Source organism: Perca flavescens, chromosome 4 (genome assembly GCF_004354835.1).
Source record: "Perca flavescens isolate YP-PL-M2 chromosome 4, PFLA_1.0, whole genome shotgun sequence".
NCBI classification, from domain to species: Eukaryota; Metazoa; Chordata; class Actinopteri; order Perciformes; family Percidae; genus Perca; species Perca flavescens.
The window spans coordinates 14,322,869-14,611,226 of NC_041334.1; the positions used below are offsets into that span (position 1 = coordinate 14,322,869).

Here is a 288,358-nt window from a genome sequence, read left to right on the forward strand (position 1 = left end):
AAATCTTTGTGCTTTTATTGATGCTAATGCAAATGAAAAAATAACAAAAATTAATAACTAAGGCTATATTTATTTATTTTCATCGTTGCAAAAATGTGCTTACCAATGCTGCACATTCAGGGTTATGACTTGTTCTTAAGGGACACAGGTATTTGCCATTCTTTTTTCTTTCATTAACCACACAGAAATTATAACTATTTGCTCATGTCTTTTTGTCTATCCTCTGCTTGTTTGCATTTAAAAGCTTGACATTTTTTTCTGGTTCATATCTCAATTTCGCTGCATTATTCATGCCTTACAAGAATGTGAGAAGCAAAGCAACATACCTTAGCGCTGGGGAAAATACAAATATATTTTTTTATAATAATAATACTCCAGTTTTGAGCATTCCAAATCATAATGGAAGATTTAAACATACAGGATTTAAATAACAAACAGAAACCCAAAATATTCAGGGTGCTACTTTATTAAATTTGGATTTGACTGTACTGTCGCTCTTGTGAATGCAGATGCTGTTGATACAATACGTTTTGATGTGAGACTTTTCCAGGATATTAAATCAGCAGCTTTACTATAATACATCGGAAAATGTCTCGTAAAAGAAAAATAAGCTGACTGAGAGTCCATGATGTATAAATTCTGGTTATCTTAAACACAAAAAAAAACATCTATTTATTCCTAAAGAGACAAACCTCTTGGACAGTGAATACCTTTTTGTTCTGAAGTGACTGTGATAACAGAGGTTGAAGACTGCTATGTATGAAGCAATGTAAGACAGCTGGTTCTAGAGGAAAATGATAATCTTTGGAGACCGTAACTGTTTAAGTATAGTATACAAAGAGTGATTTGGCTATAGTGCTGCCTGCTTTTAAGGAGCTATCCCTACCTCACTAAGTAACACATCATCCACAACAAAGTCCATATGCAATCTCTCCTTCACCTAATCTTTGGCAGATGAAGACAAAACCAGTCTACATAGTATAATTAGGGGCTTGCCAAAATTAGCTTCACCATATAAAGTGCGTTATTTGACACAATAGTTCTACGTAGATTCTATTTTAATACCGTATTTGTCATAATTTTCAAGAGTATACTGTTATTTTATCTTTCTACACAGGTCACAGTTATCAATTCTAAGGAGCATACAGTACATCCTCTTGATTTATATTTGGTTGACTGTACATTGTTTTCTACTGTACATCAATTTGTGATTATATAATGAATATACTGCTAGAAGAATGTGTAGACCTACTGGAAATTGTTCCTGCCTACAACACATCAGCTACCTACAGAAACACCTCGCCATTGTCCAAATCCTTCCTGTTTGACTGACACCCTTTGCCACTGTCTAATTTTACATGCAGAAGGAACAACAGTATTCGCCAACAGTAGTTGTGAGCCACTTTTGAATGTGAGTGAGGCTGTCCAAAAAAAAAAAGACATTGTAAATGGCAGGATATGCCAGCATATCATGGTATAGGCAGTTAATTACTGAGGTCATTGGTCGGTATGACATCCTTTCTTTATGGGATCCCAGATTCTGCTCTACACAGATAAACTCCATGAAAATCATCTAAAAGTTTGCCCTAACTTTACAGGATTTCAGGCTGATGTGATTACATGTTGCGAAGTTATCGCCTTGTCTACTACTAATGTGACAGCGCTGCAGCAACACTTTTTTCTTTTAAATCTTTTACTCTCTTTTTACATACATAAATAAAATGAGGCTAACACCTTTATGGTGTTAGTCTCACTTTATTTATGTAGGCCTACTACAACATTGAGCCAAGAGCCAGCAGCCATAAAAGATGACCACAGGCTCTCACAGGCAAAAATACGATCTCTATAATATAATTTTGCAAGTGGAGCAGGGCACACACTAATTTTTATTGGGACTCATTCCTTGGGAATGTCCTTTGTTACCATATTTCATGTGCAAAGAAAACAACTACAACTGTACCAGGGCAAGATCCTACCGTTTAAACAGTTGGATTTTCTCCAGGGAGGAGGCAGCATGAAATTTTGTCACATGTAGCACACACTGTCTGTGGTGTCCTCTCATTGTTTGAAGTACCAGGACCACACAGGGTCCTTAAAATGAAACCCTTCTCACTCCTCACTCTCCTCCTCATCCCCCTTGGTGCCTTTACTCCAGCGCTGGAAGCAATGAACAGTTGAAGCCAGGAAGAAGCTTGTCATAATGGCCACCACAGACACTGAGATGCCGGAGAAAATGATGATGAGCAGGTCTGTTAGAGTCAGGGTGGCCTGGCACTCACGGAAACTGTCCTTGGAGAGCTGGGTCAGGGACACACGTCTGCCGTCCATGGGGATGGAGCACTCCATGCCTTCCACCCCTGCATTAAAACAGAAAATAAGATTAGACAGATTTACTAGGCATGCTGCCGAACCTGCTGTTGCAGTGAATGATGTCATATTTATGGACTTTTAGATACATGTATTCACATGGCAGCCACTCAGAACAGCTACGTCTGTGCTTGCTGTACAGCACAAATGTAAGAACGCATTTACGGTGTATCCCCAAAGATTTTTAATTTAAGGTGATGCATAGTTGCTCATTAGAGACATAGCTCACACAGCCCACACCTGGTCAGGGGTCTGAAGTGATCTGACTGCATATTTTACAAGTTGTCTTGTTTGTATGTTGCAGGTATTTAATTCAGAAAGTTCATTCAATTTAATAGAGCAATGCAGTTCCTTTTCCTTAGAGTGGGAACTGATTTAATAACTAGAAGGTCAATAAGAAGTCTTCACTTAAGAGATGAAGTTGCACTGTGTATACAGTACACCCACCCACAGCAGGACTGCAGGTTCTGTGGAAATGAAGTCGGAATACTAAGAAACTGTAAATCACAGTGATACTGTGAATGTATATTCTAGTGTTAACTATATATATATTCACTACTGTATAGAACATTTAAAATTATTTGTATTTGTACTGTTAAGAGAGGCTTTATTTTTGCCCTATAGTGTCTGTAGTGCTGTGTTAGCTGCTCTGGATGGTAGCCTCTGACAACAAGACAAAGTAATTTGCATCTTTAGTAGATGGCTTAGAGAATGAAATAAACATCCATTTAAATCATTTTAATTTCAGCTGCCAGCTGCACCAGGCAAATCTCTAAGAATACACGTCCTCACATCTTAAAATTTTACTGATGTATCAGTAAAAGGCAGCGTCCAAAACAGGGGCACCTTGACCAAACTCATCTCACGATGAAAGTATGATAAATCAGTTCGTGCTGCTCTCCGTGTCTCTGTCCCTTTCACGTTTATTGTTCAGACATGATGTAAATGGAAAAGGACAGTGACTGTGGCTTATTGTGCTTCAAGGGTACAAGTCTTGCAGTGAGCCTACTTTTCCAACTCATGACTACAAATGAGATTGAGACTGGAACATAAGGTTAGGTCTTACCACTTATAAACACTGGTCACTGATACTACAGCTTACTCTACATTATAGTGAGTTCACTTGCACATGCTCACAGACTCATTGATTAAACTTGAGTCACTGCCAACTTTGGTAACCTTTGAGTTTAATTTGAAGTGCTAATTAGACACTTACATTGCTGTTCCACATCAATGAATGAAACAATATCTCATAGAACATAATCTACACAGTAACAACCTTAATATTTGCAATGTACTGTATGGAAAAACATATTGATGTGAATGTTAGGTTATAGGTGGGTAGAGATGAAGCCTTGCGATGTGGGAGGCTACTGATACTGCACATCCAAATGCACACACTTGGCAGTACATCAATTTTGGGTCTTTGCTCAACAGTCAGCACATTTGCAGCATGCTTTGTTATAATTCAAATGTAAAACAATATTTTTTTATGATTAGATACAATTATGTTCATTCATCAAACTACCCTAATTCTGAATCTAAATCTGTTTAAATGTGTTGTCAGTTATTACAGCAAAGTGAAAAATAAAAATGTAAGTATGAAAATCGTATTACAATAAAATAATTAAATAATGTGCTTGTTTAAGTTGATATGTAAAACCTTCTTGTACATGTACAAGTATGTGTAAAAAATAGCTTGAAAAAGCTTCAAAAGTGATTAGGAGCAATGGAAAAAGAAATAATGTAAGTTAGTGATGGCATGGAATTGGTTTACATGCTCCTCCGATTGACTCTACACTATTAATTAGGTTTGTAACTGAACTCTCTAAGAGCTTGATAAAACTTAGTGACACTAATCCCTTAATACAAGATACAGATTCTCACATTTCCTCTAACATTTAATTAGTAGACCCACACATACACACACACACACACACACACACACACACACACACACATCAAAATGCCAAACTCACAGGGAAGCTAATACATTACAGCTGTGCTTTTATTATATATCAAATGTGTGCTTTTTGTTGTTAACATTTTTTTTAAGAGTCTGGTTGTATTGTTTAGCATTTCTAATGAAGGTCTCTGCGACCAAAAGCTTTGACAATAAACTCAGTACTTTGCAATGGTGATAAGCGTGCAGATGTTTTGATCTCTTTTGATTTACAATTTGCTTTTGCATCCATAATAATAATTTGAAAAAAATATCTGGCCTTTCCCTTCTATCAAGCTTATACAAAAACTAGTAAAATACAAATACAATTAGTCTATTACAAGCATACATGAAGAAAGTATAACTACAAACAGTGATAGATGGTGCTCACCATTGTACACATTTCCCTTAAACTCAAACTCTGTAAGGCCAAATAATATCCTTAAATGTCTGGGCACTGTAGTTGTCAGCAAACATTACTGAAAAATAATAAACTGTGCATTAGCTGGGGGACTATTTTCAGCTGCAAATGAATACACATTTAGATTATTCATGAAAATGCCATGTCAAAGTCCTACTTTGGTCATTTTGTTTGGAAGTATAATTCACACCTCATTAATATATATGTAACTTTTGTACCCTAATTTGTGTTCTTATGTATGTATATATATAAATAAAAATAAATATATGTGTATATAAATATATATATATGTGTATATAAAATAAATGACTTCCGTTGTTCCTGTCTTGGCATACACACAGGCGGTAACCAGGCTTGCAAGAACCATAGCACATACTGTAACAAAAGCATTGCTGGAGAAGCTCTACAGAAAACTCAAATAGCTTGAATCAATCACATCAAGTGAGTCAGCATCAAGAATGAGGCTCTAAACTGATTAAGAGCCAATACCAACAATCCTGGTGGAGCCAAAGAAGAGCACACTGGTTTCTGGTGTGATTCATTGTAAGGCATGTCTACCATATGTTGTGGGAATCAGAGATCAGTACAAATTCATAGCCTATGAAAACTGCTCATTCAAACTGTCTGGATACCCTGCAAGTCTAAGGGACTTACAAACAAGTGCACAATACATAGAGATGGCTAATCTCGTCATCTTGTTTTGTTGTAAATCTAATATTCTCAGAGTTGTGTTGCATAAGTAAATATGGCTCACACTTTAAAAGAATTGATTCAGTTTTAAAATCACAGTTTGACTCAACAGAGCTTTTAGGGAACATTTCCAACTTCTCTGACAGCATTTGTGAATGACAGTGGTTGGACCTTGGACTTTTAGACTAAACATGCAGTGTGTGATTATTTTTCTTCATAGTCATAACGTCTGGTGAAGTTAGTAATGATTTATTCTCATGTCATATAAAGTGGCTCCAGTGACGTACTTTCGATTGTGTACAAAATAAATCCCTGCTAATAAATTGCTGACAGTTACGACGGAATGCACTGACCTTGTTGTAATGAATTTTCAATCAGCAGTTTAAAAAGAAAAACACACAACATTCTCATTTGTGTCATTGCCACACATCATACTAAAGACAAAGAAAACTTTCAAAACATCTGAAAATCCAATACATTGGATCGTCTGTCCTGTCTGCTTGTGATGAGATAAATATTCACAGTGCACTTATTGCATGGCAAAGTAACCCATCACCTCAGAGGCTTGGCCTTTGCCTTTGGAACTGTCCTGTCTGGTCTCGCCTGTCCTAAATGCTTGATTAATAACATCTGAGACTGAAATGATCCTGGTGAAGACATGGCCTCTGCCGGAGCTACAGGATAATTACATATATTGTGATCAGTACAGAGTTAGTGAACAGGACAATGGAGAGATAGTGGCTTTCCACTGGAGCTGCACTGCTGCAGTTAAGAACTAGCATGACACAATAGGGCACACAGGCTTATTACACTGCCTGACAAAAGGGGGAATTACTGAACAGCTGTGCTATTTGGCCAAAAGTGGAATCTTCTGGAACAAACACCATAATTATAGTTTCTCAGCATTACAAGCTTGTCTGTGACAAAATGTGCACTTCTCTCACTAAGGGAGGAGGTCCAGACGTGACTGTGGCCTCAGATTAGAGATGTAGGAAACTTGAGTCTTATAAGGAAATACTGCTTTATTTCAACAAACGTACTACAGTTTGAAAACAGATTTGAAAGTGCATAGGCCAAGTCAACGTAATATTTTTTACACAAATATATCCTGCTTAGCAAAGAAAATGATCAGAATGTCAACAAACCAGCAGCAAAATGACTACAGGGAAAATCCTTTATCATACAATCACTTCAGCTGATTGAAAATGAGCTATTCTGTTTGCTGGTATTGGGTTTTACTAGGCTAGAAATCTAGACTCCCCCTAGTGGCAGCAAATTTATTTGGCAGCCAGGGGGGGGTCTAGGCACTCTCCGTTAACTTTCAAGCTGCAAAAACCAAATTTTGGTCAGGCCAATCACATTGTGTATAGAGTCGGTGGGCGGGGCTTATGGCTGCTGCTGCTGGGAACAGCGGACTTCTGGAAGACTTGGAGTTAAGCTTTTCTTTGATAAAAGAACAAAGAACGGCACAAAAATCATTCTTAAAAAAGGAAGATGTGTTCGGAGTTTTGCCGACCGGATACGGCAAAAGTTTAATCTATCAACTAGCTCCGCTACTTTCTTTGTTGCTCTGCCTGGTTGTAGCGCTATCCTATTACGTGCAGAGGGAATTTGAAAGACAACCGTTTATCCCGCCCCTCGGATTGAGCTCCGTCAATGGTGAGTTCCCAGACCCAACATCTGGATGTGGGTCTGGCTTGTCAGGCTAGGGTTTTACAGTACTTGGTAACAAACCACTACAAATATGTCACACAATAAAAATAGCTCATTTAGGCACAATTTCCAATTACCTTGTGTAACTACAAGGCTAGCAATGAAGGTAACTGCTACTGTAATTTTACATATGATTTTGATATATTCTGATATATATCTTATCAGATTTTTTTTAAAACACTTTTTTAAGACAATGTTATCCTCACTTCACAACTGACGTTAGCAGTTCAGATAAAAGACACTCATATGTCCTGCTGTTATTACAGACATGTGAAATCAGCACAGACACTCAACTGCCCAGCTGTTATTACAGACGCGAAGTAATCACAGACTTTTGCCTAATTAATGCTGCTACAGAATGAAACACTGATGTAGGAAACGGCCAACGAAGGTGCCGTAGCAGTTCCAGTTCGTTCAGCTTCTACTTTATCCCCTAGGTTGAATGACTTAGAATGCAGCTTTGCAGTTATTACGAGTCAGTGTTTCAGTCATACCCATCCGACCTGTCATGAGAGCCAATCCGCAAAAAGGAGCATTAATCAACCACCCGAAATGGACCAAATACAGAGCCAGCTGCCAGTGGTGTGAGTGTATAAGTGTGTCTGGGCTTGAGAGAGAGATAGAGAGAGAGAGACAGAGAGGGGAAGAAAAGGGGGAAGAAAAGGGGGAAGGCAACGGAAATAAAGAGTTTTTAAACTACATTTTAGTCTTGTGTTTTTCGTCAACGATATTGCATGTTGATAATGCCACAGATCCGTGAACATGAACTGTGTTTGGTTATTATATCTATAACTTTATTTTATTCAATGTAATTCTGTTTCGCAATGATGTGTATGGAACTACAGTTGCAGACTTGAGTCTCTGTGATTTGATTTCCGAGTATTATATGAATAGGTCAAATGCAGGTTGAACATGTGCTTGTGGTTTTCCTGCAAGTCTAAATCTCCTCACCAAAACCTACAGTGAAAGCTGTTCATTTTAATTAATTGAGATCTTATCTGTGGCAGATAAAACATTGATACGTAAACAATTACTTAAATAAAACATAACAAAAAGATTAGTAAAGAAAAAATCATTCATTATTTAGGATTTAAAGAGACATAGTTTCTTGCTCAGAAAGTGTTGCAGTACATGACAGTTTCTAATAAAAGCTACATGTACAGAGGGTCAATACCAGCTTTATAAATGGGTAAGCTAATACAGTACAAATTCTGTCACCACTATTTTCACAAAACGTGTGGCTGGAGTAGGCTACCAGACCATAATGTAACAAAATTCATGCCCCAACACTATGAGGTATGTCAGCCCACACAGCTATGTTACATTCCTGGCGCGGACAATTGATGGATTACATTTAGGATTACAGCCAGCCGAGGGGAGACGCTATCTGCCGTCTCAGCTGTGATTGATCTACCTGGCTGTCACAGACTGATATTGGAGGCTTGTTTCTCCTCCCTCCCTCAACACCTGTCTGTCCAGATTGATCTCTGCACCATTTGCAAAGGCATTCATGCTTAAGTCTTCACTTGTTCCTGAACCACTAGTGTCTAGACACTCTACCTAAATAATCAAGTTGTGATAATGACTCACAAAACCATCCCCGCCCTACTAATGAATAGCTGCAACACATTTTCATACCTAAACAACATTATAGGACGATTTCCAAAGACTCAAAAAAATTACACATACGACCGTTCTATTTACTGCCGCCATCATGTGACCATAGTCCTTAGTCATGTGACCATTTTAATGTTTTTACCTATTTAAGTATTAAACACATAGTAAACATGTCAAACGAAAGTAGTTAAGTTTGACAATAAAAATACTTAGGGTTAGTAAAACATCAGGGATTGCCTTTAAATGAGTACCGTAAAATAAGGACGTAACATGACGTCATGGACATTATTGCGTCACAGACTAAGGTCCGTAAAAGTTATAGGTAAATCGGTTCATTTTAAAATGGCTTTCAGTTTCACAAACCCTGGTCTCCTGAGTGAAAGTCCTGTGTTTGTTAAACATATCCACCAATCCAACCTGACTCATTATGTGGATTTTTGCGGTCTTATACTTTGTCACCTCACTTCCTTGTTTGCTCTTGCGATAATTAGTACAGCCACGAGAGGTTGTCGTGGTCATTATGAGCTGCTTGCACAGTCGACCCATATGGTCGTTTTCTGGGCGAGGATGAGCTGGATGAATGTGCCGCAAAAGTCCAATACTCAGTAGATGTCAAAAGAACCAGGCAGACATAATTACAGAGAAACAGGAGAATTATTCAATTGCAATCGCAGGAAGAAAGAGTGAAGGAAATCTGAAGGGAAAATGAGAGATTCAGTGAAGAGGAGGGCAAGAGTAGGAGTTGGGAGGAACAGAATGTGTGTTATGGATGCACAAAATGACAAGCATTCATGTGACAGTGGGGCGAGGGTGACTCATTCAGGAGGGAATTCCTCCCGCGTGGAGACTCACTGACATCACTGTACCGTATTCAAAATATCTCATCACAAAAGCACACATTCACACACAAAAAAAATTGCTAATTCCCAAATACAAGAGACCAAATAAAGCAAATACTATGAGTCGATTCCTTTTCACGTTTTCACCATGACAGAAAGCGTTTTGCCTACTGTCACAATTCATTATGACCAAACAGCTAAATATGCAGTTCTAAGCCATTTATGCTTCACACTCGACCACACACAGGCAGAAAGGAAAGCATCCATCATCCAAAATGGTGCACACTGCCTGTGAAATAAACCTTTTGGCTTTTCACCTTTTATTTCTGACACCGGCACATTATCTCAATCTGCTCCTGTGCGTGCAGCAGCCGATGCTATAACACTAATTCTGTCCACCTATTCTCTCTCGCTTTCTCTCTCTCGCTTTTTTTCTCTCTCTCTTTCATCCCAACTTTAAATAAACATTAAATAGGCCAGGATAAAATAAGCTGTCAGCCTGTGTTAATGGAATAGATATTTTCTCATCACATGGGTAGCAAAGATAGCAAGTACTGTAATGTTGCATCGGGCAGTATGGTATGGCATTGTTGTGCTGGTCATATTTTCAATGCTGCTCCCGCTGAGTGGTAACTGGTCTCTGGGGGGAGTAACTTGATGGACTGTGAAGGAAAATTCAGACTTTGACCCTGTCACACAAACTGCTACTTTGTAGTGAAACTGTTGGAAACAGGTCATGCCTAGTGTTGATAGCAATGCCACGATGGGCTTCAGCCTCAATCTCTCATGGGAGTTGGCCCGCCCTGCCCTGTAGGCAGCTCTGGCTCCAATTACCCGGGCCAATGTGCCGTAGAACTGTGTCACCCTGAATTATATACATGGCCTTTGTTCATCCTTAACCCAAGAGCACTGGAGATAGCAGTGGATCATGTTGACACTCATGCCTTCGTTAAAACATTAATGAACCCAATTGGTGGCTTAAAAACCTACAAACAACAAAAAGGAAAAGAAGACAGACAGTTAGATGTGTGTCTTTCTGGTCGTTTGCAGCTCAAAATGAATACCTGCGCATAGGAGACAAAATACGATTATGTGGAAAGTAATCTGTGTTTTCTATCCCAAAATAAGTCCAGAATTTTAACGTTCTTCCACCCACTGCTGACCTGCAGTAATCAAACTTAGGCAAACAGAAGAGCATGCTGCTCTGTGAACTTGAAATCACAGGGGAAATCAGGATGTGAAAAATGGAATGGGAATTGGGTTTACAGCATAGGCTCTGCAGCTGCTACATTATGCAGGCCATCGCAGACGGAACCATATCTCAGGATGACTTCTAAAATAGCAACACAGTTTGTCATGTTTTATTGACAATCTTTCAATTGAGATTTTGTTTAATTATTCTGCTGGTGCTGTACAGTTTTCTGAAAGTTATGCTATGACCTGATCAGCCTAATTAATGCTAATGGGGAATCTATGGACACACATTACATTTACATTACATTTAATTTAGCTGAAGCTTTTATTCAAAGCGACTTCCAATAAGTGCACTCAACCATGAAGGTACAAACTCAGAGCAGCAAAAAACTCACATAAACCTACATAAACTTCAAATTAGCCACACTACAAAGATCCACATGTAAGTGGAACATGTAATTGCAATATTGTTATTTTTTTTTTTAGTATCATCGTCTAAGCTAAGGTGCAGTTGGAAGAGATGTGTCTATAGCATACGGTGGAAGACCATGTTTCAGCTGATTCCCAACATCTATACTTTGTGTTTTAAAAGTAAAAACCAAAATCTTGAAAAAGCAAACATGCCCATCATACTGTGTCCCATTCCATTTTTACATAACAATGCTTTATAGTAAGTACTACATCTTTGCTGAAGACAGTATATTAATGTATTATTTTTTAATGTAACAACTGAGCCCTTGATCACGATATTGCGATGACCTATACCCTTGAACGCTGTGTTGGAAATGGATACAAAATAACAGATGGACGCTCATTAGTAAATGAGGTTGACTCGATAAGCTTTTCAATATGTATGAACTCTACCAACCATCATGAGTGTGAGCGTTTCAACTTAATATCTTGTTCATCATAGAGAAAAAAAAATTCAATTACATAGACGGGAATTACTCTTTAAATTGCACATCAGTGTCCTTTTTCCATCTGCGTGGGTGTTGTATCCTGATGTCTGATTCATCCAAAAACCAATTAGTAATCTGACTAGAAAATTACTGTTTAATGTGAGTATAGTCTCTCTTAAAACTAAGAGCTCCACTGATATTCAAAGCACAAAATGTTGAAGCTACTACAAACGATCTCTGCAACCCAACCCCACACTCCATACTTTTTTAAATACTTGTTCTGTATGCAGTGTGTTCAAACTGACATGACAATCTATGTTAAAAGAATGGTAAAAAGTAAGGAAAAATATTGTCATTTTAAATAATAGTTACAAATATAGTTAATATATAAATCCAGAAGCAATTTAGAAAACAAAAGTGTAATGTAAGAGTATCACATTTTTAAAAACATTGTATTGTGTCCTTAATGGCAGCTGTGTTGCAATCTTTTATCAATTCCTGTTTGTAATTAGGTCTGGTAGTATGATGACTGCATGTGTGAACCAGCCGTTCTTTCCAACTTGATTACCGGTAGTCTGTACAACGCTACACATTTTCATGTAGTACTCATAAAAGAAGTAGACAGTCTGGAGGAAATAATGGTCAGAAATGGTAATTCAGGGGTTGTGTGTTTAATACTTTTTTTTTTTTAATACTAATTTTTATAACCTGGTCTAAAACTCAGGAGTTACATTAAACGTCTGCTGGTGCTGACAGATTATCAGTTTAAATGGACAAACATGTACAAATATAAGCACAAAAACTATATTCCGTTGTCAGTACTACGGGCTAGTTGTGTCGCAGTTTTGAAGTAAAGTAAGAAAAATAAAGCAACTCTTCTATAAATTATGCACACAAACTTGTTTTAGAAGATATTTTATTTCGCTGAAAGATCTTTTTGTCCTCTCTGACCTGTTACAGAACCAATTTGCATTGCCTTAGAAGAGAAAAATGAGCCTAAGATGAAAAATTATTATTATTCCTTTTGCAAAAATGTTATTTGTCATCCAATCCCTCTGCATCATTAGCATTGCAAAGTACATTCCAGACACCTTTTTTGGCCAAATAAAATGATAAAATTATACAAAAGACCAAATGTAGACCATATATAGAGACATATATACAGTTTGTATGCTCTGTCTGAGCAGGTGGACTCATCTCTTGGGTCAAACACTCCATGATGGGGATGTAAGAGCTGCATATGAGGTGAGATACGCATTACTAACTCAATTTGAGTGTGTATATAGACTGAGGCCAGTTGGCAGCCATAGTCGCAGCTTGGCCAGGCCTTTGGCTTCTTCTTTGTTGTTGATGTCTGCCTGGCCAGCACTACTAATTCAATTCATTATGCCTAGCAGTTGACATCAGTTAGAAGCCGTGATTAATGTATTTGCAGCCGGTTTCTAAGGGGAATTAGGTATTCTTGCCAGTTTATCAACTTTTCTTCCTCACAGGCCCAAACTTATCTGTTTTTTGGGGCAAATGCTGATCCCTTAGAGGAAAGCGAGAGAAGTATCAATAGCACGGCACACCGTGGCCTAAATGCATATAAGGAGTACAACTTCTGTTGGTTGTCAGCAGTTTGCAACAGCCAGACAGTTTTTTAGGGGAGTCGAGTAAAAGCCTCTGCGAGCCAGAACAAGATTTTCATTTTAATTTGCAAATTACCATTTTTGTTATGAAATATCTTGCCAAATTACAATATGAGAATATGAACCCCCACCTCTCTCTCTCTCTCTCTCTCTCTCTCTATAAAAGGAGGGAAAATGTATGTATGCATATATAAGAGATATACTGTATGTATATATCTTGTATGACCACTTAGCCTGATTCAACGCACCCCAACCCTACAAACACAAACATTCCAACAAATCCTCATACCTATACAACACTATACGTCGATTTCCAAAGACTCCCAAAACCGTTCTATTTACAGTGGCGGGAGTGATGAGAAACCGGTGGCACAAAAAAGGGAGAAGGGGGGTTCTATTTACTGCCGCATGGTGGAGGTTTAATCATGTGACCGTAGTTATGTGACCTTTCTATTTAACGTAACGGTCACAGTTTTAAACACGTAGTAAACATTGTGAAACAAAACTAGTTGAGTTTAGGTAACAAAAACTTAGTTAAGGTTAGTAAAATCTCAGGGAGTAGCTTAAAATTAGTTACGTAAAACTACTAAAATGAGGAGGTAAAGTGACATCACAGACTAAGGTCTGAAAAGTCATAGGTAAAACTCAATTTCAAAAGGACAGTTGTCTTTTGGTTTCCAACGGGACACAAACCCCAGTCTCCTAAATGAGTCCTGTGTTTGTTTCACCCATCAATCACCCAACTTGCTCCTAGTTTGCTCTTGTGACAATTAGTACAGCCCCGAGTGGTCGCCTCCTCACAAGAAACGTAATTGTTGGTCGTTATGAGCTGCTTGCATTGACCCATATGGCTGTTTTTTTGGGTGAGGACAGGCTGATCATCCTGTACACACATCATGCATCCAAAGTTTTGCTGGACCTCCATTTTTGCCTCATTTCTTACCCACCAGTTTTAACTTGTTCCTTGTGTTAAAATTCCTTGTTTATTTGTTGTGGGTTGTTTTTGTAGTTTATTTTTGTCACCTTTTGTTTTTGTCTTACTCTATGTCACCGTCTTACTTTATATTATCTATTTTGGCTGTTTATGTGTCCCTGTATGCGTCTTAACTTGTTCTGCCATCACTTTATTACACATTAAAAACAAATAAAAAAAATCACATCTTGAGTCAGACGATTTAGTCCACGGTTATTCATGCTTTGGACAAAAAAAACTGTTCTTTGTACATACAGGTCAACATTTCACACACCAAACAACCTTGGAACATTGACAGAAATGTTGCCACTCCTTATCTGGACACATTAATATATAACACCCTGTACGTGGACATTGTGTACTCTATTTAAATACACCTTGAAATATCCATGGACATATGTCACAACACTACGAGCCACATTTATATTAAATTCTCTAAATATAAGTCAAAATACATCAAATCTGCACTTTGATCTGAATACGATAACAGCATGAGCTACTAGTCATGTGTGGCTGAACTGTCAGATCTGTTTATTTTTGCCTCCTCTGCTCCCACGTGCCAGCTTGCAGTTGAGATAACTGCTGTCTGTGTCCTCTGTAAGGGCATTAATATTGATATACATAAGGCTGACCTTCAGTAAATACATGTATGGTTCTCTCTCAACAAAACATAATAATTATTTAGGAATAGATTGCTTCTCACAGGTGTTTTTGATATTCTATACAATATATTTAGAAATGAATAATATTAACACAGATTTGACCAATTGTGATGTTTTTTTTGTGATGCTTTTTGTGAGGGTTTTTATCCAGGACATATCTTTCAGCCCCTTATAACCATGTAGCTTTGGATGTTGAGACCAATCAGCTCAATGTAAACGGATCTTACCCACATGTGATATTTCAAAAGGGACATGGTTCATCCCCTTTGTCTTTTGTTGTTCCTCAGATATGCATCCACACATTCAGATTGGTTTGCACACTGAAGCACACCAAAACTTCAGCCCTGTTATCTAATTCCACCCTCCAGGCTGAATCACAGTGGTAGACATAGTCTATAGTGTGGGCCTAAAAATGCACATGGATTGAGCGGAGAAGATAATAGGAGAAGATGTTTGACTTTCATTGGTGTAGGACAAACATAATTGATAATATTGCTGAATTTCAATGTACACCAAATGGCAGGTATTATATAAATAAGTATTATATAAAAGAAGCTGCAAATTGATCGATTTGACTACCACGCAGGATGAAGGTTAATGTTTATATGCATGGTGAAATGTGGAATCAGAGAAACTGCAAGCTAAAATTCTTAATATTGTTTAATATTGAACAAAGCATCCTTGTAGCTTTCACTTTCAAAGAAGTGCTATTGTCTCATATTACATACCCAGTCTCACGCATTATATGCTATGGGAGTGGAGGAAGAAAGAGACAAAATTAGAACACGGGAGAGGGAGGGGGGGTTCCCTCTCCTACAAGGAAAACATAAATAGACCAGAGCAGTGTCATGGCAATGGATTTGCAATAATACTGTTGTATGTTGTGCTCAGATATGCTATATTTAGGTCAAGCACATGGAAAGCAAGTGTTTCTTAGATGTCGCTACTTACCGTTTGGAAGCTTGTGGCTGTTCTCCATCAGCCATGCAAACAGGCTGGCAAAGTTGCAGTTGCACACCCAGGGGTTGCCCTCTAGCCTCACCGCCCGCAGGGAGGGCAACTGACTCAGTGCCCCCACATGTAGAGTAGACAGTGCATTACGCTCCAGTTCCAGTTCTCTCAGAGACGTGAGGCCAAGGAAGGCATCCTCATTCACCAAGCTCAGATATGGGTTGTTGCCCAGTCGTAGCTTGATCAGGCTCCGAGACTCCCCAAAAGTCCCCTTAGGGATTTCAGTCAGATTGTTGCTGCCTAGGTCCAAGAAGACCAGCCTGGAAGAGGTGCTGAGAGTCCCCGGTTCAATGTGGGAGAGGGAGTTGTTCCGGAGGTCCAGGTACACCAAGTCACTGTATAGAACCAGGAAGTCCGAGGGGATGCGGGGTATCAAGTTGTCAGCCAGCAACAGCCTGCGCACATCCAAGGGGATCTCATTGGGTAGACGGGTTAGCCCACGGCCACTGCAGTCCACAGTGTGAGGATCTGGGCACATGCAGGTTGCTGGGCAGTTTTCCCCCCGGGTCCATAAGACAGAGGACAGCAAGATGAGGATACGTTGGAGCCAGCAGACGCATGGCAACATGGTCAAGGGGTGAAATAAATTACGGGGGAAAGAGGCTCGGGGTAATTGCGAATAGAAGAGGAAGGGTGGGGGCAGAGAACAAGAGGGTGAGGGTCAGAGGGCAGGAGATCAGGACAAGGGAGGGGAAGGGGAAAGTGAAAGGGGGTGAATGGGGATCAATCCTCGTGAAGGAACATCCTGCCGTTGTAGAGATGGAAATCTGAAAGGGCGAAGGAATTGTGAGGCGGCAGAGCAGTGGTGAAAACGGTTTTCCACGAGATCATGTAGCAAGCTGCTTGGATAGAATAGCACACTGTCTGCTTTGAAGGAGTAAAGAGAGGAAGATAGTAAGCAGTAGGGAGCGGGAGAGCAAGAAAGACGGAGCTTAACAGAGAGGGGAGGGCAGCTTAAGAGAGGTAAATAGACACGAGCGAGCCGGGAGTGATGAGAAGCCGGGGGCACAGACAAGGGAGAGGGGGGTTGAGGAGGGGGCTCTGTCCGCCACGCTACCCCACGGTTGATCTGGCGGCAGTGACAGACGAAGACAATACGGTCTCTGACACAAAAGGATATATGAAGCTGTGATTCAAGCATGACAAGCAAAGAGCAACATCATGGCATCCCTCCATTAGTCCCAGGTCTCTGTGTAGAAAAGCCTGACGGTCTGAAACGAGACAGAGAGAGAGAGGCTCACAGAACATCGCTCAAGTGTGTGGTAAGGTTGTCCCCCGTTATTACCTCTATCTCCCAATGCCCTGCAACATGCTGTGAAAACACAGCACAGCTGACTGTTACGCTGTCCAGCACCGTATCAAGGCTGTGTTGCTGTGCAGAGAGAATCCAAATGTCCAGGTTGGAGCCTCATGGATGTAGATGGCAGTGCTGAGCTGCACACAGCCATGCCAATCCAACAACTGCCTCTGAATCTACCACGGTTTATCTCATGCCCTCTCCCCTCTCCTTATTTCTAGGGAGGCGTGCCTGAGCCACGCTGTCAACATGTGATGTCACTTCCTATATTGTGAACAAATGACGATCAGTTGTATCTAAAAAAAAAAGAAAAGAAATCAGATGATGTAGAAGGAAAGATGTATTTAAACAGAATATTAACAAATATTAGGGCAAACTATTTTTTAAATATTTTACATTCTCCTTGCCTTCCACACAATTATATTTAATCTTTTCACCTGCTTTACAATTCATTGACAAAAGCAAGCTGTTACTTGGCCTCACTGGTTTGACAATTATAGGGAATGTTTTGTTAAACACAGCCAGACATTTGGACAGGCTTCATTAGTTGTTTAAGTGGAAAACTGTGACCTGTTAAAATATACAGCATTGGCCTTTATCCTTGTTTATTTACCTAATTATTGGCAATTTCAGCCTTAGAACACTAAGTTTTCGTGAAGGGTAAAAAGCCATAACAGACCACCAGTCCGCTTGAAAACTATCTTAATATTAATTAATCTGCCTTTCCATGATGTATTTTTAGGACCTCAATATTTTGGATAGTAAAATAGAGGTGCCATGAGACTCAAACATTCATATTGGAGACAATTCAGACTGTGAATTGAATTTCCCAGATGGGATTTGCTCCAACAAGTAAATGCAATTAGACCAAGGTTGTTGCGGGCGGACAGCGATTAGACCTGTAAAGACGACGGTAGCGTGAAATGTCTAAGAAAGTGGTGCTGTCATGGATGGTAATTGTGGATTTCCAAGAAGATAACATATTCACAATGCAAATGTAATACATTAAAAAGTTTACGCACTTATTATTTTATATATTTTACTTATTAAGTGAACACATAGATTGAATTGAACGTACGCACAACTGCATCTCATAACAACAGGGCACATGGGAATAGCATCTAACTAACTTCATCACAGGTAATATGATAATACCACTTCTTCCTTGAGGCGTCCACTCAAGTCAGATGAGTCTGCAGCTCTGCCGGTGAGGTTTACTTCATTGCACAGAGAAGAGAGCTGCTCTTTCATCAAAGTCAGCACATATTGATATGAAAAACACTCAAAGCTGAGGTGGAGTCATTTGTTTCCTGTAAACACATTTCAACTTACTATGATTTAGTGGCGCTATATAATGCTTAAATATTTGCAGACTTATGGACAGTTTGATGAAAAATCCTTTTCATGTAGTTATTTACAAAGAATTATGTAACTAATCTCTAGAGAATTCTTTCTGATGTGTTACTGTGAAGTAGAGCCTCTTACTATATCAAACTGAACTTAGAACTCCATTTTGTAATTTTTTGAGTTGATTCTTAGCAAAAAAACCTTTGTTCTTTCACATATGTGCTCATTCATGTGTAATTACTTCCACCAACTAATCAAAGTATTCTCGTAAGCGGAGAATCTTCCATTTAGAATCATTCAGAATACATACAGGCAAATCGCTCGAATGGCGGCAGCCATGTAGCGCCTCCATCTTTAAAATACATTAGCCAAAGAGGAACATAACTCCGCCTTTCGTGCTTTTACACTCAATGGCACCGTGATGAATGCCAGCAGGGAGATTACTCACAACTGCCGGCAGATTTGAAAGCCTGTTGAAGATGGAGGATCAAGCCTATTCTCGAGGACATGTAACAAAGTCGCCAAGGAACTTAAAAAGAGAATTAAAACGACAACGCAACAGGCAAAGCAACAAGACCAAAGTTAATATTGGAGTGGCTTTTCCAAGCTGGAAATAGCTTATAAGGAGCTAGGATTTTAAAAGGGACGCCAAAGTTGCCTGCTTTCTTCTCAAAAGGTAATTTGTGTAATTTCAAAGTTTTATAGTTGCTTGACTAACTATAGCATGGTTGTGCATAGCGCTGTAATGACGTCTAGGATACTTTTCCTCGCGTCGATGATGGAAAAGGATTGTCTACCTTGTAACATAAATGTAATCATATGTGTCGTGATTTCCCTGGCAGACAACTCACGTAATGGAGTTGTAACACAGACTAGCTACAGCTGGAACAGCTGCGCGTACACAATGGTTTCCTTGACATGATTGTTCATACTGCTCAGAGAAATATATTAAAAACACAAACCTCCGTTGCTTCTCTCCTACACTATAAACACTGCCTTACACTATTAATATACAGAATAACTATAGAACTGATGCTTTACTAACAGTAGCTTGCATATGTTTGGGAACCTGATAGCTGATGTTAGCAATGAAATGGTACCACAATAACATAAAACTAGTATACTGGAAGGAACGCTCACGGACGAAATTGTACTTCTTGGAATATTACGGCCACTGTACACATAGGTAGTTTGTTCCTACTCTACAGCAACCCACAGGCATTTGTAATACATGAGCACCCTTAGCAGTGGCAGGAAATATGACCCACAGGAGCGTTTTCCGTCCTCATATCTAAACGCAACGATTGCAGTTTCAAAATTGACATTAACGTTGTGATACGGTTGCAGTTTGGTTAGGTTCAGGAAAAAAAAAAGATTGTGGTTTGGGTTAATATCAGTAGTAGCATACATTCGTTATGTTACATTACTTATGTGCATATTGATATGACATAATGACGCACGTGACAGAACGTGGCGTAGTTGAGTAAAGTAAAAAGAAAAAAATTATCATTACTTTTATTTTCAAACAGGACACGAACTCCGGTCTCCTGGGTAAGAGTCCTGTGTTTGTTTGACCCATTAAACACCACAAGCTCCCTCCTTACATGTAGTTTGGCGCTCACATACTTCGTCACCTTACTTCCTGTTTCGCTCTCGTCATAAGTACTACGGCCACTAGAGTGGTACTGCCTGTAAAAACAAACAATCTATAGGGTCGTTTTTCAGGGAAGGACAGTAGTAGTAGTAGTAGCAGCAGCAGCAGCATTAAGGCCCGAGGACGTCCAGTTAGAGCGGGCGGGAGTGGCTGGTGATGGGTAAAAAAAAATAAAAAAAACAGGACTTTTTTTTTTTCTTCTGCCTTCTGTGAAGTAAGTACTGTGCAGCTGTACCATGGATGTATTAGCTGTACACATTCCTCCACAGACTCCATGTTTGTTCACTACCGTGGTCATGGAAACACTCTGATTAGGTCTATATCGTCCCCCTGTAGACTGACGTTTGTTACCTCCACCAGTGTGTATGAGAGGCATTGGCATTTGCATACTTGCATGGGCCATGTTTCTGCCTTTACAACGCTATAGGATGAGTGTCCATCCTACTTCACCTGAGGTATGTTAAGGTGTAGACAAAACTGTTACACTACACAACAATGTCGATCATTGATTTTATAATACCTGACTCCTAAATGAAATAAGGGACATGAAGGTGGGCATGCAATATTTACAGTTATGAGATTTGTTCAGGTCCTGTTGTCATTGTAGATCTGACTAATGCCTGAACCAATATTAGTCACAGATGTAGTAGAGGTTTTTTTCATTGTTGTATTTTTACCTTGCAGTTGCAAGGACAGAACAGAAAAAGCTTTTCTTAGAAAAAAGAAAAAAGTACATATTCTACACATTTCCTCTGCCCTGTTTCTGTCAGCTGATTAACTGCTAAGCAGCTCAGATGAAATTGACTTAGAGATACTTAAAATGGAGATGCCTCACATTGAAATGCAACTCGAGCACTGCCTCAGGCAGAAATGGCTACTCGTTTCACATAGCACTCGCATGCATTTTTTTAAGGAGTAGTACAGGGTCAGCCACAGCGATGTTCACAAGTCATTTTTTGGAAGTCCTCAAGTCTTTGAGGGGCAAGTTCAAGTCTCAAGTCTTTTTACCACGAGTCCAAGTCAAGTCTCAAGTCTGGCCATCTGATCTGTCCCTAACACTGTATTGTTAAATCTTATGAATTCAAAGCATGTCCTGTAGCTACCATCCATACAGTATCAAAATCAGTTGTAGGATAACACTATAGGGTCTACTGCAATGCAATCTGAAGAAACATTTTGAAGATACATTTCAACATTTTGGTATCTGCATCACAGAATACATGTTTGTGTTACCAACTGGCTGTAAAGCCCAACCTCATCATGCATTACATTTTTCAGTGTTCAAAGTTTGAGGGAAACATCTGTATTGAAAGTCAATACACCAACCATGCTGCAAACATGTGAGAACGGATACTTTCCGTATTGCTATTTAACAACAAGAAAAATTTAAGAAATTTAAATCAAACAATTACCACATACTGAAATAAGAAGACCATTTGATCTTCTAAATTAGCTCTCAAAACTCTGGATATGGGCCAGATGACCTTTCTGGCAACACACTTTAGTGGCTTTAAATCCTGGGAAGTCTTTAAACAACAGACTGGTTACATTTCAAAAAGACCAAGTGTGACAGCGTCTTTGCCGAAAGCCTGGCATGGTGAGAACGCATGATAAGCCCTCTCCACTGGTGCACTGGTAGCCGGGACAGGAAGCACTCTCATAGCCACAAGATAAGAGTCACGGGAATGCCTTTGACTGTATTTTCCAGAACTCAAGACAGTCCACTTCATCAGATGCTACCTGGATATAGCCGATGATCTCAGCCTGGACAGATGAGCCATGATCCACACTTTTCTTGCTGCTTTTCTTCCGGTAGCCAGAGAAAAGACGTGGAGTTTTAGCAGGTGGTGACTCCTCCCGATCATCGTCTCCACTGCTGCTTTCAGGTACAGTCAGTTTTCGAGCCTCCGCCAAGACCAGGTCTGTAAGTTTATCAAAAACCATGTTGAGTTACAGCATCATGGGACTAGGGTTGGGTATCGTTTGGTTTTTTTTCGATTCCGGTGCTAAATCGATACTTTTAAAACTGTGCCGGTGCCTAAACGGTGCCTGAACCGGTACTTTTCAATAAAGTTAAAAAAAAAAAAAAAAAAAAAAAAAGAAAAAAAAATAAGGGTAGTAAACAACAGTCAGTGACTTGTTTATTGCTAAGGCCATGGTCAAAATTAAAGATTTAATAATAATGTAATAACTATAACAATAACTTATTTCACCAGTAAATTGCTATTGAACCCCAGATGGGAAAAGGGTATTTTACAATTACTGTGAATGCACCACGAGGCTACCCGTTTTAAGTGAATCTGTGTTTAATTCCGACAACGGCAGCTGCAAGTGAACGCACCGTCTGTGTAGTTTAATTCCGACAACGGCAGCTGCGAGTGAACGCATCGTCTGTGTTGTTTAATTCCGACCATATAAACATACTGTATATCTATGAATTGCGACAACGGCAGCTGCTGCGCTGCAGACTGTTACATCCCGCTGTAGAAGTCCTCCACAGTAAAATACAGTCACACTTTACACTGTTTAACGTTAGCTGTCAGCATTTTAACCGTGATTAATCCAGCTGCTAGCTAAAGGTAGGCTAACGTTACATGCTGTCAGGTGTAGTGTAAAGTCGAGCACCGAAATGAGGCACCGAAACTTTCGTTCTTATTCGGTCTCGTTACTACCGTTTACGTCAGCACCGGTTCACTATTGGCACCGAGTTTCGGTACCCAACCCTACATGGGACTGATATACACAGTGTCAAGGTTGTGAATCAATCTAGGAAGACAATTTACAACATAATTGGCATTTTTAATATGTATAATGTGATGTGTGTGATAGTTTGTGTTTGGAAATGGTGGGTACACCTACCTATCATCATCTCCTTGACTTCACTTCATCTGGTACTTGGACATCTTGCTCTAGCCAAAAGAGGCAGAATGATGGATTGAGTAATGTTGACATCATGTAGACAATGTCCCCAAATGGAAGATCTACTGCCGCGTCATTCAAAATCAACATCCTGATGAGATGGCAGTTAAGTGACAGTATACAAGTGAGGGCTGCTCTAAGGGTCACAACTTTCTTCCCTTGAGTGAAGTCCATTGCTTGAAGAAATGGGGCCAGCATTTCCACAAGTTCTTTCAACTGACCCCATTCTCTGGCTGATAAATGCATATCTTTATAACCTTGGGTGTCCAGGAGTGTATTCAGGCTTTGAAGATCCAAGTCAGTGACTGTTCCAACAAGGCGCAGAGTGCTGTCAAATATTGTCACCTTTGCCATTGCACTGTTCAGAACTTGTATATCTTTAAGTCCATCTCGCACAACTAGCTGCAGCGAATGTGCAAAGCACTGAAGTCGTTTTTGCCAGCAGCTGCTGTGGATGGATTCCACATCATTCTGGTTATCCTCATTTGCGTCCTCCCACAGGTCACCATTTTCCAGGTCATCATCTTCGCTACTTGTAGCAGAGAGAAAACAAACCATAAAGGCTTTCTTCATGTTCGAAGCATTGTCAGAGATAATGTAATCTAATTTGTGCTTTATGTTGAAGTTATCACATACTTGCTCAACTTTTTCAACTAATCCTCTCACCAGTGCGAGACCCTGTGACTGGAGTCTTGGGTTGCTTCTGTCTAGCTCCATGAAGTGGGCAGTAATTCCTAAAAAGCCATGCATGGTCCTGTCAGTCCAGATGTCCACAGTAACAGACCCAAGGTCTGTTTTCTCTAATTTTGATTTGATCTTGGCCTCTTTGTCTGTTGCAAGATCATTTAGTCTTGTTACGGTGCTCCGACTTACTGGACAATATTTTTCATCTACCACTGACAAAAACTTTCTGAAGCTGGGCTGGTCAATTGATGACAGTGGCAGGTTGCATGAAATGAGTTCATTAATGATTGATTCAGAGATGGCCTTCTGCCTAGAATGTCCCTGATGGTACAGTTGCACACCTCTTTGCTGAATAATGAATGACTCAATACTGCTCTGTCCCTTCCCAATAGTACCTTTCTTAGCATTGGGGAATTCTGTAAACCTGTAGATTGACATGGGAAATTGTTTTGCTTGCCACTAATAAAATCTGCATAAAACTGTGTAGTGTTCTGTGGGGGGAATGGCTAAAGTAATACTAAACGTTTCTATCATGTTTTTTTTCTGAAATAAAATGTGGGCACTGCAGCCAAGAGTGGTTGTGAACTTGTGACGGGAAAAATATCACTTATGCTTTAATGGAGCTGGCTTAATTTTGTTACATCCAGAACTTACATTGGGTCTCCAACTTAGGACATTGTATAGTCTAATCTTCTGCTACTGGTGAAATATTGACCCAAGTCTGTCACATCATATGGATACAACTATAAAGATACAATTTGCCTGTTCCAAGCATTAGCACAACACTTTGCGATGGTTAGCTTGTTACCTGTGACGATATATGCTAAATGTAACGTCTCTTTCACATTAGCAAGGGACTGACCTATCTGGGTGCGTTTTGAGATGCCTGATGAAGTTCGACGTTGTTGATCCGGCATCATTTATCTTGGTGCCACACACTTTGCATATAGCTGTTCGCTTACTGCCACTGTTTACGAATTTATTGAAAGCAAAACTATTGACAAAAGGCACAACTGCGGGAGGACTTGGTGTCACCATTGTTAATGCATTTTTTGATATGCACGCACACAGGGATTGCGCATGCATTACATTGCACATTACGGCAAAGGGCAAGGGACATGCTTTTCCCCAGCGTATATGCGCCAATAAAAGAAAATAGAAATACATTAATCAATTTATAATAAATAATTGCATGAAGACAGGTTGTTGACGAGTCTCAAAGCTGGAGTCCGAGTTAAGTCTGAAATCAGCCATTTGTGCGACTTAAGTGTGACTCAAGTCAGAGTCTCAGACTCGAGTCCCCATCTCTGGTCAGCCATAATACAGCATCCCTGGAGAAGTTTGAGGGTTAGGTGCCTTGCTCAAGGGCACCACGGCAGTGAGCAGGAGGCGAGCTGGCATCTTCTCCTGCTGTCAGTCCACACTACTTGATCCATACAGGTACCAAGCAAAGTCCCCACGGACGGAGCTACTGCTTCCCCCTAATAATTATGGTTACTGGTTTAGCCAACTTTTTTCACAAAATCCCAAATAAATGGTCATGGTTGGATGGCTGGCATGGTTTAAAAGAAACCAACGTTGACTGTTGGAAGGAGATAGGATGCAGCCTTGAGTACCAAAATCAGATGCTTTGTACACCCAACCTCCTGAGTTTTTCCTGTTTGGCTAAAGTGAACAAACATTGTCATTTTTCTTGTGAGGTCACTGGTAGTAAGTATTGTTTAAAGAATGAGTAGGCCTACTTTTTATTTTAAAATTGTCATTATTTAAAAACAGGATTTTAGTGTTTTAGTTCTGTCTTTGAATATTAATATAGGTTGTTTTGGGGATTTTTGGCCAGAGCCCAAATTACTTTGACTTTGCAATCAATTGTGCTTCCATGCATGGTTGATCATGGTGGGTGTTAAAACTACATATGCCTCATTAATATTGATTGCCACTGACTTTCACCTGGGACACAGCTGACAATAAAGCAGCAGCAATGTGATTCTTCTGGGGTAAACTTTATTAATCAAATTTACCGATCAAATTTACAGGGGTTTTATGATTGTTTGTTTAAAAGCAGTGATCAATGTGTGATAACCTTTAGCTCAGGTAGTGATTATACCAGACTTGCTGCTTTAGGTTACTCATACCTTCACTCAAATGTACTCAGTAGGCTAAGGGAGAGTTAATCACACCACTCCAGGCAGGGGAGCTTGGAATCCAGGCCCAGGCAGACAACAGTCAGGCAGGCAGCAGACTGCTGCAAAATATTCAACTCAGTATGGACCGTTTTCACAGCAGACATTTTGACTTGTCACAGTAGGAAAAGCACAGCTGAAATTGATAACCTTAACGATGGCTCAATTCGATCAAGTGTCCCAGTAAGTTATTTCAGTGAGTCAGCATGCACAATACCAGGGCCTCTCCTAAGTGGAATGCAGCCATCATTACTGGTTTTGAATACACCTGTGCTTTTCCTACTATGACATGTCAACACGTCTGCCGTGAAAAAGGTATATTTGAAAACACCTTGAAAGCATAAACAGACTTAACACAATTACCTACCTAAAAGTCAAAGAGATGGTCCTATGTGGCAACCAACAGGCAGCAACAAAGCTAAGAGGCAGCCATGATGATACAGGTCCTTTATATAAGCTCCACTAACGAGGGGGTTTGGTCTGGGTGGAGCTAATTTGGTCTAACCGAGGTGCGTTCAAGAGCCAACAGGGTGCAAAGCTTACTGCCCACACCACTACACTTGTTTTCCTTCAGTTTGTTCTCTACCAACCTTGAAAGCCTGGAGAAAACAATTGTATGTTGAGTGTCCACAACAGGAACAGACAGATTATTGCTTTTTCAACAGCTTCTTGCACAAATTGATATTCTAGTCTTTGAAGCAATGGCACGTCACTGAAGTGTTAAAAGTAGTATAAATGTAACATGAGGGGGGAACAAACCAGTGCTTGAGGGTTTAGTGACCTTGTCAGTGGAGACAGCATTAATCCAGGTTTGCCCTACTGATGTGTCCTCAGTCAGTGGAGCCACGCCCTATGTTGCTGCATGATTTATTACTTAAAATAAAATCATGGTTTACTTTGCAAACACATAAAAATATGAATATATTTTTTTTTAATTACATTTTTATTTTGTCTTCTTTGACGCCAAGAAACAGAGAGTAGGTTTTAGACAGTTTGACAGCTCATAGATACAGAGAAGAAATCCAATAAAAGCAAAAATGTCCTTGTTTTCTGCAGTTTTAATATAACCATGACACGGACATATATATTCCATGACTATACTCAACATACATCGGGTTCTACAGAATCTACTTGATATATTTCTTGGCTAAAGTTGTGCAAAATCAGTTACAATCCCTTGACATACAGTACAGCATTATTATGCAGATTTACAAGTGAGATTCCATCACAATAATGGCAACATGTTTCTGTTACTGTTACTACCAAAGCTTAGTGTATATAATAAGTTGAACACAAGTGGACAGCCGAGACATTTTGCCCTTACCACCTGTGTCTATCATCGTCTCCAGCTGACCACTTGGGTTCAGATTTCGTTACTGGATATGTCTGCGAGAAGGTCAAAGGGCCCCGCACACAGTTATTATGTCCACCAAGTCGCGTTTGCGGTTGTGTTAGTACAGCGGGAGTACACATCTCCTTACGTAGGAGCAAAACGATGGACGATCACGCAACACTTTGTCCAACTCATCGTAAAATAACTTTTAAAATAATTTGTCAAATACTGACGCTTGGTCAGTGGCTCTCAGCGTCAGATACCGATGCAGAAATCCCCATTTAGTGTCTGTATGCGATGCACCTGGCATAGCAGCAGCTAGACCGTGATGCTGTAAGATGACTTAGTATTAAGAGCAACAATGGTAGCAAGCAGTATAAAAGACCAAAAATCTTAGGTCGCATAAAGACGCAGGTTGGGGGTAGTGGCTGAGTAAAACAACCAGGAGACCGGGGTTTGTTTCCTATTCTTGTTCTGTGTGTCACTGAAACATACATTTTGTAACCCCAACCACGATCTTTTCCTAATCCTAAGTGGTTTTACCTTGCACGTTGAAAAATGACGCCAAACCGGTCCCAACCCAAAATTTCAAAAAGTGACAGCAAGAGTCCCGACCAAGCGCGTCCAAAAATGACGTCAGAGGGGTACCCAGAGCGGCATATGACTGAGACGCTATAGGAGAAAGGCACCCGACCAAGCGTTGTTTTTTTGTGCGCTGAGAGTGAGAATCTGTCGGGATGGGTCCCAAACCACAGGGATTTCAAGCTGGGAAGTGTAGTGCTTGTCCTGGAAGAAGTTAAGGGGTAAACACAATACTTTCACCAAGGAAATGGGTGTTCATGTCCCAGAAGTACTACTTAGTGTTTTACCCCAAACCACAAACTTTTATCAAATCTAGTCATTTTGGTGCCTAAACTTAACTGTCAGGTCGTGGTTTTACAGTCACCTTTTTGTGGCTAAATTTAATTGTCACATGACCGGTTGGCCTAAAGGTCACGTGACCAGTCACCGTAATTTTATAAGATATCCTATGTCCACTTGTGATCCAGTCGCCCAAGACGCATTTTAAAACCAAGTGGAAACAGATGTGGCCTTTCACATGTACCATGGCATGTATCACCATAAAACTATAAATGCCCTTAAAGGACAATTCAGGCGCAAAATGAACCTAGGGGTTAATAACATATGTGTACCGAGTCAAACGTTCTCTGGGATCTTTTTTCATGCTAATCGAATGCGTCTCTAGCTTTAAACAAGTTAACGCAAACCGGTGATGAAAAGATAGATTATAAAGACAGTAGCGTTCATGTTTACATGAGGGCGCCATCTTGGAAAACAGTCATGAGCAGTCAAACAACGAACGCCGTGCAACCAGTAACCATTAATATAGCTCAAACACAGCATTCGTGATTCGACTGCTCATGACTGTTTTCCAAGATGGCGCCCTCATGTAAACATGAACGCTACTGTCTTTATAATCTCTCTTTTTAATAAACTGTCTGTACACTTACAAAGTTCTCAATGCTTCGGTTTATATGTAGGGACCCTCATTATAATACAGTTGAAGTGTAGTGCTATTGTGAGCCTTGTTAGCAGTATAAAATAGCGATTTACCATCTGCCCCGAAAGCTAGCATTAGCAGCTAACCACCGGTTTGCGTTAGCTTGTTTAAAGCTAGAGACGCATTTGATGAGCATGAAAACAGATCCCATAGAACGTTCGTTCATTTTGCGCTGGAATTGTCCTTTAATTGCCATCACAGTAAAATGTTAGATTTTCATACAGAATAGTGACCATCACAGTTCAGTCACTTTCCTCTTACAATTAAAATTAACCAACTGCAGCTGCAGATGGAGGCAAATTAATCCAATGCCAAATACAGATTAGATGAGAAAGGAGATAGGGTTGTGTGAGTGGTCGTTAATAAGGGCACCATGGTTGCAGGAAAAAACACATGGAGGGATTAGTTTAAATTTACAAGGAAGGGTTCAGAGCACTAATCTCCACAGAACTTTTGATGAGTGAAAAGTTATGTTTAATTGCATAACACGTGGGTAAATAGGCTGTGGTTTTCTTATTGAATTCAAATGGGATTTTCCTTCCCATTTAACATCTTTTTAGTGGATTTGTTACAGTTATCTGTATATTTAGGTTAGGAGGCCCCTGATAAGTCTCAAATGCCAATCCAATCCCTCTTTTACTCTGCTTCCATTCAGTTGTTAATTATTCTGCTTTAACCCACCTATTTTGTCAGCTAGAGCAAGAATGGAAGAATTGTAAGCAGAGAGTGAAATGCTGTAGAAAAGAGGGAAAAGAACAACCCTGCAGGTTATTTTGTGTGTGTCACAACCATTATAAGTCAACAGTGGTGCTCCCAGGGCGTTGAGTAAATGTGGGCCCTCAGTAGGAGGGCATTCCCCATGGATCAGCCAGTGTGAGAGCAGAGAAGCCAAGCACTCTCCTGCTGCAATTAAAGAACAGCCCATCAATAAATGATGAATGCCAAACACAGCATGATGTTTGGCTTTGTAGGCAGACTACTATCCTATGTAGATTCATGGTCACAGCAGGGCAGAAAAAAGGGGTGGCATGGTGGAAACACAGAGAGAGGAGACAAGAGGATGTTGAGAGAACCCTACTGCAAATGTCATTTTGTCCTTTTCAACACTTCTCGGAATGTGGCGATGGACATTCAAGATGCAGCGGCAGCTGTCATTTCTTAAGCCATCCGCTGACATTTGAGATTCTGGGCAGCTTGCCCCGCGCCGGCACAGGAAGCGGGATGGAGGACAGGGGCTGTTTTTTTATTAGCCAAGGGCACAGTGGAAGGGATGGTTTCAAGACGATCCCTGTTGCCACATCATAACAGTAACACCAGACAGTATTACTGTAACTTGACAGTGTTTTCTACTTTAGTATAGGACTCTTGCAACCCTTTCATGACCTAACCTTACAAAGATTAAGTGAAAGGGCAGAACACCTGAGAACAGTTTGACATGTCCCACCGTGTCACCAACAAAACTGTGTTCTAGCTCTGCTTACTAGGGGTGTAAATCACACACGTTTTTTTAATACATTAAATGGTATTATGCTGATTCTTTGGACGATACAATAGTTAGTGATATCACAAAGTCTGTCAAGGTGGCATTTAAAATCGATCCAATTCAGGGGCCTGCCACCGATACGAGACGATACATAAGCTAATTTAACACAATCAGTTACATTTATATATATACAAAAAGCAACTAAAATAAGATTTGACAACTGTATTACTGCTGGAGCTGCTCCCCCCGCGACCCGACACCGGATAAGCGGACGAAGATGGATGGATGGATGGAACTGTATTACTGTGCACTTCCAGACATTTAAATTAAAACCAAACTACTCTTTTTTAGAGAAAGAATAAATATAATGTGATAATTTTAAAATAAAAGGTGCATCTTGCAGATCCAGATCTACGTATCGTTACACCACTACTGATTTATGTATCATTATACCCCTACTGTTTACGTGGTACACTGCCAAAATCAGCAACATTGCTATCACTATTGCATGAATAACTGGCCTTTTTAAGGCTGTGGAGAGGATTCCTTCTGCCAATTTTATCAGCTGAAGCTGAGTAAGAGTGACTCAGAGTTAGTATTGTTTTAGAAGCTCTCTGAGTGTAGTCAAAGCCCACAATGGTCCACACTCAATGGGTAGTGTTATTTCCTGCTTGGTCCAACAATAAAAACATTCTGTCCACTTAGATTACACAGTCAGTGTGCAAAACACTGCTGACATGCAGTCTTTAATATCAGCTTTTCACAGTTACATGAGCCTCCAGCCACACGGAGAGGATGTGGGGCTACCTAGGTTCATTATGAGGACATTTTCATTACCTTTTTTAATGTTGAGTAAAAGCTATGTCCACATTGCTTCTGCAAAGATTTACATAGTCTCCTGGCTTAATAAAGTGCTGATTTTCTTGGGAAATTAAACCCTTTTTGGAATCCAGAGATTAATCAAAAATGCAATAACCTAAGATATCAAGGCAGACATTTTAAAGACACATATTTCATATATTTTCAGTTTAGAGTTCAGTTTTGTCAGTAAAGAGCTCTCTTGTCAAAGTGGTTGGTTTTTAATGCTGTGATTAGAAGGATAAATAGGTGGTTGTGCAGAAAACTAAGTGGGCATTAGGGAGGTGGATGTGTTTTCCACTCTGGTTGCAGATAAATTTAATGAGAATATGCACAGAAACGCTCACCATCTGGTTCATCTTGTTGCTTTCCACTTTGAAGTTAAAGCACCAGCGGCTGTAAATGACCGTCAGATAAACTTTGACATTATTATTTTCTGATGTCTCCGTAATATTTTAAACTTAAGAGTGACATGATCTCATTCCCGTTTAGGAAAGCCATTAGGCTCCAGCTCATACTTTGCCACTGTATATGAGTGAAATCCATCAGAGCCACATATCAAGTGATTCTCTCATCTAGATAGAAGTGATTATCTGCAGAAACGGCGGACATACTCTCCCAGAGATACAAAACTATTCCTGCGTCTAGCCCCGCATCTGGTGTTTGTCAATTCCATGGTCAATCACAAAGTTATTAGTCATTAGAAAGTTTCTAACTTGTAAAATAAAACTATTGTCCTGAAAGAAAAACAAAGTCATTCACAAACAGCTGAGGGGACATAAGTACAAAAACAATGTTCACCCCACTGGACATCATGTATGATGTCATTCTTTGTTTGTCCCAAAGTCCAAAGCACATAACATCCAGCGTCATAGGTCCAGAATATTTCAAGACACTGCCAGCTGTCAAGCTTCTGGGCCATTCAAAACATAAAAAAATAGAGTCATACATATAATAGTACAACGTGGCAGTGTAAACTATTGTGGCTAGTAAATAAAGGAAAATTACATATCACAATACATATAGGAAATTGCTTTTTTTTTTAGCCACTAGAATAAAACAAATCTATATGTTATGGTATGCTAGATCCCAGAAAAGCTTGTTTCTCATTTACAAGTAGGTCAACTTTTTCATTTCACAGACACACTTCTCACTTATCTGGACCGCAAACGCCTCATCAGCCCCATTTGATGCCATTATGTTCCCAGTAAAGTATTCTGTTTATTTAGTATTGAATTAAAAACCATCTACTTTGGGAGTGGAGATTTTGACCGTGATGAACGCTATACAGTGTGGAATATCTTGTCAATGTGGGCAATGCAACAAACAAGGCTGAATGATAACTTTCTTGACAAAAAAACTCCTCAGGGTACATTTAAATTCCCCCATGTCTGACCTAAAGTGTATTTTTGGTATATCAATAAGAATACCAAATACTTCCTCATTTTGCAGTAGAGACCCTGCAGAGCCCCTTCAATGACCTCTGTTGGTCCCCAGCCCAAAACTTAAGAATCAGCTGTTTCGATGTGTGCCTGTGGGTCTGTTGACAGCGATGTTATGAAATGGCACTGTGAGATTTAAGCTGTCACTGGCCATTGTTGCTTCAGCCACTGTGTTCCTGTCAGCTGTCAGGGGTTTCTGGGCATCAGGGGGAACAGAACGATGACTGAAGCCTCGCAAACTGAATCAAAGCTCTGGATTCACTGGACTGACAGACAGCTGTAAACACACTTGAGCAATAGTACTGGGGAATGACGTGCATACAAAAACACACAGACTCACAGTCCACTGTCAGTTATCAGTGAAGTGTGGTGTTTTGGGACACTAGATTTCACATCTCATAATATGACACCCTATTGATTTCTTTACAAATGCATAAATTGGCTGCGGAAACTTTTAACAATTCTTAGCTTGTGCAATTCAAGCATATAAAATCTTTGGTGTGAAATGTCATATGGTGAGGAATGACTGAATCTGTGGAAAGTTAATTGAACCCAACCCTGGTGGCTCACATAATGCCCTAAATTACTCTCCATGCATTAATCAAAAGGTCTCGATCCCTCATTCTTGGCCAGCTGGCTATTACAGAGCAAGGCCAACGCTGCAGAAATCAAGACAGTGTGAAAAGAAACCATATAATCCAAGCAGCTACTTCCTTCCACCTCGAGGATGAGCTCTAATTAACCACGGCCTCCTAACTGTGTCATTTCTCAGTATGAGGAAAAAGCAGGTGAGAAAAAGAGGAAACAAGGCAGAAAGACAGACAGAGACACAGAGAGAGCAAAAAGCAGAAGAGTAAATGTGAAAATAAAGAGGATTGAGAATGAGAAAGTGAAATGGAATCCTAAATATGGCAGTGGCTCCATAGACTGGAGAATAAAACCATAGACGCACAAATTAGTGACAAATTCCCCTCGCTTTTTTTCAAGTGGCAAACAACTCACGTTGTTTGCCACTTGACGAGGAGTGTGTCCTGTCGACCCAGGACTCTCCCCTGACTCGTCAAGCGCCAACACAAACCTCCCTAGCCTTGTCAACTGCCAGGGCAAATGAGATGGTCGGTTAATCTAATGGACGGTTTGTATTACCCTCATGCAACCGAGAAGCTCCACTGCTCTCTCTCAGCTGTGCTATTGAGGGAAGTGTTTATGTGGCAATCAGGGTTTAACTATGCCCTCAGATGCCTGAATTAATGTAGCTCTCTTGCCACCAGATGTAGCTGCCATCTGTATGGTGACGGCCAGCTCAGTCTGAACATGTTCTGCCATATCATTGTTGACAGTGGCAGCCTAGCAAGTTTGTCCCTTGGGACATAATTTGAAAATGTGTTGTGTTCCAAACATTATATGTTATGAATGCTAAGCCATGCTGGTGGCTCTGTCGGGCTGTAGTTAGGCAACACTAGCTAGCTAGCATTAGAATGCTAACATGCTCAAAGAGACAATGTCAACATGCAGGTCTGGCTCTGCAGGTTTTAGTTTGGATTAGGACTTATCTGTCTGATAGAGACTATTTTATCTCCCTTGGTAAAGACTCCTCGGCTTACACTAACATAACATGTGGTGTTCCTCAAGGTTCCATTTTTGGACCTGTGTTGTTTAGTCTTTATATGCTGTTACTGGGAAATATCATCAGAGAACATGGGATTAATTTTCATAGCTATGTTTATAATAACCACAACTGTACATTTATTTATCACCCAATGGCAGAGGTCCTCTTGTTAAACTGGTTTAATGCATTGATCAACTTTTGGATGTCACATAACTTTTCACAATTGAACAATTGATAGATTTTGGAGAAAAAGACCAGAGAGAGATACTGTGCAATAACTTTAAATCCTTGGCAGAATTTGTCAACCCAAAGCAACAAATCTTGGCATGCTTCTAGACACCGATTTGAATGAATTGGGAATCTCACTCAATGGAATCACTCAATGGACTAGCGCCTAATTACCTGTTAGACATACTCTAAACATATGCTCCCCCAGATGACTCAGGTCCTCTGACACTGGCCTTTTATTATGTTCCCTAGGTGAGGACAAATAATTACGGGGAGCAACACTAATCTGTAAATACCTTTAAAAGGGACCTTAAAACAACTTTTCAGTTTAGCATTCTTTTAAATATCCAGTAATGTAATATATTTACTGTAATAAATCCAAAAATGACCAACAATGCATCATCAGATATTAAGGAAACATGCTAAGTTGAAATACTATCTTTTCTGACAACAATGCTAATGCCAGTATTTTCTCCTTTTGAAATTTCTGTTCCGTGACTGAATTTCTGTTTGTGTTTTGGCCTGTGTGTTGTTATCAACTGACCAGTTTGACAGCCAGGCCGGGTTGCCAGATATACCTGTAAAAATGTAAACCCAGCGCGCTGTAACATTAGTACAGGTATGAAAGCAGCAAGCAGGAACAGGATCAACGAAGATGAATTCGACCCGACCTAAAAAACCTTGGCATGTTTCCAACAGTTGCGTGACCAGAGACGTTACAAACCCCGGGTAAATATTGGAGATGTATTTGAAAGATGGAGACAGCTTAGAGCCCAAAGTTGGCTAATTTCCTCATGAACAGGTAAGCATTAGCTTCAGGCTAATTTATCACAACTACAAGGGACGAGCATTTTATGTCATTTCAATATTTGTGTACTTACACTGAATTATATAGCTAGAGTACCCGAGTTGGTTAGTTGCTAAAAACAAATTGAGACACAGCCAATAAAGTGATCCCGACTGGTCCTGGCTAACGCCGCCATGCTAACCCTGTTAACTTTACCGGAGAACCAGGCAAGCGGGCCATGGCTGTTTACAATGTGTAGCCTGTTCAGCGGTCGTAGCCGACAACTGTGAGTCAATGACAATCAATGTCAATATAGCCAGCATCTAACGTTAGCTACAGTAATGTCTGGCTATGCGAGACAAGCGTCTAGCAACATTGTTGTAAATGCTCCTTCAGCGCGCTTTGGAGGAGGGTCTGGCAAAGCGAGACTATGGATGATGCTGTCTCAGCCTGGCAACCTCCGTGAACTTCAAATCTGGGGAGGAGGGGGCGAGGGAGATGACTCTCTCCTGTATTTTTGAAATTGTACTGCAGTAACTACTTTAAACACTAGCTGTCAGTATTACATATTGCACTTTTAATCTTTTTTAAAATTAATTTTCATTTATTGCTGTATTTTATTTGTATTGTTGTATTGTTGTATTGTATTGTTGTATTGTATTGTTAAGACAATTGTGAGACAATTTTGCACAAAAGGCGCTATATAAATAAGTATAGCTAAAGCTATAGTGCGTAGTTTCTGTAGCCCCCATGAGGAATTCTAAGTAACGACATCAACAATGTCGGCGCGTCCACATGATACAAGCCTCAATGCGCCCCCACCCCTCTTCAATGCACTTGCTAGCAGCTAAGGAGGACAAGAGGATTAAAAAAAACATGATGGACTCTTCAGAAGAGATAATTATCTTCACTCAAAAGTCACCAGACAACACAATCTTCTGAACATAGTGATACTGAGAAATACAGACGGAGTTGTGTGGAGCTGATAGTCTTAATTAGCTTTGTAGTAGCTTATTTGGCAATAGCTTGAATGTAACAGACGTTTATTAATATCAAAAATGTACGCACCAAAGCTTTAAAGTTTTAACTCTCTGCCGACACACAAGCTTTCCTCAGACTCATCTAATCTCATTTATCACTGATGCAATCCCTTTCATTTAGGGACACAAAGATGAGAGACCACAGTGTTAGATCTCTCTCTCTCTCTCTCTCTCTCTCTCTCTCTCTCTCTCTCTCTCTCTCTCTCTCTCTCTATCTATATCTATATATATATATATATATATATATATATATATATATATATATATATATATATATATATATATATATATATATATATATATACACACACACATGCTCTCACAGAGATAGACACTAACAAATGCACAAAAACACAATAGATGTGCAGATGAACAGAAACCAAGGACAGCCTCTTGCAGCCCTCAGGCTGCGAGTGGAAAGGGCAATATGACTGGCTTTCCAAGTGAGTTTTTGCTCTCAGTGTGGCTAGTGTGAGCACATTAGAGACAAGAAAAATATATAAAAGTGCTGCGCATGACCGCAGACAATACTACAGGTGGCACAGATGGACCTGTGATGCTAAAATTTAGTGAACATCTGTTTCTCATGTAACTCTGGCTAGAAAAAAACAAGACTACTGCACTGCTGTTATAGCAAGACTCATGCCTTCAAATATTATGTAGACCATGGTTGTACATTTTACAGGAGTACAGGCAATCAGCAAAAGTGAACAAGTGTATAATATAGGCAGTAATATATAGTTTTCTCATTCATTTAACTGCTTTAAAGGAAATGTGTTTAAGTCCAAAATTAAGTATTTCATTTTGGTCTAATGTCTCTCACTCTCTCTCATGCTTATCCATACATTGTTGTACATCCAATCATTATGACAGCACTCAAATCAAATAAAGTTCTTATGCTGCTGCAAAAAGTCAAATGTCAGAGGTTATTTCCAATTGCTTTGAGTATAAGGATTTATTGTGCTACTGCAAAACAATTAGTTTTCAAATATACAAATCAAACTGTCAGATGGTGTTTTTGAGTGTGTGTGAATTTAATCTAACTGGAAATGCTGCCTTGCTGTGTGTGTTAAAAGAGCTAAATCTGTACAGGATTGACATGCATTTTGAAAATGGTCCACTGGTTAAATTATTTGAAAGCATAGCATATCTCTATTATAAATAATAAAGTAACCTCTTACATGAATGTATTGAGAACTTTAACACAATGTTCTGTTTTACTTCCACCTGCTGGGAAAGTGGGTCTAATATCCTCGGACAAAGCGCCGCAGAGACCCCATTGTGAAGATGTCACACATTGGGTGCGCTCGGTGACAGCAGAAGTCCCGGGTGTTCAGGCACATACAAAAATAGATCTGCTTTGATTGACGGGCTGAAATACAACCAAGGATTTCCATTGAGAGCTGTAATTCACATATTTAAGGAAGAGATCACCCTGTGAATGTGTGTGAATGCTCCTGGAGTATACAGTGCAGTAATATGTATGTTGCAGCACAGTCAGTACAGCTAGCTGTATCACATGTAGCTTTCAGAGATGACGAGGACACGTAAACATAAGTTGCAATCTGCTGATGCAGGGATGTGGAAGTCACATGAAGCCTAATGACCTTGTCAGCTGCCACAGGGACGGGTTGATTGACAGGCCTTTCTCTCCGACAGCTGCCTCCCAAACCCCAGCAGCCAAAGCACAAATAATGGCTCTCCTGGATTGGAACAAGAAATGTCCCGGCATATTTCTTCAGCGGAGAGAGTTTCAAGGATATTAGGACAGTCTACAAATTGTTGCCGTGGACCAGTCACCACGCCAAAGACAAATCACAGCTATTATATCAGTCAACGGTCAGCTCCTCCTAGCTACATCTGAGGTCAGGGAGTAAGTTATGTTTTAACCCAGCCATTCATCATCAACTATGTTTTGATTTTGGTCTAAGGCAGTAAATATGATGCCACTTCCTCTGAGCTTGGGGCAGGCCAAACCCTAAGTGTTTCAGGCCTGTAGACACAAATTGGCTAGATAACAGCAGTGTTTTCAATCAGTTCAAACGTCAATCATGAAGATTTCTCAAATTGCATTTTGCAGCGCTTAGGCATTCTCAAACATCTTGGCATGATACTGTTTTGTCATGTCCACAGCTGCACATCACACATCATCACTAATGTGTCCTTGGCCCAAGCTGGCCCAAGGGTCAAGAGGTCCAGCTGAGAGATGGCTTGAAAGGATGACATCATTAGATCAGTGCCACTGGGCAGCGTGATGGCAGTCAGAGGGCATGCAGGGTGGCAGCGCAGGGTGGAGGGCCAAAAATAACACAAGTGTAAATTTCTTCCTTCTCTCGGCCAATGGAAACACGCTACACTCTCTCGATCCAACACTTCGCTATCACGTTGTGTCTGGCAACGGACACCCGGCCTGATCTCACCAAATAAATGTGGTTGTGTCCAAGAGGGATGTTGAAATGCAAGGTTAACACTGTTTGTGTTGGCAGCTTAATACAAATATTTGCTTCTGTTTCAAGTCTGTCCAAAGTAAAGATGAAATTAGACGAGGTACTCTGCGTCAGGGCACTCAGACGGAATGCGTAATTTCATTCAAAGGCACATTAACTTTGAGACGGCTAATGAAAGAGATGGAAACAGAGACAGAGACAATTTCAATTGGTGCGAGTTGAAGCGGGCGGAGATAGTTGCTAAGGAGATAAGTCCTGTGAGCACGAGGTGTGACTTCTGCGTCACTGACTGTTTTTCTGTTTTTTTCATTTAGTATTCCTCCCTCCTCTCCTCCGTTTATCTCTGTCTTTTTGTTCCTGCAACGTCAGACATCATGTTTCAGCACCTCCCACCGTCACTGAGGAGACGGAGGTGGGGGCCTTGCCTGTTTCGATTTTTCCAAGATCACCGTCAAAGTCATGGCCTCACATGTGATGAGCGGAGGGAAATATTCCTGACTGTCACCAAAGACATCTCTCTCCTGTTCACAGCTAGTCAGCAAGTGTAAGGATGTTCTGTCAGCACATGCCACTCTGAGCACGCACGCACACACACACACACACACACAGAGTGATGTGACATTTAAACTTTGTGTGGCATGTCACTATTTCCCTAAATCTGCCATGGAAGCCATATTTTGTGGTGATGGATGGATTCGGGGTGACATTTAGAGATACCACTTCAATTAGTCGATGGGTCTTACACACACACACACACACACACACACACACACACACACACACACACACACACAAATGACATGCATCAATACATATATCTGTGTGTGTCTTCCCCCGATATTTTGTGCCGCAAAAGTTATGCCAGAAAGGACACAAACTCTTTTGGCCCTAGTTCATTGACAATACTTATTAAATGTATTTCATTTTAAATTTACTGTTAATTAATGGATAAATTCTAGCAATAAAGCAACCTGAAAATGAATGTGAGATTCGTATCTAAGCAGGTCCACCACATTATAATTCTGCCACATGACCCTGTAGGTTTTAATTCAAATGCTTACAAATAGTAGTATAATGTAGATAATCTTTTAATAATTTGGGGATCAAAATGCATTGGACTGTAAGCTGTCATTTAATGTTTTGTCAAACTGCATGTATGTTTGCACAGTTTGCTTTATAGACAGCTAAAGTTTACAGGGATGCACTTATCTGAACTGTTGGATAGGTAGGTAGTTGCCGATATTGACCTTATTAAGGAGATTGTATAAATAAAGTAACTGATCCACATTCTAGTTGTCTATTATTCTCTGTTCATTTGCTGTTTTCGCCCAGCATGTTTCCTTGGATTAGGGTGTCCCCTAAACAGAGGTGTATAAAGTACTAGAGACCCATACTTGAGTAAAAGTACAAGTGCTATATCAAAAAAGTGACTTGAGTAGAAGTTGAAGTGCTCTTTAAGCACCCCACTTAAGTGGAAGTACTAAAGTATTGCAAGTAGTTTATTTTAAAATGTACTACTCAAGTACTAAAAGTAAAAGTACAAGTATTGTTTTATGTAGTTATTAAAGAAAGCATTATTGTATTATAAGCATATTGTTGGAGTTCAACTTTTACTTGGCACTAAGGCAGTCACAAGCTGTGCATTGCTGGATATGAAGGAAGTTTCTGAAATAAACCCCAAAAGGTACATTAATGTCACAGCTGTTATAACTACTATTATCTGATATAACAGTGGGTTATTAATCACTTATTAACAAATACTGAAATAAAATGTGTGATGTACAGGAAAGTTAGCAAGCTAGCAAAATCCAGATAAACTAGCAGCTTCACATCACAGGGTCAAACGGTTAACATTCAGTACTCACTGCAGACTGAAACAACTCAGGAATAGATTCATCTGCTGCAACAATGGCTAAATAGAAAGAGTACAAACTGACATCGTCTCTGACTTCTGAACAGGCGATCGCCATAATGAAAAGAAACACGACGCGATCTCTGGGATTCATTAATTATCGTACGTAACTAACATAGCCGTAACTACACACATCTGTAACCTACACAGTATCCGTAGCATGAGGATTTCACAACAGTAACAAGTAACTATGCAATACATAAAAAATGTATCGGAGTAAAAGTATTAAACTCATCGAAAATATGTACTCAAGTAAAAGTGGAAGTAGGAGAAAAACATAATACTCCAGTAGAGTACAGATACAGCCTTTTAGTACTTAAGTACAGTACTGAAGTAGTTCTACTTCGTTACTATACAGCTCTGCCCCTAAATCATGGTTGTAGCCTGTCGCCGTGGTCCTGCTGTGCGCCCTGTTACAACTGCTACGCTCTGCAGTGCTCTGCTACGTCCTGTGACACCCTGCAGTGCCCTGCTATGCCATGAACTACTACAACTATTCTAGTCACTGATCCATTATCTTTATTGTGACTATTATTGCCACTGTTCATCACACCACCAACCGGGACCGTCAGACCAAGAGCCTGGGTCTGTCCGAGGTTTCTTCCTGAGAGGGAGTTTTTCCTCGCTACTGTTGCACTGAATGCTTGCTCTTGGGGGAATTACTGGAATTGTTGGGTCTTTGTAAATTATAGTGTGTGGTCTAGACCTACTCTATCTGTAAAGTGTCTTGAGATAACTCTTGTTATGAATTGATACTATAAATAAAATTGAATTGAATTGAATTGGAGCTAATGTTGATGCGTAAAGCTGATACTTGGCTTCGATACTTTCGTGGTGGCAGTGGGCTTTAGTTGTGAAATAGAAATTGTTGACAGTGCCATTCACAAAAATGTACAGTATGTTACCAAAGATTTACTCCATTTTGTTTTTCTAAATATATATTTTGTCATTTCTGCATTTCTGAGACCATTTTAAAACATAAACTAAACAGATTTGACATGGTTAACAAAGCTTGACAAAGCAGAACAACATCGACTAACATTACATCATATTAATGACAAAGTTTTAGCAACTAGAGTTGAAAGATACTGCACAGAGCTACATTGCTTAGCCGGTCAATTTTGATTTGTGAAGAAAAAGATGGAGCCATGCATGGGGAAGTGGGTTGGTAAAGAAATGCATAAGCATACAGTGTTGAACTAGTTGAATATGGCAGTGTCACTGTTGTTACGGGATCTGCACAAGCCCCTCTGGGAGCGATGGCGTTGACGTCAAAGCCAAAACTATGTTTTATGTAATATATAATATCTCCAGATCAATTCAGTGCAGATACTTACTTTTTGTTGTTTAGAAGCAGATAAATGTGCCATTTCAACAAGGTCCTCCATCGATTGTAGGCCACAATCCATCATGGAAGTACAGTGTATTTATTTATTTAGTTTACTAAATAAATAATTATGAATACAGGCTGTCACTGTAGGGCAGTTCCTCTCGACAACGCTTACTGGCAGTTACCTGTATGATGCATGAGACCACTTGGCGGACTTCCTGGACACCCAGAACAGCAGCTGCAGTGCTTCTGAGGTTGTGAGAGTGGAGCAGCTAGTACACCCATCACCACCTGACTTGACAAAGACCAAGTCCTGTGTCCTCTACCACCTGGCAGGATACATAATAAAGAGGGTCATCGGCTTCTCACTCTGTAAGGAATGCCAGTGTGCACTGGTTGAAAAAGTTACCAACACCGCAAGTGAGAGAGCAGTTTTACTACAGTTTTACTACAGTTAAAAGAATTTAAAGGGGTGTATTATACCAGCCATTCGATCAGGTGTTCACTTTCCTGCAGGACGTGGAGCAGCTGTTCTGTTTGCAGACGAGTGATTCCCTCATGGAATCCTCCAATGCAGTGGCACAGTTGGAAAGAGAGGCCACGAGTCTGGACAGCAACCTTCCCTCATGCCATGAGCTGAAAAAAAAATCCTGACGACATATATCAGGCTGAGGTTAAGGATTCAATCAAAGTGCGTCAAGGCTGAAAGGAAGGTAAACAACCGTGATAAGGGGTACCTTGGCAGCAAGAGTCAGACTAAGAAGGCAATTTAAACACAGCAGACTTCCGCACCTAAGGTCATAACATCTAGGCCACTGCCAAACATCTTACAGGTTGCCATGGATGTATTTGGCTCTCCATTCCCACCACACCATCTGCAGCGTCCAGACGCTTCTTATTTCAGCAGCTAGCAGTCGCCACCAGCAGCCACCAGCAGCCACTACCAGCACCAGCAGCCACTACCAGCACCAGCAGCCACTACCAGCAGCCACTACCAGCAGTCACCACCAGCAGTCACCACCAGCACCAGCAGCCACTACCAGCAGTCACCACCAGCCACTACCAGCCACCACCAGCAGTCACCACCCACCACCAGCAGCCACTACCAGCAGTCACCACCAGCAGCCACTACCAGCACCAGCAGCAGCCACTACCAGCAGTCACCACCAGCAGCCACTACCAGCAGTCACCACCAGCAGCCACTACCAGCACCAGTCACCACCAGCAGCCCACCAGCAGCCACTACCAGCAGTCACCACCAGCCCACCAGCACCACCAGCAGCCACTACCAGCAGCCCAGCAGCCACTACCAGCACACCAGCCCACCAGCAGTCACCAGCAGCCACCACCAGCAGCCACTACCAGCAGTCACCACCAGCAGCCACTACCAGCAGTCACCAGCAGCAGCCACCAGCAGCCACTACCAGCACCAGCAGCCACCAGCAGCCACCAGCAGCTACTACCAGCAGCCAGTACCAGCAGTCACCACCAGCAGTAGCCTTTGCCAGCACCAGCTAGGGCTGCTTGAATATGGAAAGAAATATGATCATAATTATTTTGGTCAATATTGAAATCATGATATTTTAACAATTACTTGTTGACTTTTGGAAATATGTTGCAATTATTGAACTTAAAAAAACAGTGGAAAAAGTTAAATAAATCAACACAACGGTGAAATTTGTCTTAATAATTTTTAAAATGTAAACATATGTCAGTGTCTTACGTCACTTACTGATATTTTTTGTGTGGAATAATTTGTATTCATACATGTAATCCAACAGCCCTTTCAAGGGTATATCAAACGCAACCTTATTTCTACTAGCTAGCGATAGCATCAGACACACAGTACTCAGATGACTAGCTAACACTGTCAGGTTTAGCAGAACCTAAAACCTAAATATAAATAAAAACCGTCCTTAATCAACCTTAATGATCCTAGTAATCCAACATCAATAACTAACTAAATAAAAGTTGTCTTAGATTCACTACTGAACTTCGTAAGTCGAGCTAACAAACTAGCAAACGAGTTAACAAACTAGCAGGCAATCGGTCATATATAGCTAATAACGCTGTACACATACAAATAAAGATCGGTATATGTATCATAAAGGGCCTCTGATAAAATACAGACAGTTGACAATTCAAAAGAGGTAGCTATTTAATCAACTTACCAATGGGAGTGTCGCCACTCTGTGTTTCTCGATCACTCTGGTAGCAGCCAAATGGGGGTTTACGAGTAGCTTAGAATATACAAAACCGAGGTTGCTGAGGTGAAAACTGGTAAATATAAGGTAGCACATGTACAATAAATGACTAGAATCTGGAAAACATAACTAATGCAATGACTCTGGTTTACCATGGAATCATGCATAGATTTGCTACCAACCTTGGAGGTTTGCAAACAAGAATGTTAACAGACTGTTCTCAGACTAGCTAGTGTTTGCTAATACTAGCAGCTAAAGTGGGGTTTACGGCTAGCTTAATGCTAGTTAAGGTTAGTTGCGCCCCTGGATAAAAGCATATGGACTTTTCTGGTAATAATCTAAATAGTTTTATATTTGTTTTAGTTAGAGAGTTTATTTTTGATTCCCTTATTGCCAAAACTTGGGATAACAATTTTCATCAGCCAAAAGTCTTACCTATTATTGTTCTCTGTGTGGTTTCAATACATTTCTGTGAGATTCAATTTCCGTTTAGTCTTTTCTTTTGTCATTATACAGTAGTTATATTACAATTTATACATTCATGTGACATCCCTGCAGCATGCATATCCCGATAGCCCAGGTTGTCTTGAAAACAATGAAGTCTGTAACTTGATTGTGCATCACAGGGTTGAAGTTACACAAGCATTATTACACAAGGAGACCAGGCGAACCAACCATTGGGGGAGGGGGGATGGCTTAGACATGAGTTAAAAGGAATTTTAATGTATAAACATCTCAACTTATACTTCCAGATCAACTAGTTCCACAAAAAAAGGGTTTACAGATTTTAGGTTTAGGGGGAAAAAAAACAAACTATCCCTGATATTGGACTGGTACTGGGCGGACTGAGAAACTTTGCAATGCTGCATTTTCCCATCTAAACATGTAAAATTATTTTTGCCATCCACAAAAAGTGTGGATTGCAACTGCCTAAACATGCAACGCAAGAGAAAATGTCAAGCCACACATTACTAGGACAGGACAGGATACAAAGGACACAGGAGAGGAAGGGATGCAGCAGCGTGCCTCATTAAGCGATGAGTGAACTACACAGGCTGAGATGCTGCACAAACACCAGGCAGGAAATGTCTAACCCCCAGCTGCTCCGTCCTCTAATAGTCCCCATGATTTGAAGTCCGATGGAGAAAAAACTCAGTTCAGAGACACAAATGTCCCCATCAATTCTCCTCCAATCTAAGGGATGTCTCCGAAGGAGCCACAGCAGGGACTTTCGCAATCACTCATGCCTCTCTCCCTTATCATTCACACCACCTTCCCGCCTGGCAAATATCAGCGTGTCAATGCCTAACCAGACTCTGCTGTGCATGTGTGTTATGTGTGTTGTGTGTGTGAGTGAGTGAGTAGGGGGCATTGAGACATCTGAGTGTGAGATGGATTGAAGCGGTGATGTGGAGGCAGCAGGATAGCGAGGGTAGAAAGGACAGCTACCGTGAAACGTCTCCCTGTGCCCGTATTAGTCAAAGCAATTCAATCTATCATCCTCCTCTCCACTCCTCGCAAACCTCGACTCCGTTGTCATTCTGCCCCGAAGAGTGTGATGGATGGACTCCACTTGCTGTTCATCCCAACTCCAACAACTCGAAAGAAACAGTCCTGGGTAGAAAACGCCTTGGACCAGGTGGGCGGGGTTTAGCGCAACAGCACATTTCAGAAAGCCACATTTAAAAAGTGGATATTCCTGGTTTCCCTATAAGTAGATAGAAAACAATAAGGTTGTGTGCATGTTTTCGTGAGCACATTATCAAGTTATCACAAACAGAAATATAAAAAAAAAAAACTTAACTTTAAAATGTGGATGTATGAATAAATGTTGAAGTGGTTACAATCAATGTTTTTATATTAACAATGGGGCACATTACTGTATTTGAAAGAGGTCACTTATAGTGACAACCCCACAGAAAATGATCACCCGACTCTGCACTTACTATCAGCTCGTGTTAGCTTTTATTGTTTTTACTTTACTGTTTTTGTTCACTCTCGTAGGGTCATTTTCGGTCGCAGCAGGCAACAGTTACAAAAAAAAAAGAGGCCACTGTACACTACCTGCTAGGCACCAAACAGCAGACAGACACAGATAGGGACTAGCTGGTGAACATAGTGGAGCATTCAGCCAATAGAGAGCCAGAGGAGGACTTACATTCATCAGGTGGACACAAACACGACAAAAGAATGCTAACATTGCTCTGTACCTGCTGGATGTGTAGAGAGCCAACTGTTTGCTAACAAGTTCTCTATATCAACATAGACGGTGATTGATTCTCAGTGTTCACAGCTTGATTCCGTTGCGACCAAAGTGGCCAAAAAGTTTGCAATTGAGGGTTTCAATAAAAATAAATCAATAACCAGTAAGTACCGATTTGGTAAGTTACAGGTCATTTAGTCCAGGTTACCATATTATAAAGTGTATGTTACCCCTATACGGAGTATCCATTTGCACCCCCAGTACGAATAGCCTCGGCCACACAGCTGAGCTATTCACATCCTGTGACGTAACAACAAAAACACGTTGCTCGCATGCTTGAAGTGGTAAATAGTTGAACAACATTCTGTAAGAACTGCTAGGTGAGTGGTTAGAACACTGAGTTTTAGTTGGGAGTCTGGAGTTTGATTCCCCAGTGAAGTAATCTTGTTTTTTTCATTTTGGATTAGATAATTTGCATGCAATTGCGCATGTCAGGGCCCGCGAACGCAAATTTCTTTTTGCAGGGTGGTAGGGGAAGACTCATGAATATGCCTGCTCTGGTTGGGTTGGTTAGGTTTAGGCAAGAGAAGTGGGATTGGTTACGGTTAGGGTAAGAATGTCAGGGCGATAATATTCCAAAAAGGTGTAATACATGAATAGTATGGATAACTGTGTGTAAATATATGCCAAGGTACTGTACATGCACAGGGGTGCAAATAGCATACATTGATATTTGTACCAGACAGGGTATTAATAGAACACATTGCTGTGTGCACCGGCGGGGTACGAATAGCATTCATTTCTAATTGCACCAGGGTACGAATAACTCTTTAATTGCACCAGGGTACAAATAGCATACACTGCTAATTGTACCAGGGGTGCAAATGGCCTCACCCTTCTATATATTAAAGGAAAATAGGGCTTAACTGTACACATTGAAATATACAGTAATCACATATAAATATTTTTGTTATATTGAATTTTCAGCTATAGCTTCAACTTTACAACGAATTGTGGCACAGTTTTAAGTAAAATATGAAGGCAGCCAGTAATGAATATCCTAAACATCATGACATGATGTCACTAGTCAATCCTGAACAGATGGGACGTTGTGATTGCCCCGTTAATAATGTCCTCCAATCAATCATTTGAGGAAGTGTAGTGATAACGGCTCATGTGATGTCACATGGGAGAAGATTAATGGTGAGCTATGACCTTTCCTGGACTACAGACAGATCCAATAATCTGCTGAGACTGGAGGAAACGCCTCGCTGCATCTTAAATATTCCTTTAGTGTCTCCACCTGACCGAGAGAAGCCTGAGAGGATAGTACCTCGCTGCTGCTGCTGCTGACATTTATCAGCCAGCTTTGACTGATATCCCATATGCCACTTGTTACTCCTTGAAGCCCAATTTCAGTTTCATTTTGTTTGTTGACAAATTTCATCAGCTCAGACAAGACAACAGCGGAGAGGCTGTGAAGTTGTCTGTTTCAACCATTCAGGTAGAAGTGTTGCGCGCTCTCACAAAATAGTGGAAAATTGCAAGTTGTCTAGACAGGCGGAGACCTTGAAGGGGAGTTTGTCCTCTGGCGCAGGACATTGGTTGACAAGTTGTCAAACACTGCCCCCCAGTGGTGAAATGTGTAGTCTGTGCAGCAGAATGGCCTTTGTTGATGCCAGTTTAATAGCCTTTAACATACAGTTTCCCCCTTTGTTTCCTCTTAAGTAGCTTAGTTATTTTCTAGTTAAATCCTTGTAATTAAAATGTATATGTATATATATTCTGTGTTGTTCCAACTCTTAATAAAATATTCAAACCCAAGACTTATGCTTTTTATGGCTGCATCATCCCATCAAATGGAAATATTCTTGATGTTTTTGGCGTCATTTTCTACACATTCACCCAAATTTGATCTGACGTTTGGTATCTTTAGAAAGTTTCTTATGTCTAGAATTTTAAATAAAGTTCTATGAATCATGTTTGGCTGCACAGCATAAAACAAACACTTTGTCTACCTGTCGAGACAACATTTACAAAGCATATCAGATGTGGGATTTCTGCCATTAGACTAAAGTCATTTTTTAAACGGCTACCATGAAACTATGACACACACTTGCTTCCATATTCGTAGAGTATGTTTACTGGGTCAACAACAATCCCAAAGCAGGTGTTTTCACGTGATTGTGGCCTGAAGGGCATCATACTTTTAGTCGACACATTTAGCCCACAGATAGCACAGTAAATATAATTTCTGGCCTGATAGAAATTATGCGTTCCAGGCGTAAAAACGTATTGTTTGCGTAGCTTTGGCAAAGGTTTAGCATCTCCGACTGCTTTCTAGATCTTTGTTGAAATCAAGCCACTTTGTGAGCCACAAGAACGAGCTGGTCTTCCTTATGGTTTCAGCAAGGAACGCAAACAATGCTCCAAGGTTTGCTTAAAGAGGACTGATGACAGATGTGTCTTTGTTTTTTCATGAATCTGGTGAGTGTCCAGTAAGGAAAAACAACTACGTCGATTTCCAACTCTTGTCTATATTTCCAGGAGAGCAGCAGAAAGAGCGAGTTAAGAGAAAAGCCTTGAGGCGCTTATGTAAATCATCCGCCCTGCTGGATTTCCTTCAACAAGACACGGGCTGCATTTGATGGCGGGGAATCCCCAGAAACACCAGAATGGAAGATGGCTGCCAAACAAAGTGAAATTTGGTTCCAGTTTATATGAATCAAGGAAAAGAACTATACGCCTTTGTTATTCCTCCTTTCACGCAACTGAACAAAATACTTACTTCCACCCTGAAGGAGCATGTTGTCATGTGTGGATTGACTTTTGACCGAAAAACTGTATTATCAGGTTTACCATTTGCTGACTGCTTCTTAAACAAGAGTGAACTTGTTGTTACTTTTAAATTTAAAGTTTTTAAAATCTTTACTTTATTTGTGTTCTCGTACAAGGCTGCAATGTGAAAAGGTTGTACAGAAGAAAGGCATTTTTTAAGGGACAGTTTGTTATGGCGACACTTCTATAAGATTGTGAGGGTCACTTGATTTAAACTCTGTCCTACTTCCCAAAGGCTAGTGTAAATCCAGGGAATCTCACATCTCGTATGTAACAAATGTTGTCACCAGGGGGCTCACCGCACAACCAGGGACAGAAATGTGCAACTGACCAGCACCACTCTGAAAAGATAACCTTACATTAGTTTTATGGGTTGGTGGTATAGGGACCCATTAGAAACGTTTCCACCCCTTTTCTGTATCTTTCTTCTTCCCTGGCTCCTCCTCTTTTTCATTTCCTCTTATTTATTTGTTTTTGGAGTAGCATTTCAGTTCAGAGTGCCACTTTCTGCTATCATTTGTGTTAATGTGAACATATTTTGCTTACTTGAAGGTGTGTGTGTGGTGTGCAGATGTCATTTTGTAGTTGCTTCAGGAGTTGTATCTGAGCACTTTTAATTTTTTTATTTATATAAGTAATTAACAAAAATGTTTCAGTCATTTTCTTTAGCCTCCCTAAATTCGCACCATGTTTTTCTACCTACATGATGATGGCTATTTGCTACAGTAGTATATTTCTTGTATTTCTACTATGGCTGTCATTTGATAAAAATATTTACTCGTGATTATTTGCATGATGATGGGGGCTTTAGCCATCATCTTGTTCCAGGCACAAGCAAAACACACGGCGGCCCTGCCATTCAGTCTGACCTTAATTTGCCTCTTCCACTGCACTAGATTTGCATTTTCTTACTATCTATCAGAAAGGATCTAGGTGCATCTCTTTAGGAACTGATTGTTTAAATTGATTTACAAACGGCATCACACTTTTCCTCAGTAAAAATCCATTAAGTGAAACCTGTGCTAGAGCTTTTGTGTTGATTACATTTCATCTTTTCCCTCCAACCACTTCTCTCATCAACCCGCCGAGGCCTGGGAGGTTGCAGTTCTTCATTCCAGCAGCTGATTTCACTTGCACACATTCCCAGCCACAGAGGAACGTGCAATCACTGAAATCTTCTCTTGCTGTGATTGGATGGAATGAAAACCTGTTGATTCCCAGGTCTCAGTGACACATGGTGATGAACAACTGCAGAAAAAAGAAAGAAAAATCTACCTTTGCATTTCTACTTCTTGATTTTTGCTATATACAGTTTTGTTTACCGAATAGGGATAAATACATCTCATTTGTCTTGGAGTTGAATGAGGGAGATTGCAAACGTGTCAAATCTGGCAACGATACCTCAATGTCTTTCCAAATCCATATTGTTTCTATGTCTGTCTTTTCAAACCAATCACAATCGTTTTGGGCGGCACTAAGTTTCAGACACAGCAACTGTGGCTCTGCAAAATAGTCTTGGGAAGGAACTTGTTTTGTCGGAACATTTGCAACCCGCAATATTAAATGTTAACTGTTCACACAATACAGTAACATGAATTATTTAAATTGGCTGGATACATGGTTAAACATCATGTGCTCGGCAACGCAGCTGATGTTCTGGAAATGTCGTTGATCCAGACTATCCCTCTGTTAATCCATCTCTACAGTCGCCTCTCGGTCAGCTCCGCAAAGTTTATGCTGAATTGTCTATTTTACAAATATTAGTTGTGCTTTATGTGGATGACCCAATGACGTTGGACAGTGTGGCAATGAAATGCTCATCAGCATGGGAAATTAACTTGCCAGTCTGTTACTGACTCTGCTAACATACTGCTAACCACCTGCCGACTGTGCTAGCCTGGGCTAGCTAGCCAGACCGAGGAAAAGGTGAAGGAGATGAGTTCCAGCTAGCAAGACCATTTCTACAGTAAATATTGTATTTTTAACTCCACTACATTTTGACTAGTTGACACTTATAATGACTTTTTTACATAAAAAACACATGCTTTGTTTATGTGATATAATGCAGTAGCCTACTACTATCTACCCAGTAGTATACAAAGTATCTAAAAATGGCTCCACATTGACGAACTACAACTTTAAAATGCTCTTACATGTATGTGTTAGTGATAAAAACAGAATAGTATATTGTTCTATAATGTTACACTTTGAAAGGAGCAATTTATAATGAGTATGTTTAATTCAGATACTTTAGGTCAATTTTGCTGATAATACTTCTGCACTTTTACTAAGGTAAGATGTACAGATGGTAAAGCCTTTTGTGAATTATGATTTTAAATAAAACTGACTTGACTTGAAGAGCAAAAGACAAGAGACATAGCCTACTGTAATAATGCGTCTCTACCACTAGATGGCGATCAAGATTTATCCTTTTTAAAAGCATCCAAGAGTCGCTCAGATGTTTTCAACCGCACAAACTCAAACATTGTGTAAAACATAAACTTATTGAAAATCAATTATTGACATGGTGTTTTGGATATTGTCGTGCAGATTATGTTTTTTTTTTCTCCCAGATAATACCAAGTTTGTTTTAATTAATGGAAAATAACAAAAAATGTTGATTGCTTCCATGTTATGTTAGATTACACTAACACTTGTACTAAATTTCAGAGGGGAATATTGTACGTTATACTGCACTACATTTATTTTTGACAGCATTAGTTACTAGTCACTTAAGGCAGATCATGTATACATAATATAGTCAACTAATAAATGATGTATTTTTATGGATTAGTCCACCCGGCACTATATAAAGTAGTTAAAAGTAGCATGAACACATTAATGCATCAATACATATAATCTAATATATATTATTCTGAAATGGGACATTCTGCATAATGAGTACATTTGGGACTTTAAGCACATTATAATACTTTTGTACTTTTACTTAAGTTTTGAATGGAGGACTTTTACTTACACTGAGAATAGGATTACTTCTTCCCCCGCTATATTGATACAGTCAGATGCCTCCATTTCCATTCCACTGCCCTCTCGCTGCGTCTTGCCTCTATGTTTTGTACCCTCCTGCTGCTGGAGGCAAAGATGGAGCTCTGCCTAAAACCCAGTGAGCGTTTGACTGCGAGAGGGGAAAGATATCCTCTTTGGTTCTGCCCGACATGATGTGGCATCTGTGGGTTGTGTAACTCAAGTGGAAGGGAATTAAGAAGAAAATAGGTTCAGGGGCTCTAAAAGCAGTCACAGAGAGTTCACATGTCTCTCTGTATCGCAGTGAAAATGTTCAATCTGCACTTTGATGTTTGTGCTCTGCGGCCAGATTACTTTCATGGCAATACAGTAGTCACTGTCTAGAAAATCTACACGTGTAGCACAAATGTCACTTGTTTTATGGACAGGATATTTTTACAGTCTTTTTACAGATGAATATTTATATTACTCAATAATTAAAAGCGTTAAAATAATTTTCTTTAAACACTCCTCACCTGCGGTGCAACATCAGGGAGGTTTTGGGGGAAATTATTCATCACCAACACCGATAACTAAGCTGCTGTCTGTCCTTGAATAATGTTTTCTGTTTAAAAAAATCTTCAAGTACCCTGCCAAGCCAAAACATGTGGATCAAACTTGGTTATTATTTACAACCAAGGTCCCTGCAAGGCCCACATTGCCCTCTCTGTCTTATTTACTGTACCTGCTGGGCTGTATTAGACAGCGTCTGAGTCCAGTTAGAGTTGGATGTAATTCCCCATACCCCGAGCCCAGATGTCCAGATTTCTTGGACGCATTAATTCATCAATGCAGGGTAAGGGTCTTTTAGGAGTCTGTGCTGCATTAGCCACTGTCTCGTAACTCTCTTAAAATCTGGCTCCTGGGGTCAAACGTTTGAGCTTCTTGCCAATTAAGGGCGGTTGTATGGTAAGCAGATCCATTCCTCCTGTGCCCGGAGGAATCACTATGTCTTATTTCATTCTAATTCCACTCTCCATCATGTTTCGGGAGCGGGACATGATGTGAATGGCTTGTGACAGTTCTGACCCATTTGGAGGTCTTTCCACACAGCATGAGCGGGTGCACACATTGGCCTAAATGTCTTTGTGGGCCACATACAGTTTCTCATCTCGCAGCTACCATTTTGGAAACTTTGCAGTGACCTCCTGCCTCCCAGACTGAAAGGTGAAGGCGGACATTTGCTGTAACGCGTTCAGACAGAGCAGCAGCTAGCAACCTGATGGCTGGTGGTCACACCTGGAAAACACACCATGCTGTAGGCTGGACATGTACTCATTAGTATGCTTTACCAGTTTATAATAAGGCATGCTTGTTTATTTTCATGTCTATATTTTTACAGTTTTCAGCAGTGATCCAGAACAAAAATCTGCAGAATTTAGTGGACTGTTTTTCTCCTCAGCATGGAGATGTGTTAACAGTCTGAGTTTTATTTTATTTCTTTTTAAATCAGCGGAAAATCTGCAGAAAATTCTGCATTTGCAGATTCCATGTGGCTCTGCTTATAATAGTTGTAACAGCTTTATTACCTTTTTTATTTTTATTAATGTTAATAAGCATTTATTAATGCTTCAAAAATCCTTAATTAGGCTTTTATATGGACAACATTTTTGGCCTGCTAGAAACAAACAAATCATGGTGCTTGGTTTTCATCCTCCTCCAGCATTACTTTTTAGGATCTTTTTAGCAGCTTTTTAACCATCCAACAGACCATTCGACCACTTAAAGGGGAACTACGCCCATTTTTCAAAATTCATACATGTTTATTCCTAACGTCTAAGACAGTTAAAAAATATTAGTAAACATGAACAACTCTCTCCTAAATCTAAAAACCAGAGTGCTAAAACTCTACAGGGAACTGGGAAAGATGTTGTAGATGACACTGAGTGCACCCAGGGGAAAGGGAAATGTTCTGAGTTCATGGGTACATTCTCTCTTTCAGAACTACTAGAAGACTACAATAGAATAAAGCTCATTTAGGTATAAAAAAAGGAAATAAAATCCGTCTCCATTTCACTGTCCATACAGCAGTTCCAGACTTTATACTTGATGACATCACACGTTTAAGACTTACTTCTCTGGTTTCTGACTTTGAGAGGGAGTAAAGTAGTAGAGTGTTAACAAATATTGATTGAACTTTCCTAGGCCATGGAAATAACACATTGGAATTCTTAATTAAGGCGGTGTTCCCCTGTAACTTCTGGAAAAAAAGCCTGCCGAACATCTGCACAAAAATCCACCTATTAACAATGTATTAACATTTCCAACTGCTGACTGGATAGTTTAATAGAAAGTGAGAAACCTATAACTCTTTGTTATTATTGAATTACTCATTTCAGGCTTGTTTTGGGCCAGATGCTCTGCAGCCGCTTTTTATTAGTGGTAAAACTGATGGTAAATGAATAATTGGTTAACCGCCAATTACTGCTATTTCACTTCAAACGGTATTTTAACAGTGTTGCTAAAGCATTTCTATATAGTCCCTCCAGCTCAGGGTTTTGCTGATTTTGAAGTTTAATTTGCTTTAAAGGATTACTTAGTTCTTCACAAGTGATGGGTGGACATGTTTAAGTCTTTTTTTTAACAAATTAATAATATATAAATAATCAACACATTTTTTAAATCAAGGACTGTATATGTCTCTCAGCTATGCATATGTAACTGCACATCTAAAATAACATTACCATATACTATATATATATATATATATATATATATATATATATACAGTATATGGTAGTGTTATGTATATATGTGTCTTTTTTCAATGTATATACATAATTAATACTTTTAAATAATTACTTTTAAAGAATGTTCTAGGTGGCAGTCAAACATAAATAATAATAATACGTTTTTTAATTTATTTAGCACTTTTCAAGGATTAAGCACAAAATGCTTTCCAGATTTAAATATTTACAAAATACAATTAAAGAATCAGAAACCCATGTATGCATCTAAACATTAAAATGCTGACACAAATTCAGCATGATTTAAATATTGATTGTAATGATGATGGAGGTTAAAAATAAAACATATACAATAGTAATAAAAAGAGGAAATATGAAGTGACACAATAATGGAAAAGAAAACCTGATTAAGTGTAGGTCATCTTGTAAAATTGAATGAAATTGAATGCTTTTGAAGTTTAATTTGCTTTAAAGGATTACTTAGTTCTTCACAGGTGATGGGTGGACATGTTTAAGTCTTTTTTTAACAAATTAATAATATATAAATAATAAAACACATTTTTTAAATCAAGGACTGTATATGTCTCTCAGCTATGCATATGTAACTGCACATCTAAAATAACATTACCATATACTGTATATATATATATATATATATATATATATATATATATATATATATATATATATATACACAGTATATGGTAGTGTTATGTATATATGTGTCTTTTTTCAATGTATATACATAATTAATACTTTTAAATAATTACTTTTAAAGAATGTTCTAGGTGGCAGTCAAACATAAATAATAATAATACGTTTTTTAATTTATTTAGCACTTTTCAAGGATTAAGCACAAAATGCTTTCCAGATTTAAATATTTACAAAATACAATTAAAGAATCAGAAACCCATGTATGCATCTAAACATTAAAATGCTGACACAAATTCAGCATGATTTAAATATTGATTGTAATGATGATGGAGGTTAAAAATAAAACATATAAAATAGTAATAAAAAGAGGAAATATGAAGTGACACAATAATGGAAAAGAAAACCTGATGACCTGTGTAGGTCATCTTGTAAAATTGAATGAAATCAACAGCTGATAACGTTTTTGAAAGGAAACAACAACAGCACTTTTTATTCAACCATGAGTAAAGCCGGCCACTGTTTAGTGCGTGTGTATAACCAAATACATATGTGCATGACAGAACATACACCCACACATATGAGTCATTTCTTCACCAAATGAGCATCAGCATAAGCTGCTCTAAAAATCTGTTTTATTCTTAAATGAATTACAATAAATAAACAAAAAGTGGGCGGTTGAAGCCATGCTGTAAGCCACCAGGATGCCCCAATCAATGAAACTATCTTCATAAAGAGTTTGATCACAGCCTGTTTGACATTGACTGCATTCTGTATTTGTTTCTACTCTTCGGGCTCAAAGGAGGGCAGAATGAGATGGACACAGGGCCGTAGCTATGAATCATGGGCCGTATACACAGGAGATGACTGCAGGCACATCTACACTTCCATCTAATCGCCACAACATTACCATTAAACCACAACAACCGGTCTTTGTCTGCCTGCCAACACACTTTCCATCACACATGATGAGCTCTGTGCTCTACTAAAGCTGGGCGATATGAAAAAAAAAAAAATCAAATATCACGATATTTTTGACCAAATGCATCAACGTCGATATTGCGTCGACATTGTAGGGTTGACTATTGATGCTTTTACAAAATATTTACACAATGAATGTTTGGAAATAATTACCAATAATGTGGATACAATGACTAAGTGGGTAAAGGCAAACAATAGAACAGCTAGAACAGTCACCTTACTGCAATGCAGCCATTAAAACCAGGAAAAGACAACACTTGTAATGTAAGACGATATCTAGCCCCATGTATCGATGTTGATATTATATTGATATGCTGCCCAGACCTATGCTCTAGCTGGTTGCTGCAACAACAAAAAAACACTTCCTGAAAAGAGTGCCACTGTCTGGCATTTAATCAGTCACATAACACTGTGTAATCTCCCTGTGGCGTACATTAAGGCCCTCAGAGCTCAGATGACAGGCCTCTCCCAGTTGATTCCCGTGCTGGGCCGTGCCGGGCCCAGAGTCACCAAGGTGTAAGGACTTACGGGTGGCCGAGACTGGAAGTAGAAATGGTTTGGTGTGCCAGCGGGGGGTGGGACCCCCACCCCTCTCCTCTGAACTCCTGAACCCCTACTCTCCTGCTTCACGGGGTAAACCTTTTAACACACGCGCCATTCTCCGCCGGGTCAGGCCCAGGTCTCCAGCCTTTCACACGTCGGCCGCTAATGAGGTTTCAAAATCTCAGAGCAAGGTGAAGGGAGTCTGACCTCCACTCACCAATCTGAGCTGTGGGGAGACGGCAGCACTGTTGCTCAAATTACTTCTGACATAAAACCACAGAACAATGTGCAGTAGTCTGGCTCTGGGAATACACTGAAAGAAATGATGCTCGCTCAAAGGTTCAGTTTGATTTAAAAAAAAATATATATATATATATATATCTACGCTGCTTTTTGTTAAGTCCAATAAGATGTGTAATGTATGCTATGAGGCTTTTGTGGATTGTGATCAAATTCATGCATGCAAATGTGTTAAATAATTACTCTATAAATGTGTAGCCTACATTTAGCTACTCGTAGCATTGGTTTACCAGCATGTGAATCAAAACCGTAGTTGTTATGGTGCTATAGCCAAAGACCTGTGCAGCACCTTTTAATATTTTTCACTTGTTTACTTACAGAGCTACAGCAAGTTTGGCTTATTGAGTCATATTTAGAAGTTTAATGTGAGCTGGAAACAAATGGCCTGTGTGTAAGAGCTTTAAAAACCCGTCCTTTTAATTTTTTTTAATTCAAAATCTCTTAAAACATACAATAGACTTCAAATTACATATTTTGGAATGACAGAAATCTCTACCAGAATACAGTATTCTGCGAGAGAGCAATAACTACAGAAGCAGGGAGCATCACGTTTCAAAGTTGCCAGGTTGTCCATCAAACTGTCACAGATAGACAACTTGCATTCATTTTAGGCTTTTAATAACTGATTATTTTACCCCCAAAATCACTACCATTGAGTATAGATATTAACTGAAAAATGCAGATGCTGCACTCTCTTTAGGTAATCCTTCAGGGGGAAATACATTACAAATAAAATGTGTTTGTTCAGTTTTCTTGTATGTCTCTCTATTAATATTACTATAACAATTAGATACATTCATTTACAATTTAATACATTCACATATGTGAAATAAAGGTAGCTTTAACCACGGCAAGTTTTATGAATTCACTCGAGTCAAAAGCTGAGATGGCAGCTACTGTCACTAGCTCAGTAGTCTGTTAGCTTTAGCAGGAGCTAAGCTGGTTTCTCTCGCCTCATCTTGATTTGATTTAGCCACCGCTTCATTTAGTTATCATCTGGAATGACTTTTTACCAGGGTGCCAGTTCATCAAAAATGATATCATTTACAGATAACTACAGGGAAAACAACGAGATGGACAAATCTAGTTTTAGAAACCCAAAATACAATTATGAACCTGATAGTATATGTTTCCTTTCACTAAGGCTAACCATGGCTATCTCAGAATAGTAGTTAGGCTATACAGTAGGTGATATTCTTCTAGCTCTGTTTTTCAGTTACTGCAAATTGCAAAAAAAGCTATTTTCACAGTAATTGTACATTTCCAAGGCATCATATTTTAATATAGTACAATAAAAACTGATTCTGGGCTTAACACAATTTAAAAAAGACCAAATAAGCAGTTTGGCTATTAGTAATGTTTTGTAAATGTCAATACCAATATTAATAATAACTTAAAAAAAACATTAGTAATCATTATCATCTTCAGGGAATTTAAAATGAAATCACAATTTCTTTTAAACTATTTCAACAGTTATTTACAGCATTTATTTATACTTGCCTTTTATGTGATATTAAAATTAGGCTTTATTACATTTAAGCTCAACAACTGTAATGTAGACATGTTTTTGGTTCTAGTCTACAACCACCGATCATACAGAAAAATCTGTAGTCACCAGTTGTTTGTTTTACAATTAGCAGTGGCTACATTTTGCTCATTTGTGATACCACAGATTACTTCCATTGTAAAATATATATAAAAAAAAAAAACATTAACATAATTCTATGCTTTAAACTAGAAGAGCAGTCGGAGATCGCAGACCTCCACCAGGGCATGCCATACCTGACATGCAGTGTAAAGTTTCCCAGTGGGGAACTCATTTTTGGATTATTCTGACACATGACACATGAATGCAGCATAAACGCCCCTATCTCGCAATGTAAATAAAAGGGAAAAAGACTTTGTGTATCTGCCCCGCGATTCGAATCCGCTCAAAAATGTAACAGGTTCTTGTTTGGCCCATGCTACACGCTTCCACAAAGTTTCATGAAAATCGGGCCGGTAGTTTATTCCTAATCTTGCTGCCAGACAAACCAACATACAAACCAAACGGAAAACATAACCTCCTGAGTGGAGGTGATAGATAATTAACACACTACTCATCACGGTTTTATAACAGATCTTATTTTTTATTGAGGAGAGTCAAGCTGGGCTTTCCATTTTTAGAAAATAAACCAATGACAATATTACAAATAAGGAAATTGTTACATCATTCACAGGGTTACAGTCAATATACATTTATACAGAAATACAGGATCTCCCACATCAGTCACAGTGGTCTGAACCGGCACTGGTCTACAATGTGGGCTTTAGAGGACCGGGGGAACACGTGGAGACCCCCTGTCTGTACTAGCCAACAGCCAGAGTGGTAGTGGGAGGAGGCAAGGGGGAGGGGGAACAGAGAGGGAACACAGGGTCATGTAGGGGGACACAGGTGGCAGGGTGGCGTAGTGTTACGAACGTTTGTCCAACAGTGGGAAAGACACAGACTTGTTGTGAGCAGCAGCCAGCGTTTGTCCATCAGCAGCACGCTGAAGTGTCCCGAACACTGGAGCTCTCCCTGCTGCAGCATTCACAGACTCTATATCTGCACCTGAAAATATCAATCCAACAAGCTACATCTGACCAGCACAGCAGTAGAGGGCGCTCTGGTGCTTCGTGCTGCATCCATTGAACAGGAGCCATTTTCTGTCCGCCACAACAGGAGGCAGTTAATACATCCATGAGGCAGATCTCTCGCTCCGACCATGCCGTAGCAGTGGGTACAGCCTGGCACAGCTCGTGTTTATGCACACTATCATGTAACAGTAACACCGAGAGTTAACGGTTTTCCTCCGTCCTTCAAAAATTGGCACACGGTGAGGGCAGGACTGAGTGGTTTTTACTTTGCTTCACAGATGTAAGAGGAGAGAGTACAGTATGTTTTGGTAAAAAAAAATAATTGCTGTAGGCAAATGTGTGAAACCATCACGAGAGCCAGGACCACGCTGCGTCTACTTCAATTTCCAGAGGAAAACAGTAAAAAAAGGATTTTAAACTAGAGAAGCTGGAGTGTGCGTGTGTAGATGGCCGATTGTTGGTGCTGTAAAACTTAACAATAAATCTGAAAAGTAACGCAAGTGAATGTAACATAAAGGGCACAGATACCTTTCTGTATATACAAATTTCCCAGTCATTCAATGTTCAACTCTGTACCATTTACATTAATGGACAATAATTTTACTTGAATGAAATATTTTGTCTGATTTCAGGGAGGCGATAAAAGAATAATCGCCACACCTCCATAAAAACTGTACCAGGTGAACTAGTAATTTGGTTTCTATACATTTTCCAATAGTCTTGTATTTGGGCTTTGTCAGAGCGTGGGCTTTGGTGTAAAGGAAGCCGCCGGCCTGCTGTTGAAAAGCAAGTCAAAAACACTTGAAACACTTGACTTAAGTGTGTCAATTAATTCTCCCGCTACGTCTCTTTTGTGCCATCAAAATCACAAGATACATAAATACTAATGTACTACTAATGTAGTGCTTTCAAACACTCATTCAATCAAAAAAAGGTTTTCTTAAAACTCCTTCAGATAAAATGTAAATCAACAAACTAACCATTTAGAAGGAGTTCAACAAAGAGTATCCTCTTAGCGGCAAGAAAATCCTGACAGTATGCAACACAAAGTCAACTTCAGCACTATTTTATGACCAGCAATACGCATGCCTGCCCACCATGTTTAAGGTAATTCCTTGAAGCCAAGTTCAAGGATAATTGCTTGATTAATAACTCAAAGTCTTGGCAGCGTCCATGGACAAGCATCTGAATGAGCTTTAATGGGACCGCAGCACAAAACTCACCAGCCTTGTGTATACTTTAGATTCATTTCTTGCTTTGGCCTTTCTCACCCATTAAAGCGCTTTTCCTGACGGTGGAATATTTGCCGTACCATGAGGGTGCGTACAGCCTCACAAAATAAAACTGATGAGCTGTCAAGTATTGAAGAAATGGAAAGGGATGACAGTCTATAACACACCCCAAAAAAAGCAGTCTGCATGTTGGCATTAGCGGCATTTAGGTCACTTCTCATCACCTCTCGGCTATGACTAATAGCTCATGATTGTCCTCCCAGTTTCATATGATATAAAAGCTTGCAGGGAAATATTTGTTCTGATGTGTTGCACTGCAGATGAAAAACCATGGAGAGGATTATGGAGCAGAAAGGGAATACAAATCCCTCCACCCATGTCCTTGAATTCTCCAAGGATAAGGAGAGCCAGTGTAATGAAAGGTAAGACGACAGGGGTTTGCAGTAACTGAGGTTTCTCACTTTTTTTCCAACCAGGGCTTTGGTGCTAAAGCTGCCTGTAGGAATGCCACAAAAACCCCAGGTCAAGCCTGAGAATGTGGTTTCAAGCCAACGTGGAAGCATTGTCCGATCTTTTTTGTCCTACGTGCTCAGTGGCATGCAGCGTCCAGATAAGACAAGACACAACTGCCCTGCTGATGAGTGTCAGTCTGCCGCTTATAAAGTCGCGGAGACGAAACCAGACAACTGCTGGAAGCCGACTGTGTGGAGATCAGTGGGAGCGGCAGACAGGTGGCCGACAGGCATGCGTGCGATCAAGGGGCAGAGAGGGAGAATCAGTGCCTGGACAGAGCGGCTGGGATCGGGGTGCGGCCGCCCCGCTGTGACTGGACACATCTGACCGATGGTTCACAGCTGGACGTCCATGTCTGGCTGTCAGGTCTCAGAGCGGAGCCCGGTAGGAACACTGCACCGCCGATATCATTCGCTGGCTGTATACAAAATACCCGCCTGCGTCACCGTCTCCAGGGAATCATTGCATTGCTACGAACGCCATCTTTTCCCACGCATAACCATTTACGCCAGGTTACCGGTGGCAACGCAACCAATGATTGACAGCTCTGTACGCATGAGACAGGAGGCCATACAACAAATGCATATACGGTCTGTGAAATCAAAACCAGTCACAGGGAAGTGCTGTTTATCTACATGGTTTTGTGCACCAACATGATCCAAAATAAATTTCTAAGCATTGATGGAAGATCCGGACTTTGTTGGAGTCAAACAATAGACTCAGTGCAGAAAACAAAACAAAAAACTAAAAGTAATAATAACAATTCAATAATCCATAGAGAAATTGCAAAAATATAGCACGTTGCATTCTTGTTTTTAATTCAACAAACGCCTGATTGCAAAGTCTATTCATGACTGCGTGTGTGTGTGTGTGTGTTTGTGTGTGTGTGTAAAATAACCATGTGTGGTATCAAAACTTTAATACTTTAAACATAAGTCTTTTCAAAGGGAAAACTGGAAGAAGAAGAAGAAGAAGAAGAAGAAGAAAAACACTGAATATAATGCAGTCACATTATACTCTGTAAAGTGTGTCAAATCCAAGCTCTTACCAAACAGAGTTCTAGTAATTGCAGCAAATCAAAGCACTGTTAAATGAACCACTCACTCAGCATGCTATCAAACACGAGTCCCGACGCTTCGGGAGCTACTGCTTTCTTTGTGCACGTGGTATATGTGTGTGTGTGTGCGACGTGTGCACATGCTGTGTGCACAGACGACACTGGAGAGGAAGGAGGATGCTATTACAGGACATACTGCATGTATGTATGGACTCCGATGTAAACAGCAGAACCTGTTTCTTTTTGTGTGAATCTATGTAGGACGTTGGTTTGTTATTGTTGTTTTTTTTTTTTCTTCACAAGATATTTTTTTTTTTTCTTCTTTTTTTTTGTCAAGTGACGGCGACAAACAACTTAAATGTTCCCTGTGGTCAGTTCTTTCTGCTTCTAAACTGATCCGTTAACAACTGTCTGTTTCTGAGTCCTCGCGTTACGGCAGGTCAAGTGCATCAGATATGTACAGTACAGGATCATGATTGGGGTGCAAAAAGGGAAGAGTTCTATTTGGCAGGCTGTGAATATTTCACTGTGGAAGAAAAAAAAATTGTCATTTTGTCTATAGTGAGAGGAAGCATGGTGAGACGGAATTCTTCATCACAAAATGTCACACGATATAGAAAATTACTTGCAATGAGAAAAAAACTATGTATTTTTTTTTCTTTTTCTTTAGTGTTGATTTCACTGTGTGAATTGTCAGTCTGAATGAATGCGTTTTTGACATCAGTCACGTGTTGTCAAATGTTGTCCATTTCATGGTTTTCTTTTGAATTTATTTTCTCTCCAGGGGAAATAGTTGGGAGTGCGCCTCGGGTCCCTCAGTCTCCTCTGCGGTTTGCCTTTCAGAAGGCCACAGAGAACTCTGTGACTCCTCACGATGTCCAAAATTAAGAAGATGCAAGGACAATATCCACACCTTGCTGAGGATAGCCTCGTCTCCTTAACTCTTCTTATTTTTTTTTATTTTGTTTGTTGCCCCTTTTAAAGGGTAGCTTTCCTACTCAGTTTGTCTAGTGTACACTCTTATATCATCTATAAATTTAGATAAACTCCTTGCCTTTTCTCGGGTTTTCTTTTTTTTTTTTTGTCCTTTAAAAAATTCTTTACAAAATGATCCGAAGAAACAAACCTAAAAAAAAAAAGAAGTCCAACATCAAATTAAAAAATTGGTGGAAGATTGAAAAAACATGTTGCTGGTCACCATGTGTCTGGCTCCAAAGACAGGTTGGCTGTGGGCCCTCTGATGCCTCATCACATGGACCTTTGTTTTCCTCACCTCTCCACAGCTGATCCCGGAGATGGATGGAGAGTCAGGGTCAGGAGATAAGAGGGAACTGGAGAGGGGAACGGGGGATGAATGGGAGCCTGGTGGGAAGACCAGACACACTGTAACGCGAAAAAAACATCCACTCCATCCTCCGCACCCAGAGCCGCATCCCAACCGCCTTTTCCCCCCCCTCTCTGCTCCACTCGGGAGGGGTCAAACCTCCACCGACTGGATCTGGTTCATCTGTGCTCGCATCATCTGGACGCTGTTGAGGATCTTCTTTTGATGGCCTGCTAACGTCACGCCAACCCTCAGGATGTCACTGTGCCGAGAGACAGATGTCAGGATTATGTTACCACAGACTATAAACACTGCAGAATCTATCTGCTGTACATTATCTGCTGTACATTATCTACTCTATCTATCTATCTATCAATCAATCAATCAATCAATCAATCAGTCAATCTATCTATCTATCTATCTATCTATCTATCTATCTATCAATCAATCAATCAATCAATCAATCAATCAATCTATCTATCTACCTAACTATCTATCTATGAATCTATGAATCTATGAATCTATCTATCTATCTCTATCAACAACATAACATAATGGAGGCATGACAGAAAGGCTAGCAGAGAACAGCTGAAAAAAAACAGGCATGAAACAGCTGCGTGTTCATCCATCGTTGAGGCTAGAAAGCTTATATAATCACAGAAAAATGTTTCGGATGCCAGTTTAGTATATTTGTCTGTCTACTGCCTCATGCGGTAAACCCCAGCTTTCTCATACCACCAAAACAAATGCTAAGAATTACACATTCACAACATCTCATGGACTCCAGTCTATTGTAAACACAATATTCATTGTATTCATTTGTATCATATGTTATATTAAAAAAAATACCAAAATAAACAACAGCAAAATCCACTCTGTATGCAGTGGCATCAGCTCCAAACATAACAGTTGAACAGTTTCTTATCCTTTAGAAAATGTAATTCCTCTCTCCTAATTCTGAACCATGAAAGTAATCACGCTTATTGGATTACACATTTCCATCTGTTGTCTTCAAAAGAATTGAAGCTTGACATCTCGGTGGGTTAATCTTGTGGCTCGTGATACTGTTAACCGTCAAGAGGAAATTATTTTTATCTGTTTTTTCCTACAGGTGGCATTCTTAACATGATTATATCTTGTGTGAAAGGAGGATTTCTCTCCCAATACTTTGGCCAACTAACCCCACATTATGACGTTTCCTCTCAATCCTCAAACTAAGGTCAAAGAGAGGCCTGCTAGACACATGGTAGGGAACATAGGGCGTTGTTATGGCTTCTGAGCTATTGTACCCACTGTTCAGCCTTGCAACTGCAGTATTACGATCTGCTAATTACATGCAGTGCAGCAAGCGTATTTTATGACAGGCCAGAGGCAGAGTCTGGTGCTGGTTCAGGTTTTAAGCATATATGAGACTAGGTAAACCCGTTTTATGCGCTCGTTTTCCTTATGCTTCTCAGACCCAGAACGGCAGGAATCATCAGCACTTACTCCATGGTCATCTGGGACACCACATCAAATGTAGAAAAGTCAGCGCTGGCAAAATTGTCTTTGTATTGGCCCATCTTGATGGCATCCAGCCACTCGTCCACAGTGCTGAAGCTGGAGAAGTCTGGGATGCTGCGGTCCAGGAGAGGGAGATGAACACTGAGGACACACAAGCAGGAGCTGTTAAGAATAATGATAATACAAACTGGCACTTCTAAAATCATAGACAGCGCAGACCACCTGCACATGATTCAAATGTGAATTATTACATTACATTTTCAAAAGGCTAGACAGAACTTAAGAGGATCCCAATGGCCTTATCCATGAACCAATATTTTCCAAACTGATTCCTCATGAAGTGTATTTCCAAATGAAGTGATAGGCTTCAAGGAGCCAATAGATCCCCTCAGTATCTGTGGAAAATCTGGTCCTCGGTTCTGCACGCCACCACAAATGAATGTACAGACAGGGATAATGGAAATCAGAAAAAAACCTTTCGTTCTCAGAGGAAACTAACACCCAGAGCAGAAACGCTTCGAAATGTTTTGTTTTGAAAAATGCAAAAGTGCTTCAATCCAGGTTTCGCCTGAAGCCTTCGTGGGTAGGATTTGATCAAACCGAAAGGCTTTAATTTACATAACTGCTCGGCGCCAGGAGAAACAAGAGACACTGTGTGTGGAAAAAAAAAAAATAAGTCAACTGTGCCATTGATGGCACTTTGGCAGAAGCATGAATTTCCTGTCAGGAAGAGAAAAGCCTTTACATTTAGAGAATATCAGAAGCATTACATTGTTCAAGATATTATCCACATAAATTGGAAATGATGCTTAAACCAGAGGCCTGTCTTGTGGGATGCCTACAAAGACGAGAAAAAACACACATGCAGATCCCGCACAGAGATTGAAGGGCCAAGCAGAGAAAAAGAGACAAAAACCCATTTAAACACTAGTCTGCACCATTATGTTATGACTATGAGTATTACTGACAGACAACGCGGACACAAGTAAATCTCACCCTGAAGATAACGGGGTCGTGGCCTTCAGCGTGTTGGGATTGCGGATCATCTTGTCGAGGTTGTTGACGATCTGACTGAACTTAGGCCGGTTGTTTCGGTCCTTCTGCCAGCAGTCTAGCATGAGCTGGTGCAGCGCGCTGGGACAGTCCATGGGTGGGGGCAGCCGGTAGTCCTGCTCTATGGCATTGATGACCTGCAGGGGGAGACAGAGATCTCTAAGGGTTGCTATGAGGCTCTACAAAGAGGAGACCGATTGATGGAGAGGAGAGAGTGGACGATCCAGTGGCGGAAGTAGTACTCATATCCTTTACTTTTACCTGGAAGTAAAAGTTTTGCACTCAAAATCCTACTTAAGTAAAAGTACAAAAGCTTTTACAGCATTTATGTTGAAATGTTAACTTTTTGTTGAATTGTAAATGTTATACTTGTACCCTATATGTACATATTGTGATTTGTGTCAGCACTAGGAAAGTTTTTATTTAAAATATGTCTGAATAATCCTATAATGGATGGGCCGTATCAGCAGGCAGACACAAAAATAAACCATTCATTTATTCATACAGCATGTACTTAAAATATCAAAAGTAAAAGTACTTGTTATGCCCAAAAATGGCCCTTGTGGTTGATATATTATTAAAATCACATTATTAGATTGTTAATAATTTAGTATCAATTTGTAAGTAGCATTTTGCTGTTGTAGCTGGTAGAGGTGGCACTAGTAAAGCTTTAGTGCATAACTTTTTGTCACACACTTATTTATGTAGGTCCGTTACATTCAAGCCATTGCCAAATTAGTTGCTACAAAGCTAAATAAGACTATCAGCTCCACACATCTCTCTCTGTGTATGGCTATGTTCAGAAGATTGTGGCGTCCGATGACTTTCGCGCGCAGAAACTCAAGTGAAGATAATTCCCTCTTCTGAAGAGTCCATCATGCCCCATCATATGAAGGAAACATTGGCACTGATGCTCTCTTTTAATTTTAATTTGATGATTTAAAAAAGAACCACATATAACACATGAATGACATAAAAAAATCATTGAGGTTAAAATACACAATGAAGTCCGAAGGCTGATTTCCATTGTGGTCCTCTCTCTTCTGAGGAGCATAAAACAAGAGCATCTGTGCCTCTCACCATGTGGTAAAAACAACTGCTGCAGTCATTAACTGTGTGTTACTGCCACCAAGTCCAAACTGTTCAATTCAGTTATTACTTAAGCACATGTAAATGTATATATATATACATTATATATATACAAATCACCACATTAGTTCTCCATGTGAAGAGTTGTTAAACACCAGTTAGGTCATTAAGAACATAAACCTTATTCCACCAACTTCACATTTCTGCCAGCAGTGACCCCATGTCTGGCCTTTACAAAGTATTTAATGCTCCCCCCCACCTCTCTCTCTCTCTGCAAAGCCACATTAAAGATTCATCTGGCTTGGGCCGGTGAAGTTATTGGTCGGGGGGGCACACAGAGGTGGTGCACGGTTAACAGAGTGAAACAACCCGGAGGACACTTGTGACGAGGACACACAATCCCCTGCTCATTACCAGGGCCATTAAAGGAGCTGCAGTTCAGACTCAGATTAATCTCATTCGTAAGACCTCCAAATGAGGACCCCGATGGAGCAGAAACACTATCTGGAGCTGCTAATAAGATAACCGTTGAGGTCCTCAGTCCCTCTTAGCACATTAGTGTTCTCACTTTCAATTTGAAACTATTTTCATTATCTCTCTCCCCATAATTTGCTCTCTCCTCCGCTACCCAGGGGGAGATAGGAAATGGAGGCTCCAGTCAAGAGCAGAAATTGTCCACTGAGCACTGCCGTGCATTTCAAATGATCTGATTATGCCTCTGTGGTGAGTGTGGGGGAATTTTCATATAAAACCCATGAGTGAAAGCTGCTGTTTAGCTGTGGGAAAGCAGATATAATGACAAAATGTATCTCTGAGGGGTCTGAGGCTGTAATGAAAGGAAGCAGATACATGTATGTGTGTAGTAACAAATGTTTAAGGGGGAAATTTGACTAAAGTATTAACAGCATATAAAAAACGACCATGGGGAAGTTAAATACATACATCTTGATTGGTCATGTCCCAGTAAGGCCTCTCTCCGTAGGACATGACTTCCCACATGACGATCCCGTAGCTCCACACATCACTGGCAGAGGTGAACTTCCTGTATTGGATAGCTTCGGGTGCAGTCCATCGGATAGGAATCTTCCCTCCCTGCAAACACAAAGAGCACAACCTCAGCGACCGAAACCCAACCGTCACAGTGTCCTGGCTCCGGAGAGAGACACCGTTCACGGCAACAATGCTGACGGTAATCCAAACTGGGACGTGGATATAACAAAACCCCTGGGAGTAAAGTGTGCTACATTAAATACTGGGGAAGGAGAAAGGAAAGGACAGGTGAAGGGATGATGTTTTGTATCGGTAGGGAGGGCAGTGTGGGAGTGCAGTGCGGTGCGGTGTTATGTCAGACCTGGGTTAAATAAAACCAAATGGCGGCGCTGGATGAATAGGATTCTCAATCAGGGCAGGTAATAGAACTTCTCATTCACAACATAATTAGAAAAGCGTATCTGAGAAGGCTGTTTGAGCCTGGTTTAATCACGAGGGGAAGGCAAGGATACTTCTTACCAGAGCACTAGTGTAGGTGGGGTCTGATGTATCATCCTCCAGGAAGCGCGAAAGGCCGAAGTCCGACACCTTGCACACAAGGTTGCTGTTGACCAGGATGTTCCGGGCAGCGAGGTCGCGGTGCACATAGTTCATGTCGGCCAGGTATTTCATGCCTGAGGCGATGCCGCGTAGCATACCAACCAGCTGGATCACAGTAAACTGCCCATCGTTTTGCTGTAAAAACAGAAATATGTAATGTGATGTCATTTTATTTAAACAGGGACAATGCACAATTAAACGTTAACCTTGTATAAGAACAAGGAGAGATGCATTGTACCAGGTTGTAGCACAATTGCTATTTTCTGCCTTTAGTCCCTGGGCAGGTAGGTAAAACAATAAATATTCAAAGCAAGTGACGTGCAAAACATCTGAATATACAATTTTACAAACACATTCACACCTAATTTACAATAATACAAATGTGCAAAGTTGCATCAATACAACTATCATGGGCTCAATCATTCCCACATCCCTAAAACCAGTCCACCCCCCACCTCTTCCCAACAATGCTATGCAATCAAAAACGCCTCCTATTACACACACACACACACACACACACACACACACACACACACACATACACATACACACTTCATAAATGTGTACAAGTTTGTTGTGACAATATCCAGCTTTTTGTCAAGCATGAAAAGGTTTGAGGATGTGTGCATTTAATAAGGTGTGTTGGGAGAGTATTCCACTGACTTAAGGCCATAAAAGAAAAGGATAATTTGCCAAACGAAATCTTGCGATTGGGAAAACAGCACTCTCCTCTAGTGGCTGACCGATGAGCGTAATACATTTTCTTTTAAAGAAGAAGCATCAGCCTTATGAATGATTTTAAAGCGTAAGCAAACATTCAAATGCATCATTACATTTTTAAACTTTTAAAATATTGCACTTGGTGAGTATTTACAGTTTTTGCCGATTGCTTGCACTCTGAAATCAAAAGTATTACACTATAATTTTTCTATCACTTTTCATTATCAAAACCTTACACTCAAAGAGCAAAACATTGGCCCAGATGTGCACCACTAAAAGCACAACGTCACCCTCACACTTTTTGCAAAACAATACACACAGTGATTTGCAAAACATTAAACACACGTATACATTAGACACAGAAGTATATCATGATGTCACTTCCTGGCAATTCCAAAGCACTGACTGTCAAATGACCACACCTATAAGCCAATCTGTGAAACACAGCCATCAGGTGCGCAAACACATGATTGCTTAACTGTAGACACACCAATCAGGTTTAGGCACTACAAAAATGCAGCAAGTCAATCTTCTGTACTTTTTTGTTTGTTTGTTGTTGTTTGTCTGTTGTTTGCTGAGCTAACTGTGTTATGCACACTACTGTAGTAGCATTAAAACTGGGACATGTTTTGTTGTTGATTCTCCATGTTGACTGATTTGGATATATGGAGAGAAATACATTATATTTTCCTCAGTCTGCAGCATTGGTCTTGTGTAGTGTTTGGTGAACTTCTTGTATATTTGCACTTTCTCTGTGTACTTCATTTACAGTACTCTAATCACTGAGAAGTAGAATTGCTAAAAGTGTTTTAGGTTAGCAACAGCAGTGTGTAACTGGTTCAAACTGAATTAAGTCATATAAAATGTGTGCGTTTCATATGGGATCAAAATATGTTGTTTTTTTTATAAATGAGTGTATATAAGAGTGTTTCATGTTGCAAAGGGTCTAGAGATAAGAAGAGATGTTCTGCTGATTGGGTGTTTGGTTGTGCTAATTGTGTGTAGTGTTTTGAAAAAACGGTCCTGGTTTTCAAAATAGTGCTTAAGCAATCGAAAAAAAAGAAAACTGTAAAGTAGTGATATTGTGTTACAGTACCTTAAAGAGGAGGTGCTACTGGAAATTCAGGGGTGCCTGACAATACTGTATGTGCATATACAATTCAATACTCACAGTCAAAGACACAAAAACATATAGTGGACTTGTTAGTCTGCTGCATTCGTGTTGGGGCTGAAAGCAACACAGATGGGGGATTGTCTCCTTTTTGTACCAGCAAAAGATTATGCCATCAGAATTTGAACAATGCCATAATCACATTTAAAACTCTTCACACAGTGGCTTTGAGATACAATATTAAATTGATAATACATTTGATGACTTTCTCTCTGGGCCACGAATAATACAAAACGACTCCCACTTCACTCCTTTTAGTGAAATTATAATCATTTAATTTTATCATGTCTACTTGTAACCCAACCCACATGTGGCTCAAGTAGAAAGGCTACTTTGCAGTATTAGTTTCTGTGAAGAGGCCCTGCAGGACACTACCAGCCAGATTTGGGTTGGGCTCATCTGGCCTCGGCAGGGCTAAGCTGGGGCTGGCTGGCTGTCTACAGCTGTTCCCCTCCACGGTTTGGTGAGGGCTTTGGCTTCATGCATGTGGAGCGTCTGGAGCAGTGGTGCAGCTGTGCTTTCCAACTGTGCACACCTGCACTCTCCCCACCACCCACCACGACACCCGGAGAACAGAGGATTCCAGAGAATGGAGCATGGGAGCTCAGGGACGGGTGTGGGGCAGACAGAAAAGGCCAAGAAAGGGAAGTGGAAGGGGCCGGCGAGCAGGGCCCCGAGCACAGCCACGTTAATAGTCTGCATGACCGCTAGCTCCACTAGCCTATTTCTCTTTCAAACACTCTGCTGCTCATTAGCTGAGCGGATGCTTCTCCTCACGTCAAGCTGATCTTCCTCGCGTACCACAGCAATTAAGCTGAATGCATTATTCATGAAAGCTTTTCTCACAAATACACATTGCTACCTAGAGTAATCTATGTGCTGTGTTTGCATATACTTTAATTGGAAAGATTCCTCCAAAGTCTTTGGCTTCAGGTTAGGTAGAATAAATAACCAGGAATTTGTGTGAATCACGGTCTAGCATTATTTATGTGTGTAAACACGTTTTATATCAAAGACCGACTTTCATTCTCTATATTTTTCTCTGCTTATTGTTGCTTCCAGATACCAGTCCAGCTCTGATCGATCTATTTCCTTTTTTCTTTTTTTTTCTGTCTCTACCCTGCAGGTTTTTCTGCAGGAGGCAGGAGACAATCCTTCAGAGCAGGCAGCTCAGTACAGACTTCACTGACCATTTTAAACAACCGCCCACCAATCACCTCAGAGAAGACACAAACCATGCTCAGAGGCTTTGACACTGTCAGCAATTGTTGTCATAAACTGTCACTGTGAGGTGCCACAGCGCAGAGGTTCCCTGGTGTTTTGAATACAACGCGCTGTCAAATATGTTTAGCAAACATCTACATATACACAAACACCCTTCACCGTGAGATCAAATTTCAAAAAAGAGCTGATGCTTTGTGTCTCCTAGATCGGAGGCAGAATGCAAATATAGACTCTAATCTGAGCAGTGTGCTGACAGGAGTATGCATGTCTTCTTCTTGAGGATGGTTTGATGTAGGCTTGCAGCGCAGGGCTTAAACTGACTATCAGGGCAGGTATTAAACCGGAGGAAAATCGTTTCAAGAGGTAGAGACTGTTTTTTTTTTTACTTCAGGAAATGCAACGGCATAAGTTCATTTAAAATGTGGCATTCTAACTGCACTTACACTGGCATACTTTCTGTGTCGCATTAAATCGGGAGTTCACATTACATCATTTGAAATGAAACTAAAAATAAAGCTTTTTTTTGGCAGAGATAATATATCCCCAATTTCCATAAATCAGAGGCCCTTTAATGCTCATTCCAAAAATGTGGAGAGAGCAATTAGCGAGGATGAAAGCATGCAAAAAAAAAAGTCATATTAGAAAATAAATGAAGTTTTTATTTCTCAAACATCTCAAGAGAGATGGTGAAAGGCCGTGTGACATCTCATCTCATGGCCAGCTTCATTTTTAAACATCTGACATCTCATTTTAAGTCTTGCAAAGTATCTGAATTATTGATTGGGGTCGCAGATGTAAAAATCCCATGAACTTTTGCGCTCTTCATATTTCCTGTCAAGGAGTCGGGGGGGGAAATAAGTATGTGATTCCTGTAAGCATCCATATACAGTGCTGCATAATAAGCAGTGGACTAAGTGTGCGGTGAATGCAAAGCATAAATAAGGTGGGACCCTGTTATTTTGTGGTTCATGGTGAAGATTCACGGAGAAAATATTAAATATATAGAAACAAATCAATACTAGGGGCATGTGGATACTCTGTGAGTGTTAATAGTAATGTGTGAATGCATAGAGCAGAGAATACCTCTAAGGAACACATGGTTGACAAGTTTCTGTGAATAATAATGTTTACTTGAAGTCGGATTATTGTGCGTGAGTTTATAAACAATATGAAATTATTGGACAGATATGGGTGTACTGGAAAGAGTGTGTCTGTGTGCATAAAGGATATGTATCCTATCAGCTGTCTTTATAAAAAAAAATGTTAAGTTCTACTTTTTCATATCAAACTCACACTGTGAAAGAGTGCAATTTTCAATTATAACTTAACAATTAACAGTGTTATAACAATCTGTAGACTGAAAACTATTAATTTCACTGGCTATAATGGCAATTTACTGTCAGCTGTACATTTACTCAGCTGTAGTGGATTAACAATAATTCTGCGAGTTGGCGAAACAATATGCTCTTTATATGGAGAGGGGGGAGGGGGGTTTGTCTCTCATCAATATCTGACTGGTAGCTTGTCAGTTGTAGAGTGTGACAGACAAGAGTTGTCAAAAACTTGCATTAAACCTTTAAGATCATCATATCATTTTTCTAAGCGGATCATAATAAAAAGCTCTGAATTGGGATCTCTGGGATTCAAAGCAGTGAAGCAGCTCATCCTGTCAGTCTGTGAAGCCAACCTTAGCGTTAGCTCAAGCAGCTCCAGTGCAGAACTTGCAGTCAGGCTGACATCAAAACATTGTCTTGAGTTTGCATCGGTTTGTCATGATCACAGTACCATATGACCAACTAATCAGCTTTTTTCAGTGAATATTGTCACGCCATAATCCGGTCTGTTAGTTGCCATTGGCCGCCTGGCTGGGCTGGTTGGTGGCTTAGCTTAGCGTCAGAGAGTGAAAAGCGGAGGCATGTGACTGTGGAAACATGCTGCATGAGAGGATCAGCAATTCCAGAGCTAATTGACGTTTCCCTCTATCAAGTTATGTTATTGTAATGTCCGCGTCTTTAATGTTTACCAAATTAACTGTCAAGTGAGTGGCAACGCCGTCGGACGCTACGCCGTCGGACGCTAGAGCGACTGACGCTGCACCGAGAACGAGGAGTGTGCTGGAGTCGGGAAGCGGGTCGGCCCAAATTCTTAACTCCAGTCTGGCGGTCTAGCGAGTCAAATTGGTCAGTTTTCCAGCAGAACACTGGGCCAGTTTACTGAGAAGTTGACGTTTTTCTGACTGACTAGACAGATTTAATAAGTGCCCTGGGAGGACAAGCAATATTGTTAATGAAGAGTATCAGATTCTATCAAAGAAATCAAATAAGTTTATGCTTGGCATAATCATATCATGTTTAACACAATTCATACCAGAGGCCTGTAATTTAATTTGTAGAAATCAGAACATTGGCAAAAAAAAGTAAATGACTGCGTTCTAGGTTGGACACAGAAACAACAAAAAATCATTATGGTGGCTTACTCTGAGGAAGGAGTCCAGAGACCCATTCTCCATGAACTCAGTGATGATCATGACAGGACTGCTCTTGGTGACCACGCCCTCCAGGTGAATGACGTTGGGATGGTCGAACTGGCCCATGATGCTGGCCTCGCTGAGGAAGTCTCGCCTTTGCTTTTCAGTGTAGCCAGACTTCAGAGTTTTTATGGCCACAAACATCTCCCTTTTGCCTGGGAGCCTCAGGTTACCACTGCACACCTCTCCAAACTCTCCTGTAAAGGTGTAACATAGGAAAAAAGCAATGGTTCTATTCAACTCAGAGCGATATGAGCGAGTAACCGTACGCAGTTTTTGGTGCATCCATTTGTATTTAGAAATCAAGTTAGACCCAAGATATTTCACAGTGTTATATTCCATCCATGTTTCAGTCATATTTTTCCATTACCTGCACCAATGACCTGCTCAATCTTCACACAGGATATATCAATCTCCTTGGCAAACTCCCTCACAGCCTCGTTGGGGTCCTCATATGTGAACGGATCAATATAAATCTTCATTCCTGGAGTCACTTGGAAAAAAGGGAAAAGCCTCTATAATATTTGATTCTGAACTCTACATTCAAGCACATTAACAGTCAATTCACCTTGCATTCACACATTACAATATAATTCTGTGATTTGTTGTGGCACATAAGGGTGATGAAGGCTGAAAGATGGAGGAGGTGGTGTAGTGTAGAAGTGGTGGTTATGACTAGTGCCTCATGGCTACTGTGTGTAGCTATTCAGCCAGCAAGGACATGGTAGTGGCAGTATTTTTAGCTGTGATAAGGCAGGTTAATATGTAAATATATATATATATATATATATATATATATATATATATATATATATATATATATATATATATCATCTCCTGTGAGTCATAGTGCCATTAACACACAGGAGAGAAACCTGGGCCCTATATCGCCATCACTCAGCTCCACTCCAAGAAATAAATTGGCTCTCCTAAGCCCCGATGCCAGGTAAATTGGCTTAAGGTGGCCATTAAATGTTCAGGGACTTAAGTGTCCTGAGTTTTAAATCCGATTATTTGGCTCTCACCTCCACATCAGGCCTGAGGCTATTTGAATGGAAACTGAACTCATGCCTTGGCTTGCTGCAGAGCTAGAAGCGCATGTATACTGCCTCAAAACCTGGCACACTACGCTAAGGAAACGTGCTGCAGAGATGAACAGATGGAGAGGATCTGACCAGGCAAAACCCCCCATTACTAAAACCCGACAATCTCTTCCCGACCTGAAGCACTGTTCAACAGACCACCCTCCACTGATGGCAAAGACCACCGAAAACAGGGGCAGAAGCCTGAACTGTGACGGGGGTGAGGACAGGATGCACACAGGACACATTGGCTTCTGCTAATAGCTGTGAAATACCAGAGTGTCTTACTGGCACACTTCGCACTGAATCACAGACTGGACTTCTTTGCACAGCGTGATCGGATTATATTGGGGAAAGCTGTTACCTTTAGAGTGGAATTAACATAAAAAGGATGAAGCAGGGTGGTAATTACACAATCAAATAAACAAATTAAGATGGGGTCATAAACTTGAGGTGGGAACGGATCTGCAGGTTTTTTTTTCCAATTATGCATGAGAAAGATGGATTAGCTTTAATTTCTTAGGCGGAGCCATGGTGAAATTACTTCTCTGCTATTTCTCCCAGATTTATTTCTGTATTATTGTCATTTAAGCGCTCTGCTACTGTACTGTATGAGGACGGAAAAGCATTGAGAAATTCCATTCATTCACCAAGTCTTTTGAATTTTTATAACAATGGCAAATGGCTCATGTGGCATTAGCATGCTAATGGCGTTAACGTGAGTGAAGACTGACCTATTTCCACCACAATGGATAGTTAGTTAACTATGAAATGCGATGATGCACCGAACACACACTTGAACATTGAGTTTTTGATGTGGTTAAATCCAGACTCCGACCGAGTGAACACAGTCAAACAACAGGCAGGATTACCCGCGAGTGGGGGACGGGCAAATGAAGCGGTGCTGTGCTGGGCCGTAGCCAAGGACACCAGCATGCAAGGTGGTAGCCATGGAGACAGGTGTGTGAGGGAGCGAAGGGCTGAATGACGGCCATGGAGATGAGTGTGTGAGATGGTAGTCATGGAGACAGGTGTGATTGGTGCTGAAGGAGGTACAAGCTGTATGCAGGCAGAGAGGAGCGTTTTTTTTATTTTTGGTTTTTTTACTCACTGTGGCCGCTGGTGTAGTGCTGCAGTTTGTCCGTGTATTCTGAATCAGGCCTGTCAAAGCCACGCCTCCTGAGGGAAAGACAAAGAACTCTAGCTCCGGTTCAAAAAGAGAGAGCAGGGAGGGGGCAGAAACATGGATCCAACACCCCCAGGTCTACCTACACTAAGGATCTAGGAGAGCTAGGAAAAGCATTTGTTGTTTTGCTAAACTGGAAAAGTAAGCCAGGCACACTACACCAAAGTGTGGTTTTCCTTTCCAGTGCACTCCATTCATGCAGCTACATGAATTGTTTAGAATTATGGGTACATCTCACAAATGTATACTATGGGGCGGAATATGTGATTTTATTCAATGGTAGGTAAACATGATTATCACCATTTTTTATTTAGACAAGCTAATGACATGGGTTGTGTGATGCTGGTGGTTGTGGAAAAGTTTGGTTACTTTACTGCCAAAAAAAGTGAGTGAGAGTACAATTTAATAGTTCTGAAGTGAAAAGAAGGTGGGGGGGCTGACATTGACTTTATTAAGCAGATTGGATATGGTGCAGGTTCTTTTTCTATCATTATGAAATTCATTATTACATTTTTTCCCGCCAACTCAGTTTTTCATTCCACAGCAGTCCCTGGCCTTTTACACTCCATCTTTTTTATTCAACACCAGCTTCACCACACTATGTCCTTCAACTTTGTTACAATTTAAGTTTTAACAGCTTGACAAGGACCTATAAGTTCTGTGATAGGACCATCACAGTGCATTAAAACTTTTTTGGACTGTTTGACAGTTCAAAATACTCTCAAAAACACACTCATTGATGTTGTCCTGGCGATGTTCCTAAAGTATCCCACAATGCAGCACACAACCCTATAGTTATTAGGCCGCCATTTTTAAGACACAAATATATTGTGGGAAATCTACAAACGGAATGCATACTCAGAAATTTATCTTGTACAATTTCTTCTGTGAATCAAGACACTGTACAGGAGCTGAGCTACAGTTTTAATATGAGTGGACACAGTGGGAACTGAAATCCTAACCTTGGCATAGTTACAAACATTTGATACCCACTGAGCAGAAGCACCTACATAACTTTAATGTTAGCAATGTTGACTTTTATATATTATTTCTGCTGTTGAAAGACTGGAATTTATTAAAAAGTAATATCTTTAAAACCAGATGGTTCTCTACAACTCACATTCATAGTTTTAATCAGAATCAGCTTTAAAAGCCAAGTATGTGTGTACACAGAAGAAAATTCCATGAGTCTGTTTTTTTCATTGCTTTCAATGTACTTACACACAGTGAGCAATTTTCAGAAAATAGATAAAAAATAGACTTGCAGCTACAAACAAGAACAACAAAACTGAATGATAGGAGATAGGTAAACATAATCATTGAACTATTATGTTCATACAAGCGGGTAAAAACTGTGTCTGTAAATTGTAAACAAGAATACAACAGTGCAAGCGAACAGACCCCATGCAAACCTACTGAATAAAAGCACAACAACTACAGTAAAAAGGAGAGAAATCCACTTTACCAGCTAGTGTAAGCTGTGTTTATTGGCTCACAGGCTTGCTTAAGAAGACTGGGACAGGACTGACTCACCGGTTACAGACGATGATGATGACGACAACAGCAATGAGGAAGACCAAGCCAGCAGCTGCCGAGCCGATGATGAGAGGTAGCTTCTCCTGAATACTGGTGTTGTACTCCTCTATAGAAATAAGAAACACATGCATACAGTAAACATACAGTAGTGCCACACACACACACACACACACACACACAGACACACAGAAACACACACACACACACACACACACACACACACACACACACACACACACACAAACACAAGATGAAAACATATGGGTAAGCATCTGAGCCACTGCATATGGAGCGAGCAATGGGTGACAGACAGACATATGGCTGGGTGAACCAATGAGCATCTTTGCATCTTGACCGCATGGACCATTTTCCAAAGCACAGCGAATGTGCTCAGATGCTGGGGATATGGACAAATTATCTGGCAGAAAGTGTGTGAAGTGAGGAGAGAGAGCATGTTTGGGTGAGGCCCAGGCTGCTCAGACAGCCAAGAGCAGGAATCCAGCTACTGAATGGGCACACAGAGGCATAGCCAAGCCCTTCTCTTGTGCACTGTAAATGACACATCACTTCACAATTTCAGCCAGATACATGGGTAAGTGAATCCCCATAGTTTCATGTGCTTCTGGATAGCGTAGATATTGTTTTCAATATTGTAGAACACATAGTGGTAACACTTTACTTTAATCTCTATTCATAAGCACTGTTTGACCATTTACGAAGTAAGATATAATGTAGAGCAAGTGGGTCACTATTGCAAATTAAAGCCAAACAGGGTGACAAGGCAGCATACTATTACACGGTATCTTACTAAATAAATCAATAATTTGACAACAAATGTTGATTTATAAATTAGTTTATCGATTTAAAAGTGTGTGATCAGAGCTGCGTCCATTGCGAAATCTTTAATTCTCTGTGTATCCGCTTATAGGTGCTCACAGGAAGAGTTATAGTATTTGACAAATACATACATAAGCACATATATCTTCTTATAACTACATTATATTGTGGTACTATTTATTATTGAAATGTTTAAATAGTGCTTATGAATGCTAAAAAGGGGGGATTAAAGTAAAGCGTTACCCACATCTTTAACCAGAGAGGGGGAACTCTGCTGAGGACTGCTGGTTTATTATATGCCAAACCCCAAAATACAGCAGGCATTACATTTGAGGTACCAATGGCATTGAAAAAAAAAAAAAAAAAAAGATAATTTATACAAGTGTTTACTTTGAATATTGAATAACAGCGGATCTGTAACACAAAAATCCAGTTGATACAGTAATCATATTTTAAAAATGCAATTTATAGAAAGCAAACACTGTAGTTTAACCTTGGTTTACTTTCTGAATGGGACTCATTTTCACTTTCTGCTCATTTTTTTCCTTTCTTCACTTCAGCATTTTCAGAGCTGTACTTATCACATAAGCACATTGTTTACTTTTAACTGGTAATCAGTGTCTTCTTGCAGCAGGAAACAACTTTTTGGTTGCATGTTTTTGTCTTTAAAAAAAACAAACATTTTTCTGGTAAAAACTAAAAACACTGAGCCTTATATATTTTCTGTTTACTCAATATTTACAGTTATGAGTCAGTTTTGATATATCTATAGTGCTGGGATCTGTGCGTGTGGCAGCATCAAGGATGTTCCTATGAACGTTGAGGCTAATGATGGCCCTGGGCACTGCAGGCTGAAGGAAATGAGATGTTCAGAGGGGAAGAAGCCTGGGCTTGGCTCTAACATTAACCTCCATGACTGATGTTTACTGAACGTTCCTTCTTCTCCCAGTGTCACAGTTCAACGATAAGACAACTTTAACCTCAGCCTTGACTTAAAGGCTTATTGTGGAAAGGAAAAAAGCTATCTTTGGCAAAAACATGATATTTTTTTGTACCACATAAAGGAAAGGATTCTTGAATGCTGGAATATGAATAATGAAAAAAATTATATAAGTATAATCTGTGGGATGTTTCTCAATACTGAAAAAAGACTTGAAGTACTTGAACTGTTTACTTCACAACATGATTCCCTTTCATTCCCGCAGCTGTCTGTGTCCAGGCTGTACGACATGGTGGGCCACGCATGAGAGGCGATAACAGCTCTGCGTGCTTTGGGGAACATTAGCTGAATTCTCACCCTCAGTCATGGTCTGGAAGTACAGTTTGCCACTGTAACGTCCGAAGCCAGCTACGGTTCGGGCCCGGACCTGGAACACGTAGATGCTTCCTGGTTTGAGGCCACGTATGACCACTGTGTTGGTCTGGCTCCTGATGGCGGTAGCGTTATATTCTGATTGATCCTAGGAGGAAAAAAAAAAAAAAAAAAAACATGTTAAGTTTATGCACATTAGTAATTACAGTCCAATTGCGAAGTCAATTATGAAATGCCACGTGAATAAATGATATACTAGGTTAAGATCTGCACTCAGGAGGAACAAATGATCATGATGAACAGTATGAGCAAGCACAGCACTGGATTTTAGTATAATCATTTTCAATGTAATTGATTTACTATTACATATTATAGCCATTTGTAGGTACAATTTACAGATTCAAGGTCCCATATTGTAAAAAGTGAGATTTCCATGTCTTCTTTTATTATAAAGCAGGTCCTGGTGCCATATAAATACTGTGAAAAATGCTCAATCCACAGAGAAATGCACACAGCCGTATTCAGAATCCGTTCCTTTAAACGAGCCATCAGGACTTCCGTATAGTTGTGATGTCACAACTATACTATATATAGATGGAAAGTGCCGCTACAGTTAGTCCCCGGCTGCAATGACAATACAGTCTTTTTTTTTAACATTACACCATATAAACCTGTTCTAGTAGAAACCTAAAATACAAGTATGAACCTGAAAATGATCATAATATGGGACCTTTAAGTCTTATACTGTAATCTTATTTTGCACTAACTGAAATATTGGGAGCAGAAACCGTACAGAAAAAAGCAGTGATACTAATCTCAACATTTATTTTACATCCACAGGAACCATAGCACTAATCTGAATCCTTTGCTACCACAAAAAGCATCATTTGTGATAAAGTAGCAGGACTGAAAGAGGCACACACCCAGCAGATGCATCTACAGTAAGAAGGTAGATTTGGTGGCAGTTTCAGGTCAGGCGGCATTTCTGAGCCGTGCCTTCTGATAATCAGAGCTGTATTTCACTGCCGTACTCCTCCTCTCCAGAATGCTGACGAGTCTGAAAGCCGAGGCTGAGACTCTTTTTAGCTGCTCCCTTCAACCCACTGCTCTGTGCACACTTCTGAGCCACAGCAGGGGCCGAGACAATTGTTTTGACAGCTCTCTCCAGCAGTGTCAGAAAAAGGGAAATATACTCAAAAGCGGAACGGCTCAGCATGTAGACGAAAGCTCGACAAACGCTGCGTGTATGTGCGTGTGCACACATGTACAATACATGTGTGCGATTGTGTTTGTAAGTCTGTGAAATGCTGTATGCATTTTAGTGATCACTTTTTTTTTTACTGTGAGTGTTCTTGTGAGAAAGTATGCTGATTCGGTGGAGCTTGCCCCTTAAATACTATTTTTAAATCAGTCAGCGCACCATTGTTTCAACCACAAGTCTCTGCGCATCAATCCCCAGTGGCCCTACTCCAGGGCTGAGAGCGGTTTCCTTTTCCAGTGACTGACCGTGATTGTAATTGAAAGAGAATGAGCAGAAGTTCTAAGCAATGTTCAGAAGCTCTGACTACATCATGCCTCCTCGGATGTGCTGTTATGCAAACGAGCATGGGGGGGATAATCTGAATATAAATGTACAACTACATAAAAGAGTCAGTTTTTCTTTTTACCATGAGCATCTTGAGTTGGATAGGGAGAAAAAGAAATTGAAACTTATGTTTATATGATGAGGGCTTGGAGGAAGAATGTGTTGCTGCATCACTGATACCTTTTCATAATAATGTAGCTCATAGTCCAGGATGACTCCGTTAGGCTGGTCAGGCTGGGACCAGGAGAGGGTGATGCTGTCCACGGTGCGACTGACCTGGTGCATTATGGATACAGTAGATGGAGCTGTGAGGAGACATAGACAGTGTGTTAAGAATGAGACAAATCAGTCACTACAGACTTCAGAGTCACGCACAGAGAGTTTTACAGCATCTTTAATCTCACAGCCAAACACCGGGTTCTGCAAAGGTGTAATACGTAATGCCATAAAGTCTTTGTAATATACTGCCTGTCCTTTTAGAGAGTCTCGCGGCTAGACATGCACTGCAGGTTGGCAAGTTACAACACTGGCCAAACCACATAAGCAGCCTCATGGGACTTCCCAGTGTCAACTGTGATTTTCATGTGATTAATTTACACTTGTCAAACTGCAGATAACGGACCACCTTGTCAAAATAAATCATTTTAAAATCACCAGACCACCATGCCATACATGTAGGAAGAACACTTTTTCAGCCCCATAAACTAAACAAACAAATAGTGTAAATCACAAACCACAAAAATGCTACACATCATCTTTTTCGTGCAATGTTTTTGTACACTTTTTAATTGTATTTATTTAGTTGTTTATGCATACTTCCTTGTAGATGACAGCTTAAAAGGACCAAAGCAGAGGTTTTCCATGCTACAAATTGCATGTGTTTTAAATTACTGCTAACAATTGTTCCAATTTCAATTTTTTTTTTTACCTTTCAGGCACACGTTGGTTTCTTGTGCCTTTTAGAATGGTATGAAAATTGACATTTAGAAACATTGAAACTTGCTCTATATGGGTAGGCCATGACAAAGACTACTTCATCACTCCTATTTATTTCACCAGGTCACATAATCATTGATGTAGGCTTTGAAAACTATGTTAACTATGCTGTGACATTTTAAGGTTCGCGAGACAACTGGTGAACAGCAACGTTTTATATGGAATTTACAGTCTCTGTCAAAAAAGGGATATCAAACGAAAGACAAAAAAGTTACAAAAAGTGTTTGTTTTTTTACGTTTGTGTCACAAAACTTTTTTTCTTTTTTTGCATTGGAACAAGTACAATAATTGCACCAAAATCCTTGATTTTATTCACATATTTTCAAGTAAACACAGTGTTGTTAAGACTCACTAGTAGCCTATTAGAGAACGTGTTACATCATGGGTGGCCTCTTGCATAGCCCAGTGACTTAAAACTTTTTTTTTTAGTACAACTATAAGGTCAGGGGAGCGTGTTCCCCTCACATCCTCCAACAACCATTAAGATTCGTTCAGGGTGCTGTGGGTCAGTGTAAAGCTAAGAGAAGCTGAAGATAGAGAGCTCTGTCTGGGGGAGCCTGGCAAGGCCTGCAGGCCTCTATGTCTGAGCCTCTGTTTGTATGTGAAAGGATCGGGTGGGTTGGGGAGTCAGAGAAGGAGGTGTGCTGGGCAAGATTTATGGACACCAAGCCCCGCGCTCATCCCCTACAGGCCCGTGCTGCGCACACACACACACACACACACACACACACACACACACACACACACACACACACACACACACACACACACACACACACACACACCCCAGCCAGCAGCACAGCGGCTCCCCTGAGTCCCAGCAATAAAGAAAGTCTCTCCACCGACACACGTCCTCTATGGAAAATCCACTGACTGGGAAATTACAACGGCCACGCCTCTATAATGAAAGATTCCAAGGCTGCATGTGTGTGGTTTTTAAATCTTCTGTATATAATATTTATTTTGTTGATGTTCATGTAAAGAGTATCAAGTATCTTTTGCAACTACTGTCCTAAAGAAGGGGAGAAAATATAGAATGTAAAGGACAACATGAGTCAGTAGTAATGATAAAAGGTCCCTTTTATAACCTTACTCATTCTCATCAGCTAATCAGCCCCGGCTTGCATGCCCTCTGACCCAGACAAAAGCATCCATCTAAGGTAACAAATTATGATGTCTCATATAAACTGTGATGGTCAAGGGACTGAGCACGTCCTCATGTGCTGCTGCCAGCAGATAATAAATAGATGTTCTGTATTTCATCTCCGCAAAGCACTTACACCATGATGGCCTGTGACACTGCAGCGTACATACATCATGCCTCTTTCCTGGAGCCGGAGGTACAATAATGTATACAGTATCCAGTCAGGACACCAGTCTCAAGAATCTCTTCCATCTCACTGTACTCGCCAGTTTGTTTGCAGTCACAAGACGACAGCCTAATAAGGCAAACAGTTACTCTAAGAGGAACTCACGAGTATCCCATTACGGATGTACATATATTCAAGACTGCCACATGGCCTTTTCCTGCATAGCATTTCCATTAAACACACGGCACAGCCATGCCTAGTAACCTGATACAGAGCCAGAGAAACAAAGGCAGCTCATGTATTCATGTACAGAGGATGGATACATGCCAACATAAAAAGCTGTTGGATGAGAACACTGTGGTTTTCTTGTGCTAAAGGACAACTTCCAGACAGCGGGGTGGCAGTCGCCATGTCTGAGCTCGAGAAACTGATAACAAAAAATAAACTTGAATTAAATTAAATCAATGATTTTTTTTAGTGCAAAGTAAATACTGAGTAAAAAAACCAAAAACATGAAGTGTTGAAACATTCGGCTTGTAGAGAAAATAGCAATCCAGCTGTGTTGTGCATTTCAAGTCAATTCAGTCCACGCATTTCAAGCTAAGCTGACATTCCACCAATTGACCGTGGAATGTAGTGGTACGCCAAGTCGACGTTTCACTGCAGCAAGGCCTACAGCACTGGTCCACATATGAAAACCATTTCGTACATCTAATTTATGTACTCCAAATCTACAAGTCTCCATTGTATTCCAAGTCTTCAAGTGTACCTAGAATTCTTTTCCCCCAACTTAATCTATAATTTACAGGGTTGAGTAAATACTTGGTTTTTACTGAGTCAACATCATATTCCGAGTTATGCCACTAAATACATGTTTTAGTTGTTTCAAGCCATTTTCTTTGTTGTTACAATGATTATTTTGAAATCATGTCGATTGCACCCCATTAAAGACAATTAGAAATTAAAAACAAAGATGTAGGAAAGTTTCTCAGTCACTTCTATGCCGGAGACAAACTAATCATGAACTCTGTCAAGTCAGATACATTTCTTCAAAGAGGGTAAGCTCCAGTTTTCACTGGACACTTTATTTATAGGCTTTCTCAATGAATGCTCTGTTCATGTTCCCAAAACTAATGAAGCGGTTATAATGACAAAGACAGGGATTGTACGTTTATGTAATTAAATTAGATGGCTGAATTGGAAAGATAAATGAATATGTCTCCAAACAGGAGTTTCCCATATACCACAGAGGAGTGGGAGAGTGGACAAAGGAGTCCTAACCAAAGCTTGAGATGCATTACTGATGATTATTAATGATACACGCAAGGTGTTTTATTTCCAGTGTTGGTCAGACACACAGTGCTCAACGTTGGATTGTGTGTTTAAAATCAGTTAAATTATGAAAAGATTGTGTTTAATCCTCAACCCCTCCCCAATTTATCCAAGTCTGTAAAAAGCTCAAAGAGACAATAAAGAGTTTAATATGCTGGGGCCAGGAGGGGGCCTGGGTGTCCATTTGAAACTTTCAAGGTTGTATATCGCATTGCTTAATTGTGAGAGGATGGGAGGCCCCAGCTGTTGTCAAAGAATTAGGTTTCAGACCCCACATCATTACCCAGCCTGGGATCTGATATGAAAGACAGTGCTTTGGAGTCTATTCTAGCGTGACGCTCTGGCCTTGGCCCAACAACACAGAACACAAAGGCTCTGTTTTGCTCAACATCTCTAATAGATGTTTTAGTGTAATGTTTGAACACATAGTGACTTCCCTAATCAATTAAAGATGGAGTTTACAGGGATATTTCCACTCATCTAAATCCAAGCCGATTTATTGGGGCATGCTTCTGCTAACACGCATCCAGACGTGGCTTTCATCCATCCCATTAATTTAGGTCTTTTATCTTTTATTATACTAGACTCTTTTGGTGGGCTTTTCCACTCTCTCTCTCTGACCATTTCCTTGTTTAGCTGGAGTTCTACTGTTAAGCCTCATTACTAAGTACTACTATGGACATGATGGGCATGTTCATTAAGCGAGGTTGGTGAAGTGAAACCATTGTGCACGGATGGCAGCAGAGGGAGCTCAGTCATGGGTCCCCATGTCCAAAAACACCCACCTCTTTGGACAGTCTTCCACGAGTGGAGGGGTCTTTGGGTGCTTCAGGACCTGAAGACACCCGCAGCAACAGTTACATCGAGCCATGCTTGGAACAGCACGGTTGGCAAAATTACAGCAATTTATATAGTGGCTTTTATTTCCTGCAGCTGACTTATTTTATTGACAGCAGGAGATATTACACCACCCAACCTCTGATTCCTTTTGCTTTGTTTCAGATGTAGCACAGAAAGAAATAAAGGAATAAGCTCCAACATTTGCTGGCACATGAATCATATGCTTCTGAGAGAATGTATATGTTTAAGGCCTTTTATCTGCATCTTTCTAACATCCTAATGTGTCTACAACCATGTGGTTCTGATATGATTAGACGTTCTGGTGCAGAGAGCAATGCTATGATTTGGGGAAGATGGGGGAGGTAGCGAGAACAGGTCAGGGCTCGTAAATCCCTTTTCCTTTTCATTGTAAAAAAAAATGGTTTCCCCACAGCGCAATCTCTCCCAAAGGGCCCAAACCAGCTGGTCCTCTAGCAGGCAGCCTCCCAAACAGGCTGCCACTGCTCCACTCTCTCCGACTGCCGTCCATTTATGAGCACCGCACCGAGCCGTCTTAAAGGGAGAGGCCCATATTTGCATGTACTTTTAGCATGCTGGCAGTCTGCCCTGTTTCCCCAGCTGCAAAGGATTGTGGGTTTTACATCTATAAAGATTTTCCAGTGCAGTAACGCTGAAAGTGAGATTTCAGTTCATCAAGCTTTAAACCATCTGCACTGGAAAAGATTGGGGACTATAATACACTCATATACACACCATAAGCTAATTCAAAAATAGGCACTTCAGGGGCTTGAAGAGTTTTCAGATGCTTGCAGGGGTTAGGGTTTAAATCTAAGCCACCCCAAATCTGCCGACGGAGGAGATACAACCCAGATAAGTATGTATGGAGACAACGCTGCAGAGGAAATGAGAGACAATTCTTTTGCAGCAACTGAGCGGACCGTCATATAATCAACAAAAAAAATTGGTTCTGTCGTTGGATGGTGCTGAATACAATCATCAGTATTTAAATGATCTTTGAATAATTGAATTGCACTTGTAGTTCTTTACTACAGTGGTCAACAGGGGCAAACACCCTGCAACTTAAGAAAACACATGCAAATAGATAAAACACAAGCAAATTAAGAAAACATCTTCATTAATTTGACAACACATGCGCAGCATTTAGCAAACGTGCTGCAAATTAATACCCACAACACAGCCAAATACAGAAACGCGCTGCAAATACAGAAACAAAGCAAAAAGAAATGTAACAGAAAAATGCTGCATCCAGTTTAAACGCATAATATATATGTTGTCAAAAACCAAACAAACCAAAAACAGGTGTGAGGGCTAACAGTGCCAATTCATGGTTCTTGAAAAGGTTATTTTAATACAACAAACTTCTCAAATCTTCAAAAAAGCTAATATAAAGTAAAAGGCCAAAAGAGCAATTTCTTGTGCTATCAACATTTTAGATTGTAATAATACAAATTCAAAAGTCTGTGTTTACAAAGACACACAGATCGGCTGTGGTCTTTTAGTCTCGGGGCGATTTGGGCTGAACAGACACAATGTTTGAGCTGTTTGCCACAGCGATGTGGAATGAGGATTTTGAGTCACACAGCTCTGGGGGAAACTGGACTTAATCAGGAAGCTGTTTTTCTGCATTTAAACAACTTCCAAACTGGCATCTGCTAGGAGAAAAACTCCACAAATCACTGAATGCATGTCAATATTTTACAATGTTGGAAAAAGCGAGTGTGGGCTACAGCTTTCTTTATACTCTGATTTGGTCAGTGGCATGCAAAAATGTTTTGTTTTATCGAGTTAATAGCTTTCTTCGAAGAGCAAAATGGTAGTATGCTGACATGAGCAGAACAGAGCTTAAAAGCGGTTTCAAAAAGGTGTTATGTGGATCGACATGATTCAGTCCATGTTGACACAACAATAGCCATTGCAACTAAATGAACCAGAATATATGCTACTAGATAAAGAGTATGGCGTGTCCTTCATTTAGTAACTCTATAAAAGGTACATCTCAAATCTTCTAATGTGAACAGTTGCTGTGGGGTTGCTGATTTATGCTCATTCACAACAAACAAAACAACAAAGAACCATATCTGGGAGGCAGTCCGACCACATCCTACTATTGGTGTCGAGCAGCTGCAAACATTTACCATGTAACATTTTTCCAACATAAACAAGGCATGTAAATTACATGTAGCACATCTGCTCCAGTTCCATTTTAATGCACAGCGATGACGTCTGACTTAACGTTGAAGTCATGCTTATCTACACACACTGTGAGGTTGCTGCACTGACTGGCACACAATAGCAAGGATTATAAAAAGATCATCTCCTCTTATAAAGTTCCTGACCCCAATTTACACATTAAACCTCTGAGAGGATAAGGGTGGATGCAGATCGCATGATCTATGTGAGTGAATCGAGGCCACATAAAAAAAATGAGAGGCATTAGCGACATCCGAGTAGGATGTTGACGAGTTCAAACCAGAAAACTCCAGTCAATGGCACTCCTGTTTTGCATCCGCCTTAAAAGGAATACGTAATCTATATGTCACCACTGGAAGTTGAACTTCAGAGTCTGTTTGGCAAAGAGAAAGAAAAGAGAGAGGAGAAAGGTTTAATGAGACAGAAAGGGGAGTGCCATTTTGTTTATCACAGATCCATTTTCTTAATTGGTGAAGTTAACTCCATAAAGTTTATATAAAAATCAATAAATTCAAAACCACGGTGCTGATTGGGTTATGACCCCTTTTTGTTTCATCACCTTTATTTTTTTAATTTATTTTTATTATAACCATCGTCATGCTCTTGCATGTAAAGAGTAAATAAATGACTGCATTAAAGCATGGTCAATTATTCAGGCATTTACAACTAGTGCACTTAACAATAATACATTATATTCACATGATGTTCCCTGTTTACAGCCCACTGGGCCAAAAGATCATGGCCTTTTAACCTAGATTTGTATGCAGGCAATGTGCATACTCTATTCCTCTCTTCCCTGCACAGGCTTAATCCTGCAGATCACATCCTGAAGGAAGAGATCCATATAATGTACCCAGAAAAAAAAACAAAAAAAACATTGGCTACTGAATGATTTATGAACAAGATCAATTAGTTAACTAATTTCGACAATCCGTGCGCTAATTCTCTTCTGGGGAGTCATAATTAAATTCATATTGCATGCATAGGTTATTTAAAGTCATCTGATGAAACGCACTGCCAACCCTGCAGGCTGCTTACCACACACTTTATCGCTAAGCTTATCTCGCTCTCTCTGCTGTTGTGCTCGTCTCGAGTCCGTCTTTGCAAACAGGTTGCTCGGTATCAACAGTAGTATAAATGCGGTGTATGTGTGGCTGGCTGGCTGGCTGACTACCAGCACAGCCTTCTCTCAAGGCTCTGTCAGTAGTGGGCTCCAGGTGCACGCTGAGGCCTCCTGTCTGTCTGCCTGGCTGACCTACTGGCACCCACCATATGTGCCCTTCTTAACACCTTCTGTCACTGTCACACAGCACGCCATGTATACTGGTGGTCCCTGTCTGACTCTCTGTCTCTCAACCTCTTTATCGTTCAGCCCACGTCTCTGTATCGCTCTCATGCATTCATAGCTGCATTTTGCTGCCTTGTTTTATTTTCAATGTGTGTGTATGTATGTATGTATGTATATGTGTGTGTGTGTGTGTGTGTGTGTGTGTGTGTGTGTGTGTGTGTGTGTGTGTGTGTGTGTGTTAGGAGCCTGTCGAGATATATACTTACTAAAAGTAAAATGTAAACTTTGCCATAATTATCCTTTACATGCTAATGACTTCATGCAATAAGAGAATGTACTAGTTTTAAATGGAATTATTGGTCTTTTATATACCAGAACTGTACCTATAATGATATATAATAGCTGCATGTAAGAAACTGTGAAAAAAAGAAATCTCTAGCAGTTTCTAATAGAGCACACAATGAACTAGCTCTATTCTAGTTCTGTAACAATAAGTCACATACATCAAAATGACCCTGCACGAGGTAAAGGCAGATAATCTATCAATCATTGCCATGAATGTGCCAATGCCCCACATATAATCTGTAGTTTTTTCACTGGTGACACCGTCCTAAAGTCAACAGTGTAGTAGCAACATTTGGCTGGCTGCTGCATTAACACGTTCTGGCAGTCCCACCTGGCTCTGCACCATGGCTTTTCACACCACGGCCCAGTGGAGCGGCAAAGACCCTGGTAGCCTGGTTACAGTGGACCTGGGCAATTTGGACAATAATTAAGTCATAAATCTTCACTGGACCATAATGAAAAGGCTGCACCTGATTACAACACACACACTTGGAATAATGTGGTTCACTTCCACAATCAGCCAGTTCACCTGATAAGGAACCCATTCAGTCCCTCTGCTTCTCGATAACATTAGCAGGCTCACCTTGAGTTAATGAAATGCCTAAACAAATATGTCCTCTGGAATCTAATATACCCAACCACTATACAAACCAATACAGCATACACACAGAGTATATGGAGATCGAATTCATCTGTTGTGCAATGCTGAATTCTCTCATAGAATACTGATAGTTTGCATTCAGGTTGGAGACAATCTGCCTTCTATGTACTGAAACTGATGATACAGCAGCTCTACAGTTAAGATAGCAAATAACTGGCAGTCACATTATTAGTTAGCTATTATGTGTTTGGGAACCACATCATCTATATACACAGGTGGACGTGGAGACTGTTCGTAAGTTCATGCTTAGCTTGTTCCATCATTAGTGTTTATTAATTGTTTTACGAATGGCCAAATTAAAACAGGTTGCACCACCCAAATTGGTTCTTATGTAGAGATTAGTTTTTAGTATATATTTACACTCCGTAACTGCCAGGTGTAAGAGTAACATATCTAACTGAACCAACTTATGATGACTACTACTTGGAACACACATTTATCCATGTACTTAACTGTATGCAGTTAAGTACACTGATAATATATATACGTTTAAACTCAGTAATGGATTTATGAATAGCTGGTGCAACCCCATGCGGAAATCAAACACTTGCTGAAGTGTGTGTGTGTGCAATATGTGGATACTTAAGAATATATACTGTGTGTGTTCTTGTGTGTGTTTGTAGCCTGCCTATTAGGGGTGGGGAAAAAAAACTCGATACAGCATAGTATCACATTATTTCTGTGGAATATATGTATATATATGTATATGTATGTATATATATATATATATATTCGTTTAACTTGTTGGCATGGTTTGGTTCCCTGACTGAGTTGAACAAATGTCCCCTCAACAGAATCATAAAGATGAGCGGGAAGATCATTGGACAACCCCAGACCACTCTCACAACCATATTTGATAAACAGGCCATCAGGAAAAGTAAACTCATCATATCGGACCCCACCCATAATCTCAATAACCAGTACCATCTGTTACCTTCAGGGAGGAGATTCCGTTCCCTTCCCCTACGATCCAAAAAAGCCATGTCCACCGTTGTGCCAGCATCCATCAGACTGTTGAACAAACAATAACCACCCCCCATCGTTCAATCCAGACTTCGACCTATTCTCCCTACCCACCCCTCTACTCCTACCCTCAGGGTTTTTAAGTTTCTTTTAGTATTTTAGTATTCAGCATTTATTTATTCTCTGGTGTGATTAATACGGACTATGTATTGTTGTATGTTGTGTTTGAATGTGCCTGACCACAAACAAAGTTATTTTGATTTGATTTGAATACTGTATCGATACACACACGCCGAGTATTGATCTAGTATCATGTTTTGGTCAGTTTGTCGGCTTGACAATCCCATTTTGCAGCAATAAAATTGAAGTGAGATAAACAAACAGAGATTTTTTTTCTTTTTAGATAAAACAGAAAAGAATTGGGAAAAATTTGAAGTTGGAACAAAGGTAATAAATTGCAATATATCGCAGAATATTGCAATATCTTTAAAATCGCAATAATATCGTATTGTGACATAAGTATCGTGGCGATATCGTATCGTGAGGGCTCTGGTGATTCCGACCCCTAGTGTCTATGTGTTTCGGACTGTGTGAAGACAAAATGGCAGGAAGTAGTACTGTAAAGTCTATTATGACAAAATGACATACTGCCACTCAACTGTCAGAAACGTTTGATTAAACTTCAGGGTGGGAATGTGGTTTCAGAAACAATTTTCACTTCATACAATAATAATGAATATAGGCCAACTAGAAAAGGTGGGAAAGGAGGGGGACAAGTGGGAATTGGTCTGAAATGGTAGAGTGGTTTCAAAGGGTAAATGTGTGCTCTCAGATGATGTAGGCACTTCAGTGTCTTCTTCAAGCCCAGAGGGTTATTTCAGTGAACACACTGAAACCTGTGAACTAACTGTTACTATACAATAGTCTCACTAACCAGTCAGTCACCTTGCCAGCAGTTTCTAAGCTGCAAAGTAATGTAGTGACGCCACGTCATCTAAAGGGCAGAGGGCCTAACGGTGCACACCTGTTTTCACTCTTTCTGATTGAGATGTGTGTGAGAGGTGATCTGCACCAACATCACAAACAGAACATCACCAAAATAACATAACACATCGGCACATTAAAATGCAACACGAGTACACAACTTAAACAAGCCTATGTTCTTTTGTTTATATAACCTGACTTAAAAAGTAACTATATGTGACTTTTAAATGTTTCTGAAGCTGTGTAATGTTCCATCTGATGATCATAAATGACCTGTAACAGCAATCAAGACTAATACCCCGTTTACACGTACATGGTTATTCTGAAAAACTGAGACGTTTCCCTTCGTTTGTGCCCTTCGTTTTACACGCAAACGGAGAATTCGCTTCTGAAAATGATTCTTTCTAAAAACTCCGGCCAGAGTGGAGATTTTGGAAAACTTCGTTTGCACGTTTGCATGTAAACTGAGACAAACGGAGGTTTAGGCAGCTGAGGAAGTGAGGAAGAGAAGAGAGAGGAAGTGATTCGTTGCTGTTGTTGCTATTTTCGGGATTCTGATTGGCTAACGTGGACTGGAGCTTGCTGTTACACTGCCACCTACAGGTTTGGCATGCTCTTTATGGCATTGACAGCATTTATACATGGTACATGTAAACGAACACTTTTCTGAAAACTGACAGCTGTGCACGATGCTATTTTTGAAAACAGAGAGGTTGAAATGTCCGTTTATGAAAATAGCCGGCCACGTGTAAACGTAGCATAACAGTGAAAAGAACGCTATTTTTATATAGTTTTTATTAATACCTCTGCCCAGGTCTGCAAAGCCACAAAATGATTTACGGCAGGTAGACGGCGCTACAGAGCACACTGGTCACAGATTTCGGCTGAACACCGGAAAAGCCTGTGTTAGTGTATCCAGCAAGTAAAAGCAGGGGATTTCTTTATATTGGCGTAATTGTATTTTAATTTTATTTTTTATTTATTTTTATTTTATACTGCTGTTGATTTAATATGAATTTAATAAAATTTGTAATGCGTCAGTGCAATAATACATTTAAACTCGCCCCCCCATAGTGTTACCATACAGTACAGCTATGACAGTGGTTTTGTGTCACCACTAGAGATGGCCCGATACCATTTTTTGCTTCCCGATACCGATTCCGATACCTGAACTTGTGTATCGCCCGATACCGAGTACCGATCCGATACCAGTGTGTCATATATTTGATTATGTTTTAACAGCTGTATACTACTATCCCTGTATGGATGTGATATTATTTCTATCTTTGTGAAACATGAACAAACACAAACCATGAACGCCACAGAACTTTCTTTTATTCATTTAGTCAGTTATAACAGAAAAAGAACATAAATAATCTATTTTAACATAGATTTTCTTTAGGGCTTTATTACGTGGTATTGGATCGGTGCATTAACTCCAGTACTTCCCGATACCGATACCAGCGTTTTAGGCAGTATCGGAGCCGATACCGATACTGGTATCGGAACATCTCTAGTCACCACCCTTTCACCTGTCAGACAGGTTTTGCACTTATTCTGAAAAAGACAATATTCCTACTAAGCGGTTTACTAGTTTACATGCAGCCAGGGATACTCTGATTCACGTACTATGTTGTTTATCATATAAAAATATGGACAAGTAGAAGCGGTGGTGGACTTGTTGGACCGTGCGAACACAGCCTTCCTCTTTCATTACTTGAAACAACTTTTTGAAAAGGTCGGCATTGTGATATTTGCACAAATCCAAAAACCTGTTTGATATCAGGTGATGTCTCAGAAATGATGTTGGGAGACTTCAAAGATGACGACCAGTCCGACGAATTCAAATCAAATGCAGCTTTATTTACAGAGTGAACAAACTCTCATGACAATGAGACAACCGTGAGCATACAGACGTGTCAGCCCAAGGGTGACCAACATGTACATCAAAATGGATCCCTTTTAAACTCCTTTTGTGCTCACACACCCTAAGATATCTATGTCAGCGCACAAGTTTACTCTTAAATTGCACCTTTTATGGCAGATGCTCCTAATAGATTCACACATTCCAATCATAATTGGAATAATAGTGTAATATTAAGGTGCATGAAAGCATAGTCGTCACTACACACCCTATGGTTTTCACCTTCAGTCCCTGACAGAAAGCCCCTGATTTGCAGCTCTCTGTCTCACTCCCTCCGTTCATTTAATGCCATCCAAAGAGTAACATTTTATAGACAGCTCGAAGCCAAAGTAGATGGCTTACTTGTGACTCATTATTATAAAAACGCTTGGAGGGCATTTCAAGGCTTCTGCGTATTCAATACAATAAGTTTTGGGGAATTAGTCATATGCTTATAAAAGGGGCTCATGCTCCATTCAGCACGGCATCTCCTTTTTGTGTGGCATTACAGTGTGTAATCAAGCGCTACACTTTCCAGGGCAATCACGTCCTTTATCGCAGAGGAACTGTCACCAACCACCTACGAAGTGGGAGGATATGCCCTGTGGGTAATAGAGTGTGGTGGGTGCTTGATTGGGTATGGTGAGTGAAACGTTTTGCTCACATCTCACACTCCTCTCCTCCCCTGCACTTTACACCAACAAGTCATAGCTGAGGACAGCCATCTACACAAGAAATAGGACACATGTTCACGCCACTTACTTTCCATTTAATTATTTATTCTTTCTTTCATAGAAGGCTTCAGCCTCTGGCCCAATGCAAGCTTACCGAGGGACTGATTAACACACAAAATATCATACACTATTTTTTTTTGTTTGTTTTTCCTCACCTAACTCATTCTGAGTGTAAAAGAGAGGCACAGAACTGCCTGAGGTAATTAGGGGTGACACGATGTTTATGTAACCTCCAAGCCTCACAAAGCAGATGCAATTATGGGCTCCTGGTCCCTGTGACCCAAGCCCCGTAGTGTTGCACCGCAAAACTGCAATCCCGAGTCCCAGGGGTGAGCCTGGTTTGCAGAGTGATGGGGGAAGTTGGGAGGGTGGAGTGGGGGAGCAAGCAAGAGTTGAGTTCTTTTCACAGCTCCCTCTGACGGGAGCTCTTGCTGCCTAATCCAAAGTGACGGGCACTTTAGCGGAGAGGGCGCAGAGCCCCCCAATTTCCGCCAGGACCCCACGGCACGGGAAGCAGAGAAGCCAAGAGTTGGGGTGGCAGACTTATTGTGGCCCGGTGAGAAAGAGTGGGGCAGGGGCCTCATTACAACGCTTAACTGCACTCACAGGCCCTCATTAACCCACCACACCAGTGACTCAAATTAAAACAGACAATAGAAAGAGGTTCGCCGTTTGAATAAAGGCCTCCATTTTAGTTTGACTTGGAGTTTCAGAATTGTAACTGAGTACTTTATGGAGCTTTTGACACAAACAGATTTCCACAAACACCGAAGTTTGCTTCAATGGGTCAATTGTGTAGAAATCTCTTCTTAAATGTGGTCATTCAACTTGCTATTTGACTGCTTCCATGCAGGCATCTGGACATCTGGGAATTCCAGAGGAAAGTAATGAGAGAGTGAGAGTGAAGTTAAACAAAACCCAATATGTCGGCTGTAATAAAAGCACAGTAACACAGTGCTTTAGGTAGCTCAGTCATAGCAGACGGCCCCCTCAGTGCATAGGAATGGATGATGAGAGATGACAGGCACTTATGTATGTTGCTAATGGGATGCAAAGCCAGTGCAAAGATAAGGCCCGGCCTGTATTTCCCGCCCCCCTCTCATCAGTGCTTGGGGGAGAAAAGCTTGGCACACCAAATGATGCGTTTCAGAGAGAGACAATTAAAGAGCAAATCAATGCTGCTGCCTCTGTGAAATAATTAGAGATGCGGCCAACTTCAACTGCAACCACACAGCGGAAAGCATGCAAAGCTCCGATAGCTGCAGGATAGATATTGAATGAGATTTTGAGGTATCTTTCTAGAAGATCCTGCAGATTAAAAAGTTACCCCAGTCACCATGGAAACCTGTTTTTCATTAGGCCTCACAACTGACTGGAATACTGGCTTCTTTGAAGTATTGTTTTACTTTACTTTACAAGGTAGCTCATACTAAGGGTGGGAATCACCAGAGGCCCCACAATATGATATTATCACGATGCTTATGTCCCGATACGATATTATTGAGATTTTAAACAGATTATAATATTCTGCAATATATTGTAATGTATTACCTTTTTTCCATCATCAAATTATGTCCCTAAAGGAAACCTTTGTCAACATCTGTTTTATTTTTCATTATTTTACAGATGATCTTATTATTCCAGTACCAAAACATTTTATTCTCATGTGCAATTTATATAATAAAAGGTCAATACTTTGTGTCTGTGTATCGATACAGTGTTGCCACGGAAAATATTGCAATACTATGCTATAGGGGTGTGCAAAAAATTCACATTCATATTCAAGCTCTACCAATTCAAAATCGATTCACAGAATTCCAAAAATCGATTCATATATATTTTTTTATTCTATGTCTACTGTAATCACATGGGAAAAGTAACTACATTTACATACTGTGAATCGTTTTTTGAATCGATATTGAACATTTTTCTGAATCGTGCACCCCTACTATGCTGTATCGATTCCCTCCCCCATCCCTATCTTATACTATTGTGTGTATATACCTATATACTGTGCTTACAATATATTATGCATATACTATGTATTATTAATTTGCTTTAATGTAGCACTCCAAAAAAGTAGGTGGATAAAAATAGAGCTGTAGTCACTGAACAGTAGATGAAGTGGAGAGACAGTACCTAGCCTGCTCTCAGCTCCATAGTTTAAAAAACATGGCACACACAGGTCACACTGTAAAGACCAGTAGGCCAACACACTCTGTCTGTCACATCATCAACGGCACTCTTCTTCCCATTTTAGAGCCCTTCATCTGCATACATCACCATACAGGAGAGGGAAGGAACTGAGTTAGTGGAGGTCTATGCACTGTGCATTATGTGCTTGTAGAGGAAAGAGTGTGATGAAGAGGTACTGTACAGGGCATGAGCGCCAGAAGAGCAACACGGATATCGACATTGAAAAAACAAAAAAGATGGGGAGGAGAGAAGAGGAGAGAAGAGAAGAGAAGAGAAGAGAAGAGAAGAGAAGAGAGAACCACATAGGGAATATAAAGTGTAGAAAAAGACAGATGGGCCCACTTACCAGCCTGGTTAGTGGTAATGTTGACGGAGGCGTACTGAGGGGAGTAGGGGCTCTGATCTGACACCCCGTTGACAGCCTGCACCTCAAACGTGTACTGCGTGTGGGCCAACAGGTCACTGATGTAGACCCGGGGTTCTGTCAGGCCCAGCTGACGGGGCAAAAACTGAACGTTGTCCCCGCAGCGGGTGCAGCCTCCCCGGCCTCCGCCGCAGCTCTTGCAGATGATGTTGAAGACTACGTCCTCGCGGCCCCCCGAATCCCGGGGAGGCATCCACTCCAGCATCACAGAGGTTTCATTCACGCTGGAGATAACAGTCTGTGGAGCTGAGGGGACAGCTGGGAAATGGAAGAGAGAGATTATGCAATTTAATCCATACACAGGTACTTTGGGAAGTAAGCTCTTTTGATCAATACGTTGTGTCCATTGGTCCACTGCAGAGTTTGTCACTACAAGTGACCCCATTCACATAGTCACAGTCATGTGATCCATTGTTAATAACATTCTTTGACAATAGCTGCTGTAAGATGTCTTGCTAAATGGACAAAAAGGCCCGAAAACAGTGTTAAGAGTTACAATCTATTGTAAAGATTGGTAAATTATGTAAATGATCTAAATTCCATTTAAAGTAGCATTGTGTCTTTGGAATGTTTTGCTAAAAATATGAAAAAAAAGGAAAGATAGGAAAAACATATGACAAAAATGGTTGTTACTCATATGAGCCACGACTGCAAGGACTATATTCCACAGCATTGTTCTAATTTTGTGATGGAAGCAGCGTTGTGTGCCTGATGGCGCAGAGGGCATAATTACCAACTGTACTTAAATAACACAGGACAAGAGAAAAATCCACAAGCTCACTGAGATACTATAGCGTCGTATAGATGTCTGAGCTGACTGCGTTCCAAGCTGGCAGCACCTCTTCCCTCGGGAAGCCCATTTACACTCTCTCATTTTCCACGCTGGTGTCCACTCTGTCAAGTGTTTTCTTAACATCTATTCTTGACAAGTTTCTCATGGAGCATCGTATAGAGTTACTGCAGTGGAGAGAGAAACCTACTGTTTCTCCCGTTGAGACATTCTTAGCAGCCAGGCATTACAGGGTGGAAACTTTCCACATGTTGCTACATGTTGACTGACAGGCCAAACAAACAAACAATGAGAACTGTTTATCTTTTACAGCCATGTGCACCTAATTATGGAAGTCGTACCCTTCAGGACTAATGAGTTAAACCGCTCCACCCCGCCCACAACATCCTAAATCTGAATCGATCACTTCTTACATTATTTAACCTCCTTTTAATTGGCATCAATTAGCAGATCTCCGGCTCTGGAAGGAAGCCCGTTGGAGTGCCCTTCTTGGTGTCTCTCATACATGGAAACATAACTCCTCCTTGGCATCTCCTTCCTGGTGGAGGGGGGGGGACTAATACCCATCCACCCCCCCCGTTAGCTGGCGGGCCGTTCTGATGGTCCCATTCCCTCGCTTTAATCAGGTCGGGCCCTGCTGCGCTTTATACGGGTGATGTGACGCTGCCGCTTTCTCATTCACAACAGCTGCTCGACTCCCAGAGCTGGGCTTATGCAAATCTTCTTTGTTGGAGACCATCAAATATTTTCCCTCCTCTGTCCCTTTCAACAGGCAGAGAGGGAGAGCGAGAGTGAGGAAAAAAAAAAAAACACTACCGCAACGTTGAAACAAGCTTTTTTTTTTTTTTCTCACTCACCCCAGTTTTGTTTTAGTTAGACCACACTCTATGCACTGATTCTCTGTCTTTCTCACATGCACACAACCCCTTCTCAATCTCGCTCAAATTGCCTCTCCTTGTTCATTCCCTTCCCTCACACTTTACCCCTCCCTCACTCACTTTTGCTTTGGTCTATCCTTCCGCCTCTTCCTGTCTCTCGCAACCTCGGTGTCAGCCTCAAATTCAAATTCAAATTCAAACAGCTTCATTGGCATGACAAGAGAGAGTCTCGCCTCGGCTCATTCTCCGTGCCTGCCCCTTCACAAAGCTGCGCGCCCCGGCCCAGTAACCTCTGGTCTGGCTTGGAGTACGGGCTGTGTGATGTTGAGGAGGGGCAGCCGAGCGTTGTTTGTCGGGTCAGATCTGTGGACAGCCACACTATGGGCATGTCAGCGTCGTGTTCGTGTGAGGGACAGCTCTGACAGGGTTTCTCTGTTTGGAGTTACACAGACTACCACTGTCCTTTGCTCCCTGGGCTCTTCTGCTTGCGGGTGTGAAATGTGTATGTGTCAAAGATTTCACATTTGAAATCAAAGACTTTGGGGGGTATGTATTCATGTCTGTGTATGCTTTGTGTGTTTGTGCAGAATGCAAGTTAAAGTTCACATATAACAACCTCGGAACTATATACGTACTTGTGCACGGCATCTGGAGAGGATCGGAGTCGGTGCGGTAGTATCCGTTGCGGCAAACGCAGTTCATGGCGCCTTCATTGGTGGTACGGCTGTTGATGGGACACTGCATACAAGGCTCATCTTTTTGAGTCGGCTTGAAAAATCCAGACGGACAGGCTGAAAGACAGTGGAGGGTGCGTTTAGAATACAAAGCCACTTTAATTTCAAATAGCACAGAGAATGTAAATTCATTTTCTTGTATGAAAAACACTCATACTGTGATAGCAGCATGGCAATTGAGTCTAAAATACAATGTCTTTTTTTTTTATTAATCACTTAATCATTTAATTCAGAACATGTCAGAAATGTTTTATCACAATTAGTCAGAACCCAAATTAAATAAAAAAGTTTTTTTTTTTAGACACGTCACCACGTGTGTCAGACACGTTTCTTGTTTTTGGAAAACCCAAAGATATTGAATTTATGCAACTGAGAAATGTTCTGTTTAACCCTCGGTCAATCAACTAATACATTAATAATTGTTATCTATCTTTTCTGCACTGAAGGTGTGTTAACCTTACAATAGGCAGCAGATTAAATGTAGTAGCATTACAAGAGAAGAATCAAGTGACCAGAATTCAAAACAACACAACACAGACCACGAGTCCAACATGTAAATATAAATTAGCGCAACCCGACATATAAATACACACCAGTGAAGTCTTGCATGTGAGGCAACTCTCTGCAGATATGGCAACATTGCAACACGTTGTAAGTTTGCTTTGAATTATTCACCATGATCTATTTGCCTGAGAAATCTCCCAAGTGCCCATGCTTTCTGTTAAGAGCTCTTTTAAGGGCCTCTCTGTGGAAACCTGGGAGGAAAGTTACATTCATGATAGAGACGATGATGAACTCGCACACCGCAGCTGCCGTTAAATTCGGTGTTTGTGCATCTGCCTGTGTGCTGTGCGGGTAAATCGCAGGCTGTACATGGGGTGAATCTGTTTGTGCGTTGCCATAAGCATCAGTCATTGCAGCGATAAACAAACTAACTTAGCTGTCTGTGAAATCCCCTTATCCTCTCCTGAGTCACATACCACCTAAACCTTTGCTGCTAAAAAATATATATATCTGGGGCCAAAGCAGCTACGGTTTGGCTTGAGGTAATCCAGCTCCCACCTGCTCCACCGATAAAGAAGAAAATACAGAGGTGTTGAGACAGAGGATGTCGGATGTACAGTAACATGAAAAATTCACACACGGGACACACGGGATATCTGAAGTTAAAACCCCTCAGGTCTGTCAGTGCTGTTGTTTTTCTTTAGTAACAGTGTAAAAGGCAATAGAATGTACTGAGTCCGATGAAAGGAAACTAAATATAGCAATGCATGGTTCTTCTCCTTCTCTCTCATTTTCGAGTTAAAGCCTGGTAGGTTCAAAGAAATATTTTTCAAAGACTACAGTTAAAACTGATTTTGACCATTTGTTTCACTTGCCATGGGAACAGTCACCCACCCCCCATTTTCTGTACTGTATATTTCTAAAAACTTACCATAACAGGACTGCAGTTTTAATACAAATACAGACTCTATTTCATTCTGAGGCTGTACAGGCAATTACAACTCAACTGTAGCATCTGGAATATGGAAACATCTGCAGCTGCAACTCCCATTTAAAGGAGGGCCAAATCACAAATTAGTCCGGGTCCAATCCCAATGTTTATATTAGACAGACACATCACTGTATTCAGAGAGCCTACAGGCCAGGGATTAATGCTAGTTTCCCCCCTTGTAACTCAAAGTACATTACTCAGCGCCATCACCTTATAAATCTTGCCATTACAACAGTGATTCAAAAATTGTGCAGACACTTTTTTGTTTTTTTAAGAAAGCAATGGACCGATCTAGCTCTCTCTCTCTGTGATCGACCAAACCATATTGCTTGAGAGCAGACAGACCCAAAACAGCTTCACTACTACAGTTTGCTTAAAAGAAAGGCTGTTTTCATTAAATGCACATTATGTCAAACATCTTTGATTTCAGCACAAGAAAACAAAAGAGATGACATTTAAGCAAATGTGTGCTTTGAAATGAGAACACATTTTAAATGTTACTTCTATTCATGCAAAACGTAACAGTGTGCCTTAAAGTTACAACGCAGTGTGTTATCTTGCGTTATATTATCACAAACGTCAGTGGCAGAAAGAGTTACTCCAAAATAAAAACTAAACTAAAACTAAGTAATCGTAAAGATCTCCTCACTATGTATTAGCTTTGACATGTTTTTCTTCTTCCATGATTGATGGGGGAAAAGGGTTTTGGGTACAGAGCGAAACATGAGGCCTAGACATTCACACTGCCAGTCAACAGGCTCCTGTGAATGAGGCCCAGGCAACAGCTATGTGGGGAATTGGGATTGAACCTCTGCGGCACAGTGAGGTGGTCGATGGGAGTGCGGCGCTCCGAGGAGCAACACTAAAGGAAAGTGAAAGTGAAGGGGGGCAGGAGAGAGGGAAGATGGGAACAAAGAGACGGGAGGGGGAGAGGTAGGGAATGGCTGTGTTTAAGAGTTTCTTAGCCAAAGAATTCAGCGTATTACTGTGCACACAGTGAATGTAGGGGCTACAACAGTATGCAGACTGTGCACGGCAATCAGAACAATGACTTTAAAATCTGCATGGCAATCAAAATGAATGAATATATTTGATTAGCACTTATAAAGCCCCATGATGCCTTGCTGCCACAGTGGTTGTATTTAAATATGCTGTGGTAATTGTTGGGTATTTAAATATGCTGTGGTAATTGTTGGGTGGCACACTGGTGGGTAATGCAATTTTTTTAGCACCACGCACCACAAGAAAAAACAAGACACAATTTAATTTCCATTTGATGTTAAAAAAAAAAAAAAAGATTCATGAAATAGTAATATGTATGTTTTTTTAGGTCAAAATGTTGAATAGTTTACTCCATATCTTGCCAAATTTGGACAACCTTAACTACACCTTGTGAAAAAAAACATGCTGTTAAAACATTGTTCAATCGTATACAGGGTCAAATCTAGGGCTGAATGATTAATTGTTTTCAAATTAAAATCGCGATTTGAAAGAATGCGATTAGCTAATTGCGAAGACCGCGATTAATCAAATGTGAAATATTTAGGTGAATGTTTGGTGTAACATTTGGTGTAACATTTGATTAAACAAACATTTGATTGTTTTTTTATTCCTTCGTTTTTTTTTTCATAGGATGAATGCTGGAATAATGTCACAGATTGTTTACAGAAATGTCCTATTTTCACTGGATCTTTCAATTAATTTGTATTACTTTATTTAACATGATCATAGAAGGTGCAATATGTAGCATAAAAAAAAAAATCTATGAAAAAAGTATTTGAAAAAACCATCCTATCCAGTTCAAGAGGACACAGTATTATGTGTCTTGGCATGCCTCTCTGCCCTGCCACGGTCATTACTTTGGGGAAATATTTGGGGAATTTCCACTTTATACCCAGATGACAGATTTTAAGAGTTGCAACGTTGTCTGGTGTCGGATGTAGAGAAGCAGAGACGTGGAGAGCAGTGATTAAAAAACAGATCAGAGCTGTAATTCCCTACCTCCCTGCCTGCCCAGATTGCTGCTGTTGAGCTGTTTGATCACCATCCTGGCAGTCTTGCTCAACATGCGTTTTTTTGGGATGTTTCCTCTAACTTTAGATATCCTTCTGGCAAGAAGAGTTAATTACTGCAAGAATATTCATTGACAACAGCTCCTCTGTTGTTCCCGCTTTCTACACTTAAAAACAAAAAAGCAGACACCCAGCTATTAATATCATAAATATCATCAAGTAAACATGGCACGTTTTGCTGTCAGATCTCTGGGGGACTGCGAACGTGGATGTTGGAACTGGGACAAACAATGAAATGTGGCAATAAGTCAAGAATAAAGGGCCAAACAGAAAAGCTTAAGAGAATTTATAAACACTTCAGACTCAATCTAGTGGTAGTCGTGTCAAAAGGTCCAGATCATCTCAAATTGGTTCCAGAGACACAGCAGGCACATTCACTCTTAAATCTAATATTTGAAAAAAAGAAAAAAAAGACAACTTCTGCCAGCGGGATGAGATAGTTTTGTTTCCCTATGTAGTTTGATCGTCTAAAAATCAAGTATTACATTACTTTAATCTCCCACTTAAAACTCAATCTGAATATTACCTCCCCCCACCCACACACACATACATTCCAAACACCCAGCTGCTTGTGTCTGTCTGTGTTTATGACTTTTAATAATATATAGTGACATAAAGGCTTTAATTAGAGGTTTAGCGAGACTCACTGTGTAAAAATAGTACTGCGAGAGCTTTGAGAGGCAAGTCGCTGTGCAACGGGTGCTAATCAGTTTTTACAGCAGGTAATTTGCTGGTTGTTTCAAAGGTTTCCCGAATGTTACATCCGGAGAGATTTATAGCACATTGACGACAAGACCTGCAGCTGAAAGCATCTGAATCCTGCAAAGCATGTGCGATGGTTTGTGACTATTTATGTGTGTGAGAAGAGAAGAGAGAAACACACAAACAGAGAGAAGAAAAACACTACCAGGCAGAAGGACAGAGAGAGGCAGGGAGTGTTGTTTTCCGTGGCGATGCCGACGTGACCAGCGATACTAGAAACACTCCCTGTGATTCTGGCTCCTCTTACAAAATCAGCAATCACACGCATACAGCACATAGAGAGAGGCCAAACAAAGACTGGGCATTTGACATTTCCATCATGGCCGCCTGGGCAGTGTTGGACACTATGCGATCACAACCAGACAATTAGCTGGCTGATTCTAGGTTACACACCTTTTGAGGTAAAGACGGAAGAAAATAAAACCATAAAAAGAACCCATCCAGTCTCTTTCACCCACCATCTCTCATCTACACACCACCCGACAGAGACTGACGACTCTTTGTCCAGCAGCATGGGACTTTACAGCAACAACAGCACACCCCTCCCGTCGCCTCTTCCCTGTTTCCCCCTGTTCTATCTTTTTAGGATTGAATCTGCCCTCCCCCAAAACTGTTTTATTTAATGATCACACAATTAAAGAAGATACAAGGGAGACAAAGACTGGCAAGGTGTGTGCGTGTGTGTGTGTGTGTGTGTGTGTGTGTGGCTGTGTGTGTGTGTGGCTGTGTGTTTGTGACGTTCAGGGTGTGAAAGAGAAAAGGCTGGAAGCTGGAAAAATCAGAGGTGCTAGGTTTTGTGAGCACAGCAGGAAAAAGTGCTGAAAGCGGTGAAAATGGCCAGCATCAGAGGGATTGTGTGTGTGTGTGTGTGTGTGTGTGTGTGCTGGGTATTTCCCTGTATTCCATTGTGACCAAAGAGGCCGCTACAGTGTACAAGTATGGGCCTCTATTTGCTTTGGTGACGCCTGTAAAAAACTATTTATACGAACCACTGCAGGGATAGTTCAGAGGCTATCGTAAAGAGATGTGTTTCTTTTTACAAGATAGACCGCTGTTCCTTTAGAGGAGAAAAATTAGATTAAGACAACCTGTTAGCTTTTGCAGTTGCTTTCTCATTACCTCTACCATCCTGCAACCACAACTACAGACCGTCAGCCTTTGAACTGGTCACATCTAAGTGGAGCATAACCTTGTGAAACGGCAGTCATGGCCACCGAGAGGAGAGCAGCCACGAGTTGTGTGTCTGTTCCTGTAAGGGAGGACAAGCCAGCCCACCCCCACACACACACACACCCCCCCGCCTCAGCACTTCCATGGGGAACACAAGCTAGCACTGTTTGCAACACAGGGTGCCCGCAATTCAATTAGGACCGCAGTCCTCATTGCCGTCTAATTCAATCAGGCTTGTGTGAACGCTATTAGACAACTGGCATTTGCTTCACCCCACACACACACTGGCACACAAATGAGATATTAATTTCTCCCTCTAGGTTTCCATGTCTGGTGCAATTAACAGGTCTGGGACTCTGCGTGGCTCCTCACACTATAAGCCAGGACAGTGCCAGTGAGTGAGGGTGACCACTGATGACCTACAAGGTGTAAATCAGGCTACTCTCAAACTCAAGGAGAGCACAGGGTCATTTCAATGAGTTACTTTCTAGAAAATGTTCAACATTTATAACTAAGTATTGAGAGCAGCACCACTGCAATACCAAATCACTGTAATAAGTAACTAAAAAAAGGACAGGCACTTTCATGGTCTTACCCAATGAAAGGAAAAACATTGCGACCAGTTATTTTAATGATTAGGTTCCATTTTTTCCTCCATTAACTTTAGGGACAAATCTCAGACTTCAGGTTAGGGGGAAAATGCCCAAAATCAACTCACAGACTCACCCAGAATGTGTGAATGTGATCGTTGAGTGCCTCAAACACTTCAAACACATGCTTACTGATCCAGCCATCTTATATAGAAACATATGTGCAAAGGTGCGCATCACGGTGTGCTCATGTACAGCAAGGGACTGGTGTGTCATGGGGTATGGGAGGACAGGGAGATGATTGGGAAGAGACTTTTCCCTCGGTGTCTCTCAGCATTTTTGCTCTAAGCTGCATCTCCTCTGCAGTTGTCACAGTGCTCACTCCCCCCCAAAGAGGAGACAAATTAGGAGCCAAAGTGAGCAGCAGATTAGCTGGAAATGTGGGACACCTGGGAAATGAGCTCTGAGGGCGAAGGACCCTTTCGAGAGGGCTCGGCCTCAAAGCACGCACAGAAACGAGACACACTCCCGAAACACACTCATGTCATACACACACACACACACACACATACCCAGAGCTCATTTAATTCCATCTTCTTCCGATACATATATACATCAACACATAAATAAGCAGCAACCATAAAGAACAAAGCTGCTAATAAACCCCATCTGGCTACTAGCCAGAGGACAATTTCAGCTCATACAGCGGGGGCTTAACCTCATATATGTGGCACATACACAAGGCTCACCAGCACAAGGTTTGGTATTTACAAGGACAAAAAGAAGCGGGCAGCACTGTTCAGAATGTCAGTAGCAGCTAGAAATACTCTGTAAGGGAAATATTAGTCACGTAACAACTGGTGTAAATTAATTTCCCAATAACTGACCTTATTTTTCATTATCTCCTTAACGTTAGCCATGAATAGCACGAGCACGAGAAACAGGGCATGGATATACTGTGAAATTGTAGCCTATTTTCCATCATCAATTATTCTGACAATTATTTTTCGAATCATTTTGAATAATGTTATTAGAGAAAAATACCCATCACAGTTTCCCAAAACTCAACATGACGTCTTCAAGCTTTTTTTGTCCGACCAACAGTCCAAACCCCAAAGAGATTCAGTTTACCATGATTTAAAACGGAGAAAAGCTGCACATTTTCACCTTTGAGAAGCTGGAAGTGGTGTACGTATGGCATTTTTTGATATTGTTTTGATATTGTTGATAGAGGACTAATCAATGAATTGCTTCAGTCGTATATCAGCACTTTGGTGTGTTATAGTACACTGAAGTACGTAGTATACACCCAGTGCACTTCCCCACTTCCCCAACACTCAGGCTGCCTGGAGATAGTGCGTCATTCCCATGTGGCAAACGTTAGTTTCTTGATTCAAACAACGCTGGCAGAGTGGCCCTCTGTTCGAGACCACAACGCTCTCATGATGATCATCAGGTCATAAATACCAAAGGGGAAAAAAAAAAAGTCAGTGAAAACTATCTTAACCACAGTATTTCCATACGGTCTGATAACTACCATCTGTCAATAGAGGAGGAAACAGAGATGAAAGGAGAGTATCACTGGAGCCATGCATGCAGCACAGTAATAACGTCTGGAATTTTCACTGCGCTGCCTTTTTTTCCCCCCACTTTAAAAAAAAAAAAAAAAAAAAAAAAAGAGGCACAAACGTGGAATGGTGAAATTACAGGCATCTGAGCCAACATACACGCACGGGGTAGGAATATGAACAAGGCTGGAGGGTGGGCGGTTGTGGGGAATAAAGCGGAAAGGGTCATTTCATGCAGGCAGATCATTTGACAGCTTGCTCTCCAGAGGATGTAGGGGGTCCGCTCAGGTTCGCTGGTGGATCCCTTCGGTACACTGGGCTGCAGATGGCTGGGGTGTGGCAGGAGGCAGGTCTCTTTTTGTCGCCATTAATCTGCATTTAAGATGGCTTGTCAACCTTCAGGATCCACGTCACATTGGGACTAGCCACATTGTATTCCATTACTTGTAATGACCGATCATTACCAGAGCTGGGAAAATGTCACGTAATGCAGATAATGGTACATCAGATGAAATTATGGCGAGGTCTTCTGGTAAAAATCTGGCCACCAAATGAGCCTCTGTGCTCAGAAGGGGGTAATTAATTCTGTCAAATTCTGTAGCTGCTTGCATGAGGGTGGGAATTACCAGATTTATGCATGGTTACAAAATAGCCTAATTCAAATTCATTCAGCTCAATAATTTTGTTTAACAATAAATAATTAATTGCCCTCCGGCCCTTATTTAGGATGGCTTGATTAAACCACATCGCATCGCATGTTGTGTTTTAAGATCTGAAATCTGTTTACACAAAAACAGCCTCAGCCTCTGTTTAACCTCCCACCATCCACCATCAGCCCAGTGATGTGCTATCTTTCTGGGAGTTTGTACTGTTGCATTGAAACGTTCTTCTCCACCAAACAAAGGCAGCTTGGCCTTATTGCATGCAAGCTGAAAGCAGAGACACTGAACTTTCACTGTCATGTGTTATTGTGCTTGTAGGGCTACAATGTTCCTCATGGTGGGAAGGGGGGCGGGGGGGGACATACACCTGTCCTTTCATGAACAGCAGTGCCTGAATGGGCGTACACTGTTTCATATTTATATCAGGTAGGAAATGAGACTTAGGAGCGATCACATGTCAGAGTGTAAAGCTGTCATTGTTGAGGCAAACAAAAGAATGTGGGCAGCCTCCACCCACCCCCAGGCTCATGGGAACTGATCACCTGCTGCACAGGATGCACTGAATAGCACAGCATCCCCTGGAACCACCCGCCCGCCTACAAGATTGTACAGCGGGTGCAATGATGAGTTCTTCCCTTGAAAGGCATCTTATTTCCCCCCCTGTGGACAGTCGGTCAAATACATTCCCCATCACTCATACTCTATACTACAGATCTCTAAGCCTATGGTTCATACATTTATTTGAAGGCGTTTGCACAGGACTGTGTTTACTGTACCGTTTGTCCTCTCCTAGACACACAGATCAATGTGTGTGAACTCTTCTGACTGGGGCTGTCAGTGCCTGGGCCTCCCAAACCCCCAAATGTGCCCTTTTCTCAAGGACAGCTAGTTGCTAGGGCAACAGGAGCCATTGCGATGTAAGGCAGCTTCCACACTCCTCCGTTCCGCAGGCTACACCCGAACCTTACAGCCCTGATCATAGCCTCAGACTGCTGATGACAGTGGGACTGGGTGGAAGAAGCAGGATGAGTGGAGATGGAGGGTAAGGGGTGGAAAAGTAGAGGAAGGAGAGAAGCGGGACGAATGGAGAGGAAATAACCTCAGTGACCTGCTGAAGACATACAGTGGATTGGTCTAGAATTCACATAATTGTCTTGGCAGAGATAAGAAGCAATACGGGATGAATTACGCTGCCCGGTCCGTGAAATAAACAACCTGTTAAAGTTGCCTCACTGTTTTGGAGCTTGTCGGAATTTGTAAAATATCATCATATCATACTGATTTCAATCTGCCCTATCTGGTTCAACAGCCAGCCTTTTCTGCACAGCACAACAGCCCCTGTAGCTGGCATCCAATACAGGTAAGAGGCGAGCAGGGAGAGGGGTGATGGTACTAGTGGCGGTGGTGCTGGTAATGTGTGTGTGCGGGGGGGGGGGGGGTCTTTTGTGCCTGGAGGCAGATCTAGGAAATAGCTGACAGAGGCAATCACTAGTCTGTATGTGTGTGTCTTTCTGTGTGTCTGTATTTGTAAAGGACAGCACCGAGAGCAAGACAGAGTGAGAGAGAAAGAGGGGAGAGAGGGGGAAGGAGGGGGGACTTTACCAGAGTCCAAACAAAGGCAGCAAGCGGCAGCTCCGAGTTCGGTGACAGAGGCTCCCTAAGGTGCAGTCTAGCTGATGGACAGGTGGCATAAAGGGGCTGCGTGTTGTCCAGTCAGTAGGGACAAGAGGGGTGTCACAGGAAAAGGGCTGTAAGAGGGGAGGAAGCAAGGGAGAAGTGGGGGTGGCATTGCAAGGAGCAGCAGGTGCTGAATCCTGTCACTGTCCCTGTGTAACCCTCCAATGCACATATACAAACACACAAAACACACACACACACACACACACACACACACACACATACAGGACACAAACACACACACACACACACACACATACCTCAAACAAAGCACAGATGATAGACAGTACCATGAGCTGGACTGTGAGTATCATGTTCATAGGATGGATTTCATATCGCCAGCCATCTATCCCTGGAGTGTATTTGTTAAAGATTATATCAATTCTTATGACCACAAGCATTTAATGAGGCAGCACGGAGTGTGAATTGCATTATCTATTATCTGATCTACAAGAGAACAAAAAATCAACAGCTGTAATGCGCCTATTTCTCACACACACACACACACACACACACACACACACACACACACACACACACACACACACACACACACACACACACACACACACACACACTCACACACACACTTAACTTTAAAACCACTTCATTTAAGTATGAAACAAAGAAGAAACTTATTTCTCAACGGATAGTATTATTGTGTCCTGTTCTTTCAATGGCCATTAGGCAACAGGACACATTTTAAAATGTTCTACTGACTGCATAAGTTTTTGTGGGAAAAAAAAAACAACAACAAAAAAAAGACTTGCAAAGTGCTCTGAATAAAACTAGGTGAACGTGTGACACTCAGGCAGTGGTACATTCTCTGAACTGAGTCAGGCTCGCTTGTCAGATGCATATTAAGCTCATTCAAGCCATGACATGCCAAGGAAGCATTAAACCACCAAAACAGGATTTCACCTGATATCAAGACTCAAAGGTACAACCAAGGGATTCAATCACACACACACACACACACACACACACACACACACACACACACACACACACAAAAAACCACTTCCTTGCACCATTACACCTGCGCCTAAAAAAGGCTGGTATTGCTGGGAGGAGAATCATCTGAAAGCTTTAGTGGCTGCTATTTAAAGGTGGGATACATTGATAAGCCCAATAGTGGCTGCAGAGTGAGGTGGTGGCCCCAGCAAATTCATAATGAGTGAATAGATTGACTAATTAGCCTTTAAATATGTCATTGATTCATCCAAAACAAGGGATCCCTGAGCTATTCATCAGCCTGCTCTGCGTCTTCTCCTCCTCGATGACTACATCCTTAACCCTGATAAAGGAGGGGCTTGGCTGGCTGGTCTCCCTTCCATTTGTCCTAATCAATGGAGGCTGTTCAGCCCAGACCCAGGGGGTCAGTGAAATTAAGTACCCAGCTCACACAGAGAGGGATCGAGCCAATGCTGGGGCAGGGGCAGGGGCGGGGGGGGGATGGGACATGGGCAAAGCCCTCTGTTACCTTGGCAACTCTGCTACGGCTTAGTTTTGCCCAATATATTCCTTCAGTCCAACTCTTCTCCCCTTGGTTCAGATGGTTTGCCCCAAAATGGCTGCTCTCTAGGAATACTGCTTTGTGTGCAGTGCAGTTATTTCTCTTCATGGACGCTCCTTGCAAACAAATTCCAAGTATTGATTTAGACAAACAAAGCACTGACATGACTAATACATCATTCTCAACTACTGAAGACACTTCTTTGCCATAATAAAGTTTCAAAGGCTTTATAGAATTGCAAATGAATGTTTTTTTTTAATTCAGTTTCTATTTCACAGAATAATAAAACTACAGAGGAAGTAGGGTGTGTAATTTTTTACAATGTAATGTTGAAGGCCCAAAAGGATACAGATGCTCTTGGGCGTTGGATCTGGCAGCTACATTACTCTTAAAGTGTCTGGTGGTGCAAGTGTTAATACCTTACTAAAGAAGTAATATTTACAAAAGGAGTAAATGCGTAGGAATGTTCTTTCATGCTCTACTAGGTGTTGGCAATCTGGACCTCACCAACTGAGATTTGAGGGACGGAGGGAGGAAGCACCGGTTTATTTTTCTGTATATTTTGGATTTTTCTTTTTTTTTTTCTGCCAGGCCTACAAAACGATTAGCGTTGGCCCTAATGTGATGCTGTGAAGTTATTCTACAGTTAAAGCCTGAATGATTAACTTCATGTAGTAAACTGGCTTGACAGTTTGAATTGTTTGTTTTGTCACACCACTGCTAATAGCTTGGTGGTTTTAACTAGAGTATATTTAGACCTGTTGTTTAATTCACTAACTTTTTAGGAAACTGCTCTTTGCTTAATTTGCGTGAAATAATCGTGCTGGATGGGGTTTTTAGACTCATACTTAATAACGTGGTGGAGAGTCTCTGGTGAGGCCTACATGTCAATCATTCTCAGTTAGACAGGATTAGTCGTATGACTAAAACTCACGAGTCATACATGTCACACACATATGCATAACCTTAATGCAACCTACCTAGGCTGAAGGCAGAGCTTTCCCCTTGGCACATTCCAGAACTGCATATCTGACATATCCATACAGCACGGCACATATTATCTTTGACGTTAATGCTGAGGTGCTGAAAAGGTCATTGTAAAAATATAATGGTTGAATAGATACCTTCTGGGGATAGCTCCTGTATTTACTCGTAAAATGACATGTCATTTGAGTCATCACAACTATATCTGTTTCTGCCCTCTGTACAGTAAACCAGCAATTTACAACAGAGGAGGACAGAACTATTCAACGCACATATGCATTCACCTATATTGTAAGCACACACTAAATCAGTTTAATGGCAATGATGGTTGCCAAATGTAAGTGAAGGTATAACAAAAGTTGAGGCAGCTTGAAATGAGGGAGGGCTTGCAAAAGGGAGACTGGCAGATTACTCTTGAGTTCCTGAAGGCAGCAGGATTATCCCAGGGAGGCTAGTGGGGGTCATGTCAGTTGCACTCAAACTAAAATCCCTATCCATAGCAGACCTGGATGAAATGCCATGTGCAAAAAATCTTTACATGTTTTAACCTGGCTGCAATACCAGATTGGTTGGTTTCCACAAAAAAAAAGAAAGCCAGACAGGATAAAAGATAATTTGTGTAACATGTGTGTCTTAATGGTTCGGGTTTCCTAAACCCTGATCATCTCTTGCTCCACACAGATTATAACAAATGGGGGAAAATTATGTGCAAAAACTTTTTCAGCAGCTCTGGCACAGACAATGAGAAAAGAGGACAAGCACAGACACGGTTAGTCTTGCTTCGCTCTTTGAAAGTTTGATGAGGAGATGGGAAGGGCATCCATCCAAGACCTTCGATTTGTGGACCTCTGCCAATTCCCTTAACCAGAGACATAAGCAGTTGATTAAAGAATAAGGAAAGTCTTTCTTGCAGTCCTGTGTGGTGATTGTTATGGGCTTGTTCCTTAAACTGCATCAACAGCCTATGATAAGTGATATCAGACTCTAAATGTCCGATCTAGCGGGCATGATAAGAATCTCCCCACACTTCCCTCACGTTTGCTGTCAATATGGTGCCTGTGTGCTGGATTAACATGTGCAACTCGCTGTTACAGTGTCAACAGACACAAGTTTGATCTAAGGCTATGAAAAATCAAGTATTGACAGAGAAATTCTTTTTGGAATCTACGCTTTGGCTGCTTTTTGTGGATAGAGGACCTATCAAGAATATGTTCTGTAGGGAACCACCAGGGGCCTCCGAAGAGGTCAAATACCTTCTTATCAGCACACTAACAGGTTCTGGTTTGACAAGCTCAATTAGCCAGCGCTTGGTGCTGTGTATGAGGAGACCACGCTCTCAGCACGAGGCCCATATCAACAGAACCAGGGAGATGACAGAGAAGCCGAGCCCACAAAGGCCTGATTGTGGCGGTGACTGGAAGGTCGGTGAATGGGTAGAGAGGGAGGAAGGACTTATGTTCTCAGGGGCTTTGTGATGTGGCTGATAAGAATCTCCCAGCTGAATGACAATGCCACTGCATAAAGTACTCCGGATAGATTACTTCCATTGAGGTCAAAATCCTTAAATCAGCATAATAGAAGAGATAAATGAGTTTGAAATGAAAGATTGTTCTATATCTGTATCCAATACATTGTTTCCTTTTCCATACTCTTAGCATTGACTGACAAGGCCAGACAGCTCGCAGCGCACCTTTGACAGGGCAACTGTATGTTTTTGGGAAAGGGCAAAAAGATAAACGGTGTAGTGTTAAGGCAAGTCACCAGACTGTTTTCATAACAGTGGCAGTATTTCTGGATCTCCGTTGAATAGCAGAACAGTGATCCTGTTGATGCCCATGCCTCTTGCAACACTATTCTGACAGATAACGAAACGCATTAGAGCTATGATTTCAATCATTGCCAGTCAATCCATAATGGGAAGCCTGCCTGCTGGCATGGTGTACACACAGATGGAATTTTAGCCATCTTTTGCCAAGCTTTCATTGGCCCTTTACCCCACTGCCACACTTAATAGCAGTAAGGTACAACACTGTGAATAATCCGTACTTAATCATGCAGGCCCAGTTGATTCTTGTAATCTCACAACGTTGCACTGTGTTTGGATAAAACATCTCCTGGATGCCACAAACATTTATTTATTTAAATAAAATAAAACTTTTTTTAAAATGTTAAGGATTCCTGAATAGAAGATACACGTGTACTCATGTTGCCAAGAGGCCAACATGAGTACATGATGGTTTCTTGGCCTATGCAACACACCTTAGATATGTTGTGTCTACCTCCGCTCAGAACATGTGTCTGTGTCTTCTTCCTCCTGCAGCCTCGAGACAAAGAGCGCACAAAGAAAAGAAGAAAAAAAAACGACTTAACTACAAGCAATCTGTTGAAATAGGTCATTATGGTGGAGGCATGCTGTGAATGCACCGCGTCCCCAAATCAATACGTGAATTGCTATATTTAGTAAGAAGGTCGCAAGGAGGAGTTATCAAGGCTGTACAAGGAATGAGAGACATCAACGAATCAGCTCTGTGCTTGAGTCGGGCCTGCTTATTTTAGATGCAGATGTGCTCCAAAATGTCTTCTCTAGTGAGGATTTCTCTCTGTGGAGAGTTGAGATATCCCTCATGGTGGCTGAAAATCTCATATTCTCCGCAGTGTCAATGTCATAACATTACCTACCAAGGTGCTACACTGAGACAAAGTAATCTGAAATGTCTGCTGTTGGGGGGGGCATTGTTATTCTAATTCAGGGATCTGCAACAGGGGGTCCGGGACCCCTAGGGGATCCTCAGAGTTAATGCAGGGGGGCCTCCAAATTATTGTTAATTTTTGAAAGTTTTTTCAAATTTTCAAGTCTTAACATAAATCCAACATATTATTAGCAAATATAAATCCCCACTGCTAAATAAAAAAAAATAAAACTACTAAATCTGCAATGGAAACTGGAGGACGGGACACCGCGGGCGAGTCTAGTCGAGCCGAGTAGAGTGGAGCTGGTACTAGCAGTGGGTAAGCGCCACAAGGCCATCCACAGATGTGTGCCACATGTATGTTTAACATTAAAACATGATTTATAAAATCATGCAAACAGTTATTAGGCTATTTTAATAGCTTAGTATTCTATGCAAAAAAGGTATGTATAAAGGCTTTAGGCCGCCCTACAAGTTATTGTAGGCCCAGTTTATTATGCAACTTCATTTTATACAATATACTGTATGTAGTAGGGGGTCCCTGCTCCATCTATCTTTCAGTTAAGGGGTCCTTGGCTTAAACAAGGTTCAAGACCCCTGTTATAATTGATTCAATGGTATGGTTAAAAGTATTGGCACAGTGGTGAATACCTTTTTGTGTCTCATATTTAGAGTCACTAGACCATTGATAACCTCAATACCAGATTGATATCGGATATTCACAGATATATTTCCCCAAGTAATGAGCAACTAATATTTGCCTTATCTCTTAAAAGTTAAATCCTGTTTATTAAAAACAGCTCTGAGTCATACTGTACTTCTGCACTAACAAACAAAATCCACAAGTTTTAGTGACACCTGCCAGTGACAGCCCTGAACTGAGCCAACTCATATACATCATACTGAAAGGGGAGAGGAACCCTCTTCTTTGCCAAGTGCATAACATCATGTAGTGTGGTTATGAGAGACATAGTATAGGTCTACACTGTGCCAATTCCTTTAAGACTCTTTCTCTCCTTTCTATCTCGCTTTAACTTAACTTTAACTTTGTCTCCCTGTGAGCTGACAAGCTCTGTCTTTTTGTGTCAGACAAAATCCTCAACATTGTCATGACTTTGCACCGTGAAAAAAAAAAACTAAGACAAGGGGAGAGCAGAATCAAAACAACCTCATTAATAACTGTGACTAATGTATTCCAGACGGTTCTTTAAGCCTGTTACTTCTCAGAGAAGAGACGCCCGCACTGGGAAGGGAGGCAGCGGTGGCCCTGGTGTGTCGAGGCGGTGCCATACTGGGTCGGTTGGCAAGGGGGGAGTGAATAAAAAACACCCCGCACATGAAAATGCGCCGATTTCTCCCCCACCTAAAGTGCCAAAATAACTCTGTGGAGACCACACAGCCCTGATATGACCACAACACTGGTCCCAGCACAAAGTGAGCATTTCCCAAGCATCAGTGCGCTGCAAGGCCAATCCTGACTTTGTAGTAGACACTGGCGGGTGGTTAATGTCCGGTCCGGAAGAGTTGGGTACGTGATTTTTCTATTTGCAGTAGTATGTTGACTCCGTCTCTCTGTTTCACTGCCTGTCTTCCTTATCTCAGTCTCTCTTTGAGTCCTATACATTTCCTCTACAGCGTTTTGCAGTGCAGCGAGTCCATGTTTTCAGTAAATAGGGAAATCAAATCTTGGCCTTAAGTACATCTTACGTCTCTCTTTTTCAAGAAAATTTACTTAAAACCCATTACTTGGAGCTGATGGATCTTTAACAACCTGCATAATCAGCTTTGCCTTGTTATGAACTATAGTTTGAGATACTGGACTGGAATATAGAACCATGAAAAGTTCTGTGTTCTCTAATTTACCAACAATGAGAGATATTAATCTATTCTTCAGGTAAAGAAAGTGTATCTGCTTAGTTTTCCTCTAGAAATCATTTTGCAACTGACCACTCTAAGTGCACAGAAAAATTTTTACAATTCACAGAGCAAATTTTATGGTGTCTAGAATTACAAAGAATTGAAAGAATAGACTTCAGCCTATTAAAAAGTAATTACGCAGTAATTACTGTCTAATTTCCAAACATGATGGGGACATAAAAACATTATGATATCCCAGCACTGTACTTTAACTCATGCTGTGAGGTGCACAGGAAGCGATTGTTATTTTTCCCCACCAGGCTAAACAGAGCAGCCTTCTCATTAGCTTGTTGTTTACAGTCTCACCTCCTCCTCTTTCTCCTCTATATAAACCCAGTATAAACAGGAGAATCCCCAAAAGACTTTCGAGTATAAAATGTGGGAAAATATTGTGTGAAAGATGTGAAAGAGAAGCACAGGGAGCAGAGGAGTAACGTGGTGAGATATTCGCACCCATAAACTACTGGTACATATTATTATGTACCGGTAGGAATATTCTAACTGACTAGATAAGGATTAGCCTGGCGGATTGTGCTATGTCTTTCATCTTCCACGGCGTGGGTAAAAAAAAAAAAAAAAAAAAAAAAACCTGTATCCTTTAGATGAACCCGGTTCTTTACAAGACTTATAAGAATGTGAAAAAGCGTGTCGAACTGTACCTTTCAGCCGAAAGCTTGGGAATTTGAACAGCTCATTATATTAAGTAATGTATTTGCTTAGCAACTGCCCAAGGGGAAGTGAAAAGTTTTAACATCCAGAAAATTCTGTAAGTAGTCCAATTACAAACCCGAGCTGTCCCCTAAAGCGAATGAACACCATCCCCCCTCCACCAGGCTTCAACAATTAAACCAGGTTACTGGAGCCAAGATTGTTTTCCTGCCCAGCATCACGTACGCTCATCCTGCACAATTACTCTCTTAATTGAGTACTGTGATAAACAAGCAAAAGTAGGGAGGGGAAATATTAAATACTGACAATGTAATATATGGAAACATGGAGCACTTAGTAAAGTGTTTTTGTCATCCAAAGAATCACACACAGTTTTTTCTATATTTCTTAGTGATCTTTTCAAATAATGCTTCCACTATTTTAAGCCATACTAGCAGCATGGCTAAAACTCTATACCAGTCGGTCGCTCACTCGCTCCCCTACTTTGGTTCAGACTGAAATATCTCAACAATTACTGGATGGAATTTCATGACATTTGGAACACACATCCATGGTGCCCAGAAGATGACTCCTACTGACGTTGCTAATCTGCTGACCCTTCGTCTAGCATTACCAGCTAAATTAAAATAAGTTTTCACTTATCCAGTGAAATATCTCAGCATCTACTGTACAAGCACAAACATTTGCTAGATACATTCATGGTTCCTTGACGATGAATCCCGATGACTTTGGTGATCCTGACATTTCCTCTTGCACCACCAGCAGGTTGGCATGTGGTTTTGAGTGAAATGTTTCAACAACTATTGGATGGATTGTCCTGAAATTAGGTTTCCCATTCATGCAATCTTAAGGATGAACTGTAATCACTATAGTAAACACCAAATTCTCTTCTAGAACCATCATCAAGTCAAATTTAAATGTTTATAACCAAATACCGGCAACATTGATGACATTCCCAGTATCATCAGCTGTACTTTAACAAATGTTAGCATGCTTGTATGCCAAACTAAGATGTTGAACAAGGGTCAAAATTATACCTGCTTTACATCAACATGTTAGCTTTGCTATTGTGAGCATGTAAGTATGAGTAGCTGAGTACAGCTTGACAGAGATGCTACTGCTAGCATAGACTCTTTGTCCTGCTAAATAGTGGATATCTCTTAGGCCTTCTTTTGACCTGATGACGATGTGACTGAGATCTAAACTTTGTACTTTCAAATACATTTTTGGCTTCAAGTCAGCGTGCAGGTGTTACTCTTTCGTCAATATCCCCTGGGCCTTGACACTAAATATAGTGAATGACATGAGCAATATGTCTTTTAAAGAAAAACATATTCACCTGAATTCTGGCAAAGAAAACAAAGTACAATCCTGCAGCGGTGGCTCTCGCAGGGGAGAGCTTAACTTTACATTGACGGGGCTTGAGAGGCATGTGTTTAATTTCAAACTCAAACACCACTCTAGAAACCTCCTGGGGAGCGTGATGACAGAAAGCTTCACTATGCAAGGCCAACGCTGGAGTTGACATTAGCCATCGGATTTCTAAACATTTCGGAATGAAATCCCAAAGTAAAATAAACCTCAATATAAACGGCTTGATTTGGTTGTTGATATTGCTTAAACACTGCAGAGGCCCCAGTGGGTAGTAGCTTGTGTGGACACGATCACCTCATCGGGATTCACTAAGGTCAACAGAGATGCTGCCCTTGAACCAAGGATACTTTCTGTTTGTTGGTTTTTCTTATTTGGTCTCAGGCACTGAAATTAGCTGTTCATTTAAATCAGCCTTTTTGTTTTCCTTCGAGAGCAGCAGGGTGTACTTTCTGGATGCAAATCACTTTGATTGCCAAGTAATTGAATGAACAGGACTTTATCTTAATGGCACGGCGAGAGAGATATAACGACAACTCAGAGATTTACAGTGCATGCTGACTCGTGGCACACAGCAAAGTGGACCTTGCAGTATCCAACAGATAATCTAGTAGATGTACAGCAACAGAGACTTTGAATGTACATCTCTTTACATCCCACTCCATGTTTCAATCACTGTATGCCATTTGTTGTATGTTAAAGAGGTGACTTTCTCACAGAATACAGTCAAAATATGCACCAAAATGTATTATTTTCAAGAACTGAGAACAGCAGCCGCATTTAGGGGTGGACTACGACACTTTTTTCGAAATGTTATGATGTGTTTTGAAAGGGGCTGTATCAGGATATTTTCTAAGTAATCCCTCAGTTGAAGTCAAAACATCAGAATCCGAATACTAGAGTTCATAGCATTAATATTCTGTGATGTCTTCCTTTTAAAGCTGCTCAAAGGATATGATCTCTCGTGATTATTAATGTAATATGTTGATGGGCGGTGAGGCATATAACACTGATAAGAGGAGATGAAGAGAAAGAAAACCCAGCTCTTTTAATATTTCTCTTCCCCTGTTGCCTTTTCCATTATGATCTATCTCTACCCTCCTGTCTCTGGCTCGTCCATGCAGCCGTTTAATCTTTAATTACCTCTGGTTTAACAGGCCAGAGATCTTTGTTGGTGGGTGATGTTACTTATTTTAGAGTCCATTATACTGTACTTCTGGAGTTTTCTCCACACGGTATGAAATACGGGATGACTATTCTCTGTTTAACTGTGGTACTAAGTCAAAGGGAGCCCCTTTTGCAGACTTGAAGCATATAGTTACATAAGTTCTTCTCAAAGGAACCAACTGTCAAATAATTCAAATGAACGGAGCAGCAACACAATGAATAGCTAGGTGAATTATATAACCAACAGATGTTTTTTTAATTTCTAGGGGCACATATCCAGGTTGCCACAATAAGCACTTTTGTGTGTTGTTGAATCTTATGCTGCAATACTATGATGCTGTAAGATTGAACAACCATCTGGTGTGAAGCAGAATATAGACTCAACCCTTTTTAGCTCCTTAGTTAATGACCAAGGGTTAACTGTGTGAGAACAACTGTGCTCATCTCTTGGATACTACGGCTGCTGTGTCCAAGTGGCACATCCCACCAATGTCAGGCATAGATGAGCTTTCTCTCCGCACTTCACTTTTAGAATAGCTCTAATGTAGGTCAGTGGCATACAACACAAGACACCGCCATTTTCTTTCAATGTTGACCGAGTTCTAACACATCATTGGAAAACAAGGTCACTGATACTCGAGAGGGATTCCTGTCTTTAACAGCGAGACTGATTGTTTCTCATCTTTTATCCAGACAGATGCTTAAACCATCAGTCTCCCATGTAGCCGAGAGAGCTCTGGAAGGACACGAGTCGAGGACATCTGAGAGAGAGCACATGGGGGATGTTTTGACAAATCCCTGGCCTTGTCCCTGATGAGAAAAGAGAGGCACATATGGAAGGTCTCTATATACTGCACAGCTCTCATTTCCTCAGAGTCTGGACGGCTTGTCCGAGGCAAATGTATCATGAACAAAACCAGAAGGTCTCAGGGTTGTCTCTCAGCTCTGCTCTCATGGAGAACCACCAGAAAACGGTACAGTATGTGGTCATCAGACTCTCTAGTATCGCAGGGCTCAGGGTGAGACAGGGATAGGTGTTACAGGCAAGAACCAGACCTGCAGAAAGCTTCTACAGTAGAAGAGATGGCCAATAATGTAGATAAAAAAGAGGTAGTGGGACTATAAGTGAGAGAGAGAGAGAGAGAGACTGTCTGAATTTGAGATATAAAATATGGTGTGGGATAATGAGGAGTGTGACAGAGGGGGCATATGGACCATGTGCAAGGACATGTGGAAAACGTTTACAGGCTTAACAGGCCGTGATCTTTGAGTTCAGGGAGATTGGCGGGGATCGCAGGTCACGTTGTCACGTCCGCATATGATGGATGTGCTGTGAAAATGAGGATGATAAAGTGTATGGTGTGTGGGTATACATGATTGCATGCTTGTAGTGCATATGTGCTCATTTGCGGTAATATATATTAGAAGGGCTGTATGCGTCGAGTTTTTCTCTCATTAGACTTTTCCCTTCCTCTCATTAGAGACTCCCCCACTTGTTTGCTTTTTCTCTCTCCTGCTGTATGGATGTGTGCAGGGTGTAGAGAACAGACGGAGAGAAAAAGAGGACTAGCAGACGGAGTAAAAGCACCTGGCCATATTGAAATCCTACCACAGTGGGGAGGAGGGAATAAAGGCTCCTGAATGTTCCCTGGGGGCCTCTGCGGACAGAATGACACGTCTTAGAGCTCGCCTGTTTGCCTCCTGCTGTTACAACATCCTACACCGTGTTCGGACCAAAGAGGCTGCCTCTATCAACTACACATCACAGTCCTTTCATTGGGTCTAAACGAAAGGATCAGTAATGGAAATTAATTTATATTGCCTATGGTGCAGAAATGAAGTCATGTTGTCTGTGATGCCATTTAACAGACAAATGTTGCTGCTCGGACGCTTATTTGTATTCCTCATGCTTAACTAAACGGCTCCTAAGAGCAGCCGAAGCAGCCTTCAATCTAAGAGAATAAGTGTGGCTTTAACTTTGACATAATATTGTGTGAATGCCTATTGTGTAGGTAGGCAGACTGTTGACATTTGGTCTCCCTCTCTCCTTTTCTTATTTTCTCCCACTCACACTCTCTCTCTCCCTCTCGCTTGGTTACTGCAGCCCAGTGCAACCCTTCCTTCATTTTTGTTTGCACAATGCACAATGCAGCAAAAGCCTTGAGGGGGTGTGTTTGTTTTGTTTTGTTTCTTTGTCTTGTTTCAGCGCAGAGGACAGTCATCCAGTCCTCAGCGTGGCTTTTTTCCCCACGTGCGCTGTTAGTCAATTAGAGCTGCCATCAAAGACAGAGGCACCCAGGGAAATAAAGGCAGCGGCGTGGATTTGTCTGTGCTACGCTGATTTCCACCCTTAAACCCTCTCCAGACGAGAGAGACTGCAATAATTGGGATTCTGACGGTGGGTTATGGGGGACTCATTTCCTGCCTTCGCCTCCTCCCCTCCTCTTTTCCATGCAATCATGTCTATCCAATCATGTCTGCCCGGCACCTACCTTTGCACTCGATCCCCCTAACTCTCTTTATCTGCAACCACGTTTGGCTGAAGAATTACTGAAGCTTTTCCTCCTTGATCTAATTGCTCTGGGTGCAACTGCAGAAGCCTCGCTTCCAAGCAGCTATTGCCCGCCACTGACGCAGACCTCACCGAGAGACTGACAATAGAAGAATAGGGCTGCACAATATAACGTTTTTTACCGCCATCGCGATATCAACTTGCGCAATACACATATCGCAAAAGGCTGCGACATATCGCAGTGACACTCAGAGATTTATTGTGTTAGTTGAAGTTGAAATAATGATGGAAATGGTATCCTTTTATTTGTTTTAAATTCAACAAGCAATTTGTTGTATTTTAGCAAAATACTGAAAGCAGCAGGAAGGCAGAACTGAGTACACTTTTATATCTGTTTATTTATCGCAAGTAATATCTTTATTGCGATATTCAGCAACGTTATCGCATATCCATATTTTCGTCATATCGGGCAGCCCTATAAAAGAGGCCCTAGTGTTTTTCCAAATTATGCACACTGTGACCTGAAAGTGCTTATTATTCATGTGATAACTGAATAATTTAACATTATGGACTGGAATTGGTTCTAAAAAGGTGTATATCAACAGTAAAATACTGTATGCAAAATGCAGAACTTATGTATAGGTGATATTTTTAAATGTCTCACTCCTATACACTTTAGAATCGCTAAGATTTCCTCTTTCTCAGGCAACCAATTTGGTTTGGCAAGATCATTATTTCCACTGCACATAAGTGGAAAAGCGTGCAGAATATGTAACAGTTGCTGTCATGCTGTCTGATGTTATGTGTTGACTATTCTTCCAACAAATCTGGGCCACACAAGTCCACATGATCTGCACTGCCTTGCTTTTTCCCACACAAAATACAGTCATTAACAAAGACACAACAAAAAGATGAATCAAGCTGTGAATGTATCGCTGTGACAAATTGTCTCCATCTGAATCTTCACTGCTCTATAACACGAGCCACACTCCCACAGTCGAGACCCTTGAACTCACAATGGCATGGGGTTAGATGATTAGATTACAGTGGGGGGAAAACACATGGGTATTGTTAAGGGAGTTTGCAATTCCACCCATGAACATGGTTCTCGTTGTGCCCCACTGAAGAGAATGCTTTTTTATTCTGGAGTGAACAGCAAGGGCAAACAGGTCCTCATGTGTCTCTGCGGTGCACCATCTCTCTTTTCAGGGCTGTCTCTGCTAAAAAGCCCTGGTGTGGTTCCTTCACTCACAGCACTTCTTAGAGAGGAAACTTAATGCTCACTTGTAAGACAATCGCCGGGAAAAAAGGCCTCAGCAATTTGATGTAAGCGTGCCCTTCTACTGTCAATATTTTGACAGATTTCATGACAGCGTAATTATTTGCAGGGATCCCTGCCAAGGATTTAATTGTTACATGCATAATTACACGTTTAGTTGCGGAGATGTTGGAACAAAGCACTGGTTGCGTCCTTAATATTACAGTACAAATAGTGTCTTTCATCTTGGCTGCTTCACGCTGTCTCTGTGGCTCCATAATCCGGCTATGAAAGGGGATATCTTACAAACCCTCCAAGGGCACCTCTCACAAATCAATTCATTACCCCGTAATATCGGCAGGCAAAAGGCCCATCTTTCCTAGATCAATTCATTATCCAACTTCTGGCAGTTGAAAGGCGGTGACTGACCACAGTTTCAAGCGCTGCTATCAGCTTTCAGTGTTTAGGAAGATAACTAGAGAGCAGACCAAGTGGTGGCAGCCTTCTGAACAATGGAGTAACCGTGGAATAATATCCTTTTTAACTGTAATGGTTTTATTTTCCTTCTTGGTGTTTGCACTGGGGCTCATAACTATTGTATGGAGCCATAAAATCCATCTCCGTGCGTGGCGTTCCACAGCTGCACTATCAGATAATGCATTCATTTCATAAAGCTTTAATATCCAGTCAGGGAAGTGACAAAGTGAATGCTCAAAATTGGTCTGTGTACACCTATGTGTGCTTCTGTCAGGGTGACTACAGTTTGTCTACAAGCCCTGCAGTGCTCAGATCTATAATTGTCACTACTGTAGTGGGGGGTGATGAAGAAGGGAGCATGCAAGCGTCTCTTCTGGTGGACCAGCAGGTAAGGAGGAATAAACAGGAGGGTGGTCAGAAATGGAAGGTGAAATCCTACATTGTTTCAGTCAAAAAGTCTCATGCCCAGCTGTGCAGGATATGAAACAATCACGCTTTCCCCGTTGAGCTGACAGCATTTAATTGTATAATCCTGTTTAGCACAAAAAGACCCAACCATGACTGAGGACACCCCTGAGATGTTCCAATCCACCACATGCAGTGAATTACACGTAGGTCAAAAAAAAAACAAGCCGATTTGTGTTATAATGTGGGGATGTGGATTCAGAGCAGCTTGCTACAGCAGGAGAGAGTGGTTGTCTTCCCGTGCCTCTTATTGGCCTGTAGTCCTTAAGGAGGAGCTGGTGCCTGTCCTCATTAGTAGTCATTGAACGGGGCCTGACAGTGTTTGGGAGTCAGCACCCATCACGTTTCCCCTCCCAGCACACAGACACTGGGGGGATGTGTCGTAATTACAGGCACACATAAGAGAGGTTGTTGTGCTGGGCTGGAGCAGCACGGCTCCAGACTGCAGGCTACGCGCTGTCATGCTGTTTCAAGTGATCAAGATCCCTAAGCACGTTGAGCAAATACCACCTGCCAGACTGCGGAGCGTGTATGGCACAGGTAAATGTTGGGTACATTGATGTTTTGAAAAGCCAAATCGATTTTTTTTGCCTGTGACGGATTCCAATTAATAGGAAAATGCAGGCAATTTTGAAAAATATCCATTTTGTCCTCATGGATGAGAGGAGGCATTCTACCAACAAAAGATCAGCGCAGAAATTTTACAGATTCAAAATTGCTGTTCTTACTTTCTTTGAATTTCTGTTAAGCATTAGTTCTGTGCACTGAGGTGCTTCTCTGTAGGCTGAAACATGTATATTTTATTCTATTCTCCAAAAAAGAAAATAATTTTTTACAAAATATGATGGCTTCAGTTAAATAATTTGTACCTTTTTTTTTTAATACATGACCATAGATCACTATATAGCTTATACCATCAATTAAATGGGAGTGGGTAGATCCCTGGAACAGCTTACAGTGAAGAATAAACACTGTATGGATTGTATCCTTCAGTGTTTGGATTACTCTGTTATGATGGCAGAGTGGACCGATTCATAAGGCTTAGCAGATTTAATAAGAGCAAAACATACCTCGACAAACGGTCCCATTCTCCACAGCCTCGTTCCCAGCCTTGCACATACAGCGTCCGATGGGTACCATCCATTCACCGTCTCCATTGCAGTACAACTTAATGGGCACATCCACCTCCTCTGCGTTGGGGATGCAAACACCTCTTGCAGCCACCAGGGAGGTGCTCTCTGCTCCCGAGAGCGTCTCCTGGAACAACGCCCCGTTAGTGATGATACGGGGGCACTTGCGGTAAAAGACGCGTACAGCGATGAGCGACATACAGCCGCCGTAGTCCTGGAAGGCCAGGTAGAAGCCATTCCGTGACACTGGGCCGAAGCTTCGAATCTCAGTGTTGATCTTCATCACTCTGCCCCCCAGGTCCACCTGGGAGAAGCTCTCGTCCGCTGCGATGGTGTCAACTTTGATCCAGGGGTTCTCCATCCAAGCTGGTGAGTTTCTGGTGGCTGTGTCGGAATCGGATTCATAGTAATAGAGGTTAAACGTCTCTTTACAGGAGCCCGGCACGTTGGGAATGCTACTGCAGTCCCTCACCGAGAACTTCATCTCCACGTGGATTCGCTGAGCGCCACGGCGCCGGATGTACTTTGTCCGTACCCAGTTGTTCTGATTGTTGTCGAAAACGTTGCAGACCTGGTACGTCCGGATGGTGTTCATGTTTTCATCATAACCGCTCACCTCCTCCCACTGTTGGCCAAGGACAGACATAAACAGTAAGTTAACATTTTTACATGTGACCACTCTGAAAAGAAGTCTGACTAACAAAATTGGTAATTGAGGCACATAGTTAACCCGATTCATTCAATTAAGTGCAATTCAGCTGTAAAGCAGTAAATGGTCTGCATGTTTCTTTTATTAATATCAACGGTGATAAAGCCGCCAGTTTTTCAGCAATAACAAGAACGTTTTCATGCATCCTTTATAATACTTTGATTACTGGGAGTAATAAGCTTAAGCAATGTTTTGATTAAATTGATTACATGGTGCAAAGAAACAAAATACCTCCAATAAACCAGTTTACATGGATACATTAGACAGGCCTAAAGTAAATGAGTACCAGCCTTTCCAGCATGTCATCCCATTAATACTGGAATATTAACAAGGTTATGGGTTACTCTGACCCTTACTCAAGTTTATTCAGTCAAGTAAGTAAAGTTTATTTTTTTCACAATTATAATAATCCGAAGATTGACTTATTTTAATGAGACTGAGAATACGGTTCACTGTTTGGGGATTATGTGTTAAATGACTTTCAGAAATCCAAGGAGGATTTTTTTTTAAATCAACAGTTTGAGAACAACTGCTTTGTGAATACAGAATGAGTTCCAATTTTAGGATATTTGTCTGGGTATATGAACTGTGTCATTTGTAATTTTACTTACTCTGACAGGTAAAACCAACAAAGGTAGGTCGGCATTATGAAGACCCTACTTTGCTTACAGCATCGATCAGTTTGCCTTTTTTTCTGATCTTTTCAAAATACAAATAACTGCTACACAGAGTTTTCATTTTGGTTTCGCATTTTGGGACGTTAAAACATATAAACCTTGCTTTGTAGAGGCAGAAAGCTTTCATGTTACCCTCTCCTTTCACGTCCTCGCATTGAGGAAACTATTCACATCTTGTAGTGCTTTAAGAGAAACTGGCAATAAGTCACTTGAGCAGAGCAGAGAGGTCTCTGGTTTATGTGATGGTGTGTTCTACCTTTTATTGTGTCTTAATAGGACACATTCATAACACAAACTGCAATGGGTTATTGACATTCTAGTGAACGCTCCTTTCACTACAGTGAAGCACTGAGGAAACATGACATGAATTTTCCACAATCAAAGTTAGGCTAAACTGACTAAATCATATTACACAGGTAATCGTATAAAGAACAATCAATGCGCAAATTTAACTCCAGATTTCCGGAGTATCCTATTCAACTTCAAATTCCACATATTGCACACCAATTTCAGTACTCGCTCTGACTGTACGGACTCCAGATGCGGCCTGTGGTGTTCCTGCCCCTTGGCCATGGATCAAACCAGCTTTAAACACCATGCGCTCGAACCACTGAGCAGGTCAGGACCTTGACCTTGTCGAAAAATCCCGTTCTCAACCCCCAAGAGCCACTTTGCATCAGCTGCACCCTCTGCTGCTCCTACACCTCTACCTCCCCCCTTCACTCTTCACTTCACAGCTGATATAATTCCTCAAATTAGTGCCCACTTAGTGAGGATTTTGACAGATTTTGACGGGTTGGAAGAAGAAAGTCACCCCTCTTGTTACAAACCAGCGTTCTATCAAACACTTTGAGTAATTAGAACAGCTTTAGTTTTTAATTCCCATGTCCTAATTAATCACTGCGAGTGTGATGCTTGGCTTGACCCAAACTAAAACCCAAACCACCACAAGAGCCAACCCAAACAGAAAAGATTGATGTAAAGCCAAAAATAACAATAATAATGAGAGGAGACTTAACAAAAAGTAAAACTTCTTTTTAATCTATATCTTACTTAACAAAACGGGGCATGTTTCCCCCCAAAAGGTGACTAATGAGAAAATAGAATTTTGCAAAATTATATTTCAACAATGATGTTGTTATAGTTGGAATTGAATTGTACATAAACACATACATGCAAGTCGAATTCTACTGTTGCATCACACCAAGGTGATGCAGTGTGGTAAGACTTACTGCTTATAGCTTTAAAACCATACAAATAAATGACTGTACAAGCTACAGGTTCTTGGTGGTGTGTTTTAAGGATAAATCTGTCTTTTGGCCCACACTGGCAGACATCATCATCCCAGGTCACGAGCAGCTATTGACCTTCCCACTTGTTGAGGAGCAGTTGGGGAGGTTGGGGCTGTGGGCCAATTAAACAAGAGCGGGGAGTCCGCACAGAGCGTTGGACAATCGCAGTTTAATAAAAATGAATGTGGAGACAGGTGGGGGTTGCTGCTAATGAGGGATGCAGACGGGGTAAACTGCAGGGGAAAGTGTTGGCAGTGATGTGGGGGGACGGGTTGATCCAGGCTAAAAGAGACCCCAAACAAAATGTGTTTTGATGGAGGGCCCCTTTTTGTCCTGTCATGGCCTCTTTGCCCCGCTTTCATCACAGCCAGTGGAGGGAAGCAAATGGGGCATAATAAGAGCCTAACGATCAAGCGCAGAGTGTGAAATTAGAAGACATTTTCACAGCTCTTTCCCCTGGCTCTTATACTGAGAGTGCTGTAAAAGGGTGGTCATGTGTTTTAAGTATAGAAGGTGGAGGTAACCCTGGTGGTGGATGTCAAGATGGATTAGTTAGAGGGGATGAGCTGCCCTCAGATGACATTGGAAAGAAAAACTCTCGAGATCCTGTTACATTTGGCAGAATGTTGTGTTTCTTGTTCTCGGAGTGTGGAAATCAACAGCCACGGGGCTGGTGGCATTTAATAGTGCCTCACTATAACATATAATAAATAGATGTTTAAAGCCTAAATGATCAAAGGCTGTTTCTTAATAACCAAAGGCATACCACATATTATCAAGAGCTAATTTGCATTTGTGAAGAATTTTTCAAAGTTATTAGACATAAGACTGTAAAACTTCAAGGTAAATAACAACCAATGTGTTTTTCATGGTACACTAGATGCGCATCCTCCCTCTGAGAAACAGAAACATAATCTTACAATAAAAAAATCTTTTGTGTGAAAAAGAGCGTGCGACTGGCTCCAAACAAAACAACACTGTTTAATGTTCTCATTGGGGTCCAAAAACCTGGGTTGAATAGTGTTGGCAAATGATTTTCAGTGTTTGGTTTAACGTTGTAAGGTGTTACCTCTCCATCATTTCAATGAGACTTAAACAAACACCAGGAACACAATTGTATTTGATATTTGGTGCTGCAAGTATACAAGCCATTTTGAATGAATGGTCATTGGATCCTTAGTAATTCTGTTATATTAGCAAAACATGACATGATATTACAAAGTCAGTTGTAACATTTACTTGACCTAGGCGATTATTCCAACAAGTAAAAAAAAAAAAAGCAGATACTTTGCCAATTTTAAATCAGCTCTGTGTCATCTTTGTGTGGGCAGTGTGTTTAGTTGAATGGTGTTTGGCTTTCTTTCGGTGGCGCCAGTGCACAGAGCTCGGGACAGCCGCTGGATCTCGGCGAACCTCCGTGATGCGCTTGGCGTCATCTGGCGGACCTCAGCAGACCTCCACGCGCCGCTCAGCTGGGAGCTCTGTGCGCTGCGGCCACGGAGGGAAGCCACACACCGTTCATCTGCCCAAACTGCCATGACACAGAGTTGGATTTAAATCAGCAAAATATCTCTCTAAAAGCAGAATGCTGTACAATGTAGTCTGAATCATCTGATTAGACTGTACACCTTATGTTTAGATAAAGCATCTTAGATTTAGATCAAGCAGTAATGTGCAGCTGCCCTTGTACTCTTCCCAAAACAAATTCCTGAACCTTTATCGTACTGCAAATTCAAATGTTATGATACTCTTTGATAAAGAAACTACTTTCGCGCACCAGCCTTAGGTCCACTAACTGGTGTGGCTGTAATTTAAATTAGAGACTCGTAGTCTGCTAGAGCAGCAACACAGAGACCATTGCCCTGCACAGAAAACCTGTCTAAAGTGAATATAGATTGTGGTGGTTAGACGATGGCTGGGCTAGTAGCGACTACTATAAGTCAGCTGCTCCTCTCTTCCTCTGGAGTTATACTGTATGAGGTGCCACAGTTCAGTGACGCTCACTGAGAATGAGGTTCAGAATCAATATCTCCTCTGCCACTCCAGGAGAGAGAGAGAAAAGTTCAGCTGACCTGCAATCCATACGTCTCCATGACAGTAGGTCTCTGCTTTATCTCTAAAGCCAAGCGGAACGCACTGTCAAGCCTGAATTATAGACTGGCGTTACCTCTACAGCTGAGACTATTTACCAAAGACAGCTTTTTGACTCATTCATCAGATGAGTATGGAATAAATGTAGTCCTCCGTGGACCTCTTTGTAGCAACTAATTACCAAACACGTCTGTAAGAACACATTATGCAGGAGCTACTGTGCACTTTCCTATTTTACATTGACATCTCAAACCAACATTTTAATCCAAATTGGTTCACAGTAAGTGAGCACAGAAGGGTCCGGTGCTCAAGAACACACAAGACATACATTTGTGTATAGCCTAGATCTAAATGACAGTTATAGCCTTAAAGGGAAAAGCAACAGCCACAGTGACTCAAAAGATAAAATCAACAACTTCCAACTCTTAATCCTGAATGAAAACAATGCAAAATCCTCATTAAAAACATCGGCCTCATGTCGAAGGATAGCCACTTCCAAGGATGGCCAGGCGAGCATCAGCAGCCAAGACTCCGCAAACAGATACAGTATGTGTTTGGCTTTTGATATGTCATCCGTTATATTGCTCTGTTGGGACTACTATGCTCTTACTGCTCATCATACTGCAACACAATCAAGTTGTCAGAATTCTCAATTTCCTGTACATCTGCACAAACCAGGAAAACTTAGCCAACGAGCAGACGGTCAACAAGTTTGTTGGCTGCAAAACGCTGACCACAACTACACTATTTAAGAACACTGCTCTTCAACAACCAGTCAAAGTTTTTGATAAATAGATGTGTTTGGCAAGTGCAAGTGGAAGAGTTGTTGATGTTCGTCACAGTCTTTCAAATCTGTTTAAATGACTGTATTAGAAGACTAAAGAAAGAATCAACCCCGAAACAAAGGACTGCATGCATTCGCTTGGGTTAATGCATTTATTGTACTGTATATATATATTGCTTATCTTTTTATCCTTATTGCACCGTGGGTCGGAGAGAAACGCATTTTCGATTCCTCTGTATGTCAGGCACATATCGCAGAATTGACAACGAAGTTGACTTGACTTGATAAAATACAACTTGCATTAAAAACAAGTCTTATAGTTAAAGCTGTAGCTGCTCAAGACAACTAGAGTGGGAAGCTACTACTCCCTACAACTGGTCAGAGAACAGAGTGACACATCAGTCAAGTAGCGGTGTGAACACTCCAAGATTTCATTGTTTTGACATAACATGAGCTGTGTATTTATCAGGTCCTGTCATTACAGTGTTTGAATTAACCTGAACTAGCTTCACGATCCACAGCCACATGACATATCACCGCTCTATCAATGACAGAAGTAAATGAATTATTCACGCAAAAGCAGGGAGAGAGGCCCAGCGGAAAACTCCCGGGGCACAGTTGCCCCCATTTGCAGTTGTGGGAAATCTGTCAGAGCAAGAGTGGCTTCCCTAGAGGGACAGGGGACAAATGACACCCACTCTCTGCATTCAATTACTACAAGAGAGGCCATGGGAGCCAAATCCTGCAGGAGACTGGGCTTCATAGAGAGGAGAGACACACACACACACACACACACACACACACACACACACACAGACTTAAGTAGAACTGTCTGCTGCAGTCAGCTCCAATTACCACTGTCCACTACTAATGCACAACATGTGAAACTAGAAGAACAATTCCATATTTTACCCCCATTCCACTTACATGTGGATTATGTTTGCATGTTTCTTTGCATAATTGCTCAAATATAATTTCACAGACTTTAATTTGGAATCACAGTCACAAATTAGTGGTCACTTTCAATCCCAGCGAGTCCAATACAATGAAATATGTTCAACAAATTACTCGTAAAGGAAAAAAAAAAAGCCTTTGTTAAAAAAAAAAGTTCTGTATACCATGTCGGTCTGCCACACATGCCCACAATTATGTGTAAACAACCTCAATCTTATTCCAAAGGAATTCAAATACAATATGCAGTGTCTTCGATAAATCACAAAGACCTGATTTTTTTCAAAATATTCTGCAACCTTTTGCCTTCCTGCAAAACTGCCTCGTGTGTGTTGTGTCCCCAAGTGACACTAGATATATCCTGGTACAGCACATTATGACACATCCATAATGATAACCTAAACCCTACACACACACCACCTTATTATGTTCTCCACAGATGCAGAAGGCCTCAGTTTTCCCTCCACAGTTGCTCTGTGTGCTCTCTGCGGCCAGAAGTCTATTTCTAAATGGCCGCTGTTTTCAGTCCTACAGTGGAGGAGTGAGCAGGTCAGGAGGTCTGAGCTGATGTTCACACGTCCCTCAGCTCCACTTGAAATGAAAACATTGACCACTTAACCCCGTTCTGCTACGCCGCTATACATTAGCTGCCATGTCAGTCAGATAGTAGATGTTTCCTCTTAAACAACTTTTTCAATGTATTGGTCAATATATGTAAAACCAAAAAGCAAACTTGTTGTGAAACAGCGCCAGATATCTACATATTCACATTGTTACATCCTTATTGTGTACTAAGGCTACGTTCAGATCGCATGCAAATTGGTTCTTTGAGACAGACTGTTCCCACTGTTATTTGCACGTGCTCAGATCTGATTTGTGTGTCCCTATTTGTATAGATTGCTGTGGTAACGACGTAGGCGTGAGTGTAGCCACTTGTGATATTGCAACCAAATATCCCTCGGCGGCCCAAAAAAGATTTTCGCCGGGGAGAGCAACTCCAATAAACTGAATAGGTGACATTTTGGGATCCGGCATCCAGTTAATATAATGCATCCATGCATTCTGCCCCTCAGAGCTGTTGTTCTCCATAGTGCTCTGCTAGTAGCAGCATCTGCTCAGCACTTCCGTCACGCTGGATTTGAGGTCGTCGTGTGTCGCGTCGCGAGTAACGTTAAACATTTTGTTGAGTTTCCTCTTTGGCGAAATGCTCGGAGTGAAATTAAGTTGGACTTTTATTGTGAAAGGTAAAACCTGAAAAGAGTAAAGCTGCACTGCCACGGATAATAAATAAAGGCGTCTTGGTTCACGCTGGCTCGGACTACACAGCCTCTCTGTTTTTATTTTATTATCTGCATAAATATGGGAACAATTCTTAACCCTACACATGACTGACGCAAAAGGCTCTTTGAAATCTGATTTGAGTGGCCAGAGCATCCATTCTGAGACGCATCTGTAGAAATCCGATTGGAATCACATTTCAAACCACCTCCAAATGTGGTTTGGATCCGATTTGCAAATATTGCATTTGTGTTTTTTTTGCTGTCCAGACTTAAAAATCAAATCAATCTGGATACAATCTGGATATGGGCAGTCTGAACAAGGCCTATGTGTACTGTACGTGGGCACATGGGGTTAAGTCTTCACAAAGGCGTACAGAGACACATGTCTATGTGATAGTTCAACTATACTGACTGCACCGGTTTCCCTGTGTGGGTGGAGTGAGGCATGTGATACGTGCGTTTTATTGCCAGAACCTCAAAACGTAGTCTGTAAACTTCCTAAACTGCCACGGGATAATATACTGGTTTGCTTACATTTTACATTTGGTTGTCAGTGTTGTCGACCATTGCTATCAAGAATAATAAAGATGTCTTGCTTGTCTGGCTCAGGGACAACATAAGTCTGGCTGTCATTTTACATAATTAAAAGGTAGAACTGCCTTGCTGTACGCAGAGAGGGTTATAAAACTTGATTTACAGAAGCCAAACTGTAATATTGTTTTACACAAATCACTTCTAAAACAAAAAAATGCTGTAGGAAGTTGATTTTTACAGCTGGGTTGGAAGAGATTTTCTTAAAATAATATTTTGATATTTAAATATACTGTAAAATAAAAGAGTGGAATAACACCAACTGCCTTAGCATTTCTGACGTAATATCACACTGTTACTTGATTGCATTTCTATTGTGTCTCAACGTATCACGTGTCAAGTTAGGATATATTTCATGAAGCCATACAGAGTAGTGAAAGCCAACTGCTGGTGCGGCGCTCTGCTGGATGTTACTGATCCACCGGCTAAGCCCATGAAGCCATGCATATATGTGTGTAAGACAATAGCTTCTGTAAAGCACTTCTTGCGGTTATACTGAGAGGGAGAGCGAGCTCTGTTTCCACACCTGTTGCCCTGGGCCATGAGGGACAAGCTATCTCCATCGCTCTCACTCGTCACTTTCCAATGGACTGTGCTTTTGACAAGCTCAGCCATATCATCATAAAACTTCAGTGCCCACGCTGATAAGACCAAACCTATACCTGATTAAATCCAGGGGCTTAGGGACTTGTTTGCATTTCATTGCAGTCCAAGAGAGGGATATATATCATAACTGCATATGGAGATTTTCCGAAAGGGGCATGGAATTATCGGAAGTCAAAGCAGAAAATAACGAAAGTCCTCATAGATAAACCTCTCAGTCAAACTAAATGTGAAGATATTTGATTTGAAGAGAAAACAACTACCACAGAATCAGGCGGTACACCACATGGAACAAAGAGGATTCTTGAAGAGGTCTTTAGTTTGATGGTTAGACCTACATTTGACTCATTTTGACTGAGTGGGGATTTTAAACTTTAATAGTTTGCAAGTGACCTTTTCTGGATTTCCGCATACATGTTTTCAACTTTTTAGTCTGAAGTTTCCACTTGGTATTAAATCTGATTATGAACTATGGTTTGAGTGAATGTTTTGCTAAATCTAACATTATGCAAAGATGAAAGGAAGACGTGATGCAAACTGTCTTTGGAGTCGGTATGTGTGCGTAAGCTCTCTCTCTCTGTGTAAATTGGATCCAGAGCTGGCCAGAGAAAAGGAAAGCCGGCGTCTTTTTGTTGATGTTGCTTTGGTATTGATTGTAGGAATTAGCAGGGAGAAGACAACGTGCCCTCAGGTTGGGAGAGATGAAGATATTCCAAATTATTGCCGAACAACTTTGAAGTTGTATCACAGTACTGTTGAAGGCCATCTCTACAGTATATATGCTGCAATTTCTGGCTTCTTTTTTTTTAGGGTAAAAAGACACACCATGATAAAGTATAATTCAAGCCACCTTTAATACAAACCACAGAAGCATAAATAATTGAATAAAATCGGCAGTGGGTTTTTGAAATGCACCAGCAAATAAGTCAACAACATTTTTTCTCTCTTTTGGACTCGCTCTAAAAAGTCTAAATCTTGTGGTGGGGAAAGAAGTGAAGGAGGCTGAGACTCTGGTTTTGGCTGACTTTAAGTGGGCCTGGCTTGCATGTGGCTAGGAGGAACCATTGCCCTGGCAAACCATGTGGAAATACTGCGCATCAAACAGCAACAGGGTCCATATAACACGTACTGTAGCTTCTAGCCTGGCACATCAACACACATATACAGCTTCAAGTTTATGATTGTTCATTCTTACTGTGTTTGTAGTAAACCATAAAGTATAGCTCATTTATGGAACAAAGAATGGAAGAAAACGGGGGTTGTGAATATTCAAATGTAGGGGTAAAAATGTAGGATTTTTTGTGGAATTATGGTTAATATACAAAAAGAAAAAAGGTGGTAGTACCCCCCCACACACACACACACACACACACACACACACACACACACACTTTTTGGAGGGGAAATGATTTGGCTCACTCTCTGGGGACCGGGCCGGCTCATTAATTGATCTTTAACCTTAGAGTGAGAAACCAAAACACTGGCTACCAACAGCAAAAAAAAAAAAAAGTTATCATGGGGAACTGAGCAAATTCACACATTAGCACCACTCTTATATCTAACAAAAGAGAGGGCCATCACACACACCTCGTCTTTGTCCCAATGAAAATGTCCTGAATTGACACGCAGTTATATTATGACTTAAGTGATAATTTAATAAATCTTCGTTACCAGAAGCAGATCATTGTGAAAGCAGAGCACGTCACTTACGCTATTGTCACTCGACCCTGACACGGGGTAGACCGTCCAGCCCAGCTCCGCTGTGGCTGTAGTGGAGTCCATAAGTGTCTCTGTGGAAAGAAGGAAGGAGAGACGGAGGTCAGATAATCTCACGGCAACATGAAAACGTTGCTGCGGTTCAATGGAAACCACTTGAGGATCACAAATATTTTGAGAGACAGAAAATAAATTTGCTCTATAAAATGGCAGGCAATTGTAATGTTCATTGAACATTCCCCAGAGCCTAAGGTGATCTTCTGACAAACATTTCAGAACTCAAATTAAAAGTGTATTTAAATAAATAAACAAAAAGACATATTTAATTAGTTTTTTCTTAGCAAACATTTTGAAGATAAGGAGAAGGGCTACACATTTCTGAATATTATAAAGGGGTTGTTAACAGTTTTCAAAAGGGTTTCTTTTGATTGATTATGATTTTAGAATTTTGTGCATTATTACATTATAGCCTATTATTATTATTATTATTATTATTATTATTATTATTATTATTATTATTATTATTATAGTGAAGAAGAGAGGAGTGTTGAAATGATTAGTCAATTAATAAACGTCAATCAGCAGAAAATCAAAAACAATTTGAATTTGTTTTAAACTTTTAAATTGTTTGTTAAGCAAAAATGTTGGTTCAAGCTTCTCCAATGTGAGAATGTTCTGTTTTATAGGCCTATCATTATAAAATAAACATTTTAAATTGTGCACCATTAGTCAGACAAAAATAGCTGTTTTGAAGTTTCAGTGGACAATTTTCTGACATTTCATAGCCTAAACAATTAATAAAAAAAAAAAAAAAAAAAAAAAAATCCAGAGTAATCAATGACAAGAAATGATCATTATGCGCTAGGCTACTACAAAGACCCACATTGATACATTATGTGTGTTAAGGTAGAGCCTGCTAGCAGTCAGTCATGTCCTGGTCAGTAGAACTATGCCGTCCGTCCATATGACTTGTAGGGAAAACTACAGGCTGGAAAAGCAAATGTCCCCAGAGGAGGGGCCACCCTATACGCCACGGATTAGCTGGTGGAGAGAAACACCTCTGGTAATTGGGGTCAAAGAGAAATGTGCGTCCTGTCTGTCATGAGGTCCTCTGTGGCACCCGTTCCTCCAGTCTGACCCAAATGTCTGTCATACGCTTACTGAACCATTCATACCGCCACCTTCTTCTTACCCTCTGTACCCATGCCCTCATTTCCATTCCTGACTTTGTCTTAGCTCTGCCTCTCTCTCTCTCTCTCTCTCTCTCTCTCTGCGCGTACCAGAGGGCAGGTCTAATGAATTTTCCCCTCGCTGATTAGGCCTGTGTTAGTCCCGTGCTCCAGAGTGTTTGAGCCGCAGCAGATGGAGAGAGCGTTCATCAGGTTTGAGGCGTCAGCTGCATCTCCAAAATGCCACAGAGGGATTTAGAATCCCCCCTCGACAAACACGGCTACTAAGCTTAGCATAAATCCCAGCCAGCGACTGTAAGACAGGTTCTGGTGAACAATTGCGTGCGGCTGTAGGCTCTTCGTTAATATTGTGGTATGAACTGATTGAGTTGGTGCTAATGGTGTGGGACAGGGCCCCTGGAAACGTGCCATGAAGGAAATCAAAGATAGAGGAACTATAGTTTCATCCCAAAGGATTTTGTTTAACGCTCCCTGCGTACGCAGCTCTGTACCAGATTGCAGGATATTTTAGAGACTTCCAGTTGTTTCATAACCCTGGATTTCCTCTGATTTATATTCCAACCAAAGCCACAGCATTTAATTAACAGGCTCCACACGCATTGGTTTATTTCAGGGCCTTGTGCTGATCTCCGCGTCTCCCCGGTACTCACAAAGCATACTACTAGATTCCACATCCTTTTCAGTTATCACAAAGCCCAAATCGTATAATTAGGCAGACGAGACTGCAATTGAGCAGCTATTGATAACCTTCTGTGTGACTCAGAGCCAAGCAGCCTACATGGGTGTTAGGCAGTGAAATAGTAATTATCCCCCATAATGATAACGATAATTAGTGGAGGAGTAAAGTGAGAATAATGAACCCCCTCTGCGGTGGTTTAAGGAGTGTCGTGGGCGAACAGGGAGCGAGTTCCCCAGGAGCGTTAACACAGACCGGGTGACACCCATCCTTCTCCTTCTCTTTTTCAGCTGTAGCAGCTCATTCCCTCTGTTTCTACCTGCTTTCTCTTCCTGTTGACCCCTCTCTCCCCTTCCCCTCTCTCTGATGCTCTCAGGGGGCGTATGCCTCGACGCAGAAAGGTGCAGCGTTCGAGTCCGACCTTGACGATTTCCTGCATGTCTTCCCCCTCTCTCTCCCCTTTCATATCTAGCTGTCCTTTCCATTAAAAGGCTGAAATGCCCAAAACAAATGTTAAAAAAAAAAAAATCAAGGCTTGATATCCCACCGCCCGCGGAGCGTCCCAGAAGCGCACGGGAAGCGGCTCTCCGCTCTGCTAAAGATACGCGGCAGGGCTATTTTAACGCGAGCCGCGCGGCGTTCGAGCAACTTGGCAGGAAGTGGACATCGAGAGCATGTCCACTTTACCAACCCCCCAGTATACGTCTCCTCTACAACACCATGGATGACAAGAGATTCATCTTGGAGGTGGATGAACATAACAGGACAGCGCCAGAAAAGAGAAGGCATGGAGTTTCATTTTAGGAATGTTTGGACTGGAAGGTAGCTCTAGCTTAATAAACACGTGATTGTTCTGTAGAGTACTTAGTAGAGACAATAAAATCTACAAGTCGGTGTGGTATGGGTCGTGGGCCGCAGCGCAGGCGCGCCTGGTGGAACATAGGGGTAAGGCGCAGCACCCAAGCTGTTCTGGGCCATACCACCTAAGCTTGAATGAATGCGAAAATCAAAGTGGAAAGCATGGAAACTAAGTAAATTACTTTCCTTAGATCTATTGGTTCTAGTTAGACCCCACTGGACTTCATTAGCAAGTTTTGTCTTTAAGCTTTTTGGGTGTTGTTTATTTATTATCTGCTCTAGCTTTTCCAACTTGATATGGTAATAATAATGGTTCAAAATGATGATTTCTTATGGAGAAATTTAACATTTTCTCGAGGGAGGACCTCAAACCTGTGAACCTAAGTCTTCCACAAACTAAGGGGAAACGCTGGCTCTCTCCTTCTATCAGTGGCCCACAGGCTGGACAAGCAGTACATCACCATGAAAGACTGATCACTTTTCTTCCTCCTGCTGTCTACACTTCAGTCCTGGCAGCCACACCGATTCATTACCCCCCGCGGAGCGGAGCAGCACATATCTCACCGCTGTCAGCCAGCGCCTCGTTCACCCCCAGCCGTGGCGGAGCATGGCTGCTCAGCAAGACACGTTGGCTATTAATCAGCAGGAGGACAGGGCGCCCGGCTTCTCGCCTGAATACGACTGCAGGAATCCTTTGTTTTTCAGGGGGTTTTTTTCCTCGTGGGGACCTGCGTTTGAATTTGGGACTGGTGGCGACGTGATCTGAGACAGAAGTTTAAATGTGCAGACACACTGTCCCACTGGCAACATCTACTGTGTCTGTGGGTTGGTCAAGATCAGAACTTCAGTATACTGCACTATGTGTACAATAGACGATGGCCCTTAAGTTGATGTAGTCACCTGTATTGCCTATTGTTTCCACCCTAAGCAAGACCCTGTGATGTTAAAACCAGGTGGCATTTTAAACCATTACTATAGACTAAATAAGGCTTTTATTGTAACTTTCTCATCCTTCTGCCTAAGATTATTTTATTTTCCGAGACCAGCTTTTGCAACTTCCAGAGCTTTTGAAAGTGGACTTATTTGTGTGAGCAATGGATGAAGCACTTTGCCTGTAGGCCTTAATAATTCTGGGGTTTGGAGAACTTACAAACAGACAACTATGAGTCTTGATAACGTTATAAAAATATATGCTTTGGGAATCATTATTTTCATTGTTTACTAAAAAAAAAGAATAATATTAATATTATAAATACTGATAAATATTGCAAGAAACAACAAAGATCTTATCACTTTTACTTACTTAGAGGCAGGGTACAAAAAACAATGGAAAATCTATTGCATGACTGCTAAAATTTGAACATTCACTAGCCATTTGGCTGGTGGACAAAAAAGTTAATTTTGCACCCTGCTTAGAGGTGCATAATCAGCAACTTAATTGCATTTTCTTTTTCTTTTTTTCACTTTTTAAGTATTTTATGATCTGTGCTCAATGAAAGGCAACCTTGTTACTGTAGCTATGGTGATTAGTGTCTTCTTTCAGGACAATAGTTGTATAACAAAATAAAATCTAGCATTTTGTAGCATCCCATTAAAACTGATGAGTCTTACTTTTCTCCATGATTTATTTGAAAAAGTCTTGCAGTTTGCTCACGCTCATAAAGCGTGATGTCTGGTGCTGTGGGGAACCTGTTTGTAGTGGAATGGATATGCACAAGTGTGTGATGTTCAGGAGGACGCGACCAGTGCTCTAAGATCTGATGACAAATTGCAGCCTCTCAATCCCCCACTTTCAGCAGCTAAGTGTCTCTGCATTATTTGTGTGGCAATGGGGAACGGTGCATAAAAGTGTTTCAACTGTTTGAGCTCATGGGAAAATGGCCTTCGCGCACGCGGTCAAAGGCAGCAGCAGTACTTCACCGTCTACACCGACAGAGAACTCTGTTTAAATATGAAACATGCACGTGCAAACCTTAATTTATTTTCAAAAATTACAATACGACAATATTCCAGTGAATAATTAAAGCTCGGGTGTCGTTTTTTTTTTTTTTTTTTTTTTTTCTTTAAACTTGATACCCTGGCCTGTGGAGGGGGCTATGAATATGCAATGAGACCTAGGAGTCTATGAAAAGCCTGCTAGGTAGAGAGTGCTTCCTCCAACACTTCCTGAGACTAAGGAGAGAGTTTAGTGCTGATCTGAGAGAGAGCTCTCCAGTGAGAGGCTGTCTGAAGTGACAGGCGGGGGGGGGGTGGGAGGGGGTGCTACAACAACACTCCTTCTTTAAGAGGGGTCAGTGCTGCATCTCCCCTTTTCTAAAGAAAGCAACATCAATCACAATGAGCCATACAGAGGATAGAGCTGTTTACAGGAAAGAGGAAAGACATTGCAGCTCAAACAACCGCAGCCAGTGAGAAAACAAACGTTTCACGCAGACAAATACAAAGACTTCAGGCTGGAAGTTATCCCACAAGCCATTGTGTTGCTGAATTAAGAAATGAGAGCAACACAGGCTATTGAGAGAGCATCTCTACTTAGCATGCTGGGTATGCTACATTTCAGATCACTCACTGTGTTTTAAAATGTATTCATCCACTCCCTTTCTCTGCACAAGGCACTGTTTGCTTGTGGTTATATTACTTATTTTGCCTGCCAGCCTGTTTCTCAACATTTGCAGTAGGGCTACACGATTAATCTAATCGTAGTCACTCTCTGCGATGACGTAACTTCAAAAAAAATGGTAAACGAAAAAGTTGTGCTGTGCGAGAGAAGCTGTAGTCTGTGCGTGCACTGCAGTCTCCACGTTGTACCACCCTTCACTTTACCGACAGTATTAACAACAGATGAAGCCACTGTGTCTTAAGAAGCTTGTTCACTGTTAAGTCACTGTAGATGCTCTTTGCTATCTCTCCCCCCACACACACACACACACACAGCTGCTACTCTAATCTCCGACAGCGCTCACCGGTCCCTTTTTTCCTCCTTGCTCGACCAATCATTTTGAAAAGACTTTTTTATGTTATTAAGTTGTGTAAAATATTAATATCTTCTTATTCTTGTCTAAATTTGTATATTTCAAAACGTTAGTATTTTGTGAATTTTTCTTGATAAATCAAGTAGACTCATTATGCCATTATCGCATCTGCAGTATTGTAAATCGCATCGCCATATGACTTTTTCTCCAAATCGTGCAGCCCTAATTTGCAGTTGGTTTACAATGGTGACTGACCTTTCATGCCTTGTCCAAGGGTATTGAAATCAGGGTACAGACAGATGGGTGGTCAAGTACTTAGAGCAAATAAGAATTAAGAAATAGAAGACAAAATAAGAAGATAAGATATCTGCAGTGATGGATGACAACTTTCTCTACTGCCATGACTAAACCCTCGACTAAACTACACCTTCCAACTTGAAAACACCTTTTGCCCAGGCAGGGGATGCGACAAGTGCAGCTTTCCAAACAAATACACATCTTGTTTTACAAGTACCTGCTTCTATGTATGATTGTTAAATAAGGATTGGGATTTTCAGGATGAAGAATCCGATTCAACAAACTGCTTTTCATTGCCTCACTATTGAGGAAAAACCCCTGCGTATAAATGATTTTGACATGGCAGTTCAAACCAGAATCAAAGGGAATACCATTGTTCTAACAAACTAACCTATATTGAGGACCTACAGTTTAATGAGGGTGTTTTGAAGAAGCAGTTGACCTCCAAAACAGCGTGAAGCAGCTCGGCATGACGGCATGACTTCTTTTTTATTTTTTATCTTTCTCGCCAGCGGAACTGTAGCCTCTGCTCTCTACGGAACAAATCCCCGAACATTTCATTTAACATCGACATAACCCACATATGGTGCTTTCCATGGCTGTGATAATGTCAGCTAACAGGGCTAAAAAAGCAACTAAACATTCTCCCCATAAAAGCCATGCTGGGTCAAATTCTGTTTAACCGCCGCTGAAGGGCGCATCATTTACTTGCATTTCACTAAACACCTGAAACCATAGTGTTTGACCGCAAATGTGGGAAGATTGCGGTCCGCAGTGCAATTGCAGAGTAACATGAGCAAGCTGTTCGTTGTGCTAAAAACAGAACCCTATATAGTCAAAGCGGCAAGGAAATCTGCCCAGATTAAGGGGCAAGGCAATGATATACCCCTGAGGGGGGCCGGTGCAAGTCCAGAGACATGATTCATAGCTTTAATGATGGACAGGGCTACTGTATGGCCTGTTGGAAAGAATAACAGTCTGTTTCATTGAGAGGGAAGAAGTGAATGGAGCCCCCGGTCCAGAGAAACTCAGCTCAACTTATCTGTCAGCACAAGCTGGGCCCATTAAGGTACAGTGGAGCTCCCACCACTGTCACATAACAGCATATCCCTGTGTGTTAAATGAATTCTTAATCCCACTTTTACATAAGGAACAGGGGCTTTTATGTGGACCATGTGGCACTGGCCATAACCGGCCAGAAGCTTTTTTTAAAAGAGTGAAAGGCAGGCTGGCATGCAGCGCTGGTGTGACGTTAGTGAGACATCGCTCTGTCAGGGAGATTTATGTGGTGTGGATATTAACGTTTGGTCCTGAAAAGTAGGGCTGCACAATTAATTGCAATTTTAATCAAAATCGCAATATGGACTAGTGCGATACCTAATTCTGAATTAGGTATTGTGGTGCAGCAGACACGTCCCGGCCTACAAATCGTACCCTACAGACTAAAGAAAAAGTCTTTGTTTGGTTCTTTTTTCTCACAAAAAAAACAATCATATACATTTTATTTTCATTTTAATACTTTTCATTACAGAAAAATACTTTGCACATCTACAACGGGAGACAGGTGCGTCCCGCAACATTTAATAATATGCCACGTTTCGGTACTAGACCATCTTGGTGAAAGCTTGCCTATTTTTTACAAATTAGGCAGTGTGCGGGAGTTTTCTTTGCAATACTTTTCAGTGAAAATGAGAATAATGATACAACAATCATCATTACCTCCATGATTGTGAATCATATCACAATCGCAATATCAGTCAAAATAATCGCAATTAGATATGTTCCTCATATCGTGCAGCCCTACTAAAAAAGGCAGGTTCGGAGTTGGGTTGGTGATGTAGGTATTTCGGGGAGCGATGATGAGGTTGGGCTTAAAGTTCAGCCCACCCCCTACACACACACACACACACACACACACACACACACACACACCAGGCCTGCAGAGTGGTGTGCTTTCCAAGGCAAAGAAAGATGAGGGAGGAAGCTGGCTAGTTGATTTTGGCGGAGGACGGAGCAGTGTGAAATATGGTACCACACACACAAACACTAACGAAAGTAGAGCATTGGCCGACTGTTGACAGAATGATACAGCGTGGCGTTCCCAGGGGCCTCCAGCAGGATGTACGACAGTAATCCCTACACAGCCGAGCGCTGTTATCAGTCGGTGTAACTTAACTTGTCAACAAGGGCAAGAGGGCAACAGCCAAAAACAAATGTAAGAAAGCAAAAACTACTACTCGACGTGTGACTGAGAAACTGTCAGGTTGCCCGATTGGACTCTTACTGCCTTTAAGTACATATCTCAGGGATGTCTTTTATTTTTCTGAAGACGAAATACAGTGTAGAACGTGCAAAACGTTGAATAGCCAGACACCTCCAGATCGGCTGCTGCATCTTCCACCATATATTGCATTTATTAATTTTTTTTTTAAGATTTTTCTTTTGGCATTTGTAGGCCTTTATTAGATAGGACAGCTTTAGACATGAAAGGGGAGAGAGAGGGGGAATGACATACAGCAAAGGAACACAGGTCGGAATCAAACCCGCTACCGCTGCGTCGAGGACTAAGCCTCTGTAAATGGATGAATGCGCTCTACCCCCACCGTATATGTTCTGACCTGTTTTTCAAAGTTGAAAAGATCATTAATAATAACATACATGTTATTTTTTTACCTCCTACTTAAGTCAAATAATAAGGAAAATAATCTATATTTTATGCCCCACATGCATTGGCCCAAATATAAGAGAACCTTTTTTTCTGAATATTAATGTTTGAAAACATGCATTACAGTATATTCAAGGACTAGACATTTATGTATTCACAAGAGCAGATATTCTTTTTGAATGTAGACACCGGCTCCTACGGAGAGGGTTGCAATGTGGGTTAGTTGTAGCCTTAATATTAATATTTTAGCTAGTTTCTTTAAGCCCATGTAAAGTATAGTAAACTTTCCCAACAGAACTAGTCTGAAAATATTTTGTATCTTCAAAAAGTATTTAGCCAAAAACAGGTGTTGAAAGGGGGCTGTGTCCTACAATATAATTTAATAAATTTGGGGTTGTATTATCATAAATCCTAAAAATGTTGAGACAAAAGACTAGAGATCACTTTTTTTGTGATAAGAGGGCTTTACTAAAACAATAAAGTAACAGTTCTGTGAAATATATATTATTACAATTTAAATTTAGTCCACAAGCTAGCAGGACATTTTTTTTTCCAACAACCCACCATTACATGGGAGCGTCACTGTCAATGTATACGTGTTTTTTCCATTAGCAGCACCTGTAGGTGTATCATTAGTGTAGTTTCACCATTCAAATGTAGTTAGTTCTGAGTGACACCATATTTCATAGCAGTGAGACATCAATGTAAGCAATAAATTGTGAGCGGGAACAGTCACCTGGCCAATCATAAGCTGTGTGAAAGAAACCTGGCCAATAACACATGCTAGAGGATTTATTAGTACACTTTCCATATTTCCCCAATTCCCGACAACCCACCGAGACCTGTTTAACAGATCAGTACATTTTAAATTCTGCAGTGGAAAATTCTGTAAAAGTGGGTCCCACATTTTTATAAGCAGCAGCTGAAGCGAGCATGCGTATGAGTGACATTCATCCATCCAATCATTGTAAGTGCTGCATGAGCACTGTGATGTGCAGTGGAAATACCTGGAGCAAAGTTAGACAAGGATGCACAGATCACTTTTCATCAAAGTGACAGCTTTTCAAATAGCATTACTAATTGACTCTGAAAGTAATCATCGCAGGCCTCCCACGCCTTGCCTACAAGCCATTTGTTAAAAGAAGATGATTAAAAAATGTACACAGCTCATGCAAGAACGTGAAGGAATCCTTTATTTCACGGATTTGTGGGCCCCGGTTTCTCATGAAGAATTTATTTTTGCTCTCTCTCTCTCTCTCTCTCTCTCTCTCTCTCTCGTCATTCTTTTTCTTTCCTAGTCTCTTTCTCACACTCTCCCTGGTCCTTGATTAGGCTGTGCAGGTAATAACAGAGCTACAGGCCCTTTAGGAGCACTACGACCATGATATGCTTGTATTAGCCCAAAAGACAAGATGTACAAAATACACTCAACGAGAACTGTGCGAGCAAAGAGGCCCATTTCCCCTTCCTAATTTGTCCTACGTGAGAGGATGTCTGTGGTAGTCACGGGAGCAGTTATCTCCATGCCGGTAGTTTTGATTGGCAGCTCTGGCAAATTGTTAGGTTAATGGAGGAGCTACAGTAGGTGACAGCTAGAGCTGGGTATCACTACTCAGTATTTAAAAAAAGGTATTGACCGAAATATGCCACCAAAACGTTCAAAACGTATAGCTATGCTCCACGCCTGTGGTGTCTGATAAAACTACATTTTTAAAATGCAAAAGGATTTTTTCAAATGAAGTAATCCATTAGTATCTGTATCACTGTAAGGGTACTGGTATTGGTACTAGTATCATCATTTTTAAATGACATCCAGCCCTAGTGACACCAGATGAAAAATGTGATGCAAGAAAAAGCATTTTGGAGATGAACAAAGTGGAGACTGATAGGTAGCAGTTCGACTTATGTTTGAAAATGAAGTGTATAGGTTTAAGGGCATGTTCACGCATAAGTGTCATTTGTGTAGTCTATATCCACGACGTTACACTTCCGGGATTGCTCCGTTGCCGATGGAAATTCCGTCGGATTTCACTCTTTTCGGCCGGATGTCCGTTGCCTTCCTCTTTCTTTGTGTTGGAATTTTAAACTCTGGTGGATTTATGAGGACTACGGTTAACTGCTCCTCAGATCTCTGCAGGGTAAATCCAGACAGCTAGCTAGACTATCTGTCCAATCTGAGTTTTCTGTTGCGCGACTAAAACAACTTTTGAACGTACACGTTCCACCAAGACAAGTTCCTTCCTGAGGCTATTTTGCGGCGGCACCGTGGCTCCGTCCGGTGCTTAGCGCTACCCATGATGATAGTGATTGGTTTAAAGAAATGCCAATAAACCAGAGCATGTTTTTCTCCCATCCCGGAATGATTTACGGACTCGCCAGACCTTCCTCCACAGCGCTGGAGAGGAGTGTGAAAGATATACCTGGTTTTATTGTGACGGCCCGTCCTTGTTTGGCTGATAAAAGGATTTACCCTCCATTTGATATCTTGTCGAACTACATCCTCCTCCATAATGTGTGCCAAGTCAAGTCATTAAAGTCTGACAAACAAATCTTGTTTATGACCTATTCTCCATCCTTTTAAAGAGCCTTTCATTCCCTGCAAGATCCTTTAAAACCTGCAGTAAATTCCTTTGCAGAGGCCCTGGGTTCTTGTCATTTAAAGTTTGGTGATAAGGTTGAACTGTTGACCTGCAAGCAATGCAGCTCCCTGGTCAGAGACTAAAAAGCCATCAATGAGCAATATGTCCATCAGTGTTCCAGACAGACAGTGAATCCCTACCTAACAAGTCCTATTGTTAACGTATAGGACAAGGCTGTGTGTAGCCTACGTTTTTGACAGAGCTTGACAACGCATTCTCACGAACGGGTCCGTATCATATCGTACAAAAATGTATGCACACCAAAATTAGGAGACCGACGGATGGTCATGCGACGAGCGTCAGTTGCTAGTTTAAGCCGCTACAGAGCTCCGCGACGCTGGCTACGGACCTCTGTCACAACTCGGTCGTATCAGCAGCAGTTAGTTTCGGCGGATATTACGCTTAAATTTAGTCCACAAAATATGAGCATTTCGCCACGACAAAAGTTAAGATTAGGCACCAAAAACGACTAGTTAAAGATTAGGAAAAAGATCGTGGTTTGGATTAACCCTAACCCTAACCCTAACCCTAACCCTAACCATAACCATTGTCTAATCAACTTCAAGGCAGCACTGCGACCGTTGACTTCAAGGCACCTAACCCTAACATTAACCATTGCCTAATCCTAGTGCCTTCCAGGCAGCCCTGCCAGGAGACGTTGGGGGCTTAAAACACCGATAAACATAGTGAATACAGAAAGAAAAAAAACGTGGAATGCTTACGAAGTACAGTGCTTATCTTTCGTAGCTTTTTGAATGAAATGGTTCATGAGAACAGACTGAGCTTGACATATACACATTTATTTTGAGTCTGAGACCACTCACTAGGGAATACATGTAATCCTATCACACATATTTGTTGGTGTGTTTTTGTTGTTTTCCAAGAAAAATCAAAGATTTTATAACTGGAGACATACTCGACCACAGTATACCCCAAATACACAGGGATTGTTTGTTTTATCACAGGTCTGGTAACGGTGACTTGTTAATGAAAGTATATGTTGAAACGTGCAACACCAACAGTAAAAGTTGGCCTGCACAGACACTTTTATGAAGCCAACTATTTTCCAACTAATCAGTGAACCAATGTACTGCACAAGTTGGGAGTCTAATGGAGAAACGTTCAGATAAAAACAAACTAAACAATACTCTACAGCGCCCAGCAATGCCCAAACGGCACGTTATCAGTATGGAAATGTCTAAGATAGCCGTTTCCACTTCTTTTAGCCTATATACGTAGTTCTGCATGGCCCACAACAACATACGTGACATCTAACTGGCAAAGTGGCACATTTAGAAAAAAACATTTTAATCTCTGTACCTGAGACAGGGAACCATTTTTGTAAATGTAGCTGTATTTAATCCCTTTAAAGCTTGACTTTCTGTTACACTATTTGAGACGCAGCAAGACTCTTCAAAGAATTACCGACACCCCGCTGCCGCTCATGACAACTGAAGACCGCAGCATATGTGCTTGACAAATTAGTTCATATATCAAACAAATCGGTCTCAAAAACACCTTACACACTATTGCTTTCTTTTTTTCCCTCAGATTTGGTTTTTGGGTTAAGTGCTAGGGGACAGAGTAAAGATCCTTAGACGTCCTTGTGTTTAATTCTAAATGTTATGAGACTCATCTGGAGCTGTAAATGTTTCACGAAATCTAAATAAATGAGCAGCTTTTCCGCGCTTCAAAACTGGTGTCTCAGTCTTAGTTATGATTACAAGGAATCAATGACGCAAAAGCACACTCGTAAAGAAATGCTCTGAAATAATCCGCTTTTGGAAATCAAGCTGTAATAGAATTTGCAACAACTTTGCTGATGCAGTCAGGAAACAGAGCAATGCTTTTGATTGGATTCAGTAATACATCAGGTTTCTATGAACTAGCAATGAAGATTAGTTGCTTATTTACCTTGCTTTATACAGACACTCACTTACATAACTCCACTCATGCTATGACACATCCCTATTCATACACACATCTGTGTATTGGTGGACCATTATAAAGTGCATGAATTCATTTTATTTTGGCCCTGAGAATAAATGGCTGAATAATTCAATACAGTGTATAATATGTTGTGGGTAAAGCATGTATGTGTCTGATCAGCGCCTTCAGCACAACAGCCAGGTAAAGATGATACAAATTAATTTACAAACTATACTTTTTTTGTATGAATTTATGTTTTATTTGGTGTGATTGTGAAAATGAACGTTTTGGCTCAAAAGTAAAATCATCTTGATAGAAGTTTTCAAGATTGTAAATGTAATGCATGCAAATGTGCTACATATTCATCTTTTCTATTACTTCCACCCTAAATACAATGGAAAATTCCTGTCGTATAGAATCTGACATCAAATCGAATGCTGGCATGCTTCTGTCTATAATTTCATGTGTTTAAGCATGATCTACAATGTGAACTGGCAGCAACTGTATTTATCTATCGCAGGATTTCACCACTGCTGTTGAAATGCATTCTAAATTAAACTGGCAATGCATTTGATTGGCAATGCCTCGACAAAAAGACACCTCGGCGTCAACAAATAAATCAAATGCACTCCCGAGTTAAGAAACTGACTATCCCTGAATAAATCAAATCAGTCATTCGACCATTAAATCTGCCTGCGAGCCACTGATGACTAGTCTACTGTTTTGTTTCCAGGTACAGCACTTCCTGCCTATGTGTCATGCGGAGGAATTTGAACAGCGTTATTGATGTGTGAGAGCATCACAGGGTCAAACTAGGAGAGTTGATCTCTTCCTAGTCGATGCCGTCTGTCTGCCAAGAAAGTCATCAGATCAGAGTTGTTTCTCTGTCTGGGCACACACAAGCACACGCACACACACACACACACACACACACACACACACACACACACAGACGCACACACACACACCTTACAGAGCTCCTTAATCAATGGCGTGATGTACTTAGCCAACAGATTTTCTCACTTCTCCGTCACTTGATGTTAGGTGAAGAATAATACTCAAGACAAGAGGCCATAAATGATGCATGCACATTAAAAAGATAGGAAGGTAAGTGCGGAAAAGGAGAGGTGATGATGCGGTTGAGCAACAATAATATAGTGCCGTTACAGATGATATGCTATTATCGTGTGAAAGAGGGAGTTTAGATGTAGGGGTGTAATAATGTGTATTGGGTATCTTTGTGTGTGTTTTACAATGCCTGCAGTCATCTAGGAATGGTAAAAGAGGAGTAATGACTTATTCTCACTTAGCAGAACACTATAGGCGCCGTGATGGCCTCTTCTTTTCCTAATTTATCTCTCCTTCTTTTCTTGCCCCCACCTGCCGCTTCTGTTCTGTCTCTCCAGTTTCATCCTTGCTTTTTCCTTCTTTGCTCCCCACCTCCGCTCTCCTCTTTTATCTCGAACGTATTGTTTCCTCCCTGCCAACCCCTGACATTGCTTTATTACACTGACAAGACGCCCCATTTTTAGCTCTCGTCCCCCTATACTCCCTGCGCTGGGGAGGAGGCGAGTGTACCTCCTAGCAGCTGTGAGTGCTTAACCATCACCACCACTGTCCGTCCCCGCCGTGCCTCTCCTGATGGAGACCACACATTTCACAGAGGAAGCAGAAGGAAGGCTCACACGTAAAGGCACATTGGTGGATTCCAGGCCCGTGAGTTAGCTATTCTCCCTCTCTGGATTTGGAAGAGTTATGGAGGGAGTCATGACCCCCTGGGGGTCTATAAAGCAGAGAATGGAAGGCGGTGGAAGGCAGTACCTCGGCCACATGCCTGCCTGCTGCACTGCTGGGACCATTACTGCATCCAATCACAGCAACAACAGTCTTTGGAATAACCCAAATATCACTTACAGTACAGGCACCCCCTAAAGCCCCTGCAATCAACATGCTCTTAATCACCGACTGCACGGCACAATGGAAATTGTGTTGGCCAACTATTAAGGCACATTAAGGACCCTCTGTTAGTCAAACTTACATAAACTGGGAGATATTGGATACCAGTGGAGCACAAATAGAGAGCTAATGGTTTCATGGTGGTCAAGACAGAAAGTGAATGAGAGTGGGGAGAGAAAAGGGCGAAGAGAAAGAAAAGATGGAAGAGACTTAAGCAAAGAGGGACAGCACTGATGTACTGACTAGGTTTATGTGAGAGAGAGAAAACCCCAGACTCGTTTCCATGACCTGTCTGTCCTCAGTGTTACAGCGTGTACCCTTCCGCTTAAATCAGGGCCAGCAAGAGCAAATTAAAAAAGTTTTAAAGCTAGAGAACTTTCTGTAACTTAAAATAATGTTTCCAAAATTGGTGCAGTGGTTCATCGACTCGTAACAGGGTGAACGGCACTTCTGCATTCGCTTTGCAGACCTCTACCAGCTATAACCGCACTATGCAAGTTTGCCAGATCGGGTAGCGGATCTGTAGCTCGAATGAGAACTAATGGGACAATTCCGCTTCCAACCTGTAGGGGGACCGAAGCGGGAAAAGTTCTCTAGTGCTGCTTTAAGAGTATTTTCAAAGAAATGTTAAGTCTTCGGGGACAAAAATTAGGTCATCTACTGTTTCATAAAAGTGACAGTGACTTGAATTAGCCTACTAAATGTACAACAAGAACACATTGATACATTTTATGAATAATTTTTAATTATAATAATTAATCTCAAGTCCTTGTTTAACTAAATCATAACACGTTTCCGAGCAGCCTTATCAATATTTTATAGCTAAGGCATTCTGCAGCAAAACGGTACACTGTGTCTTTGAGAATTCATCACGCACGTATCCATGTATTTCCTATGGGGGGTTGGGATTGAGGCAGACATTTAAAAGACTGTTGTGCTACACAAGTGGGCTTCAATGTGTTGCTCAAGGGTACTTTGAAAATGCATTGTTAAGGGTAGGGCTGGGTACCGAGTTCGATGCTTTTTAGGCACCGTTCAAACTGCCTCCTTAGTAGGGCTGCACAATATGAGGAAAATATGCGATTTACGGTAACGTTGTTGAATATCGCGATGGCGATATATTCTGCTAAAGTACAACAAATTGCTTGTTGAATTTAAAACAAATGAAAGGAAATCATTTCCAACATTATTTTATTGAACATTGAATTGAATAGGCAGCACTAAATAAAGAATGCATTACATTTTAAAGTGCCGTTTTCAGCTGATATTCTCTTTTAACCAACACAAAAATCCAGCATGCATCTACCAAGATCTAATAATGTTTGTGATTGGCTGTCTAACGTTACACGCCGTAGAGGCATGCAGGAAAAAGTGTACGTTACGCACAGAGACATAGGAGCTGGAAGATAAAAAGATTTTAGATATTTTGTAATGTGTAATGTTGTACTTTCTTTTTGTTGAAATGTAGTTCATAAAATTGGTATTGAAAAAGGTACTGTTCAGTATCGGTACCAGTATCAAAAATCTTTGAACGATACCAAGCCCTATAAGGGCGTTTTGTCTGAATGTGAGATCAAGATGGAAAAAAGAAATAGTATTAGACATTGGGAAGAAAGTGAACAAGAAGAACGAGAGAACTTCTTGGCTCATCCTGTTTGGCCGTGTAATCTTACACAACAAAGAATGTGCCAGGCCTTCTCTGACTAAACTCCAGATTCTTGGCTTATAAACTAAGCGTTTCCCATTTCAGGATGCTGTCCCATGCAGTAACAGGCACAGCAAGTTGCGTTATGTGATATTATGTCGGCAACAGGAAGGTGTAGACCAGCCTTAACCCATAAACTCAGATAAATGTTTGCATTACAACCTGCAAGGTAAACAAACCGTGTCTGGCTCAAGTTAAGTCCAGAGATGCTTTGTGGTTCCCTGTGGAATGCAAAGTCCTTCTTTGCTCTGAAGCAGCCAGCCCTCCGTCTGTTTGTTTTGTAGCCATTACAGCCACTTAGCCTGACAGAGCACTTTGTTTCCCTTATCTCCTGAACAGCTAAAAACACATAAGTGTTTTCAGCGTCTGTTCAACCTTGGGTTTAACTCCTATCACCGTGTTTACTCGTGACACAGATCAAAGACAGATTGCTTTTCAGCGAATGGTTGTAAAAAGGCACGGCGAACTTCTGTCTGTGAGTGACTTTATGGTTTCATTCCAACAGGGGAGGGAAAAACAAAAAGGCATATTTCAGCACCCTCTGACAGGTGAGCACAGGAGGAAGACATCCAAACAGAGCTAGTGGGAGTAATGGCAGCAGATAGTGCTGTCCAGAGGAGGGAGGACGGGGAAGAATACGTGTCTGATGTGGTTCAAAGTCAGGACTCGGTAAGCAAAAGACGTTTCAACATACCAGAGCATCCGCTTGTTGCTGTGGTAACTGGTCAGCAGGGTGCTGAGGTGTGATGGACAGCATGCCATTAACAGTAAGAGATGATTCCATTCGCCCTAGCCAAGATAGTGTTGCCTTGTAAGAGCAAAGAGGGAGTCCTAAAGGAAGCTGGTTATCAGGAGGGAGATAAACCTGTTGAGCTAGATGGTAACAGACAGTGCTGTCTCAACTAGCAGGTATTCAAGACTCTGTAACACCACAAAAAAAAAAAAAATTTTCTAAACAATGCCATTTGGGTGACACTGCAGTCAACAACAACTGCTCCACCTGGTTTAGTTTTGGCTGGTAGTGTGTTAGAAACTAAAACCAAATCTCATTTTGCAGTTCCCAACACTGGCTCTATTCTTTTCTGAATCTGAATCTGAAGAGCATGGTTCTTGGCTCTTGGTCACCTGCAAAAAATAGTGTCTGAAAGCGCCTGACTTCATCTGTTTAACCAATAGTTATTAAGTTATACAGCTTCGCTTAAAAACAATCTCATTTTTACACATCAGGGCTCATATAAGAGGGAATTTCAGCAAAGCCTATCTTTTTTGATAACATAAGCTGTTTCCATTCAACTGTCATGTTAATGTTAAAGTGCTCATATTATGCTTTTTGGCTTTTTTCCTTTCCTTTATTGAGTTATATATATATACACTTATGTGCATGTTATAGGTTTACAAAGTGAAAAAGCGAGAGAAAACACTGTTCACAAACTGCTCCAAAGAGCTCTACTGTAGTCCAGCCTTTACTTCCGTGACAAACGTGCATCACTTTGTAACACACGTTATAATGCTCGCCTAGCTGCTAGAATGGCACTCCCTCATACTCTGCTTCTGACTGGCTAGTAGTCCTGACCTAGCTACTGCACATGGAATGAGAGGATAATCAGACGGTGTCATACAACTAAAACCGTCTTAAGATGAAATAAGCAGAAGGGTTCAGAGGGTGTCAATGCTTACTTGCTGAGCAATCATGCATATCATGCATGATGGTGTGTTACAAACTAGCTGTATAAATCTGTTTATTAGAAATTCAATAAGGAGAAAAACATACTGATTGCGAGTATCATATGATATCGAGGAACAGAAATATCTTTGATATTTGTGTGATAGTTTGGAGTCTACAGAGACAATTACTTGGATCTTGAATGACATTTGTGTGTTTGTGTGAGAGACCAGCAGACAGGATGTGTGCATGCTTCTGTTTCTTTTCAGTTTGAAAACTTTTATAAAAGGGATCTGACAAAGCCTCAGGATAGAAAGGCATCAACAGGTGGCAAAAAGAGGACCACTGAAGACAGGCACAAAAGTGAAACCTTCTTTTCTTGAAAACCAAAAGAACAAGTGCAGACGTGGGAACCGACAGGAACAAAATGATAGATAAATAAATAAAGAGATAGCTGGGTAGATGGAGTGAAGGACTGGGCCAGCTGAAGCACAGAGGGATTGATTCACAGGCCGTGGTACCCAGGGTGCATACTAATCAAGCCTGTATGTGGTTGCAGGCCGGGTGAGAAGCGGGTGTATGAGGTGGCTTCACACAGGCAGTCATTTGCCAGCATTCAGCTCCCATCAATATCAGGACCGATTAATGAGGGCAAAAGGGGAGAGCAGGGAGAGGACAGATATGGGGGCGCGGGGGCAACGGCCAGGTGTCGGAAGAGGCACAGAATGAGAATAAAGAGGGCGCGGGCAATGATCCGCGAGGAATTCCAGCCGAGCGGCAACAAGAGGGGTGGGAGGTGCCTGCTAGTCATGCACTGCAAGAAATGCCCATTAAAAAGGCTGCACTTGGTTCTGTGTTCTTTTTTCATCTTATCAGCCCAAATGATAAAATGAAGCCGTCACACAAAAGAGCACGCCAAGCCTTAATTGAAACAAATAATTGTTTGTATGAAAGTACTACAAACTTTCGCCCCAACCAGTGGTGAGCGAGAACTTGTTTCACAGAAGGGATCACTGTAAAAAGTATCACACTATGACATCACGATATCTGGGGACTGATAGGTCAGATTTTGGAGGACCATGAACCTTGGGAAATTCCAGGTCCAGCTTAAACATGTCAATTCATTTTAATTAGTATTTTTACATCAAGAAAAGTTTCTAATGTTTCTCCACTAACCTGTTAACATCCACCTCTTTTGCCTGATTTTCGCCTATTTCTCGTTCCCAAAGGGAAAAGCTTATAACAGAAGAACTTCAAGGCCAAAATGCATGTATGAGGCTTCATTTGAAACTTAAATTCTTCTACTTTAGGGACATGTGCTTGATTAGCATGTGATTAAAACATAACATACACTACAGCAGTTCAAACATGGTTCAAAATAGTTATTTTGTCTAAAAAAACTTAATTTTTGAAAAGAAATAACAACAAAAATACTTTGTGCCACACTATGCAGAACACAACACATACCTTCTAGACCTTGTCAAGAAGACCTCTATAAAGTTTCAGAACTCTAGTCCTAACCTAATGGGAGCTAGGGAGTTTTCAGGATTTGGTATAACAAGTGTCACCGGTGTGCCAAAACCTCTCCAAAACTTCTCCAAGTGACCAAATGTTGCTAAATGCTTTTACTCACTTCTATGCTATTACAAAAAACATACAAAATACTTAAAATGACTTAAAAAACCTTTTTACATTCATTCAAACACTGTTGATCATATTTTTTTCTCATAAATCACATGTATGCGCATGCTGGCTCTGGGAGGCGGGGCTTAGGTCTGTTACCCATTCATTTGGACTGGACCCATTGGATATTCCTATCATGCTATATACCGTTGGAAAGGGAATGTGATTGGCTACAACTGCCATGATTGACGTGTTGATAGCCAATGACAGCTTTTTGTAAGATGGCTGCTCAGAGAGATGACGCAGCGTATTGACGCTCCACAGTGGGAGCGCTTGTTGGGCGTCCGGGGCTGTCCCGGGGTGAAAACTTAACAGAAAAAGGTGGGGATAATTTCATTGTGTAGACAGCAACCTGAGGAAAACAAACATACCCAGCAACACGGTGCAGGGCAGGGAGAAATATATTATTTCAGACGGAACGAGATTGGCTAATGAAGTTAGCAGACAGTTAGCGGACAATTACCATGGGTTCTACAGGACAATATTCATAACCTGGATTAATTCTTGTTAAAAAACCTTGTTATCCTTTTGATCTGTGGACACTTACGGACTAGAGGAATATAAATAAGCCAGGAATGGACGCGGATTGAGCGTTTAGGACAGCGTACAGGTAGGGAAGCGTCATAATTTTCTTTTTCATGAACACTAAGATCATGAATAATGCTTTGGTGCTTATGATTTCAGTAAAATGAACTGAATGATTCAATTGCAGAGAATTATACCAATCAAACGATATACAGCCTATCCATATTGACAAAGTTTTTGAACTTTTGTGGTTAAATACTATTATGTAACACATCAGAACACGGCGGGCCGGTGGGGGTTAACAGGCTAACAGATGAAAAGTGTAGCGAAAAGGCAGTTTTTCACTTTTCTCAGAAAAATAAGGACTCAGGAGTCAGTATTGGCTTACGTGTTTTAATAAGGTTTTTTTTTTTTTTTTTGTGTGGAAGATTCAAAGACATGAGGAGGATAAAAGTAGAGGAAGAATGGCTTGATGTGTGTGTGTGTTTGAGTGTCTGTGTGAGGCCCTTTAATGTGTTGGGACGCAGGTTTAAAGGCTAAAATCATGTTCTGACTTCTAATAGTGCTCCTCCCCTGGAGGAAAAGGTCCCGGTATGGACCACAAAGGGTCGTGTTCTTTTGGGAATCTGCGAGCCCCGAGGTTGTGTTTTATTGTCGGTCGTGCCTGTTGTGCATGTGGGTGGCCATGCATGGAGTTATGGTTGGAGTGTGGATATGTGTACACACATCGGTGTATGCATGTGTGTGTGTGTGTGTTGGCCCAACAGAAAGGCATTAGCGCATAGTGGTTTAGCATGTGTGTGAGAGAGAACTGTGGGCCCAGGGGAGCAGGGATTTCAGGGGGGCAGTCCCCATCGTGCAATGACTCGCCAGGTAATGTGACCACTGGTTCTCACAGAGACACTGGGCAGTCGGGAACAAGAGGGCAGCGTGTTAGGGCCGCATGCCTGTTTCATTGTTTGTTTGGGGTGCCTCACTGCTGAATGCAGACAAATCAATCCTGAAACATCAGCATCAACCCACAAGCACAAACTGGAATGGCCGAGGCAGGACAGAGGCAGCACTGTGCCGGCTCAACTCTGGGAACGGACTCAACAGCAGCGGAGAGTAGTTCCTCCTCATTTATCTGTCTCTATGCCTCCTCTGTCTCCGGCTCTTCGTTTGTCTGTTTCTGTTGTGTTTCTCATGGCGGGGAGAGAAAGGAAAGTATGTCTCCCTCTTTCTCTCTTTGTTTTGCTCAAGGGTTCTCCATTTGCTCAGTGCAGGATGCAAATCCAACAACAACAACAACAACTAAAAAAGGTACTACATGTAAAAATTTGATATCCTTACATCTCTGGCCCAGTAGTTGCATTCCTTCTTTGACAAAGTGCAAGAAAGCAAGAGAGCAGTATATCAAGCCAGTATTACCCAGGGTAGCATAAAACATGCGTGATATGTGTTATTAAAAGGTAAATGTTAACCAAGCAGAATGACTGGGGGAAAACTCTGATTCAAAAGCCACCAGCCGGGATTGCAGTTGGGGAAGGTAAACACCCCCAAATACTAAAGCCTCAGACCTTGCTAGTCCACTGGAATCAGTGGATCCGTGTCTCGCTCAATAGGGCAAACCGCTAGTTAAGGATTAATGTCACTCATTTACTCTCAAAGCCACACAGCCATCAGGGATCCAAACTAGAGATATACTGATAGCAAGCACGTCCAACCAAATTGGCTTACTGGATGAAGCATGTATTCTGTGGCTTTTTACTACTTTCCAGAAGCCACAGAATGATTTGAAACCCCTTGCTCTGAGACACACTCAACCAGCCAAACCAATGACAGCAAGGTCTTTCATATTTCCAATCGCCACAAGCTAAAGATATCACAGATCAGTCGAGATAGCCTTGAGAAGTCCCCGACACTGGCTCCTGATTTCTCTGCAGAGTTGTCGGGTTGTGTTGGTGGTTATCGCAAGGTCAGCTTCAACCATCAGCTAAATTAAACAAAATAAATAGGGGGATTCTGGCACAAACTCCTTTGGAAATAAATGCCACCGCAGCTGTGAGTAAACGGCAAGACACAAAGGTCGCCTTGATTTCCAGACAGCTCAATGAGTCCCAAGGGTGGGGACTGGGCCTGGCGAGGACAGTGTTGGGAGGGGCGGAGGGAGCGAGGGACCGACTGTGCGACTCCTGACAAGTCCTCTGTGGCACCCGGTGCCTCTGTCTCCCCGGTGACCTGCGAGAGTGTTAGGGCCGTTGCTGAATAACCAGCCCCATCCGCCACATTCAGACGAGGGCTAAAAGGTTAATTGAACCTCTGTGCTGCTGCCTTCCTCTGTGTAATTTACTGTGATTAATGCATCAAGGTTACTGTCAGACTCATTTACTAATTGTCCAAAGCAGAATGTAATTAACCACATCTGCAAAACTGTTTCTGGAACTGTACAGGCTCAGTAGAACATTAGGGCTGTGTTCGGACAACTACGTGCCACTTCAGTCAGAATACTACCATATCGAAACATTAGCTCTCCTGTTAGGGCCGGTCCACACCGGCTGCGTCGCGGGAGCGTGGCGTTTCTGTTGCGTGTCAGTTGCGTGGCGTTTTCTATGTCTCACCAGAAACGTGTCTGACGCGGCGCTGCTGCTGCTGCTAGCCTTGTCTGTACTTACATGTATGTTTCCCTTTGATAAACTGCACTCAAGCAGCAGTATACTTCATGTTAAACATAAATATATACTGATTTGATTACAGCAAAGACAACGTCGGCAGTATTGACGGCAAAATAGGCTACAGAATATTTCGTTCTATGCAAAATTTGAAAAGTATTATTTTTTTAAATTACATTTATTTCTGCATTTATGTCAAAACCTTTCAAAAACTTCAAACATCAACAGGTCATTTATTAAATGTATTTGTGTCAAAATGACATATAAACATCTTTTCCTATTCTATTTTGCCTGGAAACGCTTCCAACAAGCTTGCGTGTCGCGTGACAAATACGCGTTGGTCCTATTTCTAGCAGGCACGCGTTTTTTGCGCCTGAGACGTGCGTGTCGCGCAGGCAGTGTGACAGCTCTAACCTGTTAACATGGCAGCCGAAATTTTTAGGACAAAGGCTCCGCCAACAAGGATCAGGGTTGCTCACTGTGAAGAAGACTTCAGAGAATCATCACCACATCACTCAAAGGCAAAAGTTTCCACCTGAAACGACAGACTGCTCTGACATGCAAAACTTAACATCAAGAGAACAGCTAAAGTCAAAGGGATTACAGTGTACTCTCTTACAACGTGTTCCTGACTAACAACGAGGATATATCCAGGGTAAACTTTTCATGTTTTCCTTTTTCTTTTTCTTTTTTCCTGTCAGCCTCAGCCTGTCGGCTCTGTTCCCTGTGTCAATTACACGAGAGTGCCGTGTAGGTAGCTTAAGCGCGGCTTGTGTTATCTTTGTTTTGCATAACAGTTATTCAAAAGCTTGTAAAGTTACAGGGATCTTTTTTTCGGGGTTGTAGTTCTTGAGATGTAAATAAATACCACAAATTACAAATATAATGTCATAGTTTATAAGCCTCAACCCTTCAGCGGCTTAAAATTTAATGGAGCCTTCTTTTTTTTGATGATATGGATAGCCAAATTCCCCTGACGACGTGCTGACGCAGCTTATCTCTGGGAGAGTGTGTGTGTGTGTGTGTGCGCGCATTCATTTCCCTGTGTATTCTGTCTGCTGGGGTGTGTGCCTGCATACGTTGAGCACATTCTGCCAGCCCAGCGTGGTGACCTTGCGTCCCTCTGTGTGTGTGATTGTGTGTGTACTCAGCGCTCAGGGTGTCCGGCCTCTTCTCTCGCTCTTTCCTGATAATGGGCGTATATACATTTTAATCTTGGATTACTTGGCTGACTCAGAGGAGGGCTTTCTGTCAGCCTGGTGCATGCAGACAGCCATTACAATACCCTGAAGCTGAGTAAGAAAATCATTACTGTACGCTTTCCCCCAATTTTAAGTAGGAAGTACGAAACCATCATGACTGAACCGAGACCAATCTGGGGAAATGTAACAGATTTATTCCAGCCTTTTCTGAGCACAAAATTATACAAAAAAAATAACAATTGACTACAAAGTTCTTCCTTTGAATAGTGAAGGACAATGTTGTCACTGTCCACATTTTTTTGATGAGTACACAAGTTGACAATGATTACATTCACATCAATTACAAATCACTTTCGCCCTTACGCTTTAATACGATTTCCAATGTGCTGTTTAAACAACAGTCTTCGTCTTTTCTAAGGGCATCGTTCAGAACTAATTACAGCAAAGTCAAACTTGCCTGCCATTAATTGTTATTTATGAGGGTGAATTAATTTTCAGAAAGTTGTGGGCTACTCTGAAATGTATGCTGACCTTGGCAACAGGACACAGCGCAGTAATGCATTCACACCTTTGGCAGATTTTATGCAAACTAAAATGAATATTTGATCAGGGTTTTTCCTAACCAAGGTTACATGGTTGGAGGGTTTTTTTTTCTGTCACTTTTTGATACTGTGTGCTTTGTAGAAACTGCTATCCAATGACTCCCCACTACTAAATAGTACGCTACTGCACATAGAAAGGTATCATATCACATTTTAAATGTTCCGTAACCTGAAAAAGTCCTAACATATGGGCTGTTTTCCATGTTCTTGGTTGTCACTGACATCCAGCCTGAAGAATGCAAATGTAACTGTGGTCATCTCCTGAGGGAGTGCAGAGGGGAATGAGGGATTGTGGGTCGTAATTAATTTACTGCTAGATTACACTGGATAATGCCCGTATCATTACAACATTAGGTTGACAGTAGTGTTGGTGTATATAGTGTGGGGTGTGTGTCAATACACACAAGACATGTGCATTTGTTTGTTATGTGGAGGCTATTATGGCCCAGGAGACATCCTTAAGTGGGAAATGGTGTTTGATTATACACAAGCAGATGTACACACGGACAATCAGCCTGCATAACTCATTAAAACAAAAGAGCTTGAGCATAATGCTGGAGATTCATTTTTTTGTCTTGAGTGCACGGGAGTCTTGGGTTCATAATGACAAATTGAAAATTAAAAGGCTCCGCTCCAATGACATTGAAATAAAGCTCATTAAACGGTGGAGTCTGCGATTTTTAATCTAATACACTTTTTTTGTCAAATTCCGCGAATATTTCCTCACGGTCTGCAAGCTTGTCCATTCTGTGTCCTTAAACCTAACTTAAAAAAATCCGGTGTTCATACACTGCCCTGGCTGTGTGAATGGGAAATGAACAAAGTGGTTTGGACCGAGCCTCACAACACTATTGTGTTGGTGCTGGTGAACAGGACAGGGGAAAGACCACGGAAGTATAAAGGGAGTGGGAGCGAGAGAGGGACGGAAAATCTGGCACATGCTAATGTTCTGAAGGAGCGCAGATGAGAGGGGTGTATTTGTTTAGGTGTTGAGTTCAAATATCAACAGTTTTTCCCAGGATTCAATTATGACAAGGGATTACACAGACAGTACCTTGCCAAGATATTGTATTTTTGTATGAATCATTCACTCCTAATAACCTGGAATTTCACACGAATATGTCGCAGTCTTTAGGGAGAATGGAGCTTCAGAAAATCATAGCCATTTTGGAATAAAAAAAAAAAAGGTGACTGAAGACCTACTTTTACAGTAATTCTGGTTTTAGCAACTTTGATGTATCAGAAAAACATGTAGTTTTGCTCAAATATTGCTAAATACAACACTTCAAATCCTCACATAATTATGCACTGAGGACCAAGCAACTTATTCTATTAAAAATCTTTTTATTTACATTTAAGGATTGATGCTTTTTGGGTTAGGGACACAAAAAGGACAGCTTGCGGACAGTGAACCTGAATTTGACATAAATCGACCAGCACACTGTATAGTCCTACATGAATATAAAACATTGATCGTTCCTAAATTCTGATTGTACTCTTTTTAACTTCTGAAAGTTTGCAAACCAGTGGGAAAGGGTAACCACACTATCTACTATTGTGGCAAATGTTCCTCTTTTCTTTCTTTTTTGTTTTTAGGTTCAACGAAGCAAAAACATAAAGGATTCATCCATCATGAAGATTTGCACATTGCTTGGTGTGCAACATCACGGCCTGTCGCTGGCGCTCTAACATGGACAAAAAGTTTTCAAGAGGAGCCTTCGGAAAAAACTTGAAAGCATCCCTGCATTCTGTCCTTTCTCTCACTCTTTCCTGTCTTTTGATTTGCACTTGCACAAAGGCAGTCAAAATGCAAAAAATGCTTGACCATTCAACAGGCGCTCTCCCCTCTGCATAAACTTCTCGGTTGCCTCTTTGTCCGATTAATACCTTCATGTCTTTCAGAATCCCCCAACCCCAACCCCAACCCCACATCCCCATCCCAGACAAGCCTTAGTCCTCATTATACACAGCTTCCACTCTAGTTCCCAAGATTAGGCAAATGAGCTCCCAAGCGCTGTCTATAGACAGAAACTCGGACCCCACACCCTTTTCAAAATCAATCCTGACATTCATCAAAAACTAAGAAGCACTTTTTCCACTACTATATACTATTTCACTTCCTATATAATCTCATATATATAGTCTGATTTGATGTGACCAACAAGTGGTTGTTAAAATGTCCTTAATATTTTTCTTAAATGTGCCATGATGGATTGAGAATGAGCATTCCTATTAATAACAATAGGACATTATTGAACAGAGGGGGCAAATCCCTTTACCAGAGCCCAAAATGAAGGATCTCGAACAAAACCCATCACATGCAACGCAAACATCATTCAGCATCAATTGAATCACTTCCTGCCATTTCAAAAGCAGCGTGCAGTAATTCATTATTGCTCACTTATTCTTCAATGAACTCCAGCACTTGGGAGAAGATTACAGTGGGAAATAGAAAAAGGGTTTTCACTATTGAACTACTATAGCAATTTCATGCTAAGACGTTGGCTGTATTAAAGTGAGTGTAATCCATACAATCAAATGTAACAAAAACAAGATGGGTCATAATAAAAAGGGGACTTGGATCCAATTTATGTGGCAATTTTTCGGCAACTGTATTCTCTTTTCCCGCCACTATGTTTAGGCCGACCTGCATGGATGTACTGTACATGTTTTTTTTTTGTTTTTTTTATACTGTAGTCATATGTCTCGTGTTATCTTTCTAGCGGAAGATATAAATAGCACACTGTAAACAAAGTCAAACTAGATGAGAGGGTTTTGAAGCAGTCAAAAAGCAAAATACTATATGATGTGATTGGCCATATTGAAGTTGTGAGTTAATTTACCCTGGTGTAGGTTGTACGCATTCCACATCCAATTTACTTCCTGAGCACAATAAATACATTTGCTGGGAAAGTCCTATCTTTCCTTATCAGATAATTAAATCTCATATTCGGGAGTCCCATATCCCGGCACCGTGCATTTTCCATCTAACAACTACACAGCACAGTTACACTAGGACACAGAATGGTATCGAGCCTCAGGCTGATGCGAAGCTGATTAGAGCGTCCCACCTCCTGCTGCTCTCTGGCTCATCTAACAGTCTTAACCTCCTTCAACCTTTCATTCCCGCCAGCCATGACAAGAAGGACTAGTCAGCTGAGGGAGGGTTAAAGGTCAGGAGGACCCTATTCTCTCTTTTCCAGACCATCCACACGCTGCGGAGCAGAGGAGGGTCTGGCTAGTCCACACAGCATTCCCTGAGGGGAGAAAAACGTGCTCTGGTTTATTGGCATTTCTTTAAACCAATCACAATCTTCATGGGCGGCGCTAAGCTTCGCACAGAGACGCTCTAAAATAGTCGTGCGAGAGAAAACTCAGATTGGACAGATAGTCTAGCTAGCTGTCTGGATTTACCCTGCAGAGATCTGAGGAGCAGTTAACCGTAGTCCTCATAAATCCACCTGAGTTTAAAATTACAACACAAAGAAAGCGGAAGGAAACGGAAAATACATACATCCGGCAGAATTTCCTGGGGAATCATTGGAAATCATCAATTTTAAAGCATTTCGATAAGCTGCTTCCCCCTTTGATTTGTGCAAGTGTGTTTATTTTTTAATGGGACAATAGGTTTCCATTTGTCTCAAGATTGTATTGTTCACAATGCTGGAGAGTTGTATTGTATGAGTCATGTCAAATGATTACTTTTGGAGATACTCAAATCTCACATGCATCCAAATGCTTGCCTTCGTTGAGTATATTGGGCAGGATTTTTTTTCGAAAGAATATAAGCACACATTGCCTCTGACTGGACAAAAAAGTCAGCAACTGAAAAAAAAAAAAAAAAAAAAAAAAGCAGTCCTGAAGTTGATAAAACAACTGTCTCCACCTTCATGGCATCAGCAGTGGTGTACATTCCTTTCTCCTCTCCTATACATGAGAAGGACCGGAGAGAAAATTGTTGTTAACCAAGACAGTTCTCATTCCATGACACTTGCTCCCAATTTATTCTGCTTATGTGAGCTATTCTTGAAAAAAAAAAAAAATAAAAGGGGGGGGACTCACTTACTTTTCTAGAATTCAAAATGGCGACCATAAAGGAGGCATGGAGCAGAGGCTTGGGGAAGTAAGGATGGGAAGTGTGTAAGCTGTCCAATAAATCCCTTGCATTTGTTTGGTTTATTTTTTTATCTGGTTTCATCCTTGTAGAGTAAAACATGACATATGGTTGGCAGGTAAATCTTTGCCTAAATCCGCTTCACTACTGCTTAATGCAGGAAGATGTTGAAGCCCTTTCAAACTTGGGAGAGAAGTGTGAATCCTAAGCAGGCAGCCAGGATAATAACAATTCATCATACATAGCTATTGGTCCGATCCAAGCTGGCAGACAGCCAAAACAGCACTTTCAAGAGAGAAAAAGACACCTTTGCCTTTTAAAGGAGCTATAAATCCCATTGATTGGAGTTAAATGCTTTCATTCTGTGGATACTGGCTATTACACCAAGCAGCGTGTAAAAGGGGGGAGAGATCATTCGGGAAACAGCAAGGTACTCAACTAATGTTCGCTTTAGATGAAGTCAATATTAGACTAAATGTGTAGAACAGTACAGCAGATCAGAGGCTTTTGAAACCTCTGGAAACATGACTATGCATATTTTCAATGAGCCCTAAGTATCTTGGGGAAACTGAAAAACGCAGCCCAATGCATGTCTTCACCTTTGTTCTGTCTGGTTATACTCGTGGTACAGTTAGTCCAATCTACTCCCTGCCTGTCTGACATACAGGAGAAACCCAGAACCCTTACGCTTCAATAGTAGGCTACACTTTGCACCGTCTTTTCAGAGAGAGAAAGCACAATTTATAAATGCTGGCTAATGTAAGCATGTGGCAACATCAGCAGCAGTCTTTCCTCGCTGTGTTTCCAAACGAGGAAAGACAGAACAAAGAAAGAGACAGAGCATGTTGCAACCAAGGTTCTTTCACTGGAAGGAAACAGTATTCCTTGGCTGGACCACTGAGGCTATTTTTAGCATCTGCTTATTGCAGCAGGGCTCCCCCACAGCTTTGACCTGGAAGATGGCTTTTTGGGAAACATTTACACCAAAACATACATAAAATCTTTGATTGCAACGGTATTGCGGAGAATCATTAAAGGAACACGCCGACTTATTGGGACTTTAGCTTATTCACAGTAACCCCCAGAGTTAGATAAGTCCATAAATACCCTTCTCATCTCCGTGCATGTTGTAACTCTGTCTGACGCCCCCACCGCTAGCCTAGCTTAGCACAGATCCTGGAGGTTACCGGTTCCAACTAGCCTACTGCTCCCAATAAGTAACAAAATAATGCCAACATTTTCCTATTTACATGTTGTGATTTGTATAGTCACAGCGTACGTACAAATAACGTCACATGAGACACAGCCATCTTCTAACCGTATACAAACTGGGACTGGGACAAACTATATTCTCAGAAAGGCGAAGCACTGCTACTTTTGCTATTTAGGCGGAGTGATTTCCTCGCAGCACCTGAGAAGCCCTGTGGTGAGGAGCAGAGAGTAGCAGATGACAAGGGTATGTATGGACTTATCTAACTCTGGGAATAAGACAAAGTCCCAATAAGTCAGCGTGTTCCTTTAAGCTAATAGTGATGTGTGGTACATCCACCAGGTCTGAAGTTAATGAGTACCACAAGCATCAAACTTTGAATTCTAATCCCTTTAATCTCGAAGAGTAAGCACCAGAGATGAACTAATACATAATATACATCTTAGGGCTGGGACAATATGCTTTTGTCCCAATTCATTTCTTTCACGATACATGAATGCTGATGTGATTTGTATTGTGATTCAATCGTATTGAGTAGTGAGATTTTCTTTCTCTTCTTTACCAAAAACAACAGTTGAATAATACATGTTTTAGAAACAATATATCATGACATTTATTTCAATTCTAAAAAAGTCCATGTATTTTCTGCATTTTCTGCTTTCGGTCCGTTTTGCTGGACACGGGTATGATGTAGTTGCCGTCAGTGATATCATAAACAGAAAATATTTGGGTGAACCATTAGTTATATATATATATATATATATATATATATATATATATATATATATATATAACCAATGATTCATTTTTTTTTTCTTACCCCTAATACATATAACACAAAAGACAAAATGATGCCAATGTATAGGTAGCTGTAGCCTTTTCTCACATATCTGACCTGTGTATCAAGAAGGGCATTAAGCCAAATCAGCAGCATGATCCATCCATTTATCCATCTTCGTCCACAGCATAATCCTCTGAATAATTATTTATTTACTGGTTCACCTTCATTTGCTTAACAATCAACCTTGAGTGGGGTCAGTGCTCTGCTGTTCCCCAGTCTCTTGTAACCGACTGTTTACTTCGTAATAAAATACAAAATGAAATCAAGGACCTTGAAATTATCAGTCGATGAATGAAGGTTGTATAAGCAATTATTCCATAAATCCTGATTGCTTTCAATTGTTAAATGGATAACACACCAATCGACATTCATTTCACATCAATGGGTACAGTAAAGCTGAAGAGGAGTGATTTAGCAGGGTTGTGATTGAAAGGGATTTAATCTCCATGACAAGCATCACAAATATTTGCTTATTTTAGCCTAATGTCCCGATCAATGCTACTTCACTAATAGACCATCATATACCTAATATAGAAGTATTTTAAACTAAGTAAAGCGCTGTAACGTGAACTGACTATAGTGCTATAGAACCGTAAAATCCGAGCGGCAGTTGCTGGTTGTATTTAGCCGCTACAGAGCTCCGGGACGCCGGCTACCAGCGGCAGTTGTTTAGCCGCCAACATGTGACTGTGAGCCGGGTACAGGCACCGCCAGATGATGGTCCTTTCAGGGGCCGTGGTTTAGCCAGAAAAAATTAGCGTCATTGGGGCGATGACGGTTAAGTTTAGGCACCAAACCGACTAGTTAAGTTTAGAAAAAAGGTTGTGGTTTGGATTAAGACATTCCCGAGAAACGAACGAGCACTTCCTGGGTCAAAGTATTTTGTTTTCGCCGCGACGTGAACTCCGCTCTCCGGCTTGAAAGCACTGTTTCATGTTGAATATTGAAGTGCATATTTAAGTGTTCGGCATGCTTGGCCAAGTGGCACACTATCCATGGTATTGCAAGGGGATTTAAATATTTTGTTTTGTTGTGCATGATCTTAGAGATTGGCATGGTTTTATTTCAGTTAGCCTAATAGCTGCTTTGATTTGCATTGAGAGATGATCTTATGGAAAGTACCCCATGCCAATCTCTAAGTATGGTGAAGGGCATGTGATGATGTGGGGGGGCTATTTTAATTCCAAAGGCCAAGGAAACTTTATCAGGATGCATAGTATCCTGGATCCATGAAATAACTGGCCTTTAAAAAAAAATTTGTGTTGTCAAAGGATGGATTTTTCCTAATTTTTTCAAATAAGGCATTAAGATCAATTTCCAAAAGATGATTTTTTTATTCCTCTTTTTAGTCAACTTTAGCAGGGGTTCCTATACTCATGAGCAGCACTGTATAGATTGTGTAAAATTACGAAAGTAATCTGTCACCTTATTTGGAAAACAGGTGAGTTCACCTTGCTGAATAGTTGGCTAGTAAGACTAGTAAAGGTTGTTGCTTATTTTCTTAGTTAGAGTTAGTAGTCACTAGTTGATTAGCTGTCTGGGACAACAACGGTCTCTTGAGTGCAGCCACACCAGATGTTCCCTCCCGTCCCTCAACACTGAACAGTATGGAAAACAGCGAAGCAAAGCCACTCTGCTCTCACTAGGAAAAATATATTGGGCCCATCGACGGATCCTGTGGCTTACAGATCAAATCTCTGCAGTAATCTGTACATTTCTTTCAGAGACTCATAAACGTGTCAGTCTAAGTGTGCGTATCTGTTCCAAGAAGTGCATGATGTGAGGCAATGATTAAGCAGAGCTGGCAAAAGCCCCTGCCAATCTGCTTGAAGTTGACAATAAAAGGCAGCTCTGCATTGGAAAACAAGGGCAGAGTTCCTTAAATTAACCCAAGCAGACATGTCACTTACTGTATTAAAAAAAAAAGGGAACAAAGGGAAACGCTAGAACACATCACGCTGAGGAGAAATATGAGCTATATCTTCCCTTGTGGTTTCTGTGCTATTGCCGAGGGATATTACACTCTTTTAAATGCTTATCCACCCTTTTGTCTCTCTCCCACTCTATCTACACAAAGAGCAGCAAAAAGTGGAGCAATTAATACAGAACTCTGGCACATATAATCTGGGAGGCAACATAATCCTTAAGGGCTCAAAACTGAGTAAACTATCCTCCCGGCCCCTTGTTCACCCTTATGAACTTATTTCCCCAAGGCAAATAAAAAAGCAAAGTATCACTCATTCTTCAATGCTTGCCATATTAGACATTTTATGTTTATGTCGCAAAAATATCCTCCGTTGAAGGTGCTGAATTTTTAAACCTGCTCAGCTGTGTAATGCATGTAGATTATCTGCTTACCTCTACCAGACTAATTGTAGGGAGGTGGAGATGACATGTTGATCATGACAAAGTGTGATGAACCTACACCTGCCTCTAGTGTGTAAAAATGATGACCTAGCCTACCCCAGAGAGATGAGCCCACCTCCTGATGCTGGCTACCTTTAGGAAGCCCACACATAACAACAAAATGGCATGCTGACTTCAGCATTTTTAATGAGCAGATTAGGTATGATTTTCCTCCCCACAGTTCCTGCGGCAAACGTCATCACGTGTCTTTGAAATGTATTGCTCAGACTCCTGCCGAGCACAGCTTCAATAATCAGCACATTAAAAAGCTGCTGCTGACAAGGAAAAGGCAGTCGGTTTGCAGTCGATTCAAGATCTTGCTCTCCAACAAAAATATGTGATTATTATTTGCAGCATTAAGTCCCTCAGCAGTCATAGACCTGAGTCAAGTAGATGCAATGTGTTTGAGTCCACTGGCCAGGGAGCTGAAAGGAACTAATGACTCATGCTCAACTGATAGATCTGCTCTGTGAGCTCGGTGAGTGTTTTAAAGAGGTCGGGGGGCGGGGGGATTTAACCCCTCACTATCGCATAGTGCCTGACCAAGATGGAGGACAACAGGGAGCGTGTCGTGGCAGGTTAATTCACTCAGGGAAGCGTGTCTACCAGCCCTGTAACCGACATGCTGAAGCATATGCTGCTCGCACGAGCGAGAGATCCTCTGTGCAGATGGTCTTCGTTGGAAATCACACTGACTCCTACTCAGCCATGTAACCTCCTGTTGGCATTGGCTGAGGGGCTGTAAAGCCACACATAAGTAGGGGGCAGAAATTAACTATTTCAATTCAGAGGATCACCAGAAAAAAAAAAAAAAGCTCACATGGAGGTCTATGCTTTTCTGTACATCATTCTCGCCATGCTATTCTATGCAAAGTAGTGGTTCTAGAGACATATGAATAACAAAACATAAAGTAGCTATTATTTGCACCTACAATTGTAAAGGTATATGCTGTTGTTTGTTCCACTTTACTGTTAAATACTCAGAATCTGACAATTTATTTTTAATGTGGGCTTGGCAATATAAAAATAAGGCACAGAGGATTATAAATAACCATTGAACAACATGTTGATGATAAAAAAATATATATATATTTTTTTTGTTTTGTTTTGTTTTGTTTACTTAAGTTTTCACCATACAGAATTATTAACCCAGCTCTATTCCTTAACATCCTGCTTTAAAAAGGAGTATCTTGCCGACTCCAAGATGAATAATCAACTTTGTTTCTGATTGGTGTGTAATTTGGTAAAAAACTGAATAGGAGGGAGGAATAAACAAGGGAACAGGAAGATGGGAAATAACTGTGGCGTGGGTGCTATTTGCTATTTGAAAGGTGATCACAACATGCAAGCCTTGCTGCACGTTGAAAGGCTAAAAGTCACTTCCTTTGCTGCAGCTCCTCCTGCGTGATAGCAGTTTGGCTGACAACAGAAACGTATCTCAAAGAAAAGCCAAACTAATCTTGGATGTAATGCTTTTTATTTCAAAAGATAAATTTAAAGCTAGTTTTGCATGCACAAAGACAAATCCTCTTTGTACCGTTCTCGCAATTTTAAGATAAATTACTGAAACTGAAACGAGCTCAAAAAAAAGAGGGATCATCTACTGCAATGTAGCTCTCGCTGTTGAGATTGTATGAATGATCTCTCGCTGACTATTCATCCACTTCACGAGAGGCTTTTGGGCTGACTCAAACCGCCGCCATAAGAAGTCTGCCAAAGGCCCGTCTCTCATTTGAAACTGATTATAGAGCAAAAAAACGAAGGAAAAAAGCCTGTTATCTCTAAGTGAGAACTCAAATCGTCTGCTGCATCGCCGGAGAGCTGGACACTGAGGTTAAAACACTGTCTAGCCAGAGTAAGTAAGAGCTTTAATTGCAACTGGGTGATTATGGTTCAAAGCAAAACTTGATTAATGCCATCTAGAGTCGTGTAGTGGTAATCATCATTTGCTTTTCCGACCTACTGTGCATGTCTGTAAAAAGATTCATGTGACATTTTAGACAAAGTGTTTTAAGAGCAATTACAACTAGGAATTTCACAACACATGTTGTAAACTTTTTGTGGTGCTGTGGCTATCTTGTGTGACTTGACTATTTTGTCTTCTTACACAAATGAATGGGCATAACACATCCCAAAGCAAAGCATTTCAGGTATCCCCCCCCCCCGACTTGTTATATATCTAGCCATGCACACAGCCAACTCCCCAATGGACCTCCATGACGGCGCCAGTCACAGTTGCTGGGAAAATATGGGATGCAGCTGCAAAGCTTCGATATAATGAATGTCTGTTCACTAAACCCAACCACACTTTGCTTCTGACACAACCTTGCACCTTCTCCAGAGTGCATCCCAGAGGAGCAATTCACTGTGTCAATGATGCTGAATAGCCCCCCCCCCCCCCCCCCCCACCCAGCCACCCCCCCCCCCCAGCCACCCGCCCAGGTTTCTACAGCTCCCCCAGTCTCTGCTACCCTCACACTCCTACACTCAAAACAAGTCTGAGGTAGCTGCATTGCTAGAAAAAGCTTTTGGGTTAAATGCACAAAGAGTGCTTTTTCTCCCATTTCCGTTGAGTTACCCGTGAGCTAGTCTGGCTTTGCCAGACCTTCCTCCACAGCGCTGCGAAGGAGGGTCTGGCTAGTCCACACAGCATTCCGGGATGCGAGAAGAACGTGCTTTGGTTTATTGGCATTTCTTTAAACCAATCACAATCGTCATGGGCGGCGCTAAGCACCGGGCAGAGCCACGGTGCCGCTGCAAAATAGCCTCGGGAAGGAACTTGTTTTGGTGGAACATGTGTACGTTCAAAAGTTGTTTTAGTTGTGCGACAGAAAACTCAGATTGGACTCGCTAGCTGTCTGGATTTACCCTGCAGAGATCTGAGGTGCAGTTAACCATAGTCCTCAGAAATCCACCTGAGTTTAGAATGGCAACACAAAGAAAGCGGAAGGAGACGGACATCTGTAATCCCATAGGGTGGAACATCGTTGATATAGACTACCCGTGAGCAAGACACGGAACTCCAACTGCTCCAGTAGGAGCTGCTCGTCAGCCATCGGTACGAGATCCTAGTAAACAGCTTGTATTGAAATGTTTAAGTGTGTGTGCAGTGCATGAAAACCTTCCCACCAAGCATGTTTTTAGGTGGAACTGGGAGTCGAGCAGCGATCTGGCCTGTGGCTGCAGTGGGAGGGACAGAGATAGAGCTGAGGAGGAAGGTCAGGACTAAGCCGGGACTAAAGCCAGGCAGAGAGGAATGTTGCTTGGACTCAGAAGGGAGGGATGTGGTTAGGACAGCGCTGAGGCCAATTGAGGCTGGGAAAACTGCAAAAAAATAAAAGTTATTTAGCAGTTTTTAGTGAAAACACATGAAGACATGACCCAATGTGACAGAGATAATTACTTTTTCAATGTAGTTTCCAATGCAGTTTCACCCTTTTGGGAGTTCCACTGAAAAACGCAAGATTGCCAAGATAGTACCGTTAGATTTCAGAATCTATAAACAAGGCTTCGTTGGAAGCTAATTAAAATTATGTCATGGTTGATTTTTTTTTAAGAGGAACATTTCAGTTTTAAGATAAAGTTGATTTGGACATTTTTGACTGGAAAGAAAGTTGCTTGAATAGAGATGAAAAGCAACAAAGAAGTTTCGAGGGGGAAAACAAAACAAAGACGGACTGTTGCAGCCTGTACCGAGAGCTCCATAAATACTCCACATATACTGCAAAATACTCGAGCATGACATTATTAATAAAGCAATTTTTACATCTTTAAAAGACCCACCGTCTTGGCCAATAGCTCGTCTTTGAATAAGAGCTGTTTTATCAGATTCAATTCAGTGATGAAGAGCTTCTCCGCGCGCTGAGTCAGGTAGAACGATGGTTTCTAACAGCCCATTAACCGCTTCAATTAGACCTGCTGGTTCTCACCTCCTCCTCCTCACTCCCTGTGAAACGGACTTAACTCTTCCTCCGTGCAGCTGTACAACTGTGTATGTCTGACACACGCTCAAGTGAGAAAAAAAAAAAAAAAAAACGACAACACCATTCAGTGCGCACATCTGGTACTGCCTGCCTGACGCCTTCACAAAAAAAAAAAAAAAAAAAAACTAGCACATATGTTTTTTTATGGCCACAGGCACAATCATGTCTCTCTTGACAACCTTGCAACAGGCCCCTTAAATCATTTGGCACCAGTAAAGTCCTAATCCCAGAGACAGAGTGACAGGTAATGCATTTCTACAAAGTGGTGCGTTTCCATCCAGGCTCTCGGGTTGATAATGGTTCACATTAGCATGGGGGTGACAGGTGGCGGATGGTCAGAGAAAGAAAAGTGGTTGAAGCCGTTTTCACAGGACAGGCTCGGAGCAGGACAAAAGGACGTAAAGATGGCAGAAAATGTGGTGTTTTGAAATTGGCCATGTGAGCCTATAAGAGTGAGCTGTTGAGAAGTGCCCTCAAGCTACCTAACATGAGTGTAAGTGGCAATGAGTAAGAGTTTAGCACACTTCTTTTGTCACATGAAGGATTAGGTGCTGTGAATTGGTGGTCCCATTATTTTGCAAACATTTAAAAAGGCCAAAAACTTTGAGAACTACGGTTTCCTTTTGGCCTGTTAGTGCTGAAATAATCACTTTCTGAAATGTATGATGTAATTCCCTTCATGCTTAGATGACCATTTGTTAAAGAATAATGACAGGAGACTACTCCTCAGAAGTAGCGGGGCAGTAAATACATCAGTGCACACGGTCTAGTATCTGTTTGCATGTGTCAAGCCAGTATGGGTGTCCTATGGTGGTCGGAGAGCTATACACACTAAATCAATGCCCAACTGTCTTCCTCGTTGTTACTCTGGGTGTCATTTTAAGATGAAATCCATGTTTTTCAAAGTAATGAATCATTATACCCTTCTGAATGTTGGTTGGAGTGCAGTGAAACATTAAAAACAGCCTATTTAGGCTACTTTGGCTGGAGAGGCTCTTCATACCCATTTTTAAATTGTTCATTGTGTTTGTCATGTTGCACCTGTCTCGTTGACAATTCCAATGCCATCCAATTTCACTTCAGTATACCTTTTTCGCATTAATGTTGCGTGGCCATAACGCGCATTTGAAAAATCACAAATACACCACTAGATGCTTTGTCATGAATCACGATAAATGTGAAATGTTTGTTTTAACTGACCGTTTTCATCTTTAACCGTCAAAGCTGATCCGACCTGTGCTGTGGCAAACGATCCCAGGTGTGGGTTCGGTGGAGTTCTGAGCATACAGCTAGAAATTATGTTAAAGGGGGCCGATCATGAAAAACTCAAGTTTTTCCATGCTTGTGCACATACCTGAACATTTGGGTTTCTGATATGCATGCATGCATATTTTCACCCACGGATGGAAAACTACCATTGCAAAGGTGCGTCATATTTTTCTTGCAAGCCAATCAGAGTTGACTGGGCTTTTTTTGTTGAGGGGGGCTTACAGAGACAGGCAATAAAATGGAGCGTTTCAGACAGAGGGTGAATATAGGTAGACTACAATTAGACAGACAGTATGAGAAAGAATTATGTCTTTTTTGAACATTAAAGCATGTAAACATGTTCTAGTGGAAAACGAAAGTAAAAGCATGAACCTGAAAATGAGCAAATTTCAAGCCTTCAATCTAATTTCCAGAAAGAAGTTTAAGAAGCTGCCAGGTGCCAAAATATTTAGTCAACAAAAGGAAACTTAAGGCTCCTCAAATCAACTGCCTTAGGTTGTAACATGCATAAGAATGAGAAGGGACATCAGTATGATGACACAATATTAGCAGAAAGGCCATTTTTTGTCTTGACCTTGTGTTCACACCTCCTCATGACTAATCCAGCTTCGGGCCTCTGGTTTCCATGTTAATGCCATAACTCCAAAAAAAGCCTGACCGCCCAACGCTGCAGGTGTTTGGTTTGAAATAGTGTACAACACAAGTGCTCATATATATGTGTGTGTGTGTGTGTGTGTGTGTGTGTGTGTGTGTACTGGAGAGACAGAAAATGAGCATGCTAGTATCTGTGAAATAGAGATTAGTACACGTTCATGCCAAAAATCTGTCTGTAAGGAGGAAAACCACTAAACACTATTATGGGTCTCAATTCCTATTTCTGAAAAATAGGACATATTACCGTAGGCACTAAGATCAAAGGAAAATCTTTTTTTTTTTTCGTAATGTGCTGTTTTTACTGGTTCTCATGGTGGGAAGAAAAGTTAAGTCACAAATTAAAATGACCCAAAGCCTTTTCATTTTGCTCAGTGAGGCAAAATAGAGCTAAGTCAAAACAACAATTGCCTTTCTCTTTGTGTTGAAGCTGTTGAACTCAGTGTGCCCAAGGGACATCTGGAGCAAGGATTTAAATGATCTCTCTCCATGTATTTCTCTGAGCTGGCAGCATGAATAGGTTGTGCCACTGAGCAGGGACATGTGTGCTTGCTAGCATGTGTAGGTCATGAAGCTAAATCTGTTCATGAGCGTGCGTGTGTGTGTGCGTGCGTGTGCGCGCGCGTGTGTGTGTGTGTGTGTGTGTAAGAGGCTGTGTCCTGAGGTCCTGCTCTACCTATTCCATCTCTCAGCACCATGGCAGGCCCAGAGAGCGGTGCAACCCCCGGATACACGCCCCTGCCAGGGCGACACACAGATGAGGACAGACGGCTAATCCTGAACATGCATTTTCGATCACTCCAACAGGCAGGCTTCCCAAGAGCAGCCCCATCAACTCGTACAGGCGCTGCATGCGTGTAGTGTTCCTGCCTGACCACTACAAAGTGTCAAACCATTTCTAAAGGAAAGCAGATTGGTAAGTGCTCAGAAGAGGTGTAATCAGGCTGGGGCGGTACAGCACTGAGCACAGCATGGGAGTAACTGGACCCAGTTTTGGGGTTCCTTCCCTGCTGAGGCCACCCATGCCACAAATTGTATTTGTTCCCTACTGTACGGCACTTTGGATCAAAGCATCCACAAAATGGCATATGTTAGCAATACACTTTAATGTACTAAAGTTGTGTTTTTGACCATGTAATGGCTTAAAGGTTTTGCTCAGTTAAAAAGCTATAATGTTGAATAAACCGACAATAGAGTGGCAAAACTAAATTTCCACACAGATGAAGTGAAAACTAGAAAGCAGTTGCAAACCATTAGTACCTTAAGCGATATATAAAGTCGAAACAATTATTGGTCAATTAATAGTCAATGGATTAATCAAGCCATTTTTGAATAATTAAGGAATTACTAAAAACAAAAATGCCAAACATGACCTGGTTTTATCTTTTCATATGGGAGGATTTGCTGCTTTTCTCTGTCCTATATAACAATAAAATAAATATCTTTGAGGTTTGGACTGGTGACAAAACAGACAAAACAAATACCTTTAAATTCAAATTGTCACCTTGGACTTTGGGAAATAGTTGTTGTTTGTGTAAAATGGGTGAGGATTTGATGTGAGAAGGAAAAAGAAATGTCCACTTAATACCAAAGCTATGGCTGTTGGCCTGCTTTTATCCTAGGGTGCCCAACACCTGAGTGCTGCAGAGTTTCTCTGCTGCTCCAGTACTTCTTATTTAGAACTAAACTAAAATGAAACACAGACCAAATAAAAGCTTCAATTTGACAGATGGTCAAAGACATGACGGTAGTAGGTGCTTGAAATACGAGACAATCTATGTTGCCTTTATTGACATATGTGCCCGTATTATCGGCAGATGAAATACCTATTTGGACTGTATGAATAATAATATTCTACATGTTTAACCTTATCATATGACGTTCGTTTCATTTAATGGTCTCAGCTGGATCTCTGTATTGATTTCACAGGCACAGCAGGTCTCCTGAGATTCTCTATGGATTTTCCAGCTGCCCTCCCAATTGATCCATTGTGATTTCTCCCCGAGAAGGCCCTGCCAGAGGACGGCATGGAAAACGGTCATCATTTTGCCATCTCCGTATATACCTGGCTCCTGTTCTGTCAGCCATGTTACCTCATGGCTGTATTGTGATTCCAGACATTGTTTTATTGACCCCAGAGGACGTGTATCGGTCTTTCTCTGGCAGCTCTAGAGTTGTGGGCATGTGTTTTAGAGATCGTGTTTCCTGCTTGAAGTCTTTAACAGGTGTGAAATTAGAATAAAATAACAAGGAATTGTTAGTTGGAGCAAGAGGGGGACAAGATGATATTGCATTAACAGGAGCTCTTACAAGTGTGAGTGTGGCAGATGCTGCTGATTGCTCCCCACACTATATCCACTTTCAGACAAGTGATTATGTAAATTCAGGTAAGCTATCTTTGCCCAAACGGTGCATTTATCACCGACTTTGCTGAATATGAAACGGCTACAATGAAGTGCCAATTGATGGGGCTCCATAAACACAATCATCCGGGTGTAATCTTTGCTGAGTCGAGCTTATTGATTTTGGACCGGTAAGCCAAGGTAGACTGATTGCTGTGATATGAGGTCAGAGAAAAAATACAAACACTATCTTTCATCACTCCAAATTATCCCCCGGTTTGAAATAAAATAAACCATCACAGTAAAACCACGTTCAGGTTCACTGTGTTTGCTCCACCTGCCACCACTTGATGTTCTGAAATCTATTGCATGCTTAGCAGTGTTTCCTCTATGTTGATTTTGTAGTGGCGGCCCACCATGGCAAAATTTCTGCCACCACGGTATCAGAAATACTAATAATATTGCATTTAATGTTGGCTGCCGCTCACGTTGCAATTTAACAACAAGTAGAACTATTCAGAGGTTACTGGGCCCATCCTGTTTAACTCCACATACTGTTGTGTTGATGTAGTTTATTGTCAAAACGTTCGCTTTCTTACGAGTCAACTATTAAACCAACAGCTCCCCTAAAATCGTCACCGCAATGGGTCCGTTCTAAGTGTAGACCTGTTGTAGATGTTAAGTGCCCAAGAGTTCCTCAAAAAAATACAGTTCAATCACAACTGAAAATATGCCTCATTGTGAATAAATATATTTGTTTGTGTTGCAGCGAAGTGTCAGTTCCGTTTCATATGTAAAACATTTGGCGGTGGGGCGCGTAGCATTGCTGCAACTCTGTTAATCTCACTTTAGGGACAGACATATCTCCTCTAATAATTTGATATGAATGATGAACAACTGAGCCACTCTGTCTGATCTGCTACTGTAGAATTGCAGTTGCTAGCTAACTGACTTTTTCTAGGGAACGTTTTTTTTTTTTTCAACATGGGTTTTATTTGCATTTCTCAAGCAATGCGTTCCATTGATTAGGATTACATTGTACTCACCAAAGTAACTGCTAAGATCGCTGGACTCATTTTCATGAGAACGATATTATCATAACCGACAGAACGAATGAAAGTATCTATGAAAATAAAACCTGAGTTGTAATAAGCCTTAGTTTTCCTTTAACGCTCTCTTCAGTGAGTTACAAATACATAGTGCAGCATCCTATATTGTTAACTTAAATATTAATATATATATATATATATATATATATATATATATATATATATATATATATATATATATATACATACACACTATTAGTTTAAGTACAAGTACTGGTTGCCTTGTAATTGAATTGCTCTTGTATGGTTTCTATTTTTATTTTATATACTTCTAAATATTTATTTTTGTACTTGTTTCTATTTAGCTGTATTGTTTAAGTTATGTGATGCTGCAACACTTGAATTTCCCCTCTGGGGATCAATGAAGGCTTATCTTATCTTATATTACTCCTTAAAATGCTGTAATGTCCTCAGGTTCTAATAAATATGCCTTTAAAAAAATAAGATTTTTAGTAATTAATTGAAATCAAATCTAAATTCACGATAATTAATTCAACATGAGCATTTCATGTACAGTATATATATATATTTATTTTTTTTAAGATTATTTTTTGGGGCTTTTCCCTTTATTCGATAGTGACAGACAGGAATTCTTGGATTCGAACCCGGGCCGCTGCAAAGGACTCAGCCTACATGGGGCGCACGCTCTACTGGGTGAGGTAGAGGCCGCCCCAAATTTCATGTATTTTAAAAGAAGAGAATAGTCTGCCTACGTGTTCACAGACCCACCACTTAAATGAATCCTCAGTAAAAATAAATATCTAACTGCTTAGATCAGCTTTCTCAATACACTGTTGAGGTCAGGGTGTAATGTTAAGTGTTTTGCAGAGTATGACACACATTGAAAGAATCCCATAAAGAACACACCACTGTCTACTACGGTACGGAGTAGAGTTGTAGTGTCTAAAGCAGTTCCCAGTAGATCTCTCCCCAAAAGTTGAAATAAAAATGACATCCTTGCTGTTGACAATAACTTATTGTGGCCGAGCCATCCTTGGTAATTGGACTACAGGCGAAGTATGTTCACCCTACTACCACCCCTACTGATGTAATCTTTGAGACTCCTCCCCTCTGACCCCTCCATCCTCTTTATTAGACATGTTTCCGATGAACTGGTTGAAATCTTACAGCAATGGTGGTTTTCTGCTTTGCACCCACCCATGTTAAATGAATTCCCTTCTCTCACTTACATACAGTAAGCTATAGGGTCTCCCATTGTCAGGTTTACAAGCTTCTGCATCTGATGTAATTTCTAAATGAAACTATGAAAACACATGATGAGCAACAGCTCTCTAAAACCAGACATGTCACAGCCAAAGGCCAAATCAGTTAATTGCCTTGTGTTAAAATTCCCTATTCTCTGAGCTAATGCAATTACGTGTGAATAGAAACCAACTATCACACTTTAGGACACAAAAAGTAATTCCCTCCCTTTCCGCCCCTCCCTGTGCTTTTTAAAATGTCAAACCCTGCTTAATCTATTGGATTTATTCATAAAGCATCTTAAATGGGAGACAGCAAGTGTACCTTTCGGCTTCAGTTATCATGCCTGACATAGCTCCAACATCTTTGTTTCCCCCCAAAAATGAAAATTTTATTCCACAGGATAAAGAGCAGTGCACGTTCAGGTCATAAAATATGAAAGGAAGAAGGGTACTTTAAAAAAAAGTAGTTGGTTTGATGATGATGCAGTCCTACAACACTTATAAAAACCAACATAAGGAAGAAGATAATCCAAATAGAGAAGTTTGATTTATCTCTGTTATGGCTGCAAGACCTGCTTGCGCCACCAACACAAGACATCAGTCATCAGTCATAGAAGAGCCTGCCTGCCCAGAACACTAATCAGACAAAACATGTCTGCTTACTGGCAGCACCTCAGCTGGGCTGTTCTCTCTGTCCGAGTGAGACCGATGGACGTGTTACGGTCTGACAGCGGGAGAGACTGGGCTTTTTTTTTCTTTTTTTTTGGTCTGACGTTCCTGCGTTTTGGCTGAGCTGAGACACAGCTAGCCAGCCAGAGCCAGAGGAGGGGAAAAGAGGAAAGACAACAAATGTGTTAGTGGCTCTTTGTAGCGAGAGATGATGCACACCGTGCTGAGCACATAACTACCGGCAAAAAACCTGAAAACAGCCAGTGCTGATGTAGACTAAGAAGAGGTAGTTTCCATGACGAGGGAGAGGGGGGAGGGGGTCCGCTGTTGATATGGGCCATGGTGGACAGACGGTGTGGCTCAGAGAGAAAGAATGGAAGAAGGGGGGTGGGAGGGGGGGGACAGAGATGGACAAAAAAAAAAAAAAAAAAAAAAAAAAAAAAAAAAGGCAGATGTCACGTGGGTCCAGAGTCGCTGATAGATGTGATGTGCGGCGCGGCGCGGTGCACAGGCACTGGTTCAGGTAGAAAAAGGCTTCCCTTTGTGATGCAGATGACAACGCAATCAGCCCTGCTTTGTCTCAGCCGATGGGCTCTGCTCCCGGGGACATTGAGAGCCAGACACTAATCCGGTGGGTTTGTGTTCTGCGGGCGCGCTCATAAAGGCAGTGTCACAGTACCTGGGGTGTGTGTGGATGGGGGTCTCTGAAACGAGGTCTGACCTCTCTCAGGGTACACTCTCCCTCCTCCTCCTCCTCCTCCTCCTCCTGCTGCTGCTGCTGCTGCTGCTGTCTCTCTTTCTCCCCGCGTCCTCCTAGCTCAGTAGCTGCCATTGCTGCGATGAATATTCTAAAGCGCCGTATTGTTAATGTGTATGACTCAACGTTCACATGGAGGCTGTGGCAGGGACGTTGATCAGTTCATCTCCGCCTCTCCAGCAAAGTCAGTTATTTTTTTCCAGACTTAACGAACAACAATTTTCTTTTGCAAAACAGAGGAAACATAAAGTGACAAAGACATAAAAACACACTGATTCCACGTAATGGGTAAGACTTCTGTCAAATTAGAGAGACTGCACAAAGAATTCAGACGGCAAATTAGGCCGGGATATTGCGGTGCCATTTTGATGGCTTACACGTTTCCTGTTATGAATAATATCTGAAAATACAATTCACGGTCCCCTAATGATTTCCATTCCCTATGGGTTGGGATGAATCAGGCTCTTCCTAAAACATATGACTTATCCAGAGACTGCACATTGCCAATTAACATGCTAATTAAGATAGCAGGGTATAAGAACATCCTTGATCTAGATTCCTTGGTGAAATATCAGCGAGGTTATATGGAGGTAAAGCAAGTTGTTTCCATAATATCTATAACCCGAACTACTCCCTTCTAGTCAGCAAGAAAACATCATATGCAAACTTTATTCTGTAGGGCTGAAGCAGGACCACTGAACTCCAGTTAAATTGTAGAGTTAAACTCCTTGAATTCATTTATAACATCGGTCTGTAAACTTGATTATAGAAATCCATAAAATATGCTTTCTGTTATCATGTGAAAAAGAAAGGAACAACCTGCTCCAAGTTATCTTTGCAGTTCTAAACTGTTCAAATTAGGAGTGCTATAGTATGCACTATAACACCGTTATAATAGTCTTAGTCATACCCTTTCGCTTTTTGACCACGCTGTTTTCCCAACTACAGACTGAAACAATTATAGCCCTCCAATCAAACGGCACACCTATCCTTAAAGCACTGTAAGAAAAACAAATCGCAAGACCCCTAATTCACCTGATCCTCACTAAATAATACTTTTCTACACAATTCATCTTTTCACCATTCATAGCACACAGTACCTCCAGTGTTTTACACAAACTTAGCAGCATGATTTGGAATCAACATACACTTTTCTGAACAGAGAATGGGTTGTGCATGACAAAGCCTCGTACAAATGTTCTTCAATATATATATATATATATATATATATATATATATATATATATATATATATATATATATATATATATATATATATATATATATATATACATACATACATACACACACACACACACACACACACACACACACACATCCAAGCAGTTTTCAGATTACATTATGTGCTTACATAATTGCAAAAGGGTTCTCCAATGTTTTCTCAGTTAGCCTTTTAAAATGTTAGATTAGTAAACATAATGGGCCTTTGGAACATTGCATGAATAGTTGCTGATAATGTGCAATGTAGATGTTGCATTAAAGATCAGCTGGTATTCTGTCTATAATGGAGAGGAATGGAAAAAAAAGTGTGTGTGTGTGTGTGTGTGTGTGTGTGTGTGTATTTGATTTGTTTCTAAATTAAAAAAAACACATGGTTAAAGTATTTACAAGTATTAAGAGAAACTTGAATTTATTTTAGCTTAAACATGGATGGAAAACATAAGTGCCAGAAAAGGTTTAAACAGTCAGGGAAAGTGTTTCAAAGTCCATTTGTGTATTTCTCTGGGACCAGCCATTAACTTCAAAAGTAAATGACACCTTTTACATCAAATGCTAAGACTTGCGTTGCGTGCAACTACCATTTAACCCACACAATGCTTTTGTTTGAAATGACCAACCCTAATATTAAGTGAAAGCGGGTTGGATACGGCTTTTTATCTTTGTGTGTTTAAGATTTAATAAGACTGCAGATTAAGATACCCTGTCAGACTGTCTTTGCCAAGAGAAACATGTATGCACTTGTGAAGAGCTGTGCTTAAGGAAATATGAATCACAGCTCTTAAGACTCACTTTATTTTTTATTTTTGGATAAACAAATAAATTGAGCACTCAAGCAAGTGTCTCAACAGTACAGTGTGATTCATCTTCATTCCAGGTCCTGTGCTTTCATCTATCAAGAATATTATCCAGTTATTATACAAAATATCCATTCATAATTAACACATTGTAACACATACAAAGAACTCAACACGGCATCATGACTTTGCGTAAACATACACGCCACTTTCCTTAAGCCTAATGGCATGTTATCCGTACGCATTTTGAGCTATCCACGTGTATGTCTACGCTGTATACCCATCCACCTCCCCAACCAACCTTCCTCCGCGGACTTACGTCCTTTCATACTACTCGCTATTGTGAAAATTCACACGTGATGTAGGTCAATGGCGGCCGTATGGCATTAATAAACACGCTAAAAAGCGATTATGCGTCTTGATAACACGCCAAAATGGCATAAGAATTGCTGTGTCATATATACACTTTATGAGATCAGTCTGAAAGAACTACACAATATTTCATGGCAAAATCATTAGTATTAATTATAGGGATTGCATCTTCAATTGAGTCTTTTTAAATGCTAAAGAAAAAAAAAAAAAGTCTAAAGCACTTTATATAAATGAACCCACTGTTTTCAGCTGATGTCATGCACTGGCAAGAAAGATTCAGAGCACCTGTTGCACCACTCTGAAAATATTTTCATTTTCTGATAGCATCAAATAGCAGCCATATCTAACCAGCTGGTCTCCGCAAACTAAACAGGCCTGATTACAGACCAAAGAGAAGGAAGATTAAACACCTGTTCTTTCTTTAAAAAGATATAAATACCAAAAGTGAAGCAAAAGTCAACTCTAAATGCAGGACATCTACAGCATATGAAAATGAGTGATACAGGGCATGTGAAAACCAAGAGGGATACAGTACTGTATACTGTAGTAATATTAAGGGTTAAGCCACTAGGTACAATCTGTGAAGGTTCTGATGTTGTCATTCAGTAGGTTATACTGTGTTTTTAAGTACTTCCCAGGGTGGTAGTTAAATAGGTAAACTGATCCGTCTGCGCTAAACTTTGCAGTGCATTCATGGAAGTGAATGTAAGCAAAGTTGACTCAAATATGATACGCAAACCAAGCATGTAGATCTGTGGGAATTATGCTGTAGCAACAGCCAGACCCCGAGTCAAGTTCTTCTGACTGGTGTAAAAATGTGTAGATTTGTCGGTGTGCATCGGGATACTGTAACAACAGCCTACATCAGCCGGTTGTATCTAGGGATGCACCGATCCGACTTTTTCAGTCCCGACACCGATGCCAGGGCTTTGTGGATCTGTCGATACCCGATACCGATCCGATACCGTTGTTGAATTAATAATACACTGTATACCTTCCACCTTATACCTTCCTTTCAGCATGTGGTAGAGACTAAAAGGCACCAGACTTTCCTAACTAAACATTACGTTCCTAACTAAGACAAAATAACATAGATGTAATGTATTGAATTCTTATTTATTTGTACACTCAACTCTTCCAGCATGCGACACAAGTGCGACAGAGGGAGAAAAAAAAACTAACAAAACTGGATCGGCCCGTGGATCTGTTAATTTGTCCGATCCCCGATCCAGCTATTTTGTCATTATGGGGAGCGATATCCGATCTTAATATCGGATCGGTGCACCCCTATTTGTATCTACCTATGTGCGGTAAACTAATTAGACCTTTTTGGTCAGCATGTTATTTTCACCTCGCTTTGTTTTAGTGAAGTGTAATGATGTCAAGAATGAAGAGCAGCACACTCTAAAATGGACCAACATGGCTTGTCAAATGTAAGCCTTCCTGGGGCCGCACAACATCCTGAAGCTATATTAGTGCTACTTTGATACCGTTTTGAATCAATTATTGAATTTTTTGTTATTAAACTTTCATTATTTTGTCAAACATCCACGAGCGTCAAAACATTCCACGAGCTAAAATGCAACCATTTCAGCATCACCTCCAGAGGGCAAATATGTGTGGACTGGAACAAGGCAGGAGAGACTGAAGAGTTGGCTCATGACAGTGAACCGCAGCCGTCAGAGTTAAACAGCTGAAAGCATGGAAACAGTGTTGAACAGTCCATCATGTCTTGAGCTGAGTCCTTAGTTTAAATTTGTTGAACAAGCTGGAGCCAGGAGCAACATATGCAACTATTTTGCAGACACACGAAGGTTTTCACAAAGCCGGTTTAAAGGAATTAACTTCACTTTCAGATAAGAAAAGTTGTATATGTATTACAGTATATTTCAGACCTCTAAATTCGCCAAGAGCCGGGCCTAATACATACAGTGCCCATGATAAAGCAAAGCTGCTCAGTACCAGTGTCAGTATCCTTATGCAATGCAAAATTTTCTTAAGCAAAGCGGTGACACTTCTGCCTTAATCTCACCCTAAAGGTAGCCATAGATGTCTCGGAAATGTGACACCCCCCCCTTCAACTGAAACAACTGGTACCAGCACTAATTGAAATTTTGCATGCAAAGTGACAATGCCTGGGCCCTCGGCAGCATGGATTAAGGCTTGAATAGAGACAGATTCTTTGTGAAAGCCTACTGTGGCGGTTGGCGTGCAGGCCAGCTCCCTGCATCTGCTCATTGGGTGGACTGAGAAAACACTGGATTGTATACGGTCGCTCGTTTTACCTTTATCTAATCCCATTTTTAGAGCCTGCCTCCGTCTGTCTTTTGTTACTCTTGCACAAAACATAACGCTTCCATGTTACACTCGCACATCTATTCCTTACAAAACAATTCCGGTCAAAAACAGCTACTGGATTTACATATGAAAGCATCTTTACCAAACTTGGCCGGATTTTCAAAACATTAACAACCATACTGTGCCTTGAACTGTCAGACTGGCTTTCATTTTGGGAGAAGATGATACTGAAAGGGATATACAATATACAAAAGTAACATGTGTGATTTAATAAATTATATATATTTTTTTTAAACTGAGAAATTTCAAACATCAACTTTGCCAGTGTTAGCCAACTTTAAACTGAGTGGGCTCCAGTGGTTAGCAGAGCACCGAAGGAATGCGGCGCATATTGAAATGCAATCAAATCTGCTGGACATTTTTTAAAGACTCCATGCTGTGATCTCATTCTACCCCACTTCACCATTCTCTACTGTGGTTTCTGTCCCATTATGTTTCCTTCAAAGAAAAAGAGAAAGAAAAAAAAAAAAATGTTGTATCAAAGTCATCTATCATCCTGCTGACCCCAACAACAACAACATGCATACAAGTCTGGAGGAGGTTGTTATTGCATCATAGCAACACCAGTCCTCCCAGAAAACATTTGCTGTGTTTGCACAGTACAAACTGTAATACCACAACAGAAATGGGGGGAGGATGGGGGGGAATCGAAAAAAAAAAAAATCAAAATGATCCGTCTAGTAAATTTCATCTCCTCCCAACAATACAGGCTACTTCCATTTTATGGCCCGGGGATGAATCTGAGAGTATCCACTCGACAGAATTAGTTGAGTGCTGTTGTTAGCATGGCTGTCAACTGAGCACTGATGACAATGAATGGGGAAACTAATGAAGGGATAAATCCACAGTATGTTTTCATAGACATGTTTGACATAGCTAGGCTAATTTCCTTGGCAGTACTGCGTCTATTAATTTCCGAAAAGAGCCTGTCTGTCCCCGTTAACTAAACCAATAAAAACTGGCATCAACGGCAGATTACATTAACACTAATCAACAATTTAGAGTTGTTTCACATTCCACATAGTAAAAGAAATGCCTTTGAAAAATTGGTTGAATGCTACAGATTAATGGACAGCATTTATAGTTGTCCAACATGGCGTTTTTTTATGGGGGTTTACCAGAGAGTGGTTTGAATAGAGATACGATGCTGAGGGAAAAAGCTCATAGGCTAAATTCAAACAGCATTTTAAGGCCAATTTACAGTTTTTCAAACTTGACACAGTGTGCAGTGTTGACACTATTCGCAAAATGGATACTTGGGGCAGAGCACAGTTTGGCCCCAGTTTTAATCCTCTAATCCTCTCCAGTATGGTCCCGGTCTGATTTATTGATTATTTGTATAACAAGTAGCAGTCCTTTCATGTGCTTATTCTACAGAAATCAGGTAAACTGAATCATGATGTGAGAGTTAAGATTGCATTCTTACTCCACTTGATTTATATATTAAATGTATAGTTAAGGTTTTTACCAAACCTTTCCCTCCCCCGTACGGTATAGGCTACTGTATATCGTGCTTCGGCAAACGCCGAATAATGCGCTGCGATTGTACATTGTTATTTAGCACACATTTAGCAGGTAACGTTTGTCAGTAAAAAAAAAAAAAAAAAAAACAGAACGATGCGAAGATGTCACTCTCTATTAAAGAAAAATAACAATGGAAAAAAATTTAGCGTCCTGGCGCTCAAAGTGTCAAAACAATCCACTCGAGGGTTCTTTTCTGATGCATGCCGGGATGTCGGTTGTTTTTTTTCGGATTAGAGCTGCAGTGACCTCTTTTTCAACCCTTTATTTCTCATACGTAAGCCATCCTCGCAACTTCATTGGCCAGTCGGCACGGCTGATTCACAGGGTAAAATGGAGGCTGGGGGAGGCTGCATTGGGTTGGCGACGGGACTAGCTCTTTTTTTTTTTTTTTTCAAATCAAAAAGTGAAACACCACAGACCCAAAAGGTACTGCATGCTAGTGGAACACTTAATATCAATAGCAGCTTCTTAAATCGAGCAAGAAGTATCTTCGATATACTGAAATAGCTATTTGAGGAACTGTGCCGATCAGTATTTGAGGCACAGTATGCTCTCAGTTTACACAAATGCTTCACAGCAGACTTTACATGAAGACAAACAGTAACTGTGGCCATGTTTGCGTGTAACTGGGAAATAATAACCAAAGGGAAGGGGAAGACTGTGTAGTGGGAATCTGTTGTTATTAATGCCACTTATCACACCCTGTGGTTCCCTTGCTTTTGGACATAACAGCAAGGATAAAAATATAAAAAACAACAACCGTAAAAACAGCAATTAAGCAATCATGATATCAGAAATTTAAAAAAAATAAAATAAAAATAAAAAAATCACATTAAATATTATGCACAATGTATTGGGTATACAGTTACTTATTGTGAGACTTGTAGTGTGTTTTATGGAATATATTTTACATACATCTATGGTATTCAGTGACTATATAAAAAATTTAATTGTTATTTTAAAAAAAACTAAGATGTGGGACATGACAGTATAACTTATGCAATTTTAATATTAACACATCTGATTTGATTTGTTATGCTTGTGAATTGTTCTAAGATGTGTCAGAAATTTTTTTTATACATTACCAAAATAGATTTTATTATATTAAAATAAAAAAAAATACAATTTATGGATTGTATGAAATGTATGTTGTACATCGTTCCCTGTATTTCTACAGTGTGGTTTGATTGTTAAATGCAGGATGTCATTACACATGTAGGCCTACAAATGATGTTACAGTAAACAAGCAGCTAGATGTTTCTCTTTATGTTGTTGTTTTATCCTGTGGTCACATTTAGTTGAGTGTCTGCATAGTTTCTTAGCTCCACCTGTAATTACGAGGTTTAGTTAAACTGACCAGAGGAAGAAGACAAGTTTCTTTTCTGACAGCATCCCAAAAATAGTCGGAATAAATGTATGACTGGGCTGACACTTTCCATTCTTCTTTGTGGCGAATGTCTCCTGTCCTTTCACAGGGGAAACTGAGTCCAGCCACATAAAATCACCTGCAAATTATACTTCCTGTACTTTGAATTATAATTTGCAGGCACTCACCTCCTCAATTAAAAGAAACGTAGGCCTATAGCTTTGATAATCTAGACATTACAGGGCAAATGTCAGAATAATATAGTCAGGAGGTCTTATATATTGGAGTACTGTAACAATAAGCATGGTTAAGAATAGTTTGAGCATCACAAAACGTATCTACTGCTGTAAACACATATTAGGCTGGAGAGATTATTATCACCATTCAACCTGTTTCATTGTCCGTTGAGCCACGCTGCCTGCTGCCCTTTACTGCTTAGCCAAGCTTTGCGTACAAATAACTGCATTATGACCAGCCAGAACCTTTTGTAAGTTGAACTATGGAGATTTCCATTGTGTGGATATGCGCATTTAGTCTTGGACATGCTGAGAAAATGTTTCAGGAGACGTTTGTCTTTCACGTTTTTAAAATCCCCAACTGAGACGAAACCGGTGACACACCTCCGCGAACACACAAGATGCGACCGAGCTGACAGACGTGTAACGTTTTCTGAACTGTCGTAGCCGGCTTGCTAATTGTATTCTCCAATTAACGCTATTTACGCTCAACAGTATCCGAATACCTTCGGGGATGCGCGAGCATGTTTTTGTAGCCCCCTATCATCCCTTGACTGCTGTTTTGAGCTGACTCTAAGCAGTGTAAACGCCATGTTATAACACAATGGAGATAAAAAAAAAATTAAAAAAAAGTGGTTAATTTTCCGTTAGCCTTCTATATTATAAAAATGACCAACCATTCACGCGCTTCATCTCAAACCCAAAGCCGGTATTCCCGGCAAGAAGATGCGGCTTTAACCGTTGGGATGAAAATATTAACGTTAGCTTACCTTCAACAGCTATTACGGCCGGTATGGTCCATAATATCCATAGAATATCCATTATTGGTCACTTATATCGCCCAGACATTCAAATAAAATATGTCCCGAAAGCCATTGACAGCACAGGCAGAGAGGGGACAGGCGGTCCTTCACCTCCAATAGAGCGATCCCAGATAGCAGAGAAAACCAACTCAAATCTGAACCAAGTTTGGGCGAAACCAAAAAATCGACAGACAGAGGGGAGCACCGTGCAACACAGAAACATGGATACGCATTTCAGCGCTACATTAATCAAGCAGGTCTTCTATAAAATAGAAATAATAAATGCATGTGTATAATTAATGATGGAGGGTTTAACATATTTGAATTATCGATGCAGCCGCTCGTCAAGAGGATCATTCAACCCCTTCAAAGCCACTTCAATTTACCCCGCTGTCAATCATCAAGAGGACAGTCCACACTGCCTTACCTAGCGATAATTAAGTGTTTTGGGACCATGTGGGTCATTTATAAAAGATGGAGCAACTTATACCTGCTCACAGCCACGCCGCTCGAAATGGAAATACTGGTTACTCTTTTGTCAGACAAAGCCTAAACGTGTCTGCGGGGTTCACTATAAGGCTCCTATGGGTCATATAGTGACTTTTTGCGCTGTAACAGGTGACGGACACGGAGAGCAATTCAAGTAGGTTTAACATTTTCTTTACCGTTTTCACCTCTTAAATTTGTAGTTTAATTGGTTACCTCTGTAGTCTATAGACTCTAAGTGTTCCACTAAGCCTTCCACCAAGGCCGAATGATGTTTTGTTTTGGGGAAAATTGATGTAGGCCTAAAGGGTATACCTTACTATAAAAAAAATGACAGTGTGCAAATATTTCAATTTTATATTACAATTACAAACTCTGATAAAATACGATTATTATTAGTTTTCTATGTTGTTTGTTGTTTAACCAATTGAATGTGGGACGTTTAAATTCTTGATTGATTGATTGACGCACCTATCCGAATCATTTATGTGGTCTACATTGTTAGCCATAGCTAATATAAACTAATTTAGACATTAGTTGTTTAGCATGCAAAACATTAATCCCATCACTCACACTAGCCACAGTATACGTGTAATTGCATACTGAATAGGTCTTTTGTTACAGAATTGAAACTACCGGTACTTCAATATTGACACAGGCTAGGATTTATGCCATATGAAAATCAGAATAATACCGTTTACTTATTTGTCAGCTGTGTGTATTTTAACAGACGCTAAGGCACATTGGAAAAAAAATATATATATATATATATAATTTGAATTTTATTGATTTTATAGGTTTTCGAAAATATACTGTCATAAGTCAGTTTTATAGCTTAAAATGAAGTGTCCTGCTAATAAAAAAAAATACTATGAGACATAGGCTGCAGACTGAAGGCCATTACTACAAACTATAGTGACTGGTCATAGTTATAGCACTCTTACTTCTGCTGTAAAATAGCGCACTGTGATAAAATAGTGCAGCCTGGTATTAGAGTGAAGTCTGAAAAATATTAGAAGGAATCATAATTCATTCTATAATTGAATATAATAGTCTGCATAGTAGCTGAGTTTGCAACCACTCACTTCAAAACAGCCATTGAGAGATTCAAAGGAATTGTTAGGTCAAGTGAATGACTTGGCAAGATACAATTACAAAAAGAAGTCTGCATGCTTTTACTTAAGTGGACCATTAAATGTTATATCTGAGGGGGATGTCCATTCATAACATGAAAATGAATTGAAATCTATCAGTAAATGCATAATCAATAAGTAATTGCTGCATTGATTCTTCTGCACAGTTAACAATGCTGACATTTGCACAAGACTGCTACGTGATGAATTTCATTTCAATTTTATCAGTTGAGCCAGAGGTGCTCTAGAAATGTACATATACAGTTTTTGGATTTATTCAACTTTTTGTAGACACAGACCAGCTAACCATCATTCATGCATCCCAAAGGAAGGAATCATGGGACTGAACAAGTTGTCAATTAGGTAGACCTGAACAGTTATTTTCCAATTACAGAGCCAAGAATCCAAGCTGAAGTGAAATGTAACTTCCTCCAGAATGCAAAACTTTCCTTCCTGTTCATGAATCATCATAAAACCATAATCAGTTGATGTGATGTTGGCACAAAGTTCTTTAAGACATGTCACAATTAATGTTCCGAAATGATTTAAATTGAGCTGTGTTTGCACTAAGTTAATTTGAGTTGGCACAATGTAGTCTGGCAGCAACATTACTGGCAATAATTTTCCAGCGATCAATAAAAATGCTATACGTTGAATAAATATGCATATTAGTAATCCTAACACATTCAATGTTTATGAGATTTCTGCTGTTTTAATAGGATTACTCTTTTCCAAAAAAAAAAAAAAAAAAAAAACAAGTTGTCAGTGATGGTTGGCATAAAAACTACATCTGAATTTATTATGCATCATGCAAGCCATAGCCTTATTTATTTTTTTAAAGTAGTATGAAACCGATTTCCTGCCCCATCCAGAAGCTGGTAGTAAAATCCCATCGTTTTCTTAACAGAGTTATGATGGGTAAAGAATAAAACACAGTCTGGTTTTTATATGACAGGCATGGAGACAGATGCCATAAGGATACACTGAAGCAGCTGCATTAATGGTAGATATGCTTTGTTTGAAATACATAGATACCCGGAGAGAAAGCATGATAAAAAAAATGTCCAATGTACACAAAAACGTCACATTGCTTTTTTGTACAAAGAAAGTGACAGACAGCGGGGACGAGGGGCAAACAGAAAAAGCTTTCAGATGTACACATGAGGATTTACATTACACAAGAAACGGGTGAATGTGCCTGGAGAGAGACGTCTCATGGATATAAAGTATGGAGTCACTAAAGCTGGACAAGAACAAAGAATCTAGAATAATTATTTGTTTACAAACATGCCGTTCTCATTCCATGCCGCACCACTGTAGCTAAGCAGCAGGACTTCCATGGGTTAAATGAGCCAGGCTGATTTATTTGCCTCCACTGAGTTTCGACTGTATTGATTCCAGGTCACTTGACTGGCTGACTTCAGATCATGTTCAGGTGACTACAACACAGATGGAACAAAACGGCAAGGCACTGAGAAAGCAGCTTTCCCCCCCACTCACTGTAATGAGTTCCATACAGGCTAAATATTGGCTTGAGCCAGAAGAGAAGTGAAAGATGTTGAAGAAATGATATTAATACTACCCGAAGAGATCTCTCTGCCACGCTATGTTATAATGGCTGCATAGTAATACAATATAATGCAAAGCAGAGATGTTTGAATGTGGCATAAATCCTCTCCTGCTCCTCTGTGACTCTGTAATCCAACATTACTGTACCTATAGCATTCCCTTACACAGCAGAATCAAAACAGCACAGTTGTGCAGTAACAGTGGCCTCAGCAGTCTACAGTAAGCACACAACATATCCTCAAAACCTCAAAATACCTGCAACAACTCACCTGTTAAATTACCCCCTAATGATGCACACAAGGTGCACAGAGGCAGGGGCGTAGCAAGCTTTTCAAAAGTGAGGGGGATGGATGTGATTTGTTTATTAACAATAAAAATGATGGATACAATGACAGAGGGGTACAAAATGTATAACATACAAGATATAAAAAGCTTCCCATTTAAATGAGTGATACTAGAAAAGTATAAAAACACACGAAAAATAAGTTCGCGTTTAAAGTCTGTGTAGAGAGAACGGTGTCGTACTGTTTGTTAACATGGGCAAACGGAGCATAATCTAATAACGTATGTGGTAATTTGCATAAATAGCACAACAGATCTAAACATTGGGTATAGCCAGCTGAAAATGTCTTGTTGACATAAAACAGTAAAATACTTCATGTAAAGGTCTGAATGGAACCCATAGGCTACCCATGAGCATTAATACATAGAGGCAGGAAGAAGTGTTTTAAACCAGCATTTATTAATTAGCCTATTATTGCAGAGATGGGGTTTGGGGCTGGGTCCGTGGGACTGTTTCTGGGGGTTCACTTTTTTATTTTACCTACCTTTTGTCTTCTGCATTCTCCTTACCCTTGTTCTTCCCTCAGACTCATCCCCCAGAAACAGTCCCACTGACTCAGCCCCATACCCCATCTCTGCAATAATAATACTGGTTTAATACACTCAATAATCAATACTGGTTTAAAGCACTTCTTCCTGCCTCTATGTATTAATGCTCATGGGTAGCCTAAATGGGTTCCATTCAGACCTTTACATTAAGTCTTTTACTGTTATATGTCAACAAGACATTTTCACCTGGCTATACCCAATGTTTAGATCTGTTGTGCTATTTATGCAAATTACCACATACATAATTATATTATGATCCGTTTATTATGAATGCTATTATGTAGCTAATGTTACAGAACGTTATACTTCTTACATGGGAAACTACTCGTACATATTAGCTTTCATTTAACGTTGCTAGTCAAGTTAAAAAGGTGCAGTTACCATCCATAGTAAATACAGGCTCAGTGACCACCAACTGGGTCGGACAGAGATGCACTTCCTCCTCCACTGGGAAAAACTATCTTCACTAAGAGATTTACACCTTGGAAAAATAGCCCAAAAAATAAAACTTCCCAAAGTTAACACCAGAAGAGAAGCTGGTAGTTCTCCTAGGAGAGGGGACAACAGCTCCACTGACAGCTAAACATGGATCTGTCTGCCACAGCCTGAGGGACGCACAACCTCTTAGGATCCCAAAATTACAGATTTGTATAGTAATTATATTAGAATAGTATATATGTGACACCTACATATTTAATATATGACATGTATTGTAGGCTATGAATTTCTGTAAACTGCTGAGAGAGAGAGAGAGAGAGAGAGAGAGAGAGAGAGAGAGAGAGAGTCTGATTACCTCCACTGTCTGAAAACTCCTGTTTTCTGAACGACAGTTGACACATCAACGTACTATGTGAAGGCATTTCATCATCTGCTGTCTCAGTGTGTAATCCCCTGTGTCTTCTTACTAATAACAACTGTTTTTGTCTTCTCTGAGGTGATTTTCGACCATTTTCGACGCACTTCTTTTGACATTCTGAACTACCGCAGAAATGTCAGAGCACGTCACGACAATGAGATTGCGCTTTTAGAATCAAATCCCCCTTTTACTTTCACGATTGGTTGCTGATGAAAAGGAAATTGCCATATTTGGATCCGACAGCATTGTAGAGGAGAGAGCTTTCCAACGGTATATGCATTGGGTATATGAGATGACAGTGTGCAGACAGCGATGATTAAGACCACTGCGAAGTACACACCGTTGCCATGAAAAACATAGCGTTGCTATCGCTACACACAGCCTACAACGTAGCTACGGCGGCAGTTCGACACGAGGCGTTTGTGCAAAACTGCGGAAAAACTGCAGAAAAAGTGTGGGTGTTGAACCCTCTCACCGGGAAAAGTGTGGGTGTTAAAACACCCACATCCCCCACGGGTGCGACGCCCCTGCACAGAGGACACATTGAATTAGCTCAGACATGTTAAAAAAATTGCAGCATGCAAGCTACACAGCAGCAGTAAAGCAGAGCTACGTGTTTGCATGAAATTAGTTAGCCCGTTAGCATCTTTTCAAATGCCATATCAGCATTTTTGTGTGTTTTTGACAAAAAAACGAAATGAATTTAAATAACGATCAAATGACACGATACGTTTATATTATCCGTCATATGTAATAGTTTTACAATTATTAGAACACGTTTTCTTTAAGAATTTGCATATGTACTGCTGCATGTGAAGCATTGATTCAATACCCACCAGGGATTTATTTGATCTCTTTATGACTATTTTTTTTGTTTGTTATTCAAATCAAATTTGCAATTCATTTTTCACAACACTGGTGCATTTTATTTGGATATATTCAGACACATATTTATTATTAATACCAGCTACAAATGTACAGTAATATAGCAAAAATCCTAATGTTTAACAATCAAAATAAAAAAAACATTTCATATAGCCCATCATAACTATAATTCAGAAAGGCCAGTTATATTCAGGGCAGCTTTTGTATGACATTATTATTATTGTATTTAAGTTTTAAATATATAATTAACATTAATTTCATGTCTGCTTTTTTTTTTAAATAAATGAGGTAAACTCGCGAAGAAAACATCCTATTATTTTGGCAATGGTAAAATGATTGTGTATTGGCAATGTATAAATTAATTTGATTCAGGCTATCAGAAATAGTTTCTTAAGTCAATACTTAATATATAATTGAATATAAACTACGTATTGATATTTTATACATCAATATGAATATGTATATGGATGAGAAGATGGAGAGTGATGGATGCGAAGCTGTTCAGACGTTGACACACAATATGGGATTTATAATTGAATGATTATTATTATACTTCAAACATAGTCAACTCTTCAGTGCTGTAGTTTAAAAGAGGGATTGAAATGTAAACTGTGGGGAGAACAGGAAAACAAAGTATTTCAATGTGTTGCCGTGTTATGTGTGATTGCATCAACACTGCCACCCAGAGTTCAAAAGCTGAACATTCATATAGTCTTATTATTGAATACACTGGGAATGTTTCTAACATTATTCAAAATAAGGTCACCTCCTTTGTATTAGCATTCAATTGACAGTGCAGCTTTTGTGAGTAAATGCCAGGCGATATTAGTTCATTGTAAATTTAAAGCTAAATTAGAAATCCACAGAAATTATATTTTGAAATTCTATGAAAATGGCTGTTTGCTCTTAAACAAGGATACAAGTGTATTTATTTAATTCCATAAAAATACAAATAAAATACTTTTGAATGAATAATAACAATAATTCAACTCTGAATAACCTCAGGAAAAAAGAGTTCATGGCTTACTAGAGCTGAGCGGTTTTGGGGCAACTTATAATAACTTTACATAAAGTGAACTAAAAGTAAGTGATGGGTGCAGAGTAACATACAGTATGGGTTTTTAAACTCACAATTAACCTCACATTAATGATTTAGCTGAGATTTTCTGACAATCCCCCCCCCAAAAAAAAATAATCATCACTGCTCACCATTATCTTAAGACATATTTGTCAGCGAGGATGAAACGAAGTTGATGAGGGTTGAGAATGAGTTCCTCCAGTTTCTAAGCTATTCCTATCCTTTGGAATATTTAGCTTTAACTTAAGGCCATTCAAAAGGTCCACTCTGGGCTGGAATCGATTTCCCCTCGAGACTTAAAGAGCTTACGGTGAAGTATTGGCATCGGCAGCTGGATAAAGGCCGAGGAAATAAAATAAAAAGTTGGTGTGTGATCCCTGACCCTGTGCTGAGAAAGAGCTACGGACTCCCCTAGTCTAAGGAGACCTTTTGCATGTGGATTAACCTCAGCTGAGGCCACGTTTTCACACGCAGGCAGAGTTGAGTCGGCTGGATTGAACTCTGACAAGCAGAGCAACCGAAACTTAACTTGGAAAACCCAGTGTTCGAAATGTTTTTTTTTTTTTTATTTGTCTCAGCAGACAGGGCAACCTTTGGCGTTATCTACTTTGCTAAATTAAATGGCACTGCCAACAGAGGACACAAAGACATTCTTAGTTTGTCTTTAAAATAAAATATGTATTCAATGAAGCTGAAAAAAAGATGGGCTCACTGCTTATCTTTCGTGAATAGTCTACTGCACACCACCCCGCCCTACTCCACTCCACTCCAACCACCACCACCACCACCCCAGCGTATTGGTTTACCCCTGCCAAAAATTTAATTCAATCCCACTAAGTTGCTCCAGCTTTAATTAAATAGAGCAAAAGCCTTGGCAGGATTTAATTTACTTTCTTGTTAAGTGAACTTTACAGACACTGCAGAACTTTCACTGGTATACTGCAGAGACCTGAAAGGGGATGCCTGCACTGAAGTCCTTCCCTTTCACGTCTTTAGAATGAAATCGCACACATTTCCAAGCACTAACTCGTGTTTTCCCTGACAAATGAGGTGAGGTGAAGACTGAGATCAGTGTCTTCTTTGGTTTATGGCGGGCCACGGGCTTTCAGGATACTTAAAGAGAATTGTGTTTGAATGGCGCGCGGCTGTCGGAGGGCAGACAACACTTTTTATCATCATAATAAATCCAAGCACTATTGCCATAAAACATAGACCCAGTAAAAAGTGATTCAGCTGACAGTCATGACGAAATGAATGCCTTGATGAAATGGCAGTCATCAATCATGGCGTTGGTTTTAAAATGCTAACATCCCCTCTAAGCTCTCTACTAATTGATATGAACCGTTTACATAAATCAGCCGCTGTGTGTTGATGCTGCGCGCTGTTGTCGCTGTGGTTTGCTTTTCAGAACGCATGCACACTGAGTCTGCATGTGTTCAAGGCGTTGTCCTGTGATGTGGATAGCTGAGCTGTGTTGTTAGAATAGAAACGGACAGCCTTTCCATGTGTGGGTTCATCTAAATCTTCCCTGTTGGGAACTTCCGTTGCTTCGGGGGTCATTAGATAAGTACAGGGTTTAAAGTCTCTTTTGTCTTTTGTAATGATCTTCAGCAGTTTTTATCTGACTTTATCAGACTTCCACAAATCTAAGCTGCGAGATAAATTATTTCTGTTAGGGAGAAAATGTGAAGTATTTGATTGGACCCAAGAAAAAGCACTACTGTAACACAATGGTATGGGGATCGAGTTTTCTTCAAACGAAAAGGCTCATTGTCAAAATCAAAAAGGTAATGCTTCATCAATGGATGGCAGCATTATAAATCCTCCTGCTGTTCCTATATAATGTTTATCATAAGTGGACGCTTGTACATAAGCTTGGGGATTAACAACATTACTTATTTAGGATACAAAAAAGGTAACCATTTCGTTAAACTGACAGGAAAAAGAAGACGCAATCAGATTACTGATACAGTTAGTAAACATGGGGATTATTAGGATTACAGTTTTAAAAATACATTTTAGGGTGCCCGGATAGCTCAGTTGGTAGAGCGGGCGCTCATATATATGGGCTATATAGGTTTACTCCTCGATGCAGTGGGCCCGGTTTTGACTCCGACCTGCAGCCCTTTGCTGCATGTCATTCCCCCCCCCCTCTCTCTCTCTCTCTATCTCTCTCTCCCCTTTCATGTCTACAGCTGTCCTATCAAAATAAAGGCCCGAAAATGCCCAAAAAATGATCTTAAAAAAAAAAAATACATTTTAAAATAAAAGAATAGGATACTATATATGCTACTTGGATTAGGTTACTTTACTGATTACCATTATTCTTTTCTCTTACTTTGTTGATGTAATGCTCAGAACTGTAATGTATGAGCTTGTGTTAAGCATTGGAGTGATTCAATAAAAGATTTAGTGATTAAAAGATTATAAATAAATGATCTTATGTTTAATTTAACATATCTTATCTCATAATAATGACATAAATTAGTAGTACAAAAATTTTGTTTGGGCATTGCAAAGAGCCACATCTGTCTCTGTAATTTAAACTCACTCTATAAAAGGGTTGGATGGAATTTCTGAATATTGTTAATATAAAAATGACTTCACCATGTCTCAAAGCCAGAATACAGTATGTGGTGCTCCTCCTGATCTTTTTCTCTCCCCATCTAGACTGAGCAACAGATGGAGGTGCACAACAGGATATTCCCACTAAGAGGATTCCTCTTTCTTTGCCCGTCACTCTGGACGTTTTTTTTTCTTTTTTTTGTGGGAACAGAGTCTTTCATTGTGACCCAGCTCGACTGGCTTACTGGAACTGGTGTAGATTTGTTGGTTAAGCCCTCTGAAACCCGCCACCACTACCCATGTTGACCTGCCTGGCAAACCAAAATCCCTAAACAAGTCCGCTGTGAATAACCTTAAAATAAGTAACCAGGTGGGATTAGAAAGTCCTCCTAATGTCTTGAGTATCTGAACTTTGACTTTTCGCCCAGAACTCCGACGTAGGTGCCAGCTCTCAATGTGTCAATGGCCCAGTGTTAAGTTTACTCTCCAGTGCTGCAGTACAGGGCTGCTCAATATACCGTTTTTATATCATCATTGCAATATCAACTAGCGCAATATACATATCGCAAAAGGCTGCAACATATCGCGATAGACACTCAGAGATTTTTTTTGCGTTGAAAGAAAATATCAGTAGAAAATGGCTAATTAAAATGTAACTGCCATTCCTGGCAGTTACATTTTAATTAGCCGTTTTCTAAATATTTTCTTCCTTTTATGTTCAACTCAATGTTCAATTTGTTCAATAAAAGAATGTTAAAAATGATTTCCTTTCATTTGTTTTAAATTCAACAAGCAATTTGTTGTATTTTAGCAGAATAAGTAATAGTACACCAGTAATACTGTTATCGCGATATTCAACAACGTTATGGCATATGGCATATTTTTCTCCTATCGTGCAGCCCTACTACAGTAATACCTTTTACAAGAGGCACTGTGTGCTTCCCATAGGCAGGTAACTGTTAGGGTCTTATTTACATGGATTCAAAGATGTTATTAAACTAGATAAATCACAAAACACAAGTTCAATTACTTCCAAAGCATTCAGGGAAATGAGTGAAAACCTGATCAATGATTTATTCTGTGAGCATTGTTGGCATGACAACATTACCATTTCTTTTTATTCCAAGGAGAGAAGTGTTTCCCAGTGATTGATATGAACACCAACACTACTTATTAAGATGACAGAGATGTTACAATCCCTTGTTTAAACTCTTTATATCCTCACAGCAAGTGGGTGATGAGAGGAGTCAGTTCGGTAGAGCTAATGCAAGTGAAATCATGAAATGTTCTAAAAAAATGTATTTATTGAAAAAGCATCTTGTGCTTGAGTTATAGGTTGTATGGGTGAAAAGATTTGATGAGGTTGGACTTGGCTATATTAGCAGACCACTGAAGCCGTCCTCTGTCCTTGGAAATATAAGATTGCCTACAGAAAGCAAAATAACTGTTCATGGTGGCAACTTGACTCCTTCTATAAACATTATTGTGCCAACATGTCTAGCATGTTTATGGTCTGACACACACACACACACACGTTTGTATGACTGAGGTTACCAGGGCACACAGTATACTGTACATAATGGTTGTAAGTGTTCAGTGTGCAAGGAGGCCATTCTCCGAAACGCTGTTGCACCCCATAATACATTTTATTGAATGGCTCAAGTTGCCGTCCTTCGTGTTTTTATCTTTCTATGCAATCTTTAACATGCTGTTTGCATACTATACCTGCATTGTGGTGATAGTCTATTAAGTTTTGTACAGCAGCACGGTTCTCAAGAATGTATTTTTTTTTTTAATGTTACCCCTTTTAAACTGTGTGTTGCTGTCATGTACATTTCATGAGGAGATATCAATCATGCCATTTGGTTATAGGGACCAGCCGTTGCTTGTTTGGAATTCCTATGTTTCAAAATCTAAATTCTAGGCCTTAAATTATTATTAGTATTGTGTTCTAGGTCTTAAATCATTTTAAACAGGTCTCAATTTTCCTACATCTATGTAACGCTTTACCTCTAATTCTCATTAAAATGCTGGAGAATGTTTTTTTCTTTTGTGATTCTGTGGTTGTCTGTGTAGTTCTTTCTTTCGCTAGTCCAAATATAATATGCTGTATTACAAATGAGACCAACATGCAACTTATATTGCAGCCAATCAGCTTCCGTGTCAGTGGCGCGAGTCTCTTTCAGATTGTATCACAGACATAAACCTGATTCTATTCTTTAGCTATGGGGAAGTGCAAGTTTAGCTATACTTGGCTTGAAAAAACTGAATTTAGGGCTTGGTTAAAGCCAGTGTTGTGTGTCAGTGTCACTTTTGGATCAGAGCCAACACTAAGAGCGGAGGTGCTCTGAGTTATACACACGGTGACTAGACACCAGTCCTATAATGCGAATGAGGAAATCTGGGAATTGTTTCAGGTGATGTTTCCTAACTCTGACATCTGATATGTTTTTGATGTTTTACGTTGTGATAGAAGTCTTAAATCTCATGCATAATGGGCTTAAAAAGGTCTTTAGAAAGTCTTAAATTTCACTTGGTGAAACCTGAAGAAATCCTGAGATTCATGCAATGTGTTTGCAAGTCAGATTATCACAAGAGTTACGGTAATTTCCTATTTAGTTTGTGAATTGTATGAGAAATAGTTTAGACTCGCTGATGCTGTAGCATTATATTACCACAGTTACAGCTTACTGTATGTCTTTACACAAGTACTTCTCAAGCCATGTTGTGTACATGATTTTATACGAGCACAGTATAAACTATGAGCACAGTATAAACTACTGTACAGGTATTTCACACGTGCACCGTTCAATAAAGAGCTAATAAAAATCCTGCAGCCATTTAATGATTGCATGGGATCTAGATGTAGATGCTTTAACTGTTGGAATGCGTAAAAAATGGTTAATTTAACTTGGTTGCTGCTGAGGGATATTGCCTCTTCATGTATTTCCTCTGTATTTGTAACCTCAAACCTGAGACGAAGGAGAGGGAGAGGAATGGGGGGAATCTCCAGGGGGATCCAATTCTATTTTCTCTCCTGTTCACTGCAATATAATGACTTTGCAACAAGATCTCTTTCTGATTATATCTCAGTAGACTTAAGAAAAGAAGTGCATTTTTCCATGGGACCATTTATCCGACCTCTGCATTTCTTATCCTGTGACCATCTCACACTTTTAACCTGTTTAATGAACAATATACCAGACCGAGAAGTACTTTCCTGTAGTCTGTGATAGCAGCTCAATACTTATATTGATTATTTATATATATATATATATATATATATATATATATGGTTATTTTTTTAATCGAGTCCCGGCCCTAATAAATTTATAAATATATATAAATTTATTAGGGCCGGGACTCGATTAAAAAAATTAATCTAATTAATTACAGGCTTTGTAAATAATTAATCGAAATTAATCGCATTTTAATTGCATAAATATTTGACCTGAGAACAGTGAGAAATAATTTTTTTCACATGGATTTTTAGTATACCATTGAATAATGACTGAATACATAAGCTTAAGCAACACAATATTGTTTATTTTTGTTCAACCAAGTCCAGCAGACCAGTGCAATTTTTGCCATTAAGTGTAGCAATAGCATATTTAGAAATATAGTACATTTCAGAAATTCAAGTAGCCTATAGGTAAGTAGACCTTCTGTAAACTATGTTTTTTTAAGTAAAACACAATACTTTCAAGTACATTCAGACTTAGTTACCCTGGTCCTTAAACCAGTCATCTGGTGGAGTGTAGGTTGGGTGTGGGTCCTTGTACTCGGAGTCGGGCTAGCTGCTAAATGTTTTGCGTTGAGGTGATACTTGAGGCTCGATGTGCTGCGGTGATATGCGAATTCCTTGTTGCATAGCTTGCACACAACCAGGCTCTAATCGACGCTTCCATCCGTTCGTTTTTTATAACAAAATTTCCCATCCACGGGTCCAACCAAAGCGGTCTCGTCAGCTTCTTCGCTCATGTTCACTGTGGTTTGTTGTTGTCTGAAGCATTGACATAAATAAAAGGTCTGAAGTCATGAACGCTAGTTGGTGCTCCAGTATAATCGGTCCGCCGAATTTGTGTAATTAATTAACGCATTAAAGTCTGTAATTAATTAATCTTAATTAACGCATTAAAGTCTGTAATTAATTAATCTTAATTAACGCATTAAAGTCCCGGCTCTATATATACACACACACATCTTGATCTCGCGTGGCTTAGCTACCCACGTGATCTCGTCACCTCCCCCTGTTTCTCTCTCTCTCTCTCTCACACACACACACACACACACACACACCACGTTTGCTTGTTTTTGCCTTTGTTGTAGTTGTAACAAGTAAACAGGTTTATTGATTGAAGAACTATTAATTGACAATTAATCATTTGGAAGTTAAATAAATTCTATTATACTTTAAAGAGCAGTTGTTTGTGATTATTTGTGTATATGTTGTAGTAACAGCTGGTTGAACAGGTCAGTGCTCGAATTTCACCCTTCCCGTTCACACATAAATTAATCAGATTTAATTAAGATCTGTATTTTCAAAGAGAACACCAACTATGAGACTGTTTTCACAGTTCAATTATTGGTCCCTGATTCCAGGGCGGTGCCCCATTTTGATTGTCAATTTGGTAAAGTTATGAATACACATATTCATAACTTATAACTTATACAAAACATCTTTGACAAATTGCCTGAATCTGTACCTTCCTAATCCCCAAAAAGGGTTAACATTTTCCCTGCAGGTCATGCTGAGTTCAGCATGAACAGACATGGTAACTTTCCAATCCCATTAGCTTGTGGCTAAAGTCTGTCTTTGCAGGCTAGCACAAATTTGTCACCACTGACCAGATTTTGTCTGGAGGCTTAAGGATCATCAGATGATGTTCAGCTGAGTTGACTTGCCAAAACTAGAAAAGAATGTCATTTAATAAATCTAGTTATAAATGACTTAAAATTGCCTGAAAAGAAGAAGGTAGCATAAGAATTGTGATACTACCAGAAATGAAACATTCAACAACCCACTATACAGAAATGTCCGTTGGCTGAACATTCTGGTTTGATCAAGAGTGCAAATATGTGTTTGTGTATACCATGTGTGTTTGCATGGATGGGAGTGTGTCTACTCTGTCCTGTGTGTTTGTGGCTTTGTGTGCATATACATGTATGTGTCAGCATGCATGCAACTGTTCAAATGTCTCTGCGTGTAAACGTCACCGTGTTGGTGTGTGTGCATGCGTGCGTGCGTGTGTGCATGAAGAAGAAACAGAGGGAGCTGAAACTGAAGAGCAGAGTGAGGAAATAGAGCAGAAGAATGTGGCCCTGACATAAAGAAATCCCGGATAATTCTGCCTTAAGATGTGCGAGGGCTGCAAAGTGCAAAGCAGAGCATCCAGAGGTCGTTCCCATGGCAACCTTTGCCCAGGGAGGTCCCTGACCCTCCTAAGCGGAGCACAGATTTTAGGTCACATATGGCACCAGCGATCCAATCAGGCCTAATCTGGCTTGACTTGTGGGTCATAAATTATACTGGAAAGCTGGTGCACACTGTGGCTTATCTTATCAGGAGACTCAACTGTATAATAATGGCCGTGTTTATGGCAAATTCACGAACTGACCCATTAAATGTGTATGTCAACACACAGGCAAGTTTTGTCTATCAGCAAAGAGCAAAAATACCTTAGGATCCTATGATACGCTGCTAAGCATAAAGCCGTCATCATTAAGGGCCCTACATAATGATGTAACAAACATTATTCACTTTATTTATTCTAATGCTTTTCCCATAATTGTCAAATCTATAAAATCTAAAAAAAAAAAAAAAAAAAAATATATATATATATATATATATATATATATATATTATATATATATATATATATATATTATATATTATATATATAAATACATATATATGTATTTACAATAATACTGTGTGTGTGTGTGTGTGTGTATATATATATATATATATATATATATATATATGTGAATGGCAGCTTATTGTGACCCACCGAGTACAACAAAAAATTTGAGATTTTCTTCTATTTTTCTTTACCCTACAGTATATCTAGATTTCAGTTTCCAGGTATTCAAATAAAAGAATGTGTAAAAATGAAAACTATAAAAATGTTGAATGATTCCAATGTTGTAGGTGTAAAAAGCACAGCAAAATCAAAATTTCTTTCATCTTCACAAAATTATTTTACTTTATTCTTCTGACCTTATTCAAATACGACATGTAGAAAAGTGTAGGCAACATAATAGAAATAACGGAAATGTGTCATGTTTAACGTGTTATATGGGCTATACAAAATGTCATTCATAGAAGATGATGAAGATGAAATGAACATGTTACGTATAGGCTACATGGTGATGATGCTTTATTTGACTTATTGTTGGGTTTAAGCAGACCCCAGAGGGGTCTAACTGCCCGTTATAAAAAGTTCCCAAATTATTTGGGATTTTGGAGGGGTGCTGAATAAAAAGTCCATCAATGCCAATCACAAATATTATGCTTATGAGAAATTCTAAAAAGGTATCAAGTTGATAAAACAATGTAAAGGTATGTTTTTAAAAAAAAAAAAAAACCTGTTAAAAATGAGCGCAATTTAGTGGGGGAAAAACTAAATTTCAGAATGTGCCTATACTCAAATGAAGAGGAACATTTTAGTGCAGAAGTTCTTAAAACGTCTATGTAGACAGATGTAACTTTATAATTCCAACTTCACACAGTCATCAGTGTGAGAAACTCTGGGGAAAGCACTTTATCCAGGATGTGAGACTCAGAAGCCTGCCCCAATGCAGCAGAAACACAGATATGATTTGAATGATTTATACGCCATGTTTCTGGAGTATTGGGATAGTGCGGATAGCCAACCTCAGAGGGGCCTTCGAGTTTTATGTGCTTTTTGTAAAGAGTTTCCAGATACACACACATTCAGCAATGTGGGAGCTTAATAGAAGCTCCCATTTTCTGAGGTTCAGAAAGCTGTTAAATCCTATTTTAGGTCAAGTCAGCTTCATGGTCTGGATCATCTAAATTCTTAACACTCAGTTATGCATTAATAAAACCTTGATTTGTAAATGGGAAACATTAATTTTCTGCAGGCATGCCACCGAAAAAAAAATATTTTTTTACTTTCTTTCTTTTAATTCTCACAAACACTCATGATTCACCTTGGTGTGCACATAGGCTGCTGCACACTGACGAAAGCACTGAATCTAATCTGGATGTAATAAACACAATGCTGCAGGAGATGAAAGTCTGGAAAAGCTTCTCAGTGGAATATGAATATTTAATGTGTTTGAATTTAAAGTAACAAGTAAAGTAAGTAAGACAGGAATGACGTTGGTGTCCAACATTTGCATTCCTACTTCCTACTTTCACATTGTTGACACAAAAAAATGGAATCTTGGTGTTTGTCAGGCGGTGAAGCTAAACAATGCAGCGCTCTGTGTGCAAGCTCAGCCTCAATCTGATAGAAACAGCTCCTGATCTCTTGACTATCTCTCCATCACTGGCCCGTGGTTGGCGATTTCATGAGTGAGCTGGTAATAATCACGGGTGACTGGATTCTCACCTTTTTTCCCTTGTGGAGGCGCAGCCACACTCGTGAGGCCGTCGGTGGCCATATGGGAACGCTTAAGGTCTGAAGTCAGAGGAATCTTTACATCTGCTTCTCATTGCTTTATCTTGCTTCTTATATGCTTCCAAGTTGAAGAAATAACTGATTACATTAGGCAAAATTGTTGTAATTATTCACAAATAAATGTAAACATAATATGACTTATTATCCACGTGCAAATTCAGTTTGCACGTTTTGACGTTGTTTGTTTGAGCTCTTAGGAACATATTAGATTTAAATGGTTGGACCAGAGACGCAAATATAATTTTACACATCTTGAAATATTTGAGTAAAGTACTCGCAGGCGTAAATAAAATTATTTAATGTCTCCAGTCTGGATTGCCATTTTACTTCACTTGCATATTTGTATTCTTTCCTGGAGTATCTCTACAGTGTATTTTGAAAGTTATTCAACATATTGAATGTTTTTTGTGTGTGTGTGTGTGTGTGTGTGTGTGTGTGTGTGTGTGTGTGTGTGTGTGTTTGCAGTTTCCAGTGGGAATTGAACCTGTCATTTTTTGCAGCATTAGTGTGGCTTTCTGTTGAAGCTATGCTCACCGGACTTGACGTCTGCTTACACAACAATAATTCCGAACACCACCCAGTGAGTCTGTGACACACACACACACACACACACACACACACACACACACTTATCAATGAACTTATAATATAAAATGTAATATTCAAATTTAGTGGAATATTTGTTTTAGTTGTAAGGTAAGTTGTTTGTGTTTACATTTGAATATTACATTTTATATTAAAACAGATAAGATATAACAGATTTTTACTTATTTACTCAAATCATTTGCATTTTTTTTTTCTATTTGTTTTACATGGTGTTATTTAAGTTGTATCTGTTACATACTTATCTACAATTTTGTTATTAGATTTGGGCTTTGTGTTATATATAAATGTAATTCTGTTGGTACGATACTGCTGTGCTGGTAAATTGTCTAGTTTCAATATGACTTAAACTATAGTTTAATACATTAAAAGAAAAAAACAGAGACATGTTGCTTATAGCCACCAGGTTTTGTAATAACACATCAGACTAGAATCTAGACTATTTAGACTCTAGATAGTTTTTAACTGCCATGCTGTCCTTCCGAACTCTGCGGCTGTATCTTTCAAATGTCTTCAAGGTTCACCGAGCTTGATGGAACTTTCTGATACAGTCAAGTGCACACAGCGTAAGTGATCAGACCTTATTACTGAACCATGCAATGTTCAACCTCTCAGACTGCTTGTTTTAGGCAAGCAGTCTCCCCCGTCTGAATACAAGGAAGAGGTATACGGCGGGAAAGGAGGAAGAGAAAGGTGACAAGAGCGGAACTCTGAGCCTAATGCAATTTGAAATGTCCTTTAATGTCCCGTTTCTAAATTGGAAAAATTGACTTTCCTCGTAGAGGTGACACAAGCCTGCACTCCGGGACGTTTCAGGGGCTAAGTGGAGGTTTTGAAGCAAGCTGCAGCAGACCCTGAAGGCCGAGCAAATATTTCATGAGTAATTTAATATTTGGAACATGAGAGCGTGCTCCACTCAGGATGCCGGCCCGGATATAGAGAGTGATCTCGGAAGAAGGAGGGGGGAGAGAGGCGAAAGGGCAAACCAATGAGAAGTTAGTACTTTACACCAAGTTTCCTCCAAGGGTGCTCAGGGGATACAGCACTATACCACCATCTTCAAAAACGCTGTCTGTCCACTGGGCACACTTCTGTAAGCCCCATATGGAATCAATCAGACATCAGCATCTACAATGTATTTATACATGAAGCCAGCTACTCTTAAAATATTGTCTAAAGTGGGTCTCAAAATTCTTAGCACCTCTACAGTAAGCTACAATGAAGCAAAATTGATTTGTGTGATACTAGTCTTTTGCTTACTCTCACAGCAACCAGGAAAAGCACCAAAGACTGTGAATACATGCTAATAAAGTTTTCCATATGATTGCTTACTCAAAAGGGGAAAAAAAAGATGTCCTTGTGTGCATGAACCAATCTTTGCCTTGCCTTTACCCATGGATGGATCACTGTACTGTACTGTAATGTGCTGGGTCAACAACTTTCATTGCAATGAAAGGGTGCCAGATTTTCAGAGGTGTCAAGTAACTAAGTACAAATACTTTGTTACCTTACTTAAGTAGAACTTTTGGGTATTTATACTTTACTGGAATAATTATTTTACAGCAGAATTTATTTAATTTACTTCTATTCCTTACATTTTCACGCAATTATCTGTACTTTCTACTTACATTTTAAAAATAGCCTTGTTACTCCTATTTCCGTTTGGCTTGTTTCCATTCCGGCTTGTCATCGTTAAAAAAAAAAACTATCCAGATAAATCACGCCATCCGAATAGAGTGAATTTGATTGTGGTTGGATGAGAAGTATAAACATATACCATTCCGACACCCTATTGGTTTTTACGCAATCCATCGCACCTGCACATGACACAAATCACATCTCACTCCGGCAAGGAAATAGCAGACATATGTAGTCTAGTACCAGGATGTCCGTGGCAGAGACTCATGAGAACTTGAGTGAAATGTCCCAACCAAGCAGGAGGTTGGTAGCCAGGAAGCCCAGCCAACCCTTCTACATCCCTGGCCATACCTGGAAGAATTTTTCGAAATGGTTGTCTGCAAAAACAACTCCTTTTGAATGCGCTGCAAGCTCTGCGCACCAAAGTACCATGAGCTAATTGTTTCCAAAACTCGACGTCTAATATGAAAAAGCATATTGATATTATTTTTTTTTCCCTTACATTACTTTTACTTTTATACTTTAAGTAGTTTTGAAACCAGTACTTTTACACTTTTACTTGAGTAAAAAGCTCGAGTTGATACTTCAACTTCTAAAGAAGTCTTTTTAAACCCTAGTATCTATACTTCTACTTGAGTAATGAATGTGAATACTTTTGACACCTTTGCAGATTTTATGAACTGAATCTGGTATCCAGTTCATAAAATACCATGTGTCCATGGTTCCACCAGACAGCATAACTGCTAGCTATAGCCTAGCTAGCTATGCTGTCTGGTTAGTATTTAGCATGTTAGCCACATGCTCGGTTTTGCTCTGAAAAACCTGCTTTTGGAGACATTCTAACTGTTTTTAAACCAGATTGTGTTGACTTTTGCGTTATTGTTTGAAATAAGCATAAAGTCCTGTTAGCTTTGTATTGTTAGCATGATCCCATCAGTCCTGAATAGTCAATAGAAGGAACCCAAACATTTCAGTAGGGATGGAGATATGAGAATATTGCACTCCAGTACTTTGGTAGGCCAAAAATGTACTTTGATAAAAGTAAAAAAGTGGGTCTGTTAATGCCTTACATTTTTAAAAACCAACAATACTGTATGTTACATTTCTATAGGCTAGGTGGACATTTGCAACCTCTGCGTACAACTGATTATCAATTATAAAAATGCAACCGCCTTCATTAGTGTTGCTTCACGAGAATTAACCGGAAGGGACAAAACTGAAACAATTACAGTATACACAAAAATCAACAATAAATAAAAGAGTCTGTGAACACCATGTTGGGTGCAACAAGCATATAAATTAAATAACCTGACAGTTTTCATGGAATTAACAGCAGAATGAAACATTTCCAAGACAGACAATATGGAGCTGTCTAAATAATATAAACTGCACCGTGATGGCAGCCACAGACTAACAAAAGCAAAAGGAGAGATGCACTGTTTTTTCATGTGTAGGCCTAAATCTAGTCTACGCAACGCTACATTGATAGGAAACGCCGTTATTGAATGAGTTTGAATTGTTCTCACCTGTCAATCTTGATCTGCTCCAGGTTCAACCTTTCTGCTCCTTCATTCTCAAAGCATAATCTAACCGGTCCACTAAACCTCTCTGTCCCACTGTACTCCTCAAAGTTTTCAAACATGTTACTGTAAGCTGAAAGAGGCTCTGCAGTTATAGCCTGACAGACAAAACAGCAGAAGGTTCCTCAGTGAACGCAGAAATTACTAGAGGATCCACCATTTGCATTTTAATATTTAGCATGTTAGCCACACCCAGCATGCACCTGTTTTTCATGTGGGTACGTTTGATTTGTGTCACCAAACATGCTAGCCGGGTGGAGAATTACTTGTATTGTATTGTATTACTTGTATACCAGTGATTACCGTTATTAGGTTAGATGCAAACGTTTTTTTAACTGGGTACAAGTGTTAGCTCCTTTCCTTTCTTTAATTCTCACACACGTTAGCATGACTTTTTTCATCTTTTGTTTTTACTCTGTAATGGATTCAAATTGAAATTTAGGTACAATACTTATACATAATAAAAAATACAAGTAGGCCTACACAAAAGAAGTTACATTGTAACAGTAACGAGAGCTGCCTAAATGTAATTTGTTACTTTGACTCCTACATTTAGGCATTTATAGAATGTGTTACATAAGGTATGTTGAAAATAAAAAAGTCATCGGACAGAAGACAAACTTCTTAGCAACTTGAGGCACCAAAACAATATGACAGACAGCTGTAAAGTAAAAACATGAGATAGACTGACTTCCATGAAAGTAAGTCCTGTCAAACCCAACTGAATTGCTGCTCAGCAATGCACTGGCGGCTGAAATCTATAGGAAATAGCCTATAGTAACAAGGGCTAGTTATAGAGGTAGGACTTAAAGTAGTATTTGTAGTTTATTTTTTTCCTTATGGTACTTTTACAAGGCATTTACAATTACATTTGCGTAAAAAATGCCTCAGTGACTGTTTAGATGTTTTGCCCGTATCATACATTTAGGTAACATTTGCAAATACTTGTTATTTAGGCTACAGTTTATGGACATCAAAGTAAATAATTTCTGGGTAGTTATGCTCAAATTGTTTTCAGCCGTCTAGCCACCTAAGTGCTGGTTTCACATCATAACATTTGCAACGGCTTTTTCACCTTCTGAAAATCATTTTCCTCACACGCACACACACACACACACACACACACACACACACACACACACACACACACACACACACACACACACACACACACACACACACACACACACACACACACACACACACACACACACACACATACACACAGTCAAACTCATGTATTATTGAGAGTAAGGGAGCTCCCAGGATCCAGCAAGGATGTGTAACCAAACACGATGGTTATTCAACACAATATGAGGCTGTGATATGTATAATATTTATAATATGTTGGAACATATGGCATTTTGCCATTTTGAGCTAGACTTTTGACATTTACCTGAAATGCAAAATAGCCTACATAGTTCTTTGATATATTACACTTGTGTAAAATGAATGTAATTTATAAAATAAAATGTTCTACAGTCATGTTTCACCATTACAATGCAATACCAATGTTTATGCCCTTGAATTAGCATGTAATCTAAACCTAATTGACCGTTTACTAAAACCTGAACAGAAATTTGTCCAATCACAGCAACAGTAACTAAGCACAGCAAGCCTCTCAAGCTTCATTCAGTCATTTTTGCCCATGTACTAAAACAAAAATAAGCACCTTCAAGAAAAATGTGGCATGAACAAGAATTTGTTTTACAATATTAGCTGCAAAATATTGCTGCAATGATGGTTATATAAATACAGTAAAAATGAAGTCATGTGAACTCTTTTAACTTGTTAACTAGAATTTCATTTTCAACAACAGACTTTCTTGAAAAAGCCCCTAGCTACAATGGGATTTCTGAGATTAAAGGTCCTATGACATGCTGCTTTTTGGATCCTTTTATATAGGCCTTAGTGGTCCCTTAATACTGTATCTGAAGTCTCTTTCCTAAAATTCAGCCTTGGTGCAGAATTACAGCTACTAGAGCCAGTTCCACAATGAGCTTTATGCTATAGAGGAGGGTGGGGGGGGGGTTAAAGTGGAATAGCGCCCTTTATGTAGAGAGTGTGGCCAACTCAAATCATGAGTGCCATATTGGAAACCAACGTCAGATGACTCTACAGTGTAAGCCTGTGGGGCGAATATGCTATCTTGAAATAAATCACTTATTTTCACCATAAACAGGCATATACAGTACAGGCCAAAAGTTTGGGCACACCTTCTCATTCAATATGTTTCCTTTATTTTCATGACTATTTACATTGTAGATTCTCACTGAAGTCATCAAAACTATGAATGAACACATGTGGAATTATGTACTTAACAAAAAAGTGGGAAATAACTGAAAACATGTCTTATCTTCTAGTTTCTTCAAAGTAGCCACCCTTTGCTCTGATTACTGCTTTGCACACTCTTGGCATTCTCTTGATGAGCTTCAAGAGGTAGTCACCTGAAATGGTTTTCCTACAGTCTTGAAGGAGTTCCCAGAGATGCTTAGCACTTGTTGGCCCTTTTGCCTTCACTCTGCAGTCCAGCTCACCCCAAACCATCTCGATTGGGTTCAGGTCAGGTGACTGTGGAGGCCAGGTCATCTGGCATAGCACTCCATCACTCTCCTTCTTGGTCAAATAGCCCTTACACAGCCTGGAGGTGTGTTTGGGTCGTTGTCCTGTTGAAAAATAAATGATGGTCCAACTAAACGCAAACCGGATGGGACGGCATATCGCTGCAGGATGCTGTGGTAGCCATGCTGGTTCAGTATGCCTTCAATTTTGAATAAATCCCCAACAGTGTCACCAGCAAAGCATTCCCACACCATCACACCTCCTCCTCCATGCTTCACGGTGGGAACCAGGCATGTAGAATCCATCCGTTCACCTTTTCTGCGTCGCACAAAGACACAGCGGTTGGAACCAAAGATCTCAAATGTGGACTCATCAGACCAAAGCACAGATTTCCACTGGTCTAATGTCCATTCCTTGTGTTTCTTGGCACAAACAACTCTCTTCTGCTTGTTGCCTCTCCTTAGCAGTGGTTTCCTAGCAGCTATTTGACCATGAAGGCCTGATTCGCGCAGTCTCCTCTTAACAGTTGTTCTAAAGATGTGTCTGCTGCTAGAACTCTGTGTGGCATTCATCTGGTCTCTAATCAGAGCTGCTGTTAACTTGCGATTTCTGAGGCTGGTGACTCGGATGAACTTATCCTCAGCAGCAGAGGGTACTCTTGGTCTTCCTTTCCTCATGTGAGCCAGTTTTGTTGTAGCACTTGATGGTTTTTGTGACTGCACTTGGGGACACATTCAAAGTTTTCGCAATTTTCCGGACTGACTGAACTTCATTTGTTAAAGTAATGATGGCCACTCGTTTCTCTTTACTTAGCTGATTGGTTCTTGCCATAATACGAATTCTAACAGTTGTCCAATAGGGCTGTCGGCTGTGTATCAACCTGACTTCTGCACAACACAACTGATGGTCCCAAGTGAAAAGATTCCACTAATTAACCCTGACATGGTACACCTGTGAAGTGAAAACCATTTCAGGTGACGAACTCATGAAGCTCATTGAGAGAACACCAAGGGTTTGCAGCGCTATCAAAAAAGCAAAGGGTGGCTACTTTGAGGAATCTAAAATATAAGACACATTTTCAGTTATTTCACACTTTTTTGTTAAGTACATAATTCCATATGTGTTCATTCATAGTTTTGATGTACATGTTATTATTAACGTTTGTCAATATGTAAAAGGCCCTTACGGAAATATTCCAGTGTATATTTACCTTCTATATCGTAAATGGGCCTAAAAAAAATGCCCATTGTAGTTAGTGACCATGTTGCCTAATAAGTCTCTGAGCAGTGTTTACCTTTCTATTGTCTGCTAGCATACAGGCTAACTAGCTAGCTTTGTGAGTAACATAACAAAAACAAACCCATCTCAGAGGAGCGAAGCTCAAAATTTCATTCAATAAAATTATGGTACAAAAGGAGCACTAACGCTACAGGTCTTATATTGACAACATGGATGCAGATATAGGAACCTCTGAAGGCAGTCGTAATGTTTACCTAGCAGGCTAGGCTAACGCTGTTGCGCTAACGTTAGGAAAAGTTGGCGTAGCGTTAGTTAGCTGTCTGAACTTGTGAAAAGCCGAACAACATCCCCTTCCAAGCTGCGTTTCACTTTCCCTCCAATTTTATTAAGAAATTTTGTTCGAGACCAAAAGCCATATGATTATGGCAAGATCACAAGCATTTAGGTACATGGAGTGCTAGCGAAAAAGCTAACACTAGCATAAGGCTAACTTCAAACTTCATTCATTTCTAAAGCAGTGTTCGAACTTTTTTGACAGCATGGTACACATTAATGATGGTATTACTATATTTGTCCTATGTAATTTGTTATCATATCATATCTACAATAATGAACAGCTCCCATACTTTTCACCTTTTTGGTTCACGGGGGGGACTTGTGAAATCTTTTGCCGCTTCCCTGTCTTTTATTGCTGCCAAATGAGCAACAGTTGGGCATTTTTTCAGTGATTTATATCATTTTTTTAAATAATTTATTAAATGTTTCCACTATTCCCTGTACTATGTCTATGGGAATCAGATGAATGTTGGTATCATTCGATTCCCTAGTTGACCACACTCTCTATATAAAGGGCCCTAAGGTGGAGGGTGGGGGTTTAGCCTTGACCAACTGCCATTTTGCTTTAAACTTTTTGGTTTGCTTGTCGTAAGCCATGATGTCTCTCTCTCTCTCATGGGCGGGCCGAATTCTCTGGGCGGGCCAATCAAAGAAAGGGGGAGGTAACCTTCCCCCTTATGACGTCATAAGGAGGAGATTCCAGATCGGCCCATTTGAGCTTTCATTTTCTCAAAGGCAGAGCAGGATATCCAGGGCTTGGTTTACACCTATCGCCATTTCTAGCTACTGGGGGACCATAGGCAGGCTAGGGGAACTCATATTAATGTTAAAAAACCTCACAAAGTGACATTTTCATGCCATTGGACCTTTAAAGCTCTTCTCTGTTCACTAAGTGGCTCTCCTCGAATGGTCTTTTTCTTCCACAGGAGGATGTTGCGAAGCTGCTGACATTAAAATCAATCGCTGTCAACACGCTGCCAGTGTGAAGACCTGCAGACAAGGAAACATATCTCTGTGCGGCAGGAGATGGAAGGTGAGTAGAGTGTAAGAGAATTTGCAGGTCTTCACGCACCTGTCACTTACTGTAAAGCCTCAGGTGCTTCCTGATGTGACTACATGGACACAGGTGGTTTATGGGTTTATATTCAAGACTGTGGTAAGAGGAGAAATACAATAATAACATTCTCCTTTCACTGCAGTTGAAATGGAAGTTTTAACAGCTTTAAAATTACAAATTGATTAAACTGTGTTAGAACTGCATGAGGGGATGAAATTAGATTTTATAATTTAAGTTAACTGGTTACTTATAAATCAAAGCCATTTACAGTTTTTTCCAACTGCTTACACACAAAATCTTTTCATGTCACATGATTTTTGAAACCTCTCACTCAAAGTGCAAAACTACACAGCAAATCTCCAAAACCATAAACTATTTCTCAGCCTTTTCACTTTCAATTGCATAAAACACTTTTTTCAAAACATTTTACACACACACACACACATTCTTTATTCTAAAAATGATACCTTTGGTTTGCATATGTTTGTACTTTTGTTTTCTTGTTTCATGTTACTGTATAAAACACCGTGCTATTCTTACAAACGTAATGTTTTGCCCAATAAATATTTTCTGTTTTACTGTAACATTACATTGTTTTTTACAGTGCACTTTTCAACCCAAGATTAAAACATTGTAAATGTAGATATAAGCCTATGAGAGACAAAAGAGCTTTAGATTTAGAACAACAGTGTGTACATGGTATCCAAACATTTACTATTATGAAAAAAGTGTTTCATTTTGAGATGTGTTTATGGTATTTTGAATGCAGTGTTTCATTTTGAAGGAGATGTGAGGCATTTAGCATTTTGTGTGTGCAGTTTTGGTAATTGTGTGTAGAGTTTTGAAAAAAGGAGACATAGTTTTGATAGTTTTGTGTGTAAGCAGAAGCAGAACTTCAGGCTTGCAGCATTTCTTTTAGTTTTTATAATTGACATTTTGTCTTGGCCTTGTATATGTGTTATTGGAAGATGTATTGTTTAAAAGATGTGTGTTTGATATAAAATGATGTCTAGTGATCCCATTGGGGATGGGCCAAATGTTTGGCATGACAGAAATAAAAACTAACTCTAAAATGTATAATATAAAAGATGTGATGGGGGGGGAAGGTTGAAACAAAGTATTACAATAAATATACTTTGTGTTGGAAAGATTCAGTGGCTTATTCTCAAAGAGAAAAGAGAAAATATTTCAATTCACAAATATATCAAGGTTATATTTCAAAATGGCCTAAGTAAAGTGTGTGTGTGTGTGTGTGTGTGTGTGTGTGTGTGTGTGTGTGTGTGTGTGTGTGTGTGTGTGTGTGTGTGTGTGTGTGTGTGTGTGTGTGTGTGTGTGTAGTGCTTCCCCAGCTTCAAGCCTTACCATAAGCCATGGCTGGCTGGATCAGGAGTTTCACGCTGGGGTCATGTAGAATGTAAAGTTTGGTCCTCTGAACTCTCCCATGTTAGCTGAAGCAGGGAAGCATCGATGCTTACCACCCCTCGAGGCACAGCTGACTGCTAAATCTGTGTCAAACTAGATGAACCCGATACCTCTCCTCTACAGTGCAAAATAATGAGAGACATCCGTTGTTCGCTTTTCTTGGTAGAGGCTGATCAATGGGTCACCCACAGTTATTAAGCTGTGTCAATGACAATCGACAGCAGGTTGGCATTGGGATGGGGCAGGCACAGAGAAGTACATTGAATGACCTTTCAGCTCCTATGTGTGTAGCCTGCAGCATTACACTCATGTGAAAGCCGATGAAGATCATATTTTGATATTTACCAATATCTTCTGATGCTAACTCTGAATGATTTAAGTCTGAATGACATGATTCCATGCTTCCAATCCCCCTGAGACTCAACACCACTGTCTGCAGCTCTATGCAGCTTTAGGCCTTTATTTTCCAACAACTTTTCTGAAAAGGAGTGGGTAAGATTCAAGATTTCCCTTTATTGTCATTCCTTCATGTATTTGCATACATAATACAACGAAATGATGTAAGCCATTGGCAACCTATGTCGAGATTTCTTTTGAGGAGTTGTTTAGGATTCTTTTGCCTCCTAGTGGTCAAAAATATCTTAATGCAACGTCAACCTAAGGGGCCCTATTTTAACGATCTGGGTGCAAGATAGGGCCCAAGGTCTCTAATACGCTTTTTGTACAAATTAACATTTAGACCCAAAAATGATTCCACTTTGCATGTTGTTTCATGTTCTAGGCACACTTGGAGTATAAACATGAGGGCTTTAAGGAGCGTCCAATAATATAAAAAGCCATTTAATAGCACGAACATCATGTAATGCAAATTATTATACAAACCATATGAATGGCTAAAGAAGCATGAAGCATGAAGAAGTATTGGCAACAGATGGAATTTTCTCCCAGTGCAGTGACATCCCACGAAATGCACATCAATTAGGGATTAGTTAGTTGTACTCTTGTACCAAACCACCCACCCACCCACGCACACACACGCACACGCATCCTCCATCTGTTTATGGTTTGCACAAGAGACACTGAGGGCAATTTGCTGACCTACATAGACGGCTGTGTTTGAGTTGCTCTTAGTGGGAACGCTGCGTCCAGATGCCCTTCTCTGTGCTCTGGAGTGAAAATAGGTCAGGGGTCAGGAAAAAACCAATGAAAGAGGAGGATTCACACAATCATGAACAGGCTCCATGGAGGTGAACAAAAAGGGGCTCCTTGTTTATGCCATGTTTGCAGTGGGCTCGGCTTGTCTGTGGCCACAGGCGTGAACCTTTAGATCCAGAGAGCAGACAGCTGACTGTGTGTCTCAGCCTTAGAAATGTTCATTATTATGTAATTTGAGGATCTCCCATTGAGTGGTTTCTAAAGGTCTTATGATTGACTCGGTGTTACACATTATGCTGTACTGTACCACTGGTGGGTAAGCGTTATTACATGACAGCACAGCTAGGGCCAGGGCTATAGTCAAGTACAAGTCAATTCAGAGAACAAGTATACTTATTAGGCTGAGTCTGAATTTATTTCATAAAGTGCCCTACACTTATCCTCCATAATTATTGAGTGTAATTTGTATGCTTTATGCCCTCAAAATTCCAATACTGGGACAAAACAAACATCTGAATTTACTGCTCTCTAAATTAATCAATTTCAATCAATTTAATTTGTCACATGATGTTGTGTACAATTCCAGGGAAATTGAATCCCGTAGGCTCCTTCAATTTATGCATGATAATGCAGAATGTGTGGGAAATGTAGAAAGAAACTGGGACAAAGACTAAGAGCAAGACCAGAGCAACTCAAGACCCTGCCAGGCAACAAGCAGTTTATTGTTCTTTCCAACTCTAAAAATAACTTTACGGTAGAGTTCAACGTGTTTCTCATGAAGAGTTAATGTGTTTCTCATGAGGAGAGGTCTGGTGATCAATCTTCAGGAGTTGTTGCTAAACATCCAAATGTTCAGTGCAGAGGACATGACATTACATTTCTTATAAACAAGAACGTTAAATCAGCATCAAATAGCATCAGACCTTCATAAATAGTCTTAAGGCCCGGACACAGAGCCGATAATCGGCCGTTGGACAGTCTGGCGAGGTCAGTGACTCAAGTCTGTTCCGTGTGTTCCGTGCCGTTGTCTGTCCAAGGGGCCGTCGTCCGTCATTTTGGCTGATTTGACGTGTATAATCGGCGGGACGGGCACTGCCGGCAGTCGGACCCGGAAAACAGGGAGCGGAATGAGCGTGACTAGAGTCTCTCAAAATCTGATGAAAAACTTTTAAACTGACCTTTGTTGATCTGAAATGAAGACCGATTCAGCAACTACATGGCCTATTTCTCCGAAATTCCGCCGGATGTCACTCTTTTTAGGCCGGATGTCCGTCACCTTCCGCTTTCTTGGTGTTGGCATTCTAAACTCCGGTGGATTTCTGAGGACTATGGTTAACTGCTCCTCAGATCTCTGCAGGGTAAATCCAGACAGCTAGCTAGACTATCTGTCCAATCTGAGTTTTCTGTTGCACGACTAAAACAACCTTTGAACGCACACATGTCACACCAAAACAAGTTCCTTCCCGAAGCTAAGAAAATGTCAATAAACCAGAGCACATTTTTCTACCATCCCGGAATGCTGTGTGGACTAGCCAGACCATCCTCCGCAGTGTTGCGGAGGAAGGTCTGGCAATGGGAGACCAGGCTGCAGTCGTAAAGTCTTTTTTTGCTTTGGAGGGTTCCTAAGTATGTAGTAAGTGGCAGCCTTAATAAGAACTGGTCGAATTCTCTAAATGCTAAGAAAAGGGACTTTAATGCTTCCTTTCTTATCTCATTTAACATAGGGTACACTTGAGGTGCTTCTCACCTCCCTTATTTGATAGTTCCTCGGCTGAACCAGAAGTTGTTCTGTCCCTCCTTTGTGAAGGCCGTCTCAAAGCTCTCTTAGCTCTGAGGAGCTGTGACAGCTGACAAATTCATGGCATGCTTTAGAGGAAAGGACGTCTCATCCCTCTGGAAACACATTTCATTGTTTCCTCTCTCCTCCCATGATTTTCTCGCGTCTCTCCCATGCTTCCTCGAAGGGACGGACTAAGACTCAAGGAAGGGAGGCAAGTGGAGGAGCCGGGGTTGCAATTTAAGGGAAGTGAGAGGCACCTCCAAACACCCTTTACTAAGGAAAAGGAGATAATGCCTTCCGACAATTCCTTGCGGCAGCAAAATTTAAAAGCAACGCAGCTAGTTTAAGTGCAGTCTTAATCTCTGAGCACCGCGGTTGTCTTTCCCTAAATCTTTATGAATTCTCCTTCACACCTTTCCTTGATCTAATGATGTTTTCCATCAAGGTCAAGAAGTGTTAGAACATAATTATTTTGCCTATTCGACTGGTTTCCCGACATGTTCGTCAGGAAGATTAAAGGAACACGCCGACTTATTGGAACTTTAGCTTATTCACCGTAACCCCCAGAGTTAGACAAGTCAATACATACCCTTCTCATCTTTGTGTGTGTTGTAACTCTGTCTGATGCCGCCAGCGGCAGAAGCCCATCACAGAACATGTGAATGGTTCCAGTAATCCTACTGCTCTGAATTGTGACAAAAGTGACAAAATAACGCCAACATGTTGTTGTGATTTGTATAGTCACAGCGTGTACAAAAAACAACGTAACATGAGACACAGCCATCTTCTATCCGTAAACAAACCGGGAACTATATTCTCAGACAGGCTTGCTGCAAAGCAAATCATTCCGCCCAAGTATATATTCTTCCGCCTGAGAATATAGTTCCCGGTTTGTTTACGGATAGAAGATGGCTGTGTCTCATGTTACGTCGTTTTTTGTACATGCTGTGACTCTACAAATCACAACATGTAAATAGGAACATGTCGGCGTTATTTTGTCACTTATTCGGAGCAGTAGGATTACTGGAACCATACACCTGCATGTTCTGTGCTGACCTGATGCCGCTGGAGCCGTCAGACAGCCTTACAGCACGCACGGAGATGAGAAGGGTATGTATCGACTTGTCTGTGGGTTACGGTGAATAAGCTAAAGTCCCAATAAGTCGGCGTGTTCCTTTAAGCTTACAGGTCTACACGCCACACATGCTATTTCACGGCTTTAACCCTTTTGGTTTGATTTGCTATATTTTCCTTAAAGGTCCAATGGCCTGAAAAATTCACTTTATGAGGTTTTTCAACATTAATATGAGTTCCCCCAGCCTGCCTGTGGTCCCCCAGTGGCTAGAAATGGCGATAGGTGTAAATCAAGCCCTGGGTATCCTGCTCTGCCTTTGAGAAAATGAAAGCTCAGATGGGCCAATCTGGAATCTCCTCCTTATGAGGTCATAAGGGGAAAGGTTACCTTCCCTTTCTCTGCTTTGCCCGCCCAGAGCATTTGGCCCGCCCATGAGAAAGAGAGAGACATCATGGCTTTCAAACGAGCAAAGTGGCAGTTGGTCAAGGCCACACCCCCACCCTCCACCTTGGCCCCCCTCTCTCCTCCTCAATAGCATTTAAAGCTACAGACACAGAAATGGCACATCCTAAGGAAAGCTCATTGTGGGACTGGCTTTAGTGGCTGTAATTCTGCACCAACGCTGAATTTCAGGAAAGAGACTTCAGATACAGTATTAGGGGACCACTAAGCCCTATATAAAAGAGACTTCAGATACAGTATTAGGGGACCACTAAGGCCTATATAAAATCATCCAAATAGCAGCATGTCATAGGACCTTTAAGTAGATAATTAAAATACTTTAAAAGTGATATGTGCCCCCCTACCCCTTGTGCTTCCTTCAGTGTGATTGTGACAAGCTGAAGAAAGTGGTAGCAGAAGTGAATGTGTGGTTAGATTATCGGGAGTTGTTTTAGCTGACTGAAACACACATAACTGCATTGTATTTTGGTCTAAAGGCTACTGCTGTTAGGAAAATTGATTATCTCTGGCTTTTTTATGTAGAAGATTTGTCTTTGTCTGACCACTGATCATTTGTTCAAACATTTTTGTTTGTTTGATGTTAATACATTTTTGAATGCATTAGAGTAGATTTCCCCGCTCTTAATAGCAGCCTTGAGACTCACTGTAATTGTTTGTCATGCTATCTGACCTTCTTTGTGCTGAGTGGATTTTACATAGTTTGTGGGGTTTCAAAGAAGTCAAAAAGAAACACATTGAAGACATCTGTGTGATGCTGAAATTGAGTGTCACATGTCAGTTCATTTGCTGGAATGTGCCTCGTGCTAAAGCATCCTCACCGTCGCTCTTATGTGTTGCAGTCACGTGAGCGTTCTGGCAGTTGGCACCAGTTCATTTTCCACTTTTCCCTCTCTAATGCTCCTGGCTTGACATGCTGGCAGGCAGCACAACATTTTGTTGCCATCCACAGAACATCAGAAACCGAGGCGCTGCACCCCGGCTTTTCCCCCAGGGACCTGACTTGATTGCAATTTTGTATCAGGGATGGAAAGTCTTGTGGGTTTTGTGTTGGTGGCAACTGTTGGAAAGAGACTTGGCATACGAAGATCAAATTAAACAAGAGGAGGGGAGGCCAAGATGCAACACAAGCCAGTGTTATTTACTTTAATAGTGTTTTGCTCTCTGCTGGAAAACATGTGACAGTCAACAGTATACAACGGGAGATTAGCAGCATATTTATAATAAAGTCTCATGGTAATTCCTCACGCAAGCTTTCTGTCACACGCTGTACTCTTATTTTATCTTTTATATGCCAAAAGCATGGTGATGTAAACCAGTCCAATGTATTTTAGTCTCTCAAAACTTCACATGTGAGCTGGTCAGTGCTGCTGGGTCAGTGAAGTGATGTTTAAAGTGGAGCACTATTGCCATCTAGTGGCAAAGACATGTCACCACACATTTTATTCTTGAAGTGGTCTTAGAAGAAAACAAGACTGTTTATAATAACACATCAACGTCTGCTTAGGCCCAATACCAGGACCCTGAAACTGAAACAGCTGAATGGAGTTCAGCCATTGTTGTTTCAATGTTTACACCTGTGTTTTTCCTACTGTTACAAGTAAAAATATCTTCTGTGAAATGGCCTTATTTTTCTGGCTTCCAACGATATTTAACATTTGCTTTTTAATGTCAGCTTCTGTTACACTTAACAACATGTATGTCTGTCAAAACATGTCAATCATCTGATTCATCTTGTTTGATCTGATGATGTCAGGGCACCCTGGCAGCTCACCTGGTTGAGAGTGCGCCCCATGTACTAAGGCTCGGTCCTTAACGCAGCGGCCGGCATTCGATTTCAACCCGCATCCCATTGCTGCATGTCACGCCCCTCTCTCTCCCACTTTCCTGTCTTAAGCTCTCCTATCTAATAAAGGCAACAAAAGCCATCAAGCACAGTAAGCTTAAAACTTTACATTGTCTCTTCTAATATCATGAGTGTAAATGGGTCAAGGGTACACATTTTTTTTATATTGCTCATTTCAAAACACAAAATGCTTTTAAAACATAACATAAAATATGATTAAATAAAAAGGAATAGTTCAACACTTTGGTGAAGTACACTTATTCACTTTCTTGCAAACATATTCTCTGCAACCAGCTCTCCACTAGATATAACATGTTAGTTTGTGAGCATTCAAAAAATTATAGAAATGCTAGAAATGCTGGTATGTGCATTTTGTTACCTTTGGACCAACCAATGCTAACAGTTTGTCATCGTTTACAGTCTTTGTGCTAAGCTAAGCTAACCGTCTGTTGGCTCTAGCTATTTACCATACAGATATGAGAGTGATATTGCTCGCTAACGCAGCAAGAAAACAAAAAAGGGTATATCCCAAAATCTTTAATATAATAAAAACAGTTAGAATATATAGAATACAACGTATCATTTTAAATAAATGAGTTGAGCAACTTCTGAAGTTAAAACGGTCTAATCTGGAAAGTGTAATGTAATGGCCAAGATCGTTTCGTTTGATGCTTTTAACGCTTTATTAAAATACAGTTTTCCACAGAATGCTAATCATTATTGACGCAACCCTGACTTCCTTTCCGACAACACTCCTATTCACTTTCCCACATGCCAACACAAAGGAATCACTTGACTTCATCACCTATTTGAAAATAACCGATTCTTAACTTTCAACACACTAATGCAGAAGTACGGGGTCTATGTATCTGTTTTACATAAAACAAAACTGTATTATTGAAGCTGGTCCACCCAGCAGAGGGACTTTTGATTATAATTTAACATTGAAATCTCAGAATTTTGATGGAATGCCGTCTCCAGGTAGGGAATGAGTCCTTACCCCAAGTGAAGGAGTTCAAGTACCTTGGGGTTTTGTTCGCGAGTGAGGGGACAATGGAGCGGGAGATTGGTCGGAGAATCGGCGCAGCGGGTGCGGTATTGCATTCAATCTATCGCACCGTTGTGACGAAAAGAGAGCTGAGCCAGAAGGCAAAGCTCTCGATCTACCGGTCAGTTTTCATTCCTACCCTCACCTATGGTCATGAAGGCTGGGTCATGACCGAAAGAACGAGATCCAGGGTACAAGCGGCCGAAATGGGTTTCCTCAGGAGGGTGGCTGGCGTCTCCCTTAGAGATAGGGTGAGAAGCTCAGTCATCCGTGAGGAGCTCGGAGTAGAGCCGCTGCTCCTTTGCGTCGAAAGGAGCCAGTTGAGGTGGTTCGGGCATCTGGTAAGGATGCCCCCTGGGCACCTCCCTAGGGAGGTGTTCCAGGCACGACCAGCTGGGAGGAGGCCTCGGGGAAGACCCAGGACTAGGTGGAGGGATTATATCTCCAACCTGGCCTGGGAACGCCTCGGGATCCCCCAGTCGGAGCTGGTTAATGTTGCTCGGGAAAGGGAAGTTTGGGGTCCCCTGTTGGAGCTGCTCCCCCCGCGACCCGACACCGGATAAGAGGACGAAGATGGATGGATGGATGGATCTCAGAATTTAGGATACAACTCAGAAAAAGTTGTAGTTGGCAAATTGTCCACTAGAGACCAGCATAACCTTTGCAGCAACTTGTTCTCTCTTTCAGAGCCTTAACATTCTTCAACCCCTTGCTCTGTGTGGAGGTGCACAGCTATGCAGTGAGCCAAACACGGCTCCAATAAAGATTGAAGACAAGGGGACTTCTGAAGTTTTTACTGGATGCAATAGTAAAATAGTGACAGCAGTATTGCCTACGGAACACAACAAATTCAATTATAATGAGTATTGATTATTTGTAATTATTAATAAAAAAAGATGAGATACCATAAACAAGAATTAGGCTGAAGATGTTGTAAAAAATGAATTAGTACACTAACAAGACTAGATTATTACTGCCAAATACTACATTGTCCCATGAAAGGACAAATTAATAAACAAGACAGTCCCCAGTTAGTTGTCTTCTTCCACCTATTTTCCCCCTATTGGGGCATAGGCCGCCTACAAGGATTCTCCAGCCGTCTCGGTCCTGAGCAGGCCTTTCCAGCTGTCCCCATGTGTGGCCTGTCTTCTTGACATCAGTGTCCATGTCTCGCCGCCAGCTGTTTCTGGGTCAACCTCTCTTCCTTTTCCCTTGGGGATTCCACGACAGGGACTGTCTGGTGGTATTGGAAGCCGGTTTGCGGAGGGTATGCCCTAACCATCTCCAGTGTCATTGGATGACGGCAGTTGTTTTGTGCGTTGCCAGAGTTCCTGGTTGCTGATGGTATCAGGCCAACGGATCTGGAGGATGCATCGCAGACGTGTATAAATGTTGATAAATATCTGGATCTTTTTGGTGGTGCTGACGGTGGTCCTCCAATTTTCGGCGCCGTAGAGAAGGATTGAATTCACATTGCTGTTGAAGACCCTGATCTTTGTTTTGATGGACAAGTCCCTTGAGCTCCATATATTCTTCAGTTGGAGAAAAGCTGCCTTGGCCTTTCCGATCCTCGCCCTCACATCTGCGTCGGTTCCACCCTGTTTGTTGACGATGATGCTGCCCCGGCAGGTGAAACCATCCACCTCTTCCAGCACTTCGCCTTCCAACATGATGGGTGATGTGACCTTCAGGACCTTGCTCTTCTCTTTGTGGATGTTGAGGGCGAGTAGAGTTGTCTGTGGTGGTGGTGGTCTTTTCTTGCATCTGCTGCTGGGTGTGAGAGAGACGGGCCAAGTCATCCGCGAAGTCGAAGTCGTCCAGCTGCGTCCATAGTGTCCACTGGATGCCATTTCGCTTCTCAGACGTGGATATCTTCATGACCCAGCCAATGGTCAGCAGGAACAATTACTGCGACAACAGACAGCCCTGCCTCACTCCTGTCTGTACATGGAAGGTGTAGATGTTAGCTGTGGCTAGCTAGAAATATTAGCATCAACCCTGTTTAAGCAGTACTGTGCCTGTGTGTGTTTGCATGGCAGCTCAGCCTCCGACTGATAGCTCACTATTATAAATAGTTATCGCTGTTGAACACTGCTTAACACTTTAACAACAAATTATTACAGAAAAACTAATGTTACACATGGCATTAGGCATACTAACAGTCATTACAACATTTGCATAATACATTTTCCAATAGGTCATTTTGAGTGTTGATAAAAAGTTGTCAACATTTGTCTGGTCACAGATTTGAGAAATCGGTGGATGTAACAATATCAGTTACACCAGCAGGGGTTGCTACTAGCAACAGAATATTAATCTATCTTAAGGCAACAGTTGCAGAACAACTAATAGGCCTACACTCTGATTGTGTTATGTAGTTTGCATACAGTAACTGTAATGTGTCACGTGTTTATTTTGTAATTGTGATGATTGAATAACTATCACTGTCACATCCCAGTCTGTTGATTAGGTTATGTCCTTCAGTTATCAGTCATTACTTCCTGTTTTGTTTTGTATTCTTATGGCGCGTTCATGCCACCTCGGAATAATACAAAACATGGAGGCCACAATAACAAAAGATTTTCTGCTGTTTTCTTATGCGAGCATCCACAGGTGTTTGTTTGTGTTATCTGCAGGACAACGAACGGGAAAAGACACGGATAATGTGTTGTTTTTTTTATACATAGGCCTATTTATGAATAATTTTAAACATTTTATGTCTGTGCATGTTTCTTGGCAGAGGCATTTGTCCACATTAAACAGTTTATTGTCATTGAAATATGTTAAGTGAACCAAAGTCGCGTACATCAAACGTCAGTTGTCAACAACGCGTCACCAACTGGGAAATTCGGTTAGCAAAATCAAGCCCGAGTTTTCCACCTCTCATTCCCACAGGAAGTGACGTGAACGGTGACGTTTTCACTCGGAAAAACGTTTTTCTGATGTCCATGGACGCACGGTAACTCTTGTCTCGTTTCTGATACTTCTCATCCTGCCTTTTGTGTTTTCCCGCCTTTTGTGATTGTCTGTCCTGCCCTGATGTGTTTCACCTGTCTCTTGTTTCCACCCTCAATGCCTTGTGTAGTCTATGTGCTACTTTTAATAAAGTACCAGCCTTTTTCCTAGCAAGACTTTCCTAGAGTTTTAATCTATCGTCGTTTTGGACTTTCCACTTGTTACTATCGTTAAGGTTTGGAGTTTTGTTTGTTACCAGCTGTGCCTGATTTTGCTAGCCTTTGGATAATTAAATTATTTAACTGCACATGTCCTTCGCCTTCACTTTGGTTCTTCTCCTGCAGCCTGTTCTGAAACTGTGACAATCTTATCTTATCCACAAAATGTCCATGCCATATTATAAACCTATTTAATTGCCAGGGATTGACTGTACTTCTTCAAAAACAACAACTATTTTGTTTTTCAGTATATTAGAGTTGCCTAAAGCGATACATAATATCAAAACTATAAAACCCACGCAACCATCAAAGATATTTTTTTAATCATGTATCTCTCACAGTGGTATCCCGCTCCCCTTCTCTCTGATATTTGTGAATGATACCCCCCCTTGTATCTTTCTTGTTTTTATTGTATGTTGTAACATAAGTTACAAAAATCTTTACTACTTGTTGTGAGATTGTCTTTTGTCCATGTGGAGTTACCGTAGTGGGGTGGGGTATGCTAACCACCGGAAGACGGCAGTATTAGCTTAAAATAAGAAAAGTGCATGGTTGACGTTAGCCCGTGCTGTAGTTAAATAAAACTCTCTTTTATGAGGATTACGACCCGCGTCTTGCTTCTTCTCATGACATGGTGTCAGAAGTGGGATTAAGGACTTCACGCCGACATTAAGAGCAGGATGGCGAAGTTTGGGCCTCCCGAGCCGTTCGATTTCTCGCAGCCAGCGGAGTGGCTTACATGGCGGCAGAGATTCTCCCGGTTTAGAGTCGCTTCGAAACTTGACAGGGAGAGCAGCGAAGTGCAGGTGAACTCGCTTTTGTACTCGATGGGGAGAGATGCCGAACCTATTTACGGCTCGTTTGTGTTTCCTGCGGCAACCGAGGCCATGCCACATCCGGAGTATGACTTTGATCTAGTGATGCAGAAGTTTGATGAACACTTTGTCCCGAAAAGAAACGTCATCCACGATCGCGCCTGTTTTCATAAGCGGAGCAAAAGGGCTGGCGAGACAGTTGAAGCCTTCGTGCGGAGCTTGTACGAGCTCGCGCAGCACTGCGAGTTCGGTGCGGGGAAGGACGAGCAGATCCGGGACCGGATCGTCATCGGAATAACGGACAAGGAGGTTTCGCAAAAACTCCAGCTAGAGGCGGGCCTGACTCTGGAGAGAGCCATCCAACTTGCACGGCAGAGTGAACAAGTGAAACAACAAGGTGCAGAGCGTGTTGAAGCTACAGTGAATGAGGTGAGACGGAAACAGTACAATAGCACAAGGGGGAGCTATATTAAACCACGGCAGGGACAGGGACAGAAATACAGTGAGAACAAACTGAACTGTCAGAGATGCAACAGAATGCATGATAAAAAGGAAAACTGTCCAGCCCGCAACAAAAAGTGCAGGAAGTGTAATAAACTCGGACATTTCGAGGCTGTGTGTAAATCCAAGATGCTGAAAGAAGTCAGAGCAGAGGCCGTTATGGATTCAGACGAGGATTCATTTTTTATTGGAGAACTATTCCTGAGGGCAACCGCAAAGTCAAAGCCAAACATCATTGAGGAGTCGAACCCGGATACTGACTGGGATGTCGAACTACTAGTGAATGGCAGTCCGGTCGATTTTAAGATCGACACAGGCGCTGATACCACCGTTATGACTGAAGAGACTTTCAGCAAACTACGTCAAATACCAAAACTGAACAAGTCCAGGCCAACAGTGTATAGCCCAGGAGGGAAAGTCCGATGCGTGGGTAAGTTCCTTGCCACCACCACATACAAAGGTCAGAGATACCAATACTGGATTACAGTCATAAAAGGACGGCACGTTAGTAACTTGTTGGGCAAGGCAGTGGCAAAGCGCATGGGGCTGGTAGCAAGAGTCAATGCTATCACTAGTGATCTAACAAGCAATGTGTTTCGGGGAAATAGGACTACTGAACTGCGAGCCTGTTAAGATCGAGCTAACAGAGGAAGCAGTCCCATACAGCGTCAACACACCACGCAGAATTCCGTTTCCGCTCCTTCCAAAAGTGGAAAAGGAACTACAGCGTATGCTGAGCCTTGACATCATTGAGGAAGTTACGGAGCCGACAGACTGGTGTGCCCCAATGGTGCCTGCTCCAAAACACAACAAGGACGAGGTCAGAGTGTGTGTGGATTTGAAACGCTTGAACAAGGGAGTGAAGCCTTGAACGTTACATTTTGCCCACACTGGACGATATAACACCTAAGCTGGCAGGAGCCAAGGTTTTCTCCACTCTGGACGCCTCTAGTGGGTTCTGGCAAATTCCACTGGACCCCAGTTGCCAAAGATTGACAACCTTCATTACCCCAATGGGCCGTTTTTGCTTCAAACGTCTGCCATTTGGCATTACATCAGCGCCTGAGATCTTCCAGCGGCTGATGACCGACCTGCTCAAAGGCCTAGAAGGGACCGTCGTTGTGATGGATGATATCCTGATTTATGGATCTACAAAAGAGGAGCATGACCGCCATCTCGACATGGTGTTGCGGACGGTTAAGGCGTCCGGTCTCAAGCTCAACAAGGCCAAGTGTCACTTTGGAAAGGCTGAACTGCGGTTCTTTGGACACATCATTAGCGCGGAGGGGGTGAAGCCTGATGTGAGCAAAGTGGAGGCTATCGCTCAGATGTCCAGTCCCTCCAACGTGGAGCAGCTGCGGCAGGTGCTTGGACTGGTTAACTATGTTGGAAAATTCCTGCCGGGCTTGTCTACAGTGTTGCATCCGCTCACTAACCTGCTCAAGAAAGAGGCTGCGTGGGTTTGGGGTGAGCCTCAGGAGCAAGCATTTAACAAAGCGAAAGCAATGCTCATGGTTGCACCAGCCCTTTGTTATTACGACGCCAACAAACCAACGGTGGTCAGCGCCGATGCCAGCAGTTATGGCCTTGGTGCTGCCCTGTTACAGGACCACGATGGAGAGTTGCGGCCTGTTGCCTTTTGCTCACGCACACTCACAGATGCGGAGAAGAGATATTCACAGATTGAAAAAGAGTGCCTGGCATCGGTCTGGGCTTGTGAACGTTTCGCCCGCTACATCCAAGGTATGGGCCGGGTCCGCTTACAAACTGACCACAAGCCACTAGTGCCATTGATTAACTCGTACGATCTGGACAAAACGCCACTACGATGTCAGAGACTGCTTATGCGCCTCATGCGCTTCAACGTCACTGCCGAACACGCCCCGGGTAAGCAGCTAGTAGTCGCAGATACGCCTCCAGACATCCACTGAAAGACAGTTGCGTGCCTGAAACAGAAATGCAAGTGAAGGCATATGTGAACACTACGGTAGCTAGCAAACCAATCAAGTCACCTAAGCTTGAGGAAATTCGCAGGGCCACACAAAGTGATGCTGAACTTCAAAAAGTAATCACATTCATCAGAAAAGGGTGGCCTCGCAAAATGGCGGAGGGCTCACCACTGCGTGGGTACTATGCAGCCAGAAGCCACTTATCAGAGTCGGACAGTCTGGTCCTATACCACGACCGCATAGTAGTTCCAGCAGTACTCAGAGCTGGAGTCCTGAACCAACTACACATAGGTCACCAGGGTCTCACCAAGTGTCGGGAGCGAGCCAAGTTGACAGTTTGGTGGCCAAGCATTGGAGCACAGATCACAAACAAAGTGAAATCATGTGACTTTTGCAGAGAACACAAACCTACACAAAGACGCGAACCACTGGTGACCACTCCCCTGCCCAGTGGCCCATGGCAAAGGATTGCTGTTGACCTGTTCGAGCTGGAGGGTAAGACCTTTCTTGTCGCTGTCGATTACTTCTTTAGGGACATTGAGATTGCTTCCCTACCGGCCATTACCAGCAAGCAGGTTATCGACAGGCTCAAGCACATTTTTGTGAGGTGGGGCATCCCGCTGGAACTGATCAGCGACAACGGGACACAGTTCACATCAGCAGAGTTCCGTGATTTCAAACGGAGGTATGGTTTCACTCACATTACCTCCAGCCCACATTACCCCCAGTCGAATGGAGCTGCAGAAAGGGCTGTTCAGACTGCCAAGTATATCCTCAAACAGCCGGCCCTTTTGAGTTATCGCTCTACTCCAATCGCAGCAACAGGTGAAAGTCCAGCACTGCTCATGACTGGTAGACAGATCCGTACTACTGTTCCGGTCCTGGAAAAGACGTTGCTGCCACGTCCGTTCAACTGGAACCAAGTCTACATGAAGGACGCAACAGCAAAGGGTTCATACAGGTTCTACCATGACCGCAGGCATTCGGCACGCGAGCTCCCTGAACTTCACCCTGGTCAGGCTGTTAGGGTGAAGCTCGATGGGGAGAGGGGTTGGACGACACCTGCCAGGGTCATCAGTAAGTCTAAGGAGCCGAGATCCTACCTCGTGGAGATGGACAATGGGAACGTCACCCGTCGGAACAGGCGGCATCTCCAGACGGTTCCGGAGACTGAATCTCCGGAGGAACAGCAATGTGCTCAGCCTACAGTGTCTCAGCCGGACAGCGGTTCCCCGCTGAAAGATGTGGCTGCACCGCCAGAATCACTAGTGAGCCAGCTACCAGCAGACCCTTCCCCAGGGTCTCCCCTTCCACCGTCCACTCCTGTTAAAAGGTCTTCCAGGGGCCGTGAGATAAGGGTGCCTCTTAGGTTACTAGACTGAGATGTTCAAAAGGGCAGAATAACCCCTTTCAGGACTGAGGGTAGTCTACCCCTGTGAGGTCCTGCACCGTTTGGAGATAGTTTGCCAAGACTCAATAACAAAAGAAAGACGTTATTTGATAGCAAAGTTTTGCACTTATCTTTGTTATATTGTTTAACACAATTTAAGGTTTAATTGATGTTGCAAAATGCAGATGTTCGGGATCTTGTTATTGCTAACTTCCAAAAGGGGAAGATGTTGTGAGATTGTGTTTTGTCCATGTGGAGTTACCGTAGTGGGGTGGGGTATGCTAACCACCGGAAGACGGCAGTATTAGCTTAAAATAAGAAAAGTGCATGGTTGACGTTACCCCGTGCTGTAGTTAAATAAAACTCTCTTTTATGAGGATTACGACCCGCGTCTTGCTTCTTCTCATGACACTACTGTAATTATCTTTATAAAGCAACATTTGTCAAGACTTTGTGTGAATATACAGTACAGCAGGCTAACAGAAACCTGATTCTTCTACATGTTGTTCTTCTCCTGTACACCACTACACAAGTCAAATAAAGTATAAAGCATTGTATTAATGCACATGACCATGATGTCTCGGATTGTTGATGGAAAACAAAGGATTTGATTTTCCATTTCCAGTAGCTTTAGTCTGTTAATGTGAATGTCTGAGGATTACTGATATAGTAATGATGGAAAGAGTGGACGGTAATCATACATTATATATAGCATTTAATGAATATAGAATTAATTAAATGGAGTAGAGCTCAGAGGTGGACGTGATGTTTTTGCAAAAAAAAACAAGGTGGCAAAGGAAATGGATTATAGGACAGTATTTGATTGTATTTGATTTAAGGGTTAAATGTACATGTATAACCCTTTTAATAATAGATGAAAGAATGAAATGTACAGTGTACTTGTGTGGCTGCAGTTAATACATATACATGTAAATGCAGATGTTACTTACTGTAGAAGGAATAGATTTTTCATATTCAACCAGTTGGTAAGCACTTGGACAAATAAATTAAGTACTACATTCTATTTCATTAGAATTCACAATCCCTGTGTAACAACGGTAGGTAGGTATTAGTGTGACAAGGGGATTGTGTAACACTCATGTGATAGTGAACATTTAATACAGCAGACTTTCTCATATCACCAGCAATCTTGTGCATAATCAAAGCCCCAGTGAGGGCAGCTGCTTACAATAAGCCCACAAACTCTCTGCAATAAGCCATGTGCACTAAAATGACCTCCCTACATATTTTTTCACTCACCATATCTGCTGTAAGTGCCTAAGAGCACTTTATTATTTTAAATATGTACAAGTGTCCTGCTCCTTTAATGCTTGTAGTCCTGAAAAGACTTTTAGCCATCCACCTTGTCACAGAAAACATGCCAGTCTGAGCCATTATCTGTGTTCATGAGTTACTATTAAAATGCATTTGACCAACAAGTAAGTAGATGTTTTCTATGTTCTTGTTCATTATAAAAATGAGAACATTGCAGAAAATTAGGTCAGACATCATCCAAAACAGAGCCATGGAGTCAGGGGAGAGAGGTCTAGTTTGAGTGTTTTTAGATTCAGCTTTTGCTAGTTGTGTTCTTTTTTGTGTGTGTTACAAGAAAACTGTTTTTTTTTAAAAGAGAGGGAATATGCTTCTTAAGTGCATGTGTTTAAAGAAACCAACAATATGCTGCCCGCAGAAAGGTTTCATGAACTAGTAAGGTGATCAGTCTGCAAAAAGCTACGTTTGAGCCACAAAAGTTTTTTTTTTTTTATATCTATACACATTTGTATTGTATTCTATTAGAGGATATACAACCTCCAGACCCATAACCTTATTAATGTAATATTTCCCTATCAGTCAAAACTATTTCCAGCTCTGCAAGAATAGCACCAGTTGGCTTTTTGTTTTGTTAAGTGAACTTATCCTCTTAAAACCACACGTCATGCAAATGTAAAAGAACACACACACACACACACACACACACACACACACACACACACACACAAACACAGACACACACACACACACACACACACACACACACACACACACACACACACACACACACACACACAAAATACACACTGTGAGGGCACCCATTTTATTTTTGTGCCATGGCAGATGTGGCCATTGGCTGTCTGTGATGGTTAATCCAGAATGCTGGGTTTCATACAAGCAGGATTTAGCCATAACCATGATACCAACATCTGTCAGGATCCCGCTTCGAGCTCCCGAACCCAGACGTCACAAAAGCGGAATATTTCTGTCTTATTGTTTTGATAAAAGAGGGAGAAGCAGTCAATAGATTCAGAGACTAAGGTAAGTGTAAAAGGAATCAATCAATGTACTATAGGATGTGTCAAGGCCTGGAAAGAGATGCTTTATTCATTACAGCTTATGTAACATGTTTTTCCAGCCCTAATTCTAGATGCTTTGTGCTTGTGGCGCATTCATTGTCAAATGTTCTGCCTTTCTAATAACCTTATAACATGAACCTTTGATTTCTGACTGCGCAAGAGCTGTGCATCTTCAAAAGAGTTTATTTATTTCAGTTATTACTGCAGTTAATTGTTGCTTAATGTCATGAATGCAACTAACTGAAAACAATAGCATAAACTTGAAATTTGAATATTAGCTGGTGTGAAACAGAAGATTATACTGTAATAATAAATACTTTTTGCTCTACATTGCTCATGTTCATAAAAATCTCATTTTCCTTCTCAGAAGGCATATTTTAATGATAAAGTTAGGCTACTTTTTATTTAGATCTATTTTGACTGACAGGAGGTTATTTGGCGTGACGGGCTAGATCACTTGTTTTACTTTAATCTTATATCTTATCAGTTAACACATAGGCCTACATTATTATGATGTCATCAGGTATAGATCAGATTTTGATAACACCCTGGGTTACTGCAGTTGTGATTAGCAGCACTGAGGATAGAGTTTTAACTCCATAATTAAACCCGGAAAGTGTAAGTGTGAAAGTTGTGCTGCAACGCACTGTGTACTCTGTAAACTCTATAAGATAGAAACCTCCCAGTCACAGGTATTTATCATAGACTCATACCCTCACTGCCTGCAGCATGCTAAGACTGTATAAACATTATGCATGTATTGTGTCAAAATGACAAGTTGCTTTGTGAATAGCCTAAATATGACATGAGTGGGAACGCCAGTGGACGCTATTATTTTAGATTGATTGACGGAATGAAATTTAAATGATCTCCGACAGAATGTGGGTCACTGGAGCAGACAGCACACAGCAAAGCAAACGAAGAAGAGTGAGGCAATTAACAGCTTTTATTATTACCAACAATTGCTGCTCATGCTCATTGCTGCATAATGTATTAGAGTAATCAATATGATATATTATTCTTACTAACAAAGCAGTCATCGCAGTTATTGCATTAATGAAGGTTATTCATGCATTAATTAGTAAATGTCAAAATATTTCTCAACACATGACACACTAGTGGTGTTAACCTTTTGATCTTTCTTTGGACATTCACTTTTTAAACCTCACACTCTTCATCTATCTTTGCAAACATTTTATGCGTAGAAGCAGTTTAAAATATGACATTATAGTAGATTAAATTGTAGTTTAGTTTGCATATTTTTTTTAAAGTTTACACAAACTGCACTAAGCTGTCTAGGTATTTTTTTGACACATGCTTAACATCATTGTCACTGTTAGCCTCTTAGCATGCTGATGTTAGCATTTAGCTCACAGCTGTGCGTAAGTACTAGCTGCTAGCGGGGCTGTAGACTCCTAGTCTTGTTTTAAACAAAGTTCATTCTTTTTTAACCAAATTTCCCTTTTGATCCAACTCTAAAAAAACTCTTTCTACATTCAGGGGGTGAAGACAAACTATCTGTATAACTCATAACCTGCATTGTTTTGCGGACTTCACATTAAATTGACTAATGTCCCAGAACCATGCTCCTTTACTTCAATATAATATAAAAAATGTGTATCATTAAAATGGTATTTTCAGACACAGGACCATCATTTCAACACCAAGCTAATGACACTGCTGGAAAGATGCAGCCAGGTCAGCACTTCAGAAGATGATGTAAGCAGTGGCTAATTTTGGCTCATTAGCTCTGGCACACAATAAGTACTGACATGCCAGGTCAGGTTTTAGCTTGGTACTGGATATTTAATGGAATTTTAATAGGTTTGAAGACCTTGAAATGCAAGACACACTACCTTTTTTCTTTTGTGTCTTTGCAGTACTGTAGGATTAAAGGTAAACATGCATAATCCACTACTCATAGTTTGACTACACCTTGACTAGACTGTCTTTTTCAAAGTATTAGCATGAGAAACCATTCCAGCGAGAAAACAACATTTAATACACGTTGTGCAAGGATTTTGATGCAGCAGGTGCAGCCACCTGAATCAAGGAAACAACCTTATTGAAGTAGTTTTATAAGGGAGGCCATTTCTTCATAGCCTGCTTAAAATGTCCCTCTGCTTTAATGTGTTTCAGAGATACTGAAAGCTTATTCCATTCAAGTGCAGCCATGTATAAAAAAAAGTACTTCAGCCCACTGAATTCTAGAATTTAAAAAGGATAAAATCTGTTGAGCTGCTTCTTGTTGCGTAGTTAAAAATATTCTTTGAAGTGATTGAAGCAGTTGGACTGATATTTGGACATCTTATTATGAACAAGTGTATGGTTCAGTCCCAACTTGATTTGTATGACTGTATTTTTTAACTGGAAGCTTAGGGTAGAAAATGTGCTGAATCAAGATGGTTACAGCAGGGACTTTAAATCAACCCTATTAACTATGGGCAGTCTGGAGTTGGAGCTCCTATTCTGCTATTTGACAAAGGCAGAAAATGTTGGGGAAGAAATACAATGTCCATCAAATTGATTAACTTTAACTGCACTGTGAAAAACTCATAGTTGAAACCGAAACGGAAATCTGTCATGATCTTGGGTTTTGTTTTATTTCCTGTTTGATTTTGTAAGTTCTCTCATGTCTTGTGTTACTTCCTGCCTTGTGTGTTTTCCGCCTATGTGATTGTCTGATGTGTTTCACCTCTTCCTCGTCAGCCGTCACCTGTCCCTCATTACCACCCTCCTTTTCTTGTGTATATTAGTGTTCTCTTGTTTTAGTGTCTGATTGTCTGCTTTTGTTCCTGGCTCCCAATGTTAATTTTCTTAGTGTTTAGTTGTTCTGGTTCCATTTAGATTCAGCTTTCAATTTCAATTCAATTTTATTTATAGTATTAAATCATAACAAGAGTTATCCCGAGACACTTTACAGATAGAGTAGGTCTAGACCACACTCTATAATTTACAAAGCCCCAACAATTCCAGCAATTACAGTAATTCCCTCAAGAGCAAGCAGTGCGACAGTGGCGAGGAAAAACTCCCTCTTGGGAAGAAACCTCGAACAGACCCAGGCTCTTGGTAGGCGGTGTCTGACGGGCCGGTTGGGGATATGATGAACAGTGGCGATAATAGTCAAATTAATGATGGAACAGTGACTTTAAATGGTAGTCGTAGTAGTTCATGTCATTTTTTTTGGCTTTTTCATGGCTTTTGTTATTAAAGCAACCGGTCTCCTGCATTTGGGTCCTGCTTTCAAACTTTCCGGCATGGCAAAATCAATTTATCAGAAACTTAAAAGTCTTTTGAGTTGAATGAATGTCGTGCTGAGTATGTACTGAACTTCTCAAAGAAACATACTACCAGATTTCATTCAGCCTTTCTTTCTATAGCTTGATGAAATGTTATGATTGAGACTTGTGAGTCATGCTGAGCTGAGCGACGGTCTATTTTGTTTGGATGAAAACAAGGGTAATAACTTTGCTAAAGGTTAGAATCCGCTTCACTACCTGCATACACTTTGAGTTTATGTAAGGCAGCATGTGGACCTTGTCTCTGTGCAGCTGTGGTAAAGAAATGGCTCCATAGGTGCGGCCTCTAGCTCACCCAGTAAGAGCGTGCGCCCCACTGAGGCCTTTGTAGAGGCCCGGGATTGAATCCGACCTGTGGCCCTTTGCTGCGTGTCATCCCCCATCTCTCTCCCACCTTTCCTGTCTATCCACTGTCACCCTGAAATAAAGGGACAAAAAAATATCTTAAAAAAAAAAAAATGGCTCTATAGTTAGAGAAAAGCAGAAAAGACTGTGTGGCAATTCACCCAAAGACCCTGAGACTTATACACACTTGTAAAATAACTGTAATACTACTGCGATGCATGTACAATATAATGAGAAATCCAGGTGTTGCAGTAGCACAAAGACAGAAATATGTACAGATAAATAGAGAAGAACTATAGAGTAATTCTACACAAGAGCTATACAGGAGCAATTAGAGACAACGTTACACAGTATGATTAGTTGAATGTATATGTAAATAGTGAACACCAAAATAATATATACTGCTGTAATCAATTTAGTAAAGTAATACGACTCTAACAACATTTATTAAAGTTCATTTACCTTAACCTATTGCTATTGCAACTGCTATGTGTTCTGTGAACTCTGTTGACATTTCTTTTTAAATCCTCTCTTTACAGTGTTTATGTTGCTGTGGTCTAACTAGTCAGTGCAAGACGAGGATCAGTATGAATGCAGGTAGACTGACAAAGAGAGATGCTTAATGAAAACATCTGGTGATAAATCACTGTACGGTAGGCTGAAGACTTCATTCATTTTATTTCTGTAAAGAAATATCATCATGTCTCGCAATACCAACAATGTAACCTGCTTTTACAATATAAGATAAATATACTGAAAGCTAGTTATTCTATGTGTTTGAGCTCCCACCTACCTCACCCACAGAGTGATGTGCTGAATCATAAAGACAGGCTTACATTTATGTCAGTCGCTAACACTTTATAATACAGCCTGCGATTACAGTGAATATAATCTATCTCCACGACGTTCCACTTCCGGGATTGCTCTGGTGACGCCAAAAACTCTGCCAGATTTCACCGTTTTTGGCCGGATGTCCGTTACCTTACTTTGTGTTGGAATTCTAAACTGGATTCATGAGGACTATGGTTAACTGTTCCTCAGATCCTCAGACAGCTAGCTAGACTATCTGTCCAATCTGAGTTTTTTGTTGCACAACGAAAAACAACTTTTGAACGTACATGTTCCACTAAACCAGTTCCTTCCTGAGGCTATTTTGCAGCGGCACCATGGTTCCATCCTGCGCTTAGCGCCGCCCATGACAATTGTGATTGGTTTAAAGAAATGCCAATAAATGAGAACACGTTTTTCTCCCATCCCGGAATGCTGTGTGGACTAGCCAGACCTTCCTATGCAACGCTGTGGAGGATGGTCTGGAACTAGACTGTTCCCACAGGTACCCTGGCTTAACTGTAGACACAATGGAAGAAAACACGACTATGGGGAACAAGGAAGTAGCAACTGGGAATTTTAGAGGAAAGAAGAAACAAATTAGACAAGTATTTTTGTAAATACTGGGTATGGTACAGTATTGAGGAGCAAAAGCTAAAGAAAAATGAGGTTAACAACTTTGCAAGTAAAAAAGGGAGAACAGCCACACATTCCAGTTTATTACAGCCTTCATGTCTGAAAGTGGTCATTGTTATTACCATTTGTACGATTCATCACCCCACTCTGTGACAGCAGGCTTTTCACCCCGCCTTTGAGTCAGCTCATGGGGCCATTCTGAGCCGATATAAACACGTTTGCCTTTAATAAAAGTGGTTGGACTACACTTTTCACCACAACACTTTTAATATCAAGCATACCCTGACCTCAGGGCAAAGTGTGGAGGATGACGCCATGCTCCACGTGGTTGAGACTGTCCTCCCCCGAAAACCCAACTCCCAATGTCGCTAGTTCAAGCAGCAGTTACGACTTATATTTATGTTTACAGTGACAGCACCCACTAGTGGCCGTAGTAATTAGGATTACTTAGGTTTTTTTTTTTTTTTTTTAGTTTTTTTAGTAAGGAAGTTGGTTAGGGTGGTGGATGGGTCAAACATACACAGGACTGTCACCAAGAGTCCCGTTTGAAAATAAAAGTAAACAGCAATTTTTTTTTTTTTTTACTTTATGAACATCATGTTCAACGTGAAGTGCGTTACCAAAAGCAAAGTAATGTCTAATTTTGACCATAGATATTTACAGTCTTTGTAAATATTTACAGTCTATGATTTTGACCAAAAACAGTTGCAATAGACCCAACCAATCTTTTTCTAAATTTAACTTATATTAGTAGTTATGGTGCCTAAACATAACCAAATGGCGACCAATGAACAACATTAAAGACGTATTTAAAGCTGCGACCTTTGTGTTCAAAACCACGGCCGATGTTCTCGGTATGAGGACGGAAATTATAACAAATCAATCATATTAGAGGGTAAAAACAAATGAGACCCATGTTGTATGATTTGGAGGACTGGGGTGGTTAGCCATTCCCAGCAACAAACAAGCCCACCACAAAGTCTCTGCAGCTAAGCAAAAAGTTTCAAAGGTGGCGCTAAATTTGTGGGATTATCTGTGTCTGTCACCGAGTGAAGAGCAGTCCATCTCATCAGAAAACAAAATGCTCACACAATAACTAAATAAGGGGAATTGGTATTTCATGGGTAAAAGAGCCCACCACAGCAATGTAAGGATTGCACATTCTTACTAGCTTTTGTAGCATAAAATAATATTCACTGTGGCAATAATCCATATAAAGGTTGACATTCCATTAAGGTTTCTGGGTTTACAACGTACTGTATGAGTTGCTCAAGGTTTCTCATACAATGTTTCTCAATCTATGATGCCACCTTGTTATCAGAGCAGTCCAAGCTGTTCTAGGAATAAGAGAATGTGCCAGAAAAATGATCCTGGTTTTTTGTTGCTCTCACCTCCTCCTACTTCCATATCTATGGACTTTCTGTAGCGAGAACAGCGTCACAGAATGCACATCTTTTTGTGACCCTAAAATTTCTGTCCTACACCAATAAAGCAAATCGAAGAAAGCAAATTCTGTGCATAATCTAAAGAGTAACTGCTTGTTTTTTTTATGTAACAGCTGGTGCAGCGAAACCATGGGCAAGACGGGGAGTAAAGTCCTCAGAGAAACCTCAGTGGACGGGGTTCAAGCCCAGGTAAAAAGCAACCACATCACACACATACTGTACAAGCTGTGCAAAGTCATGCCTGCAGACAGACAAATGACATGCAGGAATTATGGGAAGTACACATGAAATGGGTATTTTCCAGCTAAAAACACATTAAACTACTGTGGTGATGATGATGATGATGATGATGATGATGATGATGATGTGTGTGTGTGTGTGTGTGTGTGTGTGTGTGTGTTTGTGTGTGTCCTGACTGGTGAAATGGGCCAGCTGCTGTGCTCTCCAGCTATCACAGATTATGCAACCAGGATCAGCCGCAGCTTGCTTTCACACTTCATTTTCCCACATTTCATCATGATACCTATAATCATCAAAATGCATTACTGCGCTATGTGGACTGACCATTAATATCTTGTGATTAAGTGGAGCGAAGGAGGAAGGAATAGTAGTCACTAGATGTACCCAGCCATGGATAGAAATTCTATTTATTGCCAAGATTTTCAGTGTGATTTATTCATATAAGCTACCCACCAGCAGTACAGTAGATACTAGATCAAATCTTTTATCAGGTTAAATGTAATTTAAAATCGTGGTAGTCATAGATGTTGCAATAGTACATTTTCTAGGAATTGAATCGAAAAAATATTTATAGATAAAATAACCAGATTCTCTTTCATTGCTCTGGCACCCCCAAAGTCATAAAATATTATATAGTTTTTATATTATGTAAACAAGATTTAAAAAAAAAAACCCGTCATCTTTCAGGTCTCCAAAGTATGTTTTGCCTATTATTCCTTTTATGTAAAGCTGTGGTTTGCAAACACGTGCATGCACAACCAGGATTTTCTGACTTCACTATTAGTTTGGAAGACAGTCGTGGTCCAGTATGCGATCACTCTGATGTGCAAACTTGGAGCCTCCAGCAATCATTCACAGAGAATGGTCCTCACAATGAAGTAAGTGACATATTGCAACCAGCAGTTAAACTTTTGAAATGAACATGATTTGCATATTTATAAATTCTGGAGTGGATGGAGGAGTAGATGTAATTTCAAGAATTTAACTACATTTTTTTTGTGAATTAATTACCATATCAGACATAGATTATTATTCTAAATAGAGTATGTTTCTCTATCGTAAAACACTTTTTAATAAAGTATTGCCTGCAATGACTAACCAGCAATATTAAGAGGATAAATACATTGGTATAAATGAATAGCAAATTATGGTTTATCATCATTATATCACTCAACCCTATCTCCCACTATAAGATAGGGAGAAACGATATGACAAGGATTAGCAACTATAGACATGGCTCTTTAAGCTTTAGTGCGTAACTTTTTGATATTGAACATCTGTTACATTCAAGCCATTGCCAAATGAGTTGCTACAAAACTAATTAAGACTATCAGCTCCACACAAACTCTCTCTGTATTTCTCAGTATGGCTGTGTTCAGAAGATTGTGGCGTCTGACAGCTTTGTTGTTATTATTTAGAATTCCTCAAAAGGTCAGATGAGTTTTTACTCTTAGTGGTCCATATTAGCAATGCATGTAAATTACTTTGGTTTACAGATGCAATGGTAATCGAAGAATACAAACACATAGCTTAGTTTTTATGATCCGTCAACTTTTCCTTTTTGCAAGAATGGTACAATAAATCAACAACAAGTCATTATTGTTTGCCAGTGAGCCAAATTACTGCTCCTGCTTTGATTTAAATAGACATGCAAACACACACTCTTGGAACTCTTGGAACTGGCAGTGTGAATAATTTGTTGACAGCAGTGCATCTTATTCTCTGTCATTATCTAAATTCCCTTCAACAGTCCAAATTGTCTGTCAGTCCCTCACCCAGTTGATCCAAATTTGCTGCGCCCAAGTGATTGTACTTTTCAGCTCATGCTCTGGCTAAAAGGCGCACCCTTGTCACCCCATCTTGACTCGTGTTAGCTGAGAGGGTGCCATCTTTGTCAGCTCGGTGGCGGGCTCCACGAGTCGAAGGCTGGACTGAAGTGAATTGATTCACAGGGATTAGGGATTAGGACTTCCCTGGCCGCTTTGGTGGAGTAAATCTGGGGATTATGATGTCAACAGCCTGTGGCTGCAGGAGAAGAAAATTGAAATGGGAGGGACGGGAGCGCCGATGGCCCAGGATTACAGCACAGTCAGTGAGAAATCAGAGATGGGAGTCCATGTCTGTGTCCATGTCAGTTCTCCTGCTCAAGAAAACCTCCATGGGACACCATTTACTGCCTCAGGGGTGCAGGAATCGCTTACATAGTAGAACTAAATCGGGGTAAATGTTTAGGATGTTGATTGTGTAAGAAGATTTCTGTGTCACTGGTAACCCAGTCCTTCCTGCTCTGGCCTGTGAAGCATCAGGTGGTGAGTACCGTTAAGTGCAACAGGGATCACTTGTGTAGGGAACAAGGGATTTCTAACTTCTTTTACAACCAAAGTCAACACATAATGTCTGGTCAGAGAATCCACAAATATGGGAAACATTTACAAGTGTATAAGCTAACAATTCTACAGATTTAGTGCTAACCTACTGTGTGCTGTTGTGTGTTTGTATGCCTGTCTGTCTGTATTCAAGCCTCCTCCTGCAGTGGCTGCTCCTGCTCCTGATCCTGATCCTGATCCTGATCCTGCTCCTTCTCCTTCTCCTGCTACCGTTAAATTCGAAGGACTCACTAAAACTAACAAGATGAAGGTGAAGTGGACCCAGCTGGGTTTGGTCTTCTTTCTGGTTTTGTCACTGGTGATGACGGGATGCTTCTTCTGGCAATATCAGCTGCCCAAACTTCTGCCAGGTAAGATCGAGGTCACAGGTGGAGACAAAAAAAAGGTCAGAAATATTGTTGCTGTCAGGTGGAGAATGTCTTGAAGCTGAGCAACCTTTATCTTAGCTGACATTACATTACATTTCATGTAGCTGACGCGTTCATCCATCTTATCCATTTTAACCGAGTTCCAATAAGTGCATTCAACCATGAAGTTGCAAACTCAGAGCAGCAAGAATTCCAAAGAAGTACTTTAGCTTCAAATGAGACAAACTACAAAGTGCCACATGTAAGTGCAATTTGATTTTCTACAATCATCTTCTTGGTGAAGGTGCAGTCGGAAGAGATGTGTGTTAGCTTATCTTTATACATTAATCGTGTGCTGTGACCTGAACCTGACTGCCTGGAGACTTTCTTGAGACTTGAGAGCAAAAAATCATTTAAAACTCATTTCCATTTCATCCATTATTTCTTATTTTGGAAGACTATGAATGTCTGTCAAACCTTGACCCTGTGACATCCAATAACAGGTTCTTCCTTATTTATTACATTCAACACTGAATCATAGCTGTTAGCTTGCAACTAAAACTCTGGATGCTCCTTCTTATCTGATCTAGTCTCGCATAGCCAGACCTGTCTCCACAACGCTGTGTCGGAGTATATCTGATCTGATGGCCACAGCAACAACCCACAACCTCAGTTACTGCAACGCTGATCATCAATAGATTACTCTCTCATAATTAAGGAGATATAGATCTTGAAATTAATGGATATAACAGTCTTGTAATTGTGAGATCTTTATCTTGTAATTATGTGATAATGTGTATGCTCACTAAAGATATTAGCCCATGGTTGTTGTGCTCGATTGGAGTGTGCGTATTTGACAGCATCAAATTCAAGATAGAAGTAGGCAGTGTCAATTAAAACAGATCATCATTGATCATTTTTAATTTCTCAGAACACACAAGTTGTAGTTACTAATTAAAAAAGGTTCAGGGTTAAAGATTGACACTTGAATTATGTGAAATGTTGTTTTTTAAATTGTAGTCTTACACAGCTCCAGAATGTGTCATGTACTAGTAGCGCTTCGGATGATAAATTTGGTGTCAGTTCCTCAGAGCCAAAATACTTTATTCTCCAAAACACAGTACAGGTTTGAGCAAAGTAACATCAGGTGATATTATTAATGGCAAAAGCACAGCTCCACAGGCTATAATTCATATTTTTTATGTTCTGATGTGTCTTTTCATATTGAAAAAAAAGTCCTTTAGAATGGAAAGACAAAGGGTGGCCACAATGAAACATATTTTAATATCATGTTGTTCATCCAGAGTGGGACCAGGCAACATCTCTTTAGATCTGTGGGGTTGTACAGGATCATATCATATATCATATATCATATATCATATATCATATATCCTGTCAAATTGTATCCAGTAAGATTAAAGGGGTTCATCAGGAAGCAGAGAGAATTAATGACGCCCAAGCCAGCCAATCATGCTGCGTCACACTTGCTTTTGTGCTGCCGACACATTATTCTATCAAATGTCAAGTGTCAAATGTCAAGTCAATAACAATAGCCTGTCACCCTTTGTGTCCTCTGCTTTTTTTCTTTTTTTCTTTCTCTCTTTTCTCATTTCTCATTTGCCACCCACCGCCCAGATGAAGGGATGGGTCGCAATGCCAAAGCAGAGATGATGTGTCCTCGCTTCCCCGAGGCTCTCCAGCTGGAGCATCCTATCGCCAGTCTGAAAGAGGCCCTGGAAAAGGTCAGAGGAGTTGTACCTCAATGCACAGAATTAAAACTGAGGTCGTATTTCTTTCATGCCAACTCGAGTCCTAGGAAATTTACGGACTGGCCGCGGTAATCCTTTACACCAAATGCCGTTGCAGATGACAGAAGGAGATTAAAGATATAGTGGATCACAAACTCAGGGTCTTTCTGAGCAGCAGTGTTCCCAATGTATCAACCATGTGCAATGAAATATATTGACACATTAGCACCCATGAGAGAATTTCGAGAATAAAAAAGTAGTTTACATTGGTAATGAGGATGTAACTGAAGGAATCAGCATCAATATTGAACTCATTAATTTAAAGTTGAGCAGAAATTTATATATTATATATTAGATATCAGTTTAGAAAAGGGCTTCTTTAATTTCTGTTAGCAAACACTTACAGCCAATCAGAGATTGAAAATCAAGCATTTGAACTATGTGCTATTCATTACTGTGAAAGGTTGTCTTTTACTCATTTCTGCCTTGTGAGCAACGTGAAAAAGAAAAGAAGTTATGTTAAACTAATATCTTTGTAAGTGTGACAAAGTGACATCAAAGTCAATCATTTCTCTGGGGGTTTTATATTGCCGTTAAGTAAAGGATCTGAACACTTCCTGACACTATTTTGTTTTTTATTTTATTTATTCTGTGCAATTTTACTTTGACATAGGTGCCCCAGACCCCAGAGGGTTTAGAGGTACAGTATTTTATAACATTTAACACTTTTCTTTTTTGTTTTTAACATACAACCTTATAAATAATCAGCCAAACAACTCTTTTGGATCTCTCCAGAGCAGATTGATCGTCAGTCCTCTTGGTATTACATTTGGTTGTCGAATCCAGTGTGATTCACTTTGCGGTTGTCTCATCCTTCATCCAGCTGTTTTCGATGATGTGCCTTTTTTTCTTGATGAATACAAATTCCTCCATGAAGGTAGAACATTTAACAAGAGGGAATACAGTATTTCTCTGCTTCTTTAAGCAGAGAAATTTACATTTGTGTATCATCCTAATCATAAAAACAGTAATAGCTGTAACAGCAATAACTGTTTTTCGCAGCAGCTCCACTGATATGCATGTGTGTTTAACATCACAGCTTCAGTTTGCAGACTAAGCTAATTTTCTTTAGAGGGAAGATGGTGATCCAGGTGAACATAAGGAAACACAAATGTTGAAGGCATATTCAATTTATATTAGTGTTACAGGAGAGAAAAAAATTGTCTATGCCACACTAAAGTTCAAAATGCACTTTTGTGATGGATACAGCTCTGCTGGAAAATGACATTAAAAAGCTTCAAATAGAGTCGAACACTGAAGCCACTGAACTCCAGAGGAAGGAGCCTCAGATGCGGACATTGTCCTTAGTTTCCATTTTCACACATGTAGCACACAACAGGAGAGTGTCTGTGTCAGATGTGTTCTCACTTACTGGAAATGCTCTGTTTGGTTTAGACGAGGGGTGGTTCTGGGTAGAGCGTGCAGTAGGCAGGACATGATGCAGATTAAACCGTTGTCACGTAGCCGGTTTGTAATTTTGGTCATAAACAACAAGTCTCTTGCGTCGGCCCTTACCGACAGAAGTTCCTGAATCTCGTCGTCTCTGCAGTTGCTGTCGTCGCTGTCTTCATGTAAATTACCCTCCTCCTTCTTCACCCTCGGATGTTTGTTTTCTTCGGCTTTCGTGCCAGCCGCATTAAACTTCATCAACATTTTGAACATTAAAGCATGTAAACATGTTACAGTAAAATCCCCAAATATAAGAATTAACCTAAAAATGAGCATGATAGCCTATGTCTCCATTAGATAGTCACATATACATCCATCTGACCGAAAAACATTTTCTGAATAAAGTTCCTGCTCTGCCTCTTCCAGGTGGACGTTTTGCTTCGGCAGAGCATCAACCCTATCAGCCTTCCCTCTCTGTCGGCCATCGTGATCTTAAATGACACTGTTTTGTGGACCGGCAACTTTGGAAAAAGGAATGCCAGTGACCCTCACTCAGGACCCCCGAATGAGTACACAATTTACAGGTGATTACTACACTGAAAGCTACAGCACAGATATTGCAGAATTGTTTTGTTTTGCAAGTTTTTGGTTTAATGCTTAGTAAACTGTTTCTACATTTAATTTTCCAATGATCACCAGGGCATCAACCATGATTTTACATACACATACTGGGGTCATGGGGTCACCCACACCACCACCAACATAATGATAAAATAATAAAAACTTTATTTATGAAGCACAACAACAACAAGTGATTTGAATGGGGATATCAAGATGAAGCAATTAAACAGAACAGAATACCCAACAAAAACATAATGTGAAATAACCAACGCATTCTCACAGATGGGTCCGTATGATATCGTACGAAAATGTATGCACACCAAAATGTATGATATCCTACGAAATTAGGAGACCACCGGCTGATCATGTGATGCCAGGTGGTCATGTGACACCGGCTGGCTTTGAGCTCCATGACACCAAGTGGCAGCTGCTAGTTGTTTAAAGGGGTGATAGAATGATTATATAGGGTATTTCTCACTGTTCCTTAAGGTCTCTGAATAGGGTATGTAACATTGGTTGGGCTGAAAATGGCCCAGGTGCTGTTCTATGCGCCCTAATGCAACCCTGTGAAATAGCCCTAGAATGAAACGAGAGGTTTTCTCCCTTATATGGTATGCTCATGAATATTTAGATGAGCTGCACGCTGATTGGTTGGTTTACAACTAGCAAAGCTGCAGAGCACAGACACACATTGAACAACACACAGCTCAGCAACACCATCCCTTATTTTCCTTTTGATTGTGACATTCTCAGTGCCACCTTTTCCTTTTTGGCTTTCCATCATTAGACTCACACACTATCTGTTAACGTTACTGATAGACTTCCAAACGTGCGGCTGGCTGCCCCGTGCACGTTTGGAAGTCTATCGGTAACGTTAACAGACAGTGTGTGAGTCTAATGATGCCCGCTGCTGTGGGCTGCCGTACGGGTTGAGCAGAGGCTGCACAGTTTGACCGGCCCTCACAGCCTCAAAACACTACCAGCCAAGCAGGAAAAGTCACGACTCTCCCGATTGCCACTCCGCTACTGGTTAAGTGTATTCCATTTCAATATAAATGAAAACATAATTTAATTTATTAATATCAGGGAACATGTCTGCCACATTTAGTTAACCGGTAACTAGGCCACCAACTACACTGACCTGATGGAGCTCCATGACCGGCAGCTCATGGTGCTCTGTACCCAGCACACAGTCATCTTTTCTGGGGTAACTGAACCACCAACTACCGCCTACCTGGAGCACCACGACCGGCAGCCCACAATGAAATGTGAAAAGTGTCAGCATTCCCTGTACAGCCTGGAACACTTTATTTACGATGTGGTTCATTTTCAATATCCTTGAAAAACTTCCAAACTTTCTTCTTTGTAATTTCCGTGGAAGTGCACAGAGCAGCGCACAGCTAAACTAGTGTGTGAGATCTGCGCGACCTACATTCAGAACACCAGCTGGTCTCAGACCAGTGGTCTGTATGTCAATTTTGGAGCATGACCAAGGTACAGACCAGAGCCAATTAAGGTACAGCCACCAGGGGCGTAGCACAAGACCCTGTGCCCTATGCATAGGCCGTCCTGATGGGCCCCCATGTTCCTCAAACCCCCTCCCCACAAAAATAAATAAATAAAATAAATAATAATCGGGCCTCTGTACACATGAATCTGTAGGCCTAGATGTTTATAGGCTAATAACTATTAACTGTAATGCTTAGAGTAGCCTGATAACACACATTTCAAACCTCCTTTCTCAACATTCTCTAGCCTACTTTACTGTGGTTACTACTATATTTTGTTTGTTTTCTCTGTACCTTTACTTGCCAGCCTGCGTACTATGGTGTCTCTCTGATCATCTGTTAATTTATCTGGCCATAGTCCTGGATCCTCTGGCAAAAACTGGTCTGCACTGCTCTGCCTACTTTCCAGTAATTTCTCATTTCCACACTGTGTTCAGAGCAACACTCATGCTCCCTGCTATTTTCACTCCTAACCCCTCTTGCTCCTCTCTCCCGTTAAATTGGAACAGCCAGCAGTGGAGAGACTGGAAGAGCCGATATACATGGCTGTTTGTTAGGGATAGAAGCTTGGGGTGCGTCGCTTAGGCCAAATTGAACGGAGGAATTATGGTAACTTTAACCGTTGTTCACGTGACAGCAAAGACAGCAAAGACAGCCTGATGCTTTGTTTATAGAATTTGTGGGTGGCTGTTTGCTGTTTGACCTATCAATTCCTGTTGATAAAGTATAATCCTGTATAGTGCATACACTTATAGCTGTTATGTATCTTTGTACGTCATTGTAAGTCGTTGGTTCTGTTGCTGCAGTCTGAAACATAAAACACATTGCTTCCTGTGCTGCAGAGGAGGCAATGTGTTTACCTTATAGGGTGCCCATTATTACATCACTTTAATTCATTGTAATGGGCACATAAGCTCTGCATATAAATATTCTTCAGCCAGTACACATCTGCACACTAGCTCCTGACTCATTGATGGTACAGCATGACCGTGATCATGTTACCCCTGCATGTCTGATGATTAGTCTACAAAGGCTAAAGTAAATGCTCAGTGTGTTACAGCACAGGAAAGAAAAGTGACATAAAATGCCCCTTCTAAGGGGAAAAAAGGTCTGGAGCACACTGATTGGACTGCAGCCTTTAGCTGGGACATTTTAGCATGTAGACGACTTGTGCTGCTGCAGTTGGAGGGATTTTATTGGTCTGTTCCAAATTGTATAGGTATCCACATATACACCAGCCAAGGCTGTGTCACTGTGCAAGAGTCAAACTAAGAAAAAACCTTAATATTGTTTTATTCCCAAAGTAACATAATGGGGTACTTTAGCGATTTAGTATTGCACTTCCATAAAGTTGGGGGCTTTGCAAAAGACGGATGTTTTTCCAATTTTATGCGGCAGATTCTGAGACTTTGAGTCCCTAAGCTGAGATGCTTCACTTCTTCTGATGCAACATGATAGCATCTTTCATTTGACACTCCCTGCCTGATAAATGCCCACATCTCAAACTTCACTTCAAGTTTGTAAAGCAGATTTTTGTGTTAAAAACTGAAAGTCTTTTTAAACCTATTACAAGAAAATCCTGATGACATGATCTGGGGGTGATTTTCTCAAACATTAGATGGATCCTTCGGAGCAACAGAAGGCATATATTCGACGATATTCACATGCTGAGGAGTACTGTAGGTGTAAAATTGGTAGAATGCCCAGAAAGTGTGGAGTTATCCAATCACTTGTGTGATACGTATGTAAAATTGCACCAACAATTACCTATATAACATATTTGATCAGACAACATAGATGTACAAAAATAATGTGCAGCATACGGCCCCAATCAGTCCGCAGCCAATCAAAACTATTATTCGTACAACAAGTGTCTCCAGCACTTTGTGCACAGAAGCACACATTTAACGCTCCAAAGAAGTGACTTTTAAACGTAGGTCGGCCCACATACAGGTTTATTCACTCTTTCAGATGTACTGCATGTGCGCTGACTCATTTACAGTTGCTCCTGAAAGTGCTGATCCTCCTTTTAAGTAAATTCTTCCACAGTTAACGATTTTTGCAGCAGCAGGCAATTTCGCTCTCAGATGTTACGTCTGCTTTCAACATGAACACCGTTCTTTGAAATAAAAGCACTGCACACTGTGAGGATTCAATTATATTTAATAAATAAATAAATGTGGCTCACACCTGGGAGAATTAGTTGGAATTTGCTGTTTTTCATAAATAACATCAAGTTGACATTGTTTTTACCAAAGACAAATTGTAATGGTCAAAATTGAATAATAAGGATTTGGATATATATATGTTTGGTTTAAACATATCTGAGTCTTAGACTCTAAAGTTGCAATTTAGTTTATCATCTCCATTTAAGTTTCCCAGTTAGATGTATTTAACACTTTAATAATAGATTTGCATGATCAATTTTCCTTAGGAAAATGTCAAATAAAATGTAAAGTAAAATCACCAGGTACAAAATCTTGACAATTGACAGATCAATATATAATCAAAACGAATATGTTTTTTTTCAAATATTAATAGTTTAACACATTTAGATACACTTTACTATACTTTTCTGAAGTTTTGTAGTCAAAGTGGGTATGGTCGATAAATATTACGACATCTAACTATGTTTTTGTATGGATTAAAAAAACATAACATGTTAATTATAGAAGTGGTGGTAGGGGGATTTTGTTACCACAGTACCAGCCTAGCTGTTTTCCCTTGTTTCCAGTCTTTATGCTAAGCTAGGCTAACCAGATGTTGGCTGTAGCTCCATATTTGCCATACAGACATGAGAGCGGTATCGATATTCTCATCAAACTCTTTGCAAGAAAGCAAATAAACATATTTCCCGAAACATCAAACTATGTTGCTACTCGATAAAATCTAATATGACCATTCTAACAATAAATTACTTTTAATCTGGCTCAACATATATAGCTGTTTGTTGGCTGGACTGCAGGGACCAGGCCTGTCGGACCTGGAAACCCTGTCCCGCTGTCTCTGAGTGATGAAGTTCCACCGTTGTTGAAGTGTTGCAATGTGTCTCAATTCGGATACTTGACAGTTTACATGTAGTACACTGTGCACACTTGTGCACTGCTTACATTTTGACAGGGTAGTGTTGTCTCAAATCGCACACGGTCATTATGCACTGACCTGAAATGACTCTTCTTCTTCTGTTGAATGGTAAATTGCAGCTGGGCGGAGCATTTTTGCACAATTGTCGTCCACCCGGCTTGTTTTCTTCCTAACTGATGGATATAGTGGTACTTATCAAAGAAAACACATGTATATAATACATGTGTATAGTTTGTGTTTCGCCATTTAAAAAGTAACCGCTACAGCTTCCTCGCCTGCCACAGTCACAAGTTTAAAAATATGTTGGTGCTGTAGCTTCTGCTTCGTAGCAAATATGGCAGCAGTTGAGTGTGAGAAGTGTCCAGCAAGCCACACTCAACATTTTGACCACTTTCAGTGGGGCATCCAGGTACTCATAGTGCACTGCATGTGGCCATATGTTGTCAGTGTGAACACACTATGTACTCAAAATAGCAAGTGTGAGTACAGAAGTCCCTGATTTGGCACCAATTGGTGTTACAACCCATTGGCCCTACAAACATGTTGTCACAGGCTTTTACCTCTACCGCTATCTCCCATCAATCAGCTGTGTGTGTGTGTGTGTGTGTGTGTGTGTGTGTGTGTGTGTGTGTGTGTGTGTGTGTGTGTGTGTGTGTGTGTGTGTGTGTGTGTGTGTGTGTGTGTGTGTGTGTGTGTGTGTGTGTGTGTGTGTGTGTGTGTGTGTGTGTGTGTGTGTGTGTGTGTGTGTGTGTGTGTGTGTGTGTGTCTGCCTGTCTGCCTTCTCCTCTAAGTTGCTCTCTCTTAAGACACAAATGAATGACCACATTGACCCCACACGGTTCAGCCGTATACTAGGTTTTGATCTAGTGTTGTTTACTTCTATTCAACCAGACAAGTCACATACAGGCAGAAGGCTAAAGACTTTTTTTGGGGGGGGGATTGATGAATAGCAAAAAGAAAAACAAAGCAGGGAGGCGAGACAGAAGAGTAAGAATTGGCAGTAAACAAAAACTGTGCATCAGTGTGCCTGACACTCATGAAGTATTTTCTGTCAGATTAAAAAGAATAATCACATTGCTCTGTAATCTGTCTTCCAGAATTGCAAGCCTATCAAAAATCTTCCCTACGCTGATGCTGTACAAACTGTGGGAGGACGGGAAGATCGGCTCCCTGGATGACCCTCTGGAAAAATATGTGGACAACTTCACCATCAAAAACCCTCTGGGAAAGACGCGAGACTCTGAGCTGAAATATGTAACAGATGGCCTGATATTTTTGGACAGCGGGGAGGTTCAGATCCGCTCTTCCTCAGTCACCCTGCGCAGGATGGTCAGCCAGCTCTCGGGTAAATACAGCTGCCAACTGCTGTGATATGATTCAAGGGTCTGAGAGCTAATAAGATACAGCCTACTGTAGTCCCCCCAGGTCTCAAATTTACAGTTAGTTTTGTGTGAAAATGCATCTTAGATACACAGTATATATTTTTTTAGGAAGAAGAAGACATACTTTTTAATGATCCCCAAGGGGAAATTACATTTGTACACTCTGTTGTTACATTACACACAGGAACATGCACAAACAGGAGCTCATACATGCACTAAATGGAGAGATGTCAGAGTGAGGGGGCTGCCCATTAAAGGTGCCCCGAGCCGTTGGGGTTTCGGTGCCTTGCTGAAGGGCACCTGAGCTGTGACAAAGAGTTGAACTGGCACCTCTTCAGCTAGCAGCCCACACCTGTACTTGGTACGACAAGTCCCGACGGGCTGAGCTACTGCCGCCCCAATTATATAAAATTTTGGTGCGGGATATGGACTAACCCACAGAAGCTGACTTATTGAATCTTGAGAATGAAATAAAAACCTTTAAATAAAAGTTTTTCATAAAAAGTGACCAACTTTTTTTTTCAATAAAAGTTGGTCATACAAAAAAAGTAATATGAAGACGTCACCTTGGGATAAGCATTTTGTTTTTACTATTTTCTGACATTTTATGCACCAAACAATCGGTTGATTAATTAGGAAAATAAACCTGTGCTGATTAGGTTTAATGTAATTAAAATATCATCCTAAACATCAGTGAGATTTGTCATCATAAGTTACTGAAATGAAATTGCAAAAAAGATCAAACATGAATCTTCTAGATCAGAGGTTCTCTATCTATTTTCAGCCAAGACAAGATTAAAAAATGTAAATATTATTTGTTGAACTATTTAGCAGTTTGTGAAATACAAAATACAAATATTTATGCAATGATAATTAATGAATTCATCTTAAAATGTTTCGCAGACCCCCTGGAAGAGTGCCATGGAATCACTGTTCTACTTTGTAAAGATTGCATTGAATACCTGCAATACAGTGAAATAAAACATTACGTATGCGGGCCGTTTGGATACTTACCATGCTGGAGTCATCAACAGTTTGTATTGACACAGCAAAAACCCTGCTATTGTGTTGCATAAACAGGGACTTGTTCATCTGAAGAAGCTTTTCCACTTCTAATACTTTACTGCAATGAATTAAAATAAAAGATGAGAGAAACTCCTAAAGCAAGAAAATCATCTTCACTCAATCAATCTTCAAATACCCTACCCTGTCTTCGTTTATCTTTGAGGTATCAAGCCTCAACTTAATAGACTTAAATAAAACATGAAGAGATATCTCTTTGAGCAGAAGTAGAAGAACACATGTCTTGTGCATACAAACACAATTCCTCTGTTATATTTGCTGACATGGGTTGATCCAGGTCTACCCAGGAGACTCCGGGCCACAAGTCTGCTTTGGAAAGGAAAAACACAAACTGCAATCAATCTGCTGCAAGACGATGTCCTCGTAGCAGACCCAGGCACTAAGTAAGATTTGTTATGCTGCGTTGATTTCAGTATTTTAATAGGTAATCATTTTTTGCATCTGGGATAGTAAATTGTATGGGAGGGCCTTATTATAAAGACAGAGCGCATTGAAGTGCCATAAAGAAAGAAAAGTAATGTAAAGAACCCATAACTTAAGTTGTTATGAGCTGCCGACCCGGAAAACTGAGCTTTTATGAAGACAAAAGTGGATACAGACGTGAGGAAACAGCAGCTAGAATGGGGAGACTGTGGGATCCTGACAATAAACTATGTCCGACGTTACGTTTGCAACAAGCATTTTGTTACATTGACGTGGAGGCACTTTCAATGCAAGTCAATGGAGAGCAGAGAGTTGTTTCCCCTCCGGTCGGCACGGCTTTCAGAGTATGGCCCGGTGCGCTCTGTCTCTATTTGCTGACAACAACATATTTTGTGTAATCATGTCCGTTTAAAGCATTAGTTTGACATTTTGAGAAATGGGCTTAACTGCATTCTTGTCAAGAGTTAGATGAGAAGATTGATACCACTCTCACGTCTGCACGGTAAACATAAACCTACAGCCAGCAGCCAGTTAGCTTAGCTTAGCATTAAGACTAGAAATGGGGAAACAGCATTGTCTGTAAGTCACAAAATCCACTTAACAGCACCCTAAAAGTTCACTAAATGACAAGTTTGTTTGATTTGTGCAAAAACGATGTAGGCTAAGTGTAAAAGTTTTTTGGTTTTACAGGGGGTTTCCTAACCAAAAATTGTCGTTTTTACTTTTCAGTTGTTTTGTACAGATTTTGTACAGATCAAACAAACAACATATAAATCAGGAATCAAAATCTGGCAGAACCGTTTACCTATTGAGAGAGCCAGGCTAGCTGTTTTCAGTCTTTATGCTAACCTAAGTGGCGCTAGCTTCATATTTATCTGTCAAATAGTACTGTATCGGCTTTCTCATTTCTCAACAAGAAAGAACTATTACTATTTCTTCAAAATAGGTGTCGAGTTTCAACATGTAAAATAGTTTCTTTCACTTATTTTCTACATCAACAACCAGCTTTTTGAGACACTCTTCATCTGTTTCACTCGCTTCCTTTCAGATGTCACTACAGCAACCTCGCCTTCTCACTGCTGGCTCATGTGATGGCCGAGCGAGTGGTCGCCGTTGACTACCAGCGGTGGATTACAGACAACATCCTGGACCGGCTGGGGATGGAGGACACCGGCTTCGACATCACCCCGGAGCTCCAGGGCCAGATGGCTGTGGGAGTGTACTCCAACGGAAAGCCAGCCCCGCTCTATGACCTGGGCTGGTACCGGCCTTCGGGTCAGATGTTCTCCACGGCTGCAGACTTGGCCAAGCTCGCCATGATGCTGCTGGGTGCTTATCACCGCAAGATGCTGGAGCCAGACTCGTTGAAGATCATGCTGACCCCGCTCTTCAGGTGCGATAAGGACTACTTTGCCAACCGTACTGGGACACCGTGGGAGGTGAATGAACTGATGGGCTACGAGATGGTGCGTAAAGATGGCGATCTGGACGGCTACTCTGCCACCTTCTCCCTGGTGCCCAGACTGAAGCTCGGTCTGGTGGTGCTAATGGCTGGCAGCCGGTCTCAGAACCATGACTTGGTCACCAAGGCCTACAACCACATCATACCAGCCATAGAAAAAGCCTTTAGGGAGGCCAAGAAGGTCCTTTATCCCCCGCCAAAGCCAGAACCTTACATCGGCTTTTTCACCTACAGCAACATCACCTTTTACGAGATCAAAGTTGGGCCAGACGGAGTTCTGATCATGCAACAGTTTGGGCCTCAGATTGAAGAGCTGATCCCAGAGAAGTACAGGACAATAAAACTTAACTACCTGGTTGACCGGGTGTTCAGAGTGGTTTTTGAAAAGGAGTACCCTTGTGTTTTGAAAGTCGGCACGGCCTCAGTGTCCCTGGAAGCCCAAGATGGCCAATTATTTAACTTCTACACATTTGACAAGAGCGGTTTGTCCACTGGTTTTGATGCACCAGGACTAAACACATACAATGTGGTGAGAATAGCCCGCAAGCCAACCTTCTCAACCTGAACTGCAGCAATGCTGCGGCCTAAAGACAAATGGTGTGTCCTTGGGATGTAAGGGACTGTAAACAAAAAGGACACTGTGAATACTGCAAGACCAAAAGAAAAGGCTGGGGTCATTTCGGCAGTCAATTTGTGCTCCGGATTAACACCAATATAAATAATACACTGCTCTCCGACTGCTGCAGGAAAATGACAGATTCAAGTGTACAAAATAAATCTCACAGGGCTTAGGCTGATGTGTTACCTTTTGATGAGATGAGACTATTGGCGCTTTTCCATTACATGGTACCTACTCGCCTCGCCTCGACTCTACTCGCCTTTTTTGGTTTTCCATTACGAAAAAAAGTACCTGGTACCTGCTAACAGGTACTTTTTTTAGTACCTGCTCAGTCGAGGTTCCAAGCGAGCTGAGGCGAGCTGAGAAAGTGACGTGAAACCCTGCAGGCTGCTGATTGGTCGGAAAGAAGCGTCACTGATCACTGCATTGCTAGCGAGAGACGGCATTTTTAAATAGTTTAGCCAGCGGTGTTTTTTTGCTGCCGGAGGCTCCACGCAGAGCTTTCTCCGTAGCATACAAGTGGCCTGATGGTTATACTGGTGCGCTGGTGTGTGCATGTGTGATGTGTGTGTGTTGAGTCGCCGTATGTGTGTGTGTGGGGAGCTAGTGAGCGAGGGAGAAGTGAGAGAGTGATGACGATTATCTCCGCAGCGAGTAGCGACTCTAGAGTCATATATATGTGAGAGAAACAAAGCGAGTAGCGACTCTAGAGTCATATATATGTGACCACGGTGGGAAATCTGGAGCAGTAAATGTTAACTATCTCTTTGATATCATGTTGTTTACGGAGACAGAGAACCAGGAAATGCGTCGGGGATATGTGAATGGGAAAGCAAGCTGCTAAGCCACGCCCACGGCAGTCGCTATGACGACCAGCCGAGCTGAGGCGATACTAAAATCTGCAATGGAAAATGGACGCACAGCGAGTCGAGGCGAGTAGAGTCGAGCAGAGTCGAGGCGAGTCGAGCAGGTACCATGTAATGGAAAAACGCCATATGTTGATTTTAGAAAGGCAATCACACAATGCAATCAAGATGATGAATAACACTTACTGCATTCATAAAGTAACAAAACATCAAACATAAGCAGTCATTAACATTTAAAAAAATAAATAAATAAAATGTGTGGACAGCTTCAACATTTATTTCTTTTAAATCAGACATTACAACATAGCCATAATCACTTTTTAACTCTGCAATCACAGTGAACAAGGGCTAACCGATCAATCAAATCATGTACACGATGGCTGGCTGTGCAACAAGAGACAAAACCAGATTAGGAAAAGCTCACAGCAAAGCATTTGGCTACATTCTTTGTTCACAAGTACCACTGAAACACGGAAAAGTATTTTACCTTTTTTTTTTTTTTTTTTTTTTTTTTTTGCTGCCCAGCAACACACATCAATTTTCGAATGAGAACAAAAATAATCAATTGCATCATGTTATCATTCGTATCAGATTTGATCCCACTTTCCCTTTGGATTCAACCTCTAAGGCATACAGCAGATACAGAATAAGACAGCAGGTGGAATATGCAGGCACTGTTAAACAGTATTATCTACTGTAACAAACAAAATCAAATCAAAGTTCATGTACATGTAAGCTCTTTAAACACAGGACACACTCTTTAAACAAGAAGATCAATACCACTGGAGCTAGCAGACAGTTATCTTAGTTTAGCATAAAGACTGGAGACAAGGGGGAACAGCTTGCCTGGCTCTGTCTGAAGGTTAAAAAAAACACTTATTTGCACCTTTAAATCTCAGTAATTAACATGTCATATTATCTCTTTGTATAATGTGTATCAAACCTAAGTGTAAAAACATCTTTCTTGGTCCCCTAAAACCACAACTTGTTTTTAAAGGAAACAGAAGTTAGACCGGCTTTAGCTTCAGTAATGTGACGTTTTAAACAGGATATGCTATTTAGTTCCAAGAGTGATATGCATATAGTGATACATGTATTATGATAGAGGGGTTAGGTAGTCAAACAAAAACACATTTGATTAATTCATGTTACTCTTTCCAAGTTCAACATGAGTCATTCCAAATAATTTTACATTTTGCCGGAAAGAGAGGGATGTTGTTGTAAAAAATGCTTTTTTTCTTTCCTTTTTTATATATATTTTGTGTTTAGCATGTAAGAAAAGATTATGAATAATTTACAATAGGGAATTACAACTTGGAAAATGTATTTAAACTAGTGTTCTTTTTTGGTTTCTTTTACAGATTGAACAAATGACATAGGTAGTAACATGGTAATGTGAGACCTGCTGATTGGTGGCTACCTTGGGAGCCAAGTTAGCCGCTTCCCCGTTTCCAGTATTTATACTAAGCTGAGCTTCATATTTAACAGATATGAGACTAGTATCAATCTTCTCATTGCTCTTGCTTGTTAGCTTATTTAAATCAAGTCTCAGTTAGAACACAGAAGTCTTGCAGGCTGTCTCTTTACATGCACGCGTGAGGATTGCAGTGTCCATGCTCAGTGTCATGTTAGGAGTCAACAAGGGAATAAAAGCAGTAGAGTCCTTACTCTCAGCCTGAGCTCTGGCACTTGGCACAGAGGGTTCCAGTAAAATCCTAGGGAATGGCGGCGAGTCTCTGACAGAGCTGTTATCCTCCGTCTGGGAGCAAACGAGTTCTCGGAAGCCTTCCCTGAACCGTGTAGAGAGCAGGCTGTAGATGATGGGGTTGACTGCTGAGCTGAGGTAGAAGAAGACGCCCGACAGGATGTGGACGTATTGATAGATGTTGTGCATCAAATCAGTCCACTGGCTAATGGAACTCCACAGGAGCCTGTCGATGTGAAAGGGTGCCCAGCAGATTCCAAACACCGCCACAACGATCGCTAGAGGATGAGGCCAGAGAGAATGAGGCTGTTTAAACACCTATCTTTGTTGCAGCTATCTACCATGTTTACAGTTTTAATGTCATCAGTACCCTTATGGGGAATATCAAATTAGACAGAGACAGAAAAGGGACTGAGTGAAAAGACAAGGGGCTACAAGCTAAAAGAACATCACATTTTAAAAATGTCCACTTCAGTACACTCGAGTTTTGCTAATGCAGTCTTACTTGGTGTGACCAGTTGCTTACGGTGGCTAATATTTGCTAGTTAACACTTTACATAATTCTGTGTAACAGGCATTATTTTGGCAGTTCATTGCGAAGCTGCAAAAATTATTTTATTAATCAATTAGTTGATCGCCAGAAAATTCATCAGGAACTATTTTGATCAGTGATGAATTATTTTAATCATTTTTCAAGCAAAAACTGTCAAATGTGAGGATTTGATGCCATTATTCGTCTTATATGAAAGTAAACTGAATCGCTTTGGGTTTTGGACTATAATCCAGTGAATAAAACAGGCCAAATGAATGCATCTCAACATTTTTGACTATTTTGTGACAAAATCAATTTATCAAGCCCCAGTGGTCGCTGTTCAGCAAAAGTAATAGTGTCACTTTAACAGCCACAATATAAGCCCTACCAAAAAATCCCAAACATCATTTAAAAGTCTATTTTAGATAATAAAAATATAGAAGATCTAATCATTCAGGCTCCATTTACTTGAACAAGATACATATTGTCCCATTAACTTTATTGCCTAAAAGATCAAATTGAACACAAAGTCACACAAGTGTTTTAAAGTCTTAAAACTTTAGGATTTGATGGTAGTTTCACTGTAAACGTGTCACTCATTACATTCCTCTCCTACTAATCCATGCATAATGCTCTCAGGGTGTTCTCACTGAAGGAGATGCAGCAGGCTGTTTGGCCAATGGTGGGCATATGGCATTAAACTGGCTTAGCTTTGTTGAAAGCTTGCTGGCTCTTCACACAGTGAGGGATATTTATAAATATGAGTGGCAAACTTTTGACACAGTTTCTCGCCAAAAACAGAATTTATGAGACTTGTCTATTTAACCCTTTGACAAACAGTTGCTTTACGTAAAGCCTAAAGGTTGGAAAAAATGTTGTTTGACAGAATCACAATAATATTCTGTATCATCTTGTTCCAGCTATTCATTAAAGGTACTGTACGTTTACACAGTGAAATATTCAAACCCAAGATGAAATATCCCAGGATTTTATACACATTTCCATCCTGACATCTTGGGTATTTTCAGAAACTTTTTCAACTCCATAATAGCCTAAATATAGTTCTGTGGGTTTTAACATATTGATTTGTACTGCCTGCCATATAAACTGACCCACACTCACAGGTAAGTGACATTTAACGGAGACAAATTGCGAATATTTCTCTAAAACATGACATATTTGTGACTGAATGAGCAACAATGATGAAAGTCTACATGCTACCAGCTCTGTGAAACTGTAATGGTAACATGCTGATGTTTAGCAGCTATAATGATTACGATGTTCTCTGTCTTAATTTAGCCTGTTAGCATGCTAACATTTACTGATTAGCACTGAACACAAAGAGCAGCTGAAGCTGATGGGAATGTCATTAGTTTTGCAGGTATTTGGTTAAACAGCAAATATTGGGAAAATTTATATTTTGACATTAGGATGGTGCAAGAGGAAAAGCTTTTTTTCTTTCCTGCAGGCTTTCTATACCACGCTAGAATGGCTTGAAACAAGGTAACCAAGGCATTTTTTCCACAAAAAAATGTTACAGAGTCCATGATAGAACTTCAGACATTACCACAAAGTAATGAAATATGTGTGGCAAGGCACCTTTAAATAAAAGAAATGAAAATGAATGAAATGTAATGTAATGAGAAAAGAACTCACAGAGCATCTTGTTGATCTGTCTCCTGCGCCCGTTTGCACTGATCTTCCTTTGAACGGCCTTTCCGAGGTTGCCGCTGGGCTGCCGCCTTTCTCTGCACAGATGAAGACCCATCACCAGGTACAGCAAGCTGATCATCATCATGGGCACGAAATAGAAGCACACAGTGGTGATCTGCATGACCATGTTGTAGATCCACAGGGGCTTCAGCACGGTGCATATGGCCGACTCCTCCATTCTCTCTGGCAGGTAGAAGATGCCGTGCAGGGAGGTGTTGGGGATAGCACAGATCATCGCCACCATCCACAAGATGGTGATGACCCGCTTGGCATGCTGGTTAGTCGACAGGTACCGCGTTTTGAGTGGGTGCACCACAGCTATATACCTCTCCACGCTCAGCGCTGTGACGTTGAGGATTGAGGCGAAGCAGACCGTCTCGAAAAGGAAGGTCTTGAAGTAGCAGCCGCCCTCGCCAAAAGGGAACGGGTAGTTCTGCCACAGGTCGTAGATCTCCAGAGGCATCCCGAACAACAGCATTAGGAGGTCCGACACAGCCAGGCTCACCAGGTAGAGGTTGGTGGGGTTTCGCATCTTCTTGTTCTTGGCTATCACTGCACATGTGAGCAGATTCCCAGACAGGCCGGTGAGGAAGATGAGAAGGTAAACAGTGGTCACGGGGAGGAAGAAGGGAGATCGTTTTGGACCCAGGATTTGAAAGAGGTTGGCTTCAGTGAATTGGTCGTTGGTGTAATTCCCAGTGGCATTTAGGGGCATGCTGTAGTCGTGGAACAGTCTGGATGCGTTTGAAGAGGAGCCCTGCAAAGAGAGCTCCATTTCAGAGAGGAGAACTAGAGGAACAGCGAGGAGATGTCAACACATCCTGCGCCGACTTCTCTGTCTGTTCAACACTCGGGGCCTGCTTTTAAAAGAACAATAGAAAGAGGAAACAAACAGTGCTATCAGAAGGGGAATCCATTTGATGTATAGCTCTGTGGTGATTTTTATTGGAGTCTAACTTTAACAAAGTTTAACATTTATTTTTCTTCTTGTTTCATAAATCACACTTTTAAGCTGAAACTCAGTGATTTGCATATTCCCAGAACTTGAGAACTACTCAAATCTTAACTAAAGCCTTTAAAAGATTTTAATCTTTAACCCTAGCCTAGAAATCTAGACGCACCCTAGTGGCAGCAAATGTGATTTGCAGCCAGGGGGGTCGAGCAACTCTCCATTGGCTCGCGAGCTGGAAAAACCAAACTCTGGCCGGGCCAATCATATTGTGTATAGAGTCGGTGGGCGGGCTTATGGCTGCTGCTGCTGGAAAACAGCAGTTTTTCGAATCAGCTTTGGCTGCGACTCTGGAAGACTTGGAGTTAAGCTTTTCTTTGAGAAAAGAACAAAGAAGCACAGAAGTCATTCTTAATAAAGGGAAGATGTGTTCGGAGTTTTGACGACCAGATTTGACAAAAGTTTAATCTATCAAGTAGCTTCGCTACCTTCTTTGTTGCTCTGGTTAGATGTAGTGCTATCCTATTGCGTACAGAGGGAATTTGAAAGACCGTTTATCCCGTCCCTCGGATTGAGCCCTGCCAATGGTGAGTTCCCAGATCTTGCTTGAAAATCACTGAAGCAGTTAATCAATTCTTAAAATAATTTTCTGCCCATCTACAATTGATTAATCAACTAATTACTTTAGTTTTGGAGGGGATCGGCACCAGCAGGGAATACAGAAGCCAAGAACTATCAGGGCATATTAATAACATAATAAACGAATAATCAGGAGCACCTGGTGAAATGCAGAAATGCATTATTTATTAATCAAAATACACATTTAATTTGTTTATTTAGCAGGTAGGGTCAATGTATGCTACACAGATTGATTTAATCATACATTTGTTTACAAATGACTCAATTGTCATAATTATCACCAATCATTAATTTTGAAAAGTAGAAACTATTGTCTGTAAGCTAAAGTAGGTGGAGCTATGCAGAGCTCACAGCACATAAAGAAACAGCAAGTCATGAGACCTAATTTTGTCTAAATTAGGCCTATGTACTTTTTTTATGACCCTTTATGGCAAAACACATTTTCTGTGGGTAAGATGAAGAAAAATCACTTTAGTAAAGAAAAAAAAAAAAAAGAGTCTGGTTTGCAAATGGATTGTGCTGAGGACAATTCCTAAAAAACTGCCATATTACGATTTAAATTATTATTCTCACCAACCGGTGGTCTGTTGAGAATAATTATCATTAGATCACACACACACACACACACACACACACACACACACACACACACACACATACTGCACTGATTGATGCTAATGATTTCCTCTAGAAGGTTAATTATGGCCACACATTTCATGCATCACCCAGCAAATCAAAGGTTATGTGACATAAGTATGAGCTGCATTGTTGGAGTTAACCTTAAAGACACTTCACCATCCTCTAGTATAGGCAATTATAACGTAACGGCATTTAATGGCGTTTGGATTTTTTTTTTTATTGGGTAATTGAAATATAAGTTAAGGTTATTCTTATATGCAGCTAACCTTGATCAAACACTAGCAACCTATGAGCTTTGTTTTAGTATTTTCAATACAAATAAACCTCACCTTGATGCTGATGGTTTGTAACCCGCTTCTTACAACGCGCTCTGATCATGATTGGAAATTACGAAACAAACGGCGCAAATGAGGCGAATAAAAAACAAAAATAGAAAATGGAAAAGTTGTTGGACGTTACAGACAAGAGGCAGACGGAGGATGGCAACTGCGCTGCAGAGCTGATGATGGTGAGATGTAACCTAGAAGACGGGAGAGAGAGGAAAGAGAGAGAGAGAGAGAGAGAGAGAGAGAGAGAGAGAGAGAGGAAGAGAGATAAAGAGAGAGGAAGAGGGGGGGAGATCACGGAACAGCCTAGTTTATTTAGCCTCTGGTTCGAAAGGTTTGAGTCAAGGAGTGCACGCATCGTTCAAGTACGTTCAACAACAAAAGAATGAACAATACTATGATAAATCTGAAATGTTGCAGCTAAACTCTACAGGGATATTGTAACAGTAACAATAATGTGGAATAAAAAAAAAGTCGACATAAAAGCACTGAATGCTTGCTCTTGGGGGAATTACTGGAATTGTTGGGTCTTTGTAAATTACAGAGTGTGGTTTAGACATACTCTATCTGTAAAGTGTCTTGAGATAACTCTTGTTATGAATTGATACTATAAATAAAATTGAATTGAATTGAATAAAATACTGTTGTGTACCAAGGAAATGTTAGGGACTGTAGAAAAATTATTAGGGGGGATCAGAAAATCAGGGTTGGCAGGGTATTTTTGAGAGAGAAGGGGAGCTCAGAACGTTTTTCTCATCACAGATTAATATTATTTTGACTGATTATGTTAACTTACATTCTATTCTGTAAGAACTCTGAACAAAGCATCTCTCATCTGTTTTAATTGGTATCATAAATTGATTGATTATTAACTACTGAAGAAGTCAGAGTGACTGATGGGAACAGCAATGTTTGACATTGGTCCAGTATTAAAGGTCCCATGGCATGCTGCTTTTTGGATGCTTTTATATAGGACTCAGTGGTCCCCTAATACCGTATCTGAAGTCTCTTTCCCGAAATTCAGCCTTGGTGCAGAATTACAGCCACTAGAGCCAGTCCCACAATGAGCTATCCTTAGGATGTGCCATTTCTGCACCTGTAGCTTTAAATGCTATTGAGGAGGAGAGAGGGGAAGGGGTGGGGGGGGAAGGTGGAGGATGGGGGTGTGGCCTTGACTAACTGCCACTTTAATTGTTTGCAAGCCATGATGTCTCTGTCTTTCTCATGGGCAGGCCACATTCTCTGGGCGGGCAAAGCAGAGAAAGGGGAGGTAACCTTTCTACTTATGACCTCATAAGGAGCAAGATTCCAGATTGGCCCATCTGAGCTTTCATTTTCTCAAAAGCAGAGCAGGATACCCAGGTATAGGTTTACACATATTGCCATTTCTAGCCATTGGGGGACCATAGGCAGGCTGGGGGAACTCATATTAATGTTAAAAAACCTCATAAAGTGAAATTTTTATGCCATGGGACCTTTAAGCAAGATTGCTGTTGTTGGCAGCAGCGAAACAAGCTACAATGTAAGTTAATAGGGCAGTTGTCCAGCTTGTATTTACCTTCACAAAAGTCCTCATTTTGCCACTGGCAGACTCAGATTAATATTCTATGTGTCTGACAACATTATGGAAAGGATCCCTGCAGAGATAAACCTTTAAAACCTCTTTGAGACCTTTTTTGTTTAACCAGAAACAGCTCTGAAGTCGCTAGCGCTAAACCCACCAGACTCCATTTAAAAAAACTGTATTTTTAGTATTTTCACATGTAAATCGGTAAACTATCTTTATTTCAACCAAAACTAGAGTTGTGATGGTTGGAAAAGTGGAAATACGGCCCAAAATGGCTTTAGCAAATGCAATTTCCGATTGTTTTTATGTTTAAAAAAAAGGATCTACTCTTTAACAGAAAGGTTGCCCTAATCTGAGCCTGTCAGTGGCAAAAAGAGCCCCTTGTGAAGGTAAATACAAGTATATAATTACCCCATAACTTACATTGTAGCCTGTTTTGCTACTGCCGGTTGCAGTTATCTTGTTTAATACTGGACCGATTTCAAAGATTGCTGTTCCCATCAGTCACTTCGACATAAAAACATAGGAAAATAGGGTCCAAGTTGAAAAAAACGAGAGTTACCCTTTTAAGACTCTCCTCAGACTGTTGTATGGTCCACAGAAATGCCTTCAGCTATGCATTTTCTGCTGCTCATGATTTTGGAAAGATGTGGCCGTTAAGATGATTTGTTTCTGCTGATGGTAAACCTATTTGTCACAGTACTCTGGTGACTGACCTCTTACATGCTGTACCATTGCCTGTTAGGTATTGTAAAGACCGAGTGTCACTGTGCTTCTGGTAGGGAGGAGGCTGGAGGAAATGCATTTGCAGGCACTGTGGCTTGGCATGCTGCTGCCCATTATCCTTATGTTCCATTTCTGCCAGAACAACAGGTGACTTCTTTTCTTGTGCAACAGGCGGGTTACCTGGATAACAACATTGATCTCAAAATACTACAATCCCAGGCCAGGGATGATGACATTTAGTATTGGCACTCTAAATGTGTTTTGAATCCCTCTGAAGATGGTTTGTTGCGTTGCTCTGTGGGCCGATTAGCCCTGGCACAGTGTATTTTACCTTTTCTTGTATTATTGTTAAACACTATTTCCATGGTGTTTCTCATGTAGGACAAAGGGTGAGTAATATCACTCTTTAAATAACATTTTTGTATTCCTAAAGTTTCAGCGACAGTGAAGCTTATTTTGTCATGCTCAAAAGAAAAAGCTAGACAACTATATATCTATCTCACCATTGAGTGAAAGTTTCACATTCCTTACCATCCTCAGTTATCTGGCACAGTGAAAAAAATAAACAGAACTATCAAGGAAAAGCTGACTAAAGCTATGATAGAGACAGGTAAATCTGGGGTTCAAATGATACCTGCTGTCTGAGATTAGAATAACTCCAAATGCAACCACTAAAATATCTCCATTTGAAGCTATGATGGGACACACATTCCCAACCTGGGTGCGGGGACGAGGTGGTCCACCTGGGTATGTCCCAGGTCTTTAAATTTCTTTCACCTGCTTCCCTTCCTCGCATCTTAAGGTAAATTTTTGGGCGTTGAAAAATAAATACGACCTCATGTTATGTCAATTATGTTTACATACTGCCAACGAAAATTTTGTTTGTCATAAAACAATACGAAACAGGTTCAATTTTCTGCCTTTTTCTCATCCATAGCAAACATTTTCAGGTGTTTTGACAAGGAAAATGAGCCTTTCCAAATGCACCACAGAAAGATGCTTGTAGAGTGCAATGTATCATTTCATAATGGTAATATCCAGAAGGATGATAATGAGGAGGAGAATGAAGAGGGGAAGATGAGAGAACGCAGACAGAAAAAGGAGACGTAGTGTAGTGATGGAGACAGAGAGCGAGGGAAGCGCAAATCCTTCAGGTAGATGACGCAGGCAGAGAGGACAGCCAGGGAGGTGCTGTCAACGGAGAGAATTAAGGGATGAAATGAGGGAGGAGAGAGAGACAGAGCGACAGTGGCGTCGCATTTTGTATTGTTTTGTGAAAATGTTTGCAACTGATTAACTAATACGCATGGAACTCAGTGTGCAAGGTTTCTGTGTGTGACAAATTTGTGTAGGATGAGAGATACGGAAAAAAACGCATACAAAAAGTGTGCAAGGACCTTTAGTCTGTCCCACTGAGGAAGCATGGGAAAGACATGAGTAAATCATGCAAAGACAGAGGAAACGAGAAACTGTGTTTTTAGAGGGATGAGACATTGTTTCCTCTAAAGTGTCACATTAATTTGTCAGCTGTATGGGCTGAGTTAGCTGAGTTAGGCTTCCGGGATGGCTGCTCTTGTGTATCCTCGATCCTAGCTCCTCGGTGATGCCTCCTCGTTACTCGTTCCTCAGGGCAGAAATAAGAGCTTTTAGACGGCCTTCACAAAGGAGCGCCAGAACAACGTCCGGTTCAAGCGAGGAGTGAGAAGAGACACAATATCACATAAGAGACTTGGGATCCACCCCTGAAGGTGTTCAGCCTTGCACTCTGTTAGCTCTTGAACACACCTCCATAGTATCAATTTAGCTCCACCCAGACCAAAGTGACTTTTAGGTATGTGATTGAGTTGAAAACCTGTTTTATGTTTCTAAATTACTGACTTACACGTTTTGCAGCAGTCTGCTGCCTGCCTGCTTTGTTGGTGTCTGCCTAGTTTCGCATTGCCATACCTTACTCCACAGCGCTGCGGTGTAAGGTCTGGCTATTCCACACACACACTCATGGATAGGAGAAAAAAACGGTCTGGGTAGTTTGCATTTCTTTAAATCAATCACAACCGTCTTTGGCGGCGATAAGCTCCGAACGCAAAGACAGTGGCTCTGCAAAATAGTCTTTGGAAACAACGTCTTTTAAAGGAACATTTGCTCCCTGCAAAAGTAAACGCCACATACAATATTAAATTATGTTAACTGTTCACACAATACAGTATTGTGAGCATAGTATATAAATTAGCTGGATACATAGTTAAACATAATTTGCTCTTACCGGTGTTTCTTTGTATTCGTATCGTGTGTATTTTGTCCATAGCAAATCCCTGCTTATTAGTCCCAAAACGTCTGTTGCATATTAAATGCTGTAAACATTATTTGTATATGTTTAAAATCCTTCCCTTCAAGAACCAAGCAGGCCTGCCTTGTTGCATGAACCACATTTTCTTCAAAACTTGCCATTTTTAGCATGTAGCTTGCTAGCTTGAAGTTTGTTGTTGTTTCCCAAAGAGAACCGATATTTGCAAGGCGACGGACATCCAGATGTTCCGGCGATTATCCAGTAAATGAATTGTGGTCGATCCAGACTAGTGTCTGCCTGGTATGAATAACTTAACCAGCAGCAAGTTATAACTGCCTGAGGTAAATGTTTTGTGTGCCCTTCGATCTCTGTCAGAAATCACTGATTTGGTGAGTCTTTCTTCACATAACCTCCTGTCAGGCAGCGGGGCAGACGGAGCTTGTTGGTGCATGAAGATAAGTGTTTAATATGCAGTGGACTACTGCTTGCTTTTAACGTAGCTTGGACTAAGTGATCATGATCTTATAATGGAGTGATGTTTAGTGTAGTTATCCTTATTCCGTTCTGTAAAAAAAAAAAAAAACTGAACAAAGAGTATAATTGGTTGAACTGTTCAGCAACTCTCCATTTAAAAATGGAGTCTGGTTGTATTTTCTCTATTTGGTTATGTTTGCCATAAATGTATTGTGGGTGGAGGATCCTAAGAACAGATAATATTAAAATTATCAACAGTTTTTGTTTTTATAAAAGTGATTTAGCCTCAAGGTAATTGTCATCCCTTAATCCTTTAAGCGCCCATCTAGCGATAAAGCTACTTGATTAGTAGTGATAAGATAAAATAGGCTTTTATTGTCTCCCTTAGGATATATTTGTCTTGGGCATTCGAGAGAACACAGGTGACAGCTCACAGCCTTTATGTGTCATGTCTCGCCCTGCATGCATGGCTTGGACATGGGACTACATGTCCCTACATGTTTGCTGTGTGGTAATTGAGATGTATCGGTTTTTCATATACAAGGAATTTGCCTTGGTGTTTTTCACCTCTTAAACAGAAAACAAAAGATCTCTAACAAACTGCAAAAGTCAAACATAAACATGGAATATAAAATGTTACAATAAACACAATACATCTGTTTTAAAATGAAAGAGCTGTGCAGTTTGTGTTAATGTGGAAAAATATTGAGCAGGACATGTAAGGTACAGAGGTAATAGTCCTAAAGATGAGCGTTAATGTAATGCATAGAGACATACCTGTATGTGGAAGCTTGAATGCCCTCCAAATGTGCAAAGAGACACCTTAACTAAATAATTGAAATCAAAGACCTAAGGCTATGTTTAGACGGAAATGATCTGAACAGAAAACACAAAAGTGGCATTTCGTTCTCACTTTTTATTCTGCGTTTAGATGAGCGTTTTGGAGCGAAGCACAAGAACAACCAACGCTGACAATGTCGTCTGGACTGACGAGGAGGTGGAGTTGCAGGTTTGTCTGATGATGACTAATACAGTCGACTGTGTTAAGCCACAGCACAGCACCCACGGGAGCACTACCAATATCCTGACCCCCGCAGTCCTTCAGCCACTGCTTGAGTGAGCGGCAGCAGGCCGAGGAGGCTGAAGTAGACCCTAATCTGCCCGCTGCCTCTCGCTCTCTCTCTTTTTCTTCATCCGCAACGTTATAGCCTACTCTGGCTCAAATGAATAGCCTACATATGGTCATCGAACTATAACAACCGTATCCACGTTGTCGAAATCATTTAAATATTGAGCCATTACATTGGACGCCTTTTTCTCGTCTCCCTCCACACCGCTGTCTTCAGACATTTTCGTTTTTACCCTTTAGACGGGAACACGACGGTGGAGTGTTTTTAAGATTTCCACTCTGGAGGTTGGTTCCACTTTTTGTGTTTTTAAGCCCCAAAAAACGCCGTCACCATATAAACGAAAGGCACATCTGATAAAATATTTTGACGGAGTTGTGTCCTCTGGTAGGTGTGCATAGTATCAACATTTCACACTACGGTTTAATGGAGGCTGCAAAATACTTTTAGCATCTAAACAGGTTATCCATAACGAAAACAGGCTTATCCATTACATAGCTGCAATTAAACTAAACAAACCATGAATAAAATTGACACTCCTTGTGTTTTGTAATGAATGACGTTTTAATTAACCATCTGTCTGGTGCAGTTTTGTGCACTAATACCATAGCTAGAGACTTCCTCCTTGTATGATGAGAAATGGTGGTCAGCTCCACAAAACTCTCTCTGTATTTCTCAGTATGACTATGTTCAGAAGATTGTGGCGTCCGGTGACTGTCCCGCGCAGGAACTCGAGTTAAGATAATTACCTCTTCTGAAGAGTCCATGTTTTGTAATCCTCCACGTTCTCCTTGGCTACTAGCAATTGCGTGGAGGAGGGGGGGGGTGGTGTGGGTGCAGTGCGTAGTCACGTAAGGCTTGCATCATGTGGACGCGCTGACAGTTTTGCTGTCATTACTTACCATGGGCGACAAACTACGCACTATAGCTATAAAGTGCAAGTTTATGCCTCTTTTTTTTTTTAATCCATCTTATTTCAGTTCGGTGCTTTTATGATACATATTTCAAAAGTGAATTTGCACAAATGCACAAAGAAGCGAAAACCGGATAACAAGAGACACATTTTTTTTATTTTATTATTATTATTATAAACCAAGATTCACTTTACACCTTATTTTCTTATTATTTTTTAGTTCTTATTTTCTTAAGGTGAATTTTCATTCCACAGTTGCTTTTATATCAAATGCTGGTAGCTCTATGATAAGCACACAGAAATAGGGACTATAAAATATTTTTGTCACAAATTTCAACCTTTGATTGATAACAATTTGAATGTTCAACAGTCATGGTGGACAAGACACAGAGGAAGTCACTTACAGCTTTTGAGAAAGCACTGAGTCAATGTTGTTGGTGTTTACCTGAAAAGTAACTTGTCTTTTAAAGCAAGCAGCAAAACCAAATCCATCCTTCTCTGTTAGAGATTATACTTCCAGCTATTTACCAAATGGATCAATATATTTCAATGTATGAAACACAACTGAAAACAAAGTTATGCTCACAGACATTGTCCTACAACCTAATACTTCATTTCAAAAAGAATATATTTTTCGTGGACTGCAGCGCTTGAACAGGCAGGTGTTCTCCCAGCTTCACAAACTGAGTTATTGCCATTAACACCTACAGTAGGATCGCCAACAGAGGGCACAGCAAGTTCAGGTTGTGACCCGGACTGTCCACACCTGAGTGAAGACAAATGAATGTGTGGATGTGCATGACATGATGCTGTGTGTTTTTTATGACCAGATTTATTAATTCATTACAATTGACCATAATAAAGAGTTTTATATATATATATATATATATATATATATATATATATATATATATATATATATATATATATATATATATCAGTGTAAAGTGTGGCAACTGCAGGGCAAATGTTGCCTGACATATTTCCATTTAAGAAATGCACTATATTGCCCATAGACTGTATATATTAATATTTAATTAATTTATAATATATAATAATTTAATTAATATTAACAGTCAATGATATTGCCAACGGCCTATGTACACTGATGTTTACGCCCATTGTGTGCTTTTGGTCTGGGGCTGTTTTTCACAGTTTATGTTGCTCTAAAGGGCATTGCAGCCGCTTTTAGCATTTTTTTATTTTTTCTTTTTTTTTGCTTTATTGACCCACAACTTCACTGTTTTGGTTCACTCTCACTGCTTGTCAGGCTTGCTTCCAGCAGCAGCCGTTTCCAGCAAAAGAAAAGCTCAGATCACTATGTGCTACCCGCTCAGCACCAAATGGACAGTTGGCAACTAGCTTGTGAACTTGTGCAGCATTTAGTAGAGCCAAATATTTATTCAGGTGGAGAGCAAAACAGAGCTTGAGGAAAGGAAACATTGGACTTGGTCATTAAATGAACACAAACATGACTCCAAATGATTGCTAATGTTGCTCCATCTGTTGGATATGTAAATGCAACGATAGTTTTTAGACTGTCCTCTCCCTAAAAATGCCCACATAGTCATTTGTTCAAGCAGAAATTAAGACTTATATTTACGTTTGTAATGGCAGCGCCCTCTAGTGGGGTAGTAATTATGACGGGAGCAAAGCAGAAAGTACAGTGAAGTATAAGAGTGTCAAATTTCCATGTAAGGAGGCAGGTTGGGTGGTGGATGGGTTAAATAAAAACAGGACTTTCACTCAGGAGTTTGTGTCTGAGTCTGAGTCATGTGTCACTGAGACATTAACATGGCAGCACGGTGGCTCAGTGGTTAGCACTTCTACCTCATAGCAAGAAGGTTCTGGGTTTGAATCCAGGTTGTCCTGGGCCTTTCTGGGTGGAGTTTGTATGTTCTCCACATGGGTTTTCTTCTTGGTTCTCCGGTTTCTTCCCACCATAAAGACATGCGTGCTAGGTAACTGGGACTACAGTTGAAAATTAGCCGACTGGCTAACGCTGGTGCATTTATAGAAATGTTGATTAATGTGCATTGTCCTAATCAAATAAATCTTAAACTTTTTTTTTTTTTTTTTCAAAATAATTAGTTTCTTTAATTAGTATCACACATGTCTCCAATCTTGTAATCAGTCATTCAGCCTATTTAAATGGAGGAAAGTAGTCACTGTGCTGTTTGGTATCATTGTGTGCACCACACTGCACATGGACCAGAGAAAGCAAAGGAGAGAGTTGTCTGAGGAGATCAGAAACAAAATAATAGACAAGCATGGTAAAGGTAAAGGCTACAAGACCATATCCAAGCAGCTTGATGTTCCTGTGACAACAGTTGCAAATATTATTAAGAAGTTTAAGGTCCATGGAACTGTAGCCAACCTCCCTGGGCGCGGCCGCAAGAGGAAAATCGACCCCAGATTGAACAGAAGGATAGTGCAAATGGTATGAAAAGAACCAGGGATAACTGCCACAGAGATGCAAGCTGAACTCCAAGGTGAAGGTACGTCAGTTTCTGATCGCACCATCCGTCGCTTTTTTTTTTTTTTTTTTTTTCAATAAAATGTTTATTGGCTTTTGTTTGAACATCAAAAAAAAAAAAAAAAAAAAAAAAAATTATATATATATATATATATATATATATATATATATATATATATAATATAAACAAATAGACAAAAAAATAAAATAATAAAAATAAAATAAAAACATTACAGGACATCCAGAACAAAACTAAACCATAAAATAAGTAAATTATACATTTGGATATCACAGTTCACAGCCATACATTGTGTAGTTTAATTTGCTATTTCAGTCATCCGATGTTGTCTGATCAATTTGGTTACAGTAGTGCAGAAAGGGAGTCCAAATTTTGTAAAAGTCTTTTAGTTTCCCTTTAACAACATAAGTCAGTTTTTCCAAGGCAAGGTTGCTGGTCATTTCTTTAAACCACTGACTAGGAGTGGGTCTTTGGGTCTCTTTCCATTTTAAAGCAATAGCACGCTTGGCCTGAAGCAAACTAAAATCAATTAGTTTGCGCTTTCTTGCATTCACCTCAAGATTTACTGGGTATAAATGAAACAAACACAATTTAGGTACAAGAGGGACATTTTCTTCAACCAATTTACCAATCATAAAAATAATCTCCTTCCAAAATCCTTGAATCTCATTACACTTCCAAATACAATGATAAAGGGTACCAATTTCTTGTTTGCATTTTAAACAGTTATCTGGAATATTTGGATTAAATTTATGTAGTTTGACTGGGGTAAAGTAGGTCCGCATAAGCCATTTATATTGCAGCAATTTACACCTAGTATTGATGCTGTGATTTTGGGCAAATAAACAAGATTCCATCCATTCTTCTTTAGAAATGTCTTCCTGAAGATCATTCTTCCATGCTGTTAAATAGGACAACGAACTCTCTTTTGATCCCTCTAAAAGTATATTATAAAAGAATGACAGATTGCCTTTATCCTTTAAATGTTTTAAAGTGTGATTTTCTATAATTGACATAGGGGGTTCTAAATAATTTTTTATTTTAGAGTGCATAAAACTTCTTATTTGTAAATATTTAAAAAATAAATTCTGAGGGATATCATATTTTCTCATCAGTTGCTGGAAAGACAACATTATACCTTCCTCGTATAAATCTTTTACTTGACTTATTCCCTTATACATCCAGTTTTTAAATCCCTGATCACTTCTCCCCGGCACAAAATTTGTATTACCCCAAATAGGTGACAAACCTGACAATGTAATTTCTTCATCTAAAAACGTATGGGCTTCATACCATATAGAAATTGTATTCCTAAGGAAAGGATTATGCGTAGCTTTTTTGAGCATTTTAATTGAAGATGAGTAAAGATACATCTGTAATGGAATTGTTATTGTTATGGTAGATAGAGTAAGGACAGACGTAATTGAGGACGTTTGTTGTTCCATATAAATCGTGTGAATGTTTTCTTGAGTATAGCAAAGAAGGTAGCTGGAAGAGGAAATGGAATTGATTGGAAAAGGTATACAAATTTTGGTAGAATTGACATTTTTAAAATATTTATATGTCCTATAGTAGAAATTGGCAATACATTCCATCTCTCAAGTGAGTCTATAACTTTCTTTATTAATGGGTCGTAATTAATTGGAATAATTTCTTTTATATTTGGGGTTATCTTAATTCCTAAATATGTAAATCCTTCAGGGGAGCTGGCAAATTGCCTAAAGGTCAGACAGTTTCTCCTTTCATCCCCATTCAATAATAGCAAGGCACTTTTATTATTATTAACTTTGTAACCTGAAAACTCTCCAAATACAGTTAATATATTATTGAGTGCTTGAATAGAAGGGTCTAGATTTGTAATAAACACCACAATATAATCAAACAAGGATAAGTGATGTTCCCTCTCACCTATTGTTATGCCCTTGATTTCAGGACTACTCCGGATTGCCATTGCAAGAGGTTCTACTGCAAATAAAAATAACAGAGGGGACAATGGACATCCTTGTCGTGTACCTCTACTTAAATGAAAGGGTTTTGATATTTGGTTATTTGTTATTATTTCTGCCAGTGGATCATTATAAAGTAGCCTAATCCATTTAATATACCCATCACCCAGGCCAAATCTCTTAAGCACCTCAAAAAGGTATCCCTATTCAATCCTGTCAAAGGCTTTTTCTGCGTCCAATGACAGGACTGCATGGTCCTTGGCATTTTGTTTTTTATATAATATATTTAGGACTCTACGTATGTTATGGAGGGCTTGTCTTCCAAGCACAAACCCATTTTGATCATTCATAATAAGGTTCGGAATAAATTATTCAATTCTCTTAGCTAGGACTTTACAGAGAACTTTTGTATCACATGACATTAAAGATCTGGGCCTATAAGATGATTTTTCAATGGCGGGTTTGCCTGGTTTTAATATAGTAGTATACTGTCATACCAGCATTTACCTACTTTTGAAACTAGGCTATTAGAGATAAAAAAAATAATCTATTCTAGAATATGTTTTGTGTGTGCTTGAAAAGCACGAATATTCTTTTTTGCTTGGGTTAAGATACCTCCAAATCTCTATTAAATTCAGATCAGTTATATACTTAATGATCATTTTTTTAGACTGTTGATGGATATTATCTATTCCTGAAGAGCAATCGTGCACTGGGTTTAATACACAATTAAAATCATCTCCAATTACATAATGTCCGGAATATGATGATATTGTAAGAAAGAAGTTCTGATAAAAGGAAGGGTCGTCTATATTAGAAGCGTATATACTTATTAGATTAATTTGTGTTGTCAAGATCATACCATTAAGAACTATGTACCTTCCTAACGGATCTATATGTTGCTTTTTTAACTGAAATGGAACAGATTTGTGTATGAGGATCATGACTCCTCTAGCTCAAGAGGTGAAGGAGGCATCAAAAACCTGACCTGGCCATCTCTTCGTGACCCTGCTAGTATCTTCTTTTATTAAATGGGTTTCTTGCAGAAAAATTATACTTGATCCCATTTGTTTCAGTTGACCCAATACTTGTTTAAGTTTTACCAAACTATTTAGTCCCCTTATATTCCAGCTACAGACATTTATCTCTGACTTATTGATCATTTACTATCTTGTGTTACCATGTAGACATTGCTGTGTCCAAGCAAACCGTAAAAAAAAAAAAAAAAAAAAAAAAAGAAAAGAGAAAAAAAGGAGTTATTCCTAACAACCTCCCATTTCCACCCCCACCCACCATGCATTCCCCCAAACGGAAAGCATGAGAATACCCCCCAATCACCAACTTTGGTTATGAAACACGTTTGATCCATATAACATGAAGCAACATTTTGCAAGCTCTCTATCATTATTCACTCAGGGCTCGCAACCAGATACTGAACAAAACTTGACCACTAACATTATTCAAATATAATTTCAACCCTAATAGAACATAGGCAAAACTTAAGTTTGACACATGTCCAGTTATTTTTTAATTTTTAAATTAAGAAAACTCAAAACTTTACCTTTGCTTAATAAACACAGGAATTAAGTCCTGTTAACAAGTCCCCTCTTTTCTACAGCGTTTAAGCTGTGGTAGGCCTACGCAATGACCGAATGAAGTCCTCTGCCTCCGAGACCGATTTTAAAAATGTGGCGTTGGTCGGAGTGTGTAACTATCAGGTGCGCTGGGTAGAGCATACCGTAGCGGATTTCCATGCCTCTAAGTTGAGCCTTCACTCCATCAAACTGCCGCTGGCGCTGACGCGTTTCAGCTGATAGATCCGGATAAATCTTAAACTTACAATTTAGTTCAAGAAAATGTAGTTAATGTAAAAGACTTAATTGAGCCTGACGCACTGAAGAGACAACAGGGGTTTTTATCTGGCATAATCCATCAGGCAACAGTTCCTCTTATTTTTATCATGCGAAAATGACTGTTTTTAAAGGTGTCCTCGTAAAGAGTCGGAAATGTATTCCAGAGACATAAATCAAAACGGCTGTGCTCTTTGCTTAAGGGTGATGATTTACAGAATAATATCAGGATTGTCTCCCAGAGTAAAAAAACAAGGTAGACGTGCACGGCATAAAGCATGTTTTGTTCCCCTCAATAAAACAACTTATAGTAGAATTATATGAGAATGAGGCATGGTTTATGCAGAGTGGTGCAGCCATCCACTCATATAATACCTGACATCAAAGACTTATACAGACTTATTGTCATTTTGTTTTTTAAATGGCCAGCAATCTCAAATAAACCTTTGTCGGTGTGGCTGTCATCTCATTGTGTGTGGTCCGTAACCAGGGCAACGCAGGACACACTGCTTGGCCATAACTGACGGGGCTTTTTATGGATTTTCATAAAAACCACATGATATACGAAATTCACAAGATTCACTTTACAAAGATTTGAACTGAGTTGAATGTATTAGACACATTTCAAAGAGAAACACCTGAACAGTTATACACACAGAGAACATATGGAAGTAATGAATGAAAACTGTAAAACCACACATCAGAGCTGTTGAGGACAGAAGAATTTTGCTGGAATAATAAATATATCGCTGCAGACTTTCATTATGCAGTAAGCCCATCCAAACAAAAGCTTGGAAATACCAATTTTAAATACAAATCTTACTAAGTGTCAAAACAACAATGTTTTAAGACTGTCAAAGTTTTTGAGAAAGGAAACAATAACAGCTTAATGAAACTATCTAGTTTAAAACTGATGAAACTGTTTGAATGGCTGAAAACAGCTTAAAAGACAATTCCGGCGCAAAACGAACCTAGGGGTTAATAACCGATGTGTACCCACTCTATCACTCTCTGGGACATGTTTTCATGCTAATCAAATGTGTTTGTAGCTTGAAACAAGCTAGCGTGGACCGCTGATTAGCTTACAATGCTACAAATCACTATTTATACCACTAAAAAGGCTCAAAATATCACCACACTTCAACGGTAGCATAATGAGGGTCCCTAAATGTTAACCGAAGCATTGAGAATTTTGTAAGTGTACAGACCGTTTATTAAAAAGATAGATTATAAAGACAAGTCTCGTTCTCGTATACAAGCGGCCGCCGTCTTGGGAGCTACGGTCTTTCTAAACTATCTTTTTAATAAACTGTCTGTACACTTACAATCTTTTCAATGCTTCGGTTAACATTTAGTGACCCTCATTATGCTACCGTTGAAGTGTGGTGATATATTGAGCCTTTTTAGTGGTATAAATAATGATTTGTTTTTACTTTCCCTGTGCCCTGAATACTAGCGTTGTAAGCTAATCAGTGGTCCACGCTAGCTTGTTTCAAGCTACAAACACATTCGATTAGCATGTCCCAGAGAGTGTTCGAGTGGGTACACATCTGTTATCAACCCCTAGGTTTGTCTCGCGCCGGAATTTTCCTTTAATATACTGTATAATAATAAACAATATACCACTGGAGGGAATTTGAAACCATTTCCAACGCTTGCTGGTGCAAATAATGAGGTCCGCCATCGTCTAAAGGTTAATCCTTTATTTTATAAATGCATTCATAAACGCCTACAAAAGGACTGACTGTGAAAGATCAACGAGCAGATGAGATCAAAAAGCCATCACTCGCACACAGCTGAGGTTGAAAAAGTGTGTGGCTTGCAGATCCTAATTCCTCATTCCCCTTCTCAGCTGTGATTCCCTTTCTAATCTCTGATTAGCACACATCCACACAGGTGCGCAGCTGACACACAAACCATTCACACAAACCTACGACACACACACACACTATACACATAATACACGCGCACGCAGCAAATGTCTAAATTGGCTACAACAATAGTATTTCCTTAATTTGCCAAGTACATTTTACACAAACAAGGAATGTATCTTCTGCATTTAACCCTTCCTAACTAGGAGCTTTTGGCAGCCATATTCCAGCGCCCGGGCACCAACTCCAGTTGTAATACCAGCGCCAACTGGCATTATATCAGGCAAAATTTCACTTGGCAGGAACGTTATGGAAATGTTGTGTTTTAAGGTGATTAATTAAGCTGATATTCTCACTCAAATAATTTACCCTCCTGGCCTGAACAGTAAAATAGTCACTGTGGCTACAATATATTATCATGTTGTTATTGCTCAGTATCTTTTTTTTTTTTTTTTTTTTTTACAACTTGTTTGGGTCGCTCAACTCAATCACCCCAATAGATCAAGACTACAAAACGTTCCTCCTTCATCCTGTCAGTGTTTTTGAATACATGTATTGCCATTTGTGAGTGGTTATGAGTAACATGTTATTTATCTATATGGACAGGAGGAATAAAACTGTAGAAACGACCGGGCGCTAAAGATGTTGGGACGTGCCTCCAAAAGCAAAATCTTGTTCAGGTCCCCAGCATTGCCTGAATAATATATCCTCTCATATCAGCCCCAAATCGTGCCTGCACATGTAGCCTAGGTAATCAAAATCATCAAAAAGAGACACATCTCTTCTTTTTTTCAACACATTATGAAGAAAGTACAATAAGCAGACTTCAGTCTCTCTCTGCTGTTTTCACTCACGTGTTTTTGAGTTTAAAAGTATGGTTGTAGATACAACACTAACCATGCTGATTTATTGGTGCAGGTTAAATCAGACGGGCATAAAGCTGACACTCCTGGGAAATCTCCACTTCAGTCCGCAGGAGCTAGACAAGTCATCTGTTTCAGTTTATGGTTCTGGACTCAAGCAGCCACTGTTGACCCTCCTCTAACAAAGGGCATTCATGAAACTAATGAATAGTGATGAGATTCTCAATAACACGATTGATTTTGAATGCGTTGACCAGACCTTAAAGTACTGTGGATATAGACGAAGGGTAGGGAAAATCCATAAACAATTGTTTATGTGTTGAGCCAAATGTATTCAGTAATAACAATAGTGTTTTTGTTCTTTTCATAATAAACCTATTCCCTGAATCCTAAAGTTGATACCGCATATTCACCTTTTCATAAATGTGGTATTGTGTGGTGTTGTGTCGTGTGACCTATGGGATCAGCCCACAAAGCCATATTCCTTCTACTGTATCTGCAAATGTTCTTCTCCAATATAATTATATAATATAGTTTTTCATTCATATTTAACATCATATTAATGTTTTACACATTTACTCAAGGATCATTGATAATATAATGGGGTCTTTTCTTGTCAGTCACAACAACATTCTGTATTCAATTCTATCGTTCTATAATCAATGCACTGGCGTTTGTTTTTCTAGTGGTTTGGCATTTCAGTGTTAGTGAAAAGACTTCATTTTCTCTTTATTGGCCATTCTATGACGTAACAATGTTGACGGGATGATTTTATGAGGCATGATTAGTTCAATTTACAGCTTTAGGTGTCTGTTTTACAAACCCAAAGATTTAGATAAGAAGACATCACAAAAATATCTTGACACCTGGTAAATTTCATATAACTTACTTTTATGTGCTTGGCATGACCCACAGATTCAAAGGATCATGTAATAACTCAGGGATGAAGTTTTGTATCTCCCAAATGTTTCCCAGGCAATATGTTTCGATTTCAGTTCAAAGGACTAGTTTTTGGGAAATATGCTTATTAACTTTTTTCTTAAGAGTTAGATGAAAAGATAAATTTTTGTATCGCATGACATTAAAGATATGGGCCTATAAGATGATTTTTCAATGGCGGGTTTGCCTGGTTTTAATATAGTAGTATACTGTCATACCAGCATTTACCTACTTTTGAAACTAGGCTATTAGAGATTAAAAAATAATCTATTCTAGAATATGTTTTGTGTGTGCTTGAAAAGCACGAATATTCTTTTTTGCTTGGGTTAAGATACCTCCAAATCTCTATTAAATTCAGATCAGTTATATACTTAATGATAATTTTTTTAGACTGTTGATGGGTATTATCTATTCCTGAAGAGCGATCGTGCACTGGGTTTAATACACAATTAAAATCACCTCCAATTACATAATGTCCGGAATATGATGGTATTGTAAGAAAGAAGTTCTGATAAAAGGAAGGGTTGTCTATATTAGGAGCGTATATACTTATTAGATTAATTTGTGTTGTCAAGATCATACCATTAAGAACTATGTACCTTCCTAACTGATCTATATGTTGCTTTTTTAACTGAAATGGAACAGATTTGTGTATGAGGATCATGACTCCTCTAGCTCGAGAGGTGAAGGAGGCATCAAAAACCTGACCTGGCCATCTCTTCGTGACCCTGCTAGTATCTTCTTTTATTAAATGGGTTTCCTGCAGAAAAATTATACTTGATCCCATTTGTTTCAGTTGACCCAATACTTGTTTAAGTTTTACCAAACTATTTAGTCCCCTTATATTCCAGCTACAGACATTTATCTCTGACTTATTGATCATTTACTATCTTGTGTTACCATGTAGACATTGCTGTGTCCAAGCAAACCGTAAAAAAAAAAAAAAAAAAAAAAGAAAAGAGAAAAAAAGGAGTGATTCCTAACAACCTCCCATTTCCACCCCCACCCACCATGCATTCCCCCAAACGGAAAGCATGAGAATACCCCCCAATCACCAACTTTGGTTATGAAACACGTTTGATCCATATAACATGGAGCAACATTTTGCAAGCTCTCTATCATTATTCACTCAGGGCTCGCAACCAGATACTGAACAAAACTTGACCACTAACATTATTCAAATATAATTTCAACCCTAATAGAACATAGGCAAAACTTAAGTTTGACACATGTCCAGTTATTTTTAAACTTAAGTAGGCTACTGACAAACGTATAGGCCTAGTGAAGTGGACAATGAGCTACTATGGATCATGTTGTCAAATAAATTAAGAAAACTCAAAACTTTACCTTTGCTTAATAAACACAGGAATTGAGTCCTGTTAACAAGTCCCCTCTTTTCTACAGCGTTTAAGCTGTGGTAGGCCTACGCAATGACCGAATGAAGTCCTCTGCCTCCGAGACCGATTTAAAAATGTGGCGTTGGTCGGAGTGTGTAACTATCAGGTGCGCTGGGTAGAGCATACCGTAGCGGATTTCCATGCCTCTAAGTTGAGCCTTCACTCCATCAAACTGCCGCTGGCGCTGACGCGTTTCAGCTGATAGATCCGGATCAATCTTAAACTTACAATTTAGTTCAAGAAAATGTAGTTAATGTAAAAGACTTAATTGAGCCTGACGCACTGAAGAGACAACAGGGGTTTTTATCTGGCATAATCCATCAGGCAACAGTTCCTCTTATTTTTATCATGCGAAAATGACTGTTTTTAAAGGTGTCCTCGTAAAGAGTCGGAAATGTATTCCAGAGACATAAATCAAAACGGCTGTGCTCTTTGCTTAAGGGTGATGATTTACAGAATAATATCAGGATTGTCTCCCAGAGTAAAAAAAACAAGGTAGACGTGCGGCATAAAGCATGTTTTGTTCCCCTCAATAAAACAGCTTATAGTAGAATTATATGAGAATGAGGCATGGTTTATGCAGAGTGGTGCAGCCATCCACTCATATAATACCTGACATCAAAGACTTATACAGACTTATTGTCATTTTGTTTTTAAATGGCCAGCAATCTCAAATAAACCTTTGTCGGTGTGGCTGTCATCTCATTGTGTGTGGTCCGTAACCAGGGCAACGCAGGACACACTGCTTGGCCATAACTGACGGGGCTTTTTATGGATTTTCATAAAAACCACATGATATACGAAATTCACAAGATTCACTTTACAAAGATTTGAACTGAGTTGAATGTATTAGACACATTTCAAAGAGAAACACCTGAACAGTTATACACACAGAGAACATATGGAAGTAATGAATGAAAACTGTAAAACCACACATCAGAGCTGTTGAGGACAGAAGAATTTTGCTGGAATAATAAATATATCGCTGCAGACTTTCATTATGCAGTAAGCCCATCCAAACCAAAGCTTGGAAATACCAATTTTAAATACAAATCTTACTAAGTGTCAAAACAACAATGTTTTAAGACGGTCAAAGTTTTTGAGAAAGGAAACAATAACAGCTTAATGAAACTATCTAGTTTAAAACTGATGAAACTGTTTGAATGGCTGAAAACAGCTTAAAGGACAATTCCGGCGCAAAACGAACCTAGGGGTTAATAACCGATGTGTACCCACTCGATTACTCTCTGGGACATGTTTTCATGCTAATCAAATGTGTTTGTAGCTTGAAACAAGCTAGCGTGGACCGCTGATTAGCTTACAATGCTACAAATCACTATTTATACCACTAAAAAGGCTCAAAATATCACCACACTTCAAATACCACCTTCAAGTCTGTACGATTAATATAAAGCTACAGCCAGCAGCTTGTTATCTTAGCATAAAGGCTGGAAACAGGGCGAAACAGCTAGTCTGGCATATGGGCACCTCAAAGCCTCACTAATTATTATATCGCATATGTTTAATCCCAACAAAGATATAGTTACTTCGGTAGAAAGTAACTGCTACCCAGCTCTACTTTTAATGTAAGATCTCGATATGAAATAGCCATCTAAATAAAGGCTTAAATAAAGTGCCTTGGATCCTTTTTTTCTTTTAAAGATGTAGTTACCTTTTGAAAAGAGTCAGGCTACCTTACTAGGCCCCCACCTCTCTTCCACCATCACACTCAGCACGGGTGCACCGCAAGGGTGTGTTCTCAGCCCTCTGCTATACTCCCTGTACACCAGCAATTGTTCCCCAGCTCATCCAACCAACACCATCATTAAATTCACAGATGACACCACAGTCGTCACATAGTATAGGGAGATGAGACACGCTACAGGGCTGAGATCGCGAAGCTGACAGCATGGTGCCATAACAACAACCTGGAGCTCAAAAGTTCAAAGACCAAAGAGCTGATTCTGGACTTCA

General features: G+C 40.5%; 4 protein-coding genes across 12 annotated transcripts; 1 reads left to right on the top strand and 3 right to left on the bottom strand.

Annotated features, from left to right (window-relative positions):
• Nucleotides 1-450: 450 nt before the first annotated feature.
• Nucleotides 451-44,765, bottom strand: lrrc38b (leucine rich repeat containing 38b). Of its 6 annotated transcripts, none has more exons than XM_028574988.1 (6): nucleotides 44,245-44,533; nucleotides 42,557-42,723; nucleotides 42,259-42,402; nucleotides 17,245-17,552; nucleotides 15,900-17,170; nucleotides 451-2,357 (listed from the first exon to the last, which is right to left on the bottom strand). In XM_028574988.1, exons 5-6 carry the CDS (start codon nucleotides 16,525-16,527, stop codon nucleotides 2,110-2,112), a joined length of 876 nt encoding a protein of 291 aa, XP_028430789.1. In that variant the 5' UTR covers nucleotides 16,528-17,170; nucleotides 17,245-17,552; nucleotides 42,259-42,402; nucleotides 42,557-42,723; nucleotides 44,245-44,533; the 3' UTR covers nucleotides 451-2,109. The 6 variants fall into 6 exon arrangements, with proteins under 6 accessions (XP_028430789.1, XP_028430788.1, XP_028430786.1 ...); XM_028574985.1 differs by lacking the exons at nucleotides 451-2,357; nucleotides 15,900-17,170; nucleotides 17,245-17,552 and adding exons at nucleotides 21,330-22,179; nucleotides 23,117-23,910; nucleotides 44,713-44,765 and having other exon boundaries at nucleotides 44,245-44,350; XM_028574987.1 differs by having other exon boundaries at nucleotides 15,900-17,552.
• Nucleotides 44,766-59,619: 14,854 nt separating this feature from the next.
• On the bottom strand, nucleotides 59,620-192,679 carry ephb2b (eph receptor B2b). 4 transcript variants are annotated; one of them, XM_028575388.1, is made up of 16 exons: nucleotides 192,531-192,679; nucleotides 138,094-138,173; nucleotides 127,346-128,030; nucleotides 101,155-101,310; nucleotides 98,774-99,109; nucleotides 82,845-82,969; nucleotides 81,065-81,227; nucleotides 78,928-79,036; nucleotides 77,320-77,384; nucleotides 75,497-75,610; nucleotides 75,076-75,323; nucleotides 69,404-69,619; nucleotides 68,837-68,986; nucleotides 66,749-66,942; nucleotides 65,738-65,893; nucleotides 59,620-64,511 (listed from the first exon to the last, which is right to left on the bottom strand). In XM_028575388.1, the coding sequence occupies exons 1-16, from the start codon at nucleotides 192,580-192,582 to the stop codon at nucleotides 64,403-64,405; spliced, it is 2,958 nt and encodes a 985-aa protein (XP_028431189.1). In that variant the 5' UTR covers nucleotides 192,583-192,679; the 3' UTR covers nucleotides 59,620-64,402. The 4 variants fall into 4 exon arrangements, with proteins under 4 accessions (XP_028431189.1, XP_028431187.1, XP_028431188.1 ...); XM_028575386.1 differs by having other exon boundaries at nucleotides 75,497-75,619; XM_028575387.1 differs by having other exon boundaries at nucleotides 77,320-77,387.
• A 51,657-nt stretch (nucleotides 192,680-244,336) lies between these two features.
• On the top strand, nucleotides 244,337-260,506 carry lactbl1b (lactamase, beta-like 1b). Its single transcript, XM_028575025.1, has 7 exons — nucleotides 244,337-244,396; nucleotides 246,968-247,231; nucleotides 248,849-248,923; nucleotides 250,805-250,962; nucleotides 256,689-256,936; nucleotides 258,334-258,439; nucleotides 259,528-260,506. The coding sequence occupies exons 1-7, from the start codon at nucleotides 244,337-244,339 to the stop codon at nucleotides 260,504-260,506; spliced, it is 1,890 nt and encodes a 629-aa protein (XP_028430826.1).
• A 2,472-nt stretch (nucleotides 260,507-262,978) lies between these two features.
• Nucleotides 262,979-268,106, bottom strand: nmur3 (neuromedin U receptor 3). Its single transcript, XM_028576710.1, has 3 exons — nucleotides 267,933-268,106; nucleotides 265,320-266,233; nucleotides 262,979-263,409 (listed from the first exon to the last, which is right to left on the bottom strand). The coding sequence occupies exons 2-3, from the start codon at nucleotides 266,149-266,151 to the stop codon at nucleotides 262,979-262,981; spliced, it is 1,263 nt and encodes a 420-aa protein (XP_028432511.1). The 5' UTR covers nucleotides 266,152-266,233; nucleotides 267,933-268,106.
• Nucleotides 268,107-288,358: the final 20,252 nt, after the last annotated feature.

Bases quoted from the DNA above. Each gene is read 5' to 3' on its own strand.
- lrrc38b (XM_028574983.1), bottom strand. From the start codon at position 24,298: ATGTCAATCTACAGGTTTACAGAATTCCCCAATGCTAAGAAAGGTACT.
- ephb2b (XM_028575385.1), bottom strand. From the start codon at position 192,582: ATGGATATTCTATGGATATTATGGACCATACCGGCCGTAATAGCTGTT. The intron at 79,037-81,064 runs GTGAGAATTCAG...TTATTTCTATAG, and splicing joins CTTCCAGACCATGACTGAGG to AGGAGTACAACACCAGTATT. The intron at 69,620-75,075 runs GTAAGCCACCAT...CTGTTTTTACAG, and splicing joins CTCTGGACTCCTTCCTCAGA to CAAAACGATGGGCAGTTTAC.
- lactbl1b (XM_028575025.1), top strand. From the start codon at position 244,337: ATGGGCAAGACGGGGAGTAAAGTCCTCAGAGAAACCTCAGTGGACGGG. The intron at 250,963-256,688 runs GTGATTACTACA...TCTGTCTTCCAG, and splicing joins AATGAGTACACAATTTACAG to AATTGCAAGCCTATCAAAAA. The intron at 258,440-259,527 runs GTAAGATTTGTT...GCTTCCTTTCAG, and splicing joins GTAGCAGACCCAGGCACTAA to ATGTCACTACAGCAACCTCG.
- nmur3 (XM_028576710.1), bottom strand. From the start codon at position 266,151: ATGGAGCTCTCTTTGCAGGGCTCCTCTTCAAACGCATCCAGACTGTTC. The intron at 263,410-265,319 runs GTGAGTTCTTTT...CTCATCCTCTAG, and splicing joins ACAGATCAACAAGATGCTCT to CGATCGTTGTGGCGGTGTTT.